Genomic DNA, 269,704 nt, shown 5'->3' on the forward strand with positions numbered 1-269,704 from the left:
AGCTCCAGGGCCTCGTCAAGACAAGGGTCTAGGGCACCCTCCCCTACCCGATCAAGCGACCCGGAGCCCGGCCAACAGAAAGAGCCTATACACGTCTCCGAACCCCCTCCCCGACCGGTCCATGCGAGACCTAGCAACAGGGAAGAACCGGTCTACGCCGCCGAGAGACTAAATAGACGATTACAGGATCTAGAAGACCTAGCAGAGGAAGAAGGAGAGGAAGAGGAGGAAGGTCAAGCCCACCAGCAGCATCGTACTCCACAGGACCAGGAGGTCCAGTACAGCCCAGACTTTACCCCCGAGGCCCTGCGTTACAGACCCCCGACTCAACTCAAGGGTGAGTTTGACGCACGACCAGCCCCGAGGAACAGCACCTGGGTACCCGGGCCTTGGTACCCACCAGGTACCAGCCCACAACGACACGGAAGGGGAGACTCGCCTAGGAGGCCTCTCCCCCAACGCTCACCGATGTGCCAGCCATCCATGGCATCGTACCTTGGCACACCGACGTTCCCAGATTTCACACACGAGGACAGAGCACAGTACACAGAGCTACGAATGTGCTTAGAGCCAATGATGTCCGATGTCCCCGATGAAACGTACAAGTATGCTATCCTACTCAAGCACCTGAAGGTGCCCAGAGCGCATAATATAGCGCTGGCATATTCCAACTCAAGTACCCCATACACCGCGGCTCTAGTAGCCCTCGACCAACGTTATGGATGCATATGGGACTACGTAATACAAGAGATAAGGAATATTGACCGTCTACCCCCAGCCACAGACAATCGCTCATTGGATGACCTCTCTATCAAGGTACAATCCCTGGTAGGGATGCTGGGGGCACAAAAGGAAAAGGGTAGGCACGAACTGTACGCAAACTCTAATGTTGAAAGAATATTAGAGAAGCTTCCGCCCGCCCGACAAGAGCGCTTCAGGCGGCAAAGAGACCACCGTGATCCCAACGGTCCCCAGCCATCCCTCCTAGACCTGGCCGACTTCCTGGCGAGAGAAGTCAGCAGCCTACAGTCCTACGTTCGTGCGGAGTGTACCAAGCTCCAGAGAGGGACCTAGGAGATCAAACGATAACCGCAGGCTGGTGACCGTCATGCACCAAGCCAAATCAGTACCGCGTAACAAGAACCACAGCACCCCCTCGACGAAAGAGAAGTGGAAGATTGTATGCCAGTACTGTGAGAAAGAACACTGGCTGTCACACTGTGACACGTTCAAGAAGATGACCGCCGACGAGGTGAGTCAATGGATAAAGTCCAACCGCCGCTGTTACCGCTGTGCGCGCAGTCACATGGCAGCCGAGTGCCGCTTAAAGAAGAGGTGTAGTCGGTGTGACGGAGCCCACTTGGACGTTTTACATGACAGTAACAGAAGAAAACCCGCACCCTCAAGCAGCACCAAAGCAAGCGTTATGTACATTGACCCCGCCAGCAGCGGGGGCGCCCGGGTGCTCTTGAAGGTGGTCCGCGTAACATTGAGCTACGAGGACAAGGTCATGGACACCTACGCCGTCCTTGACGACGGGTCAGAAAAGACCCTCCTCCTCGCATCCGCTGCGGCCCAACTAGGGCTGCGGGGGAGCGAAGAAACGATGACGATTCGGACTATAAGAAGAGACCTGAAGACGATCAAGGGTGAGAACGTCTCCTTCACTATCGCAGCAAGCGGGCAGCCAGAGAGACGGTATAGGATCACTAACGCTTTCACCAGCCAAGACATAGGCCTGTCGCGGTACACCTACCCCATCGCCAAGCTGATGGACAAATACGTGCACCTGCGTCAACTACCTATACCGCTCATAGACGGCACCACCCCGACCCTGCTCATAGGATCCGACCACGCACACCTCATCGTCCCGATGGACCGGGTCCACACTGGGCCCAGAGGCTGTCCAGCAGCAGTCGAGACCCGCCTAGGATGGACACTACAAGGCCCCCTCTCCAGGTCTCCCAACCGAACAGCAGCCACTCGCTGCCTCCACTCCAGAGTGACAGAAGAAGACACCGCCCTCTTACAGCACGTCGAGAGGCTATGGACACTAGAGACAATGCCCTTTAAGAACGAAAAGAAACACATTCGTTCCAAGGAAGACATTTACGCCATAGCCCTCCTCGAGCAGGGGACAAAGAGAGTCAAAGTCAACGGAGTGATGAGATACGCAACTCCACTCCTGAGGCGAGAGGGTATGCCTACCTTCCACGCCCCAAAAGAAGCGACGGAGCGGTATCTACTGAACACAGAGCGGCGCCTAGCCAGAGACCCCGCTCAAGCTACTGTGTACCGCGCTGAGATTGACAAGCTAATCACAGCGGGACACATAAAGAGAATTGACATTAAAGAGGCCGATCAGACGACCAAATCATGGTACGTGCCCCACCACAAGGTCCACCACAACAGCAAGGATCGTATTGTGTTTAACTGCAGCTACCAGATCGGATCACAAAATCTGAATAAAGAGCTCTTGCCCGGCCCAACACTCGGCCCCTCTCTACTAGGCGTGTTGCTACATTTCCGCCAGAACAGGGTGGCCATCAGCGGCGACATCAAAGGGATGTTCCTGCAGGTGCGACTAGTGGAAGAGGACAAGCCCCTGCTGCGGTTCTTATGGAGAGAGAGGATCGGGGATGAGCAACCATCCATCTATCAATGGGAGGTCCTCCCTTTCGGAGCCACATGCAGCCCATGCTGTGCTACGTTCGCACTGCAAAAACACGTCGCAGAGGACCCAGCAGCTGATGAGGAGGTCCGACAAAGTGTAGAAAAGAGTTTCTACGTGGACAGCTGTCTGCAGGGCGTCTCGACGCCGGAAGAGGCCGAGGCCCTCCTGCTCAAGCTCCGCGCCTCCCTGATCAAAGGCGGCTTTGATCTCCGGCAGTGGGCCAGCAGCGACCCTCAAGTATTGCGCAGCCTCTCCCCAGAGGACAAGGCAGCAAGCAGCGAGACCTGGATGGCGACCATCCCAGGTGGAGCCCAAGAAATGACATTGGGACTGGTCTGGCGTTTCAAAACAGACTCGCTCCATTGTAGACACACACCCCTGACCAAGGAGCAGGGAAGGTCGATTTCACTACCGACCACAAGACGGAGTGTATACAGAACACTCGCCAGACAATATGACCCGTTGGGATGTATTCTACCTTACACCACCAGGGCAAAGATGATTGTACGAGCGCTATGGGACAAGGACCAGGGCTGGGACGACCCCATACCCGACCACCTTGCCTCCACATGGAGAGAGTGGGAGACAGAACTCAGCTCGCTCCCAGGTGTCAACATACGCCGCAGCTACTTCCCACCCACAGTGCGGCTGGAGACGCGTCAGATGGACCTGCACGTCTTCAGCGACGCCTCCGAAGTAGCCTACGGTTCGGTGGCCTACTTGCGGGCCCGAGAGGAGGGAGGAGAAATACATACTGCCTTCATCCTGGCTCGTTCAAGAATAGCCCCCCGCAAGCAACAATCGATCCCGCGTCTAGAGCTCTGCGCAGCCCTAGTAGGAGCGCAACTCGCCACGTTAATCCAACGTGAACTCACCATCCCGGTGAAAAGAACAATCCTGTGGTCAGACTCCATGACCGTACTCACATGGATCCAGTCCGATTCGTGTAGATACAAGGTCTTCGTGGGAGTCAGAATCACAGAGATCCAAGATTTAACAGAAGCAGCATGCTGGAGGTATGTGGACACAAAACAGAACCCAGCAGACGTCATCACACGGGGAATGTCCCTGGATGACCTCACACGTCACAATCTCTATAGTGACGGTCCCGAGTTCCTCAAGTTCCCGGAAGAAGAGTGGCCTACACCCACCCCACGGGAGGCTAGTAAAGAGGAGGCAGAGATGAAGAAATCTATGTTCTGTGGGTTGACACACACACCAGTCCCCACAGATCCCAACATAGACGACTGCCCCACCCTTGAGAGTGCGCAGTTAAAGACATTCCTGTGGCACCACCCTGAGGTTCCCTCCACTACTGACATTAATGCAGCTAACTACGAAGAAGCAGAACTCCTTCTGCTACAGCGAGCCCAAAGAGACTCGTTCCCCGACGAGCTAGACTGTCTGCAGGGATCAAAGCCAGTCCCGTCAGACAGCAGACTGCTCCACTTGGCCCCTGAGAGCGACGCCCATAATCTCATCAGAGTGGGTGGTCGTCTGAGGAGGGCCCCAGACTTAACGGATGACGTCAAGTTCCCGATAGTCTTAAACAGCCGACACAAGGTCACAGAGCTCATCATAAAGAAATACGACGAGGACGTGCACCACGCCGGGGCAGAGAGAGTCTTCGCGGAGATCAGACGTCGCTATTGGATACTGCAAGGAAGAGAAGCAGTACGACGCTTCCAGCGGACCTGTCTAGACTGTCGCAAGTGGCGAGCACAGCCCAGTATACCCCGGATGGCTGACCTACCCCCCTGTCGCCTCCGACTCGGCGACAAGCCCTTTCACTCCACCGGTATGGACTGTTTCGGCCCGCTGTATGTGAAGAAAGGAAGAGGGACGGAGAAGCGGTGGGGTATTGTATTCAAATGCATGACCACCCGAGCGATACACATAGAACTCCTTCCAACCATGAGTACGGACTCATTCCTTATGGCCTTCCGGAGATTCACAGCGCGGAAAGGAAAACCGTCTATATTATTGTCTGATCACGGGACAAACTTCAAAGGCGGAGAAAGAGAGCTGAGAGAGAGCTTCCAAGCTATGGGCCCAGAACTTAAGACCCACCTCGCTCCCTCTCAGATTGATTTCCAGTTTAACCCCCCGAATGCACCTCACTTCGGGGGAACTTGGGAACGAGAAGTACGTTCAATAAAGACAGCCCTGTACGCCGTGCTTGGGGCCCAGACCATGGCGGAAGAAGTCCTCACGACAGTCCTCACGGAGATCGAGGGCGTATTGAACTCAAAGCCCCTCGGTTACGTCTCAAGTGATGTAGCAGATGTCGACCCAGTCACCCCCAACACTCTCTTGATGGGGCGGCTGGACCCTGCGCTCCCACAGACAGTGTACAGACCTGAAGAAGCGAACGGCCGAAGAATGTGGAGGTACAGTCAAGTATTGGCTGACAAGTTTTGGAACAGTTTCCTCCTCCACTATCTACCGTCTCTACAGACCCGCCAGAAATGGGTGAAAGAAAGAGACAATTTGACGGAGGGCACAGTCGTCATGATTATCGACCAGTCACTACCCCGAGCTATGTGGCCGGCCGGCCGCGTAAGCAAAGTGATCACTGGTGCCGACGGAAAGGTCAGAGCGGCAGAAGTGCTCGTCCAGGGGCGGACATACACCCGACCCGTGGCGAGGCTGATAGAGTTGCCAAGGCTCCCCGACTCTCTTAATGACGACCATGACCCCCTGACTTTGTGAATTGCCCTACTCCTCACAACGGACATTAAGTAGTGGACAGTGCGGTTAATCTGTCTCTGCTTATCTAATTAGGTGCGGACTAATTAGGAGGCGGCTGTTACAAAGGGTCAGATTAAACCGAATATATATATTTATTACTTGAGATATATTGTATAGTATTTGTATATCGTCTGATATCCCTTGTATATTCTTTGTACATATACACGGAATATCCCTTTACCTAGTACAGGCCAGACCATAATATTCGTTCTCCTATTGGACAGCGACCCCCTAGGCGCCACGGCCATAACCCCAATGTCTAGTTCAAAGTCACCGCTAAGACATGTCTCAACATGCCCAGATTTGCGCAGTAATACGAGACAGAAATAAGGCTGGTACTAGATTATTCACCTTACGTATAAATACGGTGCAGGTGGATACAGCAGTTAGTTACCCCAATAAGTTGAAGCCTTCACCACGATACAACGTGCTGTGAAGTGGGCCCGTTTTGCCCCGAAATAGAGCCTTGAGACCGCGTGCGAATTGATAGCTGAAGTGTCAGAGTTTAACGCTGTATCGTCGAGTTCGACCTATTCTATTATTAAGTAATAGTCTATTATGTATAGTGTATCGTGCGGCTACCGTTCTACAGTGACCAGCATTACCAACGTTTCATCGTACCGAGCTAGTGTGCTTATCCAGGCTGGGCGGCCTAACCTTGTGCCGTCATCCGAGGAGCCCTAGACGAGAACCGTGTGGATATGTACACTGGATAACCAACACCGACGACTACAGAGCCCTTTTCGGCTGGATTATATTGCTTTGGTCCTGTGGCTGCTGGAGCAGAGAATCGTCTACCCCACTACCGTGTGGGATTTACCCTGTGAGGAGCACCGTCGAGCCCGCCTCTAGGACTCTGAGGCTGGCTAGCTTTCATCCATGCGGCAGTGCATACCGGAGAATAGCTGTTGCTTTGTCTACGGATCAAGGGATTATTGCACCGTCTCCTGTACCTGGAGTCTCCTTATTCCTCGTTGATCCAGACTTTTGCTACCGACAAATCCTCTCCCCTGCTGGCTTACAACCGGAGGGAACCCCCCTAGTATCTCCAGCTGACCTACGAGTGTACCTTATATAATTCTTATGCTACAGGTGGTATTAGTTATCCCCTTCGTAATATGCTCATGGACTTACGCTCTTGACCTATTCATGCACATTCTTCGCCTTACAAGCGCAACTCTAATTCTTAATAAATGTAAGATAATCTTGGTGCTCTTCTAATAAATATTACAAACAGTACTTTCCTTGTTAAGCCATGTTATTGTGTGGGTGTTCATCTCATATACATGTGTACTGTATGGCCAGTAGTAATGTACATAACTCAGTAGTGGTTTAATGATACCATACTTATTCAATACAGTCAGGGAATTGTACCCCTCAGTTACAGTACGGCTGTCATCACGCAACCCGGATCATCAACAGATTAATCTTAATTTTATTCATAGGACTTACTTAACTCCTAGACGTTTGCACCTAATGGGGCTCAAACAAGACCCTCGATGCTCCTTATGTTTAAACAGTGATATGGGTACATTTATGCATATGTATTGGGAATGCCCTCCTGTTAAGATATTCTGGGAAGAAGTAACCACGCAATTATCAGATTTTTGATTTCTGACCATACCTGTACTGCCTTCTGTATTGTTGTTGAATGATGTTTCTCAGTTAGCAGCCTCTATACAGGTAAAGAGACAAATTTTGTCCGGTCTTACGGCTGCTAAAAAGCTGATAGCATCACGCTGGATTCAACCGGAAGGTATGGGTTCTTACCTATCTCGATGTGATTTATCTAGAGATATCTACCGCACGAATTTTAGGTGTTAATGAAGCCAGCATAGCAACCTGGTTAGATGTGGTGGAGAGGATAAAGGATAGCATATGAATTTGTAATTCCTGGTGTTAAACGGAATAATGGATGGATTGTCCAAAAGGGGGTCCTGAGGGGGGGGGGGGGGGGAGAGCAAGCAAGAGCATAATGTATTGCATTGAATTTATTATGTGTATATCTTTTAATCTACATTTATTTTGATTTAAGTCCTGGACTGTCATTATTGTTATTATTATGTCGGTCAGTCCTGTGATTTATTGTGGATTTCTACTGTTAATGTATTGTGTGTCTAGTTTTATGTTAAAAAAAGGGTAAATAAAAAACATTTGTTAAAAAAAAAAATAATAATACACCTGGGTAAAACAGAGTCCATTCTCTTCGGATCAAATAACAAACTCAGCAAGACCGACGGCTTCTCAGTTACTGACAATATTGTCACAAGGAAAGATGAAATTACATAACTAGGTTCCATCCTAGAGGCAAATCTTTCCTGTGACAAAATGGCATCCAAGGTAATAAAAAAAGTCAACCAACGAATTAGATTTTTGTACCGGATCTCCTCTCTGGTAAACAAGAATACCCTGAAGACTCTGGCAGGAGCACTCATTCAAGGGTACTACGACTATGCTTGCACCTCATGGTACCAAAGCACCTCAAAGTCGCTAAAAACAAGATTACAAACATCACAAAACAAACAGACCTTACTCCTAGAACCCACCTCACCCCTGCCCACTTTGACTACCTAGGATGGGTTCCCAAACGTTTTCAGCTCGAGACCCAAAAGAGAAATTTGGTGTTTCCCCGGGACCCAAACTTGCAAAAATACATCATGAATTGCCATAACATACATTTATAGGGTGGCCGGGTAGTGCAGCGGACTAAGCGTCTGTCTACCACCACAGAGACAGTGGGATCGAATCCAGCTGTGGTGCTTCCGGGTTGGCCGACCGTCCATACTAACACAATTGGCAGTGTTAGCGGGTGGGAAACCCGGCGAGGGTGGGTCCTGGTCGTTGTAAACAGCGACTCCTACAGTTCGGTCGGGGCGCCTGCACAGCAAGGGAAGGATCTGGGAGAGGTAGTGTGACCTTCCACACGTTACACTCTCCCAGTGAGAGTCCGCGCTGCCAGGTGAAAAGAAGCGGTGGGCTGGGTACACATGTGTCGGAGGAAGCATGTAATAGTCTCCGCCCTCCCGGACCAACGGCAGGGGGTAGAGTGTGCAACGACCAGGAAGGGGATTGGGAATTGGCATGACAACTAACATTGGGATGGGAGAAAAAACGGAAAAAGAAGGGGGGAAAAGATAATAAAAAAACATACATTTATAAACTACTGATAAAGAACACAACAAACCATGAATTTCAAATGTATATGAAATGTATTTATTTAATTATAAAAGTACATCACATCAATCAGAGTGTAATGTTAAGTTGCTCACCACCTCATAACATATGTACATACAATTTTGTAACACTTTTAAAAAGAAACATGTTCTACTCTCCTTTCTATTTCTCACCCCTTTTTCAACTCTCCATTTCTTACCCCCTCCCTCCGTCCCTCAACCTTAAACCCCAACATTGAGCAACATTCTGATTAATTTGTACTGACTTATTTAAAAATTCTACTGACCTGACATGCTAGAAGGGGTATAATATTTCATCTATGGCACAATGAAATCTAATAAGAGGTATGTGGCTGGTTGAAGTTTTAAACCAGCAGATCTATTCTGGGCTTGGTTTTTGAAAGTGCTATTATGAGGTCATGCTGAGCATTTAGTCTGTTTCTGTATTTGTTTTTCAGGTATGCTAGAGTAGAAAAACCAGATTCACATAAGTATGTGGTGCCAAACTGAATCAACACATCTACAGCTTTAAAAAAAAAAAATAAATAATTTAATTTAAAATTAAAAATTAAAACCTTTTTTTTACCTTTTTTATTATTATTATTGGCGACCCAATAAAAACGGGTCCGCGACCCATGTTGGGTCGCGACCCAGAGTTTGGAAAATACTGGCTTAGCGTAAACGACAGTACAGAGTACAGCAACTTGCAATGGGCCTGGTCTACAAGATACACTATACGACTAAGGTACCCATGTACATGTCAAAATACTTCCCAAAGGTCAGTGAATACCACGACCACAACACCAGAGCGAGCTCAACAAATCATGTTAAACCCAGATTCGGCTCAAACAAGGGACTAAACATGTTTCACAATTATGCCACATCAATGTGGAACGCCCAAAGCTGTAAAGGAATGTGAATCCCTACCCACATTCAAAACCGCTCTTAAAGAGCCCCTACGGGAGGCTGCAATTGGCCACCGTAAATGTCCAAACCCCCCCACCCCCTCCTAATAGACAGTCTCCTCCCCACCATATGTATATATTGTCTCCCCACCGTATGTATATTTCTCTCCCACCCACCCACCCCCTCCTAATGTACAGTCTCCTCTCCTCCCCACCGTATGTATATATTCTCTCCCCACCATATGTATATTTCTCTCCCACCCACCCACCCCCTCCTAATGTAGTCTCCTCCCCATCATATGTATAATACTCTCTGTCAGGATCTATGGGTAACAGTACTGTATATGTCACAAATGTAACAGTACTATATACCTGTATGTCATGTATGTCCCTATGCCATAAATGTCATGATGTCATATATGTTGTGTATGTCATAAATGTCACTATGAATTGAAAATGGTGGACCCTGATGTAAACAAGACAAACGTCTTTCTCTGGTCTGCATCCCCTTAAAAATTGTGTGTATTGAGCCGTACTCTATTGTACCCATTCTGCAATCTGTTAAATAAAGTTTTCATTCATTCATTGTATAGTAGTACTCAGTGTATATAATATAATACATACCGGTAGCAGTACTCAGTACTATACATATACACTGAGTACTACTAAGTAATATAGTACTACTAAATTATCTAACTTTTTTCCAACTCATTTTTGGTTCTTATCCATAAAAGAGACAACAACATGTGGGGGAACAATAATGTAATATGATTATATTCTATATATTAAGCAAAATAATACTAATAGTAATAAGTATAGGTAGCATGGTTCGTTTACTTCCTTTGTAGTCCTTCCCCACTGACCTCAATATGTGTGTTACTGTTTTCTACTCAACAGGTTCATATGGGGGTAGATTTCTATCAAAAATAAACAAACGCAAAAGTAGAATCCACAATCGTAAAAATGATCCACACAAACAAAAAATTTCGGAAAATTTCACCGCACCGTTTGGCTACGAATCGACTTTAAACGGAAACATTTCTGCCCCATTGGAAATGCATTGCAACTTAGAGTGCGGCTGCTGGAATAATTCTTTTTCCACTACCTTGGGTAAATCGCGAGAGTGATCTCAAAAAACATCAAAACGATGACACGGCTGTCAGCCCGCTCACAAAAGAAAAAGAAATGGAATTGGACATTTCTATCTCAACTGACGACCATTTCTTTGAAGGTTCTCCTCCCCATTGACCGCCATGCAATCCCACTCTAGGAATCAGATGATTTTTTAGCTTTTTTACCCTTCTGTTCCGATCGCCAAAGGAGTGCCACAATATTGCACGAATGCCACAATATCGCACACAAACCTTCGCCTACTCGTTGTAGTGCTCCTGTGCGAGTCACAACGCTTCATCTCTTATAGTTTTCTTTTAATCAACGTGACAATGCAGTCATGCAAAGAAAATGCAGAAAATGCAAGTCATTGTGATTGCATCACCTGTGTGGCTCATGGCTCAAGGGAACAGCTGACCTGCCAATGACCTCATCGACTTAACCCTTAACCCTCTGTGTTGCAGTACTGAATTGCTTGACAGCGCCCTCTGTCTTGCGGGTTGTGTCATTGTACTCAGTAGGGATATCCTCTTTCATTGGTCGATGATAACCACCTTTCATTGGTCGATGTTGACCACTCCCCCGATCCTTAGACCACGCCCTGTAGGCCACACCCCCTTACTGTATCTCTTGTGTAATAGTGAGTAATAGTGTAATAGTGGAATAGTGTGTAATAGTGTAATAGTGTAATAGTGTGTAATAGTGTAATAGTGTGTAATAGTGTAATAGTGTGTAATAGAGTAATAGTGTGTAATAGTGTAATAGTGTGTAATAGTGTAATAGTGTAATAGTGTGCATTTCTTTGAAGGTTCTCCTCCCCATTGACCGCCATGCAATCCCACTCTAGGAATCAGATGATTTTTTAGCTTTTTTACCCTTCTGTTCCGATCGCCAAAGGAGTGCCACAATATTGCACGAATGCCACAATATCGCACACAACCCTTCGCCTACTCGTTGTAGTGCTCCTGTGCGAGTCACAACGCTTCATCTCTTATAGTTTTCTTTTAATCAACGTGACAATGCAGTCATGCAAAGAAAATGCAGAAAATGCAAGTCATTGTGATTGCATCACCTGTGTGGCTCATGGCTCAAGGGAACAGCTGACCTGCCAATGACCTCATCGACTTAACCCTTAACCCTCTGTGTTGCAGTACTGAATTGCTTGACAGCGCCCTCTGTCTTGCGGGTTGTGTCATTGTACTCAGTAGGGATATCCTCTTTCATTGGTCGATGATAACCACCTTTCATTGGTCGATGTTGACCACTCCCCCGATCCTTAGACCACGCCCTGTAGGCCACACCCCCTTACTGTATCTCTTGTGTAATAGTGAGTAATAGTGTAATAGTGTATTAGTGTGTAATAGTGTAATAGTGTAATAGTGTGTAATAGTGTAATAGTGTGTAATAGTGTAATAGTGTGTAATAGTGTAATAGTGTGTGTGTAATAGTGTAATAGTGTGTAATAGTGTAATAGTGTGTAATAGTGTAATAGTGTGTAATAGTGTGTAATAGTGTAATAGTGTGTAATAGTGTAATAGTGTAATAGTGTGTAATAGTGTAATAGTGTAATATTGTGTAATAGTGAGTAATAGTGTAATAGTGTATTAGTGTGTAATAGTGTAATAGCGTAATAGTGTAATAGTGGGTAATAGTGTAATAGTGTGTAATAGTGTAATAGTGTAATAGTGTGTAATAGTGTGTAATAGTGTAATAGTGTGTAATAGTGTAATAGTGTGTGTGTAATAGTGTAATAGTGTGTAATAGTGTAATAGTGTGTAATAGTGTAATAGTGTGTAATAGTGTGTAATAGTGTAATAGTGTGTAATAGTGTAATAGTGTAATAGTGTGTAATAGTGTAATAGTGTAATATTGTGTAATAGTGAGTAATAGTGTAATAGTGTATTAGTGTGTAATAGTGTAATAGCGTAATAGTGTAATAGTGGGTAATAGTGTAATAGTGTGTAATAGTGTAATAGTGTGTAATAGTGTAATAGTGTGTGTGTAATAGTGTAATAGTGTGTAATAGTGTAATAGTGTGTAATAGTGTAATAGTGTAATAGTGTAATAGTGTGTAATAGTGTAATAGTGTGTAATAGTGTAATAGTGTGTAATAGTGTAATAGTGTAATAGTGTGTAATAGTGTGTAATAGTGTAATAGTGTGTAATAGTGTAATAGTGTGTAATAGTGTAATAGTGTGTAATAGTGTGTAATAGTGTAATAGTGTGTAATAGTGTAATAGTGTGTAATAGTGTAATAGTGTAATAGTGTGTAATAGTGTGTAATAGTGTGTAATAGTGTGTAATAGTGTAATCGTGTAATAGTGTGTAATAGTGTAATAGTGTGTAATAGTGTAATAGTGTGTAATAGTGTAATAGTGTGTAATAGTGTGTAATAGTGTAATAGTGTGTAATAGTGTAATAGTGTAATAGTGTAATAGTGTGTAATAGTGTGTAATAGTGTGTAATAGTGTAATAGTGTGTAATAGTGTAATAGTGTAATAGTGTGTAATAGTGTAATAGTGTGTAATAGTGTGTAATAGTGTAATAGTGTGTAATAGTGTAATAGTGTGTAATAGTGTAATAGTGTAATAGTGTGTAATAGTGTAATAGTGTAATAGTGTGTAATAGTGTAATAGTGTGTAATAGTGTAATAGTGTGTAATAGTGTAATAGTGTGTAATAGTGTAATAGTGGAATAGTGTGTAATAGTGTAATAGTGTGTAATAGTGTGTAATAGTGTAATAGTGTGTAATAGTGTAATAGTGTGTAATAGAGTAATAGTGTGTAATAGTGTAATAGTGTGTAATAGTGTAATAGTGTAATAGTGTGTAATAGTGTAATAGTGTAATAGTGTAATAGTGTGTAATAGTGTAATAGTGTGTAATAGAGTAATAGTGTAATAGTGTAATAGTGTGTAATAGTGTAATAGTGTGTAATAGTGTAATAGTGTAATAGTGTGTAATAGTGTAATAGTGTGTAATAGTGTAATAGTGTAATAGTGTGTAATAGTGTAATAGTGTGTAATAGTGTAATAGTGTAATATAGTGTAATGGAGTGTAATAGTGTAATAGTGTGTAATAGTGTAATAGTGTGTAATAGTGTAATAGTGTGTAATAGTGTAATAGTGTAATAATGTAATAGAGTGTAATAGTGTAATAGTGTGTAATAGTGTAATAGTGTGTAATAGTGTAATAGTGTGTAATAGTGTGTAATAGTGTGTAATAGTGTAATAGTGTGTAATAGTGTAATAGTGTGTAATAGTGTGTAATAGTGTGTAATAGTGTAATAGTGTAATAGTGTGTAATAGTGTGTAATAGTGTAATAGTGTGTAATAGTGTAATAGTGTGTAATAGTGTGTAATAGTGTGTAATAGTGTAATATTGTAATAGTGTGTAATAGTGTAATAGTGTGTAATAGTGTAATAGTGTGTAATAGTGTAATAGTGTGTAATAGTGTAATAGTGTGTAATAGTGTGTAATAGTGTAATAGTGTAATAGTGTGTAATAGTGTGTAATAGTGTAATAGTGTGTAATAGTGTAATAGTGTGTAATAGTGTGTAATAGTGTGTAATAGTGTAATAGTGTAATAGTGTGTAATAGTGTAATAGTGTGTAATAGTGTAATAGTGTGTAAGTGTGTAATAGTGTAATAGTGTGTAATAGTGTAATAGTGTAATAGTGTGTAATAGTGTAATAGTGTGTAATAGTGTGTAATAGTGTAATAGTGTAATAGTGTGTAATAGTGTAATAGTGTGTAATAGTGTAATAGTGTGTAATAGTGTAATAGTGTAATAGTGTGTAATAGTGTGTAATAGTGTAATAGTGTAATAGAGTGTAATGGAGTGTAATAGTGTAATAGTGTGTAATAGTGTAATAGTGTAATAGTGTGTAATAGTGTAATAGTGTAATAGTGTAATAGAGTGTAATAGTGTAATAGTGTGTAATAGTGCAATAGTGTAATAGTGTAATAGTGTGTAATAGTGTGTAATAGTGTAATAGTGTAATAGTGTGTAATAGTGTAATAGTGTGTAATAGTGTAATAGTGTGTAATAGTGTGTAATAGTGTAATAGTGTAATAGTGTGTAATAGTGTAATAGTGTGTAATAGTGTAATAGTGTGTAATAATGTGTAATAGTGTAATAGTGTGTAATAGTGTAATATTGTAATAGTGTGTAATAGTAGTGTGTAATAGTGTAATAGTGTGTATTAGTGTAATAGTGTGTAATAGTGTAATAGTGTAATAGTGTAATAGTGTGTAATAGTGTAATAGTGTGTAATAGTGTAATAGTGTAATAGTGTGTAATAGTGTAATAGTGTGTAATAGTGTAATAGTGTGTAATAGTGTGTAATAGTGTGTAATAGTGTGTAATAGTGTAATAGTGTGTAATAGTGTAATAGTGTGTAATAGTGTGTAATAGTGTGTAATAGTGTAATAGTGTGTAATAGTGTAATAGTGTGTAATAGTGTAATAGTGTGTAATAGTGTAATAGTGTAATAGTGTGTAATAGTGTAATAGTGTGTAATAGTGTAATAGTGTGTAATAGTGTAATAGTGTAATAGTGTGTAATAGTGTAATAGTGTGTAATAGTGTAATAGTGTGTAATAGTGTAATAGTGTAATAGTGTGTAATAGTGTAATAGTGTGTAATAGTGTAATAGTGTGTAATAGTGTGTAATAGTGTAATAGTGTAATAGAGTGTAATGGAGTGTAATAGTGTAATAGTGTGTAATAGTGTAATAGTGTGTAATAGTGTAATAGTGTGTAATAGTGTAATAGTGTAATAGAGTGTAATAGTGTAATAGTGTGTAATAGTGCAATAGTGTAATAGTGTAATAGTGTGTAATAGTGTAATCCCGCTTGGGGACCAGGTTTCCATGATGCCAGTTACCCAGGTGGGGTATCTCACAGGCCTTTCTGTGTGGAGTTTGCATGTTCTCCCCGTGCTCGCAAGGGTTTCCCCCCCCGATAAGATAAACCCAATGGAAAAACATGCACAACAACAAGATCGCTAACGCTGTGGCGTCCTTGACGAAGACGGACAGGAGCACTTGGATTGGTCCCCTGGCGCGGCTCACGTGGCGCCTGTCTGCTCCCGGCTGCCCTTGGGGGGGAAGGACGACGGGATGGGTTAATCGCAGATACGCATTGTATGCATGGTTCGCATGTGTGCCAAATGGTGACCTCGGAGCAGGTCCTAAATTATTATTATAATTATTATAGTGTGTAATAGTGTAATAGTGTGTAATAGTGTAATAGTGTAATAGTGTAATAGTGTGTAATAGTGTAATAGTGTAATAGATTGTAATAGTGTAATAGTGTGTAATAGTGTAATAGTGTGTAATAGTGTAATAGTGTGTAATATTGTAATAGTAAAAAAAATGCTGTGTTATAGTGTAATAGTGTAATAGTGTGTAATAGTGTGTAAAAGTGTAATAGTGTGTAATAGTGTAATAGCGTGTAATAGTGTAATAGTGTGGAATAGTGGAATAGTCTGTAATAGTGTAATAGTGTGTAATAGTGTAATAGTGTGTAATAGTGTAATAGTGTGTAATAGTGTAATAGTGTGTAATAGTGTAATAGTGTAATAGTGTGTAATAGAGTAATAGTGTGTAATAGTGTAATAGTGTGTAATAGTGTAATAGTGTGTAATAGTGTAATAGTGTAATAGTGTGTAATAGTGTAATAGTGTGTAAAAGTGTAATAGTGTAATAGTGTGTAATAGTGTAATAGTGTGTAATAGTGTAATAGTGTGTAATAGTGGAATAGTGGAATAGTGTGTAATAGTGTAATAGTGTGTAATAGTGTAATAGTGTGTAATAGTGTAATAGTGTGTAATAGTGTAATAGTGTGTAATAGAGTAATAGTGTGTAATAGTGTAATAGTGTAATAGTGTGTAATAGTGTAATAGTGTGTAATAGTGTAATAGTGTGTAATAGTGTAATAGTGTGTAATAGTGTAATTGTGTGTAATAGTGTAATAGTGTAATAGTGTAATAGTGTGTAATAGTGTAATAGTGTGTAATAGTGTAATAGTGTAATAGAGTGTAATGGAGTGTAATAGTGTAATAGTGTGTAATAGTGTAATAGTGTAATAGTGTAATAGTGTAATAGTGTGTAATAGTGTAATAGTGTGTAATAGTGTAATAGTGTAATAGAGTGTAATAGTGTAATAGTGTGTAATAGTGTAATAGTGTAATAGTGTGTAATAGTGTAATAGTGTGTAATAGTGTAATAGTGTGTAATAGTGTAATAGTGTAATAGTGTGTAATAGTGTAATAGTGTGTAATAGTGTAATAGTGTGTAATAGTGTAATAGTGTAATAGAGTGTAATGGAGTGTAATAGTGTAATAGTGTGTAATAGTGTAATAGTGTAATAGTTTAATAGTGTGTAATAGTGTAATAGTGTAATAGTGTGTAATAGTGTAATAGTGTAATAGTGTAATAGTGTAACAGTGTGTAATAGTGTAATAGTGTGTAATAGTGTAATAGTGTGTAATAGTGTAATAGTGTGTAATAGTGTAATAGTGTGTAATAGTGTGTAATAGTGTAATAGTGTAATAGAGTGTAATGGAGTGTAATAGTGTAATATTGTGTAATAGTGTAATAGTGTAATAGTGTAATAGTGTGTAATAGTGTAATAGTGTAATAGTGTGTAATAGTGTAATAGTGTAATATAGTGTAATAGTGTAACAGTGTGTAATAGTGTAATAGTGTAATAGTGTGTAATAGTGTAATAGTGTGTAATAGTGTAATCGTGTAATAGTGTGTAATAGTGTAATAGTGTGTAATAGTGTAATAGTGTGTAATAGTGTAATAGTGTGTAATAGTGCAATAGTGTAATAGTGTAATAGTGTGTAATAGTGTGTAATAGTGTAATAGTGTAATAGTGTAATAGAGTGTAATAGTGTAATAGTGTGTAATAGTGTTCAGTTCAGTTCAGTTCAGAGTTTTTATTTGCTACATGGAATAATACAATCATAGTTTCTTCATAAAAAAATCATAAATAGCCATTCCATGGACAAAAGGAGCAGGAAAAAGAATAAATCTTATAATTACCTGCCCCTTATTCCTAAACTAACATGTATTTTCTTAATGGTCTGCGTATAACCTTATTTACACAAATAATATTTTATACCATTATAAAAGAAACACAATCCACAGTTAAACAAGAAAAATTTAAATAATAATGATAAAGAATAAAAAAGAAAAGAAAGAGAAGAGAAAAAAAAATATCTCACTATTCAGATCACATTTTGATTTTCATACTGACTAAATATTTTTTTTTTATAAATTTTTTTGAATTGATAAACACTGTTACATCCCTTAAGCTCGCTATGGAGAGAATTCCATAACTTTACACCAATAACTGAAGGACACATCTGTTTAAGTGTGGTACGTGCAAACTGATGTTTAAAATTGTATTTTCTCCTACTAAACTCACTTTCTAAATGAAAAAGATTTTGTAGTTTTTCTGGCAGTGTATTATTTCTTGCCCTAAACATAATTAACATTGTTTGAAACTTAACCATGTCTTCAAGTTTAATTATTCTAGATTTAATAAATAATATATTTGTGTGTTCTCGATAACTCACTTTATGTGTGATTCGTACAGCCCTCTTCTGTAGTATATATAATGGTTTTATATTTGTCCCATAAGTATTCCCCCATACTTCAACACAATAACTGATATAAGGTGAGATGAGTGAGCAGTAGAGTGTTCTCATTGCCTCATACTCTAACACATCCTTTACTTTATTCATAACAAAAATACTCTTGGACATCTTTTTTTTAACGTGTGCTATGTGCGATTTCCATGTTAATTTATCATTAATTTATGTTAATAATCACACCAAGAAAACGAAATTCATTAACTCTCTCTATATCAGCTCCATCTATGGTCAGTACTATATTTTCATCTAGTTTTCGATTGCCAAAAATCATAAATTTAGTTTTTTTCAGATTCAGTGATAGCTTATTTACATCAAACCATTTCTTTAGCTTTGTCATTTCATACACAATATATTCAGCTAGTTCCTTTAAATTATTTCCAGAACAAAAAAAAATTGTATCATCAGCAAACAAGACAAACTGTAATAGTTTTGAAACATCACAAATATCATTAATATATAAAAGAAAGAGTTTGGGCCCCAAAACCGAACCTTGCGGTACCCCACATTCAATCTTCATGAGCTCAGATTTGACATCTGCCAACTGCACATATTGTTGCCTATTGTGGAGATAACTACTCAACCATTCAAGAACCATTCCTCTCACACCATATGAACGTAATTTGGAAATTAGAATATTATGATCTAAGGTATCAAATGCCTTTTTTAAATCAATAAACACCCCTATTGTTAATTTCCTTTTATCTGTTGCTGTTGTTATTTCTTCAATAATATTCATTAAGGCAGTCGCTGTTGATCTGTTTTGCCTAAAGCCATACTGGCTTTCGCTCAGCAGTTTATTCTTTTCCACAAAACCATCTAACTTATGCGAAAACAGTTTTTCAAGCACTTTCGAGAACTGTGAGAGCAATGACACTGGTCTATAGTTAGTGAAGCTGTGCTTATCTCCTACTTTGTAAAGTGGGATCACTTTTGCTACCTTCATCCTGTCTGGAAAAATACCTGTCTGAAAAGAAAGATTACAAATATAACAGAGAGGTTTGATTATACAATCAATTGTCTTCTTCACTATAATCATATCTATCCCATCACTGTCAATGGATGTCTTATTCTTTGACTTTAATACAATGGACATGATTTCTGCTTCACTGACATTTCCTAAAAACATAGACTGCAGTACTTTACTATCTCCTCTCCATCCTTCCTGTAATGGTTCATCGTGTTTTTGAATGGCATCTGCCAAATTTGGCCCCACATTCACAAAAAAAGAGTTGAATTCATTAACCACCTCATTCATGTTTTTTATAGTCTTACTATTACTAATGAAATGGCTAGGCATTTTTATGGACGCTGATTTATTTCCCATTACCTTATTTAGAATGTCCCATGTGCCCTTTATATTATTTTTATTTTCGCCTAACAATCTATTGTAATAATCTTTCTTGGCCCGTCTCATAATGAATACTAACTTATTCTTATACACTTTGTATTTAGTTTCAGCAGCCTTTTTTCTACATTTGATAAAATCTCTATACAGTTTGTTTTTCTTTTTACATGCATTCTCTAACCCCTTTGTTATCCATGGTTTTCTATTGTCATTACTTCTTTGTTTATGTTGAACCATTGGGCAGTGCCTATCGTAAAGTGTCCGATAGATATCCAAAAAAGTATTGTAAGCAGCATTGACGTCTTCTACATAGACCCCCTTCCATTCCTCATTCAAAAGATCATTCCTGAACATGTTTACAGCATCATCCCTTCTTAACCTTTTATATCTGTACCCATCCTCCTCCTTTGTTCTCTTCAATTGACAATCAAAAGTAACAAAACAGGTAAGTGGTCACTTATATCATTTATGACTAATCCACTTATGATGTTATCCTTAAAGCTATTAATAAAAATATTATCTATTAATGTAGCAGAGGTTTCTGTTATTCTACTTGGCTTGCTGATCAGTGGATATAACCCTCTTCCATACAATAATTCAAGAAAATCTGCTGAAGCCTTGTGCTTAGAAACCTTTAGTAGGTCAATATTATAATCTCCACAAATAATAAATGTCTTATTTCCGTTTACCCTACTCAACAAATCATCCAATGTATCTGTAAATGTTTCTATCTTTGACCCAGGTCTCCTGTATATACAAGTAACAATTATATTGCTTATTTTTTCCATTTCGATTTCCACCGTTAAACATTCCATTATGTCATCAATAGCCATTGTCATATATCCAACTAGTTTACATTTAAAATCTCCATCCACAAAAAGTGCCACACCTCCTGCTTTCTTACTTGTTCTGTTTATATGATATAGTTCATACCCGTCAATGTGGAAATCAACACCCCTTTCATCCTCCAACCATGTCTCCGATAAGGCTATCAGCTTAAACTTGCCTTTAAGAGTATTCAAATAATCATTAATCTTATCAAAGTTTTTGTAGAGGCTTCTACAGTTGAAATGTATTAACGAAAATGTGTTATCTAATACTATACATTCACTAAATTGTTCCTCAGTATAATAATTACAATTGGCTTCAATGGAATTAAACACATGTCTTTCTGGGTCGATATCACATTCAAAGTGTTGTATTTTATCGTCACATAAATATTTGTCTGTTGATTCTGTCATATTTCATGGAATATATATATATATTCAACTGCTTTGCATTTCAAGTCATCGTCGACAAACACAGCTGCATTGTTGTTAAATTGTTCCTCTGTGTAGTATTCCCAGATTGGATTGATTGCATTACATAGTAATAGTAAAAAGAAATGCTGTGTTATAGTGTAATAGTGTAATAGTGTGTAATAGTGTAATAGTGTGTAAAAGTGTAATAGTGTAATAGTGTGGAATAGTGGAATAGTGGAATAGTGGAATAGTGGAATAGTGTGTAATAGTGGAATAGTGTGTAATAGTGTAATAGTGTGTAATAGTGTAATAGTGTGTAAAAGTGTAATAGTGTAATAGTGTGGAATAGTGGAATAGTGGAATAGTGGAATAGTGGAATAGTGTGTAATAGTGTAATAGTGTGTAATAGTGTAATAGTGTGTAATAGTGGAATAGTGTGTAATAGTGTAATAGTAAAAAGAAATGCTGTGTTATAGTGTAATAGTGTAATAGTGTGTAATAGTGTAATAGTGTGTAAAAGTGTAATAGTGTGTAATAGTGGAATAGTGGAATAGTGGAATAGTGTGTAATAGTGGAATAGTGTGTAATAGTGTAATAGTGTGTAATAGTGTGTAATAGTGTAATAGTGTAATAGTGTAATAGTGTGTAATAGAGTAATAGTGTGTAATAGTGTAATAGTGTGTAATAGTGTAATAGTGTGTAATAGAGTAATAGTGTAATAGTGTAATAGTGTGTAATAGTGTAATAGTGTAATAGTATGTAATAGTGTAATAGTGTGTAATAGTGTAATAGTGTGTAAAAGTGTAATAGTGTAATAGTGTGGAATAGTGGAATAGTGGAATAGTGGAATAGTGGAATAGTGTGTAATAGTGGAATAGTGTGTAATAGTGTAATAGTGTGTAATAGTGGAATAGTGTGTAATAGTGTAATAGTAAAAAGAAATGCTGTGTTATAGTGTAATAGTGTAATAGTGTGTAATAGTGTAATAGTGTGTAAAAGTGTAATAGTGTGTAATAGTGGAATAGTGGAATAGTGGAATAGTGGAATAGTGTGTAATAGTGTAATAGTGTGTAATAGTGTAATAGTGTGTAATAGTGTGTAATAGTGTAATAGTGTAATAGTGTAATAGTGTGTAATAGAGTAATAGTGTGTAATAGTGTAATAGTGTGTAATAGTGTAATAGTGTGTAATAGAGTAATAGTGTAATAGTGTAATAGTGTGTAATAGTGTAATAGTGTAATAGTATGTAATAGTGTAATAGTGTGTAATAGTGTGTAATAGTGTAATAGTGTAATAGTATAATAGTGTGTAATAGTGTAACAGTGTGTAATAGTGTAATAGTGTAATAGAGTGTAATAGTGTAATAGTGTGTAATAGTGTAATAGTGTGTAATAGTGTAATAGTGTGTAATAGTGTAATAGTGTAATAGTGTGTAATAGTGTAATAGTGTAATAGTGTGTAATAGTGTAATAGTGTGTAATAGTGCAATAGTGTAATAGTGTAATTGTGTAATAGTGTGTAATAGTGTAATAGTGTAATAGTGTGTAATAGTGTGTAATAGTGTGTAATAGTGTAATAGTGTGGTGTGTAATAGTGTAATAGTGTAATAGTGTGTAATAGTGTAATAGGGTAATAGTGTAATAGTGTGTAATAGTGTAATAGTGTAATAGTGTGTAATAGTGTAATAGTGTAATAGTGTGCTATGCGACTTGCGGGTTGTGTCATTGCACTCAGTAGGGATATCCTCTTTCATTGGTCTATGTTGACCACTCCCCCGATCCTTAGGCCGCGCCCCCTTTTTGTATCCTTTGAACCGTTTGTCATAGAGACTCGCGAGAGACCCTCTCCCGTTGGCCGGCGGTGCACAGGCGTCACCCACACTTTCACAATTTCCCCCGCGCGGAATTGTCTAGTTATCTATACTATTTGTTATTATTATTTTTATTATTTATTCTTTATTCCACCGATTTTGCAAACACAACTCCTGCCAGAGCGTTCGTGCCCCATACACGTGAAAGGTATCAAAACGACCGGCTTGCCTATGGCAACATCACTATTCGAACTCGGAAAGTTTCACCGCACCGTTTGGCTACGAATCGACTTTAAAGGTCAACCTTCACGTTGTATTTTTGTTCAATAAACAATGTGGACTAGGCCAACAGTGACTTTCATGAAGAATGGAAAAAAAAGTATTGAAATTGACCCAGTTTTAGCGTTTTTATCAAACATTTTGTCTGCCCAACACAATCACCACGCACGTGCATATTTTAATCAATGGTTCATAACGTGCATGTGTAATCGAAATGATCGTCACAACAGGTGCAGGGCACCAGGGGGCTCACCAGGGGGCGCTGAGAGTCACACACAGCTAGTGGCAGGCACTGATTATGCTTGCTACTACTAGCCGAATGAAAATGTATCTGTTTCACCTAACACTATTGCTCCGTGATTATAGCCACCCATCTCTATAATCACGGAGCAATAGTGTTAGGTGAATTACCATATTTGTAATAATGTAAATCATTGTGTCGTTGTACACATATTGTGTTTATAACGTTAGTAGCTAACATAGCTTAGCTTGGTAGCTATTGTGCTAACAAAATATCCCGACATCCGGCTCGCTGGCCGGCATGAACGGCCGACCCAAAATGGTTCTCTCCTCTCTGTACACCCCGTCCCCACGGGTACCCTGCCGGGGGGCCCATGGACGCGACAACGGCGACAATGGTGGCAGCCTGTAGGGTGTTCGAGCCCGTAAAGGCTAGTGGTACACGATAGCTATGAGCTAACAGCGGCCGCCGCTGTTGTCGCGTCCACAAGCTCCTCCGCAGGACACCCGCGAGGACGGGGGCACACAAAGAGGAGAGAACCATAGGCTAACGTCAGTGTAGTGGTCCCGACTGTAGGCAGCAGGGACCATAGGCAGGGACGGCGGAGCTATATAGGCTAACTGTGATGCACCGAGTGGGCCACCATTGAACTAGTACTATGACCCGGACGGGCAAGGCATTTCCTGAAGTGACGTCACGGCCGTGCTAGCTTTTAGATTCGGCTCATTAATATGCACCTGTAGTGACGTCGGCGTTTGATAAGCTTTTTTGATTCGCGCGTGCATGTTATTCGTGCGTGGACCTTTTTAACTCTTTCAGAGTGGCATTTCCGGTGTCAAATGGAAAAAAATAAATAATGAAATTATATACCAATGATGTAAACTACCCATAATTGATCAGTAGGGTTTAACCTGGAGGTTGGGCTTTAAACGGGAAGATTTCGGTCCCATTGGAAATGCATTGCAAGTTAGAGTGCGGCTGCTGGAATAATTATTTTTCCACTACCTTGGGTAAATCGCGAGAGTGATCTCAATTTTGGACGTAGAAAAAAAAAAAAACATCAAAACGATGACACGGCTGTCAGCTCGCTCACAAAAGAACAGTAATAGTGTGTAATAGTGTAATAGTGTGTAATAGTGTAATAGTGTAATAGTGTGTAATAGTGTAATAGTGTAATAGTGTAATAGGGTAATAGTGTGTAATAGTGTAATAGTGTGTAATGGTGTAATAGTGTAATAGTGTATTAGTGTGTAATAGTGTAATAGTGTGTAATAGTGTAATAGTGTAATAAAGTGTAATATGTTCAGTTGCTATCGCTATTAGCTCTATCTTTAATTTTTCAAAATGTACAGTTGCTATTGCATGCATTCATCTGTGTTTCACCACACACATGAGTGCATGCTTACCAACTGTCCGTCTGCAACACTACTATCACCAACATCTAAGAAGGGAGATCCCCCCTTGAACGGCCCGTCTAAGGTTTCTCTCCTCCACACTGCCTGTGGAGCTTTTTTCCCTATTGTTAGGTTTTAGTGAGTTTTTCCTTACCTTCGCGTGGGGTATGTCTGGGAGTGCTTGCATTCTTTCATTTATTTGCATTCATCTAAAAAATGTTTGGACCCTATGGTGTTCTTGTTCTGTTCTTGACTTATTGTTATGTTGTCTTCTTGACCTGTTTAAAGAAGACCTGTACGGCCTATGGGGACATTAACGTGTGTTGTCGGGCCCTATAAATAAATTTGATTTGATTTGATTTGATTTAATAGAGTGTAATAGTGTAATAGTGTAATAGTGTGTAATAGTGTAATAGTGTGTAATAGTGTAATAGTGTGTAATAGTGTAATAGTGTGTAATAGTGTAATAGTGTAATAGTGTGTAATAGTGTAATAGTGTGTAATAGTGTAATAGTGTAATAGTGTGTAATAGTTGTAGACTCCTTTACCTATAAGCCTACTGCGAGGGGCAAGTGGGCTGGCTTGAGTTAGACGCGTGCTTGAAGAATTCAATGTCCAGAGTGCTCGTATCATTTTCGATATGCCAATCCTTTTATTGACCATTATCAACCAAATAATATAATACAAAAAACTCTTTTCCTAATTAATACACTGAACGCCGACCTATACGGCACATCAACACGAACACGACAAGACATGGTCAAAAACTGTATGGCTATTCCCCTTGCGCACCTGGGGCTCGTCACCCACTGATCAATATATATGGGTAACCACCCCCTGTGGTGGTTGCCATGGTGACTGATAATGCCAAACCTCTGCACCGTGAGTTAAAATAAAACTAAATAAACAGAAGGGCATTTTGGCTCCAACAATAGTGTAATAGTGTAATAGTGTAATAGTGTAATAGTGTGTAATAGAGTAATAGTGTGTAATAGTGTGTAATAGTGTAATAGTGTGTAATAGTGTAATAGTGTGTAATAGTGTAATAGTGTGTAATAGTGTAATAGTGTAATAGAGTGTAATAGTGTAATAGTGTGTAATAGTGTAATAGTGTGTAATAGTGTAATAGTGTAATAGTGTGTAATAATGTAATAGTGTGTAATAGTGTGTAATAGTGTGTAATAGTGTAATAGTGTGTAATAGTGTAATAGTGTGTAATAGTGTAATAGTGTAATAGTGTAATAGAGTGTAATAGTGTAATAGTGTAATAGTGTGTAATAGTGTGTAATAGTGTAATAGTGTAATAGTGTGTAATAGTGTAATAGTGTAATAGTGTGTAATAGTGTAATAGTGTGTAATAGTGTAATAGTGTGCTATGCGACTTGCGGGTTGTGTCATTGCACTCAGTAGGGATATCCTCTTTCATTGGTCTATGTTGACCAGTCCCCCGATCCTTAGGCCGTGCCCCCTTTTTGTATCCTTTGAACCGTTTGTCATAGAGACTCGCGAGAGACCCTCTCCTGTTGGCCGGCGGTGCACAGACGTCACCCACACTTTCACAATTTCCCCCGCGCGGAATTGTCTAGTTATTATTAATATCTTTCATATTTGATACAGAAATTATTACAAAAATCTTGTCCGGCCACCACATTTCAATAAACAACTGCATTCTGAATTAATTTTGCCTTGTAGTTTTCTAATCCCATTGTTTATGTTATATTTGTATTGATTAAACATAAGTCAGTTACTGTACATGACACTGTACATGTAAAATATCCTAAGGTAATTAGCTTTAACTTATTGATTATGGAGCATTGTGCATCATAACAGCATGGGGGAGGGGAGGTATAAGGTAGTAAAAAAGCAGTGTAAACAATATAACAAATCAATATAATTTAACTCTGGACATGTGCATATGGGCAACAAGGTGCGAGATGAGGGTATGTATGCCCATTGCCCTCTCAGTAATATTTGCCCTACAATAAAATAGGGATGCACCGATCTGATTTTTTCAGTCCCGATACCGATACTTGGGTTTGGGTATCGGCCAATACCGATCCGATACCCATTGTCCAAATATTTTTTCCAAAAAAGTTTAAAAGAAATAGATTTAATCCACGTTTTTCTTTTTTTTATAGAGATTTTTTAAGAATTGTAAAGGATCACAAGTGTGTTTTTGATTTTTTTGTAAACAAAGACAGAAAATAAACTTCATTCATTCAATTAATAAACTGTATGCCTCACTGTCACTGTGTGGAAGAGACTGTGATCATTCTTTTGTGCAAGGCAACATCAGGCTTGACTTAAAACATTACTTTCCTAACTTAGTGAAACTAAATGTAACAAATTAACACAGATATAAATGTACTGAATGGTTACTTATTTCTTATTTTATTTATTATTTATTAAATTGTCTTTTTTTAAATAAATCCGATATAAGCCTATATATTTTTTTTACCGATACCCGATCCAGCTATTTTACTGATATCGGCGGCCGATACCAATATCGGATCGGTGCATCCCTACAATAAAGTTACACTATATAATATAATATAATAATCAAAATCTAATCTAAAAATGCTAAATGCTAAATATATGCAATATATGATCTAATAATCCAATAATCAAAATATAATATAATATATAATCTATAAATGCTAAAAGCTATATGATCTGATAAATACAGTATTCACATAAGGTGCTATAGGTTCCTAGTTGGAAGTCTGGCAGCAGTCCTTGCCCACTGTTGTGGAGTCTGATGGCCGCTGGTATGAAGGACTGGCCGAGGCAGTTAGTTGAGTGTGGGGGGGTGGGGGGGGTGCTTCTCATCTTGACTAGCTCGTCATAGAGGGGGTGGGAGGGATTCTCCAGGATAGCAGCCAGCTTCCTTCTCATGCCCCTCTCTGCCTTTAGATTGGCAAGAGTATAGGGTTTTAGGATGAGGTGGTGGTGGTGGAGTCATATAAGTTCCTTGGGGTACACCTGAACAATAAACGGGACTGGTCGGACAACACAGAGGCCCTCTACAGGAAGGGACAGAGCAGGCTGTTCTTCCTGAGGAGACTCAGGTCCTTTAATGTTTGCAATAGACTCCTGCAGTCATTCTACCAGTCTGTAGTGGCCAGCGTCCTCTTCTATGCTGTGGCATGCTGAGGCGGCTACATCAAATCGAGGGACACCAACAAACTGAACAAGCTGGTGAGGAAGGCTAGCTGTGGTGGGAGTCGAGCTGGTCAGACAGAGGTGGCAGAGAGGGGGATGAGAAGGAAGCTGGCTGCAGGGCATCAGGGAGTGAGGAAAACGTATGCCCGTGCACTGAGACACTGTTTTTGGCCCCGTTTAAAACGTGATGTTTCCGCTTACATCATGACGTGTCACACTTGTCAGTTAACAGGGAAGCTGAGTCAGACAATCAAACCGGCCCACTCTCTCCTAGAGTATGTCATGTGAACCTCCTAAAACCCTACTACTCTTGCCAATCTAAAGGGGAATATATAGCAAAGTTTAATTGTCCCCTCACAGGTTTTTCCTTTCTCCGTAGGAATAGTTAAAACAGCACACCATGGAGAGGTTGCAAGAACGCCTTTCACACGTGCTCCAGCACCCACCACCACGACTATCTTGAGTTTGTGTGCAGTCAGGAAATGGTTTTTATTGATGCCATATGCCTTCTCTGTATTTACTAATGACCTATCTTGGGCTACCAAATGTGCTACAACAGTTCTTTATGCAGATGATTCAACATTATATTACGCTGCACCATCATGCAATGTACTTAATGAAGTTTTGAGCAGAGAACTTAAAGTTGTGCATAACTGGGTAGTATGTAATAGACTTGTCCTTAATATCTCCAAGACTAAATGTATTGTGCTGGGAACAAGGCACAGGTTATCTACAAATCCAAAGCGTCATTTAAATTTGTGTAATTCGGCAGTTCAACAAGTTGAAAGTACTAAACTCCTTGGAGTGATGCTGGATTGCACTCTGTCTTGGTCTCAGCTTATTAATTATATTGTTTTAAAAATGGGAAGAGCAATTGGTATTTCCAGGAAATGTGCTTCTTTTGTTGCCCGTCCCCTTTTATGTCAGATAGTGCAAAGTTTAGTTTTATGTCATCTTGACTATTGCTCTGCGATGTGGTCATCTGCTGCCAGTGGTGACCTCAGGAAGCTCCAGGTGGTCCAGAACAGGGCAGCACGGTTGGTACTGGGCTGCTCACTAAGGTCTAATGTGAGCCTTATGCATGCCCGCCTCTCTTGGCTTAACGTTGAAAATAGATTGTCTTTTAATATACTTGTGCTGTTCAAGTTGGTCATGAGCAGTAAAACTCCTGTTTTTATACATAATCAGATTGTTTTTAGTAATACTGTGCACGAACATTACACTAGAGCAGGGGTCTGCAATAGGCGGCCCGTGGGCCGAAATTGGCCTGCCAGCAATAATATCTGGCCCCTCAGATTATTAAAAAAAAATTGTAATTTTTTTTTAATCAGACAAACTAGGCTAGGCTATATGTTAGCTATAATGTCCAAATAGAGAAACTACCACCACCTAAATAATGCTTATTATACTTTGTTTTATCCATGTTGAGAGTGAATAACAGGTATAGGCAGCAAGGTGCAATGTAGCGCTTGCTCAACATGAAAAAAGTCGGTGGACAGCGCCTGGTGCTGAAATAACAAACCAGCCACACCACATGTGTGGTGTGAAATTAAAACACCAGTTCAGTAAGTCATTCAAACTTTATCTTTACTTATATATGACTGTGACGGCAGTGGCACCACACATGTGAATAGTAACAATGCAATTAAACTGAAGTCAAATCAGAGCAAAAAAAGCTGAATCTGCTTCAAGAAGATGTGCTACATTAGGTATATAAGGAATTACAACGAGACACTTATTGACTAAATAAAAAATACAATTAGGCTTTTAACCCTCTAAAGCCGGGCGCAACACTAGACATGTTTTGTAAAACATTAAATATCTTTGGATTTGTTTGTGATAAAGACTTGCTTTATTGTATCGGAATCGATTGTCATCTCAAAATTTAGTGCATCTCTCAGAGAATGCGCGGATGTAAAGCATAGAATCTTGAAATATCTAGATTGGTTGTTTTCCCTGGACTGCATCTAATCCACTGTATCTATCCATTTATCATATATCTATGTCTGTCACTATAGCCAATGGAAATGCTAGAAATGGTCACGTGGACTGGGAGAACCAATAGAAAATTCCTATTGTTTCTCAATAGTCCAGTGCGCTCCACAGAAAGGGCTGTCAGATAGACGCATTGGTTGCGCGTAATGTAAGATAGACCAATAAGAGATGGGCGCTTGTCTCTGGTTTTATAATAAAATGGCAAAAAGACAAAGGTATCATGTTCAGTGCAAATGTGTATGTCGTTTACTGTTTATTATGCCACCTATGCAGCTCGTTTATTTTGTCCATTCTCTGCCTCTGCCACAAATGTATGTCTTAGTTATAAGGTGGTCTGTCACAGAGTTAAAATGTTTTCACTATCAATATATATTAAATTAGCCATTGTTTTTGTTTCCGGCCCCCCATACGATGGCTTGGAAAAAATGTGGCCCTCTGCCAAACTTAATTGAAGACCCCTGCACTAGAGGTTCCAGTAGTGGGCAGCTTGAATTGCCAGGTCCTAGAACCAGCGCTTTGGGGAGATCTTTTATTTTTAGAGCATTAACTCTTTGGAATGGCCTGCCTAGGAACCTCTGCTGCATTTACAGTAGATTCACTTTTTAAAATAATCTTAAATTGTTTTTAAATGGTTTTTAACACTGTAAAGTAATTTTTTGTTTTTGTTTTACACTAATGTAATTTTAGCTATCTTAATTGTTACAGTAGTTTCATTATGCATTGTGTGTACTGACTTTTAATAATTTTGTTTTTGCAATAGTGATTGTTTTTGTTTTTTGTGTGTGGACCCCAGGAAGACTAGCTGGTTGCTATCGCACCAGCTAATGGGGATCCCTAATAAAATAAAATAAAATAAAATCATATCACAGCACATTCAAATGTCTGAGGGGTTTATGGAATGTGTGACAGAACATGATTCAGAGACACAGACAAAACCAACTGCCACCTCCAGAGATACACCTGGAAAGAGGACCTGGACCTGGACGCCCAAGGGTAGTAGTCGACATGGATCGCTTGGTTAATCTCCTTGAGATAGGGCTGCCTGTGGCTTGCATCGCCAATTTGTTGGGGGTGTCATATTCCACCCTCTACAGAAGGATGCAAGAGCAAGACAACAACATATCAGTCAGGGCATTGTACACCACCTGTACAGATGAAGAGCTGGATGCAATGGTCACAGAAATTAAGATTAGGATGCCCCATGTAGGCTATCGACTTGTGAAAGGGAGTCTGCAGGCACAGGGACACCATCTGCAATAGGACAGAGTCAGAGCATCCATGCACCGTGTGGACAGTCTTGGGGTTTTGTCCAGAATGACTCAGTTGGGATGCGTCATCAGGCGTACATACTCTGTGCCATGTCCAAAGCACCTTGTGCACATAGACACAAATCACAAGCTGATCAGGTAACGTTTAACGTTTTCTCTCTCTCTCTCTCTCTCTCTCTCTCTCTCTCTCTCTCTCTCTCTCTCTCTCTCTCTCTCTCTCTCTCTCTCTCGTATGTATCATGCTGTGTGGGTGACTGTCACTGAAAGCGCTTATGGGCGGAGCCCATCCAATAACAGGCTGAAATCCTGAGGCTGAAAAATTATGCTTTTGAGTACTCCATTAGAAATATAAAACAATGATTTTTTTTAAATAAACCTTACAGATGTCTTCCATAGACTCACAGGAATTGTGTAAAGTTGCCCAAATAGTGCAAGGAATAGCAATGCATGTCCCCTTTAACTGCTGCATCATGAGATACTTGGTACTCAGCACCACACTCAGACCAAAATGTTTCCAGGGGCACTTCACTGAAACTAGCTCTCCCCAGGGCCCTCATTTATCAACGTGGCGTACGCACAGATATGTGCGTAACCCGTGCGTACGATCATTTCTAAGCAAAGTGTGGGATTTATCAATTTGAACTTGTGCTTGACTTTGTGCGTATATTTAAGCACAGGTCGGACCATGCGTAGCTGGCGCCGGTGGTAGAATATTTTTACAACGCGGAAATAAGCACTGACTGTGCTCGGCGTAACTCAACTCGTTATTATTTTGCGCATATATTGCAGAAATACGGGAACGTTTTGATTATATTTAAAAGGCTTTGCCATTGTTAAACGTAATAAGTGGAACCCCGAAGCTGTAAGCAGAATACAAGTCATATGAACACCCACGATATAGTGTTCTTCCCTCTTCCTATAAGAAAGAATAAAAAACGCATTGCAACGAGAACAGACTGAGGTTATTTGTTGAGTGTATGTGTATACAAAACCCTTGCAATAAATGTGTCTTAAATGAATGAAAAGCATACATGCTCTGGACACAGAGCATATATCGTGTGTGTGATATCATGACTTGTATTCTGCTTACAGAATTTCACTTATTTAGTTTTACAATGTCAAAGCCTAAATCAAAACGTTCCCGTATTTCTGCAATCTATGCGCAAAATAATAACGAGTTGAGTTCTAACAAAGAACGTATTACATGCTGGTATGCTGATAGAGTAAACTATGATATGAATATGAATATGATATGATATAAAGGTATACTGGTCCGTCCGCGAGGATATCGAGGACTCGAGTAGGATAGCCATTAAATGCAATTTGAGAATATAGGCTAAAGCGACGGCCTATATCCTATACATATTATTTAATGTTTTCATAAGCGTAAAGATACAACAGCTAGATTAATGATCAAGTTAGTTTACTGTATGCAGGCTTCGCAGGGCTGTGTGTTATTATTTATGCGCAAGTTACTGTTGCATAATGTAGGCTGGCTGCTATTATATGTAATTCATATAGGCTACCTAATACCAACAACAAAATAGATTGTATCATATGCCTCTACACACATTATATTATACACATCATATTATATCTTGGTTCGGCAGCGCCTCTGTGAACAATCGCTCAGAGTTTGCTCCATCAATAAACAAATCCAGTAATGTGAACGGGATTCCACTCGGTCAATGTACAGATAATCTACGATGCGCATTTTGGCTGATAATGTGCCGGTGGCCGGAGTCTCATTCAGGCCTAATTGTATTTAATTCAATTGTAATGTTATTACTGGGGTATCTAAAACATCACTTAAATGCATATCAGGGTTATCCACTGAAGCCATAATGACTCTGACCAGAACCACGGGCTCATGACGAGCGCACATAATAGGCATTGTAGAGCGCAGAGTTGGCGTGCTGAAATTGATTTAATTTTTTCAGTCATTACAGTGCTTAATGTCGGGTCAGCTTGTCATTTATTTCTGTCAATGTGCTGGTTCTGTAGCAGGTCTGGGTCAGTCAACATCCTTGGCTCCCCGCGCACCGAAGATAGTCTGCAGTCTGCACGCTCCCTCCTCAGCGGAGTTGTCTGTGAACTTGGCAACTTCATTGGATTTATTTATTCTCTAAAAATATCTTTAATTATACGATTAAATATTGTTTAAAATAAAACGCTAAATACTATTATTCTGTGTCATGTTTCCAAATAAGATTGTTCACAACGGGAAATGCTGTATACGTTCAATTAGTTGGTTGGACCTCTGTGATCAATCTCGCTCTCAGTGAAGTCTCTCAGAGTTCGCTCGGGTTAGTCCACTTTTCCACATTTCATGGGGGTGTACCATTACCGTAAATGGTTAATCGGGGCAGTTCTGGTATGCAAATACTTAAAACAGTGCACAAGCTCCAGCTTAGGAGCAAGGTGATATTTATCAAGACAACTGTGCGTAGGACCTGTGTACGCACGTGTGATAAATCCCGTTTTTTTGTGCGTGCACACATTCTAAATTCTGTGCTTACGAACGGAAGTAGAATACTTTCTAAGAAAATTTGATAAATGAGGGCCCAGGTGGTATCAGATGAGATTTAAATGAGTTCTTCCAAGAGTTTGGATGGAGATGTGTCAGGAAGCTTTGTCTCAATGTTGTCTGTAAAGGGGTTCTTTATCCAGAGTAACTTGGTGATCCTTTTCTGTGTTTTATTAAATAATGATTTTCAGGGCGCCAGGGTGGTGCACCATGTAAATGCGCTGCAGTGCAATGCGGCCGTCCCGACCTTTGCTGAATTTCTTCCCCCATATCTCTCTCCCATCCTTCCTCTCTGCCGGACTTGTCCAATAAACAAATGAAAAAGCTACCAAAGACATATTAAAGAAAAAAAAATCAGTTTTTGAGAAATGGTCAAACTTATCCAAATATGGTATTTTTATGGAAAACAGTGCAGCTGCAACAGATAACACTTTAGTGATCATTTTTTTATTTTTATTTTTTAATCTCAAGGCACCCCTGGCAGCTCTGAGGCACCCTAGTGTGACGCGGCACCCCTGTTGAGAACCGCTGCTTATAGGAGAGAGTGGGGCCGGTTTGATTGTCTGACTCGGCTTCCCTAGCTGTTAACTGACAAGTGTGACACGTTATGATCTAGTCTGACCAGCTCGACTCCCACCACGGAGCTAGCCTTCCTCACCAGCTTGTACAGTTTGTTGGTGTCCCTCGATTTGATGTAGCCCCCCCCAGCATGCCACAGCATAGAAGAGGACGCTGGCCACTACAGACTGGTAGAATGACTGCAGGAGTCTATTGCAAACATTAAAGGACCTGAGTCTCCTCAGGAAGAACAGCCTGCTCTGTCCCTTCCTGTAGAGGGCCTCTGTGTTGTCCGACCAGTCCCGTTTATTGTTCAGGTGTACCCCAAGGAACTTATATGACTCCACCACCTCCACCTCATCCTAAAACCCTATACTCTTGCCAATCTAAAGGCAGAGAGGGGGATGAGAAGGAAGCTGGCTGCTATCCTGGAGAATCCCTCCCACCCCCTCTATGACAAGCTAGTCAAGATGAGAAGCACCCCCCCCCCCCCCCCCCCCCCACACTCAACTAACCGCCTCGGCCAGTCCTTCATACCAGAGGTATTTTGGAAAAGATATTTGGATCGGATCGGTATTGGCCGATACCCAAACCCAAGTATCGGTATCGGGACTGAAAAGTCGGATCGGTGCATCCCTACTTTATTGTAGGGCAAATATTACTGAGAGGGCATACATACCCTCATCTCGCACCTTGTTGCCCATCTGCACATGTCCAGAGTTAAATTATATTGATTTGTTATATTGTTTACACTGCTTTTTTACTACCTTATACCTCCCCTCCCCATGCTGCTATGATGCACAATCAGGGGCGTCATTTTGGTATGGCAAGGTATGGCACTCGCCATACCTTGGCAAATAATTTTTTTTTTATTATTATTATTTTTCTTTTACAATATTTTTATGTTGATTTAGAATTCGAATGTCAACATTATGAACAAAGATTTGAACTATTCGGTACAGCCCTAGCATGTTTTGATATTGTCAATTATCTCAGTTTTACTAGGTGACTTTTACTATGCCACACAAAAAAAGGAAAATGGACATACAGACGTTTTTTAATCAAAGGGCAGCAGAGACAAGTGATACAGGGACACAGGTAAAGTCTTACAATGGCTTGGCGGTTAGGTGGCCGAGCGGAGATTGCGTTCGTCACCAACCCCGGAGCTGTGAGCTGGATTCGCCTGTTCGAATCCAGCTCACAGCTCCGGGGTTGTCACCAGCTTGGCTGGCCGTCCACACTAATACAATTGGCTGTATTAGAGGGTGGGAGAAGCTGGCGGGGTGGGTCCGGGTCGTTGTAAACAGCGACTCCTACAGTTCGGTCGAGGCGCCTGCTAAGCGCGGATAGGACCTGAGGGGGATAGTGTGATCCTCCCACACGCTACGCCCTCTCAGTGAGAATCCGCGCTGCCAGGTGAAAAGAAGCGGTGATTGGCTGGACGTGTGTCGGAGGAAGCACGTGGTAGCCTCCACTCTCCCAGATGATCTGACTGTGGGGGGTAAGTGCGCAGCGACCAGGAAGGGATTGGGAATTGGCATACGACTAACATTGGGATGGGAGAAAAATCGGAGGAAAATGGAGGGGGAAAAAAGATTAAAAAAAAAAAAAAAAAAAATGGCTTAGTGATTATAACAGTATATACATGTAAATGTAAATGATAACATTGCAGTTCAGCATTCAGTAACCCATACTTTTTGTGAATGTGTTTTTGATACTACATTCTGTTGAACACACACCTCAAACCCGTACCTAAGGAAAATTGGCTCAATTGCAAGAAAAATAATAGACAGTTATGATATTATTTTGCATAATTTGTATGCAAAATATTGTGGCTCCCTGCTTTAGTCTGTTGACACATTTCTATACAAAAAATGCTTGTGTAGTCCTGTGTCATACCTAAATGTCATATAAGTGAATTGTATAGAAACAACTCACCAAAAGTGACTATTGCGCAACTGATTTGACAAAAAAATCCACCAAGGGGGGGAAACCCCCCCTTCACCCCCCCCCACCCTCCCTAATTGCCATACCTTGGCTTTTACTGAAACGACGCCACTGTGCACAATGCTCCATAATCAATAAGTTAAAACTAATTACCTTAGGATATTTGACATGTACAGTGTCATGTACAGTAACTGACTTATGTTTAATCAATACAAATATATAACAAAATAAACGATGGGATTAGAAAACTACAAGGCTAAATTAATTCAGAATGCAGTTGTTTGTTGAAATGTGGTGGCCAGACAAGATTTTTGTAATAATGTCTGTATCAAATATGAAAGATATGAATAATATATTACTTTGAGCATACCCACAAACAGATATTCATTATAAACCCATTCAAGTTCATTTTCAGACGGAATTGTTTTATTACTATCACTATAATCATCATAACTTTTGAACAATAAATTATATTTCTAATCTGTCAGCTGTTCTATATTGCCAAAAGTGTCTCAGTGTCTCAGTGCACGGACATACGTTTTCCTCACTACCTGATGCCCTGCAGCCAGCTTCCTTCTCATCCCCCTCTCTGCTACCACCTCTCTGACCAGCTCGACTCCCACCACGGAGCTAGCCTTCCTCACCAGCTTGTTCAGTTTGTTGGTGTCCCTCGATTTGATGTAGCCCCCCCAGCATGCCACAGCATAGAAGAGGACGCTGGCCACTACAGACTGGTAGAAGGACTGCAGTAGTCTATTGCAAACATTAAAGGACCTGAGTCTCCTCAGGAAGAACAGCCTGCTCTGTCCCTTCCTGTAGAGGGCCTCTGTGTTGTCCGACCAGTCCCGTTTATTGTTCAGGTGTACCCCAAGGAACTTATAGACTCCACCACCTCCACCTCATCCTAAAACCCTACTACTCTTGCCAATCTAAAGGCAGAGAGGGGGATGAGAAGGAAGCTGGCTGCTATCCTGGAGAATCCCTCCCACCCCCTCTATGACGAGCTAGTCAAGATGAGAAGCTGACTTATGTTTAATCAATACAAATATAACAAATAAACAATGGGATTAGAAAACTACAAGGCTAAATTAATTCAGAATGCAGTTGTTTGTTGAAATGTAGTGGCCGGACAAGATTTTTGTAATAATTTCTGTATCAAATATGAAAGATATGAATAATATATTACTTTGAGCATACCCACAAACAGATATTCATCATAAACCCATTCAAGTTAATTTTCAGACGGAATTGTATTACTATCACTATAATTATCATAACTTTTGAACAATAAATTATATTTCGAATCTGTCAGCTGTTCTATATTGCCCACACAATTGTCTATATCCCATACCCTCTAAGTTTCCTGCTAGCTTGTCAGTAAAGTGGTTGAAAATGCAGTTGTTTGTTGAAATGTGGTGGCCGGACAAGATTTTTGTAATAATTTCTGTATCAAATATGAAAGATGTTAATAATAATAATCATGATAATCATACAGATATTTTATATCATTTGAAAGCCCTAGTTGTTATCTTCAAAATGGTACTATTTACTTTGAGCATTCATTTTCATAATGGAATGTTGCCTAGGGCTAAAGATAATGTGCGATTTTGGCCACTGGTAGCGCTCATGAGCCGTATACACCTCGGGCCGTGTTCGGTAGCGGCAAAGAAGAAGAAGCGTCACACACGAATCCACATGGGGAAAACAGTGAAATATTTGGTCTCAAAATTCTGTACGTAACTCCAAGCTGATCAAGCGTGTCCTTAGAATTCCGTACGTAAATCTAAGCAGATCAAGCTGTTTTTAGAATTCCGTATGTAAATCTAAGCAGATCAAGCTTGGCCTGGTCTACAAGATACACTACATGACCAAGGTACCCATGTACATGTCAAAATACTTCCCAAAGGTCAGTGAATACCACGATCACAACACCAGAGGGAGCTCCACAAATCATGTTAAACCCAGATTCGGCTCAAACAAGGGACTAAACACGTTTCGCAATTATGCCACATCAATGTGGAACGCCCTACCCAAAGCTGTAAAGGAATGTGAATCACTACCCACTTTCAAAACCACTCTCAAAGAACACCTACGGAAGACTGCAATTCGAAATTGGCCCCTGTAAATGTCCTAACACAACCCCCTCCAATGTACAGTAAATGACCAAGTATGGTTTTGTCAATATTCCAATGTACAGTATTGCTTGTACAGTTCAGTTGTACAGTGTGTGTTCCCCACCCACCCCTCCTACCCAACCCCCCCCCCCCCCCCCACCCCACCAACCACCTCCAATGTACAGCCCCCCCCCCCACCTACCCAACCTCCTCCAATGTACAGTGTCTACGTCAAATGTATATATACTCTCTTTTGTGGACTCTTTTTGTGTCACAAACAGTATTTGCAAGTCTGGTATGTCATAAATGTATAGATGTAGCAGTACTGTCTATCTGTATGTCGTGTATGTCATATGTTATGATGAATTGAAAATGGGGGACCCTGATGTAAACTAGACGAAAGTCTTTCTCTGGTCTGCATCCCCTTAACAATTGTGTGTATTGAGCTGTACTGTACTGTACCCATTCTGCAATCTGTTAATAAAGTTTTCAATCAATCAATCAATCAATCAATCAATCAAGTGTATTTTTATGATTTATGAAACACAAATTGAGAGGTGTGTGAGGATCGTTTTTACGATTGTAGATTCTAATTTTGCGTTTGTTTATTTTTTATAGAAATCTACCCCCATAGCCCATAGGTTCATACATAATTACAGTAATTATACATCATAGGGTATTTTTCGTAGCTGTTACGCACTTCCTGCCCCAGCGGAAATGACGTCAATGTCCGCGCTCTCTGTCTACTGTAGCTTCTCTTCGTTGTTTATGGCTAATGAGCTAATGTTAATCGCTTATTCTCTGAACATATCTAGAATGCAGAGATCGTGTAAAGAACGGACTAACTGGAGCTGCTGAATAAATATTTGAATGGACTAAGGAAGAGTTTAAACTATAGTATTTCGAAGTATTTTAATGGACTTTGATCTTTGATCGCCACCATAAACTGCTGAACGTTATGATGCCTGGAAGTGAGATGAAGAAACACAAAACAGGTTTGTTGAATCAGAAGGTTATTTACTTGGTCATTATTCTTACAGATTATGGTATTTCACAATTTCCTAAACCTAAAAAAAATTACCTACCAGCTTAGACCAGCATTTCTGCTTGGAAATAAATGTATCCGACCACTCACTGTTTAATTCTACAGGACACCATTTTCTAATGACATTTCATTTTATTGTACAGATGAAGCACTGAATGAGGCATCACAATAAACAGAAAGTGGATCCTACTAATCTTACCTCAACGTGTTGATTTGGTACCATTGGCTAATGTTACAGCCATTGCTATTAGACCTATTTGGGTTCTAGAGCCAATTTCTTATAAGACTGCATGCCGTGCACAAAAGGCTGTGTAACATTATTGCCGGTGAGTAATGTGACAATGTTATGTAGACTGCCTAACTGATTAATGCTAGCTATCGTTAAATGTATATACACTCTTTTTTTCTGGACACTTTTTGTATCACAAACAGTACTGTATTTGCAAATCTGGTATGTCATAAATGTATAGATGTAGCAGTACTGTCTATCTGTATGTCGTGTGTGTCATATGATGAATTGAAAATGGGGGACCCTGATGTAAACAAGACGAAAGTCTTTCTCTGGTCTGCATCCCCTTAACAATTGTATGTATTGAGCTGTACTGTACTGTACCCATTCTACAATCTGTTAATAAACTTTTCAATCAATCAATCAATCCCTGACCATACATTTACATTTAGTCATTTAGCTTTTGTCCAAATCGATGTACAAATTGTGTACAACAAGTCAGCAGGAGGGATGCTCTCTGGCAGCTAATGATAAGTGGTATTGATCAAACAGTGTCGAACTTGAGTGCATAGCAGTATAGACATATTAGCATAGTAGGTAGTAATAGTCAACAGCGAAGAATTGGGGGGGTTTCAGCTGTCCTGACTGTGGTGGTAACTAAGTTCATTCTACTATCATGGAGCGAGGACAGAATAGCCTGCTTCGCTTTGATGACCCCCAGGAGCTCAAATAGGAGTGTAGGGGTCTTGATGGTGTGTAGTTAGAGACCATTGACCTGAGGTAGGTGGGACGTTGCACGGTATGTCAGGTCAAGAACCTTGAAGCGGATTTGTGTGGCAATAGGAAGCCAGTGCAGCTCTCTGAGAAGGTTTGTGATGTGTGATGTGGGCTGACTTTGGTAGGTTGTAGGGGTGTAACGGTACACACACAAAAAACGGTTCGGTATGTACCTCGGTTTTGAAGTCACGGTTCGGTATGGGTTTTCGGTACAGTGGGGGAAGTTTAAGTTAAGTGTATTTATTTGGCTTTCCATGTTCCACTCAGGGGTGATGCAGACAGTAACTGTTTGTAGGGCTGTCAATGAATATTCTATATTCAAATTAATAATAGACTTTGGGGGGGGGAGTCTGAATGCGCTGCATGACGGATAGGAGACACGCAACGTCATTGAACTGAATACAACATCAACCGCGACCACCATCCCTCAGGGTAAAACGTTATTGAATAGAGAAAGAAGCGTCATGCAGTTCCCTAATGGTAATACTATTTGCTGTTTCATGCCAAGGAAAATCAATTCATGTTTATCACACCTTGTTTGGAGGCGCATTGCTGTGTATGAATGTCTGTTCTATATGCCGCAAACTATCATTAATTAGATCTCCGAGAGACTTCTCAATCTAGCACCAATCCTCCTCACACACTGAGAGAGAGGGTGTGTGTGTGTATGTGTATGTTACAGGTAATCTCTGTGTTGTGCGTGGGCTGAATGAACATCCGGCCCTTTGCGCAAGTTATATTTTTGGAAGGGGTGAACATGGAGTTTTGAATAAAATTCTGCATGCAAAAAAAAGTTCTGCATGCACGTTCCGTTGGTGGTTAACGTACCGTTGCATTCGTTCGGTACACAGCGCGTACTGAACCAGTAGTACTGAAATGGTTCATTACGGATACGTGTACCGTTACACCCCTACTAGTAGGTTGGGAATCAGGCAGGCTGCTTCGTAGTTTGTTCTGTATGAGTTGAAGTTAAAACCAGCTAGCAGTGCATGCAATAGTCGAGATGAGACATGAGATGAGAATGTAGGAGAAGTTGGGTGGCTTCTTTCAGGAAGGGGTGGATCCTTCTCACATTGTTCAGGAGGAATCTGCAGGTTCTGCTAGTTTAGACGATGTGAGCAGAAAAGTTAAGCCAGTCGTCAAGGACTACACCTAGTTTTTTGTTGGTCAGGGATGGAGCCACAGCAACATTCTCCACGATGACTGAAAGGTCAGTAGGGAGGAATAAATTCATGGGGATATCTTTAGATTCAATGATTGAAGATTCTGAGATGTGATCTTAGATGTGATCTGTTTAGGTCTCCTGATGCGTGAGGTTATGAATTTACCTGTGCATATTCTTCTAAATCTGTTTCATAACTTTTATTCTCTGTCGCTTTTTTTTTTAACCTTTATTTAGCCAGATAAAACATTAAGAACAGGTTTCTTATTTACAATGTCGATCTGGTCCAAGAGGCCCCAACAGGAGTACAAATATACATATAATATTATATATATATACATATACATTACATATACACCAATAACAAAATAAAAACACAGTTAAGAAGCATACACGTAAGCAAATAAACAAACAAATTTGGTATGATTCAGTTTATTTCTTAATCCCAGAGGGGAAACATGGTTTGCCACCAGAGCGAATACAAACATGAAGGAAACAATTACATGATACAATACAGGATACACAACACAGTAGGAGAGCCTCTCAACACAGTGCTAACGGTGCTCGTTAATTTCTTTTACCGCAGCAGGAACAAAGGACCTTCTCAATCGCTCAGTAGAGCATTGAGGCATCAACAACCTATCACTGAATGAGCTTCGCAGAGCATCAAAAATACTGAACAGTGGGTGGCCTTCAAAGGATAAAATGGTGTTCAGTTTAGTTCTAGTTCGCTTTGCTATGATGATCTCCAGCCTGGAATCAGGAGGGAGGCCAATCACTGAGCCAGCCTTTTTAATGATTTTATTTATACGTTTTTTTGTCAGAAACCCTGATGCTGCCTCCCCCAGCAGAGAACCGCATTAAAAAGGACACTAGCCAGGATACCTTGATAGAAGACATGAAGAAGTGACCTGCTGATGTCGAAGGATCTAAGCTTCCTCAAATGAAAAAGCAGAGACTGGGCTTTTTTGAACACAGAATCTGTGTTCTGCTTCCAGTCCAGCTTACTGTCCAGGTGAACGCCAAGATATATATAGGACTGGACTATTTCAACCTCCTGCCCCCTAATGATGACAGGAGAGACATTCACCTTCTTCCTACTGAAGTTGATGACCAACTCCTTGGTTTTTTCGATGTTTAGTTCCAAAAAATTGGCATCGCACCAATGGACCAATTAGTCTTATCTCCTTTTTATAGGCCCGGTCATCACCTTTGTTGATGAGACTGATGAGGGCAGTATCATCAGAAATCTTTTGCACATGGCCTCGCTTTGTCTGCAGTCTGCAGTATAGAGCACAAAGACAAATGTACAAAAGAAATAAACGGGAGGATTAGGGGGCGGTGGTGAAAGTATGTGTGTGTGCGGGCATGTGCATGCAAACAGATGCGTGTGTCTACGTGCGAGTATGAATGAGTGCTTGTATGTTGTGTGTGAGGGTGTATGCAAGTGTGAAACTGGGGTATCAGCAAGAGCAGGAGGGATCTACTAAGAGCGTGTTGAGTATTTTCTTGAAGGCAGTCAGTGAAGTAAGAGCTGTAAGTTTAAGGGTGTCTTGAAAAGCGTTCCAGTCATAAGCTGCTGCAAAGTGAAAGGAGTTTCAGCCGAAGGTGGTCTTGGATCTTGGGATGTTTAATTTGATGAGTTCGCTTGATCTTGTGCCGTAAGTGCTATGAGAAAGGTGGAGCAGGGAGGAAAGATAAGGTAGGGTATTGCCCAGGATTGTCTTGTAAATGGAGTGGAACCAATGTTGGAGTCGGCGGGTGTGGAGGGAGGGCCAGTCAACCACTTTGTAAAGGTCACAGTGATGTGTATTAAAGGGTGCATTGGTCGCAAAGCGGATGGCAGAATGGTGAAGAGTGTCCAGTTTGTGTAGAGCCGTCTTTGAAGCCATTTTATAAATTACATCACCATAGTCCAGGATGGGCAAGACAGTCATCTTTACAAGGGTGAGTTTTGCTGAGCGTGTGAAGGAAGCTTTATTACGGAAGAGAAATGCCAGCCAAAGCCCTAGATATTTGTAGGACTTGACAAACTCCAGTTCGGTGTCATCAGCACAAAGGATCTTGGGGGGACTGGGGGTTTTCTTTTTGCAATCCAATAAGATGCATTTGGTCTTTTAAGTAAGACACTAGATTCCAGCTCCCTGTCAATATGACACGGGTGTGTTGATTATTTCTGGCACGTGATAGTGCTCCTGCTCTTCAAAGTAGAAGTCCCAAGCTCTTGTCTTCAACTTGGCTTTAAGCAGTATATTTTGACGAGGCGAGTGAGAATAAAGGAGATCAAATAGATAGGATTTGCCTACAGGAGGGTCTACTCACTAACATTACACTACACTGTGTTGTCACTACACTGTGCATTTATTTTGGCTGCCAAGGATAGAATGTGACGTATTACAGTGTTGGGCAGTGTTACGTTACACTAATAACATTGCATCTCCCAGTAATGTACTCACAGAGTAGTGTAACAAATTACTTCCTCCATTTCAGTAATAATATTAGTTACCCAATCAAAAACAACTTGTTATTTCGTTACTATGATTTTGTCAAAACCAAATATGACAAGAACATCACTGATGATCTGTAATGAAAAATGCCTTTTTCGCCTTGTTAACTCATTTGCCTAGTCATATTGTGCAGCTAAATGCACGTAGAAACAGCACAACTTGCAAGAGGAGTTGTCACAGGGCTGTCGAGCGCAGGGATGAATAGGTACTGTAGATGTCATAGCTTCTAAAATTGAAGGTCCACACTGGTCTGTGTGCATTATGAAAGGACAATTGCGCCTCATTGGAATTCAGGTAACTTTCTACCTAGGCGGGTCTTAATCTACCTGCTCTCAACGTGGCACCGATTGATCTAATGTGAATCGGTACTCGGTTGTACCGACATAATTCAGTTGGTACTAGGGGTGGGACGATACATTAGGGCTGTACGATTAATTGATTTTTTATCGAAATCACGATTTGAAAGGATGCAATAAAAAATCGCCAGGCCTGCAATTAAAAAAAAATATATATATATATATCTTTTTTTTATTTAACCAGGAAGTCCCATTGAGATACAAGATCTCCTTTGCAAGGGAGACCTGGCCAAGATGACAGCAATACCATTTGCAATACATCACACAACAATAAAATGTGCGATACGTCACACAAGAACATAATAAATCACATGTAAACACAAATCAGAATAGTCTACAATATGATAGTAAAAGTGTATAATACCAGGTAATACAGTATTTTTGCAGTTGGGACCCGACTACAGAAAGCAGCAACATTCTTCTTGTAGGAAGTTATGTAATACAGATTTAGGCCATGGTTAGACTAGTGTATTTGTGGCGTTTTTTTATACGTTTTTGAATACGTTTCATGTCCCTATTACACAGAAATGCGTTTTTTGGCGTTTTTTTGTGGATACGGCTGAAACGCTAAATTGTGTTTGCGTTTTGGAGATACGCTAAAAAACGCGCAGACAACAGCGTGTAGTCTGCACGGAGCCGTTGTTGCGAAAACGCCCATGCGCAGTAGATACCATCTGCGTGCCCTTCCGGTGACAACAGTGTGTGTGTGTGTGTGTTTGTGTTTGGGACATAGCTCCGTGTCCCAAATAGCTTCAGCTACCATGTGTTGTCAAGTTATTGTTATAAGGACCCCAGTCCAAGCTACAACAGTCTGCATTCCCTTAACAATTGTTTGTATTGAGCCGTATTGTATTGTACCCATATGCAATATGTTAAATAAAGTTTACATCCATTCATTCTGCTAGCATTACCGATTGCATGAGCAGCTGGCTAACGTGAGCTATCAGGATTCAGACCCTGTTAGCTCAGAGCTCCTCTTTCAACTTAACAAGCATTAAACAAAATGGCCCAGTCATCTATTCACCTTTGTTTAATACACACAGCGTTGTCTCTAATGTTATCTAACTACTGATAGCTCGCGATATCATCAGTTTGGTGCTGGCTAAGTAGCGTGAGCTAACGTTAGCTTCTAGCCACAATGCTATATTGTTATAATGGCATACTCCATTGACGTTAGCATGCAGCTAACAATGCTACCGATCTTTTTTTAGACTAAACTATCCGCTCTTGGTGGTCACTTGTGTTGATGTTAGTTTTGTTTCATCAACAAATGCCCACGTCAGCAGAACACACAGTGAATGTATCCGTTTTGTTTATTGCACTTTTATTAGGCTTTGCTGAAAAAGAATTGCTGCATTGGGTAACTAGGCAAAAGATGGTGGCCGCCTTGTTGACATTTGCTTTGCAGGCACATTCAAGTTCTGATTGGTTGAAATTGCCTTCATGTTTGCCACCTACTGCCACCTACTGCTTTGGCAGTGTACTACATCAGTGTGCTCGGGTGACAAAAACGAAAAAAAACGAAAGTGTGACTCGAGGCGCACGACGTCGCGGCGAAACGCATATGACGACGATACGAAAATGAAACGAAAGGTGTAACCGCACCCTTAAATTCACCAAGAGAGATAAGTGGATAATGGTCCTGTAGCCCATTCCATGCCCAAGGTGCGAAGCTTGAGAAAGCTGTTCCTAGCTAACCCTGCTCAAGACAGAGAAAACATCTGAGCTGAGTAAGGAAAGGGTGGGGGGGGGGGGCATCTCTCTCTCTCTACTCGTTCAATTAATGTAGAAAAGTAGAAAAACGTTGCAACGAACTGGATAGTTGATGATAATAAACATTTAACTTCATTAGCTGAAGTATTCTAAAATCATTTAAGCCATTCTCCTTGTGTGTGTGTGTGTGTGTGTGTGTGTGTGTGTGTGTGTGTGTGTGTGTGTGTGTGTGTGTGTGTCTCTCATATCTGGTCTGACATCAGAGGAGTTTGATAGTATTTACTGAGGATTGCCAGATAATGTTGATATTTAAACACAAAAAATTATAATACAAAATAAATATACATGATCATGCAACATAAAAAAAATTGTTGTAGGAACAGTTTGGGAGAGGTAAGGGGTTTGTTTTAGATTGTGTGTTGTGAAGTTTAGACTTCAGAGAGGGAGAGTAAAGTACAGAAGAAAAGGTACCGTTGGGTGAATGAATGAATGAATGAAAACTTTATTTAACAGATTGCAGAATGGGTACAATACAGTACGGCTCAATACATACAATTGTTAAGGGGATGCAGACCTGAGAAAGACGTTTGTCTTGTTTCCATCAGGGTCCCCCATTTTCAATTCATATAGACATTTATGACATACACAACATACATGACATTTATGGCATAGGGACATATAGGTATTTAGTACTGATACATTTGTGACATAAACGGTATTCAAATATACAGTACTGTTACCCCTAGATCCTGACAGAGTATATACATATGATGGGGAGGGGACTGTACATTTGGAGGGGGTGGGTGGGTGGGAGAGAAATATACATACGGCGGGGAGGGAATATATACATGCGGTGGGGAGGAGACTGTCTATTAGGATTTAGGCAAAATCTGCATATGGCTCGCCGACAACAAACTATCATTACACATGGGCAAAACAGAGTCCATTCTCTTCGGTTCAAATAACAAACTCAGCAAGACTGACGGCTTCTCGGTTACAGTGGGTGACAATATTGTCACAAGGAAAGATGAAATTACCTACCTGGGTTCCATCCTAGAGGCTAATCTTTCCTGTGACAAAATGGCATCCAATGTAATAAAAAAAGTCAACCAACGAACGCGATTCTTGTACCGGATCTCCTCTCTGGTAAACAAGAATACCCTGAAGACTCTAGCAGGAGCACTCATTCAAGGGTACTACGACTATGCTTGCACCTCATGGTACCAAAGCACCTCAAAGGCACTAAAAAACAAATTACAAACATCTCAAAACAAGCTAGTCAGACTACTACTTGACCTGACTCCTAGAACCCACCTCACCCCTGCCCACTTTGACAACCTAGGATGGCTTAGAGTAGACGACAGAGTACAGCAACTTGCAATGGGCCTGGTCTACAAGATACACTACGCGACCAAGGTACCCATGTACATGTCAAAATACTTCCCAAAGGTCAGTGAATACCACGATCACAACACCAGAGGGAGCTCCACAAATCATGTAAAACCCAGATTCGGCTCAAACAAGGGACTAAACACGTTTCGCAATTATGCCACATCAATGTGGAACGCCCTGCCTAAAGCTGTAAAGGAATGTGAATCACTACCCACCTTCAAAAACACTCTCAAAAAACACCTACGTGAGACTGCAATTCGAAACTGGCCCCTACAAATGTCCTAACCTAGTTGTACAGTAAATGACCAAGTAAGGCTTTGTCAACATTCCAATGTACAGTGTAAAATGTGTATGTGTCCCCTACTTAAACTTAGAACATATGGGTTTGTAATACAAGTGTTTGGTTTCAAAATGGGTTATAGATAACTATTATAAATATATATATATGGAGATCGTATCGAGTATCAAAGAGCTAAAGTAATCTGTTAATGTCTTACATACATAGCATCTGTGGTAAAGACTGTAGGAAACAGCTGCAGCCTCTGGAGGCATTTAGGGTAAGACCAAATAAGGACATCAGCAGAGTGTAAATGGAGCAGGCCTCAGCATGCAAGCAGGATTTAATTGGTCAAGCAAGAGTAAAGTGTATGACATCATGACCAGTATTTAAACTATGGTATTGGAGGTTTGAGGGAGGCAGGCATACACACCTGACCTCCTCCGCCCTCCGTGACAAGATGTGATTTCTTATGTAAGTATTATTGCTTTATTAGCATTGGGCTATCTCAGATTATGAGACACTCAAATATAACTGTGTTGTGCTATTTCTAAGTACATGTGAGGCCAGTATTTACCGGGACAGGGAAACATGTATTGTGAAGGCAGACAAGGCCACTGTAGAAGCCTCTCCATTCTGTGAACATTAATAACCATACCGGTATCGATTTTACATTTACATTTACATTTAGTCATTTAGCTGACGCTTTTATCCAAAGCGATAAGCGATTCCCAGGTAAAAAGAAACATTTTCAGACTCGGTGTCCCGAACAGACCCACCGCGTAGGCCAGATGCAAGCCGCATTTTACAATAAACCTCTGTGGGGCTGGTTAAAAAAGAATTATAATCGCAAATGTAATCGCAATCGCAATATCTGTCAGAAAAATCGCAATTAGATTATTTCCCAAAATCGTGCAGCCCTACGATACATCGATCCAGATCGATATATCGATCTATTATCAATGATCAAATAGGATCGATGCAAATGTAAGAAGATCGATTAATATTGCGATACTCTTATTTTGAAAATCCCCTGGTGAGCATATCCGCCGGGCCGCAACAACAACATTAGCTCAGCGCAGCTCAGCGTGTGTTAACGTTAGACAGCATTGCTTCAGAGTCCGCCTATTTTGCGACCCGAAATAAGTGCGTGTTGTTTTTTTCCCCACAACGGGTCAAATGCATCAAACATGCTTTCCATCCTCGCCATTCCTTTATGCCCATGTCGCGTTAAATACAGAAATTAACGTTGCGTTAGTGTAGGCTAATTAAGCCAAGCTGATCAGAGCCATAGAGAGAACAGCAGAGGTCCATTAGGGACTGGGAAGGACTGCATTCTCGAGACAGCGCCACTACCAGGATCTGGCCGGTACTGCACCTTCGGACTCCCAATATGCCTTTTCCAGCCAAAATACAGCTCTGTGACAGTGAATAGGATATTAATAAAAAATTAATAAAAAAAAAACGAACCAAAAACGGTGAACAGGAGGTCTATTTGTATTAAAAACAATAGATTGTTTTTCATTTAAATGTCTGGAAGAGCTAAAAAATGTAAATGTCAAATGATATTTCCATTGGCTTTTATTTTGTTGATTTAAATGTTACTGATTGTGTTAAATGGGCATAATATAATATCGTCTCATATCGATCGCAGGCACCTGAATCGTATCGTATCGTGGCAGACTTTGTGATATCGGAAAATATCGTATCGTTGTCCAAATAATCGATATCGTATCGTATCGTGATGAAACTGGTCATTCCCACCCCTAGTTGGTACCCTTAAAAGTGCAGAGTTCAGTACCCAACCCTGATCCCTATATATTGGTTCAACGTGTTACTTTCCTGGTAAGAGTGTAGTTTGAAATAGTGACCTGTCCCTTTGTTACTTTCAAAAGCAATGGTTACATAAAATGTAAATTATTTTATTCCATTTTTCTAGACTTCACATTACAACTGTTTATCTGTGAAGAGGCGGTTCCCCATCAGCAGCAGGAGAGGAGCCCCAGTCTGGGCCAGGAGGACCCACATACCCTACAGATTAAAGAGGAACATGAGGAACTACTGGCCAGTCAGGAGGGAGAGCAGCTTCAAGGTCTGGAGGAGGCTGATATCATAAAGTTGACACCCACCACTGTCCCTGTGAAGAGTGAACATGATGAAGAGAAACCTCAGTCCTCATGGTTTAACCAAACCCAGGACCCAGAGCACCTACATATTAAAGAGGAACAAGAGGAACAATTTCAATATCTAGAAACTGATGGCTCCAATACGACCTTACATCCTGTGAAATATGAAAGTTATGGTGAGAATACTCTGTCCTCACAGCTCAGCGAAACCCAGGACCCAGAGCTACAGATTAAAGATGAACCACATCAAGTGCTGGAAGAAGTTAATCACTCCAAGATCACAGTACACCCAGTGAAATGTGAAGATGATCAAGAGAACTTTCTACCATTCCAGCCTCTTCAAACCCAGGGGAAGACAAACAGAGAAGCTCACTCTTTACCCAGCACCTCAACTGAACAGATGAAAACAGAACCTGATGGAGAGGACTGTGGAGTATCAGAACCAGCCAGTAATGTAGATCCAGCTGGTGAATTAGAACCAACTACAGATGGTCAGCTCTTCTCTTCACACTGTTATGGAACGGTAAACAGTGATGATGACAGCACTGGAACTGAGACTGAAAACGGTGATGATGACCGTGATGATGCCAGTTCTGAAACTGAAAACAGTGATTATGACAGTTCTGAAACTGAGACTGAAGACAGCAATGACTGGAAGGAGGGTGGAGGACCAGGCTTTATGACTCTGAAACCAAAGAAGACAGAGAAAATACAAAGTTTGTCTAACAGCAGGCCTGGGTTAAGCAATAAGAGAGATCTGAAGAAACACATAAAAAATCATACTGGAGAGAAACCATTTAGTTGTTCAGTTTGTGGAAAAGGGTTAAGTAGGAAGAGAGATCTGAAGAATCACATGAAAACTCATACTGGAGAGAAACCATTTAGTTGTTCAGTTTGTGGAAAAGGGTTCAGTTGGAAGAGAAATATGAAGACACACATGAGATCTCATACAGGAAATAAACCATTTAGTTGTTCAGTTTGTAGCAAAGAGTTCAGTCGGAAGGGAAATCTGAAGACTCACGTGAGATTCCATACAGGAGAGAAACCATTTAGTTGTTCAGTTTGTGGAAAAGGGTTCAGTCAGAAATCAAGTCTGAAGAATCACATGAGAACTCATGATGGAGAGAAACCATTTAGTTGTTTAGTTTGTGGGAAAGGATTCGGTCAGTCAGGAAGTCTGAAGACACACATGATAACTCATACAGGAGAGAAACCATTTAGTTGTTTAGTTTGTGGGAAAGGGCTCAGTCGGAAATCAATTCTGAAAAATCACATGACAACTCATGATGGAGAGAAACAATTTAGTTGTTCTGTTTGTGGAAAAGGGTTCAGTCAGAAATCAAGTCTGAATAATCACACGAGAACTCATGATGGAGAGAAACCATTTAGTTGTTCAGTCTGTGGAAAAGGGTTCAGTCAGAAATCAAGTCTGAAGAATCACATGAGAACTCATACAGGAGAGAAACCATTTAGTTGTTCAGTTTGTGGGAAAGGATTCCGTCAGACAGGAAGTCTGAAGACACACATGATAACTCATACAGGAGAGAAACCATTTAGTTGTTTAGTTTGTGGGAAAGGGTTCTGTCGGAAATCACTTCTGAAGAAACACACGAGAACTCATACAGGAGAGGAACCATTTAGTTGTTCAGTTTAAGCTGACAATAGACATGAAAAGAAGAAAGAACAGGTTCCAAAACACAGTTTGCTGTATCCACAATAGGAATATCAAATCAAATGTATTTGTAAGGCCCGACAACACACGTTAATGTCCCCATGGGCCGGACACATCTTCTTTAAACAAGTCAAGAAGAAACATAACAATAAGTCAAGAACAAAACAAGAACACCATAAGGTCCAACAAATTTAAAATAAATGCAAAATAAATGAATGAATGAATGCAAACACTCCCAGACATACCCTACGCGAAGGTAAGGAAAAACTCACTAAAACCTAACAATAGGAAAAAATCATGTATGTATATCATGTATGTATACTAAGCAGTATGCTTAATATATACCCCATGTACCTTTACTAAGCAGTATGCACAATAGGAACCCTATGTGATTTTGTTTTATGTCACTCCATGTTTCTGAAGGACACAGAATGATTATGAGGTAGCTACCACCACCAGAGCCGGAGCCTCTGGAGCATCAAAACAGAGGATTTGGAGTTCAAGTTTCTTTATTAGTTGTCATACATAAGTACAGAATACTTTTATACAAAATGATTATTTCTTTTACGCCCCAGAGACTGTGCTAGACAAAAAAGATAAGTATAAAATAAAATAAGTATAGCAAGTAAAAAATATAAGTCACGTACGTAGACACAAGTGTTCAGTATGTACATATGTACAATGTTCAATGCAGAGTAGAAGTAACTGAGTTACCATACACTATACTATGCAATATACTAATATACAATATATTATATAGTGCAAAGCAGAAATGGGATGAGGTACAATTTAGGTACAATTTACAGTAAGGTGTACTGAGGTATGGGTTGTAGTGCAAATTCTTTGCCAATAAATATAAAGTGTGTTTAGGTGTTCTAAAGTGTGTAGAGTGGGTGCTGCAGTGAGTTGTTTGTTTAAAGTGAGTGTGTGCATGTGGATGTGTGTGCTGTGAGTGCATTTGATGGTTGTTGCATAGTGTTATTGTTCGTTGAGCAACCTGATGGCCTGGGGATAGAAGCTTCTTCTGAGTCTTTCTGTGCTTGCCATGAGACTCCGGTATCGCTTGCCTGACCGCAGCAGTTCAAAAAGGCAGTTGTTTGGGTGGCTGGAGTCTTTGATAATTATCTTAGCCTTACCCATGCACTGCTTGTTGTAAATGTTCTGGAGAGTGGGAAGCCCCCCTCCAATTGTGCGCTCGGCTGAACGGGCCACTCTCTGTAGTCTGCTATGGTCTTGTGCGGTGCTATTCCCAAACCAGGAGGTGATATTGCCAGTCAGGATGCTCTCTATTGTACATGAGTAGAAGTTCTTAAGGATCTTCTGACTGACTTGGAACTTCCTTAGGCGCCTGAGGAAGTAGAGGCGTTGCCGTGCCTTCTTCACAACACTGTCAATGTGTGTGGTCCATGTCAAGTCCTCGGATATGTGGACTCCGAGGTACTTAAAACTGTTCACTCTCTCAACCGGTGCCCCGTCGATGCTGAGGGGGCTGTAGTCCCTGACCCCCGACCTCCTAAAGTCCACAATCATCTCCTTTGTTTTGCTGACATTCAGGGAGAGGCTGTTCTCTTGACACCATCCCGCCAGGACCTTGACCTCTTCCAGGTAGGCCCTCTCGTAGTTTGCAGAGATCAGGCCCACCGCTACTGTGTCGTCAGCAAATTTGATGATTGTGTTGTTGTTCCGCTGTGCCACACAGTCATGTGTGTACAGGGAGTAGAGGAGGGGACTCGGAACACTACCCTGGGGGGCCCCTATGTTGAGGGTGATGGATGAGGAGGTGCAGTTGCTCACCACCTGGGGTCTGCCCGTCAGGAAGTCCAAGACCCACTGGCAGAGGTCATAGTTCAAGCCCAGGTCCCTGAGCTTGGCTATGAGTTTGGAGGGGACTATGGTATTGAATGCTGAGCTGTAGTCGATGAACAGCATTCTCACATAGTTCCCCTGCCTCTTGTCCAGGTGTGATGCTGCTGTGTGCAGCACATGGGCTATGGCGTCCTCCGTGGACCTGTTGGGGCGGTATGCAAATTGCAGGGGGTCCAGGTTGATGGGGAGGGAGGAGCAGATGTAGCCCTTTACTAGCTTCTCAAAGCACTTCATGGCTATAGAGGTGAGAGCTACAGGGCGGTAGTCGTTGAGGCAAGCAGGCTTGGATTTTTGGGGTACAGGGATGATAGTGGACTTCTTCAGACAGGTGGGGATGACAGCCTGTTCCAAGGACAGGTTAAATATGTCAGTGAATACCGGGGCCAGTTGATCGGCACAGACTTTTAGGACGCGGCCGGGGATACCGTCCAGTCCTGCTGCCTTCCTGATATTCACTTTCTTAAAGGTCCTCCTCACCTCATGTTCTGTTACCCTGAACACCGAGAGTCTCCCTCAGCAGCCCCCCCCCCCCCTCCATTGCAGTGGCTTGTAGGCTGGTGTTGTTATTCACAGCCTCAAACCTCGCATAGAAGGTGTTAAGATCATTTGCTAAGGAGATGTCACTGTTCAGCTTGAGGGAGGTGCCTTTGTAATCTGTCATCGTTCTGAGGCCCTGCCACATAGCTCTAGAGTCAGCCTGTTCATATTGCAGTTTAATTTTATCCCTGTAGCGCCTCTTTGCTTCTATTACTACTCTCCTGATGTTGTATCTCGCCACCTTGTTGTCATTCATGTTGCCTGCCACAAGCCCGGCGTTGTAGGCTGCAGTTCGTGCTTTCAGAGCCTCACGGACGGATTTGTCTACCCAGGGTTTTTGGTTTGGGTAAACTCTAATTGTGGTAATTGTGTGTTTCTTCCACCAAAGTACATATAAAGTCCAGCACTGTCTCCGTGTAGTAATTTATGTTATCTGTGTTATCGCGGCTTTCATGTATTAAGCCAGTGGTTCTCAACCAGGGGATACATTAATTTGATGTATTCTGCTTTTAAAGCTGCAGAAGGAGAAAGAGAGTTGATTTGGTATAGATTGAGCATATTATGAAACAGTTCAGAGTTCTGGAGTAGGTAGAGTGATTGCTATGGGGGAGGTATCCAGGTGGTGGTGTCGGGTGTGTGTGGGCTGTCGCCATGGTTACAGCTGAAGGGAAGAAGATGTTCCTGAGCCTGCCGGTCCTGGAACTGAGCTTCCTACAGTGCAGGGAGAAGGGCAAATGCTCTGTGAACGGGGTGAGAGCTGTCCTTACTGTGTGCCTTACTCTTGACACGAATTGCAGGGAGTGGTGTACCAGTGAATGCGTTGGGTTGTTTTCACTACCCTCTGCAGTTATTTCCAGGCCGAGGCAGAGCAGTTGCCGTACCAGAATGTGATGCAGCTTAGTGAGTATGTTTTCTATGGTGCATTAGTAGAAGTCCCAGCTGTGAAGTGAACACAGAGGAACTTGAAACTGCTGACTCCACAACAGACCCATTCATGTTGATGCGGTCCAGCCTTTCTCCCCCTCTCCTGTAGTCCACTACCAGCTCCTTGGTCTTGTCAACGCCGAGGGAGAGGTTGTTCACCCAGCACCATTTTGACAATGGTGTCAATCTCTTCTTTATAGGCCATTTCGGCATTGCTGGTGATTAGGTCTACCACTATTGTTTCATCTTCAAACAGAATTGCCATGTTGGAGCTGTGTATGGCTACACAATCATGGCCGTGTACAGGGAGTAGAGGAGGGGGGTCAGGACACAGTCCTGGGGGGGCTCCTGTCTTAAGGGTCAGAAGGGCTGAGCTGTTGGGTCCCAATCCTAACCACCTGGGCCCAGTAGTTAAAAACTTTTGAGGAGCTGAATTCTAAGTTAGGTTTCAGTTTGCTGAAGGTGATGACAGATGATGGACTTTTGTTTGTTGAATATCTTTTTTCTTTAATCTAAATGACATTTGTGATTGACAATCTTGGTTGTGATACTTTTATGAGCATAAACATTTATGTCATCAACATTTGGTTGAAAACAACATGACCAAAACATTTCAAATCAAATGTATTTGCCATGAAGGCTAAACATTGTGTATTATTTCAGTTAACAAACTTTGCCATCTTATTTATATTGCATTTTTTTTATATATAAATTGTGTAGTACATTTTGCTCTGGTAATCCACTGGAAATCCACCCCTTTGGTGGAATCAAGATAATCCAGTTTTTTGGGGATCAAACTGATCCCAATCCTGTGTTGTTGGTTTGAACTACCCGTTTTGAAGATTTGATCCAGATTAAAGCTTGGATTTGATTTCCTGATCTGATTGGATATCAAAGTGATCCTAATCCTGTTTTTTGGTTTTGAACTACCCAAAATCCAAATCTGATCCGATCAGGATTAACATTTATGAACTACTGGGCCCTGGTGACGGTCTGAGAGGAAGTCTAGAATACAGCTGCACAGGTTGAGTTCACAGGTTCCTCAGTTTGGTGTCGAGTCTGGCAGGGACTATAGTGTTGAATTCTGATCTGTAGTCATCGAATAGCATTCTCATTTCTCACATATGAGTTATTTCCTTGAGGGCGCTGTAGAGTGTTGTGGATATTGCACCATCTGTGGATTTGTTTGGATTTAGCCTGATAGTGATTAATCTTTTCTGAAGCAGGCACTGTGATGCAAAATCAGCTGAAAACACATTATTGTTGTTGTTGTTGTTGTTGTTATTATTATTAGGCTATTATAGCCTTCTAACGAAAACACAATTATAAGGCTATAATTTTAAAGACCGACCTGCCTTAAATTAACCCTGTAGGCTACGGATTTAGAAAATTAAATAGGATACACACCTAGGCTACATGACGCACCCCGTGGGATTGACTTTGCCAAAAAGGCTGATATATACCCTACATTCTCTTTAAAAAATATACATTTTACAGGACAAAACCCAGAATTAGGAGTTTTCTGTATGTAAGCTGCACTTCTTGCTTTTGTAAAATTGCATTATGTATTATTGCCCTGTTTCCCTTGTTTAGTTCCTTGTTCAAGCCATAAGCTTGTTCAATTGTCACAATGTAAATAAAAACGTGCACTGAAAAGTTACAGTATGTAGATGGTTGATTATTTGTATGACAAAGTCAGAGTCAACCCTTGCAAAATCAGTTTTATTGAATGAATTGAAAACAGCATTGATATTATGTAAAAGCAAACTGGCAATAGAAAAGATGTTCAAAATAATCTAGTTCCCTTAAAACGCTAATGCTATTAAATAAAAAAAATATACAGTGGAGGTTGAAATAAGAATATGACTTGATTAAAGTTCAGTCAGAATTTTTGTTGCTTTAATCCCTGCCGTCTGGTCCGGCTGCTTTGTGTACGTTTATGTGCTTGAATTCCTTGAGCACAACAGCCTCGGCAAGGCCCAGAGCGCCGCTTGTTTTAGGTCCTTTTTACAATTTATATTTGTTAGAATGTATCTTCTCTACTGATTCTACGGAGCCACTTTCAAGATTCCTTTCTGTCTTAACACCAATTTAAGAGTGGCCTAAAAAATCTTTACTTGACAGAACTAGTTATTTGCACTTCAAAATAACAATATTATTTCTGTTCTGTTTTGGAATCTTAATTTGTTAAGAATATAGGACAGGCATGTATAAGCATGCTTTAGCCTGTACCTTTTTCAGTCACTGCCAAATCAAAGATTGTTGAATGATTGTGCATATTGTATTGTGTGATGACTGAATAAAAACTACTACCAATACTACTACTAGATTATTTTTGTACATTTTAATTTCTATAATTCATCAAGGGTGCCTTAAGCAAAACAATTATAATTTGACTCCACAACCAAACTGTAAGTAAGGTGACACCACTCACTTGTGACCTGCTGGCTTATCCTGTTACCAGGCAGGTTAGGCTTTGAATTTCTCAATGTCTGATGAGACAATGTCTGTGTGGAACATCCCTACGCCGTCCCTGACGCGTGTAGTCTCATATCAATCGAAATAACGTATTGTTTTCATCTCTCTATATTAACGTGATTCCATCAACACAACATAAATGTTCAAAACACGACAAGACAGTTTGCATCACTTCCCACGGTTCTCGGCACTCATTCTACCGGTAGTGCGGTATTGGGTCTTTGGGTGAATACTTCATTGGCGGGGAAGAAGAACACTGATAGCGGTGTGTGGACGTCCTGCGAGCCCCAGGCCACCGTCCCGCGAGACTTGTTTAATCATCTTCCATCTATTAATTTGTTTAGATTTTTCAGGTCTGGTCAATTTGAGCATTGTGTTATTCACAGTCAAAGATAAAAAAAAATGTATTGATATTCTCATTTGGTTCATTACAATTTACTCAAAATAAAATTTTCATTCAATCAATCACCGCACAGATTGATTGATTGAATGAAAATGTTATTAACAGATTGCCGAATGGGTACAATACAGTACGGCTCAATACACACAATTGTTAAGGGGATGCAGACCAGAGAAAGACTTTCATCTTGTTTACATCAGGGTCCCCCATTTTCAATTCATAATGAATTGTAAGTAAGGGTGCAACTTGCACCGTGCAATCCATTCTTTGTGGATCTAGCCCACAGTATTTCTGACACTGGGAATACATTCCCTGAGATTCATAGATGTCCCTAGAATCAGATACCAATAACATGCAAGTGGACCATATTATTAATTGTGTATTCTACATTCTTATGGAATGAATGAGATACAAAAAAAAAATTATAAAAAATTAAAAAAAAGTTTTTTTATTTGTTTGTAATTAATTTTGAGTTAATTTTCATAACGCGATAATTTGCTGTGTAATTAATTAATCTAATTAACGCGATAAACTGACAGCCCTAATTATTATTATTAAGTGTGCACCCGTGGTAAACGAAAGATGGATAATGGTGAGGTTTTTGACGTACATAGAAAGAACGGAAGGGAGCGGGCAGTGGGGAATGTTTGGTGTGTGTGCCCACAGGTAATCCGCTACCACATTGGCCTTGCCGGATCGGTGTCGGATGCTGAACCTAAAAGGCTGGAGTGAGAGGTACCATCAGGCTGTTGTGGTCCTTCATGGAGTTGGTCGGTGGTCCGTTTCCAGATCAAATTCCCATCCAAGCAAGTAGTATTGCAGGCTCTCCAGCGCCCACTTAATGGCCAGTATTCCTTGCTTCATGGACTGTATGGAGCACCTGCCACCTTCCAAAGAGTCACCATCAAGCGCAGCATACCTTGATGACGAGGTGATCTTCAGTACGACTTGGGAGGAGCATGTCCAACATGTGTCGCATATATTGGTTTAAATTTGTATGCCACTCACTGGGACCAGAGCCGTATAATTAGTTGCGACACGCTTTGATCTCGCCGACAGGCGATCACGTGGTTCACGTAGCTACCTTAGTTCCACTTTGTTTTTGCACTGAGCACTGTCGACTTGATTTCAGCGGGACAGAACGGCAGAACTACTACTGTTACAGCAATTTTTGGTACTTATTAACACAATGTGCATTGATCACTGTTGCGTTAAAGCATTTACATGTCTGCTACTTTAATATTTACATTATATTACTTTATATATATATAGGCAATGACGGCAATTTCGAACGTTACTATGCTAGCTACTGATGACTATTCTTTTACATTAGCCATATCTCCAGTTGTTACACACTCAAGCATAATTGTATTAATCAGCCCACATTACAGTTATATGTTGACAACACTTTATATTCAATATATATAATAGCATTTCAGGGGAGTGGCAGAGAGACAGCATTAGTCAGTGTTTCTGTTGTCTGTCGACTGTCCCATAACCTAGGATATGTTACGAAAAATATTAATGCATAGGCTAACGTTACATACTGTACCATTTACAGTATGTATGCATTCATATTTTTCTTGTGCTTCTATGGTCATAAATACACACATCTTAATGCTATCTATAAGACATTCATACATGCACAAAGTGAATATGTAAATGCAGTGAATATCATACCTCAAGCTGTTTACTCTGCATTTCTTAGCATTTACATTTCATACTGTAACCATTGATACTACTCAATTAAGCCAAGAAAGAAGTTTGGTCAACAGTACAAAATATACAAAGCAACCAATTGCATTCCACAATTTTTTTTATTATTATAGGCCTATAATATGTCCATGTAGAGGTCCAGTCTTCCACTCCTGTTGTTTGTAGTGCTAGGGCCTTTCTGTCACGACTGCTGCTCACCTCAGACTGGACACATGCACGTCATTATAGTGGTAATTTATCCTAGAAAACAAAACAGGGAGATAGAGTTATGGAGTTGCTCATGCACTCTACAACAACACACATCTTGTATCTATTCTCATCTCTAACATTTCCATTCCACAGCATGCAAGCATCCTGCTTCAAGAGGTGTATGATTGTGTATGTGACAATAAAACTCGATTTGATTTCAATATTTTAGAGGGTTTAGAGTTCACCCACCAGTTTCTGCTGTGGGAAACTTGATATTTTAGTATACATATTTTGCTTGCTTAATCAAAACATCTAACTTTTATAGATCGACATCTTACCATGGTTGGCTTGCAGCATTTGGACACAGACAGGAGAAGAAAAAGGTTGACTAGTTCATATAGTTTAACTAGTATACAGCTCAGACAACAACTTAAAGGTCAGGCCAGCTTGACTTAGATATGACATGTCCAAGTAAATCACATCATGTTCTTTTTCTCATTGTCTTCATATCAATCTTGTGACCGATACAACAAAACCCATAATCTCACCTTTGTTTACCTTTCTTGTTATTAATTTGTCATTTTAATTTGTCAAATTTTAAACTGTGCATAATCTTTCTATGGCCATAGAAAGAAACAGATAATAAACTATTCTATTTTTGATACAATTTGACTCATCTGAATTTCTACAGTTTCACTGTTTGACTAATTTAAAATATTCCACAACAGGTTCAATGTGTCCGGGTTCTTTGCAACAAGTGCTGGCCTGAAATTCATGGTGGAGCAGGAACAACGACCCCCATCTTACCAGACAACAGCATGGCTCCTGGAACGAATTAATGAATGAAATTTTTATTTAACAGATTTCAGAATGGGTACAATACAGTACGGCTCAATACACACAATTGTTATGGGGATGCAGACCAGAGAAAGACGTTTGTCTTGTTTACATCAGGGTCCCCCATTTTCAATTCATATTGACTTTTATGGCATAGGGACATTCAGGTATTTAGTACTGATACTACATTTGGGACATAAACGGTATTCAAATATACAGTACTGTTACTCATAGATCCTGCCAGAGTATATACATATGATGGGGAGGGGACTGTACATTAGGAGGGGGGTGGGTGGGAGAGAAATATACATACGGTGGGGAGGAGACTGTACATTTCTACTAATAATATACAACCTACATATCTACTAATAATATACAAACTACATTACTACTAATAATAATCAACCTCACAACTCCAAATGACTGGGACACGTCTCTCATTAGAGTCAAGACTACGAGAGGAGAGCCAGACAGGTCTGTATCCACTGTGTTATTGTCTATATATTATATTATGTAACCTTACTGTACCTTATATGAAGACCAGTCTATCTAGTGTCATGTATTCTTGTCTATATATTATAACCTTACTGTACCTTATATGAAGACCAGTCTATCTAGTGTCATGTGTTATTGTCATATTATAACCTTACTGTACCTTATATGAAGACCAGTCTATCTCGTGTTGCTCACTTTAACAATAAATCTAATAAACAATGATAAACTAATGAACACCAATAACTGCAAATAATTTGGTAAATATAACGTTAGGCCAGCCAACGTCAGTATGGTAACGTTATCTAACTGTATTTAGAATCTAACAAGCTATTAACTTACGATCAACATTAACTAAAGCTTGCTACATAAAATACCAATATTGACTAAATCCATGAGTGGTCTGCTAATGCGTTAAAATGTACAAAGTAAGTAAAGTAAACTTACCAGCGAGTGCCGCCTCGGCAACAATGAAAATGCATGGCGTTGAGCTGAGACTTGAACTACGTACCGCCTATGAGGCGCTTTACTTCCGCATTCCACGATAACAACGCATTCCTATGGGAGTGTCTGAACTCTCAATTAGACGGCTCTGACCGGGACATGCTGATGTAAGTACTAAAGAGTGGGGAAAGTGATTAGATATACGATTTTTTTTAGATGCACAACATGACTGGGCAAATGAGCTAACAAGGTGAAAAGGCATCTTTAAAGACACTCTTTTTAAAGGAACATGCCAACATTATGGGAAATGCGCTACCCAGAATCAGACAAGAAGATAAATACCAATTTCCTCTCTGTGTGTTCAGTAGAAAGCAATCCGGCTGCAAACTAGCCTAGCTGAGCACAAATTAATAGAAGTGAATACGGACCGCTAGCCTAGCTTAAAACTCCAGGAGAGTTTTTCAGCATGAATAATGCTACTGTATTGGTCACACTAACTACCCCCATTTCAGCCTTAGTACCCTAATTGTTCCATGCCTTAGTACCCTAATTGTTCCATGCCATGCACATGTTTATAGGATACTCTAGTCCAGTGGTTCTCAAACTACGGGTCGCGACCCAAAGTGGGGTCCCACATTGGCAAGTAAAAACTTTTTTTTGGCAACATACATACAACGTTACACATTTTGGCTAAATATGCCTCGTTTTATAAATGTGTATTGATAACATAGTGCTGTAATAAAATGTTCTAATAAATATGCATGATCAAGTTCAACGTGTGCTTTTGTTTTGATATTCCTTAATTTCATGTTGAAATTACACAATACATTAAGTGTGGGGTCCCCAAAACAAATCCTAAATAAAATGGGGTCGTGGTATAAAAAAGTTTGAGAACCCCTGCTCTAGTCCCATCATATTGACTTTTCAATTGCAAATCTATCATGAGATGGACATAGCGGCGTGGCCAACTTGCTATAGAAATTAATATTATTTATGTCAGGGCCATTGGCTCTGGTATTTTGATCTTCACTGTATAGTTTCATTTGCAAATTGATTTGGGGGTAGGCAGTAACAAGGCTGTCAGGAATGCATATCTCCTACTCCTAGTGTCTTGCTGCTTGGGTCTCAACATGGGTTTAATTTCACTATAACATTGACTAAATGTTAGCTCAATGAGAGAATGTACAAGAGTATTATTCTGATCATATGTTTCACTTAAATACAGTAGATAATATCTAACTCAACTCAAATCTAATCAGATGGGGGTCTCAAATCTTATGAAATGGGTCCACAGCCTAATATGTATGTCAGTGGATTTGGTTGAAGAATAATGTCAGCTGGGGGCCAAAGTAAACCAAAGGGTAAGAGTATTCCTTTTCTTCTCTGTTACCGTTTCATGTGTGATATTGGTATCGGCAATTGTTTTATTTTTGACATAGGATAACATAGGGCGGTTCAACATGTGGATATCATGGGAAAGGGGGAGCTAGCGCGGAGGTGGTGGTTCTGGGACACTGCAACTAACTGTTGAGCCTTTCCGAGGTGTCATGGGCCTAACTTGATGAAACACCATGTGAAGGGAGGTGCCCACTTGATAACCCTGGTGACATGCTGGACCTCGCTGCCTATCTATCTACAGGTTGGGTTGTGGTGTGCCATTGGGGGCCATGTGGTACTGTAGGTTATGTAGCATCGGCATTGTCAATACCTGGAGCTCACATTTTAACCATTTTCTCCTGCACCCACACCCCTTAGCCTAAACCGAGTTTGTATCCTACCACCCCCGCCTACACACACACACACAGGTCCTTCAATGTTTGCAATAGACTGCTGCAGTCATTCTACCAGTCTGTAGTGGCCAGCATCCTCTTATATGCTGTGGCATGCTCAACTTGAGGGACACCAACAAACTGAACAAGCTGGGCCCTATTCCCCGTACCTGGTTCAACTAAGTCGATCAAAAGTCCCATTATCCAGATTCAATTAACCCGATGTTTGAATCCGGGCTTTCCTTGTTCCTCGAACGCTGATTCACTCTCGTTCATTCAAACCAGACTTGATACTCAGGATAATTGCGCACGGCCGCCTCACATGAAAAGACAGCAGGTGTCAATCGCAGAAATCCTGATTTTCTAACGGCATAGATTGATTGATTTAAAACTTTATTAACAAGATTGCAGAATGGGTACAATACAGTACGGCTCAATAGCCTCGCAGACAAGTTAAATGTATAATCTATAGGCACATTTTAAGTCCCTCATTACCCCAATCAATCAGATTATATTTATTTAAATGTGCCTGTTAGGCAATAGGCTTAATGGAATGAATAATCGAATGAGATCTTGCTAGCGAAAATAATTATTTCAACATACTGTATATACAACGTATACAAAAACAAGCCCAAAGATAAAGAGTATATCTAATTGATACGAATTAATAGATAATTATGAGGATATCTGTACTGTATGCGCTTAGGTATCATGTAATATAATAAATACATCATTCCTAAAGTTTTCAGGCCGCGACCCACGAAATAACGGTGTCAGAGATCCGCGACCCCCACTATTATATAGAGGTGGTTGAAACATGCAAACGTTCACACGCACACATATGCATTGGAGGCTTTTAACACGCACAATAACTACACAAAATAACACAATAATCAAACAACCATAAAATTAATACATATAGCGTGTTTCATTTAGAAGGCTATAATGTTCAACTCACCTAATAAGATGGATGGGCATAGTCTGGGTTTAATTTTGGAGACAGCGACTCGGAGATCATCCTCCACATTAATTCAGACGTGATCTGTACTTATTTTTTATATAAGTCAGTAAAGATAATGTTTTTTTCAAATAGGTAGGTATAGCTGTGCGTATTCCCCCTCAATTGATATCTAGTCAGCATCGGAGGTGGGCAGCGATCTGGGACGCATTCTCCATCAGAAACAAGCGCGCCTCATCCCGCAGCTCAAACAGGTGTTGTGCAGTATAGGAAATCCATAGGCTGAATATGATTTATTATCAGCATTTTAGGTCTATTATTTTACATTTCAAACGCATTTCTTTTACCAGTTTAATGTATTTAAATAGTTTTAATTTTAATTATAGGCCTATTTCACACATTCTATGAAATCAATACATTCTGGAAATCATCTCGCGAAAACATTATTCAGAATGGTAATGGTATGGCCCCCGTAAATGTCCAAACACCCCCTCCCACCCACCCACCCCCTCCCAATGTACAGTTTCCTCCCCCTCGTATATATATTTTCTGTTAGGATCTCTGTTTAACAGTACTGTATATTTGCATATCTTGTATGTCACAAATGTAACAGTACTGTATATCTGTATGTCATGTATGTCATAAATGTCATTATGAATTGAAAATGGGGAACCCTGATGTAAACAAGACGAAAGTCTTTCTCTGGGTCTGTATCCCCTTAACAATTGTGTGTATTGAGCCGTACTGTATTGTACCTCATTCTGCAATCTGTTAATAAAGTTTCCAATCAATCAATCAATCTCTGAGGAAGGGAGCTGCCATTTTGTTCCGAGGGAGTGGCCAGCTTATATCCAGCTAACTCAACTAAACCCTGCTCCGGAGCAGGTTAAAAGTTTTCGATCTGTTGCCATAGCGACTTAGAAAATCCGACGTCGGGGAACGGAAATGTCTGGGTTAAGTCAAGCTATGCTGAAAATTATCCGGCTAACTCAGTTAGCCAGGTACGGGGAATAGGGCCCTGGTGAGGAAGGCTAGCTCTGTGGTGGGAGTCGAGCTGGTCAGACTATGAGGTGATGCAGGGACGTGCACAGGACTTTAGAAGGGCAGGTGCCCAAAAAGGAGAAATGGGCATGCACGCGAGCCCAATTTTTGGGGTTAATACAAGTCTATGGTACATTCAGTTTCACCACTACAGTAGTCACCAAAACTACATAGTGTCCCTTTAATAACACAATATGTAGCCTGCCTGCAATTAAGCCCATGTAAAATTGAAAATACATGTAGGCCTAATAATAAACAAAGTAGCCATAGATAGCTTAGCTGTGTATTCTGTAGCTGTGAGTGATATACAAGTATGTTTGTTTTCTTGGTTATCTTTTGTGTCACCTGTTTCCAAAATGAGCTGATTCAGATTTATCATAATAATGAGGTTTAGGAATTGGAAGACATGCAATTCAGCTGCAATTTTCGATAGGACCTCTTCTTTTACATTACTTGTAGGCCCAAGTCCTTCTACATCCTCCTCCTCTCTCTCAGGTTCCTCTACAGCCTCATCCACTCTCTCAGGTGTTGGTTTTAGCCATGCATTCATAGATAAATTTTTTGGGCATATTTCTGTAGTGTAACTGAGGGGTACAATTCCCTGACTGTATTAATAAGTATGGTATCATTAAACCACTACCGTCTTATGTACATTACTACTGGCCATACAGTACACAGGTATATGATGAGAACACCTCCACAATGACACGGTTTCCACACAAAACTGGTTTAAGAATATTTATTAGCAGCAATGATAGTATAACAATACTTTACTTTGGATGCGCTTATAAGGCAAAGGAATGTGCGTAGGCAAATCAATAACGTATGTCCATTCTCATATTACGCAGGAGATAATAATACAACCTGAATCTTAGGAATTATATCTATGGTGCACTGGTTAGGCAGCGGGATATACTAGTAGGGTTCCCACCGGTTGTAAGCCAGCAGGGGGAGGAAATGTTCGAATGCAAAGTCTGGATCAGCGGGGACTCAATAAGCTCCTGCTATGGGAGGCGGTATATTACTCCCTGATCGGCAGACGAAAGCAGCAGCTGTAATCCCAGTATGCATGCAGCACAGGTGAAAGCCGGCCAGAGACGGGCTCGAATGATGTTCCTCACGGGTAAATCCCACACAGTAGTGGGGTGTAGACGATTCTTCTCCGCTCCAACAGCCTGGTCCAAAGCAATATAATAATAATCCAGCCGGAAAGGGGCTCTGCATTCACCGGTGTAGATTCTCCGGTGCGCGGTACTTCACATTAACTAGGTAGAACTTGACGTTATTCCACTAAGCTCTGACACTTTTACTATCCTATCCGCACGCGGTTATAAGTGCTCTATTTAGATGCACGGTTGCTCGCTTCACTTGGTCGTTGACTCGTGATGAAGGCTTTACTAGTAAGGAGCGAACGATACGTTGAACGAACGTATTAGGATAATACAAGACTCTATTTCGGGGCAAAACGGGCCCTACTTCACCACACGTTGTATCGTGGGTGAGGCTTCACTTGGGTAACTCGAACTACTTCTGTATTCACCTGCGCCATATTTATATGTTAGGCGAACAAACTAGTACCAGCTTTATTCCTGTCTCATATTCTTGCGCCAAGCCGGGCATGTTCAGACAAGCCTTGACGGTGACTTTGAACTCGACTCTGGGGGTATGGCAGTGGCGCTGGTGGAACGCTATCCAATAAGAGAACGAAATATTATGGTCTGTACTAGGTTAAAGGGATATTCCGTGTATATGTACAAGGAATACACAAGGGATATCAGACGATATACAAATAGTATACATGGGATCTCAAGCAATAAATATATATATTCGGTTTAATCTGACCCTTTGTAACATGTAGGCATAATTAACACAAATCCAGTTTAATTACAGATGGTAATATTTTAAACTCCGAATGTACAGCTGCTGAAATAACTATTTTACCAATTAATAATTTATTGCATTATTATAATAATAATTACAATAATACATTATTATTATTATTATTGCTAGAGAGAGAGAGAGAGAGAGAGAGAGAGAGAGAGAGAGAGAGAGAGAGAGAGAGAGAGAGAGAGAGACTAATTGCAACTGCCGTTTGAGTATTCCATGAACTTGAATGCTGTGGATCTGAGCAGTAACAGCAGCACTAACTCTGCAGAGTGACCTGTGAGCTCTGCTGCCATCTTCCTGTCCATTGTATTCATGCAGCGTTTAAGATCATCTCGTAAGAGCGTCTTGTTACAATATGATGCTGTGCAGTCAGGATTTGAAACTAGAGGTTTTGAGCCTGTGTTTACTTAACAAGCTTCACTCGCTGTGCACAGGTTCAAAATAGAATATGTTTGTCATCCCACTGTCATACAATCACATTATTTGCAATATACTGCAAAAGAAAATCTCTGACTCATAGGGGTAAAACAATTCTGATTTATTTTGCACATAATCTCACACATATCCCCAAATTCCATTTAGTTTGCCAGTTAACAGTTATTGAGTTCATGAGTTTGAATGTCCTCCAGGGATGTCATCAGTGTCTTCCGATGACATCACACTAGGACATTCAGACTAATTACCTCTCAATAACTAACTAAATTAATGTGTGCAAAACAGTTCAGAGTTTTGGGATATGTGTGAGGTTATATGCAAAATAAAAAGGTTTTCTTTCACCCGATGAAGTTCCCCTTTAATAACACATTTTTATTTTGCTTTGAGTCTTACAATCTTATATAAAAAGAAAGAAAAACCAATTGAAAAAAATCTTAGGATGAGGTCATTCTACTTGTTTCTCTATAACTCAACTTGTTCCAAGAAATGTCTTAAAATAAGTGACAATATCTGAAATGAAGCCCATCGCTCCTCGTATTTCAAGTCTAAGGTGACTTGTTTTCACATCGGTTGGCACTTGATATGACTGAATACAGGATGAAATTACAGTTATATTTGCACGTGTAGTTTACAATATTGATAATACTTCGATGGTGTGGAACCTTTTGGACGTTGAATAAATCAACAGCAGAAAGCCATCTCGTATAAGAGGGTCACTTTTTATTGTCACAAAAACACAACAGTACAAAAGCAGCAACCTTTGTTAGGTACCATACTTTTTCTCACACGAAGCAGCAACTTTTCTTTCAATACACAAAAGTCACGTGGCATTTTGCACTGTAAGTTGGTCTTCAGTATACTGGTACTGTACTGGGTATCATTCTTCTTCACAAGTCACAAACAACACTTATCCCACACAGCAAGCAGCACTCTCAGACTCAACATATGGTCATTAGTTGTTCATTTTCTTTTTTCTTTTACAATAACTCAAATATCTTTTGCAATAGTTTCTAAAATCTTAGTTTTCCCCCCCTACGCCACCATTTGAACATAATACAAAATCTACCATCCTGTACAGGGTCGTGTTCACTATACACTCACAAGTATACACAGAAGTATTGCAGAGAAAAATTAGACCTTTGTTGACCCGACGTGCAAATTTCCAGGAATGTATACAGTATGCATGCCTTTTATGTGATTTCTTTCCCTCTCTCCCTTTAAAAAGAAAAAAGAATTATCACATCAAAATCCACTTTATTCGATGTTGAGTCTCTTTATATACATGGGTCTGAACATCCACAACAAACGACTTGGAACGATCACACATTCATCGAGAGGCCATCTAGATTTGATTCTAATCTGTATAGTGTACATAGTGGGTGCACTATTGATTATAATAAGAACACAGCTACAAAATGGGCAGTTCCTATTAAGTGAGTGGATATGTACTTTTCTTTTTAAGAGGAAGGAGAATATGTGCTTTGTAAGTAGTACAGGTATTTCACAACCATCTTTGTAATGTCCCATGATTCCATTGTGTATTTCTTTTTTTAATTACCATCTCTTCTTCTGTGCGTCCTTGGTGTTTTTTCAATGATAAAAGCAGAAAGAAATATGAAAATTGCTCAAAGCAAAACAAAAACAAAAACATGTACAGAATAATATGAGTATGAATCCTCTTGTTCAAGTATAAAAATACAAAAAAGTTTGATTAATATAAAACATAGATGACACTTTATTATTATCATAATATCCCTTTTAAATTAGTTTTTACATGTTAATAAAGTAATCTCTTCAAACAATAACTCAATGGTCATATAGTATACTTACAATATATCTCTCAAGTGATTTAGGTTATACAGTAACTGCTATAGTTCTATCGTTTGTGTGTGTGTGTGTGTGTGTGTGTGTGTGTGTGTGTGTGTGTGTGTGTGTGTGTGTAGGTGTGTGTATGTGTTAGCTTTTACGGCTAACTCAAAGACAACTAATACATTCCATAAATGTATTAACTATATATGGTAACATCCTTATGCGATTTATTTTGTGCCAGCGGTCGAAAGTCATGCTCACAGTATGAAATTCTGCAGCAAGATCCCCAGTAATACCTCCAGTAATATGTCAACCAATCAACACAGTAACCAGCCTGCAAGATGACCTGTGCTGTCTTTTGCATTTAGCAGTTTAACCTTTGAGTCAACCCCCCCACCACCACCACCACACTATATTGCTATGGTGTGCCTACTGGGGTAAACAAAGACGGAATTGCACCAAAAATGGCCAAGCAAACATAAGATGTTAAAGGTGCAATAGATAAAAATTGTATGTAGAGTAATCATTTTAATAATACATCCACCAAGCTTTTAGAAAGGTGTGAAATAAAAGTATTGCTTTCCCCCTCAGAAATTATTTAACATTTTTTAAATGTTGGTGGGTCCAAAATTTACATGTATCCCCTCCCTACTTCCCATTTCCCCATGTGGAATGCACCTGACTGGATAAATTACATGTTGGTGCTCTAGTGTGACATCTAGTGGCTGAATGTTATCTATAGCACCTTTAAAGCTGTGATAATGAGCCCCGAAGCCAAGTGGCCGTTACAGTGCAAGATCATGTTAGATATGCGGGGAGATTGTGATATGTTGGTGTTACACATGGGTTTTCATGGCGTTGTTTGTTTTTTTGTTCTAGGCTAATAAGCCACTTTTTTTGGGGGGTTGTTTTTGTTTTTATAAAACCGTTTCTTGATATACTCTGTTTCCTTTGTACTGCAGGTCCCAGGAAAGACCTTCAGAATGCAGAAGGTGATTCCTTTCATCAGCTTCTTGACCTGTTCTAATACAGTAACAAGGGAGCCCGGAGCTCTTCTCCTGTGCACTTTGATCCTGTTTAATAGCTTGTCGGTCCATCTTAACATCCCATTTGGTTTCCAAGTCCTTTCGCATTAATACAGGTGAACAAATCATTGTTTTGCAAGTCCCAAGTATGTCTCAAGTTTTTACACTAAAGTCCCGAGCCAAGACAGGCAAGTCTCAAGTAAGTCACAAGTCTGAAACTTTGGGTTTTGAGTCCTAAACAAGTCCTAATGCGTTCTTTAAAAAACGTAATGCCATTTCAAAACTTTTAAGCCAACAGTGGTAATATTTACTAGTATACATTTAGATGATTCTTCTGTGCTGATGTAACGGATATGCACCGCGATAGTGTGACTACGGTGCATGGAAGTAAAACTCACTCCCCAGAGGCATTCAAGCTCAGCGCTTAGAGAGGAATTCCTCTCTTGGCGCAGCGGTTTGTGTTGCTTCCCCCCGTGCGGACGCCCGGGGCTCGACTCCCACTCAAGGCGCGGTCGAAGTTTCGTGGCAGGTACTAGGTTGTACCTGTTACACTGACACGCAACTTCCTTCTCTGTTTGTGCGACTTGATTTGTGGCTTACGGATTGGAACCAATGTGGAACTGTGATCAGGGTATTTAAGTTGATTCACTTTACACTTTTTATGGCAGAATTTCTTTTGGGCTTGGGGAGAGTATGGAGTATTTCAAGTCATCCCAGTGAACGTCTTCTTTCAAGTACTAAGGGTTCCGGGGGTTTTCTGATAGCTCACCAAGCTAAGGCATAAATACCATGTAATCACAACATCCTGGTTTCCAATCCTTTTGTTTGGACCTTTGTTGCACGTAATACCCTCTCTCTAATCTCTATATTCATCAGCATCTCCTGTTCTACCAAACAAAACAGAAACGCCTTTAAAAAAACAACCAACTAACAACTAAAGGGTCCAACCCGTGGACGTAATACACCCAGAGACATGTGGGTCCAAAGTCCAAACCCAGACTGACACCAGCGCCTGCTCCTGGGTGCTCGCTCCTCACTCGCGTAAATTACTCCAGCCAAGACCTGGGAAAACACAGACGGCGATGGAAGAGCATGCAAGGCGAGGGGGAGGTCCTCTGTATTGTATATTGTATATATGTATATTGACTTTACTTACTTTTTACTTACTTCTTAATAACTTTTTTTTACTTACTTTCTTTTTACTGTATGTAGCACACTCTCAGGGACTCATACAGAAACAAGCATTTCATTATAAAGTATTCTGTATTTTGTTGTGACAAATAATAAACAAACTTGAAAACTTGAGGAGGGAGGGGAACAGCCAGCTCCTGTGAACCCCCGGGTCCAAGCCGATGTGTGTGTCTGGAGGAAAGTGCTAATTGGCTCCCAGTGAGGGGCGGGAGAAAGAGCAGTCAGCAATGCTTAGGATTGGCTGGAGGGATAGGAGTTTAGGTTAACAGCAGAGGAAGAAGTAGTGCTGGCTAGAAAAAAAGAATGCAGGTAAAAAAAGGGGGGGCAAAGGGAGGGAAAGAAAAATGAATCAAACTTGAAAGAGAGAAGAAAAAAAAAGACAAACATCATTTTGCAAAAAAACCTGTCTGATCTGTTATCTGATCTGTTATCTGGTCTGTTATCTGGTCTGTTATCTGATCTGTTATCTAATCTGTTATCTGGTCTGTTATCTAATCTGTTATCTGATCTGTTATCTGATCTGTTATCTGATCTGTTACACCCCTTCTGTCCTTCTACACGTCCAGTGCTTTCTCCTGATTGGCCACCAGGGGGAGTATGTGTTTGGCGTGACAATCCTCGTGCTTGAGAGAGAGAGAGAGGGGGGGGGGGGGTGGGGGGGGCAGAGAGAAAGAGATACAGGAGGAGAGAAAGAGAGAGATGGAGAGGCAGACAGAAACAGAGAGAGGGAGGGAGAGACAGAAAGTGAGAGAGAGGGAGAGAGATACAAGAGGAGAGAGAGACAGGGAGGGAGAGGCAGAGACAGAGACAGAGAGAGGGAGAGAGAGACAGAAAGTGAGAGAGAGGGGGCGGCTGATTGGCGCAATGGGCAAGGCGCTCGCCTCTAACGCAGGAGACGCTGGGTTCGAGCCCAGCTCTCGGCGTTGCTACCGGCTGGCCGGTCGTTCATACTAACACAATTGGCAAGTGAGAGAGAGATACAGGGAGACATAGACAGGCAGAGGGAGAGAGAGAGCAGAAGACAGGGAGAGAGAGACAGAGACGGAGAGAGAGACAGAGACAGGCAGAGGGAGAGATAGATACAGGGAGAGAGAGACAAGCGATAGACAGAGACAGGCAGAGGGAGAGATAGAGAAACACAGAAAGAGAGAGAGAGAGGGGGAGGGTGGGAGAGAGACAGGCAGAGGGAGAGAGAGAGAGCAGGAGACAGGAGAGGAGAATGTGGCTGTCGCTAAGCTGCAGCAGAGGCAGAGCGACAGGGGAAATTATGCTATGATCAGTAGCACGCCACTGTCAGGGCTTTGGGACAAGCAATCTGTCCTGATTCAGCTATCTGCATGGTGGATGTGGGAGGAGAGAGAGAGAGAGAGATGCAGAGGATAGATCAGAGTAGAGGAGAAGAGAGTGGGAGGAGGGAGATAGGATAAGAGAAGGTAATGAGGGAAAGGGAGAGGAGAGAACAAGACCGAAAAGGAGAACAGAGGAGAGTCAAGGACAGTAGACAAGACGAGAGGAGAGGAGAACAGAGGCAAGGAGAGAAGAATTGGTTGGCTGTTACATCACACATAGGGCTGTAGGCAGACTTCAAAGCTGCAAATGACCGGATCCATCAAACCGTGCCCGCCCGGCACAGAACAACACTCACTTCCAACATGTCTGAATGGGTTCCAACGTTGTGGCGACTGAGACGCTTTGCTTGCTGACAGCATCTCAGGGAGTTGCTAAAAGTACATTTTCACCTGTACATACCCAACCGGATAGTCTCTAAACTACACAGACGCTGCAAGGGATCCCAGAGGCTCGTTAGGAGGACTCAAACACAAGCCCAAGGCCCTCGTCTGACGGCGACGGACACTAATGGAAGGCCCTGGTGCCCTTTAACGAACAAGAGATCCCCCCTCCGATTACACATCTATGGGGCCACACACACACACACACATGGCTGTCACAATGGATTACCCATCAAAGTGCTTGATGAAGCAAAGAAGGTTACAAGGACAACTAATGTTAGCAGAGATTAATGGCACGGACCCCCTGCTGAGGTGTGTGGGACAGAAGGGGAGTGTCAAATAGGAAGAGAAAGATTCTCTCTCATCACTCGACTCCTCCGTGTCTCAGGGCGTGGGGGTGTGTGTATGTGTGTGGGGGTGACACCGGTACATCTGTGCCGCTCGAGTTGTAATCAGGAACACCAGGGCTGGAGGAGACGGGTGTGCTGCATTGAATACTCACAACTAAATCTTCCCAACCACATTTTTTGCAGTGAAAAGCTGCCTCACTCACTTCCATCTTCCTGTAATTTGAGGGTTTTCCTGTTTTTCCTGTCTTTCTTATTCCAAACTGAGATGTCCATCTTAAAAAACACAAAACGATTGACACCTACCCTGTGGGATATGATTGACACCTACCTCCTGGGATATGATTGACACCTACCTCCTGGGATATGATTGACACCTACCTCCTGGGATATTATTGACACCTACCTCCTGGGATATGATTGACACCTACCCTGTGGGATATGATTGACACTTACCCTGTGGGATATGATTGACACCTACCTACCCTGTGGGATATGATTAAAGGAAAGGAAAGGAAAGACGATCATAGATTATATTAATCAAATGACACCAGGGCCCTCATTCATCAACGTGGCGTAGAAAATGTTCTATTTCCACACGTAAGCACAGAATGTAGAATCAGTGCACGCACAGAAAAAACGGGATTCACCACACGTGCGTACGCAGGTTCTACGCACACCTGTCATGATGAATATGACTTTGATCCTACGTTTGAGCTCGTGCACTGTTTTAAGTATTTGCATACCAGAACCGCCCCGATTAACCATATACGGTAATGGAATACCCCCATGAAATGTGGAAAAATGGACTAAGCCGAGGGAAGCGTGTTATGAGACAGGCTGACAGACGTGTACACTTACGGTGATGTCGGATATGATATCTATTAACCATTGCTGCCTGGGCAGCGCAAACACTAATAAAGACCGTGCTGGAATATGACTGCCTTTTCCCGTGTTGTTTGATTAATACCCAGGGATTAAAGTTCTCCTCAATTTTATTCCAAATCGCGATGGATCTTCCGTCAATTTTCTACCTGCTGCATATGATTTCTAGAGGCATACTACAATCTATTTTGATGTCAGTATTGGGTAGCCTATATAAACAATAATACGAGAGCATATACAAGAACAATGAATCTCACTGCATGTATGATGTAGCCTGCCTTTCAATACATGAACTTGAATTCCATCATGTTTGTGTGCGGGACTCACAAGGCTGTTGTCACAATGGGTGGTACCGGTACAGTAATAACAGTCTACACAATATCACGATGGACCATGCCATAGCCTATGTTCTATTATGACATGATCTGTGAGACAAATGTTCTAGAATGTTTGATTAAGATATCATACTCTGACAGCATGCCTATGATCAACAAAAACGCGAACTTGAATCCCATCATCATATTTACATAGTCTGTCCACTATCTGGTGTCATTGCAATGCGTTTTTTATTCTTTCTTATACAGTAAAAAGGGGGAAGAACACTATATCGTGGGTGTTCATATGACTTGTATTCTGCTTACAGCTTCGAAATTCCACTTGTTTCGTTTAACGTAAAGCCTTTTAGATATAATCAAAACGTTCCCGTGTTTCTGCGGTCTGTGCGCAAAATAATAACGAGTTGAGCTACGCGGAGCGCAGTCAGTCAGTACACCCCGTATATTCCGATAACGCTATATAAACCATGCTGCATTCATTCTGAGAGAAAGATCTATTATTCCAAATGCTATTTATAGGGTTTTGACCATAATTACACTACTGTTGCTATTTTACAATGAACTACAGATACAGCACTCAAAACTCAAACCTCTCATGCCTCTCTACCACTCTCTACCACTCCTCTATTGTTCTTGACCGGGCCAGATTTCACACCTCCACTTCCTCCCACAGGCTGGGCAGATTTTCATCTTAAATTTTTATTCGTCCCAAATGTCCCAGCCCCATCAGATTTCTTAGCTTTTTTCACTGTTTACTTATCATGCATTGCAACACTAATATATGGTCAGTACCCCAAGTCAGACTGCCCATATAAAAATTATTTTGGGGGTCTGAGGGCAGTAGCCCCCGACCCCCTCCCTGGGGAAGCACTTAAGTTAACTACCCTCCCTTTGTTCCCCCAGCCAACACCCCCGGAAAATTAACACCTGAGTAGACTTAAGTGGCACACAAGCAGCAACAAGCAGCAGACAAGCAGCAGAATTGGTTTGATTTTTGAGCGCTGCGTCTGTATAATGAATTACGGTTCATACAGAACATGCCAGTGTTGAAACTAATGCACAGAAGCTCATTTCCTTGTTGTAATAATATATTCTACCACTGGGCGTCAGCTAAGTGTGCTCCGAGCTGTGCGTACACATAAGCACAAAGTCAAGTTCAAGTTGAAATTGATGAATCCCACTCTTTGCTTAGAAATGGTCGTACGCACAGGTTAAGCACATATCTGTGCGTAAGACACGTTGATGAATGAGGGCCCAGGTCTGTACAAAATAAGGCTTTTGGGCTGGTGAAATTATTAGCTCTGAAAAATAATTAGAAAAAAATTAAAGCAAGTCAAATAATAAAATAAAATATATATATATATATATATATATATATATATATATATATATATATATATATATATATATATATAGTACTGCACTTTTGGACTGTATAGTATACAGGTGAACTACAGTATATCTTGCTTCAGATGGATACCATACATTTTTTCCCTACCCACCGTATACTATACAGTACAACTCATTTCAAAATCTCAACCTTCAAAAACAATAAAAGGCATTTAAAGGCTGTGCTTTCCAGATAAAAAATGTATATAGCATATTGGGTCATATCGTTTTTTGGCAGCGCTGTTTTGTACTCTGATAGCCTGGGGTAAAATTGGACCGTTTCCGTCAACAAACACTTTGGTAATCCTAAATGCATTCATAAGGCCTGCGGCAAACACAACACTCTCTCTAGGCACACGGCTCCCACTGATCTTCACACAGGCCAAGTGTGGAATTTCTTTTCGCCTTGCTGTACCGTATTCTTCACCCCATTGCCGAATTTTAAAATAAAAGGTTTGAAAAGGAAAACACTATCACAGCGAGGGAGATCGACCCCCCCCCTTCCCCCCAATGAGTTTGCATGAAAAAAGTGCACCTAACATGATTCATTGGATCAATAACCCTAATTATACCAGAAACGGAAGGGGGGGGGCGCTTGGAGACACACGCATTCTTACACAGACCAGTACACAGCCCAAGCAGCCATGAATACTAATTAGTGTGGTGTGTGTTTTCCATGGGGGAAGGCGGAGGAGGGGACAGGCGGGGGGGGGGGGGGGGGGGGGGGGGGGCGGTGGGTGCGGCAGGCATCATCATGCTGGCCAGATGGCACCATTGTGTCAGATGGATGTCGGCCATGTTGGCCCATGTGCTAACTGCTGGTACTGCTAATGGTGAAGTATTGTCGGGGGCACTGTCCTTTTTTAGCCGGAGGTCACATCTCTCGTATGACAGGACACGCGTTAAGATGACTCGAAGAAGTCGGCACAGTGCTTCTATGCTTCTAACAAGTGAGGTGTTGCTGTGTTCTGTGGGGGGAGGTGGGGGTGTCATTTGTAAATTGATCCAAGATAGGGAAAAGATCACTGCACACACAGTTTATGCCTTTATTCCTGGTGCAATACTTTGACGCAGACTCAATGGAGTCTTGGATCTATATTACAGGCCATTTCCACCCAAAGGAAACTCTTTTGATCTTAAACACTCCACACTGGGACAAATGTAGCACTGGGGTCATTAACCGAGCTAACGGGAATGTGGGATTATCATGGTTGAGGGGAGCAAGGTGGTTGGGGATGAGAGAGAAGCTCAGGTGACTGGCTGACTGAGGAGGGACTGGCTAGCTGGTGTGTGTTATCGCTTATCTCACATTTTCAAAAAGCTCTTTTTTTTCTCAGTGGGGGTCAAGGCTGCTCTGCTTAGCGAGTCGAGGGTTCGGGGGCTTGGACTATGTCTGCTGGAGCGTAGATAAGAGTGGTGCTTCACGAGAAGAAGAGCCCCTCAAGAGTTCACCGAGCGAGTAGCCTGCCTGAGAGGCACGCAAGTGTGTTACAAATGTTTCCTTTAGTGTCTCTTTCATAATTACGTTCACATTCCACCCCAAAAGGTCTCCATTGCGACGATACATTTCTTTCTCACAGATGCTTCTCCTTTCTCCCCTTTCACTTCTCTGTGTGTCTTCCCACGCGCCACGGAGCGACACAAAGTAAGGTGGTGTTCTGCTGTGCACCCGAGCCAACCCTCTCCACAGGCACCCCCCCGACAACTCTCTACACCCTGTGACCTTTGAACTTGGCATTCATCCTCATCTCTCACGCTCCCTCTGACGTGCTGTAGCAGTCGATGCGCCTGAATTCCGCTCTAAGCCAACATTTGCCTAACAGGGGAGGGGGTAGCCCTCTGGATATAGTACATAAGTTGGAAACTTGGAAAGGCTCAAGAGAGTTGTTCGATATCACCAGCAGCCACCTTGAGCTGGTGGAAATACTATCCATGACCTCTTTCCTGGGTTTCGATCTGTCGAGCTTGTTTTTTAAAAGACAGGGGGGAGCTGCACAACGAGACGCTTCAGTGATTTGATCAAGTGAGTGAGAGCGGAAGGGAACGAATGAAATCAGGGAGAGAATAGAAGTGTGGATCGTGATCTAATATAGTGAACAGCAGGAGTATGAACAGAAACGGTTTGGCTATCGGGCCGCTCGGAGCGAAACAAAAAAAATTTGGGTTTGACTCAAATGTTCTGATCTATATACAGTATAGTAACGTTTGAAACTAGTTAGAACATAAAAAAGGAAGAGGTTTGTATTCATAGGCTCAAAATCACTTGCTTTGAACAACAATAACATCAATGTCATGTCCATAACTCCTTGTTGCTTATGAACCAGTTTCCAGGCTTTTGGAATAATGATTACATTCCGTAAACGTCTGAACCAACACCAAGTTCCTCTTCATTCCCTGTTCCAGTTCCCCGAACACTTTGTGATGCGCTAATTGCTCTGTGGCATTACTGAAGACTACATACGCTAGAGGCAGAGAATGATCTGTATAGGCCTCACTATTAGCTAATCGTACAGCTAGCTTAAATTGTCCACAAGCACCACCAAGATCTTCCTCAGAAGATAACAAAAGGAAACACCAACATCATTGCACGACAAAAACTTGTTTCTCTAAGCAAGCTAGGTTTAGATCTGGTCAAAACATTACACGAGAACTGTGTCAAGAGTTCCGTTGATATTCTCCCCCTCCCTCTTTTTCGTGTAATCTCATATCGTCCACTTAAATACAGTTTTTCCCCCCTGTCTGCTCCCAGAAGTCTCAGAAAAACTCCTATGGAGTTACCACCAGAGTGGAGAGTCAAGAGTTACCATCAAAATGGAGAGTTACCGCCAGAGTGGAGAGTTACCATCATGGTGGGGAGTTACTGCCAGAGTGGAGAGTTACCACCAGGGTGAGGAGTTACCGCCAGAGTGGAGAGTCCGAGGCCGAGGGAGGGAGGTGAGGGTAGATGTTTGGGGTGGTAGGGTCTGATGTCAGCAGCGGAGGAGGCAGCTGTCCTAGAAGTGGAATACTTGCTGCTGGCCCTGGATCTTTGGGAAATCCTCTTTGTGCTTACGGTTCTTGGGTCGCTCCAGGCTGCCCTGTTGGAGGTGCTTGAGCCTGGCCGCCACGGTGGGCTGGGGTCCTCTGACAGTGCCGGGTGAGTTACTGGCGCTCTGCAGGGTGGAAGGAGGAAATGGAGATGTTGTTTAGCTGACTGGTTTGAAAAAACTGTCGCTAAATCTGACCAACTCTATTTTAAGTTTAAGTTAAAGGGGAACTATCTTATAAATGGCCTTTTCCAGTGGTTAGCAATGGGTCTCATTCCCGAACGGATTTACGACAAAAAATTTCCTCTTAGGCAGATTTCTGCCCATTTAAGACATGTTAGCGCTAGTAGCGCGATTCCCCAAATTTTCCTGAGATCGGATTTGACCGTGGCTGAGAGCAGAATTTAAGAGTGCTGAGGAGCACACTTATGATTGATTGACTAATTGAAAATTGTATTAACTTGACAGACTGTGTTCTCATAGTGATTCCTTCATGTCAACGCTACAGGCCTCCTTGGAATTAATTACTTAATCATAATTAAAATAAATATGACAATATTTGTACGATAAGAAATTACGCATTTGATGTCGGAAAAATAAATAATATGGATTCATCTGATCACAGGGCAGCTGGATAAACCTATCTGAACCAGAGCGCAAGAGTTCATGTTTCAGAGCGGTGAAATTCCTCATTGCGGTATCTCAGCTGAGACAAGTTTGAGTCATTAAGACATGTTCCCAGCGCGTTGAGGACTCAGAGTGAACTTGTCATTGATTCTGTCTCAGTCGGTTCCAAGATAAGTCTTCCAAGAGAACTCTTTGGAAAATATTGGGGAATGAGACCCATTGTTTTCTAGCAATGTGGGGTTGTACCAACACTGACTAGATATGAAATTCTCATTCAGTCTCACTCCTCCACTTCAGTTGATACAAGATCCTCCCCCAGTGAACTAAGCCATTCAGAATTGCCTCGCTTGTCTATGTAGAGATGCTGATTTGCATATCTAAGCTCCTTCTGTGGTTGTAGCCACCGCCCACAATCAACAATTCGCTCAACAACGGAGCAGTGGGAATAATGCGGAAGTGGTTTCCCTGTCACTGACACTTCCTCTAAAGAGAGAGAGAAGGAGAGAGAGAGAGGGAGAGACAGACAGATAGAGAGAGGGAGAGAGAGGCTCTCATACGGAGAGGCTCTCTGAGGCTCTCTGTCTCTCCCCCTGCATTTACACACAATCGCGAGTCGAGCCGCTCACACACGCGCACGCTCGCTCATGGAGCGATCTCTCTCCCTCTCTCTATTTGTCTCTGCCTCTCTCTATCTCTCCCCCTGCATTTACACACAATTGCAAGTCGAGCCGCTCACACACATGCACACGCGCGCTCACGGAGCGATCTCTCCTTTCTCTCTCTCCCTTCTCTCTCTCCCTCTCGTTCTCTCTCGTATGTATCACGCTGTGTGGGTGACTGTCACTCAAAGCGCATTGCTAGTATGGGCGGAGCCCAGCCAAAAACAGCTTGAAACTTGAATGCAGAAAATGCTGCTCGAATGTACTTGATTAGAAATACAAAACAATGATTAAAAAAAAAAAAACTTACAGATGTGTTCCATACTCACAGGAATTGTGTAAAATTGCCCAAATAGTGAAAGAAATAGTAAGATAGTTCCCCTTTAAGTTGTTAAATTAAGTTAAGTATGTACCTTTATTAATCCCCTTGGGGAAATGTGTTCTCTGCTTTTGACCCATTCTAACTATTTTAGGAGCAGTGGACAGTCACACACAATGCAACGCCCGGGGACCAACTCCAGTAATAGCTAGTACCGTCAAGGGCGAAGGCAGGTAACATAGCCTTTAACTGTATTTATCCCCTTAATCTTACTACATCTTTAAGTGCTGTAAAGTTTCATTACACACTGCTCTATATCCCGTTTTTAGTGTTTAAAATGTCTCAGCATGGTGTCGGAGCACTGAAGTAGTGGCAAATGATAGTTGGATTGGTGGATTGCTATATCAATCATTATTTTGCAAATGGTCATTTGTTGCATGCGTCTGCTGAAGATTGATTAACTTGTGTGCTGCTCACGCAATAAAAAATAGACTAACACAGAGCATTATACTGTAACTGATAACTTGGCACACAACAGCATTTAATAGAGGGACGTAAAATACTTTGGTAAGTTTTACTTTTAATCATCATACACTATACTCCTCACAACAGAACAATGGGAATAGGGTTGAACATGGGCGAAATTCCCCTTTAAATTGGCAAAAATTTGTTTGTATGCTGATCACTGTTAGCAAGAGTCCAACGTGAATCATATCAAAGTGTATCATCTATTTTTGTTGTGTTAAAAAAAAAGAGAATAAAAATAAAGGGGAGACGAATTTCTATCTGCAGTTGTGTCCCTAAATAAATGTACCTTTACCCCCATCACTTATTTTGACAGCCCCCAGGTAAGCTCAGTTGTGCTTTGATATTTCCAGCAAAAATAAGTCCTTTTTACTCAGCTTAAAATGTCCCCAAAGCTGTCTCCTGCAGTCTGCCAAGAAAACCTGAAGAAGGAATGATCTCACACAGGCAAGCCACACAGTCACAACGGAATCAGAATTGTCAATATGTCTGGTCAACTATCTAGGGTTTGGTAGAAAATTTGTCGAATGATAGGATTTGGGATTTTGATGACTAATCGATTTGTTGATTTCATCAGGAAATTTAAATAAAATTGTGTTTCCCACTCTGTAATTATGACATTAGTACAATTATGCATAAAGACCTCTTTAAGTCTAGTGCTAATTAAAGACCAAAGCATATTTGTGAATTTGACCTATGATGCCAGACATATTCCAAGGAAATAACTCATTCGGCATGAAACAAAAAAGCAAAACACAAAATCAAAATATATTCCTAGTTGGCTAAAACCCTAACAACCAGTTAGTTCACTAATTAAAACAGGGCATCCCCAAAGATTAGAGCACTGGTTAGTTAGCAACTGGTTAATTAGTTACAATGATTATCTACAAAGCTTCTAACATGTCAGTTTTCCCACGTTAGACAGGAGACGGAAAGGGAAGCAGTGCTGTTAGCAAGGGGTTAGAGAAGGCAGTTGAATTTGAGTGACATCTAAGGTCTTTAGGCAATCGATTCAAACAGGATAAAACCAATGGTTTTCTGTCACATTTGCCGGTTCTTGTCGTGTTTTTGAGGCCAGAAGTACTGCAGCGTCTGGAGGAATTGGTCGATGTTCCCCGGATCATCTAAAAAGGTCTAAGAAAGTAGCTTTGGGGATGAACAGGATGTTTGAGGCACAGGAAGCCAATAAATCCAAAACAATCCATTTCTGGACCTTCGGAGGTTCATTTATTTCATTCTACATCCCATATTTGAGGCATTTTACTACAAACTAGTAATTCCTTTTGAGTTTCAATAATGCAAGAAAGCGAGGAAAGGAAGGGTTAAAGTACGAGCAAGTGGAGACAGAAGTAAATCCACGCAGTCACGGCGGAGAGAGGGAGGGGTCAGAGGTTAACGTTTACCTTTCTTCCTAGGGACCCATAGACGCAGGGAGGGGTTGGCCTCGGTAGGGTGTTGGAAGGGGTAGGGGACACTTTGACAGGGGTTCTCTGAAATATCTGGGGACGTGGGTGGGTTGTGTTTGTAAGGGAGACCGTTGCAAAGACAAGTTATAACGTTGATATGGCACAACTACGGATGCACCGATACCGATTACTGGTGTCAAGATATCAGAGGTGGATCCCTAGGCTGCAAAAAGGATGTTAGTATCTGAGAATTTACCCCAAATACTAACATCCGATACCAAAAGGTCAGTGACCTTTACATGCCAACGTTATAGGATTATCGTCTTCTCCAGAGTCAGACAAGAAGATACAATAGATACCATTTTCCTCTCTTTGCATTCAGTAGAAAGCTATCCAATTGCAAGATAGCCTAGCTTAGCACAAATTAATAGAAGTGGATATGGACCACTAGCCTAGCTTAAAATTCTGGGAGAGGTGTTTCTGGCCAACAGCTAGGCTACCTGGTCCTTATCAGCTTCCATTAATTTGTGCTATGCTAGGGTAGGTTGCAGCCAGATGAATGAATGAATGATCATTACATATATATAGCGCTTTTCTAGACACTCAAATCGCTCCCCACAATGTAGGGTGGAAATTGCCTCCTTCACCACCACCGTGTAGCACCCAACCTTGGGCTATGCAGGCTCAATGGCTGCTCAAAGGCTCAATGGCCTCGAACTGGTGATCTTCCGATCATGAGTCCAGAGCTCTACTCATGTAGCCATGCTGCCAGACAGCTTTCTACTGAACGCACAGAGAGGAAATTGGTATCCATCTTCTTGTCTGACTCTGGAGAAGACGGCACATTTCCCATAATGTTGGCGTGTTCCTAAGTCCCTACTGTAATGGATGACATCAATACTCGTTAGTATCGTAATGTACATTTAGTTTCTGTAACTGCTTTTAAAACTTTCAAAACTAAAGACAAAAGAAAAGTGGTAATGGTGCATCTCTTCACACAATACATTCATCAAAATATAAAAAACGATTGTAATGAACAATATCCATCCTGTATAGCTATAAAGTAAAAACTAACCTAACCTAGAGTATAGTGTCTTATATACCATGACTGGGGTCAATACTTTCAATTCAGTCAATATGAAGTGTATTTTTCTCTAAATCTGAGCATGAGAAAGTTGCCCTATTTAACCAGTATCAAAAATAAATTAAGAATGAATGCTCTTTCTATTTCAAATTGATTGAATTGAAACCGATCCCCAACCCTGCAACGGTGCAGTTCAATGTCCAGTGCAGGACACACACACAGTATACTCAAACATGATACCTCTAGCTCTGCAATGATCCTCTCTTCGTCATCCTCATCTTTGATCGCTGACGCTGCGATGATGGGCGGGGTGGAGGCGGGGCGTGGGGTGTCGGATGGCGCCCGTCTCAGCTTCACCAGAGTTTTAGGCACGTCACCGTCCTCCTCAGGCTTGTTGACGAGAATAAAGACGTTAGGACATACCGGAACAGTCATCTTCGTAATACACTACCACCAATCAGAAGCATCTTGGATTATCCACCTCTAAAAACAACCTTACATTCCCTTTAACCAAGATTTCCGATTATATGAATGAGGACTGTGTACTGTAGACGCAACCACGTACCATGACGTGGAAGAAGCACGTCATTTAGTCTACAGGGTCCTCATTGCCGGTCCAACAGGGCAACCAAACATTATGATGAAAAACATTCATGAAAAAACGTTACCTTGATCCTGACCCAGAACAGTGCAGGCCATACCACAATGTTCCTTATATGTGAGGAATGTCTCGCGTCCCACTTGGGTCTGGAACCCACCAGTTGAGAAACATGCTTAACTTATTCTGCATCAGTCATGAGAAAAGTCGGCTTAACTCGCCAACCGTTCAGCGCCAATCACGAGAAAACTCAGGTTTTAATCGTTATTTCTTTTATTAGCTATATCCATTCATTTTTCATCCATCCAGCCTGATGTTATAATTGGGAATGGGTCTGAGCTCGCAAAAGGGCAAATACCGCCGCCTACGCCTTCCAGCCGGTATTGCACCGCATTAGAAATGGTGTAGTTTCTTTTCTGGGCCGATCTGAGCCGTGCGGGTGGGGTTTAAATACTCCGGCAGGACGAGCGTTTACAACTATGCATCTGCAATGCTGCCCCCCCCCCCCCTTCATATGCAATGCCGGACAATGTGGGACGGACCTCCACGAGCAGTACCGTCATTTTTCGCACTATAAGCCGCACCTGAATATAAGCCACAGCAGCTAAATTGAATGATGTGTACATATATAAGCCGCACTGGACTAATAAGCCGCAGGTGTTTTAATGTTTAATTACCATATGTAAGGGTTCGTGCACCGAGGGGATTGTCGGGAAAGAGATTTATTTGAGGACGCTCCCATTTAGGACGCTCCCATTTATTAACATTTTTGTTTAAACAGTAACGGTAGCTAGGTACTAACGCCAGCTCACAGAATGATAGCCACGCTAGTTAGCCAGCCAGGTACCAACACCAGCTCACAGAACGATAGCCACGCTAGTTAGCCAGCCAGGTACCAACGCCAGCTCACAGAACGATAGCCACGCTAGTTAGCCAGCGCCAGCTAGGTACTAACGCCAGCTCACAGAACGATAGCCACGCTAGTTAGCCAGCCAGGTACCAACGCCAGCTCACAGAACGATACACACGCTAGTTAGCAGCAGCTAGGTACCAACGCTAGCTCACAGAACGATAGACACGCTAGTTAGCACCAGCTAGGTACCAACGCCAGCTCACAGAACGATTAGTCACGTTAGCTACGTTAGTTAGCACTAGCTGTTTCAATAGATTACTTTATTGTTATGTTCTCAGTAATACATTCCAACTGCTTGCCTCTAGCTCGCGCTCAGACACACACCAATCCGCGCCATATGATGACGTACCATCCGGTCGTCTCCAGACCTAGATGGCAGTTCCTACATATTACCAGCAGGTGGGGTAATAACATCACCATAACATCTCCCTTCTTATAAATGGTTAAGTTAACAAACACAATAACCTGAACGACCTTAATCGAATCAAAGAACTTAATCATTACACCTTAACATCTAGTAATGTAACAGCTGGTAATATAACAGATAGAGTAACAGTAGTGTAACGACTCTCTCCTTCCCTTCCTTCTCCTTAACATTAACATAATGACGACTTTTATTTTGTTTATTTTTTTTTAAACATAACAGTAAGTCCCAAAAGTCCATAGGCCTTCAGCCTTGGGTCGGGCAGCGGGCCTCTCTGCGCTTGACGGTGCTGTGGTGAGTTTGTGGGCTGTGAGGCTCACCTGTCTGCCCCCCCCCACAGTCTATCAGTCTCTCCTCCCCAGCCTCAGTGATGCCTTCTGCACAGTCAGGTATGGGCAGATTCTGCTCAAGTGTCTCATCCTGAGGAGTTGAAACTCCCTCCCGCCTCTGTGCTGCCCGTTCTGCCATCCGAAGGTCTACTCTGTTACGCCTGTAGAGAGTCCCCTCAACATCAACGAGGAAAGATCGTGGTGCGACCCTCTTCAGACAAGAGCCGAGCCGCCACCGCCCTGTACGATCGCCAGGCAACGGACGCATTCTGACTTGGTCCCCAATGTTCAAGTTAGGGAGGTCCCTGGCTGCCCTGTCATAGTGTAATTTAGCCACACCTTTTTTCAGCCTGAGTCTCTCAGTGACACCAACTGTCACACAGGGCTGCAGCAGACCAGGCGCTACCGGAAGCGAAGACTTCAGCCTGCGTGACATGAGGCGTTGCGCCGGGCTGCTGCCCATCCCCTCAGTGGGCGTGTTGCGCCACTGCAGTATAGCCATCCATACATCCGTGCCATCTAGCTTGGCCCTCTTGCATAAGGCTTTCGCTATCTTGACTGCCGATTACGCTTTCCCGTTCGCCTGTGGGTGGTGGGGGGAGGAAGTGATATGGGTGAACCCCCATTTGTTTGCGAACATCCTGAACCTAGCAGAGTCGAAGCACCCCCCATTGTCTGAAATCACACAGTCTGGTTGGCCATGACGAGCAAACTGGACTGGAGTGGCTCAACCTCCCAGAAATCAGAATAATGATAGACCATTATCAAAAAGTCTTTCCCTGCATAGGAAAAGAGGTCCATGCTCACTGTCTGCCATGGGCGCTCTGGAATATTGTGAGACATCATTGACTCCTTTTGCTGTGCTCGTGCATATTCATTGCAGGCTGGGCAGTTGGACACGTGGTCCTTGATTTCCCCTCTCATATTTGGCCAGAATAGCGTGTCCCTAGCCTGCCTGTAGCACGTCTCCCCACCAATGTGGCTTGCATGAATTCTGCCCAGCATTTCCAACCTCAGTGCCCTAGGTATGATAACACATTGCCCCCTGTAAAGCACTCCATTCTGCATGTTGATTTCATCACGGAAGGACCAATAGTCCCTTACACTCAGAGGTGCGTCCTCCTTCATATCTGGCCACCCCCGCAGCACAATCGACTTCAAGTCCTGTAGGTTCTCATCAACCTCTGTGTACTGCAGGATCTGGCGGAACCTGTGGTCAGTAACGTTGAAGTGTTGTGCCTGGTCAACGTGCATAAACGCGGCCTGCTCTCCCTCTATGCTGCACACTGTGTGCTGTGTGTGTGTCATATCTGACCCCCTGTCCTGTGTTGTTGCTCTGCTTAGAGTGTCACTGATATACATCTCTGGCCCCGGCTTGTAAGTGACTTCCAGGTTGTAATTTTGGAGCTGCATCAACATACTTTGAAGCCGCTTTGGGGCACAGCGCAGCGGCTTCTTGAAGATTGAGATCAACGGCTTATGATCTGTTTCCGCTGTGATTGTCTCCCTACCGTACAGGTAGTGGTGGAATCGTTGGCATGCAAAAACAATGCTCAAACATTCTTTCTCAATTTGAGCGTAGTTCTGCTCGGTTGGTGTAAGTGCACATGAGGCAAACGCCACTGGTTGTCCCGCCTGCGTTATGCAGCACCCCAGGCCGTTCTTGCTGGCGTCACTTTGCACTGTGACTGGTTTGGTGATGTCATAGTATTTTAATACAGGTGTGGTGGACACCAAGCGCTTTATTTCCTGTACAGCTTGATCGTGCTTAGGAAGCCAGTGCCACACACTGTCCTTGTCTAGGAGACGGCGAAGTGGCTCACACACCTCAGACAGCCGTGGCAGGAACTTAGCCAGGTAAGTCACGAAACCGATGAAACGCTGAACAGCCTTGGCGTCGGTGGGTGTTGGCATGTCCAGGACTGCTCTGGTCTTTTCTGGGTCTATTCTCAGTCCCTGTGAGGACAGTATGTGTCCATGAAACTGAACCGCCTTCAGTTTGAACTGTAGCTTTGGTATGCTGAGCCTGAGTTTTACCTTTCTGCACCGTTCCATCAGTGCGAGCAGCTTGCTGTCGTGGTCACGCTCTGCCTCGATATCAGAGTCCCCACATCCGACGACGAGGATATCGTCGGCGATTGGCTCGATGCCGCTGAGGTCTCCGAGCAGCTCGTGTTGCTTACGCTGGTAAACTTCTGGAGCCACAGACACCCCGAAAGGGAGTTTCAGCCACCTCATTCGACCCCAAGGTGTCCAGAACGTAGTTTTCCAGCTGCTCTCATCATCCAGCTTGCATTGGAGAAATGCCTCCCTGGCATCCACCAGGGTGAATATGCGCGCCTTGGGCAATTTGTAGAGCACACCCTCCAATGTCGGCATGAGGTAGTGTGATCTCTTCAGTGCCTGATTGAGGAACTTTGGGTCAATGCATGGTCGAATCTTTTCTTTTCTGTTGACCACGACCATGTTGCTTATCCAGGGTGTCGGCTCAGTGACACAAGCAATATGTCCGTCGCTCTCATATTTCTCCAGCTGTGTTTTCACCCGTGCCCTTAATGCCACTGGCACATTTCTCGGTGCACATTGAACTGGGGTCACACTCGGGTCCAATTCAAAGTGCACTTCTCCCGGCACTGACTCCACCGGGTCGTTGAAAACATCAGCATATGAACGTAGTAGTTGCTCTTTGGTTAAGGGTCCCTTAAGGCACTGATCAACTTTGTTGAGCTCTGCAGGAATAGTGACAGTCATGAGCCCTAAACGCACACATGTAGAACCAGAAAGCAGTGGATTTTGTTCAGTCTCCACCACTTCAAACACAAGGCTGTGCTTAACTCCTTTGATGACACAGTCTGTGTGATATCGCCCCAGCGATCGCATCAGCTGCCCTGAGTACAGCTTTAGTTCTGTAGTGCTTGGCCGCAAAGGGGTATTTGGCGATAGTCTCTCCTTTACTGTCCTGCCCATGACATTGCATGTAGCCCCCGAATCCAACTGACATGCTTGTTTTATGCCATTCAGTCGCAGCATTGCAAACCATTTGAGGCCCTGGGACTGTACTGTGCTAATGCATTCAGCAGTATAGATCAGTTCTCCGTTGTCTGAGCCCTCTGCTCCTCGTGGTGTATCCTCTACGATATGCACTTTTTTTACTCTACTCATTTTGCCCCCTGCCTGGCATACTTTTGCAAAATGATTTGCAACACCACAGGACCTGCATGCTTTGCCATATGCTGGGCACTGATCTCTGCCTCTCTTGTGATTAATACCACAGTATTTACAGTCAATGAGCAAATTTGTCACCTCATGTCTCGTTGTGGAGCTCTCCTGAGCTCTGTATCGCCGCTGCTTGTCCGTTGCATTTATTGTGTCCATTTGTATTCCGTCTATCGTCCTCAGACGTTTCTCAGTCACCTCAGCCTGGCGACATATTTCCACAGCTACTGGCAATGTCAAGTCCTGTTCCCGGAGCAACCTGCGTCTGGTTCCTTCACTTAAAATGCCCAATACGAGCCGGTCCCGTAGCATCTCATCCCGTAGCCCACGGTACTCGCACGTAGCTGCTCTCTCTCGCAGCCGGGTGATGAAACCGTCAATCAGCTCGTCTGTCTCCTGCTTGCAGCAGCCGAAAATGTACCTCTCGTATATAACGTTTTTCGCGGGCTTAAAATAGTCCTCCAAAGCGTCCAGAATGGCAGCTGGGTCCTTTTTCTGGTCAACAGTCAGTATAAGATTGTGCATGTAAATATGCCGACACTCACTGCCCATTATTCTTCTCAGCGTGGCGGCTTGTATCTCCACGGATTTCTCCGTCAGACCTGTTGCTAGAGAAAAGTCCTCAAACTCTGCTCGGAACATTTCCCAGTTTTTGCAAGAATCTCCTGACATCTGCATGCCCTCCGGAGCGGGGATATTTCCGAAAGCAGCCATAATTGCTTTACTTTCTAGCGTGTTAGGCTAGACCACTTCTGATCACCATGTTTCAATAGATTACTTTATTGTTATGCTCTCAGTAATACATTCCAACTGCTTGCCTCTAGCTCGCGCTCAGACACACACCAGTCCGCGCCATATGATGACGTACCATCCGGTCGTCTCCAGACCTAGATGGCAGTTCCTACATATTACCAGCAGGTGGGGTAATAACATCACCATAACACTAGCTAGGTACCAACGCCAGCTCACAGAACGATAGCCATGCTAGTTAGCACCAGCTAGGTACTAACGCCAGCTCACAGAACGATAGCCACGCTAGTTAGCACCAGCTAGGTACCAACGCCAGCTCACAGAACGATAGCCACGCTAGTTAGCACCAGCTAGGTACCAACGCCAGCTCACAGAACGATAGCCACGCTAGTTAGCACCAGCTAGGTACTAATGCCAGCTCACAGAACGATAGCCACGCTAGTTAGCACCAGCTAGGTACCAACGCCAGCTCACAGAACGATAGCCACGCTAGTTAGCCAGCCAGGTACCAACACCAGCTCACAGAACGATAGCCACGCTAGTTAGCACCAGCTAGGTACCAACGCCAGCTCACAGAACGATAGCCACGCTAGTCAGCCAGCCAGGTACCAACACCAGCTCACAGAACGATAGCCACGCTAGTTAGCCAGCTAGGTACCAACGCCAGCTCACAGAACGATATCTATCTAGGTCGTCCTCGGACGGGCCCTCCATCGGTGCTTCCAGTCATCCCGATCCTTTCTGTTCCCACATCTCTCCTGAGTACGTCCACGTAGGTTAACGTGGGACGTCCTCGTGATCGATGCCCGTGTGTTGGTTCCCACAGCACAAGTTTGCTGGTTGGCATCTCATGGTGTCTCTGGCAGTGACCTGCCAGCCTCATTCTCCTGACTGCCACTTTATCGCTCACCTTTAGCACCCCCCCATACAAGTTTGCATTAGTGACATGCTCATCCCTGTTGATGTTAGCCAGCACCAGCTAGGTACTAATGCCAGCTCACAGAACGATAGCCATGCTAGTTAGCCAGCCAGGCACCAACGCCAGCTCACAGAACGATAGCCACGCTAGTTAGCCAGCCAGGCACCAACGCCAGCTCACATAACGATAGAACGCCAGTTAGCCAGCACCTGCAAAATCGAATGCCAAACTGATGATATCAGGAGCCATCAGTAGCTAGATAACATTATACAACGCCTCATGCATTAATAAACTAAAGTGAATAGTTTGTTGACTGGGTCATTTTGTTTAATGCTTCAGTTATGTTGAAAGAGGAGCTCTGAGCTGCTCATACACTAGACTCTTGCCGTAATGGTTTGTTGACGTGGGTCTGTGAGGGGGAGGAGGAGGGGCAAGGCGTGCACTGCTGCAGCAGATTTAGGAGTCTGATCTGACGGTCACAGAGCTGAGGGAGCGCGCCCAGTTAGCTGTAAAAATCCATAGATTAGCCGCACCGTTATATAAGCCGCAGGGTCGAAAAATAGGGGAAAAAGCCACGGCTTATAGTCCGAAAATTACGGTATTTGGAATGGCGATCAGATAATTGGATTATTTTTTTTGCATTACATCAGAGACCAGGTAAGGACTCTATATATCCAATCTTGCGTTGATCTGATATTTCTTTCTACCGCGATCGAAGCTGTGTGTATGGACTGTGTGTGGCTTTTTACCATTGGCTGTGGGGGGGGGGGGGGGGGGGCCCGCTACGAGGGCCATTTCATGTATGCACGAGGAAGGATAATAACGATAATCTAGCGTTGATTTCAGGAAGATTCGATAATCACGCGAAAAATTACAACGTGATAAGTGTATTCCACTAAAACGCTATTATCGCGTCTTTTCCTGGGATTACTAAGAATCACCAAAACTATACTCATATTCAAAATGGTATAAAACGGAAATGTACGGATGAAAAAACAATCTGTTTTGTGCATGTTGACTGGGAGCAACTCACTGACAATCGGCGGGTGTATTAGACCCATAGCTACAATATAAGATATATTTTAACCACTCGCAAATTTCGCAGTCTCCCCATTGATTAAAGCAATGGCGTTCTTCTAGCGCCCCCTGGCGCCCCGACCCCTGGCGCTGATTGAGTTAATGAAGCATATTATAGCTCTCACCTTCAGACTCTTGGTGGTGACAATGACCTCTCCGGTACGGTTGGTGGTGAGACCATGTGCCGATGGGAAGCTGCGACGAGGCGGGGGTGGAGGTGGGGACTTGGATGGCTTCTCTGTGCGGTACCTGGCAACCGTGAGCTCAGCTGTAAACACAACAACAACAAAGCTGCAGAGGTCAGAGGTCAGTCACTGCTCTGTTAGCAGTGAGTTAGTTAGTTAGTTAGTTAGTTAGTTAGTTAGTTAGTTAGTTAGTTAGTTAGTTAGTTAGTTAGTTAGTTAGTTAGTTAGTTAGTTAGTTAGTTAGTTAGTTAGTTAGTTAGTTAGTTTGTTCATTCGTTAGTTAGTAAGTAGTTAGTTAGTTACCTCCGGTACCTGTCAACCATGAGCTCAGCTGGAAACACACAGCAAAAACAAAGCTGCAGAGGTCAGAGGTCAGTCACTGCTCTCTTTAGTCATTTAGTTAGTTAGTTAGTTAGTTAGTTAGTTAGTTAGTTAGTTAGTTAGTTAGTTAGTTAGTTAGTTAGTTAGTTAGTTAGTTAGTTAGTTAGCTAGTGAGCTACATGCATTTAGCTGGTTAGTTAATTAGTTCTTTTATCCTCACACAACCCAGATCACCAACAGATTCACCTACATTTTATTCACAGGACTTATTTAACCCCTAGGGCTTAGACGATTGAATTCAATGGGTCTCAGACCTGACTCTTTATGTACCTTGTGTCCAAACGGCGCCACAGGTATATTTATGCATATGTACTGGGAATGCCCCCCTGTTGTGAGTTTCTGGGAAAATGTTACATATCAGCTCTCGGACATTTTCTCTTTAACCATACCTGTATCTCCTTCTGTATTGTTATTGAATGATCTCTCTCAATTACCGACCTCTATACAGGTGAAAAGACTCATTTTGGCCGGCCTCACAGCCGCAAAAAAATTGATTGCCTCATGTTGGTTTCACCCAGACAAACTCTGCCCGAAGGTATGGTTTCTCACCTACCTTGATGTGATCTATTTGGAGATATCCACGGCACGTGTTGTAGGGGTTAAGGAATCTAATATCGCAATTTGGTTGGCTGCAGTGGCAAAGTTAAAAGAACGCATATAAGTTTGGGAATTTGTTTTGTTTTGATTTGTTTTGATTTTAGTTTTTTTCTTTTTCTTTTACTGAATACTGTAAGGGGCGGCGGGGGGGAGGGGCTAGCAGGGTCTTAAGCACCCTCTGAAAAAGGCTTAGCCCCCTCTAATCCCCCCCTCCCAGTTATGTTTTTTATTTTATTTATATATAAAATACATTACGAATTCCGTTATATTGGACATTTGTATTAATTATATCAAGCGAAGAACTGAGAAATTTGGCAGAGAGAGACGGCAACATTATCGTGGGTTTGCGTGATGAGTATCTCCACCTCTTTTATTGTGAAGCTGTATCTATCTACCGGACGTCATCAAAAGCATGTCTGTCACTATAGCCAATTGAAATGCTAGAAATGGTCACGTGGACTGGGAGAACCAATGGAATAGTCCCACCGGGCCGCATGTATATTATTTCACTTCCGCGTTCGAGCTGCGTGCAAGTTCAAAAAACAAAACAAACATCTTTGGATAGAACGGGGAAATATAACGCTTCTTTTAATAAACAGGAGCCATACATAAAATACGGGTTTATCGCAACAGGTCGGTGATTCTTGCGTGCCGAGCCGACGTCCTCTCTGCATAATATGTGGCGACAACAACAACAACAACAACAACGAGGCAAGTTGGCAGATAAAGTAGCTGCTGCATTCAACGCCAATCTGGAATTGGAGGGCGGCGAGTGGATATGTGACATGTTTCAAACATTAGCAGGGATTTTGGAGGACTTAACAACAAACAAGGTATGGTGAGTCGTGTTTGCATGCATTCTGATCTGTTCGTCACCCGCCGCGGTGATCTGACTGCAACAGCTTATCTGCTGTTCATGAATGAATGAATGAATGAAAAACAGATTGCAGAATGGGTACAATACAGTACGGCGCAATACACACAATTGTTAAGGGGATGCAGACCAGAGAAAAACGTTATTTTTTTCAATATCAGTATATTAAATTAGCCATTGTTTTTGTTTGTTGCATTAAAATTCATTAGCCCCTGCTATAAACAATCCAGCCCCTCCAAAGCTCCCGCGAGGCCAATTCTCTGGCGCCGCTACTGACTGTAATGTGAGTGTGACTCATGTTGAGGTCCTTGGGTGAGCGGGGGGGGACGGGGGACGAGCGAGTGTCCATGTAGGATGATCACTGTACAGTCTGTATCAGTTCTTGTCTTGTCATGTGGTGTTAAGTTATTGTCTTGGGAAGTCTTTTTATGTATTATTATTGTATTGTTTGTGATATATGTTCTGTTTCATGTTGAAAAAAAAAAAAAAATTGATAAAAAAAAAAATATATAATAGAATAGAACAACTATTTCATTGCCCACACGTTGAAATTTGCCCTTGGCTTCACTGTAGTTAAGTCAAAACCTTAACAACAAATGCATGATCAAACAGCACAAGACACAGAACAGAACAGCACTGTGAAAATCTGTGATTTTATATGTCTGCACTTTATGTGCTCATTTGTCTCTTTTTTCTGTTGTGAAGCACTGCAATTCTTGTATGAAAGGTTAAAGTGCTATACAAATAAAGTGTATTTTTATTATTATTATTATTATTATTATTATTATTATTATTATTATTATTATTATTATTATTATTATTATTATTATTATTATTATTATTATTATTATTATTATTATACATTTTGTTTTTTATTGCCCTTTGTACACCGCTTTGAGGAGGGCTTTATTTGAGAAAATTCAAATTGTAAATCCGGATTTGTTTTGGCAGTCTGAGAGTTGTATGTTGAGTTGTTTTTTTGTGGAGGACATCTTCAGTTTTGCAGAATTTTTGAAGAAAGCATGGCACTTGAGACAAAACACACTATATCCTATATAATTGTATTTGAATTCCTCTTGTTTCTTTGTTTATATACATTGCGTATATATATATATTACGTTTTATTGTATTTTCTTTTTCTTGTGGCCATCTTGGTCTATATGTCATTTGTCAAGTAATTGGTCAAGTATATTATTATATACTTATTGTTATGTGTCTTGTAAGCCCATATGGGCTGGGCATACACCTGTATGTAAGACATGAAAATAAAAAACATCAAATCAAATCAAATTAATAGTGGAGAGATTTAGTGGGTTAATAATTCACTTACAGACAATTCCATTGAACTGAAAGTGTGGCTGCTGCCAATGCACCTCTGACTGTGTGCCGCTACAGTGTTGGAATCGTGTCTGTATGACAAACAGTGTGTGTGTGTGTGTGCGCGTGTGCGTTTGCGTGTGTGTGTGTGTGTGCGTGTGCGTGTGCGCGTGTGTGTGTGTGTGTGTGTGTGTGTGTGTGTGTGCGTGCGTGCGTGCGTGCAACCACACAAATAATGTGAGATAATACAAAGTAAAGGGGACATATTGTTAAATTTTTTATTTAGGTGCTGGGGGGGGGGGGGGGGGGGGGGGGGGGATTACATAATGTAGCCTACTCCGATTGGCCAGACTTTAAAGTCTTCAGATTAACAAGCAAAAAACAAGCTGTTCAAGAATTGCTTCACAATGGGATGAATTGGCTTTGATTAATCAGTTAGCTGTGCTTTCTGGAGCAAGGACCCTGGCTGGACCCTGGCTGAGACAGCCACCTTTCACAACCTGGCCAGACCTGGCTGGACCCTGGCTGAGACAGCCACCTTTCACAACCTGGCCAGACCTGGCTGGACCCTGGCTGAGACAGCCACCTTTCACAACCTGGCCAGACCTGGCTGGACCCTGGCTGAGACAGCCACCTTTCACAACCTGGCCAGACCTGGCTGGACCCTGGCTGAGACAGCCACCTTTCACAACCTGGCCAGACCTGGCTGAACCCTGGCTGAGACAGCCACCTTTCACAACCTGGCCAGACCTGGCTGGACCCTGGCTGAGACAGCCACCTTTCACAACCTGGCTGGACCCTGGCTGGACCCTGGCTGAGACAGCCACCTTTCACAATCTGGCCAGACCTGGCTGAACCCTGGCTGAGACAGCCACCTTTCACAATCTGGCCAGACCTGGCTGGACCCTGGCTGAGACAGCCACCTTTCACAATCTGGCCAGACCTGGCTGGACCCTGGCTGAGACAGCCACCTTTCACAATCTGGCCAGACCTGGCTGGACCCTGGCTGAGACAGCCACCTTTCACAATCTGGCCAGACCTGGCTGGACCCTGGCAGCCACCTTTCACAACCTGGCCAGACCTGGCTGGACCCTGGCTGAGACAGCCACCTTTCACAACTTGGCCAGTCCTGGCTGGACCCTGGCTGGACCCTGGCTGAGACAGCCACCTTTCACAACCTGGCCAGACCTGGGATTGTTGTATCATCTTGGTTTACAGTAGCTTGTGTACAAGAAGCTCAAACACCCAACCATACCAAACCTGGCCATGGGTAGTCCCAGCCAGGCTGAACATAGCTAATGGAGACAAGGCATTAGTCTTGTGTGTCGGGTAGCCAGGCAGGGAAGGAAACAATTCATTTAAAATGTGGTTTGTGCTAGACCCACCTGTCGTGTATGTTGTCTAATTACACAACTACATAATACAAGAATCACAGAGATGGAGATAGCGTTGAACCCATGGCTTTAATGACGTACCCCCAACCTGGCAATACATTCATATGACCTGTGCGTAACGTAAGCATGCATAACAAGAGGGGCGTATGTAGACTAACGTTAAGTAGTCCCTGTACTAACTCCATACATTACACATCCTCCCCCTTTAGCTTAACGGTAGGCCTATATAAACACAAGTAATAACAATAAATGTTTCCACAATAAATGTATGGCCTACATCAACCCTTAACCAAATGTCTATTAACTATGACATTATGTTTTCAAACATGTCTGAACACACAAACAACAACATGGCCTTTAGGCTACAGATCAAGTCTCTGAGGCTGTTTACGCTGCCTCTCTGGGTAGCGTCTCACTGGCTCGCTTGAGAGCGGGGAACCAGGCTGTGGAGACATCGCAGGTGGTGAGGTGAGGTATCAGCACTAGAGCTCTCAGTTTCGGACGGCGCTGTGGTGGGATTGTCTATTTCCTGCTCAGGTGAGTCCAGGCCAGGTGACACACTGTTCTGTACCTGAGTGTCCAGGATTTGGTCTCCATACATCATCTCCCATGTCCACAGTATACATGAGTGGTCCATCAAGTGAAGTGATTGTTCCGGTGTTCCACTTGTCCTTCCGATAATCACGAGCGAGAACTGTCTGTCCTACTTTGAAGCTCCTTGTTGGTTTGTCGTTGAGATGTTTGAACTGTTTGTCCTCCACGTCACGTCGCACATCTGGTTTGAGAAGGTCCATGTGAGATCTCAGGTTTCTTTTGAGAAACAGCATCGCTGGCGTCTGGTTGGTAGTGGCGTGTGTGGCATTGCAATATGCAAAGAGGAATTTGTCGATTTTGTGCTGGATCGGTAGATCTTCATTATCCATCGCTTTGATTGCTTTCTTGAATGTCTGCACAAATCTCTCTGCCAAGCCATTCGTGGCTGGATGGTATGGTGCAGATGTGAAGTGCTTGATTCCATTTCTCTTTACAAACGTCTGGAATTCATCCGAAACTAACTGGCGTCCATTGTCCGTGCATATCTGTTGTGCTAAACCATTCCTGGCGAACACAGTCCTCAGCACAGAGATGGTCTTCTCAGATGTAGTTGACTTCATTTTGATCACTTCCGGCCATTTTGAATGCGCATCTAGCGCAGCGATCAAGCACATTGAGTCTTTGAATGGTCCTGCAAAATCAAGGTGTACTCGCTGCCACGGTGATGATGGCCATTCCCATGGATGTAGAGCAGCCTGTGGTGGTGCATTCTGCATCTTCTGACATCCGGGGCAGCTCTTTGCCATGTCCTCGATTTGCTTATCGATTCCTGGCCACCACATATAACTGCGGCCCAGGCTCTTCATCCCAGCCCTTCACAGTGATGTCATAGATCTATGACAGTGTGGGGTCGTTGCGTGTCTCTCTTTGGATGAGAGCGTTGGTCACTGGCAGCTGGTTGACGATTGTGGTGTTAAACACCTCTGCTGGGTCTACAGCTGCGGCTGTCTCTGCGGTTTGCAGGGGTAGACGTGACAATCTGTCAGCATTCCCATGCTGTTTCGTCCCCTTGAACTCGATGTCATACTGATGTGCCCCCAGGAAGAGTGACCACCGCTGTAGCCGCTGCGCCGTCATTATCGGAACGCCTTTCCGGGGATTGAAGATAGATATACGTTGGACGTCCCGCGATGATGTCGGGGAGTTTGCGACCCTCTCTGCGCCGCCCCCTATCTCCCTGTCTCCGGCTGTCCCTGAGCAATGACTGGAGTGTTGAATGTCCCGTGACTAAGACGGGGAGGACGTGACCCTCTTTGCGCCGCCCCTGTGCCTCAAATAGATCCGCTATCAGCTCTATCTTTCAAAATGTTCAGTTGCTATCGCTATTTGCTTTATCTTTAATCTTTCAAAATGTTCAGTTGCTATTGCATGCACTCATCTGTGTTTCACTACACACATGAGTGCATGCTTACCAACTGTCCGTCTGCAACACTACTATCACCAACATCTAAGAAGGGAGATCCCCCCTTGAATGGCCCTTCTAAGGTTTCTCTCCTCCACACTGCCTGTGGAGCTTTTTTCCCTATTGTTAGGTTTTAGTGAGTTTTTCCTTACCTTCGCGTGGGGTATGTCTGGGAGTGCTTGCATTCTTTAATTTTTTATTAAAATTTTTTGCATTCATCTAAAAATGTTTGGACCTTATGGTGTTCTTGTTCTGTTCTTGACTTATTGTTATGTTTTCTTCTTGACTTGTTTAAAGAAGACCTGTACGGCCCATGGGGACATTAACGTGTGTTGTCGGGCCTTATAAATAAATTTGATTTGATTTGATTTGATTTGATATAAGAGGCTGATGGTCTGTCAGAAGCGTGAACCTTTGACCATACAGGTAGTGGTTAAACTTCTTGACCCCCCCATACGAGACTGAGGGCCTCTCGGTCAATTTGAGCGTAGTTGCACTCAGCTTTAGTCAATGATCTTGAGGCGAAGGCTATTGGCTTCTGTGAGCCATCTGGAAATGTATGTGACAACACCGCTCCAATGCCGTAAGGCGAGGCATCACATGCTAACTTAATGGGTAAAGACGGATTGAAGTGAGCGAGCACCTGTTCTGACGTGATGACTCCTGAAAAGCCTTCTTGCAGCTGTCAGTCCACTTCCAGTGTGTTCCTGCCTGAAGCAGCGTGTTCAGAGGGTGCAGCACAGTTGATAGATTGGGTAAAAACTTGTGGTAGTAGTTTACAAGTCCAAGGTAAGAACGGAGCTGAGACACATTCTCTGGTGGTGGTGCTTTAAGCACAGCTTCAATCTTGTCCTGAGATTTGTGTAGGCCGTTCTTGTTGATCACGTGTCCGCAGTAGGATATTTCCTTTTTGAAAAACTCACATTTTGGTTGGTTAGCTCGAAGACCATATTCCCGCAGCCTTGTGAGCACCTGTTCCAGGTTTGATAGATGCCAGTGACAAGAATGTCGTCAAGGTAACACTGTGTACCTGGGACTCCTTGTAGTACTTGGTCCATTGTCCTCTGCCAGATAGCTGGGGCTGAAGCTATACCAAACACAAGGCGGTTGTATTGATACAGGCCTTTGTGTGTTGATAGTCAGATACGGCTTTGATGAGTCTTCAACCTCCATCTGAAGTTAAGCTTGAGCCAGGTAAATTTTAGTGAAACGTTCCCCCCCTGACAGGGAGGTGAAGATGTCCTCTATACGAGGCAGAGGATACTGTACAGTGTGGAGCACTGAATTATAGTCACTTTGAAGTCCCCACAAATGTGCACTTTACTTTGACTTCCTGGCTTTGTGTTGTTTTTCTTCATTACTGGGACTATGGGCGTCGCCCATTCACTCCACTCCACCTTGGACAGCACTCCTGTCTGTTCCAAGCTTTTCAACTCCGCTTCTACTGCGGGGCGGATTGCATAAGGCACGGGCCAGGCTTTGTGAAATTTTGGGCTTGCATTCTCCTCGACCTCAATCTTTGCCTTCATACCTTTCTGTGTTCCCAGTTCCTTTCCGAACACTTCATGTGCCTCTGCGAGTATCTTTGACAGTCTCCCAGATGTGGCGCTCTTCTCATCTCCTGCTGACACACACAATGATTTAACATCATGCCAGTCCAGTTGAATTTTCCTGAGCCACTCACGGCCAAACAGCGGAGGACCCCCATTCGGTATAACATACATGTCCAGCTCCTGCGTTTTGTCTTTGTATTTCACTGTGACCCGCATTTTCCCTTTTGGAGCCACACTTTCTCTGGTGTAAGTCTTCAGCAACACCTTTGTAGTCTTAAGAGCTATCTGTGGATACAGTCTTTTGTAGTCGTTCTCAGAAATCACTGATAAGGCGGAGCCTGTGTCTAACTCCATTTTGAGTCTCGCTCCTGCCACTTCTGGAGTGATCCATATTATTTTACGTGCATTTGTCTCTTGCATGCGATGCAGCTCTAGACATGCTAAGTCACTGCTCTCTGAATCACTTCCTTGTTCATCTGAACAATTTTCAGTCACTTTATGCAGCTTTTTGTATTTTCCTTTGGGTGCTGCTTTCCTGCTACTTTGTGTTTTGTCAGAGTACTGCTTTTTTTCTCAATGTGACCTTGCTTTTGACATTTTCTACACTCTTTGTCTTTGAACCAACATTCATCTGGATCGTGTGATGTCTTGCCACAACGATAACATTGCTTTCCTGGTTTCAGTGACATTTTATTGGTTTCACACTCTATCCCTTTTTGTTGTATTTCTGATGCTCCCCTTGCTGCAGTTTCCATAGATATTGCTATGTTGAGCGCCTTTTTATAATCAAGGTCTTTCTCTGACAGTAATTTCTTCTGTGTGGCTTCATTATGCATACCACAAACTAGTCTGTCCCTCAACGCATCATTTAGGCCTAGTCTGAAATCACAGTGTTCTGACAATCTGCGTAGCTCTGCAACATATTCAGATATGCTTTCCCTTTTTTCCTGATTTCGCTTGTGAAACTTGAATCTCTCAGCTATTACCAATGGTTTGGGGCTCAAGTGGTCTTGAAGAGTATCCTGAATTTCTTTGAATATCATCTCTGTGGGCTTCACAGGTGCTAGCAAATTGTGCAGCAGTCCGTAAGTCTTTGCGCCCATCACACTCAACAGAACGACAGCTTTTTGTTCATCGCCGATAAGATTCGCCCGGCAATAAAGCTCTACTCTTTCAATGTAACTTGTCCAGTCTTCAACACTGCTATCAACGAAAAAAGATTTTTTTTAAAAATTCAGTCCAAGATTATTTCCGTCAAACTAGCTTTGTGCACTTTTCCACTCGACTCACGTGAACCTTATTCCTCTCACGTGTGGTCCGTAGCCAGCTAGCATGCAGCCCACACTTTTACAATGCAAGTGAATTCGTGTCTTCCTCTCGAAAATCTCCTCTCCTTCGTGACCGGTGGTTTCATGAAGGTGAAAAAACGTAGGTACTTTTAATCTCGTCGCCAATTTGTCGTGTATGTTGTCTAATTACACAACTACATAATACAAGAATCACAGAGATGGAGATAGCGTTGAACCCATGGCTTTAATGACGTACCCCCAACCTGGCAGTACATTCATATGACCTGTGCGTAACGTAAGCATGCATGACAAGAGGGGCGTATGTAGACTAACGTTAAGTAGTCCCTGTACTAACTCCATACATTACATACTGTGTTCAATGCACTGTGTCCCCATGGTGTCCTAGCTAAGCACCTCGTTGAGAGTCATCCAGCCTAACTATTACTATTTTGTATTGATACTTTGATTGAGTTAATAAATCATATTAATCAGGTCTCTTTTGACTGAGTAAGTTATTAGCTTCGGCTACTTTCATCACACATGCCTCAATGGTGGAAATAAATAAAAGCTCTACAAACACTGCAAATGATAGTGAATAAATACATAAATAAATAAGAACTAACTCAATCACGTGGATATAACTATAGGGGATTGAATGGACTACATTCTGCTCTCAGCACACCCCATTCCTTTCATGTAGGCTATATATTTAATAATTTATATTATAAATCTATAGTTTATTAGCAATGACGCACTAACGTGTTAGTGCAATACATTGTATTGTACTTGTGTTGTATAATGACAATACATTTGAATCGAATCTAATTTTGATCAGTCGCAAATCGCTTCCGCGCTACCTGTTGAATACGGGGGTCAGCACAACCCAGATGCAATGCTTAGCCTCTCCCTTCCGGTATAAGGAGCTGTTGAATCAGTTTGCACATGGTCCTTCATGCCATTATAAGTAGCTGGTGGGGCGTTTCTGTATGCAAATTCAGGTGTATGAGAATGCACTTTCAGTTTAAGAATGAGTGACGTTCTTCATTCAGTTGCGATAATTTTGGCAACTTACGAGGACCTCTCCACGCATTCAGGAATCCGGAGGAGGACTATTGATAGGTTATTTACAAGGAAACTTACGAGAATGTTAGTGAATGAGGTCCATTGACTTCCACAATGCTGACAAATGCTAAACATTTCTGATTACAATATATATATAAAAAAAATGAATGAACCACATCCGCAGTCAGTTAAACAGCCACACAAATCACAGTAACAGTTACACTTAGAAGCTGAACTCACCTGAGCCACGACGTGAACCAGCACCATCCAGACTGTTCAGTTTCTGGGCGGCCATCTGCACTTTACCCGGCTGCTGCTCTACGTTGGTGGCGGTAACATCGCCGGCAGCCGCGATGGAGGTACCCGGAGTGCCGGTGGTCACGGCTGGGGAGGAGGTGCCCGTGGTGGTGGCGACGGGGGTGGTGATCTGGGGCTTGGGCGGCACGGCCGGCTTGTTGATGTGTCTGGCGGCAAAGTCGAGGTCCGGGATGGCCTTCATTAGCTCCGCCTGGGTCTCCTCCAGAAGTCGGTTTATGTCCTGGGCGCTGAACTGGGTCAGACTGGCCCGCTTCTCCTCCCAGTCCCTCTCTGCCGCCTGCAGTGGAGGATGAAGTACACGGTTCCTTTACTTGAGTAAAAGTAGAAATAAAATAGTGCCCTAGGATTCTACAGACATCCTCGGAATTAAATAATTATAATAATAATAAATACAACAATATATGTATCATTAAAAATTACGTTTTACATTTATAGTCATGCCTCAATGAGGCATCGTGATGTCCGAAAATAAATAACAGTGAATAAATAAATAAAAAAATAAATAAGAACTAAACTCAATCGTGCAGATATAGCTATAGTGTAATAGAATGGAGTAATGGACACATCTACATTTTCTAGTTTATTAGCAGCGACGCACTAACGTATGTTACGTACTGTACGTTGTATTGTATGCTGTATAATGACATACATTTGAATCTAATCTAGTCAAATTTTGATCAGTCGCAAAATGCTTTCGTGCTACCTGTTGAATATTTTCACAGGGGTCAGCACAACCGAGGTGCAATGCTTAGCCTCTCCCTTCCATTAGAAGGAGCTGTTGAATCAGTTTGCACACGGTCCTTGCATGCCCTATAAGGAGCTGGCGGGGGGTTTCTGTATGCAAATTCAGGTGTACGAGAACGTGCTTTCAGTTTAAGAATGAGTGACGTTCTTCATTCAGCTGCGATCAATTTGCCCATTTACGAGCACCTCTCCACGTGTTGAGGTATCCGGAGGAGGACTATTGTATGTTTCCTCTTACAAACTTCGTAAAAGGTTATTTACGAGGAAACAAACTTACATTAGTGAATGAGGTCCATTGTCTGTTTCATAATTTTTTTATGGTTGTGAGGTTTATGTAACTTAACTTGTACATGTACTGTTGTATGTCCTTGTGGTTATGAAGTTGCTGTACATTTGTATAAAAAAAAAAAAACATTAAAATAAAAACATTAAAATAAAGTTAAAATAAATATATCATCATCGGGCGCCAGGGTGGCGCACCATGTAACTGCGCTGCAGTGTAACGCAGCCATCCCGGGTTCGACTCCCAGACCTGAAGACCTTTGCTGCATGTCCTCCCCCCATATCTTCTCCCATCCTTCCTCTCTGCCGGGCCTATCCGAATAAAGCAATAAAATGCCAAAAAATACACCTTTACATTTTTTTTATATATATATATCATCATCAATGGTTAGATCAGAATTTGACCCGTTTACTGCAATTCAAGATCTGTATTATAAAGATTGGAACGGAAGAGGGGGTGCATCACGGTTTTACAATGCACCCAAATTGGCAGGTCTGAAGCTGAGCTTGTAGAATGATGTGCGTGAGGATATATCTGAAGAAACATGGGAAAACGTTGTGACCAAATGGTGTAAATTCTCTCGGGAGGCACAGTTTTAAATAGAAGTTATTGGACCCCCAGTAAGCTAGCCAGACTAAAGCTAAGAAGCAGTGACACCAGTTGGAGGTGTGAAAAATAAACAGGTACTCTATTACATAGGTTATATGAATGTGAGAAAGTATGGAAAATGTGGGACGAAATTGTGGTATTTTTGAGTGAAGTACTAAATGAACAATTAAAGAACTCTCCAGTGGCATGCTTACTGTGTCTATTACCAAAAGAGATTAGGTTGTCTAAATATCAAGGAATGTGGTATAGAATGGCCATGATATAAGGATGTAGAATTGCTTTACGACATTGGAAATCACCCACCGATATTACTTTTAAGGAATGGATGGAATTAATATTTCGGACTGCATCATATACGTATAGAGTTGCAGAGAAAAAGGATATTTTTGCTGAGGTGTGGGATAACTTTTTACATCTTACTGAAAGGCCCGATGACTAATTAAAGCTCTGTTTCTATAATATAGATGATTACTGTCAGAATTAGGATCTGATCTGATGATAAGTGGGTTTTATTTGTATTTGTATTATTATGATTATTTTCTTTTTAATGTCTGTTTTTGTTATGTTTGTGGTTTATTCATTTGCTCTGTCATATCACAAATGCTATTACTCATATCGGTACGTGTGGTAGTGGCAATGGGGAGATGTGGCATGGATTTTTGTTTGTTTTTTTACGTCTATATGGTGGGGTGGAGGGGGGGGGGAAGCAAATCTGTAAATTGCCTGATGGCGTATGCCGTAAAATAACTGAAATAAGAGATAAGATAAGATTTGTGCAAAAACATAAAAAAATAAATAAAAATAAAAATAAAAACAGCTCATACCAGTCTGACCTCGGCTGACACAGACTTATCAGCCGGGCGGCGACTCGGCAGCTCATCCAGAGCTCGTGTCCTGAAGGCCGCGGACAGCAGGACGTCCTGCTCGGGACCCAATGAGGTGTCGTCCACGTCGCTGCCCGGCACCGGCATCCAGTCAGCGAGGCTGGCGCTCCCGCTCATGTCGCTGAGGCCAAGAGGCGGACTGTTCAAGATGTCCAGGTCAGAGCCCCACCTTGCGTCCTCTGCCCTCTTTGCCGGTTGGCTGGAGAGGTCCTCTGGGCCCTGCCACACCCCCTCTGTGACTTGTCTGTACATACAGGTGGGATAGGATACACTAACAACACACAGGACAGGCATGAGGGTTCTACACCACAAAACTGTGTAACACAGAAGTTGTCATGAGTTACATGCTATACATTTTTACCATGTGTATTTTATCTGACTTTTTCAGACTGGAATAACTCCCAATTTGTATCAAATCAGATCAGGCTTCTTAAAATGGGTGGCATATTCCTTTAATATTCAGGATACTCATGCATGTAAATGTCATATCTGTTCACAACTATACAAATGCATTCCGGAGTGGGCAGAGTGGCAGACCTCCGCTAAGGCCTAATAATTTCTCCACTTTGCCATTACTTTCACAGGCAACATTTTACTGAGTAGATGACAGAAACAAGAGTTGCCAATATTGCCATATGGTGGCGCTAGAGTAAAGGTCACAGGGCCACCAGCATCAACAGGTTTCTCCCTCTAGGGGTCATAAATATTCACATCCAATTTGTATACCTGTATAATTAATGGTTCAGCACATACGTTCATTAGAAAATGGAAGGTTATGCCTGAAGGGGGTGCAAGAGATTTCATCCTCTTGGGATCATGAATGTGCACAGCAAATTCTATCATTTTGAGAGATCTTGTTCTGTTTGGCCCGATGGTGGTGCTATATGATTGTAGAAATACTGATGCATTTATGCACCATATCCAGTGCTATTTCTCATCATGTTCTCCTGCAGTTCATGCTCACCAATATTCTGAATATCCTGTTTATGCACACAGGGAAATTCCTGATTGAGATATTAAGATGCATAATAAGCTGCTTATCCCAAATAAAACCTTAACATGGATAGCAGTTATTACTGGGAGTATTGTGTGCATGTAAATTAAGTCACTGGAGGTACATTATCTCCCTTTTGTTATGCCTACTGATCCTGGATTAGTTACATAAAAAAAGAAGAAGAATACAAGAAAAAGGTCGATCCTGCTAGCGCTGAAGGAAATAGCTGTAAACACTGATGCTTATTTACATTTAAATGTACATTTAGTCATGTAGCTGATGCTTTTATCCAAAGCGACTTACAAATCGTGTACAATAAGCAGGGGGGGTTCACCTCTTGCGGCTATAAGGGTAAGTGGTATTGTTCATCTAGCCGTGCCGAACTTGAGTGCATAGTAGTAAGATTGGTTGAAGCATGCTTCTACAAATCTATAGTTTCCTCTGAGCACTGGCAATTTACAATACAACTAAAGGATATGCTGTAAGGACAAGTACCTCAACACGCTGCTTTGTACAGCACTTGAGTGGCTTTACATGACTTGTAATATCTAAGAAGTGGTTGTTAAGCTTTTCACCACCATGTGAAACTCAGAAGCCTTGAGCAAAATGTTTTAGTCCCCGAAAACTGTACACAGGTATACAGTAAAGAGGTCCCAAGATTTTCCTGGTGTGCCATTTTCAAAGGCCTCCTTGGTCCCTTTGCTGATTGTCTACAAAGTCAACCCATTTGGAAATTGTGAGCCTGTGTCTACATCTGTCAATCTTAATTTGAGGGCATGGTGAGAATGGAAACAAAATGTATATGATTTGAATGATGTAGGAAAGTACTTGTACATAGAAATATTGTTCGTTTAAATTGAAATTGATCAATTGTTAATGCTTTTACTAGTCACCATGATGTAATTGTAGATACAATTTCAAATACAGAAAGTATGGTTATTTTCAACCCTATTTTTTCTTTTTATCACACCAATCGATTCAGACATAAATCTCATCACCACGAATGAACATGTTGTGTCTCTCTCTGTGCTCGAGTTAGCCAGCTGTAGCTCTCCAGAGAAACACGATTCAGTCCTTCATGTGTCATTGATGATATTGTAATCGTAAATCGATTGGTACGATGACAAATGATGGGAAGAAATAAGAGTCTGGGTTGAAAATAATCAGCCTAACTGTCCTTCAGTAGGGTGGCTGTACCTGCGCAGCATGCTGAGTGTGTCCGTCATAGTGTTGCATCGCTTCAGCAGGGCGTCCAGACGGTGGGGCTCCTCCCTCAGGAACTTCACCGCCTCCACCTCCACCCTCAGCACCACCCGCATCTTGCTCTGCAGGCTGGGGAACTGGTCTGGGAGGCAAGGAGGAAGAAGAGAAGTAGGAGGGGTTTCAGAGAGCAGGGTGGAGATTTCTATAAAGCTCCAATGTGTAACTTTCACACATTGGCGGGCCCCTTTGTGGCTGCGAAAGGTAATGGCTCACTGTTTTACACAGACAAACAAGGAGAGAAATGGTAAAACAAAAAAAGGCAGTTCTTTAACACTTTGGATGCCACGGGTCCCATGGTTTAAAAGCAAGCGTATGCCACCACCCACTTCAATGATAGAGCACTTGCATTTGTGAACGCATTTACTATATCTTAAATTATGTGTCTAATCTGGCCGTCGCTTATCAATGACTTGTTTGCAGTCAACATTGTCGAAACGGATTGTTTTTTAATCAGTTAATTTCCGTTTTATACCATTTTGAAAAACGCTAGTTTCTTGAAACTTCCAGAAGATTTCAGAAGATTCTGTGATAAACGCCCTTTACTGTAATACACAAAATACGTTGTAATTTGTCTGCCTATTTATGAATAGTTTTCAAATAAACGCTAGATTATCGATAGTATATGTATTGTGTACTTATGCACGTTATAGAAGCGGGCTGAAAAATCAAATCTCTTATTTCCTGATCGCACACACACACACACACACACACACACACACACACACACACACACACACACACACACACACACACACACATAGGGCCCACGTTGATATCTCTGATAGATTCCTTACCTCAGATCAGATGTTCTCCAAAAAGATTTTTCCAATTCCTGATCGCCATTCCAAATATCGATTGCGTTTATTGATCCAACACTGGGTGGTCGAAACACCGATTCCAAGCTGTTCTGAGGCTCAACAATGAATCCGATCGTCTCGGGTGACTTGTCTGAGAAGTAAAATGAGGAAGCAGGATTTTTTCCCCCCATGCTTTTCATTCAGTCTAATCCAATGGGGTGCAGTACCACAGGGAGAGACGATAGGGGGCAGTATTTTCTCAATGGAGCTCAGAGAGAGTTCCAGTGGTAACGGAAGGCTAGATTGATGAAATATGAATGGAAATCGCTAATAAAAAAGAAAACGATTAAAAACGAGATCTCTCGTCTCTCTGGCACTCAACGGTCGGCATGAACTAACGAGAAATCTCGTCGCTGGCACTCAAAGTGTTAAGTGAGGCATTGTTTTGAATGTGTGTTGTACATCTGGCACAGAGGAAGTGATGTGTTTTACATTGCCCGTTTGTTTGGAATAAATAGAAGATAATATTGGACCTCATTCACTAACGCACAGACATTTCTTCTTAACTCCACTTACGAAGTTCTCAGGCCGATTCTGGCATTCACAAACGGTTTGTTATCTGGGATTTGTTCTTAGCTAAGAACAGGATTTAAGAACATGGAAACGTGGACATTTCTACCTATTTCTGAATTGCGCGACATTTGGGGATTTTCTGAAGAATCGTGAGCTCCGGCACAACCCGACCTAGACCGCGCCGCATCACATTTAAGAACACAATTTCACACGTTCAGGAATCCGACAGGGATCTTTATGAACTTTGTTCTTACAAAGTTCTTAACCCCTTAACACTTTCAGTGCCAAAAACGAGATATTACGTTTTAGCTCGCCAAGCGTTGAGTGCCAAAAACGAGATATCTTTGGATCGTTTGATCTTTTTACTTTGATCCCCGTTCTACAGACTTTCCAGGAGCGATCTGCATCATTTTGGCACGTCCCCACACACTAGAACTGCAATGCTGATCGACTATCACCAGGTGACAGTATCGTCCGTGTCTGAACTGCAATGGCCTGGGGTTGATCCTCAGCCTCACTTTCATTTCTCCTTGGTTAGTGGCCCCTCCGCCTGCTGGAACAGAAATGCACATTGCTCGCCTCGAAAATTCCATTGTATAAGCGTATTTGACCATCGAAACATGTATAGACATATACACTGGTAATCGCGATGGCGATGCGATCACTTGGAATTATTCTTCTTGGAATACCTTCTGGCTAAGGTAAGGTACATTCTATGTCTATTTTACCGAATCTGAAACGTGTTTTTCTAATGATCACAGTTCTGTGTTTCACCGGACGAAAAACATGGTGGAGAGAGAGGGAGGGAGAATGTCTGTGTGTGTATGTTTGTCTGTGAGAATCTGCCAGCTTGTTCATCTTTATCTGTCCCTGTTTGGGTGTGTGTGTGTGTGTGTATGTAAATGTTTTCTTGTAGGCACACAGGTTTGTGTATGTGTGTGCGTGCATGCGCGTGTGCACGAACGTGTTCATGTGCATGTGTGAGAGCATGTGATGTGCTTGTGAGGCTGAGATACAGACAGAGAGGAAAATGTAAATCAATGAGATCAGGGATGATGTTCTTAAGCATTACATCACGCGCAGGAGTGGTTTGTGAACAATAAACCATGCCTAGAGGTGGTCGTTAGACCCCCCTAGGCATGGTTTATTTTTCACAAATCACGACTGCAAGTGGTGTAATGCTTTTATACAACTGCCACATTCACCCAACCTTATTGCTATACAATAAACACACATTAATCGAAGATTTATTGAAAAAACCATCCACCAGAATTTTTTTCCCCCACAACAACAAAAAAGACAAGTTGCCTCCATGTGGAAGCAGCTCGGAAGTGCATCCAACGGTTCTCATCCAACAAACGAACACATCCAACTGTGTGTTATTGGAATGATTGATTGATTGAACATTTTATTACCAGATGCAGAATGGGTACAATACAGTACGGCTCAATACACACAATTGTTAAGGGGATGCAGACCTACTTTCTATAGAACTTCATTATTAGATGCTTCTATAGAAAGTAGGTAAAACAAATTTTAAAGTTTTCTTTGCCCTATAGGGGAAAAAAGTTTTCTTCGCCTTATTTTTTTATTTATTTTTTTAAACCTACTTTAGAGGGCCTAAACTTAACCAGTTGGAAACCAGGCGTACAGTAATAAAATTAGCAATCAATCAATCAATTCAATAGGCCATGCTCACTTAAAACAGCGCAGCTGCTTCTATGTCTCTCAGTCTGACTCTCCTCCGCCGTTGTGTGTGTGTGTGTGTGTGGGGGGGGGGGGGGGGGGGTGGGTGGGTGGGTGGGTGTGAGAGAGTGAGCAAGGAAGAAGAAATTTAAAATAAAATTGCAAATAATCAATCAATCAATCCGCGATTTTTCTTTTGTTCCACAATGACTCATGACCCATAGATTACACAATCCAACATTGTGTAAGAGACTAAGACATTCGCCGTGACAGAATCTGTTTATATTTAGTCGTTATGACGCTTAAGATTATTGTCCCCTCTCCTCTCCTCCCCTCTCCGCTCTCCGCTCCCTCTACAAAGTCGAACGGCGGAGTGATAGTGATTCGGTTATGGGCGGGTCCTGGGACCAAGAGCGTGGAATTGTGACAGATACATACGTGTAAATTGACTGTTTCAGCCAATCAGAATCGAGAAATGTGCATGCCGTTGTATAATGCTTTGTAAAACATGCTGCTCTTATCTCTGTTGTGTTAGTGTGTGTGTGTGTGTGTGTGTGTGTGTGTGTGTGTGTGTGTGTGTGTGTGTGTGTGTGTGTGTGTGTGTGTGTGTGTCACGCCCCCCACTGGGTCCCTGGTGTAGTCTCTGCCCCTGTGCACAGTACACCCTCTACTGTGCACAACAACCCCAACGCTTGTCCTACGACACCAGCATGTCATGTGGGGAGATGGAGGGTAGAGTTTCTGGCTGAGGTCGTACCTCTCCTGAGAAGACACGGCTAGATCCACAAAGAATGGATTGCACGGAGCAAGTTGCACCCTTACTTACAATTCATTATGAATTGAAAATGGGGGAGCCTGATGTAAACAAGACGAAAGTCTTTCTCTGGTCTGCATCCCCTTAACACTTTGTATGCCACTCACAGCTTTTCTCAGGTTTTTGCCCCGACCGTTGAATGCCACGTCACGAGTATTCTCAGGTTTATTTTATTTATTTTTTTATTAGCGATCTGAAATCATATTGCATCACGCGAGCCTACCGTTGGAGATCCAGGGACCGCCGTGGCTCAGATGTGAAAAAAGCGCCCCCTATCGTCTCCCAGATGGTAAATCACCCTTTTGGAATGGACTCAATGAAAGTGAATGGGAGAACGGATTTCTGACTCCACATTTTACTTCTCACTGATGCAGCCGGGGTCTACCAGAGTTCATTCTGGAGCCTCTGAGCCACGGCGAATATGGGTTATACTGTACACACGATGGATCAATACAATTATCGATTTTTTTGAATGGCGATCGGAAATTGGAATAAACCATTTGGATACCATCTGACCTCAGGTAAGGAATCTATGTTATCAGTGTTAGGATAATCAGACTCGTTTTCACGGATATATAAGCGTTTATGTGATATGTGATATGGCTTTTTTTTACTGTAAAAGCCATGAGGAAATAAGAGCAGCGATTATCAGCGCAAGGCACGAGCGTGCGTGCGCACACATATACTATCGATCATCTAGCGTTTATTTGAAAAAGATTCATAAATAGGCAGACAAATGACAACGTTCTGGAATATTCCAGTAAAAGGCGATTATCATAGGCATGGGTTGTTTTTTCCCCGACAACGGGTGATTTTCAAAATGCTATCAAACGGAAATGAAGCGATAAAAAAAACAATCTGCCTTGACAATGTTGACTGGAAAATGATTCTTTGATAAGCGACAGGCAGATTAGACACATAGCCATAATTTAAAACATAGATTAGGCGATATTAACGTTAACATTGGCCGTGGATGGTGGCATGCAAGGGGGTAAAAAGGAAACACGGCTGGCGCTCAGAGTGTTAACAATTGTGTGTATTGAGCCGTACTGTTTTGTACCCATTCTGCAATCTGTTAATAAAAATGTCATTCAATCAATAAATCTGCACGTGATTGATTGAATGAACATTTTATTAACAGATTGCAGAATGGGTACAATACAGTACGGCTCAATACACACAATTGTTAAAGTGGAGATGAAGCATAGCGATAAATACATATTCATAGCATCACATTAGTATTTAGATAAGCCACAGAAAAAATCACGTTATAAAAATAAGCAGTTTCTAAGAAAAAACGATTTGTTATGTGCTTTTTTGAAGCATTTATTATTATGGGCGCGGCCATTTTGTTGCTGACGTCATGGGGGTGGTGTGGCTGTCTGCAACACTGCAGCTCCCTGCATTCTACTGACCACCTCAGGAGAATTGCACGCAGTAGCACACTGACCTCCAGAGGCTGTAGTTCGCAATGGATCTGGACGAGGCATTTGAGCCTATTAGAGTGACACCAGTGAGACGTGCTCCTCCTGTCGAGCCGGACGACGATGGAGAAAATAACTACATGCCTGTCATCATATGATGTCATAATCAAAATATTCTAGAACATTTGTGATGTCACAGTATGATGTCATAATCGAACATTCTAGAACATTTGTGTTCTATATATATTCAACAATTCTCTCAGCATTTCCTGGAATTTTTTTAGACTACAACATGAATCCAGACTGGTTTGACCCTCAAAATGGTCGACCGAAGTCAAACACATGTGGGTAAAGCCCTATTTTTGATAGTGTTTTTTGTCTATTTCAGATATATAGTCATCACAACTTCTGTACTGTATATAGAGTCATCACAGCTTCTGTACTGTATATAGTCATCACAACTTCTGTACTGTATATATAGTCATCACAGCTTCTGTACTGTATATAGTCATCACAGCTTCTGTACTGTATATAGTCATCACAACTTCTGTACTGTATGTAATAAATACATGAGTTATACCAGTAGCAGGAGAAACTGCTATGTAGCAGGGAAACTGCTATTTGTCCAAATGCCCTGGAATAACCAACTGCACAACCGGGGTACAAGGAATAACAACTTTATTTCATAAAGGTACCTATGCTAAACAATTATACAGAGGACACAGGATCTATTAATTAAAACCTATCATTACCCCAGCCCATTCACATCACATGTATATAGAGTCATCACATTTATGACTAACGTTCTGATACAGAGCAAGGTATCAGGTGAGACTAGACTTTCGTATTGTTTACATCAGGGTCCCCCATTTTCAATTCATAATGACATTTATGACTAGCGTTATGATACAGAAAGCTAACGTTATCGTACCTACTGCATATCACTACAGGTGGCTAGTCTAAATATAGACAGTCTGCAAAGATTATATGCGAAACACTGATCCAACACCCCTGATTATACCCCTTGCTCTGTTGCGGTAGAAGCGCGTCTTTGAGCTCTGTCTCTCCGGCGCAGGGCTGACGCTGGCCGAACTGCCTGGGCTGGTCTGTCCGTCTCTCCTGCACTATAGCCACTGAAGTCGAAGACCGAGGGAACAGCATCAGGCTTCAGCTGATTAGTGGTCTTCTGGACAAACCTCCCATCCTCTTCAAAGCCCCCCTCAACAACATAATCCGAGGCAATGAAATGTTGCCCGCAGATCTTCGTCCACTGTCCAACAGGTGGATCGCGCCGCTTCAGTGCAGCCAGCCAACGCGCCAATAAAAGTGTTTTTTTCACTGGTAATTTGTGGAAATGAACCACCTTTCCTCTCTCTTTCATGCGGTAAAATTCGTTCGAACAGCCGGGAGCAATACAAAAAGCACCACCGCGGTCCCGATGTTTGGTAGGCAACATTTTATTTACAGACTGACCCGACAATCCATAGGCATCTAACCAACAGTGTATACTAGGAGCCAGACCCAACCAGCCCCATGACGTCAGCAACAAAATGGCGGCGCCCATGTTCAAAACAGGGATATTATATTTGATTTTTCAGACAAATAAGCTAGATTTCACATTTGATTATAGGACCCTGTCTTACACAAGGTACACAACAAACAAACTAGGATCACATTGTTCACTGCTTCATCTCCCCTTTAAGGGGATGCAGACCAGAGAAAGACTTTCGTCTTGTTTACATCAGGGTCCCCCATTTTCAATTCATAATGAATTGTAAGTAAGAGTGCAACTTGCTCCGTGCAATCCACTATTTGTGGATCTAGCCCACAGTGAATGCTTACATACAGGTCAGTAGGTCTGTTGGGTTTTCAAAACGTCATGACCTCTAAACGCCTGCTTTTATAGTCTGCCACCAGACTCTTGATGTTAATGAAATCAAAAACCTGATTAATGAGACTAGGTTGTGTGGGGATTTCTGTGGTCATCAATAAGACGAACCAGTAAGCTCTAACTCTTATTTTACTGGGCTGTGTTTCCCAGTTTCTATGTATCTTAAAGGGGCACTTATTACAACTCTATGAAATGATAAGGTAGCAGTCCTTATAAGATTGAGTTATTCTTTTCATCGACATCATTTCAGGGTGCTGTAATTAACACAACACAAGGATTCAATGTCCCCGATGACATCACTGGTGGCCATATTAAAACTCACTTACACTCAATAACTGTCAAACTAAATTAATGTGTGCAAAAAGAGTTTTTGGATGTGTGTGAGATTATGTGCAAAATAAATCAGCATTGTTTTTGGCAAAGTGACCATTTAACGTTCTACAAAAGTTTATATGATAAACCTTTCAAGAGGAGCTTGTGTTTCCCAGGCTATACCTTAGCAGTTGCCTAAGGGACAGCTCAGCTGCAAACGTATGTGGTAATTGGAGCTGTCCTTCACTGTGGTGCTGAAAAGCGATGCCACCCAATCAATTGTCTCACTTGTTTAGGCTTATAAATTAAGTTTTAATATAACAAATTAATCTGATCTATTGAATAGGAAGCTATGCCTACTGAATATCATCTACTAATCTCTTTAAGAATCAAGATGAGACATTGTGATAGTTAAATAAATACATAATAGGCTACAAAATATAAAATAAAGAGCATCAATTGGGACACCCAGGAAAAAGGATATACATATGGGTGAATTGTTTTGTTCTTATTGAAACAAAGGTCAATGTTAATCTGTTTTGTCACAAAAGATATACAGCAACTGTAGCAGGATATCTACTGGACTTTTCTATGTGCAAGAATTATCATAGATGAAAAGCAAAAGCGTGACGGTGGACATTGATCTTGATTACTTCTATGCTGGGTGTGCAACAGCATTTGAACCTGGATCAGTACAAGAAATATGGTATTAAATGAAATATTGCCAAAGCATTTGATAGCCGAGTCTGGCCAGCAAACATAATGTGGTGGCAAATTCTCCAGCAGCAGACATGATGTGTTGAATTTTCAGTTTCAGTTTCCCAGTTCCCTTTCCTCAACCACTCACCCTTGCTCAGAGGAACAGAGGGCCTTATCATATACTATAGGGGGCTCCCTTAACACTTTCATGGCCAACCACGGGCCAACCGCTGAGCGCCAAAACCCGAGTATAGTCGGGTTTTCGATTGTTTTCATCTTTTTTTCTTTTATTCGATTTTTTTATTCTATACAGTCTCACGGACCTTGGTGTTACCATTGGAACTCATTCTGAGACCCCGAGAGTGCAATACCGGCCAAATCCTGCTAGATGGCAGTATCGCATACCCTTTGAAACCTTATTTCACACTGTGGGCCGGATCCACAAAGAATGGATAGCACGGTGCTAATTGCACCCTTACTTACAATTCATTATGAATTGAAAATGGGGGACCCTGACGTAAACAAGAAGAAAGTCTTCCTCTGGTCTGCATCCCCTTAACAATTGTGTGTATTGAGCCGTACTGTATTATACCCATTCAGCAATCTGTTAATAACATTTTCAATCAATCAATCACCTGCATGGTTTTTGATTGATTGATTGATTGAAAATGTTATTGTTAGGGTTTGAACCGACCTCAATCGCACGGCACAGACAGGAAGTTCAGAGTTAGCCAAATACTAGGGCGTATTTATTTACAGAGTCACAAAAGGGGTAAAGTAACAATTATGAAACAACAAGGGAGACTGCCATCGGCAGAGTTCTCTGCGGCTCTGCAGATCCTCCTGGTGATAGCGGTGGGGGATCGGTATTTGACGTTGTAGCGGCTCTGCAGATACTCCCAGCTTTAACTCGAGGTGGAAAACAGAGAGAGAGAGAGATATCAATAACAGTCCAACGAAACACAGAGGCAGTGTGGTTCCCTCCTCCCTTAGCTGTGTCCAGAACCAATGAACAGTAACAATCTTCAGTGTTCTCCACAACACACAAGTTAGCTGAGTTTAGTGCAAACAGAAATGATATCTTCAGTGTCTCTTCAAAACACACACTTCAACTGAGTCCAGTGCAAGCAAAAATTATAATCTTCGGTGTTCGTCACACACACAGACAGAATAATCCAGAGGGGTTTGGTTCCAACTCACCCAAGCGCAAACGCGTAAAGCGGGTAAACGAGGCGCATCTCCAAACGGGGAACAAGGTTCTCATCAGCGGAACTCCACAGAAAGTCCTGGAGGGAAAAAAGACGAGGCACAGCAACGGGGAAAAAGCAGGCAAAAGCAGTTGTATTCCAAAACGACCCGACATCGATTGAAGGGAAGTCCCAGTATAAAAAGCCTCTGGGGCGCTAATCAAAAACTATGACAGGTGCGCGCTGGAATTGATACTTGCTCCAAAAGCGTGTGGCGGGGAATGCACCAATAAACACAGCACCTTAAAGGAGCGGAGCGTGTGGCGGGGAATGCATCAATCAACACAGTACCTTAAAGGAGCGGAGCGTGTGGCGGGGAATGAACCAATCCTCAGAGTTATTAACATATTGCAGAATGGGTACAATACAGTACGGCTCAATACACACAATTGTTAAGGGGATGCAGACCAGAGAAAGACTTTCGTCTTGTTTACATCAGGGTCTTGTAAGTAAGGGTGCAATTAGCACCGTGGTGTAATCCGCCCTGTGTGTTACATTGTATTATGGTCCGGGCGGAGAATTTAGACCAAGCCAAGTGAATCGCTTCATCCGAGCACTTTGAAACGCGTTCAGCACACTTCATGCATATTTTGTGCCAGTTCATGTCAGGGACCCGATGGACATCAATACTGGAAATCGCGATCAGACAATTGGAATATTCTTTTTGGGATACCTCCTAGTAAAGGTAAGGACTATATGACATCAATCCTACTTTGATCCAACAATGATTTCACATTGATCGCAATGATCATATCAGAGAGTCAGAGTCAGAGATTTTATTTGCCATGTATGGACGAATCCACATTGGAATACAGGTACAGAGCAAACACTGTGTGTCTACAACTAATCCAATACAGGAGCAGAGTAGAAACAGTACAGATTTTTTTTTTAACACAGACAGTATAAAAGGACAAAATGCTAAAGTTGATATCAACATCCCCTAAAAGTGCATATCATAGTAAAGTGCATAATGCATAGAGGCACAATTTACAGTAAAAGTGCATATAATCAAAGTGCATGATGCACAGACACACAAAAACAGCACTTCCACAACCTGACTAATAAGACACCAAAACAAAAATAGGATAATATACAAATCTAGTATTTGGAGTTATTCAGGCTGCGCACAGCACTGGGGAAGAAACTCTTTGTAAACCGAGAGGTGGAGCATGTGATAGAGCGGTAGCGTCTGCCCGACGGGAGGGGGACAAAGAGGCCTGCGGCTGGGTGACCAGAGGGGATATGTCACGTACTCCAAAACGTATGCCGTTGCTGACGATCAGAGCATCAAAAAATTACGCCCCCACCTTTGATGCATTCATGATGAAACATAATACCTATTATATACCTTTGATTTGGAAATAGTAACGTGTCCAGGCGAGCAACGTGAACGCCTTTAGCAAAATTCACATAGCGCTCCATAATGCAGCTTCCAGGAATTAGCCAGGATCACTCTGAAACTATACAATATTCACCACTGGATCAAACGCGAATGTATACATGAACAAATTTACTCTTTTTTACATGTTGGATGAGAGATAGTGACTGTCAAATGAGCCATAGTATTGTCTCCATAGCTATAATATAGAATATAGATATAGCTCTGCAAACATCGTGACGCACAGGGAAAAACCCTATCTTTTAAAGCGTGGCCCATTGACTACAAGGATGGATGAAATGGCTGGCGCTGAAAAGGAAATGAGGAAAATAAGGGTACTGGGGTGTAAGAAAGAAGCAAACAGAACACAGCCTAGTTTGTCTGCTTGCAAACAGTGGTAGGTGCCAGCAGAGGCAATATGTATGGTGGCTTTTATAATTTGCATAGGCTAATTGGGACAAGCAGTGCACATTACTCAAGATTGTAGGATAGCCTAAATATGACATTATACTATTAATAATATTATCACATTATTATTACTTTATTATAGTCATTATGATGGTATTATATGGTGAAAAGACAAACATTCTCTTCATGTGCTCTGCACAGAAAAGTTGTTTTGATGATTAATTTTCATAATATTAAACTAATGATATAATTTGAGCAAGTAGGCTAGTAGTGTAACTATTCAATTGAAAAGCAAAATGTGTCTAATAAGGCTAAAACCAACAGCATGAGAGGAGTGCATTGCTAAGGGACGAGTGTCTTCGTTTCAGAAGGTATACCTTAGTTAAGAAGGCTCTGGGAAAGTTAAAGTTTTGTCACATATAAGGTACATGTACATTATAATGAAATGCTTGATTCTGTATGACCCTCCTGAAATTGTGTTTCATACAGTCAAAAGTAAAATAATAAGGACCAAACACTAAAAAACTAAAATGTACAAAATGCAGAACAAAATGCAAAATGCAAACAGCAACTAAAGGAAGACCTTAAGGTAGAGCTCATGACGCACATAGCGCAAAGGAGGATCTGGGAAACCCAGTCCTGACTGGTTTTAACTGGAACTGACGTTCACTGTTGTCCTTTACGGACAGAGCGTATTCATGAATGGCCTTTAGTCCCATTAAAGCCATTCAAAAATGACGGCATCATTTCAATAATGAACGGTGGTCAGAACATAAAGCTGTTTTTGTGAAATCCTATAAAATCTCAATTATTCTAGAGATAACCATTCTAGAGATAACTAGGTTCTATTTTCTAACTAGCCTTCTATTTATGTATTTATGTTTTGCCCTATCATGACGTTTGTTTTGTCGATTCTCAACTCTCTTAGACTTGGATCTCCAGTGGGAGTCACTCCTTGCACCACTAACAGAGAACACAGTGCTTCTGTTTCCATGTATCTACAGCAGGAAGACTGGGAAGCCGTACCTCCACTAGTCCACTAGTACAGTATATTATAGTACAGTGGGTATTACAAGGTCCTCTGGGGCTAATGAGATGCTCATACATGTTCATAACAGCTAGGGGTCTACAGATCAAAGTAGCAAGAAAGCAAAATGGCTCAAACTGAAATTAATGAATTTAAATCAAAGATGCAGAAAGTTAATTCGTATTCATTTGACACACGGCATTAACTGGGCACAAGCTATCCTGGCTTTACTGAATAATTAACTGGACTGTCTCCAAGGCTGGGACTGGCTGTCCACTCTTTGAAACCTTAACTGTAATTAAAATGTTCAATCATAATGCGTTATAAATGTGTTTATTTTTTATTTATTTTTTTATTATCTTTTTCCCCCTCCTCTTTTTCCGATTTTTCTCCCATCCCACTGTTAGTCGTTATGCCAATTCCCAACTCCCTTCCTGGTTGTTGCGCACCCCCCCTACTGTTGGTCCGAGAGGCCGGAGACTATCACATGCTATACTCCGACACATGCGCAGCCAGCCGGCAGCCAGCCTGGCAGCTCAGATTCTCACTGGGAGAGTGTAACGTGTGGAAGGTCACACTACCTCCCTCCAGATCCTTCCTTCACTGAGCAGGCGCCCCGACCGAACTGTAGGAGTATTTCTCTGTTTACAACGCCCAGGACCCACCCATCAGCTTTCCCACCCTCTAATACTGCCAATTGTATTAGTACGGACGACCAGCCAAACTGAAAACAATGTGGAGAGCTGGATTCGAACACGCGAACCCAGTGTCTCCAGCATTGGTGGTGAGTGCCTTGCCCACTGCACCACCTAGCCGCCCATAAATGTGGTTGTTAACACTTTGACTGCCGGAAAACGCTTAAAAGCGCCATTCCCGGCCATGCTCAAGTTGCCGAGGACGCTTTACAGCGTCTTTAATATCAATATTTAAAAAATCAGAAATAAGGAATATCAAAATAAAAGCACACGTTGTTTAGAAAATGAAATTACAGCACTATGTTATCAATTAAATGAATGAATATTATCAACAAAAGCAATGGAATTGTTTCTGTATACACATTTATAAAACAAGGCATATTTAGCCAAAATATGTTGCCAGAACATGAAAAGAAAATGCGCTCACGTGCGCTTTGGCAGAGATCCGCTTCTACTCTGAAAATCCGCCCTCACAGAGATATGTTGATGCAGCAAAGGGGACACGCTTTATCAGAGCAGCATTACACAACACTGGGTACTCGTTCCGGACTGATCCAGAACTTTGCGAGGGCCTGTCCACTGTCCAGTGACCTTGACTTTGAGTAGCTCGTCACACGAAAGATCATTGAGCGCCTCCTGGCTGCATTCTGTTCCTACAAAAAGCCATCAAGCTGAGTAAATACCCCCAAATCTCCACTGATTATCCTGGAGTGCCACTAACAGAGTTTCCAGCACATTATCAGCACATTTCTCTGCCAATGTGCTGTTTTTGTCTGCAAGGAAAATCCGTGCTTCTTCTCCGAGTTAACAAAGGCGAATACTCTGCCTCGAGATCAGAGGCAGAGCCCAATTCATTGCGGCCAACCAGCAACACTTCTGACAACAAACCTATCCATTGCGAGTCCAGGTTACACACAAAAGACCAGAACCCCCTCCCGCAATTATAAATGCGCAGGGTGTAGTGAGATGTGTATTGGAATACGTGTCGGCCTCCATTGATGAAGGGGCGAGAGTCGCGAGACATGGCAAATACACACAGCTGCCGGGTGGAAAACTCTATCTGATTTTTTTTTCTTGCCAAGGCGTGACCCCACTGTCACCTACCCGCGACCACACTTTGGGTCGCGACCCGTAGTTTGAGAACCGCTGCTCGAAAAATTTACTAACTATACGATACTATAAATTTCCCTGGGTGCCCTCAGTGTCACCTTTACTAGCTTTCCCAATTCATTGTCTATGGAGCACCTTCAGACTATATACCTGATGACATCACAAATGAGAGTTTTAGCACTCTAGTTTTTGGGTTTGAGAGACTTGTTCATGTTCACTGAGATTTCTGGACTGTCTTAGACCATAGGAATAACCATAGGAGTAACATATACTGTATGTTCCTCTGCAACAGGCGTAATAAGTCATAAGGGCCTATCTCAATAGCAGACCAAATTACATCCGTAAAACAGTTATATTTCATATGGCTTATCGCGTCCCGCTCAAGCCTATTGAGATACCCCTTATCTCCTTGTACCTACTGTACACCACCACAAACACAACTTATACATCCACACCTGACCGGGTCCCGCCTCTATGGAGGCGTAGCCTATAAGACCATGGTCATGGTCACCAAACACCCTTCCTCTATTTTCGTTCCATCATATTATGTAACTAGTAGTATGAAAAAGATTGGAGGAATTGCGTAATGTTGAAAGCTTACCGGAGGGTTGCGTGCCCCTGGCATCTTCGAGGCATGTTTCAGCGACACGACGGGCCTATGTTGATGTTCCTCATCTGTCGGCAGCCAGATCAAGGTGCAGCGTACAATGTTGGCTATCGAGCCGGGTTGTACAACGGTGAGCCCTGTGTCATTAGGCACGGGTATTAGTGTTAGTAATGCTGGGTTGTTGTTACACAACCATGTTGTGTGTTGGCGCCAGGGGGGGATGGTTTGGTGAACGTTCACTGCGGTGAACGTTCACTGCGGTGAACGGGTTCCAAACGGTCCTGCAAGCGTGCTGTTAAACAACTAATTCTAGCTACATGCTAATACTAATGCTACATGCTGAACTCTACTGCTACGCTGTTCTAATGTCTCCGCCGTGAGATGTTGTCACTTCTCCCTCCTCTTGCCCGGTTCATCAATGAAGGTCAGTCGGTAGCTGATGTGGGGGTTTTGCTGAGTCCTATTTACCTTTTTACGGGTAAATGGGTTGACAACAGGGTAGGCCGTGGCTAGGTAGCCTAGCCAGGTACGTTACCTTTGTGTTCCGGCGGGGTCTGTTGAACGGTGTCCCCATCTGGGAGCCGATGCGTGAGCTCGGCGGTGTAGCAGTAGAGCTATACTACTGCAGGATGGGACTTAACGGCGGGTTAGGGCTCAGCTGGCTAGTTCCTATCCACATTGGCGTCGGGTAGTGGGGCTATGGGTCCAGCCGACATTGTAAACATGTTGCGTGTTGTGCGCAGGTGGTTGTTGATCTGGGTTCCACATCGCCTCACGCTAGGCTGTAGTAGTGTAGGGGCTACTGTTTTGTTCTGTCACTCTGCTATGAGAAGGTCTGTCTATGCTACAGCTTTCTCTCCTCTCAACCATGCATGCTGACGGTCAATCGGTGTCTATTGGGGGAGTATGCGGGGGGGGCTTTGTTTACCTTTTTTGGTAAATGGGCTAAGCTAGGGCTGGTGTGCTGTTGTGAATATTTTGAATGAAGGCGGGACTAGTTCGCTCTGGTCCGCCTCCCCTTAACGTTGTGTATATGGGTTTGCTCATTCTACAGTATTTTGTGGTTTAGTTCTTTTATTCATTTAACCCTTTCATGGTGCACACCACAGTGGAGGTTTCTGTTTGCAACCACCAATGGTGCTCCATGTTAACATCAGTCCTTTGCTTTTGACATATTGAAACAGTGCCCCGCCCGGCCGACGCCATGGGTGGGTCGGCCAGGTGAGTGGCTGGTGGGCTGCTAAAGCCTGTACCGCCACGGTATGGAATTGGCAGCGATTAGAACTGTGTTTGAATTGCTGTTTTTTCTATTAAAAAAATGGTGTCTGGTGGCGGGGCCTTGAGGGCCAGCCGACGTCGACACATCGTGCGAGGTTGTTGACGTTATTAGCTTTGACCCAGCCGCAAGCTATAACCGCTCAGGGTTCCCCTCTCCGCAGGGGATTTTGGTCTTCTGCTGGAGCGCGGGCGGTATTGTCCTAGGCCCCACACCGCCTCACACCACGCAGCCAGAAGAAGAGAGAGCACGGCCTCGTCAGCGGCGATGACGAGGCCCTCGACAGGCGGCCATGTTTTCCCCCGCCGGAGGTATCCTGGGCGTTGAATCGACAGGTGTCCACAAGGCCGACAGCCTTGGCGGCCGAGGGATCGGCCATGTTGGATGGGTTCGGCTTGAACAACAAGCCGTCACCGTCCTGCCGCGAGCAGCCCGCTCTCCGATCACTCCCTTCCCCAACACCAGCGGAAAAAGTGGGCTCTGATTGTTTCCTTTGGCTGCGGGATGCGTGCCTTCGTTGAAGCGCGGGCGGCCCCACTTTTCGCTTCTCATGGGGACAGGGGCTGACACCCAGTTGATGGCTGAGCCTGGGTCTGTCCGTGAGACACCATAAGCTGTGTTGGTTGAGCCTGGTGTTACGTCTGTCAACTATAAGTGTTGTCAGCAGGGGGGCTCGAAACCTTTTGAGGCACACAGTGCGGGCTTCCCCGGCCTCGCCTTCGCCAGGCCAGGTATCATGTTGGTGCCTCCCACTCCTGAAAGATTGGCAGTGGTCTCGCAGGCACGCGTGATTTGGGTGGTAGTAATATCACTGCAGGGCTACGGTGTGTAGGAACCCATGGGGTCCTTACACCTTGCATGTCCGGCTGCAGAACAACTCCTCAGCATGTTCTGGAGGGGTGTTCAGTGGGGGGGCTTTTTTCACCTAGAAAGCCCCCCGTATCAAACCGGCCCTTACTGTCGGGGTCCCCCCTTGGGTGCGATTGCCTCATGGGTGGTGTCAGGGTCAGATGTCCCGACACGGAACGCTCTGCTCGCACGGTTCCAGGGTTGGCTACACACAGCGGGTGGGACCGGGCCAACTATCTACAGTTCCTGGCGGACCTGCGCCACATGGCGGCGGGTGCGTTGGGAGTGTCATCACATATGACTACGGCAGTACCATATGTCGAGGTGGATGGAGAGAACGCTGAGGCGGGGACTTGTGTTTACACAACCCCACCCGTTTTCGGGTTTGGTACAGACCCTATTGTCAGGGTCTCCAGCAGTGACAGCTCTGGTCAACGAGATCCAATCTCTGTGGACGAAGCAAGCCATCGTCGTGGCGTTCTCCTCCCGGTGTTCTCTGGTGCCTGAGAAATCGGGAGGGGGGGGTGTCAGACCCAGGCTGGACCTGTCCCATGGCAAGGTTCAGCATTTTTTGGATCGTCTCCTACCTGTTGAACACTGTCAGGTGGGGGTCTGGTTCTCCTCCATAGACCTGTAGGATGCGTATGCGCATCTCCGATCTTCCATCCTAGGGCTTACCTACGCTTCCTTTGCAGGGTTAGCGTATGAGTACCAGAGGCTGCCGTTCGGTTTTCTCTGGCTCCCCGCATCTTCACCAAGTGCGTGGAGGCCGCACGGGGGGCCTCTGCATCGCCAGGGGTTACGGAGTGTATTCTGCCCTGACGACGTTCGGGTCCTTCGCGGTCAAGGTGGATCGTCAGGTCTCGTACCAGGCAGGTCCCTACCAGCCTGGGGTTGCTGTAGACTGGAAGTAGAGTACTCCTCTTCCCAGTCAACGGTTGGAGGGCTATGGGCATCCCTCTCAGAGCGTGTTGTCAACACGCTCGGGAGGTTCCGTCCTAGAACGGTTACGGCGCTGTCTCACGTCACGTTTTTCACCGACGCCTCCCTCGCTGGTGACGCATCGGGCCAACGCAGTAGGGGGCAGCTGGCAAACCATGCTGCCCGGTCTGCGCTACGTTCAATGTGTTGGTGTTGAAAGCGGTCCTTCTGGTCCTCAAACGGTGTTGATCAGGACGGACGATACAATGTCAGTGTTGTGTATCGACAGACAGGGAGGAGTACGCTCCCCCCGTCTGCACCAGGCGGCGGGCGGCTGGCTATGGGCATCCTCCATCTGCGCGGCCTGAGGGCTCCCCACATCCCCGGCAGGGAGAATGTGGGTACAGGTGTACTGTCGCGGGGCGGTCCTCATCCTGACGGGTGGGGATTACGTCCGGACATAGCCAGGCAGGTCTGGGACCGATGCCGTGCCGCCTGGGATTCTTCCCCATACATCTGTTAGGTCAGTTGTTGGGACGGGTACGTTGAGGGGCGCAGGTTCTTGATCCTGATGGTGTTACCATCCGGAATGCGCATGCTCCCTCCACTGTCGCGCTTATGCGGGCAGATGACGTATGTTCCAAGTGTGGTGTAAGGCGGGGGGCCAGGACCCAGTCTCCTGCCCCCTGGATGCTGTCCTTAGTTACCTCCAGTCTCTCCTTGATAGACTGTCGGCTTCGACGGTGAGGGTATATGCAGCAGCTATATCCTCCTATCATGAGGGATTTGAGGGGATGTCTTGTTCAGCCACCCTCTTGTGAAGCGTTTCCTGCTTGGCGCTCGACGCGTTAAGCCGGTGCAACGCTCCTTGGCTCAGACTTGGGATCTTCAATTGGTACTCGGTCGGTTGTCCTTGGCCCCGTTTGAGCCGCTCGAGCAGGCGCCGTTGGAACAGCTGTCGTTTAAGACCGCGTTCTTGCTGGCCGTCACCTCCGCTGACGCGTGGGTGTGCTTTGTGCTCTCTCGGTACGTCCAGAGTGCCTGTCTTTCGTCCGATTGCGGTGCCACTCTGCGGCCTAATCCTGCCTTCGTGCCTGTAAATATCCGGAGTTCTTCCGCTCCAGGGATATTGTGGTTCAGGCGTTTCATCCGCCTCCTCGCGGTAGTGAGTTAGATGCGGGCCTTCACCTGTCATGTCCGGTCCGTGCTTTGGGAATTACCTCAGCCGTACTCAGGACCTCGGGTCACCGTTCAGCTTTTTGTCTGTCACGGTGGTTCTCATGCCGGTAAGGCACTATCGAACAACGCCTGTCCCATTGGTTGTGCGAGGGCATTGCCCTCTGCTACACGTTGGCTGGGCAGGATCCCCCTGGGGGCGTCAGGGCGCACTCCACTCGTGGGGTGGCTGCCTCTGCCGCTCTCCTGGGTGGGGCTTCGGTGGAGGATCATGGTCCTCCCCGGGCCCCTTTGTAAGGTTTTACCTCATGGACATGACCGGGGGTTCTGTCTCCCAGGCGGTTCTGGGGTCTGTGGCCTTTCATGCTTCCCGTCCTTTGGTAGGGTAGCAGGAGTGTGTGGGTATGGGCCACAGTGTGTTAGGTCACACGTGGTTCCGCCTGTGCTGTGTGTTCAAGGGGTTCTAGTTCCCTCTTGTTCGCACTCAGGTGGAGTTGACTGCGCCCCCCCTTCGTTAGGAAGGATGAGGTGACAGGGCTCCCCGCACCCCTTGATGTGGGCTTACGGGTCCTCAGGGGGTACATCTGTCGGGTCTCGCATCCGCTCTAACCCATATCTCAATAGGCTTGAGCGGGACGCGATAAGCCATACGAAATATAACGATAGGTTATGTATATAACCTAGTTATATGAGTATTGGCTGAGCGTCCCGCTCTAAGCGGCCCTGAGTTCCCTTTTGAGGGATCTTTTACTGGAACGGGATTTTGGCGAGGAAGGGTGTTTGGTGACCATGACCATGGTCTTATAGGCTACGCCTCCATAGAGGCGGGACCCGGTCAGGTGTGGGTGTATAAGTTGTGTTCGTGGTGGTGTACAGTAGGTACAAGGAGATAAGGGGTATCTCAATAGGCTTGAGCTGGACGCTCAGCCAATACTCATATAACTTCATTCACTTCATGAAAAGACACAAGATGTTATTTAAAGGAGCACTTGACCCACAATCATCATTTGTATATCTCACCCTGTGATGCCTTGAATTCATGAATATCTCACATGTCTCCATGGTGAGTGTAGAATCCACAAAATGGTAGAAATACTTGAATGAATTGACGTTAATGGAGATTTGGTTTAACAACAGCCAAACTATATCAAAACACAAACTCTCTCACAATCTGTGCAGCATAATCCAAGTCTCATTTATCCAGTCGTATGCTCAGTACAGTCACAACGTTGTGAATAAAGTGGAAAATCATTAGCCTCAGTGGCTTCAAGGCGCATTGCCCAGTTGCCTAGCAACGGTGTCCTTATGACTTCAACCTGTTGAGACCACAAACTCATGGGTTCCATTTGAAGGCAGCATTTAACCAGACATATTTACGTTAGCAAGGTTAGGTCGAGAAACGAGAATAGGTCAAAAAACCAATTCTCTATTAACTTCAATTCATCAAGTATTGCTATGGTTTTCTTTGGATTCTACGTTCACCATGGAAACATCCCAGAAGATTTCTTTTTTTAATCTTTTGAATCCAAGGCATCACAGGGTGAGTAATTGATATGATAATCTTTGGGTGAAGTGCTCCTTTAGTGTTATAAGAGCTTCTAATGTATACAACTATATCACATTAGAATCCATTATTCCTGAATGATATACAGTATGTGAAACGTTACAGCGTTGTTCTATTATAGATAGGAGATGAATATCTAATGAACACACTGTGACACAGAAGACACTGTTAAAGACCCAGTTTTGTGAATCTTCCTAATCTATTTCCCTCCCAACAATCATAAACATTGTTCATTCCAATTTCATAGTCAGCTGAGTGTTGCTGAAGATGCTACGGTTCAGCTCTGTCTAAACGAATCAGTGCCTTCGACTGAAATACACATGGATAAATGGCGTCCGTGTGTTTTAGGAGGCTGCAGAATATCAGCTGGAGTAAAATAGAACTCTATTTTGAATGTACAATGAAAGATTATTTTCCATTTCAATTGCTTATCTTTGATTGGGCATTTATGACTTGAAGGGAAATTGTATCCGCAGGTTATTACCGCTCAGCTGTTTCTAGCAACATGTTGCTGGTATTAAAAAAAACCTACACGGAGAGGTGTTTTGTACGGAAGCCCTAAGGCCCTAAGGCCGTACATTCATACATTTTATTTGCTCCGTTTTCCCGTGATAACGAGTTAATTTAATTAGTTTTCTCGTGATAACGTGATAATTTTCTCGAGATCTCGAGAAAACGAAACAATAGTCTATATATTAAATCACTGCAGGAAACATCATTCAGTGTCGCAATGTCAGAGGAGCAGGTAGCCCCGTTCGTGACTATGATGCACTCGGTGCATCACAGTCACGAAAGGGGCTAAGCAGGAGGATATTGATCACCGCGTCACATATCTCTTCAATCAAGGCCTGACACAGGCTGAAATAGATTTATGCCTTGCTGTTACAGATAATATATACAGATTAATGTGCCTCAAAGTGCAATCAAAGTGAGCTCTCAAAGAGCTACGGGAGGCTGCAACACGAAACTGGCCCCTGTATGTCCAAACCCCTCCCACCCCCTCCTAATGTACAATTTCCTCCCCATCATATGTATATTTTCTGTTAGGATCTCTGTTTAACAGTACTGTATATTTGCATATCTTGTATGTCGCAAATGTAACAGTACTGTGTATACCTGTATGTCATGTACCCCCCTGAAATAAATTAATCCGATTTAATTAGTTTTCTCGTGATAACGTGATAATTATCTTGTTACCACGGGAAAACCAAGTCCGTTTTCTCGCGATAACGAGAAAACAGAGTAAATAAAATGTATGAATGTACGGCCTCTTGAACTTTTGAAATTACTTCATATTGTTTTTTTTTTTTTTTTATCTTTTTCCCCCTCCTTCTTTTTCCGATTTTTCTCCCCTCCCACCATTCCTGGTTGTTGCGCACTTTCCCCTACTGTTGGTCCGAGAGACCGGAGACTGTCACATGCTTTCCTCCGACGCATGTGCAGCCAGCCGGCAGGCCAGCCTGGCCGCGCAGATTCTCACTGGGAGAGTGTAACGTGTGGGAGGCCGCACTACCTCTCTCCAGATCCTACCCTCGCTGAGCAGGCTCCCCGACCGAACTGTAGGGGTCGCTCTCCACAACGCCCAGGACCCACCCGCCAGCTTTCCCACCCTCTAATACTGCCAATTGTATTAGTGTGAACGGCCAGCCAAGCTGGTGACAACGCCGGGAGCTGGATTCGAACACGCAAATCCAGCATCTCCGGCGTTGGTGACGAACGCAATCTCCGCTACGCCACCTGACCGCCCGACTTCATATTGTTAAAGAAAGGGAACTTCACTCCTGTGGCTGATCTGGATCCAGTGCACTCAAAACATTTCCGCAGGTGTCAGTACCTTCAGTGGCCTGACTCAGGAAGTGTCACATGTTAAACGTGTCCCCTGGTCGCGCTAACAAAATTGTTAAGTCTCTCGTCGAAGAAAATGACGGAGTGAAAGGCGCGATGGGAAGCGGTGAGTTTATGAACGTGAAACAAGGAGAGGATTGCGTTTTCTAAGGAGCTTGTAATGGGATCTTTTGGCTCCATTCCTTTCCAAGAGCCGTTCAAAAGAATCGCTCAAAAGAACCGCTCTGAAGAACCGCTCAAAAGAACCACTCAAAAGCCGCTCATCAATATTTTTTTTAGGGAGCAAATCTTAAAACAAAATCTTTGGTTTATCCACGGAATAATCACTAGGATAGTGATAGGATAAGATTAGGATCAGATTCAAACTTAGATACTTAACGAACCCCCGAAAACAAAGCCTCAAATCATTCAAATGTATATATGATATCCAACATGAGTGTGATATTAAGCGTCCGCCAAAGTTTGAATAAAAAAATATAGGCCTATATTAAGGTGATAAGTAGGGTTGGGTACCGTTCACATTTGAACCGATACCGGTAGCTGTGAACTGATACCGGTATTTTTTCCGGTACGTTAGTCTCTAAAAATGTAATCTACCTACCTCAGTTGTAAAAAACTCGGTACTACCAACGTGATTCGGTCGATACCCTTAAAAGTACCGGATTCGGTACCCATCCCTAGTGATAAGACGTCCCTAATCTGTCCTCGACCATGTGTGGCCACCAGAAATGTCCCTGATTTGTTATCCGGCTGCACACTTAAAACTCCGGGAGAGGGGTTTTTGACTAGCTTGTAGCTTTCTACTGAATGCACAGAGAGGAAATTGGTATCCATCTTCTTTGTTATGATAACATAACAGGTATTGTTCTGAATACAGTGGCCCATTTCTGCAGTGGCCCATTTCTCTGTGCACTGCTTCCTCACAGCGAGTTGACAGTCTGAGTGAATTATCTACACATCTACCAGTCACTTTGCTCAGATTTAGCGTTCCTACTCAGTGGGGTCAAAGGTTATCTGTCATGTTATAGTGGAGCTGCACAGGGAAATGAGGTTCGCAGCTCACTGCTGGGTAAAGACGTCTAAGCACTGAGCGAAGACAAAACAACTCACTCTTGAGCTCAGTGAGGGTCTCTCCCAGCATCCGCAGCTCTTTGCTCTTCAGCTCCACCTCCTGCTCGGTCACCAGGCCGTGGTTGACCGATGAGTCCCTCTGGAGCTCCTCCACCGAGGTCTCCAGGTCACTGGGGGGAGAAGAGGGAACGTGTGTGGATGTCATTAGAGATTATCAGAAGGGTACCACCAATCACAGATCAAATCAAATCAAATGTATTTGTAGAGCCCGAAATCACAAGGTAATGTCCCCATGGGCTGGACAAGTCTTCTTTAAACAAGACAAGAAGAAACATCACAATAAATCAAGAACAAAATCCACCATAAAATCCAAATATGAAACACTCCCAGACATTCCCCAGCGAAGGTAAGGAAAAACTCAATAAAAACCTAGCAATATAAAAAAAAAAAGCACCACAGGTGATGTGGAGGATAGAAACCTTAGAACCTTACAGATGTTTGGTTGAGTTAGTTAGACCCATGACACCTCTTCTGATGTCCCTGAACCACAACCCCTTCTATACCTGTCCTCTACGGTGCAGATCAGACCAGTGCTTCATTTATCCAGTATACCAGTATATTTCTCAAGATACTAGATGGACAGTAGCCTATTGATTGATTGTACAATAAATGATTATTGATCAATCGTTCAGTGATTTTGTTGGATGACATTTGAATATGTCATCCAACAAAAGAAGAAGGTGTACTTGGTTATGTATCTCAGGACTAATGATGAAGTGGAGAAGGGGAGATGTAGTGGATGTCCTTTACGGGCATCCATAGCTGTTGCTGTAAGGCGTGGCGCAGTTGTGTTAGATGAATAAAGACGTTACTTGAAATGGCCACGCTGTCTGAGTCCTTATATGAAACACCACCTAAGCTTTACCACATGGTGTCAGAAGTGTTCAACCCATGTCAGAAGGGTTAACCCGTTACCTAGGAGACGAAGAGAAGAGACTGGTCAAGCGGCGAGAGAGATATTACAGGCTATTACAAGAGATAGCACAACAGCTAACGTTAGCTAACTATGTCGGACGGCGAAGGGGCACCAGCACCGGCAGCAGGTCGCGCGCAGACGGACAGTTTCCATGTCAGCGCACCGGAGAAGTTTGACTGCACAGACGGCAAGAACTGGCCGAGATGGATCCGGAGGTTTGACAGATATCGTGTCGCATCGGGACTGGATAGGAAGGGAGAGGCTTTCCAAGTCAATACGCTGATATACTTCATGGGAGATGAAGCGGAGGACATTCTAAATGCTACTCAGCTGAGTGCACAGGAAAGGCTCGTATATGCAACTGTGGTTACGTGTTTGGAAGAACATTTCGTATGGCGACATAACGTCATATTCGAGCGTGCGCAGTTTAATGTACGTAAACAAGAGCCAGGGGAAGCCGCGGATAGCTTCATAACGGCAGTGCATAAACTCGCAGAACACTGTAACTTTGGGGTGTTGAGGGAGGAGTTAATCCGGGATCGCATTATTGTCGGGATAAAAGACCTGGCCCTTTCAGAGAAACTGCAGCTAGACGCTGACATGACATTGAACAAGGCTATCAGTCAAGTGAAACAGCAGGAAACCGTGAAGCAGCAACAGACTGTGATGCGGGGCGGGGCTACACACACAGAGGAAAGGAGAGAGGTGGATGCGATCTCTCGTCCATTCAAAAAGAAAGAGGCATATGGTCACAAACAAACAGGGTATACCAGAACAAGACAGACAGAGACAGTCAAAAACACAGAGAAATGTCAGAAATGTGGTCGATTTTCCCCCCATAGCTGGAGAGAATGTCCAGCTAGCAATGCAGAATGTAGAAAGTGCCACAAGACAGGGCATTTCGCTGCAGTGTGCCGTTTCGCACAGCCAGTGTATGAGATGCTAGAGGAGGGAGAGTTACAACAGGACACCCTTTTTCTAGGAGAAGTGAAGGATCATGTCTCTGGCTGGCACACAGACATAGAACTCAATGGAGAAGTGATCTCTTTTAAAATAGACACAGGAGCAGCGGTCACTGCTATCCCCACCAGACTATATAAATATAGCAGAGACGGCCCCTTGATGGCAACAGATAAGAAGCTATATGGGCCCAATAACATGGTGCTGCAGGTAGCAGGGCAAGTCATATGCCAGCTCAAGAGCAAAAGTGGAACGGTTGCCCAGCCGGTATTTGTAGTAGATTCTTTAGTCAGACCCTTATTAGGTCTGCCAGCAGTTGAAGCCTTGCGACTGGTAGAGCGGGTTGATGAACTGGAGGACCCAGGGGACTTTTTCAGGCGTAAATTCCCCACAGTGTTCGCAGGCCTGGGGAGGCTAGAGGGGGATTACTGCATTCGCTTGAAGGAGGATGCAGTACCATACGCACTCACTACTCCACGCAGAGTGCCTATACCACTAGCAGACAAAGTCAAGGAGGAGTTGGAGAGAATGGAAAAAATTGGAGTAATTTCAAGGATAGAAAGGCCAACGCCGTGGTGTGCGGGTATGGTACCCGTGATAAAGCCCAACAAGACAGACATCAGGATCTGCGTGGATCTGACTAGACTCAATGAGGCGGTATGTAGAGAACGACACATACTACCATCGGTAGAGCAGTCATTGGCTCAATTGAATGGGGCAAAGATCTTCACTAAGCTAGACGCACGCTCAGGGTTCTGGCAGATTCCCCTATCAGAAGAATGCAGAGAGCTCACCACATTTGTTACTCCATGTGGCCGCTTCTGTTTCAATGTCCTGCCGTTCGGGATCAGCTCTGGTCCAGAACATTTTCAGAGGCGCATGTCGCAGCTCTTGGACGGGCTGACGGGCATAATATGCCACGCAGATGATGTGCTGGTATGTGGCGTAGATAGGACCCAGCATGATGAGAGGCTCACTGCGGTCCTGTCCAGGCTTCAGGAAGCCGGCCTGACCCTAAATGAAAAGTGCATGTTCGCACAGACAGAGTTGGTGTTCGTGGGCCACAAAGTCAGTGCAGGGGGCATAGCGCCAGACCCAGAGAAAGTGAGGGCAATAGTAGACATGCCCGCTCCACAAAATGTTGCAGACGTGAGACGGTTCCTGGGCATGGCCACATACATGGGAAAGTTTGTACCTCTTTTCACAGACACTACCAAACCACTACGGGATTTACTGGTGAAAGAGAATGCCTGGGTGTGGGGAGAGGTGCAGCAGACAGCCTTTGAAAAGGTGAAGTCTGATCTGGCCTCAGATAGGGTGCTAGCACAGTACAGGCCAAATGCTAAGACAAGAGTGTCTGCAGATGCATCATCTTTTGGAGTGGGAGCAGTCCTCACCCAAATGCAGGACAACAAGGAGTGGCGCCCGATAGCCTATATCTCACGCAGTCTCTCTGACACAGAGCAGAGATATGCCCAGGTGGAGAAGGAGGCGCTGGCAGTAACATGGGCATGCGAAAGGCTCAGCTCGTATATAATAGGCCTTCAATTTACCATAGAGACCGACCACAAGCCACTGTTGGCTCTGTTAGGTACGAAGGCACTAGATGACTTACCCCCAAGAATCCAGCGCTTTAGGCTTAGGCTACTGAGATATACATACCACATAGTATATGTCCCAGGGAAAGCGTTGATAACGGCAGATGCATTATCAAGGGCCCCAATCGTGCGCACACTGACAGAGGAGGAAAGAGAGCTGGAAGGAGAAGCACAGGTGTTTGTTGAGGCAGTACAGCAGGGCCTACCAGCGTCTAAGGCAAAGCTGCAACAGATTGCTGAGGAACAGCAAAAGGACTCTGTCTGCAGACAGCTTATACAGCAGTGCAAAAAGGGGTGGCCAAGACAGGAGGAACTGCCACAGCAGCTAAAGCCCTACTGGATCTACCAGAGTGAGCTATACTGTGCAGGAGGCCTTTTAATGAAAGGACGGAGGATAGTAGTACCAGAGACTTTGCAAACAGAAATGCTGGCACGTTTACATGAGGGACACATGGGGATATCTAAGTGCAGAGCGAGAGCAGAGCAGTCAGTGTGGTGGATGGGCTTAAGTAGTCAGATCGCTAAGGTAGTAACACAGTGTGAAACATGTGTGAAGAGTCAGACACGGCATCCAGAGCCAATGATACCATCGGCATTGCCTCAGCGGCCGTGGCAAAAGGTAGGGGTGGATATGTTTGACCTAAAGGGCACCACCTACCTGTTAGCAGTAGACTACTATTCAAGGTACATTGAAATAGAGAAAACCCCCATTACCACAACTAAAGGAGTGATCGAGGCGTTAAAGGCCATGTACTCCAGACACGGGGTCCCAGAGGTCCTGCGGAGTGATAATGGTCCACAGTTTGCGTCAGCGGAGTTTGCCGCCTTTGCCACAGATTATGACTTTGCTCATGTGACAAGTAGCCCGTACTTTGCCCAGAGCAATGGAGAGGCAGAGAGAGCTGTCAAGACGGCTAAGTCACTGTTGAGTAAGAATGAAGACCCACACAGGGCACTGTTAGCGTACAGAGTCACACCATTGCAGCATGGACCATCACCTGCTGAGCTCCTGATGGGCAGGAAGCTCCGCTCCCCACTGCCACAGGCGCCGGCCCACCTGAAACCACAATGGCCCAAAACGAAGGCCTTTCAGGAAAAGGACTACCAACTGAAACTGAGACAGACGCAGAACTTTAATGAGAGACACCGGGCCACACAGAGGCCGGAACTGAGACCGGGTCAATCGGTGTGGATCTCCACCTCAAAACGGCCAGCTACGGTGCTCAGGAAGGCTGACACGCCACGCTCCTATGTGGTCCGGGCAGGAGAAGAGGTGGTGAGGAGGAACAGGGCTCATCTGCAAGCTCTCCCTGAGCCACAAGAGACACCGACTCCACAGGAGGAGCAAACAACAGAGGAGGAAATAGTGCCAAGCGCCCTGACTAGAGAGAGAGAGAGTACAGAGACTAAAGTGAGAGACGTTCCGAGACGGCAGATAAAGCCGCCAGAATGGCTCAAGGACTACGCTCAGTAAAAAAAAAAAAAAAAAAAAAAAATGAGTGCTTCACCTTACAGCTAGAAGGCACTTACCTGTATTATCTGTGCAGGGATGTTATGTAATGTTACATCATTATGGTTCTCTTTAGAGTATTTCAACATATACTTGAGGATGTTAGGTTTTTTTCCTGGGAGAAGGAGAGATGTAATGGATGTCTGTAGTAGATGTCTGAATATACTGGAGGATGTTTATACTTGAGGAGGTTAGGTTTATTCCTGGGAGAAGGGGAGATGTAGTGGATGTCCCTTACGGGCATCCATAGCTGTTGCTGTAAGGCGTGGCGCAGGCGCAGTTGTGTTAGATGAATAAAGACGTTACTTGAAATGGCCACGCTGTCTGAGTCCTTATATGAAACACCACCTAAGCTTTACCACAGATACAGTATATCGAAAGACTGAAGACTGAAACATTTATTTTGTGTTAAGGGTTTATTATAATATTGGGTCCTTGTATACTATTGCTACTGTCATTTTGTATTTTATTTTCTTGTATGCATGTACATAACCTTGTTTTTGTTACAGCCTCCCACACCCCCCCCCCCCCCCCCTTCCCACAAAAGGCCTTTGCTTTTTGGACAGGCTGCTTTTGTATAAGAATTTGTTCTTAATTGCTAGCCTGGATAAATAAAGGTTAAATAAATAAAAAATAAATAAGAAGGGGTAGGACCTGATAATCATCTTGCTTCTTCCTATTCCTTTTCAGACAAAAGACTGTATTTCAATGTTTTCTTTCACAGCAAATCTTTGTATACTAATTGAATTGTTATTTTTTTATTATTTTATATTGTTCAAAATAAACTATTCATTCATACCTGCTCTCTACAGTGCAGATCAGACCAGTGCTTGCCTGCACTTGGCGTATCCAGTACTTACTGTACACAGTGTCGACACTGCACTTAACATCACAGCATGTGGTCCTCAGTTGGTAAAACTTGGCACTTGGCACTACACACAAAATGTGTAGAAAAATGTGTCCCTAACTGTGTGTGTGTGTGTGTGTGTGTGTGTGTGTGTGTGTGTGTGTGTGTGTGTGTGTGTGTGTGTGTGTGTGTGTTTGTGTGTGTGTGTGTGTGTGTGTGTGTGTGTGTGCGTGCGTGCGTGCGTTAATAGGGGAGGGGATGGTTGAGGGTTTAATTCCCACTGGGGCCCTAATATATACTAAAATATATATGCACTCAAGGCCTGTTTGAACACGCAAAAGGTGCTTTGGATGAAAGCATAATCCACCATATGTATGGCGCATGTCAATTTTTACCAGATGATGGTACATGCTGCTGAATTCAGATTAACTTCCTGTCATTTCATATTGCTTGGTATGGAGTGAAAACTATGACAAGCAGTGGGCTTTTCTTAACCCTAGATAAAAAAAGAAACAAGGCCATGGAAATTAGTTTCCCCCCGCATATCCCTCATAGATACACACACTGGTACACCGTACCAGAGAAGTCATTTTATATCCAGGTCATGTCTTTGAGCTAGAGTCCAAGTCAAGTCTTTGAGCTAGAGTCCAAGTCAAGTCTTTGAGCTAGAGTCCAAGTCAAGTCTCATGTCTTTGAGCTAGAGTCCAAGTCAAGTCTTTGAGCTAGAGTCCAAGTCAAGACTCATGTCTTTGAGCTAGAGTCCAAGTCAAGTCTTTGAGCTAGAGTCCAAGTCAAGTCTCAAGTCTCTTTTTGGAATTATAGGTTCTTAATCCGCTGTGCAACATGCACTTCATTTTACATGTTGATTATCTCTACATTAAAAGGGCACTTCACCAAAAAAGCCTGATTTAATCTCACACAAAAAAAAAAAAAAACCTGTGTTACCAAGTAAACAAATCATCGTCAGCTCTCAGAATGGTAGTCAGAAGCCTGCACCGTTAGCGTTAGCATCTAGCCTAGCCATGGCAGACTATTTGATTCCTTAAGGGGTCGAAATTGCCTGGGTTTTGGTCATATGCTCCCAAAATGCTCCCGTTGTTTGGCTACTTCTATGTGCAGTGAAAACTACTCGAATGCTTTATAACCTAGTCATTGATTTAGTTCAGGGTAATCTAAGATTAGCCGCAGAGCTAACGCTAGTTAACGTGAGCTAACGCTAGTTAATCAAGCTCAGTAGCTCACAGAGAGAGATAAACAGCTGACAGCGGATAGTACAGGACGGTACAAATACAATAAAAAGGCGGGTGGGGGCTGTTGTGTAAACCTTGTACTCTTTAGTTCACATATAATAAGAGACGGATTATTTGCTTGCTCCACCAGTGCACCACAACAACACACACCAACTCTCGTCACAACGCTTTATGCTATTTTCACAGCACTGTCGCAACATTACCGTAAAACGTGAACACCGTTGTGACCCACTCGCTCCACTAGTGAGGACTGGTCTCGCCCTCTGCTGGCGCGTGTGTGCACTACACTCAAAACTCCGTTTCACTGTAATAGGAACTGAAGCGCATCTGTGATTTTGACGGTGACGGACGGTATTGATTTTCAATACCGTCGGGATTTCTAAATACCCTGGTATACCGTAATACCGTCATACCGCCCAAGCCTAGATGCTACTGCTGTGCTGTTGAGCGGATACGACTCTCCACAGGATTTTCAAAATAGGTTAGGTCCGTCATTATGCTACAGTAGTTTGGCAAGGTCCATCTTTATGCTACAGTTGTTTGGCTAGGTCCGTCTTTATGCTACAGTAGTTTGGCTACGTCCGTCATTATGCTATAGTAGTTTGGCTAGGTCCGTCACTACGCTACAGTACTTTGGCTAGGTCTATCTTTATGCTAGAGTAGTTTGGCTAGGTCCGTCTTTATGCTACAGTAGTTTGGCTAGGTCCGTCTTTATGCTACATTAGTTTGGCTAGGTCCGTCTTTATGCTACAGTAGTTTGGCTAGGTCTGTCTTTATGCTACAGTAGTTTGGCTAGGTCCATCATTATGCTACAGTAGTTTGGCTAGTAGTTTGAATAGGCTTCTTAGATGAGACAGTGTTGTTGACGCTACACTTTGCTCACTTCATATCACAGCCGGGCAAATAAACATAGACTGAAATGAACTTTCAATCTACCAGGCGACGGTACATCATTTTATTTTACTTACTCAGAAGCATTTTATATCAACTAAATGCGGGCCACTGATTTGTCAAACACTTACCACAAAGTTGTTTTACATTCTAGTAAAAGGACAAAGGTTCATTTGACAAAGGACACATTCCAGTAAACAGACAGACAGTCTGCTTACTGCAGTATGCTACATGTGTGCCTAGCATACTGTGCCATCTTTACTATGCTAGCAGAACCATCTGGCACTACGCTGTCCCTTGTCTGATGGTCACTTGTCTCCTCATGTAAAAAAGAATGTCTGTCATTCTGTAAACATTTCGTTTTTTTTAAAAGGACAAAGATTCTGCCTCAACTCACTGCAGCTGCTGGATGAGCAACTCCTCCTGGTTGAGGTACTTGAGTCTCTCTTCCTCCACCAGGAGGCGCTGTCTCTGGAGCGGGTCCTCCTGGGTGCGCATCGCGTCTAGCATCATGAGACTCAGCTCCGACTCGGTCTGTCTGAGCAGGGCCAGCACCGAGTCCTGGTTCTCCAGCTGAGTGGACGACAAAGGACCCGCGAGGAGCGACATGGTTAGCAATTATCACCAAGTACTTCTACTCAAGTTCTGTAATCCGTCCACTCCCCTAAGTATTTTCTCTTTATTTAGATGGGAGGAGGGTAGAGTGGGAGACACAGGAGAGACGGTTCTGGCAGGATCTGACCCCAGGACAACAGGGGGTCTACTCTAAACCACTACACCAGGGGTCGGCAATTAGGTTTGGCCACGGGCCAGATTTTCCCCAAGCCATTGCTTGGCGGGCCAGGATCAAAAACAATGGCTAATTTAATATAGTGAAAAAAGACAAACGTTTTTCTCTGGTCTGCATCCCCTTAACAATTGTGTGTATTGCGCCGTACTGTATTTTGTTACTCGCTCCATCTCGAACGCGGAAGTGAAAGTGCATTAGGGAAATATACACGCGGCCCGGTGGGACTATTCCATTGGTTCTCCCAGTCCACGTGACCATTTCTAGCATTTCAATTGGCTATAGTGACAGACATGCTTTTGATGACTACCGGTAGATAGATACAGCTTCACAATAAAAGACACCCTGGCGTCCCGAGTGAATATTTCCCGCGCGTGAAATAAATATCATATTCTCAAAATAATCTGACGGGCCAGAAATTATTGCTGGCGGGCCAATGTCGGCCCGCGGGCCGCCCTATTGCCGATCCCTGCACTACACCATCTCTGGGCAGTTGCACTTTGCACTGTTAAAGTGCAGGCCTGTCACCCGTAAAAGGAAATAACCAGAGCCACCAACCACGTTAACATAACCTTTAGATAGAGGTGAACACAGAAAGTAAAACGCATAGATCATCATAGAGAATGTGTACTTTTACTTTGGATACATAAATTTTATTGGATACTGATTACTTAATTCTGTTTCACATTCAAAACTCGCACTCATGCACATCTGCACACACATACATGCATAGTATTTATTTATATGGAAGGCCAATGGGGTCAGAAACATCTCACCTCTCCACAGACACACACATTGTAGAGTGCCCACCCTAGTGGGCTGCGTAGAGGCTTCAGCACCATGGACAGCAACCTCTACCTCACAGAGTTCAACTTGGTGAGGTCACTGGTCATCAGTATTATCCATCACAACTGCTTCAGGTGTGGAACTGAGTCACACCTGATTCTCATCGTTGATTAAAGGGGAACACCACACAAATTTAAGAATTCACATACAGTACGTTATTCCCACGGTCTGAGACAGTCCAATAGTGAACATGATCGACTCTCTCCTATGTCAAAGACCTAGAGGGCTAAAACTCATCAGGTATAAAGTCTAGTACTGCTCCATAGACAATGAAAGATGATGAAGGCGACAAAACCCAGGGGAATGCTGTGTGGATAGAACTGAGAACACTACTATAGGATGAAGCTCATTTGGGTATTACAATTCAAACAAACATTCTGTGAATATAAAATTGTTGTGTAACCTGTCATGTCATCTAGAGACTTCTTTCTCTCCGACACGTGCAGTGACATCTACTCCTCCACTCTGTGCTGCGACTCTGCTGTGTGCGCAGACGGAGCGGACAGTTTGTTTATAGTGTTGTCTGACTAAGTATTGATAACACGTATAGTATTTGTCAAATTATTGTTTTTTTTATTTGATGTGTAAGGGTCCACCTGTCCCAGGACCTTTCTCCCCTGTCTGTACTCCTCAAGAGCCCCCACCTTTTCACATTCTCTCCCATGGTCTCCCTCCACTCATGAACAGTGTTCATTTTGTTGACTAAATTGTTTTTGCACCGTGTACCTTTCCAGCTTTGCTGTAATTTGTTTTCGTTTATTTTCTAGTTTCTCAGTTTAGTGTCGTTACTGTTTGTTTTGGCTTTCTTTATTTTTTAAGTGTCTCTCCTGCGAGTATTTACTGCACCGTCTTGAGACGTGTCGTTTTGTTTTGTACATTTTTGGAGACTTGCTCTCACCTTGCTTTTCATTTTCCAAGTGTCTCGAATTAAAGGAGCAGTGCTCATATTCGACAATCTACATCTACCTCTCCCTCGTCTCTGTTTGCGTTTGGGTCCTCTGCCAACACAATCCCTAACATGATGAATGTTTTATTTCTATTTAAAAAAATATATAATTAAGAAAAAAGAAGCATGGTGGGGACGATGGGCTGTACTCGGTGGACATCTGAACACAGAGTAACACCTTAACACACAGAGTAACACCGTATGAGTATTATCTGGTTCCCGGCATTGGGAGAAAGTAGCTCATGTTCAGATATTAATTGAACTTTCCTAGACCACATAAATAACAACTGAACATTTAATTCTTAATTTGGGTGAAGTTCCCCTTTAAACCTGGAAGTCTCTCCTCAGCATTGGAGATTCTCCATGTGGGAAGCTGAGAAAGAGAGGGTCAGTGAACCAATATGGTTCAATGCCACAGCTCATTGGACACATTTGTCATTTAATTATCACCTGCTAGTTAATTACAATCACCTGTTAGTTAATTACAATCACCTGTTTGCCGACCAAGATGTCTGAGATCGAATACTATGAACACACACACACACACACACACACACACACACACACACACACACACACACACACACACACACAGACCTGTATGTTGCGCAGCTGAGAGAGCTGCTTGCGCAGCGCGCTGGTGTTCTGTTGCAGGCCTTGGAGGTGGAGCTGCATCTGCAGACGGGACACAGTGATTGGCTGGCTGGCTCCCGAGGGCGGGGGCGGCATCAAGGCCAAAGGCGCAGACGGCGTCAGAACTGCCAATCAGAAAGCGTGCTTTAAAACAGTGACTTGTCTGTCAACGTTGTTTTAGACTGTTTTACAACACACTGGAATTTAAAGAGTTTGTCCCAAACCACTGGATCCAGAGTTAATTCAAAGTTAAATGAATGCTTAACGTTCCTTGTATGGCATAATAACCACGTCAGTCAATGACAAAATAGAGTACACTGTGAGAGGGAAGTCTTGTTTGAGGGAAGCCTTAAAGGAACATGGCAACATTATGGGAAATCTGCTTACCAGACAAGTCAGACAAGAAGATAGATAGCAATTTCCTCTCTGTGCATTCAGTAGAAAGCTATCCGGCTGCAAGCAGCTTAGCTTAGCACAAATTAATTAAATTAATGGAAGCGGCTAATATAAGTGTTGGCCAATAACACCTTTCCCGGAGTTTAGGCTAGCCACTACGTATCTGCTTCCATTCACTTGTGCTAAGCTAGGCTAGCTTGCAGATGGAGAGCTTTCTACTGAATGCAGTAGAGAGGAAATTGGTATCTATATTCTTGTCTGACTCTGAAGAAGTGTATTTCCGATATAGTTGCTGTGTTCCTTTAAAAACAAATGAGGGGAAAATGTAAGGTTTCCATGGGGGAAGCCTTATAAAACAATAACACTGAGTGACTTTAGCTTCCACAAAATAATAGTCTTTATTTCCTGTTGTATTGTACTTGTACGATTCTACCTTTACAGTTATGAAGATCTGACATCAGCAGTCCAGGACAAGTTCTGTTTCCAGGCCAGGGGCAGGGACTACAGCCTTACAGAGGTATTATGATGGTACACAGCATGGGGAGGCTTCCAGGACGACACAATCAGTCGTGGCTGTATTCCTACACTCTTACAAAGTATGTGTTATATCCATGCGTAACCTGATTATGAACAGCACCTGTTACTCCTGTTACTTTTCAATCAGCATTTGGATTTGGATTTAAAGGGATAGTACAGAATATATCTTTATATTAAGTCGTATGAAATACTTGCCAGTTATATAACCATTAGCTTACTTACAGATGCATAAGCATTAGTGTAACTGCGTATGCACTGGGGCTAGTTTCAAGACATTATTGGGCTGAGAGACTAATCAAACATCGCTTTTCTGGTCAAGCATGACCGACAGAAACAGGTTGAAATGGGATGTAGAGCAGGGGAAGACATTCTGAGAAATGACGGCGGGTCCGGGAATCGAACTCGTGTCCCCCAGATCCGTGACGAGCACGGTTTTCCCCGACGCAGAAATAGCGCCGAGATATGCGGTGAGCTACGGGAGCTCCCCTGTTGTGAATGGTTAAAACCTTTGTCTGCATGTTGTGGTGCGGATTGAAACCTTTTTTTGTTTTCCAGAACTCGGACGGGACTCTGTAAAAGTAAGCTCATGGTTATGCATCGATTTGACATCATACTGTACCACTTCATGTCAATAAAATCTGAAATATCCCTGATGCCTTACTACATGCAGATCTGAGTCAACCATTTGACCTTCAGGTTATAGAAAAGTCTGTCTAACCACCAGGTCACCAGGTTATAGGACAGCCTCTCATAACATTAACTTAATGTGTTGATCTCTAACACACTGTATTGAAAAGTAACACAAGATGCATTGTTCCTAGCCAGCTACACAGATACACACAAGACGCAGAGCCCATATTATGTTCAGAAGAACACAACACATCCTACTGAAGACAGATACAAATACAATGTCCCCATAGAGTGTCTCTGAAACAGGAATAACTTCAGAGAGATATATATACGTTGAGAGACGGCCACGGACAGAGAGCCCTGTGACAGTAATTGGGGGTGTTTTCAGTCTCATGCATAACGAGACGGAGGGATACGTAAATACTGCGAGGCTTCCAGTCGATCATTAATAGGAAAGTTGCTTTTTCCTCTGATGCGTGTCAAGTCCACTGCTTCGATGCGGGATGCAATCCTGTCTCCAAATTACTTCAGCAAGAGTAGTACTTCTGCAATCCATTAAGCCACTATCCTCCATTTGATTGAATGGCGTCAGTATCACACTGAAAGCCCACTTTATTTTTAATATTGTACTTATTTTTTTACACTAGCTAACTTTTTTATGTTTAATTTTGAATGCCCTTTCCGTTTGATCTGTTTTATATAAAGCACTGTGAATTGCCTCTGTGTATGAAACGTGCTATATAAATAAACATGCTCTGCCTTGCATCTCTTCTGGTTAACAACTATGGCAAAATGGCAATGACCTACAGTAAATCTTTCATAATTGTCACTGTTACTTCGATACACTGCAGAGTGCTAAACCGGGCAAATACCATTCTCTACGATGGCCCTCCTTTAAGGAAAGGTTAAAGGACACAAGGTCAGGGGAAGCGAAATAAAATGGGAGGAACAGCTGTATGTAGTCAAGCCTACTGTACAATACAACTGATATGTTGGAAACTCAGAATGGAAGAACAGCTTGGGCCCAAGTGAATCACCTGTCAGTTATTGGTATTAGCAAACCCTGCAACAGGAAGTAAACTTGGGCCCTTTAGAATGTTTTATGTTGTCAAGTTTGAAAGGGCGTACACTAGGGTATTTTTCCCACAGGTAATTCAATTTCCCCCTTGAAAGGACATGCAGCGGTCATAGTGGGTAGCGTTTTGCTAAAACTCTACCTTTGTCCTTAGCTAATGTCTCTCTGTGCCGCCTCATTAGTTTAGCTGAATGGGGTGTCCTGGCTTCAGCTGCGAGCACAAAGACTGTCCACAAAATAGACTTGGAGTCAAGGAAACCGTGACTGGTAGAAAATATGCAGCTTCATCATTCCGACAGAGGAACAAGTGTGTGGACAGATCATACAGAGAGCGTTTATGAGAGGGAAGCGCTGCAGTCATGGCAATGAAATGGAGACATGGATTTATCACTCAATGGCCTGTAAGCAGGAGTACAAATTAGCAGTGCTGCACAAAAACGAAATGCAATGCAGTGCGGTAACATAACAGAACCAAAATATTCATTATAAATGGCCTTTTTCAGTGTTTAGCATTGTTCCCTAGCTATGTGGACTTATATTAATAGGATCTATGTCTCTAATTCTCATATTGGCGCATTCTTCCAATTCTCCTCTCACAATATTCACCCTCACTGAACTGAGTCATCTGAAAATGTGCATATCTGTGATGTCAGAGATTTCTCAGCTGCATAATAATGTGGCAGTTGATGTGGCAGTTGGCACCAGGTCACACAGTGGTTGGAGCACAGCCTCAAAACGGCTTAAGATCTTGAGGTAGAAAAATGCTGTTTTTGAGTACTTGATTAGAAATACAAAACAATGAATTTAAAAAAAATAAATCTTACAGAGGTGTTCCATAGACTCACAGGAATTGTGTAAAAGTTCCCAAATAGTGAAAGAAATAGTAAAATTGTTCCCCTTTAAAGGTTATATATTATGGAAAATTGGTTTTGTCTAGTCTTGTCAGTCTGGAAGGTTATTTAGACTCCAGGGGAGAAATGCCAGATACTCCTTGGTGTTTGAAGGTTTGAAGTCTTCAGGTTAACTAGCCGAAACGAGCCGCTCAGAATGACTTCCCCCTCAATGATGTCACAGTCGGAAAACACAAGCAACGAATTATCTTTGATTAATCAATTAGCTGTGCTTTTCAGAGCCCACAGTCACTGACGTCACCGCACCTTCTTTCACTTGACTCCCTACAGCACTGAAAGCCAACACTTCACAGTGAGAGTGAACATTAGATGAGCTCTGTCTTTTCTCAGCAGTTATTATGAACATAATTTCAATTATACAGCCTTCAATACTGTGTGCCTCTCTGCTAACCCTGATGTACTTACTAGTCTGTTGTGTGATGTGGGCTACTACAGAGTGATGCCGGCTAACCCTGATGTACTTAGTAGTACCGGTACTCTGTTGTGTGATGTAGGCTACTACAGAGTGATGCCGGCTCTGGCACTCAAATTCCTGTATATTTATTGCATTTGGCAAATAAAGTCTTTCTTGCGTTGCTTCTAAAAAGCAGCTATAGCCAAAACATACAGTATACCTCTCCACGGTTAATCATTTTATTTTAGAATGCTGCTATTTTTACTGCTTCGCTATTCATTGATCATTTAGGCTCCTCCCCTCTTCATACTTTGTGCCTTGGCCTTCGACCTCAACTAGCATCTGTTGATAATAAGACTCAATGCCATTGAAATGGCTTTTCAGTGGTTCAACTCAAACGATAGGATAGAAAGACAGGGGGAATCTAAGGGATGCTAAGTAGGGGGGGGGGCTCAGACAGGAGGAGAGATGGTGGAGGGGGGGGCATAATACCAGAGACATCAGAAACACATAATAGCTACCTTTGGTTTTTTTTGGCCGTCCAGCTAAAAGGAGAAGCATGTGCAGCGGTTATGCAGCGGCAAATAAGCGACATGTGTGAAAATCAAAGTGAGGTGCATTAATCACAGAAGAGCAGAGGTGGAAGGTAACTGATTACAACTACTATAATCATCAACACTGAGTTTTTTAGTTTTGTTTAGTTTTTTGAGTAACACAACCTTTTGAGTACATCCCTGAAACGCACCCCCATGACAACATTGGAGGGACGTGCAATCCCGTCCACGCATCCTACCCACATCCCTCCAATGTTGTCATGGGGCTTTTTAACCATTTACTCACTTTTATTTCTAGATAGGAATAGTGAGTACAAATGCATGAGTAAATTTGGACATTACTTTATAATACAGCCATAGAGCTTTTAGAAAGCTGCAGAATAAAAGTATTGCTTTTCCCCCCAAAAAATATTGATTCATGAATTTATTATTTAAAAGATTTTGGCGGGTCCAAAATGAAAGTTGTCGTTTACATGTTACAGTACGTGCATGTATCTCCTCCCTACTTCCCATTTCCCCACGTGGAATGCACCTGATTGGATACATTAAATGCTGGTGTTCTAGTGCGACATCTAGTGGCTGAATGTTATCTATACTATAGCACATAAATGAGCACTTTTGGATAAGATTAAAAAAAAGGATCATCCTTGTTTTAATGTGTTTTTGTGTGGGACAATTTGGAGACGTCCACACAATGATGAAAGTAAAACTGAACTGATACAACAGCTGAGTAGTACATTCCCAGGATAGCTCTTTCTGCATGCACTTAAAATAATTACACACAAAAAAAAAACAGAATGAAAGGAAAAGCGATGCTGTGCAATGGACTGTACTCTCGAAATGAGGAGAAATACGTTTGTGGAATAGAAAACTGATAGCAGTGGAGGCCAGTGACAGGAAATAGGAAATACTTTTATTTGTTTTTTATTATTATCATAATTTTTTATTTATTTTTTTACCAGCACTTACTGTCAGTTCCTGAGCAGTCGCTGGCCGACTCCATCTTCTCTCTGGACAACACAGGGTTAAAGCACTTAGACCCAACTCTCTCTCTGCTGAGCAAGTAGAGTATTGATGCAAAGACTGTTAGTGGATTTGCCTTCCTGAGCGTTTGTAAGTGTGTGTGTGTGTGTGTGTGTGTGTGTGTGTGTGTGTGTGTGTGTGTGTGTGTGTGTGTGTGTGTATTTTCAAGTATGTGTTGGTGCGTGTATGAATCTCTATTTGTGTATGTGTGTGTATTTTTTACGAACGTGACTGTAAGCAAGATGTTGTACATGCATAATGCAAGCATGAATGTGTGTGTGTGTGTGTGTGTGTGTGTGTGTGTGTGTGTGTGTATAGTGTGTGTGTATATGTGTGTGTGTGTGTGCATGTGCATATGTGTGCGTGTGTGTGTGCGTGTCTTACAGGCTGTCTGCGTCTGGCCCCCTGCTCAGTACACTCTGCAGTAAGCCGGTCAGACTGGCTATCTGTTTCTCCATGGCCTCCATCCTCTCCCTGGACACACACACACACAGACACACACCAAATATAAGCACACAATGTCTTCTTTACATACACACTACATGTAATCAGACTTAAAAGGGCACTTAGCCGATTTTCAACCTTAATCCTATCGCTCTGTGATAATCGGACACCAACTAGCTCAGCCGTATCGACACGCGCGAGAGATTCCTCCGGGTGGCGTCACGGAGAGGAGAACAGACCTCTAGCAAACTGCAGACACTATTTCCTCAACCATTTCTTCAACTTTACACAAATTGGTTCTACTACTGTTGCTAGAGGTCTTCTCTCCTCTATATCTCTGCGTGCCGATGCAGCTGAGTTCTCAAGACACGGAACACGTTGGTGAGTTACATGTCCTCCTTCACAACAGGCACTAGGTGTGTTCACCCCTAACCACTCCTCTACCCCCCCCCCCCCCCCCCCCCCCCCCCTGCCCACTGGATTAGCTGGCATCTGTCACACAGACTTCGCTGCATTATGGATTCTCTTATAGAATAGAATAGACACAGGGCGGCTAAGTGGTGCAGTGGGCAAGGCGCTTGCCACTAACGCAGGATATGCTGGATTCGAGCCCAGCTCTCGGTGTTGCTACCAGCTTGGCTGGTCGTTCATACTAACACAATTGGCAGTGTTAGGGGTGGGAAAGCTGGTGGGTGGGGATTGGACGTTGTGGACAGCGACTCCTACAGGTCGGTTGGTGCGCCTGTACAGCAGAATCAGGAAGCATCAGGGGCAGCGTGAGCCTCCCACGCGTTACTCCTCGCCACTGAGAGATCGCGCTGTACAGGTGAAAAGATGCGACAGCTGCCTCCTCGTATACCGGAGGGGACACGTGATGCAAGGCTTGGTCCTCACTGCAGCCGACCAGTGGGAGGCATAGTCTAGCAACATTCGAGACAGGGGAGGGGAGAATTGAAGGGAGAATTGGCGAGGCGAAATTGGGATGGGAGAAAAATAGAAAAATAAGGAGAAAACGTGGATACAAAAAAAAGAATAGAATAGACACAGCGTGTTCTGAAATAGGTCTCCAATCTTCTCATGTTGCATATTATTTTAATTAGACATTAAACATGTAGCCTATTATTATTATATAATGTGATCCGCCTTTGTTCTATTCATGCAACAAATGAGTTAGACTAAGCAATATTCCCGCAGGTTGGTCGTTTGAAAGTTTTCTCACGTTGCATATTATTTAACATTACATAACAAGACATTAACCATCTAAAGCGCCCACATGACACTAGACATATTTTGCAAAACATTAAATATCTTTGGAACCATTTGGGATAAAGACTCACTTTTGTATCTGAATCGGTATATTTTAAGTGTATCTCTCCGCCGCCCACATGCTGAGTGGCAGTGCGCGGAAGTAAGGACGTTTCATATCATCTATGGAAAATTCCTATCGTTTCTCAATAGTCCAGTGTGCTCCGCAGATCGTGCCGTGAGACAGACAGGTGCTGGTTGTGCGTAACGGTTGGTGGTGCGCCCTATCCCGCTATGGGATGTCCTTTACACACAGAAGCCGGGACGTTATAACAGCCATATCTTCAACTAATAGTTGATTCCTTGACTAGCCCGGTACATAGTTGCATGTCAACACATCTCAATCAACAGGTAACCATCTGTTTTTCCCCCCAAAAGTATCTGCAATTTGATTACTGTGTTATTTACAGTAGATTATAGTTACCATATATATATATATTTTTAAAGCTGTGTCATGTAATTTGTTCCCAGCCCTACTTACAGACATAGTGGTGCTGGACGTCCTACCTGGTCTCAGATTCGTTCCCGATCAGAGGTGATCCGAAGGCCCCTGGGTCCCCTCCCTCCCTCCCGGGACCTGCCAACAGACACAGCTGCTCCGAGGCCAAGCCTAAAGCAGAGCCTTGGCCCCTGGCCTTGGGACTGTCCCCGTACATCGACGACGTTACTGAGTCCCTCCGCAAACTCTGCCGGCCGGGGGACCCACGGCCCGGCAGCGTGCCCGGGTACGAGTCCCTCATGTCGGGTATCTTCTGCGGGGACGAGGACTGTGGCACCCGGAACCCCATGGCCAACATGGAAGCAGCATAGGCATCATTATAGAGCGGCCCTGCGGACCTGTAGAGGGCGCCGCTCTCCATCAGCTCTCCCTGTAGCGCAGCCGCCGAATAGGACGTGAGGGAGCGCACCGATCCGGCACCCACTCCTCCTACTCCTCCTCCTCCCCCTCCTCCTCCACGGCGGTACAGGGAGCCGTACGGGTCGGCTCTGGCCGGGAGAGGGGAGTGAGGGCCCCCCGCCAGGCTCAGCCGGCCCGGGTCGGGGCCCAGCGAGTAGGGGTCCGCGTAGATCCCCCCTCCGCCGCGGTCGTCGCCCCGCAGAAGCACCACGCTCCTGGAGCCGCCCACCTCCTCGTCAGGCTTCACGTCCCGGCGCTCCAGGATGGCGCTGGGGGAGGCGCAGAAGGCCGGTTGGGGCAGGTGGTGGTGAGGCTGGTGGAGCTGCTGCTGCTGGGGGTGATGGGGGGAGGAGTGATGGGAGTGGGGGTGGGGCAGGGAGTGGGTGTGGTGCGGCTGGTGCGCGGGCCCCGCGTAGGAGGAGGGGCGGCCGCCGCCGCCGTAGAGGAGGCGCACGCGGGACGGCGAACCCTGTGGGGGCGACGCCGAGGAGACGGAGTGCTGGGAGGACGCGGGCGCATTGCTGAGGCGACGGTTGGGCGGGGAGTCCTGAGGCGCGTACACCATCTCCCTCTGTGACGAGAGAACAGAGGTCAGGAATACAGTCAAGGAACGCCCACTTTCTAATGAATGTCCAATGAACAGGCTCGGTCACACACACATAAATACACAATATTTAAACATCTCTCCTGGTGCTTCCTGGTTGCTGTCATTTCAGTGTGTTTGTGTGTGTGTGCGTGCGTGCGTGCGTGCGTGCGTGCGTGCGTGTGTGTGTGTGTGTGTGTGGTGCTTCATCTCTCCACCACCAGCCTTAAGGCCATGTTCTCCTTAGAAGGAGAGGCTCTAGAGTCTTCACCACCTGTTAAATACAGGGTTTATCCCCTATACATTAATTAGTTACTTTAATAAGAATCGTTTTTGGTGTTTACCCCATCGTAGAATAATAATAAAAAGACTATTCCTCAGTAACTAAATAAATACATATATTGTATTTAATTAGTCTCTCCTGATTGAATTGCATACTTTCGGAAATATAGCTGGTAGGGAGTGTAACGGTACACAAACCCCACGTTTCGGTACGTACCTCGGTTTTGAAGTCACGGTTCGGTACGGGTTTTCGGTACGGTGGGGGAAAGTTTGGCTTTCCATGTTCCACTCAGGGGTGATGTTGTGTGCAGTAACTAATTGTACTTGTAGGGCTGTCAACGAATATTCTATATTGAAATTAATAATCGACTTGTAAAGAAAAGAAAAGAAAACAATAATTATATTAAATTGTGAAAAAAACAGCCCCCGGTGGGCGGTTAACATACCGTTGTATTCGTTTGGTACACACTACAGCCGTTCGGTACAGTACGGTACACACTGAAACGGTTCGGTTCGGTACGGATACGTTTACCTTTACACCCCTAATAGCTGGGTGATGCAACAATAGCATCAGTAATGATCCTGATGAGGTTTGCCACCATAACAATGAAATAAAAATGGGGCAGCTACATGGCGTAGTGGGCAAGGCGCTCGCCACGAATGACGGAAGGTCACGAGCTGCGCAGGTGAAAAGATGCGACTGCTGTTACCTCAAGTACCGGAGGGGACTTGTGCTATGTATGACTTAGTCCACATTGCAGCCGGCTTGTGGGAGGCAAGAAACAGCGTTCGTGACAGGGGAGGGTTGAATTGGATGATACGAAATTGGGATGGGAGAAAATATAGAAAATGGGAGAAAAAGTGGATCAAAAAAAAAACAATGAAATAAAAATGTGAGCTTATTTTTGCTATAACTGACGGGTCCGTTTCCCTCTGTACCTAAAACCTTATCGAGTTGGATATTTCCCTCATGTCAGAAATTTTCTGACAAGTTCTATGCTGCTAGAGTGCACCACACACGGCAATACGTTTACCAGGACCGCAGTCTTAAATATCTTTAATCCAGAGTAGGGCTGCTTGGTTATGTAGAAAATCATAATCACAATGATTTGATTGATATTCAAATCACGATTATTAAACAGGACTATTCTTGTTTTTATAACATCATATGACGACTGAATTTGTTCTACCTTTCTTCTCTACCAAAGGCTGTCTTTCTGTCATCTTCTACTAAGTCTAAGTCTAAAAAACAAAGACTTTTTTTTCAAAATAAGAAACGTGCCGTGGCTCCCTCCTCCCTCTCAACATGAACTGAAACTACTGCTTGGGTTTGGGCGGACGGGAGGAGCGCGCCGCTGTGTAAGGGTGTGCTGCATTTTCATGATGAAGCCAAAATCGTAATCGTAAACCCAGCTCTACCCAAACCTTAACTATAACCATAACCCTACATTTATCCTAATGCTAACCATAACCCTAAACTTAACCACGATTTAACGGCAAAGTCACAGAGAAGCTAGACATTGATGTGCAGGTTTTCCTAGCATATGCTACGAATCAGTTTGCAAGAATACGCTAGTAACACAAACGTGTGAAAGTGCCATAATGTCATATACCTTTATATGGCAGCATAAGTATATTGTGAGTGTATTAGCAATCAAAATATGGCATAATATTTCTGAAAGACAGGTGGTCAGGAGATGGATACTTCATATGTGGTTATGTGTAAACAGGACAAATTACTGCTTGGGCTTGGGACGACGACGACACATTTCACCCTCTTTTCAGCAGTCAGAGGGTGCAAGGATTGTCATTTGAGAGACGAGTGTTATACATTCTACCTATTCAGTTCCAGTACTACAGTATTATTTGAGACAGAATCAGGCTGCTGCAGTACCAATGCAGGATAACTACAGGAGAGATGATGAGACGAGAGGGGGGTCGCTGTGTGAGTGTGTCTCCAAATGTCAGCCTAACCTGTGGTTGATGTTGAAACATGAAAAGATCCTCTTTAGGGGTCTATCCGAACAGAACAAGGACAGGACAGATGAGAACAGAAAAGGACAAAATAGGCCTGCAGAACAGTGCAGGGGATTCAAAATTATCAAAAGGAGTACGGCCAGCCCCGGGCCAGAAACCAGGGCTGGAGCAACGGTACAGTGAGGGGGACACACACAAAAGAAGACGAGACACGTCTCTCTCTCTCTCTCTCTCTCTCTCTCTCTCTCTCTCTCTCTCTCTCGCTCTCTCTCTCTCCCGGAGACGATGCAAATTGAAAAACCAATATTTCCACATAATAACTCTTAGGGCTCCTGACAATAGCCCCCCGCGGAACACCCTGGCAGCGGACTAATGACTCCAGTGCCATCATCTTCCATCTTGTCTCTTAGCAACTGACTGCCTCGTCTCTAATGTGCAGTCCTATAATATGCTGATGATGGCTGCATATATCTTTCTATCCTTTCCACCCCCCCCCCCCCCCCACCCCCCCCCATCTGGCCCCCAAAGTCACTAAAGTCATCTGCTGGTTTTGTTCTGCCCGGGCCCCTTTCCTGAAGTCACTCCGCCAATCATCAATCTCATCCTATAAGCTCTGTAGATCTGTTCGGTCCTCCCTCCTCAGTCCTCCTCCAATCACCTGTCTGGATGGAGTTCAGTGGTCCTGGTCACGCTTTTACGACCCGTAATCAGGATATAATCTTGGCTGTGCTCAGGTTCGATGGGGACAGGCACATGCACACACACACACAGAGACACACACAGACACAAACACACACACACACTTATACCGGGTACACTCACTCATGCGCACACACTCGCACATACATACACTCAAACAGTTATGTGCACAACTGCACACACACACGCCCACACACACACACACACGCACACACACACACACGCACGCACGCACGCACGCACGCACGCACACACACACACACACACACTCACAGCCATGTGCACACACATCATTCACCTTGGTTAATAGGCAGCCATTGTATCTCACACACATAAAAAGTCAAGGTAAGCCCTGTGGCTCGATAATGTAAAACGCTAGGGAGGACTCTGAGCCACGTGCAACCAATCCACCACAGGGGAGATTGGATAGTTGACCTCTAAAATGTAAACACAGACGCACATACTGTACATACAAACACAAGAGACAAATACAAACACACACACACACAAGTGCATGCAAAGAATGGCCCACAGTGTTTGATTGACAAGAATGAAAGTGGCACGTGTCAAATCTCCCGTCTGTCCTATTCACTCCTTCCTCTTCCTCTCTTTTCGGGGCATTCCTCTGCTTTTTCTCTTTTGGAAATCTCTGTCAATAAAGCTTGAAGTCAATAAAACTCTATCGGGGGCGCTCCAGTAGCACACCATGTACCGCGCTGCGTCGCGGATCGGCCGACCCGAGTTCGATTCCCGGACCCGCTGTTATTTGCCGAATGTCTTCCCCTGCTCTCTCTCCCGTTTCACCCTCACTGTATCTGTCGTTCATGTCTGACCAGGAAAAGCGATAAACGCTAAAAAAAAGAATAAAAAAATTAAAAATTAAAATCTATCCACTGAACTACACAGGATCATTATGTAATACGTTTATGTGAAATCTCTAGGCGAGAGCGTCAGAAAAACAACAGTGAACAGTGTGGAAATGCACATTACTTCAGTATCATGCTGTCTGCATACCAGTCAAGCAGACCTCCTCACACACTGCAGTAGAGTCAAAGCCAGTGTCACCTTGACCTCCTCCCACATTCTGTTATTGCGGTCCAACTCGTCTGTCTACCAGGCCTGTCTTCCCATGCTTTGTATCTAATGATGTGCCAAAAGACATCAGGTTAGGCAGTTAGTCAGGCACCCACCCACACCCTTATGTCCTACTCATCACCAATAACACCATTATGTACAGTATGTATGCTAAAATGAAGCCAAGTCAACTGCAGAGAAATGTCTGGCTACTCAATACGAACACCACTATTACTAGGATTACTCATACTGCTACTATTTTTGTTACTACAACTACTATTAGTATTGTTACTACTACTACTACTACTACTACTACTACTACTACTACTACTACTACTACTACTACTACTACTACTACTACTACTGTTTGTAGTAGCACTACTGCAACTATTACTACTACTACTACCACTACTATTGCTACTATTGCTACTACTGCTGCTACTACTACTGCTATCCCTACGGCTACTGCTACTACTACTGCCACTGCTACTACTACTGCCACTGCTACTACTACTGCCACTGCTACTACTACTGCTTCTGCTGCTACTACTACTGCTTCTGCTGCTACTACTACTGCTACTACTACTGATATTACTATTACTACTACTACTACTACTACTACTGCTACTGCTATTACTGTAACCGAGTGGATTTGAACCTGGGACCACCACAGTCGGCCGCACTAACCAGCTGAGCTAAAAGGTCAGACCCCTTAGCAGGTGCTGGTTGACTGCGACCCCCAAGAAGTGCTTCATTTACAATTATTTATTTTACTTTCTTTCTACTACTACTACTACTGGCATTACTACTACTACTACTACTACTACTACTACTACTACTACTACTGCGGCTTCTATTACTACTACTACTACTACTACTACTACTACTACTACTACTATACTACTGATATTACTACTACTACTACTATTACTACTACTACTACTACTACTACTACTACTACTACTACTACTACTACTACTACTACTACTACTACTACTGCTACTATTGCTACTGCTGCTGCTATTACTACTGACATTACTATTACTACTACTGTACTACTACAACTACCCATAACCCCTACTTCAGCTGTGGCTGAACAGGGCCTTGATCCAGTGTCTCAGCAGTGTTTACACTGTGTTATGCTTCCTGTCAGAATATAACGCCCAGTCAGCATGGCTGGTGAGCAGCAAAGGATTTGGTGCTGGCTCAGGAGAACAGTAAGATTACATTACTCATTCATGCGGTCCTGTCGAATGGAGTGAGCGACTGAGCCTAATTTATTATCGGCGTGTAATGGTGTTTGTAAACAACATAATATCAATGTTACCGTCTTGGGAGTTGTGTGTGTGTGTGTGTGTGTGTGTGTGTGTGTGTGTGTGTGTGTGTGTGTGTGTGTGTCATGTGTGTATGTGTGTGTGTGCGTGTGTGTGTCATTATGATTCTATGTTTCGGTATGTACCGTATCTGTAAACATTCTCCACTGCCATACTTCATACTGTTTCTCTGTAATCACATAACAGAGATGTGTGAGCAACCAAGGGGACGGAAAGCTAAGGTGAACATTAGACAATCAAGTGAATAACATCCATTCATTGTGCTGCAAAGTGCAGCGATCCGTGTGTGGTCCGGGACAAAATAAGTGGTCTTGGAAGTGGTAATTGCTCGTCATTGCGGAAAAGTAATTATTATTAAGGAAGTTGAGCTTCCTATTAAATGGATAGTTCAGATTTTTGTACCCCTACCTAGACCTATTTCTTACTTACTTAATACTTACTTACAGTCTTTTCTCCTCCTCAGTCCCAACCTTTGTTAATTTGTTCTTACTTTCAACCCTCTGAAACATACTGATGAGCCATTGGATCATCCAACATTAACATCACTGTCTTTTGAAGGTGGTACCAGGGCTCAGTTTTTAAGCTAGCGCGAAGCCAGTGATATGATATAGCGGCATGGTGGTGTAGTGGTTAACACTGTCACCTCACAGCGAGAAGGTCTAGGGTTCGATTCCCGCTTGGGGACCAGGTTTCCGCGTTGCCAGGTACCCAGGACCCCACCTATTCTGTGTGGAGTTTGCATGTTCTCCCCGTGCTCGCAAGGGTTCCCCCCCCAATAAGAGAAACCCAATGGAAAAACATGCACAACAGATCGCTAACGCTGTCGCATCCCTGACGAAGACTGGGCAGGAGCACTTGGATTGGTCCCCGGGGTGCGGTCCTTCGCCGACGCCCCTATCTGCTCCCGGCTGCCCTTGGGGGGAAGGGCGATGGGATGGATCAAGTGCATCGGCAACCCAACAATTGCATGTGTGTGTGTTGCTGTGTGTGTGCCGCCCATCGCATGTGTGTCACTGCATGCCAAATAAAGACTTCTCCAAAGTCCTGCATTATTATTAGTATTATTATGATATGAATCTCTTGCAGCTTGCAAGGAATCCATTGATACCAAACATGTAACACGTTGACACCTCCAATCTCGAACATAAGACGACTACTCTTTTTTACGGTGTAATTTGGGACAATATGGCAAATGCAAAAGATGGAGAAGGTGACCGCGACACGCGGCAGTATCCGAATAGCAGTTTTCGGGGGGATACATTTTCTGGTTCAGAACCGATACCACTACAATAATAATGACACTTGTTTGGATGGCATGAGTTCAGACAGATATTGTACCAACTAGATGAAATTAGTTTCTGATTCATTGTCAAGGGAGCAGGCTGGGCAGTGGTGTGATTCCACAGGTTAGAGCACTGGGAGTGTTTTTCACACTGGTCTGTCCTCTGCCCTCAGGGGATAACCAGGCCATCACCCTGCTGCTCTACGACAGAAATTGAGACAGAATCCGTTACTGATGCCTCATCACATTGGCGATGTGCCGTGTTGTATTTCAGTGGTCACATACGTTGGATTTTTCCTACTTTTGTGTTGGAATGCATGCATAAGCTAAACACTAAATGTTTTTTGCTAGCTTTCTGTTGTGTTGTCATGATTAAATCATTTAATTAGTGAATCAAAGTTGCAAATATATAAAGATATATACACTATAGACCAGTGGTTCTCAACGTGGGGTCCGGGGACCTCCAGGGGTCGTTGAGGGGGTTCCAGGGGGTCCCCAGCTAAATGATGTTTTTTTTCAGTATTATTTCAATGACTATGTATATGAGTGACTATTCTGAGCATAGGTTTCACTCTCTCTGTTATCTCCACCTATATAGTTATGGAACTCTGGACTAAATCATATCTAACAACCAATATCTTCATAGTTGGCGCCTTGGGTCTCATGAAAGGCGCTATATAAATCTAAGAAATTATTATTATTATTATTATTATTATTATTATTATTATTATTATTATTATTATGGGGGTCCCTGACCTATTACGTATCTAATTGGGGGTCCTTGACATGAACATTTTTGAGAACCACTGCTATAGACTCTACAATCAAAGTTTTATGCTGGATTAACGAGTATAGTTTTATTCAGATTTATATTATGAGTGTGGGTGTTTATGTTGGTTCAGGGATAAGACCCAGAAATCTTTGATAACACCCCAATTCGAAATTACAGTGTTTGTCTAGAACAGCGGTTCCCAAACTTTTTTGGCCGCGCACCCCCTGTCACCTGCCGACCTAGCTCGCGCACCCCCCAATGCAAACATAAAAAATTATAAATAAATAAGTCCAGAGACTCCGTGCTGCTGCTGACTTTAAATCAAATAGGTGTCTGTGGGCAGTCAGCCGACATTAATAAACAACAGTGTGTTATAATCACATTTTTATGAGCTAACGAATTCCGTTATATTGGACATTTGTATTAATTATATCAAGCGAATAACTGAGAAATTTGGCAGAGAGACGGCAACATTATCGTGAAATATAAACGTTGCGTGATGACTATTATATCTCCGCCTCCCAACGAAGCACATACCAATAGTATGCAACTGCAGAGCCGCAGAGCCAGCGGCGCTCTCATCCCGGTCTGGGGTAGCTCAGCAGAATTGCCAATGGCTGAATTGGAGTATTGCACTGTGCGCGCACAAGTGTCTGCTCTGCGGCTGCATGCTTCTCGCAAATCTAGCTCTCGCTGCCAAACCAAATGAATCTCGACATCGCTTCACCAATAGTCGTTATCAGAACACTACACACATATCATAATTACATAAAAACTTACTGCTTATCTCTTACAGAATGACCTCCTAGACCCTAATCAGTCAGGCTTCAGGACTGGTCACTCCACAGAGACAGCCCTCATTGCGGTCACAGAGGCACTTCACTTAGCAAAAGCGAAAGGCCTCTCCTCTGTCCTGATTCTCCTAGATCTATCTGCAGCCTTCGACACAGTCAACCACCAGATCCTCCTCGCGGCCCTCGCAGGAATGGGAGTGGCTGGCTCTGCGCTGACATGGTTGTCATCATACCTCAATGACCGCTCCTACCAAGTGTCATGGAGAGGGACCCTGTCGGCCACCCGCCCCCTGCGGACGGGTGTCCCCCAGGGCTCGGTTTTAGGACCCCTTCTCTTCTCCCTCTACACTAAATCACTGGGTAACATTATCACGTCTCATGGCTTCTCCTACCACTGTTATGCCGACGATACTCAACTCTTCCTCTCCTTCCCTCCCTCAGATATCCACGTCTCTGAGCGGATCTCGGCCTGTCTGTCCGACATCTCCGCCTGGATGACGACCAACCACCTCAAACTGAACCTAAGCAAAACAGAATTGCTCCACCTGCCGGCCAAATCCTCCCCCCTGACCGACCTTTCCATCACAGTCGAGAATGCAGCTGTGACCGCGTCCCCGACCGCCAAGAACCTTGGTGTTGTCCTCGACGACCAGTTGAACTTCTCTGCTCACATCGCAGCGACAACCAGAACCTGCCGATTCCTCCTGAGCAACGTCAGAAGGATACGCCCCTTCCTGACAAAAGAAGCCACCCAACTCCTCGTCCAATCAACAGTCATCTCCCGCCTCGACTACTGCAACGCACTGCTCGCTGGCCTCCCGGCCACTGGCACTAAGCCTCTTCAACTCATTCAGAACGCAGCGGCCCGCCTGATCTCAAACCTACCGAAGTCGGCCCATGTCACCCCACTTCTTAGGGACCTGCACTGGCTCCCCATTGCTGCACGAATCCGCTTCAAGGCCCTCGACCTAGCATACCGTGCGGCAAAGGGAACTGCTCCCGCCTACCTCCGGTCAATGGTCTCTAACTACACACCCTCAAGACCCCTACGCTCTGCATCTTCTGGCCGCCTCAGACCTACTCCTATCCAAGCTCCGGGAGGGTCATCAAAGAGAAGTCGCCTATTCTCAGTCCTTGCCCCACAATGGTGGAATGAACTACCCACCCCAGTTAGGACAGCCGAAACACGTCCAATCTTTCGCCGTCGACTAAAGACGCACTTCTTCAACCATTATCTGAATAAAAAAAAAAATAAAAAAAAAAATCTAACCCTAACTAACCATACTGTCATGCACTTGTCCTAATAAACTAACCTACACTGTAGCACTCAACACTTTGATGAACATTGTTACTCAGCTGATAGAGTTGTGCTCTTCCTGATGGCTTGTCGTACAGAACTTGTAAGTCGCTTTGGATAAAAGCGTCAGCTAAATGTAAATGTAAATGTAATAGAACACACATCGTTGTCATTATTACCCTGTTTTCTTGGTGGAGAGCCACCGGGCTGTTGTGTCTGTGCTCCAGCTGTCATCACCACGCTCTGTCTCCACTCTAAAACGCTGCTCTCCGCTTCTCTCCAATTCCTCCTGTCCTCTTTCATACTTTTATTGACTTTAGATTCACCTGACAGTTTCCCTGTTTTTAGCCAGCTCTGCATGTTGTAAGTGCCACAATCCCGCGCTGGTCCCGCGCTTTTGGCAGGAAGTTATTAATGCACTGGCTCGCGCACTGGCTCGCGCTCGCTACTGTCATCGGCCCGCTGTTAAGCCCGCATATAGGAGACCTGAGGAGACAGACTCCATGCAGAGCGGAGCGCATCAGCACAGACGAAGCGCACCTCGCCCGAGACATTGTTTATTATTATTATTATTATTATTATTATTATTATTATTATTATTATTATTATTATTATTATTATTATTATTATTAAAACGTACGTTTTTTATTAAAAAGTTTCTTGAATTTCATGATTTACACAGTGAAAATCCCCATTTGAAATAATGTATATTAGTTATATATTTATTAGTAAAATAACGCCATTAGCCTTTTCATGTCACGCACCACCGCGCACCACAGTTTGGGAACCACTGGTCTAGAATAAAAGCACATTTGGTCAATAACCACTCTTGACGCATTTTCAAAAATGCAAAATGCTAAGAATCAATGTGAATAAGAACAATAGAGATTCATTCTTCAGTTGAGCAGTCTTCCCCTTTTAACACTTGGTGGAGCAGTGAATATTCCTGTTCCTGAACACACAGGACACATAGGGTGACCAGATGCAAAAAGTCCAAAAGTGGGACAACAGTAAGATTTTGGTGGGACAAAGTGGGACAACAGTAAGATTTTGGTGGGACAAAGTGGGACAAAGTGGGACAGATAGATAATGTAAATTTTTTTATTAAAATAACTGAGTCTGGCAAAATGACAGGAGCTAGTTTCATACCACAGTCGGCTGACCTGTATGAATGGGAGTGTTGTACTGTGTGATAGACACTTGTTATCTCAGCTGCAGTGACCTTGTCCGTCTGGCTATCATTGTTTGGTTTAAAAAGAAACGTATCCATAGATCTGGATGTTTCTTTTTGGTGAACCACTTTCAAGTGAGACTCACGTCCACTGTGGCGCTTCAAGTCGTATTCTTCTCCATGCGCAATTGAAAACGAACTATGACACAAAACACAGAAAGCCTGCTGCGGATTGCCTGCCATCTGCCTCACATGTGTCGTTTGCCAGTCTTGGTTGTAACTGCAGGTCCGTTTCTTTTTACTGCTTTCCATCTTGAACTAGTTCGCTTGTAATGTTGTTGTGTTTTTTTTGACCAATCAGATTTGCGAAATGAGGTAGCGTCACAAGTTCAACTCTCACGAGCAGAGCAGTGCGCTAAATTACTATAACCAATCAGATCTGCGATATGAGGTAGCGTCACGACTCAGTCACGTCACAAGCAGGCAAGCAGCGCGCTAAAGTACTATAACGGGTTGCTACGTTTACTGTCTGTAGGGAGGGGCTTTTAGATGCATGTTTTTTTTTGGCTTCGAAAAGAGGGACATCCTCTCAATATGAGGGACGCGGGACATTTGGTCAAATGGTGGGACAGTACAACCAAAAGGGGGACACCTGGTCACCCTACACATGCGCACATACACATGCGCACACACTTCCATTGATTACATTGATTCGTTCCCTAAAGATGATCTTGTTAAAGAGCCACACTGACCACTACTGTACACATGCCCACCCTTAACTCAAATGGGTCCTCACAAGTATATTACTATAAGTACACACACACACACCCGAAGGTCTCCGTTCGCCAGGTGTGGGTTATGGTGGCTGGGGTAGCTGCCGTAGATTGGTTCCTTGCAGTAGATCTTGATGACACAGCGGTCTTGGACATCTCGAGGGTCCTCCAGCTCATAGAAGACGTTACGTGTCTCGTCTTTGATGAGCAGCGCCGTGCTGGGACACCTGGGGAGTGACAGGATTAACCAGAGTTTAACCTCTGTGCCAATTCCAAGAACACCTTCTTATTTACAGCAATAACCTGCGGGGGGGGGGGGGGGGGGTAAGGGTTACACCGGTTTCAACTACAGTTGTCTATTTTTGGCCGATGAACAACAGGTCCACAGAGGTCAAGTGCCTTGCTCAGGAGCACCTGGATCGTAAGTTAAAGGAACACGCCAACATTATGGGGAATGCGCTTACCGACTTCTCCAGAGTCAGACAAGAAGATAGATACCAATTTCCTCTCTGTGCGTTCAGTAGAAAGCTATCCGGCTACAAGCTAGCTTAGCTTAGCACAAATTAATGGAAGCAGATATGGACCAGCTAGCCTAGCTGTTGGCCAAAAACACCTATTAATGTGGCTAGTGGTCCATATCCTCTTTATGCTTAGCCAGGCTAGCTTGCAGCCGGATAGCTTTCTACTGAACGCACAATAGAGGAAATTGGTATCTATCTTCTTGTCTGACCCTGGAGAAGGTAGTAAACTTAACACATGTCCCATAATATTGGCACGTTCCTTTAAAGTGGAGGGGAGAAAGAGCTTCTTGTTTGGTTCACCCATCTGTGTTTCCCCCTCTGACCCGAGGGATTCGAGCTTGCTTCTCTAACCATTAGGCTACTGCTTCCCCCTCAGTCATATGAGGAAAATGAAGATTAAGAACCAGATATCATCATCAGCATTTCACCACTTATTGCCCTCCACCAACCAGTGATCTATATTCATTTGCAGGTATATTGGAAGATCTTTAGCCGCATGAGTTTCCCATAATGAGAGTATCTACAGGAGGCCGGTAGCCAGGAGTTTAATAGCACGTTGAATGGAGCTGGGAGTGTTGACATAAGGCAAAGTGGTAGAGGTGTGGTCTGTGGACTGATTGTGTGTTGTGACATGAAAACAACTCATAAGAGTGGACTTTACTGTATGCAGCACATGTTCCTTATACAACATGAAGGGTATGTTGAGTTTCATTAATGTAGTCTGCGTTTTATTAATGTAACCATAGTTTTATTAATGTAGCCTGAGTTGTATTAATGTAACCTGAGTTTCATCAATGTAGCCTGTATTTCCTTAATGTAACTGAAGAGATCCTTCCAAGCTTCCAAGTCAATGGAAAAATCAGATGGTTCCCAGTTAAAGGAATACGCAAACATTATGGGGAATTTGTTTCTGTGTGTTGTTTCACTAGCCTAGATTAGCACAATGAGTGGAAGCGACTTAAAAGTGGATAGCCTACTGTTGGCCAACATAACACCTCTCCCAGAGTTTTAAGATAAGCTAGCAATTTCGTATTTGATTCCTGTCATTGTGCTGAGCATGCAGGGATATACACGGATCTCTTTCTACTGAAGTGATTGGTATTTCTTTCTAGATACTAATAGGATATTATCTATCCTCTTGTCTGACTCTAAGGAAGACGTTAAGCGAATTATCCATAATGTTGCTGTGTTCTTTTAACCTTCACAAGATAATGAGGTTTTTATCCAATAGCATTATGTTTTCAGCTGAAGTGTCTGTTAGTTGACGGTCAATAAGTGTCTTAGTTGGTCACCATTTAGTGTCTCTGGTGGTCAGTGAATGTCTTTCAGCTGAAGGTCAAGTGAGTGTCTGTCAAATGACAGTCAGTGAGTGTCTTTCAGCTAACAGTCAAGTGAGCGACCATGGAGGTGTGTGAGCGACCATGGAGGTGTGTCAGCGCCGGTCTACCTGAGCATGGCCATGGTGAGTCTCTGGGGGAACATGTGGACGATGAGGGTCTACCTGAGCATGGCCATGGTGAGTCTCTGGGGGAACATGTGGACGATGAGGGTCTACCTGAGCATGGCCATGGTGAGTCTCTGGGGGAACATGTGGACGATGAGGGTCTACCTGAGCATGGCCATGGTGAGTCTCTGGGGGAACATGTGGACGATGAGGGTCTACCTGAGCATGGCCATGGTGAGTCTCTGGGGGAACATGTGGACGATGAGGGCCCTCAGAGTCTCCAGGCTGGTCAGCTCGTGGGTCAGATGCACCCTGCGCGTCTCCTCCCCCAGCTGGAGGAACAAGATGCCTGGAGACGTTCCGACAGGGAGAAGACGGAGAAGAAGGAGGAGAGAGGAGGTGTGTGTGTGTGTGTGTGTGTGTGTGTGTGTGTGTGTGTGTGTGTGTGTGTGTGTGGGGGGGGGGGGGGGGGGGGGGGGGGTAGGAGAAGGGACAAAGGAGGAGAAATGGAAAATGGAGAGGAAGAGAGTGAGGTGGAACTGTTAAATCATCCTTCAAATACACATTTGAATTTAGTTCAAATTATTCAGAGAAGAAAAAAAATAAGAAATAAGGATTTTTCTCAAAAACAAACATGCCACAATTATTAGCATCCTGGGAAATTCTTATGATCAAAATTCAAAATTGAATAGATGTATATTCTGATTATATACATTTATTCTGTCCATAAGAATTCTCGGAGTGCTAATATGATATGCATGTGATGTGTGAGAAGTAATGACAACAATTCTAGATTAGCCTTACTGTCAAAATTAAATAATAAACATTGCCAGAATCAAATGGATTAGATCTATTCTTGTCCATTTACCATTTAAAATATAAGAAATATACACAATATGCTGCTCAGTAAAAGTAATAAGGTCCTCTGTACCAGCTGATACTTAAGCACACACACACACACACACACACACACACACACACACACACACACACACACACACACACACACACACACACACACACACACACACATAGGCGTAGCCTATAAAACCATGGCTATGGTCACCAAACACTCTTCCTCTTTTTTCGTTCCATCGTATCGGCTGCGTGCACCGTATGTAACTAGTAGGATGAAAAGATCAGAGAAGATTCATAATGTTGAAAGCTTACCGGAGGATTGCTTTTCCCTGGCTTCTTCGGAGCTTGTTTCAGCGACACATGGGGCCTGTGCTGATGTGTCCTCGGCTGACGACGGCAGACCGAGGGGCAGCGTGCAAGGTTTGACTAACAAGTCGGCTTGTACAAAGGTGAGGTCTGTGTCAGTAGGCATCAATGTCGGTGTTGGTAATGCTGTGGAGTATGTTTCGGCGCCAGGGCCGGGGCGGCTTGGCGATCGTTCCACTGCAGTGGACGGTTTCCTGGCAATTCTGGAGCACGCTGTTAACACTAATGCTGCTACTGCTACTTCTGCTAATGCTGATGTTGACGCTGAAATGGATCGTTGTTCTAATAATCCCCGCCGCGGGATACCGCTTGTCCCTCCTCTTACCAGCTTCATTGATGAAGGTCAGTCGGTGGTGGATGTGGGGGGTTTCGCTGAGTCCTATTTACCTTTTTTGCAGGTAAAGGGGCTAACAACAGGGTGCAGGCCGGGGGTACCGTGGCTAAGCAGCCAGGTAGCTTTTTTCCTGTGCCCAGGCGGGGATGAACGACGTTCCGCCCGGCCGATGCTTGATAGCGAATCGGATCGGAGGGTGGCAGTATGGTCGGATGAGTTGTATACTGCTACAGGATGGTATTTAGCGGCGGCCAGTGTTATGGCTCAGCTGGCTAGTTTCCTATCCACAATGGTGTCGGGTAGTAGGACTTTGGGTCCAGCCGGCATTGTAAACATGGTTCATGTTTGTGGTGTTATGGAGATCTTGACTCAGTCGCAAACTATAACTGCAGGGAGGATTAAGATGCTATCAACTTTGGTTGTTAGGCATGTTTGGTTGGAGCAATCTCCTCTTGGGGAAGAGGATAGGTTTTCTCTCCTCACGACTCCTTTTTCCACAGATAGTCTTTTTGGGCGTTCTGTGGAGGCGCAGGCGGTTGTTGATCTGGGTCCTACACCGCCTCACGCTGTGCAGCCAGAGGTGGGAGCACGGTCTCGTCAACGACTGTGGCGAGATCCTCGACAGGCGGCCATGTTTCCCCCGCCAGTGGTGCCCTGGTTGGAGAGTCAACAGGGTGCCACGAGGCCGACAGCCTTGGCGGCCGAGGGATCGGCCATTTTGGGTGAATTCGAGTTTGGTAAAACAAGCCGTCGTCATTTTTCCGCGAGCAGCCCGCTCCCCGTTCAATCCTCTCTCTGTTACTCACGGAAGCGGGGCTCTGATCGTTCTCCTTTGGCTGCGGGCCGCGAACCTTCATTGAAGCGTATGCGGCCCCATTCTTCACTTCTCATGGGGACAGGGGCTGACACCCAGTTGATGGCTGAGCCTGGGTCTGTCCGTGAGAATGTTCCGTCGCGTGGTTCCTACACCACAGGTTGTGGGTGGGAGGAACCTGGTGTTACAGCTGCCACTAGCTACAGTGGTCAGCTGGGGGACTCGTTGCCTCTTCTGTTGAATGCTCAGCAGGGGTTACCCCGGCTTCGCCTTCGCCAGGCGGGGTATCGCGCTGTTGCCTCCCACTCCCGTCACAGCGGCAGTGGTCTGCAAAGGAGAGGCGAGCGTGATTTGGGTAGTAGCAATATCACTGCAGGGCTTCGGCGTGTAGGAGCCCATGGGGTCCTCATGCCTTGCGTGTCTAGCTGCGGAACAACTCCTCAGCATGCGCTAGAGGGGTGTTCAGGGGGGGGTGTGTGTCAACAAGTTTGATGACAGCTTCTCCCGTATCAAACCGGCCCTTTCTGTTGGGGTCCCCCCTTGGGTGCGTCGCACAGCGGGAGGGACCGGGCCAACTATCTACTGTTCCTTGCGGCCCAGCGTCAGTTGACGGCGGGTGCGCTGTGGGATTATGTTCACATATGGCGACAGGAATGCCGTCTGAATCGGTGGATGGAGAGAACATTGGAGGGGGGGGCTTGTTTTGCAGTTCGCACAACCCCATCCTCCGTTCTCAGGTTTGGTGCCGACCCTATTGTCAGGGTCAGACGCAGTGACAGCCCTGGCCGACGAGATCCAATCTCTGTTGGCGAAGCAGGCCGTCGTTGTGGTCCCGAGAGAGGACGCAATGTCAGGCGTCTACTCCCGTTATTTTCTGGTACCCAAGAAAACAGGGGGGGTCAGACCTATACTGGATCTGTCCGCGTTCAATCGGTTGATTGTAGCGAGACCATTCAGAATGTTGACCGTCAAACTCCTTCTGCTTGCTGTCAGGAGGGGAGACTGGTTCACCTCCATAGACCTGAAGGATGCGTATTTTCACATCCCCATTTTCCCTCCTCACAGGAAATTCCTACGTTTCCTGTTTCAGGGCGTAGCGTACGAGTACCAGAGGATGCCGTTCGGTTATTCTCTGGCTCCCCGCACATTCACCAAGTGCGTGGCGACTGCACTGGAGCCCTTACGTCGTCGGGGGTTACGAGTTCTATTCTATCTCGACGACATTCTACTCCTCAGTCGTTCGGAGGAGGTTGCCAGGTCTCATACTCGGCTGGTGGTGGAATTCCTCACCAGCCTGGGTTTTGCTGTGAATTGGAAGAAGAGTACCCCTCTTCCCAGTCAACAGGTGGAGTACTTGGGCTTGACATTGAGGTCGAGGCCCATGATTGCAACCCTCTCGGAGCGGCGTCGGGGGGTTCTCCGTCACGTGCTCGGGGGTTTCCGTCTGGGAGGGACGGTTACGGCGCAAGTGATGCGTCTGCTGGGCATTATGTCGTCTGCTCACACGGTGGTTCCTCTTGGCCTCCTCTTCATGAGGAGGATACAGAGGTGGTTTCTCTCGTTGAGAATAGATCCGGTGAGGGACAAATGGAAACGGTTGACGGTTCCTTTGTCGATATGGGGAGATCTCGCCCACTGGAGGAGGCTGGGTATCCTCACCATTGGGGTCCCCATAGGCAGCAGGGGCTCACACGTCACGGTCTTCACCGACGCCTCTCTCACGGGTTGGGGAGGGACGTGTCGGACCCATGCAGTAGTGGGCAGCTGGACAGGTCATGCTGATCCGGCTACCCTGCATATAAATGTGTTGGAGTTGTAGGCGGTCCTCCTGGTCCTCAAACGGTTCGACCACCTGGTGGTTGGCGAACACGTTCTGGTCAGGACGGACAGTATGACGGCGGCGGCGTATATCAACAGGCCGGGTGGGACTCGTTCCATCCACCTGCTCCGGGCGGCGGTCGAACTGTTGCTATGGGCATCCCGCAGGCTGCGCATTCTGAGGGCGCTCCACATTCCTGGTACAGAGAATATGGGGGCGGATATGATGTCTCGGGGCGGTCCTCATCACGACGAGTGGGAACTCCGCCCCGACATAGTCAGACAGATCTGGGATCGGTTCGGGGAGGCCTCGGTAGATCTGTTTGCGTGCCGACGCTCTCACAAGTGCCCCTTGTGGTTCTCGCTCAGTCGAGCAGATCATCCCCCCTTGGGGGTGGATGCCTTCTCGACCTTTCCATGGCCGCCCGGTCTTCTGTACGCCTTTCCTCCTGTACAGCTGTTGAGTCAGCTGTTGGAGCGGATACGGAGGGAGCGCAGGACGGTGATCCTGGTCGCGCCGGACCGGGGCACGGCAGTGTGGTTCCCGGTCTTGATCCAGCTTCTGGTCGCTCCTCCTTGGGTCATTCCGTGTTCGGCGACGGCCCTCTCACAGCACGACGGGTCACTGTTCCGTTTTCCGGTGTTGAACCAACGCCTGTTGGTGTGGCTGGTGGGAGGGTGAGTCTGGAGAGGATGGACCCCTCTGTGGTTGATACCATCCGGTGTGCGCATGCTCCCTCCACTGTCGCGGTTTACGCGGGCAGATGGCGTGCGTTCCAAGAGTGGTGTAAGGGGGGGGGGGGGGGGCTGGGACCTAGTCTCCTGCCCCCTGGATGCTGTCCTGAGTTATCTCCAGTCTCTTCTTGATAGACTGTCGGCCTCGACGGTGAGGGTATATGCGGCGGCTATATCCTCCTATCATGAGGGAATTGAAGGGACTGATCAGCCACCCTCTTGTGAAGCGGTTCCTGCTTGGCGCTCGACGCGTTAAGCCGGTGCAACGCTCCTTGGCTCCGACTTGGGATCTTCAATTGGTCCTCGGTCGGTTGTCCTTGGCCCCGTTTGAGCCGCTCGAGCAGGCGCCGTTGGGACAGCTGTCTTTCAAGACCGCGTTCCTACTGGCTGTCACTTCCGCTAAACGCGTGGGTGAGCTCTGTGCTCTCTCGGTACGTCCAGAGTGCCTGTCTTTTCGGGCCGATTGCGGTGCCACTCTGCGACCTAAGCCTGCTTTCGTGCCTAAAAATATCCGGAGTTCCTTCCGCTCCCGGGATATTGTGGTTCAGGCATTTCGTCCTCCTCCTCACGCCAGTGAGTTGGATGCAGGCCTTCACCTGTCATGTCCAGTCCGTGCTTTGGGAATTTACCTCAGCCATACTCAGGACCTCAGGGTTACCGATCAGCTTTTTGTCTGTTACGGTGGGTCTCGTGCTGGTAAGGCACTGTTGAAACAGCGCCTGTCCCATTGGTTGTGCGAGGGCATTGCCCTCTGCTACACATTGGCTGGGCAGGATCCCCCTGGGGGCGTCAGGGCGCACTCCACTCGTGGGGTGGCTGCCTCTGCCGCTCTCCTGGGTGGGGCCTCGGTGGAGGACATCTGTGCTGCAGCTTCATGGTCCTCCCCGGGCCCCTTTGTAAGGTTTTACCTCATGGACATGACCGGGGGTTCTGTCTCCCAGGCGGCTCTGGGGTCTGTGGCCTTTCCTGCTTCCCGTCCTTTGGTAGGGTAGCAGGAGTGTGTGGGTATGGGCCACGGTGTGTTGGGTCACACGTGGTTCCGCCTGTGCGGTGTGTTCAAGGGGTTCTAGTTCCCTCTTGTTCGCATTCAGGTGGAGTTGACTGCGCCCCCCCTTCATTAGGAAGGATGGGGTGACAGGGCTCCCCGCACCCCTTGATGTGGGCTTACGGGTCCTCAGGGGGTACATCTGTCGGGTCTCGCGTCCGCTCTAACCCATATCTCATTAGGCTAGAGCGGGACGCGAGAGCCATATACGATATATAACGATAGGTTATGTATATAACCTAGTTATATTAGTATTGGCTGAGCGTCCCGCTCTACGCGGACCTGAGTTCCCTTTGAGGGATCTTTTACTGGAACGAGATTTGGCGAGGAAGAGTGTTTGGTGACCATAGCCATGGTTTTATAGGCTACGCCTCCATAGGGGCGGGGCCCGATCAGGTATGGGTGCATTAAGTTGTTCGTGTTGATGTACAGTAGGTACTAGGAGATAAGGGGTATCTCATTAGGCTAGAGCGGGACGCTCAGCCAATACTAATATAACTCGTTAATTGCCATGCGGCATGGCAGGTGTGTGGGCTTGATTGACACCTGATTGGTGTCAGGTGTCCATTGCCTTTAAGTAGGCTTGGTTGACTGTGTTCGGATGCTTGTCCATTTCATGTTTTCCCTCAATAGTAGAGGAGTGTCCCAAGCTCATGCTTCTAGTGTTTTCTCTGTCTCTAGTGCTGTTTGTTTTTTACTGCTAGGCAGTGGTGGTTACTTTGTTTTTTCCCCCCAGTTATTTTATACCGGTGTTTTGTGTTTCCTAGAGCTTTTATTTTTATTTATTTAATTTTTGTGTTTTCCCCCACCCTCTCATCGCTCAGAGATTCCAGTGGTTACCCCTCTGGGGTAACTTTAAGATTCCTCTTTTTGGGTGTGTCCTACACCACCCCAGATCCTGACAGTTTTGAAATGTTTATTAACTCACAACAATTTTTTCGATTAACTTAATTTATTTTTACAATAAATCATGTTACCCTTTTTGACCCATTGAACACTGATCTCTCCACACACAAGAACACACACATACACACACAACACACATCACTTTAAACATCACTTTAAACACACGTCACTTTAAACACATAAGAAAAGGACACTTTAAAGGAAGAAAAAAAATTATCACCTTAAGGAAAACTGTTGTGGTTCTTGTATAGTTAGTAATAGCAAGTATAGCATAGGGACAGAGTAAGTAAGGGATAATGTATAGCTACGAGGTCATTGTCGCAAAATAATTGACCGACACAGAGTTTAGAATACAGAGGCGCCTCGCCGAGGTGTTTTAAACGTAGTGAAGGTCAATTATTTTGCGACAATGACCGAGTATAGGCTATACATTATCCCGCTTATTACATGGCTAACTTACTAACAATATACCTAATTCATTTTACACCATCGACAAGACGAGATCAAATGCAGATGCAGTTGTTCTGTGGCTCTGTCAGCCCAAATAAAGTGATTATTATTATCGCTGGCAGCCGGCAGGTGTGTCTGATTGCACTGATGCAGTGTGTGTCAGTGGGCTTGATTGCTCCAGCAATTAATTGATTATTGCGCGTTGCCCATGGCAGCGGTCAGTTATCGAAAAAGAATTCACCGCTGTCAGGGGCTATTGACCAATCACAATCAAGCATTTCGGCGAATGTTAAAACGCCATGTAATAAAACTGTATATTGTATAGTAGTGTACATAGGACCCAGTGCCTTTAATTCATAGCTAACATTGTATTGCATTTATCTCAGGACTTTTAACATAGAATACTATTTATCATGTCTATTTTATGTCTATTTTATTATCTTCTAATTTAATTTACTATTGTATTCTTGCACAATCGAAGCGGGCATGGCCACCCGCATTTCACTGTATGCCCTGGTATGTATGTGATAAATAAACCTCTTGAATCTTGAATATTGACCCCAACAGCCTCCCATAGTTCCTCTGATTTCCCCCCGGGTGACTGGTGACCTGTTTGTGTACATTCCTGAATCACGTGCACCACAGTGACAATAGTACCATGAACATCCATCGAATGTCTTAACCAAGTTGTATGCAGTGATGAAAGGTCTTTCCAATGAAACACCATTTACTTAACTTTACACAAGTCGAGCTATGCAAGCTGTGCTTGCTAATGTTAGATAGCAGTGTTGATACGTAAAGGCCTCTGCATGCTACAGAAACTTCAAAGCAACTGCAACACAACATCGACAAAGCAACGGTGTTTTAGACACTCTGCCTTTATGCTTCTGCAACATCGACGCGCAAAGTTAGTTTAACTAAAGTTAGTTTAGGTTCGTGTTAACGTTAGATAATGTACAAAATAAACGTATTTCCGGTGATTTTAGACGTCGCTCTTTTATTTTGAAATCCCCCGACCGGAAGTGTTATAGTGTCTGTTGCTAGCAGCTTAACTTTCTGTGCTTTTCGAGCTAACGTTACCGTAACATCATTAGTTTCCAATGGAGAGGACATCGGCTCACATGCAGCTCAAACTACCTATTGGAATAAATTCATTGATTGATGTTTAACTTGTCCCTGTGTGTGTCCATTCATTTCGACTAGCAAACGTTGTATTTAACGTTAAAGTTACCTCAGGATACCATTGTATTTAGTTGGTTAGCTATGTAGCTAATATGGATAGCATTTTGTATAGCACCAATGCTAGCTGGCTACAGCTTTATTTACTAAATTATGGAGGCTTTTTAATCGTCAAGGTAAGAGAGGATTTGTCATGATCAACTGAAGGCGTATGCTATGGAACAATATGTGCTTGGGTTTTCAGAAAAAGGCCAGCTATGTGACGCTAATTATTTAGCATCAACGCTGGCTGGCTACAAATATGGCGAGACCAATATTATTCTATGACAGCCCCGCCCCCATTCGCTAACCAACCAATCACTGCTACGCAATATCAACGCAACGGTTGTTTAGGTTAGATTTGGGGGACATGTACACAACGTCCAAGCAACACAGTCTACAAGACCCTAAACAACAACTGTGCTGAAATCGCGCTGATGTTGTGTTGAAGTTGCTTTGAAGTTGCTGTAGCATGTAGAGGCCTTAAAGGATAACTCCACTATTTTGGGAAATTTGCTTATTTAACATCTTCCCTGGAGTTAGACAAGAAGATGCATACCTTTTTTGTCTCTGTGCGTGCATTTTAGCTTTGGGAATAGATGCTCCGTTAGCATAGCTTAGCTTCATCACTGGAAGTGAGGCAGGACAGTAGCCTTACAGTGCCTTACAGTGTATTGCAAGGTCTGACATTGACCAAACTTGATATGCATGACCTTGGTGGGCTCTAGGTCAACTCCTGAAAAGGGGGTCAATGTCAGACCTTGCAATCAAAAGTTAGGGGCGCACTGAAATTATGGCAAGGGTTATTAGCCCCCTAACTTTTGATTGCAAAGTCTGACATTGACCCCCTTTTCAGGAGTTGACCTAGAGCCCACCAAGGTCATGCATATCAAGTTTGGTCAATGTCAGACCTTGCAATACACTGTAAGGCACTGTAAGGCTACTGTCCTGCCTCACTTCCAGTGATGAAGCTAAGCTATGCTAACGGAGCATCTATTCCCAAAGCTAAAATGCACGCACAGAGACAAAAAAGGTATGCATCTTCTTGTCTAACTCCAGGGAAGATGTTAAATAAGCTAATTTCCCAAAATAGTGGAGTTATCCTTTAAGGCCTCTACATGCTACAGCAACTTCAAAGCAACTTCAACACAACATCAGCGCGATTTCAGCACAGTTGTTGTTTAGGGTCTTGTAGACTGTGTTGCTTGGACGTTGTGTACATGTCCCCCAAATCTAACCTAAACAACCGTTGCGTTGATATTGCGTAGCAGTGATTGGTTGGTTAGCGAATGGGGGCTGTCATAGAATAATATTGGTCTCGCAGAGAATACCATCCGCCATTGTTGTAGCCAGCCAGCGTTGATGCTAAATAATTAGCGTCACATAGCTGGCCTTTTTCTGAAAACCCAAGCACATATTGTTCCATAGCATACGCCTTCAGTTGATCATGACAAATCCTCTCTTACCTTGACGATTAAAAAGCCTCCATAATTTAGTAAATAAAGCTGTAGCCAGCTAGCATTGGTGCTATACAAAATGCTATCCATATTAGCTACATAGCTAACCAACTAAATACAATGGTATCCTGAGGTAACTTTAACGTTAAATACAACGCTTGCTAGTCGAAATGAATGGACACACACAGGGACAAGTTAAACATCAATCAATTAATTTATTCCAATAGGTAGTTTGAGCTGCATGTGAGCCGATGTCCTCTCCATTGGAAACTAATGATGTTACGGTAACGTTAGCTCGAAAAGCACAGAAAGTTAAGCTGCTAGCAACAGACACTATAACACTTCCGGTCGGGGGATTTCAAAATAAAAGAGCGACGTCTAAAATCACCGGAAATACGTTTATTTTGTACATTATCTAACGTTAACACGAACCTAAACTAACTTTAGTTAAACTAACTTTGCGCGTCGATGTTGCAGAAGCATAAAGGCAGAGTGTCTAAAACACCGTTGCTTTGTCGATGTTGTGTTGCAGTTGCTTTGAAGTTTCTGTAGCATGCAGAGGCCTTTACGTATCAACACTGCTATCTAACATTAGCAAGCACAGCTTGCATAGCTCGACTTGTGTAAATTGCAAGGTCTGACATTGACCAAACTTGATATGCATGACCTTGGTGGGCTCTAGGTCAACTCCTGAAAAGGGGGTCAATGTCAGACCTTGCAATCAAAAGTTAGGGGCGCACTGAAATTATGGCAAGGGTTATTAGCCCCCTAACTTTTGATTGCAAAGTCTGACATTGACCCCCTTTTCAGGAGTTGACCTAGAGCCCACCAATGTCATGCATATCAAGTTTGGTCAATGTCAGACCTTGCAAACACACTGTAACACTGTAAGGCACTGTAAGGCTACTGTCCTGCCTCACTTCCAGTGATGAAGCTAAGCTATGCTAACAGAGCATCTATTCCCAAAGCTAAAATGCACGCACAGAGACAAAAAAGGTATGCATCTTCTTGTCTAACTCCAGGGAAGATGTTAAATAAGCTAATTTCCCAAAATAGTGGAGTTATCCTTTAAGAAGGATCCACAAAGATGTTATTTCAACATGTATTCACAAAATGGATTGCAGAACGTTATTGAAGACTCCTGTGACCACAGCATTTGCTAGGTTATGTGCGCAAATATAATGCATATACACACATATACTGTAACCCTTTGTAACGGCTCAGATTTGGACATTTAATGCGAGAAGTTGCAGACTTTCACTTGCATGCATTCAGCACACACACATTTATTAAATTAAATTGCAAATCACAGCCTTTTTTGCAGTTATATAATTGCACAGGCTTACATCGTGATTGCAATTGTGATTAGATTAATCGTGCAGCACTAAATGCCATCAAACATCGACCTCTAGAGCCCTGCTTGGTATTGCACTTTGTTTATATATATATTTTTTGGTTTGACGTGTGGTTTGGAGTTGAGTGGGACTAGGGGAGGGGTTGCTACTGCTGGCCACATCTCAGGCTCTGCCAAGATCGGTCTATATTTATAGTAACTCATTATACTGTGAATTTCTCCAGACCCCTCTTCTACCTTTAAAGATACGCACACTGTAGTTACTGGATCACTGGTTCAAATGATTATGCATTAAACAACGCTTAAAGGTATTTGGTGCCATTCTGCTGGATGACATTGCCAGATGACATCACCAAGCAGAGAGCATACCTCTAGTGAAATGCAGATGCTATTTCATTTATTATTTTCAACTGTAATAGAGCCAGTAACTCGAGGACAGTTGAAGAAATAGTTGTGTCTGCAGTTCGCTAGAGGTCTGCTCTCTATCGCGTGACGCCATCCGGTGACGTTATCCAGCAAGGGTTTTGCTTCCGACTTGGCCGGCCATCGTACTAACACAATTGGCAGTGTTAGAGGGTGGGAAAGCCGGTGGGTGGGTCCTGGTCGTTGTAAACAGCGACTCCTACAGTTCGGTCGGGGCGCCTGCTCAGCGAGGAAAGGATCTAAGGGGGGTAGTGTGATCCTTCCACACGTTACACTCTCTCAGTGAGAGTCCGCGGTGCCAGGTGAAAAGAAGCGGTTGATTGGCTACACATGTGTCGGAGGAAGCATGTGATAGCCTCCACTCTCCCAGACCGACTGTAGGGGGTAGGTGCGCAGCGACCAGGAAGGGGATTGGGAATTGGCATAATGACTAACATTGGGATGGGAGAATTTTTTTTAATTAAAATAAATAAAAAAATTACTTATAGGCTTTTATGTCTGACTATCACGTGTCCTCTTCATAACAAAACGATAGGAATCCACTATCAGCAAAAAAGCCTCTTTAAATCATTACATTTTGTGCGCTGTTAGCTAACAGAGAATAGGCTATGAGGTGTGAATGATTATTGACATAATATTTCTATAGCAAAATATTATTTCTTTAACACTCATCCGTGTCAATGCTACTACAAACACTGCTCCAGAGACACTATATTTACATTTACATTCAGCATTTAGCATTTAAGCTGACACTTTTATCCAAAGCGACTTAGACAGCAGGAAAGGGCACAACTCTGGCCGCTAAGGGTAAGGGTATTTTTCGTCAAACAGTGTCGAACTTGAGTGTTACACTCTGAGTGCATAGTAGTATAGACATGTTAGTATAGTACAGTAGGTAGTAATATAGGCACAGTAGATTACTTAGTAGCAAAGTACATAATAGTCAAATACATTTTTATATTGAAGGTAATCATTCTCTTTTAATGTCTTTTTTTCTTTTTTAATAACACCTGGTTCTACTACAACCCAAGTACTTCTCAATGGCAGGTATGGAAGTGAAGTTAGAAGACATGTATGGTTCTGAAGGCGTGCCGCAGTCTGACCTGGCGCCCGCAGCTTGGCCTGGCTGGACGAGCGGGCCAGGGGAAGACTCTGGCGGAGCCGGTTCATCCGGTTGAAACCGAGGGGGACGTCCGCCTCCGACATGCTCTCCAGATTCTCAGCCGAAGCGAAGGACACCCTGTTGGCCTGGTCGGCGAGAGCCGGCTGTGCGGGGTTCGGTCGTGTCACGCGCGGCGTGCGGGCCTGCCAAGGTGGAGGAAGAAGTAGAGGAAAGAAAGGGAAGGAGATAACGGGTGAAATGTATGCAAAGGGAAAGAGAATGAGAGAGAGAGAGAGAGAGAGAGAGAGAGAGAGAGAGAGAGAGAGAGAGAGAGGGAGAGGGAGAGGGAGAGGGAGAGGGAGAGGGAGAGGGAGAGGGAGAGAGAGAGGGAGAGAGGATGATCATTGCAACTATGACAACAGCACAGTGATAAGACTGGACTCAAAATACAACTAGACAATGGCCTCAGGGAAATCAATGCAGATGAATTGATGGTTGAGACAGAATCATAATAATAATAAACGGTACTTTGCCTGAGAAAAGACAGCCTCGGTACCCCATTCAAACATCACAGTCGCAAGCGAACAACAATAATTAACAGAGACAAAATAAGACTGTTCTCAGACAAAACATTGCAACCCACACACACACAATCTAAAACCACCACCATGAACCTCAAACCAAACCAGCAAACTACCAGCAAAACGCAGACAGACTAACACAGGGATTGACATCTGAGCTGTAAGTGAATAAAATGCATAAAGTTTTGCTTAGCGTTAGTTCATGTGGAAGTCACACACGCTGATCATTCTGATCATCTGGCGGCTACACGTCTGTCAACAGCACAGTCCGTTTACTTTGCTCTGCCTCCCTCTACTCAATGCATGGCTGCACTCTGCTGCTGCTTGCTGCACTGCTGCACATGTTGCACGGCTGCACAGTGGTGTTCGTTAAGACTCCCTCCACCAGCCTATTTTATCATCTAGATATGTTCTGGCTCCATGTCTCAAGTGTCAGTATGACATCATCTGAGGATTGGTCTCTAAGGCTCTGCTCAGGATGTCCCCATGGGGGAATTTTTATTCACGCTCTCAGTCAAATACGTTGCAGGCTCGCATGGATTTGCACTGAGAGACCATCTTGAGAACAGAGCCTGTGCCGCCAAATACAAGAGTAAACCATTTTGTCTTATAAATGGTTTGATTATTATGACAAGAGTGTTCCTGACTGAAACACGGCCACACAAGAGCTGTTGCCGACCACACAGTGAAAGGCATTGTGTCGTGAAGTGCATCTGCTGGAGAAGAACCATAGAATACACAACTCTTATTACTCCATCTCTTACAAAAGGAAAAAAAGGTATCATGGTATTTTCCAAAAAGGTATTATGGTAGGCGGCTGGGTGGCGCAGTGGACATTGCGCTCGTCACCAACGCAAGAGACACCGGGTTCGAATCCGGCTGTCGGCTGTTAGATCCTGATCAATCTGGCCAGTATCACGTCTTCTTGTGTTATCCTCTCTCCATCCAATTCCTCTGCGTTGTGTAATTTTAATGGTCCTGACGTCTCATATACTGGCTGAATATAATCCTTATCTCTCCCCGTTAGTACGATCCGCAAACCATAATAATTCTCCACCTCCGTAAGAATTCGACACTTCGACACAGCGTAATACCTTATGAGGAAAAGCGTTGTTTATTGATATAAACAGAAACCTCAGCTCAGATGTTAACAGATTGTATTGTCCTTGAAGAGTCTATTCTAATGATCTTTCGGTGTGTTCAGTCTATTGTCCTTTTGCTATTCAGTCCACTGGTGGTCAGGCCTGGTCGTCAGCCAAGACCATCCTCGTGGTAGCCGAAGCTAATGATGATGTGGCATCCTTCCTTCCCCCCCCCCCCTCTCTATGAGAGGAGAGAGTCTCTTGGTCTCTTCCCTCCTGTGGGATTTGTTTCTTTGGTCTCAGTCAGATTTTAGTCTGGCCCTACCCGGAACCACCGTCAGCTTTATAGGATCTTCGTCATAGCTATGATAGCCCACCCCTTTCTGGTTGTCATGTGCCGCGCTGTCATGACAACTGCTCAGATAACCTTTCACACATTTCAAAACGTTTCTCTCTGTCAAAACCTCCATCGCGCTCTGCCTGTGTCCACGTTATCTTTGTTTTGTCTTAGATCGGAATTCAAAACAAACACCCTCCTAACGCGGCCTGTGCCTGTGAAACCACTGGTTCACCACCGTCAATATCATCCCGTGATGATAATGATTATATTACCCTCTTAAAGCGTCTCAGTTTATAAACCAAATATACATTGAAAAAACCACCATTTTCTCTCAATCGGCGTTGCCTCCGGCTTGGGCCGGCCGTCATACTAACTCAATTGGCAGAGTTAGCGAGTGGGAAGTTGAAGGGTGGTAGTCTGGTCGTTGTAAACAGCGACTCCTACAGGTCGGTTGGGGCGCCTGCACAGCAAAGTCAGGAAAATGGCGGGGGCAGTGTGAGCCTCCTACACGTTACTCCTCACCAAGTCCGCGCTGGCAGGTGAAAAGATGTGACAGGCTGCCTCCACATGTATCGGAGGGGACATGTGATGCAAGGCTTCTATCCTCCCTACAACCGGCCAGTGGGGGGCATATGCGAGCAACGATCAGGACAGGGGAGGGAGAATTGGCACGAGAGGTAAATTGGGGTGGGGAGAAAAATCACAGAAAAAGGAGGAGAAAAAGTAAAAAAAAAAAAAAAAAAAAAAAAAAGGTAATGTGGTATAACTTTTTTGGTCAATAATGTACGATGATGACAAAAAATTATGGAAATACCATTATATTACCATCGGTATCATCATGGTTTTAATAGGAATGTGCCATGTTATTATTTACGTATAAAAGTGGTGCTATGGTGAAAGAAACTTTAACCATGGTAATGTCATGGTATATTATTGATACAATACAATGGCCTGTACCATAATTGTAAATCTGAAATTGCCATCATACATTTTATATAGATATAAGATAGGTGTATATATTTTATACTTTTTTCATTTTGTGAAATTCTGAATCCTCTACAGCTCTAGCAGTACCATTTTAATTATTTACACAATGGCCGGCATCATAGTAAGATTACCATTATACTACCATGATATTTCTCTGTAATGGATGCAGCAACTCGGAAACGCAATGTCAGTAACAAGAGGGAGCGGCGTTCTGTCCGTGTCCATAAATGCTAATGACCACTAGAAGCAACGACTGGGATCTCTTGACAGATTCCTTCCGTGACACGGACGACCGCCGATGTTTCACCTGTCCAATTTGGGGCCACTGGGGAGCCAAACATCTGCAAGGAACCTCTCATTACGGCACTAACAGGGGGGGCCGCTAGACCGGGTTGCTTTTTAATGAATCCTTACTGACAGACATTTTCCAGCCCAAAGACTGCGGTAATGAGCTCCCAGAGTGCTGCAGGGACCCGCGGCTCACATCGCCGTACGCATCTGTTGTCTTTCTCCCTCGTGTCTTCACAGACACTGTGGGCTCTTGTGATTTCTCGCCATGGCGTAAAAAAAAAGAGACAACCCCCGACTGCACACAGAGCAGTGCACTCGACTGTGTGCAAGCATGCAGACGCAGAGACAAGGGGCTCCTGGACATACATGCTCATGCAACACAATGATGCTGGCAAATTATGCTCTCGTGGAAACGTCAAACTACAAACGTCGGATGTGCAAACGCTGGTGTGCACAGACACGCACATGTACAGTACCGTATAAACACAGGCACGTCACACACACACACACAAATTGTTCAGCGGAGTAAAGTTGGTTGGTACTTCAGTGGCGAATCCTTATGGAAGCCAACGGAAGCCATGCCTCCCTAATATTAAAATATGAATTAATATCAAATATGAAATCTAAAAAAAAAAATAAAAAAAAATATAATTTTTTTTTAATATAGTTTACATTCTTTTTCATCTGTGCATCTGTGTTATCATTTTTTATTTTTTTTTGTCTCCCTCTTCTCCTTCTCACTCCCTCTAACACACTGTCAGACTCACTGTGCTCACTGCAGCTAGTATAGGAGAGAGGCAGGGGGTAGGTCTCTTTCTCCAGGGCCCTCATTCATCAACGTGGACGTAGAATATGTTCTATTTCCACACGTAAGCACGGAATGTAGAACTAGTGTACGCACAGGGAAGTCGGGATTCATCACACGGTGCGTACGCAGGCTCTACGCTCCTCCGTAGAACTTTGTTCTACCGTCAATGCTCGTGCATGATTATCCATATATGGTCATGAAAGTGAGGAAACACCCCCCATGGGATGTGAAATAATGGACTGACCCGAGCGGAACTCTGAGGAAATCCACGGAGAATTCACTGCTGTCGAACCAACACTATCGCGTATTATGGGATAAATAAAAGGCGGATTTGATGTCAGATATCAACGGCTCCCTAAGACCATTGCTGCAATTCTGCCTGGACAGCTCAAAATACTAATAAAGACCGTTCGTTGACCACTGTTTGGCGTTGGTTGTGTGTCATTATAACCGTGCTGTAATATGAATGCCTTTATTAGTTGTGTTCGATTGGCTATATGATTTTTAGAGGCATCTATTTTGTTGTCGGCTAATAAAGACCGCGCTGGAATATGACTGCCTTTTCCCGTGTTGTTTGATTAATACCCAGGGGCAGGGATTAAAGTTCTCCTCAATTTTATTCCAAATCGCGATGGATCTTCCGTCAATTTTCTACCTGCTGCATATGATTTCTAGAGGCATACTACAATCTATTTTGATGTCAGTATTGGGTAGCCTATATAAACAATATAATACGAGAGCATATACAAGAACAATGAATCTCACTGCATGTATGATGCAGCCTGCCTTTCAATACATGAACTTGAATTCCATCATGTTTGTGTGCGGGACTCACAAGGCTGTTGTCACAATGGGTGGTACCGGTGTACAGTAATAATAACAGTCCACACAATATCACGATCCATGCCATAGCCTATGTTCTATTAGGACATGATCTGTGACGACAAATGTTCTAGAATGTTTGATTAAGATATCATACTCTGACAGCATGCCTATGAGCAACAAAAACGCGAACTTGAATCCCATCATATAGTCTGTCCACTATCTGCATGGTGTCATTGCAATGCGTTTTCTATTATTTCTTATACAGTAAAAAGGGGGAAGAACACTATATTCATATGACTTATTCTGCTTACAGCTTTGAAATTCCACTTGTTTCGTTTAACGTAAAGCCTTTTAAATATAATCAAAACGTTCCCGTGTTTCGGCGGTCTGTGCGCAAAATAATAACGAGTTGAGCTTTATGATTTATGATGAATTGAAAATGGGGGACCCTGATGTAAACAAGACGAAAGTTGGTCTGCATCCCCAATTAACAATTGTATGTACTGAGCTGTACTGTACTGTACCCATTCTGCAATCTGTTAATAAACTTTTCAATCAATCAATCAATCAAGCTACGCGGAGCGCAGTCAGTCAGTAGCCTACACCCCGTATATTTCGATAACGCTATATAAACCATGCTGCATTCATTCTGAGAGAAAGATCTATTATTCCAAATGCTATTTATAGGGTTTTGACCATAATTACACTACTGTTGCTATTTTACAATGAACTATAATGAACTACGGTTCGTACAGAACATGCCAGTGTTATTATGCACAGAAGCTCATTTCCTTGTTGTAATAATATATTCTACCACTGGGCGCTAGGTACGCTAGGTCTGAACTGTGCGTAGATGTAAGCACGGAGTCAAGTTCAAATCGAAATTGATGAATCCCACTCTTTGCTTAGAAATGATCGTACGCACAGGGTAAGCACAGATCTGTGCGTAGAACACGTTGATGAATGAGGGCCCAGGCTTCCAGCATTATAGAGTCCAAATCCGATCCTAGCCAATCAGATTCGAGCTGACTGCCACACCCTAAAAGTTTAAAACGGGGCTGTGAGGAAGACACTCAGCATATTTTCCCCTCTGCACTCTGAACATTGTATTAACCCGTAACTGTTCCCACGGGCCGAATATTGCCCCGATCCTCGCGAGATTAAATCCACGGGGACCTCTCGGCGTGCCGAAGCTTTTCCTAAATCACTTCCATCATCGAAAACGAGGGGAAAAGGTCGGCTTGCGACCCTGAAAATGTTGCGTGATTTTAAAAACGCTGTATTAAGTGAGCCTATTATGGGATCCACGCGAGCTTTCTATCGTGGAAACATCTGGGCGTCCCGCAACTTTTACTCATTCACATGTAGCCCCGAAAATGCTTAGAAAAGGAAAACAGAAAGCGTGGAATAAACTCGCCGAAACGGAAAAGTGTCCCACGGGCACGCCGTGATTCCGATCCGCGTGAAAATATTCACGGCCATAGAGGAGACCGTGGGACACCTTTTTGCAACCGAATATGTGTCTCGAATTTGCTCCCACGCGGCGCGCAAAATCGTGCAAGGAAAAATCTGACCAAAAATGAACCAATGCTCCAGCAGTATTAATGACCCTGATGTAAACAAGACAAACGTCTTTCTCTGGTCTGCATCCCCTTATACAATTGTGTGTATTGAGCCGTACTGTATTGTACCCATTCTGCAATCTGTTAAATAAATAAAAAGAAAGTTTGACTGGCCGCCGAGCCATACTGTAGTATACATGGTGACTGCTTGACTTAAAAAAAAAAAAAAAAAAAAATTAATAAAAATATTTAATAAATTTTCTTTTTTATAAAATTTTTTTGGCTTCCCCTGTTATTTTACCCACGCGACGCCACTGTGGTACTTGGCTCCCTGAGCATGAACCGAGTTTACCGCCCTCAAAACACAGTGGTGTATCACAGCCATACTTGAGTCACCCAAGTCACCCAAGAAATCACTTGAGACTTAAAGTAGCTCACATTAAAGGTGCTATAGATACACATTTTATGTAGAGTAATCATAAATAAATAAAAAATCATCAACAGAGCTTTTAGAAAAGTGCTAAATAAAAGTATTGCTTTTCCCCCCAAAACTTTTTTTATTAATTATTTATAAATGTTGGCGGATCCAAAATGAATGTTGTTGCAGTCATGTGTCCCCTCCCTACTTCCCATTTCCCCACATGGAATGCACCTGATTGGATAAATGACGTGCTGGTGCTCTAGTGCAACATCTAGTGGCTGAATGTTATCTATAGCATTTACCTTGAAATTACTAGTATGTATCTGTAGGCCGTATGGTGAAGGCTGAGAAGTGGCTAGAAAACGATTCTCGTTCCCACCTCTGCGAATTACACAATTTTCACTCTGGGTGAAAGATAGATTGGTGTAGATTTAGGAACAAAAAGTTTTCCATTGACAAAATAGCCCATTTTCGCAATCATAATTTTAAAGTCGGGACTAGATCTTTCCTCGCGAACGGATATTTGGTCACCACAGAGTTTTATTTGACGCAATTGGTGCGAGTTCGGTCACGTATCTTGCGCTCTACCAATAGCAGCTATCTTTGTTGCGATGATCCTCGCAACAAAGAGAGCTGCTATTGGTCGATCCGGTGTCAACAAAATCCACAGATTAACGTTACATCAGAACAGGACGAAAATGGACATAAAACACCTTCTAAAGTTCACAAAAAGGTTTCTAAACAATGTTATATGCATCTCACGTCCGTTCAGAAAGAACGTGTACAAGATTTTACACAGACACGGTGGGATAGATATAGAAACTGCGTCGAACGGTGGCTTAACCTACCAGTCCAGAATCATACCATTGTGGAGACATACAAACATCAATTTGTGTCATAAATGTCATGATATATATTTGTATATCTGTATGTCGTGTATGTCATAAATGTCATGATGAATTGAAAACTGGGGACCCTGATTAGATTAGATTGTACTTTATTGTCATTATATTGGCATACAACGAGATTTGGGACTCAAACCTAAGGTGCAGTAATACAATCACAAGTAATAAAAGATAAACATAAAATCCTATACAGAAACATTAAATGCTATACAGTCCAAAGAGGCAGTTGTTTGGGTGGCTAGAGTCTTTGACTATTCTCTTAGCCTTGGCCCTGCAAGGCCTGGTGTAAATGTCCTGGAGAGTGGGAAGCCCACCTCCAATTGTGCCTTCAGCTGATCGAGCCACTCTCTGCAGTCTGCTGCGGTCGTGTAAAGTGCTATTCTCAAACCAGGAGGTGATGTTACCAGTCAGGATGCTCTCAATTGTACATGAGTAGAAGTTCTTTAAGATCTTCGGACTCAAACAGGCGGTCGGATGGCGTAGCGGAGATTGCGCTCGTCACCAATGCAAGAGGCTGCAGTCTCGACTCCCGGAGTCAGCATTGCCTGCGGCTTGGGCCGGTCGTCATACTAACTCGTTTGGCTGAGTTAGCGGGAGGGAAGTCGAGGGTGGTAATCTGGCGTTGTGGACAGCGACGCCTACAGGTCAGGTCTGGGCGCCTGCTCAGCAAAAGGCAGGAAATGGTGAAGGCAACGTGACCTCCCACGCGTTACGCTTCACCAATGAGAGTCCTCGCTGCCAGGTGAAAAAAAGAGCCACTGGCTGTCTCCACATGTGTCGGAGGAAACAGGTGGTAGACTTCAGGGTTCCCTTGTACCGACCAGTAGGAGGAACATGCGCACAACAACCAGGTAGGGGAGGGGGTAATTGGCATAACGACTCAATTGGGATGGGGAGAAAAATAGAAAATCAGGCGGAGAAAAAGAGGATAAAAAAAGAAAAAAGGATCTTCTGACTCACTTTGAACTTCCTTGTGTCCGGATGGCAGAATTCAGCACTGTATCTACAAAACCCCCTGTAAATCATCTGCCCTTTATTAATTTGCTTAGATTTTTTGTACACATATCTCAAGAAGGTGCTGAATGAGCTCAGTGGGCTCAATGAGCAACATTTTTCATGTCTGATACATTTTAGCATGGTGTTATTCACTGTCAAAGATGAAAACATTTATTTTTTATAATAAATTATATTCTCCTTTGGTTCATTACAATTGACTCAAGCCTAGTAACAGACACAATATTATACATTCCCTGAGAACCATAGATGTCCTTAGATATGGGCGGCTACGTGGCGTAGTGGGCAAGGCGCTCGCCACGAATGCGGAGACGCTGGGCTCGCCTGTTCGAGCCCAGCGCTCCACATTGCTTTCAGTTTAGCTGGTCGTTCATACTAATACACATTGGCCGTATTAGGGGGTGGGAAACTGATGGGTGGGGATCGGGCGTTGTGGACAGCGACTCCTACAGGTCGGTTGGTGCGCCTGCACAGTAGAATCAGGAAGTGTCGGGGGCAGCGTGAGCCTCTCACGTGTTACTCCTCGCCACTGAGAGATCGAGCTGCGCAGGTGAAAAGATGCGACTGCTGTTACCTCAAGTACCGGAGGGGACTTGTGCTATGTATGACTTAGTCCACATTGCAGCCGGCTTGTGGGAGGCAAGAAACAGCGTTCGTGACAGGGGAGGGTTGAATTGGATGATACGAAATTGGGATGGGAGAAAATATAGAAAATGGGAGAAAAAGTGGATCAAAAAAAAGATGTCCTTAGATACCAAGAACATGCAAATGGTCCTTGTAGAAGTGGAGCAATCTTCCATTTACTTAGGTATGTATTTTTAGGCAAATTTTCAGAAAATATGGCTAGGGCTTAACACATTGATGGCCATTGGGGCCCGTCTAATATAATGGTAGAGGGCCAGCAAATGTAAACAAATGTGGGGCTTTTTGTAGAGCTAAATCTATACTTTATAGTATTGCTATCTGTCCATTCTCATTGTCAATTGAGTCCATAAACCGTCCCTTCAAAATGGCTTAAAGAAAAAAAAAATCATCAATAGGTTCTCATTTTATAGCGCCGTGAATATAAGCTTTATACCGGATTTGGTCTAGTATATTTTCTGGAAGGCTAGTTATAGGGCTAATAGCTGCTAACGTTATATCCAATGGCATTTCCGTTTTACAGATGCTACAGAAATAACTCAAACTGCATATGATCGACACGATCCCAAAGCATGTATGCATGAAAGGGGGGGCGGGGGACGTCGTTTATTATTATTAGGGATGGGTACCGAATTCGGTACTTTTGAGGTACCAAACCGAAACACGTCGGTACTACCGAGTATCGAATCAAGTTTTTTTTTACTTTTTTTTCTTTTTACTTTTTTCTTTTCATGTGAACGTTCACACGCGCAATATATGCTTACCTAGGATTTGACTTGATTCAACAACTGAAAACTGTCGAAATTGTAGTTATTTGAAGTTTGGATTTTTTTTTCACGACTGAGGTAGGTAAATTAAATTTCTTGAGACTAAAGTACCGAAAAAAGGTACCGTTGGGTACCAGTATCGAACACTTGATTTGCTTAACTTTGTCCTAAAAATCACTCCACAGTCCCTTATTGTATAATATCCACAGTCCCTGATGCTGTCTCAAACCCTTGCTGAGGCCTACTACAGTAACTCTCTCAAGCACTGATTGGCTGGCCGGACAAACTAGATTATCCACAGCCAATAAATGGGAGCTCGGTTTTGATTGACAAGACAGCTGTGCACAGCTGTGGCAAGCCACCCCCCCCCCCCCCCCCCCCCCCCCATCTCCACAGTCACACCACAGCCTCCTATGTTTCCATCGCATTACCATACAGTCCTGGCATAATGTTCCACTGAGATTGTTAATTATGACAGGATTAAGATGAGAGTTTAATAGTCACACTTTGCACGATTTCCCCCAAATAAAAACCTCTCAGCGCCTCTCACCATGCTTTATTTGACTGTCTAAAATTAGTTTGGAACATTACAGATGACATTAAATCATGATTAACACTTTGATCGCCGGGGTTAAATACATAATTTACCATCCCTCGCCAGCCCTATTTAACATGGAGAAGTTCCCCTTCTTTGCAGGGCTATAACTTTTTAAATTGTATTGCTAAATTGACATTACCATGGCCCATTCAAAGTCCTATATCTATTGTTCAGGGTGTAGCAACGTTATACTTTTTCATTCACATATTCATACTAAAATACGGTCTAAAGTATAAGTATGTTTTTATCGTTTTCTGCAGCTTTCTCCAGAACGTGATTTATAGCCCTAAATGCATTATATTGATGATTGTATACAGTTTGATAGCAATCGGCGCGAGATAAAAAATGTCAACTGCACGTACTTCTAGAAGTTACTACGTATGATCTGATGTTGACCGGATGGGCGGGGGGTCGTTTATAATTCCGTGGGCAACGTTATATCATTCATCTAGTGTGGGTGATATGATCATTAGAGCAGTTAGTATAGAAGACATTCAAAAATAACGCTGAAACTCACCGTAGCTTCCTCTCGCCGTTGGGAGATGAGCGTGGAACAGAATTTTTTCTATTATGGGATGTAGAAATATCCGATCCATTTCCAGGTTGTATAATAGTATATACGTCCAAATCATGTTGTTTATCGAGTTGGCAACGGATCGCTATCCATTGTGTCGAGCTCGAGTCCCGGGACCTATAGCGAGTGATCGGACCAAATTGAAATGAGCACCAGCTTCCACTTCCTGTTTCTTCCCTGGGCGATCCGCCGATCGGCCACCAGATGGCGCTCTTGAACCGTTAGAGTTGACAGGGGCTCACCAGTACATATAATGTCTCCGGGGGAGAAATATGATTTCGATCACAGATTTTTGAAATATTGATATCAAAGACGCTGTCCAGCGTCATCGGCAGAATAAGCATGGCGGGGAATGACGTGTTCCAGCGTCTTCTGCGATTAAAGTGTTAAGTAAAGCCTTAGAAGTCACGAAAAACTGTGAGACCTCGTCTCAAAGGCTCAGGAGATACGTCTGTCAATGCAAAATACATATGTGAGTGAAGGAAAGAAATCCAATGAATCACTGCTGTAATAACACAGCCTGCAGTGTGCCATACTGTAATAACACAGCCTGCAGTGTGCCATACTGTAATAACACAACCAGCTGTGTGCCACACTGTAATAACACAGGCAACAGTGTGCCATACTGTTATAACACAGCCTGCAGTGTGCCATACTGTAAAAACACAGGCAGCAGGGTGCCATACTGTAATAACACAGCCTGCAGTGTGCCATACTGTAATAACACAGCCTGCAGTGTGCCATACTGTAATAACACAGCCTGCTGTGGGGTCCTACTAATCACCACAAAGTACCAGAAAATACCCCCCAAAGTACCCCAAAATACCCCAAAATACCTCAAAGTATACCCCAAAATACCCCAAAGTACCCCAAAATACCCCGAAGTACCCCAAAAGTGAAGGTTATTGCATGACTACTAGTGAGGCAGTGCTTCACTAGTATACAGACAAAAAATATATATAATAATAATATTATTACATATTCTTATTTTTATTTTTTTTGTAATATTTTTTTTTATTAGAAATGTTTTCCTCTGAAGAAAACAATGCCAGTGAATAAATTTTTTCTTCAAAAATGTCCAAGTGACAGCTCTCTGACCCTGATCCCATAACACATTGATGCTGGTCAGGCTGTCAGATGTCAATCATTCACTGCAAATTTGGTGCACTGGGCAGGGCTTAAGAATCTAATAATCCAATCAAAATAGGGTATAAAAAAATAAAACGGTTAGTGAGGCCATGCGCACTTGATTGATTGGCATTCACGCCGTGTTACATTGTGTTGACAACCTTGAGATCCAATCAGAGAATGGTGCCAGCTAATGATACGGAACTGCAGCTGGACCCTATTGACTGTGTGTGCAACTGCAACTTGATTTGAAAGAGACTGGCATAACGTTAGATAAAAGAAGATTAATTTGCCTAATATAATAATTCATATTTTAAGATCTTTATTCAATTGTTCATGAACTTATTGTGTATCGTTTGATGATATATATATATTTTTTTTATCTCAGTTGAAGTAGTGTAATTGACGTGATCGTGCCGTCTTGGACTCTGTAAGCTAACTTGTTGTAGCTAACATTAGCTAATAGCTAAGTCATCGAAACGTTCACCCAGAGGAAGAAGAAAAAAAGGAAGATGGGATAGGTGAGCCCACAGCTTTGATGAGTGCACTGCTTTGGCAATCGCTTGGGTGACTGTCTGAGTGACCACCTGTCGGAGTCGGAGTCCCGAAAATGGAACGTGTGTCACGCATCAACAGAACAATGTTTAGTGGATTTCGACAGCATCCTCACGCAAATGAAGGATCGATTAGATCCCAAAAGACTGCTGTTTGTTGCATTGCCTGATTTGCAACTGTTTGCAAGCAGAGGAGGTCATTGGACATTTCATCAGAAAATATCGAAGGATGGATTTAATTTACAAGTGATCAGATGGGAGGGACACTATTTCCTCGTAAAGAAGTACATCAAATGGTGAGTGGATTTAAAATATATATATATATTGGGCCGCTGCGTCCAGTGTGTCAGTGACGTGTGTGTGGCCGAAATGCGTGCGTTTACTTTCGAATTACCCACGTAATTGTCCTTGTGTTACATAAAACCCATCTGTGGCCTCGTGCAGAGGAAGGTGGTAAATACATGTTAGAGGAGACTGAGGAAGGGGTTCTATCAGTGTCTGTCTGGTCACTAGGCTTGGGCGGTATGACGGTATTACGGTATACCGGGGTATTTCGAAATACCGATGGTATTGTAAATCAATACCGTCTAAACAGAGTTTTGTTGTAGTGCACACACGCGCCAGCAGAGGGCGAGACTAGTCCTCACTAGTGGGGCGAGCCATGCAGAGCTGGTTGTCTCTACACACAGGAGGAGGAGGAGGAGGAGGAGGAGGAGAAGGAGGAGGAGGAGGAGGAGGAGGAGGAGGAGGAGTAGGAGGAGGAGGAGGAGGAGGAGGAGGAGGAGGAGGAGGAGGAGGAGGAGGGGAACCCCGCTTCAGTGAGTGAAATTAAATGAGACACGCTTACCGTTGCTGGTGCTGCGGGCTAACTGGCTATTCTGAGAGCTAACTGTAGTGTTGTGTATGATCACAACGGTGTTCACGCTTTACGGTAATGTTGTGACAGTGCTGTGAAAATACCGTAAAGCGTTGTGACGATAGTGTGTGTTGTTGTTGTGTGTAGGATGCTGCGGGCTAACTGCTACCATTCTGAGAGCTTAACGTTAGCACTAGATGCTGCGGGCTAACTGCTACCATTCTGAGAGCTTAACGTTAGCACTAGATGCTGCGGGCGAACTGCTACCATTCTGAGAGCTTAACGTTAGCACTAGATGCTGTGGGCTAACTGCTACCATTCTGAGAGCTTAACGTTAGCACTAGATGCTGTGGGCTAACTGCTACCATTCTGAGAGCTTAACGTTAGCACTAGATGCTGTGGGCTAACTGCTACCATTCTGAGAGCTTAACGTTAGCACTAGATGCTGCGGGCTAACTGCTACCATTCTGAGAGCTTAACGTTAGCACTAGATGCTGCGGGAGGACTGCTACCATTCTTAGAGCTTAACGTTAGCACTAGATGCTGCGGGCGAACTTTACTTGGTAACACGGGTTGCCACCAGCTGTTCCTGAAGTCTGGGGCCATGCGGATGTTTCTCAGGAAGTTTGTCAGAAGGTTATGGGAAGCTCCTTCAGATAAAATCGGTTCCTGAAGTAATCAGGTGTTGTGGCTGATGTTTGACTGAGAGGCTGAGGTTCAGCAGCTTGTTTTCACCGTGCTGCTCTTATTCACGTTTCCCTCGATATTCCAATGTACAGTTTTGCTTGTACAGTTGTACAAGCATGTACCATTGACTCAGAATGGTCTGTTTTATTGAAACTGTCACAGCAGTATAGTTTGTTTATACTTCAGAAGTATAATATTTAAACATGGTCCCCAAAATGAATGGAAGTGAATGAGGAGCCTGACACCTGGGAGGAATGGGGGAGTTGCAGCCTTGGGGATGTTTTAAAAATATATATATTTTTTTTAATGTGTGATCAAAACCAAGGGCCCCCCCATCCCGAGCCTGTGAACCTCCGACACAATCAAGGGGACCCAGAACACATACATAACCAGTTAAAGTAAGTTGTCACAAAGTATAAGGAAAATAAAACATTTACTATAAAACGAGCTTCCTGAGCCCCCTACATCTCCAGGCCCGGCAGCCGCGAACCCCAACCCCGGAGGACCCGGAGTCCGGCGCCCCCGCGGGCCAAAGCATCACGCCTCTTTAATGCCTCGACCCGCAGAGACCCCGAACCACGGCCTCCCCCAGTCCGAGCCCACGGCCACCAGACCCACAGCTCTCTCTTCTCCCCCCCCCCCCCCCCTCACCCCAGGACCTCAACGTGAGTTAAATACATTATATATAATAGATTATCTAGCAATTGAACGTTATATGCACTCTTTAAGTTTTGCAACCGCTGCCAACCAGATAGCAATATTTGCTTCGTTAACCCCTAAAACTCGTGCAGTGGATATCTCCAGTTATTACATGGCGTTTTCACATTCGCCGAAATGCTTGCTTGTGATTGGTCAATAGCCCCCCGACTGCGGTCATTATTTTTCAATAATGACCGCAGATTTTTCAATAATGACCGCAGAGCGCAGCTGTTCGCAATCAAGCCCACTGACACACTGTTTCAGTGCAATTAGACACTGCCGTGCCGGCGATGACAGGGGGCGGAGCGACGAGCGGAGCCAGAACACAGAGGCTGCCCGCGATAATAATAATCACTTTATTTGGGCTGACAGAGCCACAGAACAACTGCGATTTGTCAAATGAATTAGGTATATTGTTAGTAAGTTAGCCATGTAATAAGCGGGATAATGTATAGCCTACTCGGTCATTGTCGCAAAATAATTGACCTTCACTACGTTTAAAACACCTCGGCGCGGCGCCTCGGTATTTTAAACTCCGTGTCGGTCAATTATTTTGCGACAATGACCTCGTAGCCATACATTATCCCTTACATATATCACATCAAGATAGGTGAGAATCCATACCTTCAAACATATCTTATCTGGTTGTATCCAGTGTGAAGCAATCAACTTTTTGGTAAAAATATAATTTTATATATAATATATAATAATTTGTGCTTCATCAAGAAATTTGGTCAGCAGCCGCCAGTACCCTCAAATACCCCAAAGTACCCGAAAGTACCCAAAAGTACACCAAAGTACCCCAAAATACCCCAAAGTATAGCCCAAAATACCCCAAAATACGCCAAAATACCCCAAAGTACCCATAAATACCCCAAAGTATACCCCAAAATACCCCCAAAGTACCCTAAAATACCCCAAAGTACCCTAAAATACCCCAAAGTACCCCTAAATACCCCCAAAGTACCTCAAAGTATACCCTAAAATACCACAAAGTATCACGAAATACCCCCAAAGAACCTCAAAGTTCCCCAAAGTATACCAATACCTCAATGTTCAACAAAATACTGGCTCAGAGGTAGAGCAGGTCAACTAATGATCATATGGTCAATGGTTTGGTCAGTGGTTTGAATCCCAGCTTCTTCTGTTCACATGCCGAAGTGTCCTTGGGCAAGACACTGAACCCCAAATTGCTCCCAATGAGCAGGCTAGCACCTTGCATGGCATCTGGCTGCCATTGCTCTGTGAGTGCATGTGTGAATTCATGAAGGACAGGCAATTATAAAGCTCTTTGTGCAGGTAGGAAAGCGCTATATATGTGCAGTCCATTTCCCATTCCCAAAGTACCACATATTTTCAAAACAAATGTTTATTTGAATATATTATAATCTCCAAATGTAATAACATCTGTATTGAACACTGAACAAACAGTATAAACATTTTGTTTTATCAAATCTTTTTAATTTTAAATTTTCAACAATCATTTCTGTTTGGAAGCCTGGGAAAGTCTCCAGAGAATAATAATAATAATAATAATAATAATAATAATAATAATAATAATAATAATAATAATAATAATAATAATAATAATAATAATAATAATAATAATAATAATAATAATAATAATAATAATAATAATAATAATTAATAATAATAATAATAATAATAATAATAATAATAATAATAATAGATTGAATTTTAAGAGAGAAGCGCCTTTCTCAGACTCAAGGACACTGTACAAGGAAAGGATGGAAAAAAATAAAAGTAAGTAATAAAATTGAAAATATATATATAATAAAATACATAAAAGATCTGTGTATAGTAACAACAAGAAAAAACAAATAATAGTGAATCATAGTTGTTGTCATCATCTTGTCTGAAATTGTTTAAGTTAACCATGTTGTCTTGGAGGTCAGGGTCACACTTCCTTTTGTCATTGCCTTTAATTGTTGTCTTAGTTGTGTCATGGTTGTCTTCAGTGTTTACATGTTTTCTGGCTGGAAGCCTTGGAAAGTCTTCTTCACTGAATAGTGAAAGTATGTTCATGCATGCTCAAAAGAGATTTGACTTCGTTTTTTTAAATTTTTTTAATATGTTTTAATTTTTTTAAGATGACACAGAATGTAATGTAATGACACAGTTAGAATGTCCTGTTATGTTGTCATGTCATCTCTTTTCTTCCGTCATTACTGGAATTTGTTCAAAAATTTTATACTGTTCTGTTGTTATTGTTGAAAATAAAAAATATTTTATCAACATTTCTTTTATACTGTTTGTTCAGTGTTCAATACAGATGTTATTACATTTGGAGATTATAATATATTAAAATAAACATTTGTTTTGAAAATATGTGGTACTTTGGGAATGGGAAATGGACTGCACATATATAGCGCTTTCCTACCTGCACAAAGAGCTTTATAATTGCCTCTCCTTCACTAATTCACACATGCACTCACAGAGCAATGGCAGCCAGACTCATTGGGAGCAATTTGGGGTTCAGTGTCTTGCCCAAGGACACTTCGGCATGTGAACAGAAGGAGCTGGGATTCAAACCAATGACCAAACCATTGACCATATGATCATTAGTTGACCTGCTCTACCTCTGAGCTAGTATTTTGTGGTACATTGAGGTATACTTTGCGGAACTTTGAGGTTCCTTGGGGTATTTCGTGATACTTTTGGTATTTTAGGGTATACTTTGGGGTATTTTGGGGTATACTTTGGGGTACTTTGGGGTATTTTGGGGTACTTCGGATACTTTGGGGTACTTTTGGGTATTTTGGGGTACTTTGGGGTATTTTTGGGTATACTTTGAGATATTTTGGGGTATACTTTGGGGTATTTTGTGGTACTTTGGGGGTATTTTGGGGTACTTTAGGGTATTTTCAGGTACTTTGTGGTGATTAGTAGGACCCCTGCTGTGTGCCATACCATAATAACACAGCGTGCCATACTGTAATAATGGATTGAAGTTTGAACCACAAGTCGTATCAGTTGATATTCAGTGTGGGGATTTCAGTGCAACCTTTATTGAACCTGCACGTTGACTGACAGCACATTCCTACAGCAAAGGCCTGGGGGAGCACTCACCCACACACACACAGGCACGTACTGCTGCCCACTGAGCAGCTCCCCTGGAGCGATATTATGGAGGGTAAGTGCCTTGCACAAGGGCACGTCCACAGTAGCTGAGGAGGAGGAGGTCACTTCTCGTTCATTTTCCTCCACTCATGTTTTTTTTCTCCAGTCGATGTAATGATTGGAAATCCACTTGATATCCTCTTACTACAAGTATGAGGTGCTGTGTGGAGGGTTTTTACTAGTGCAATCCATGGTGTTATATATCATATAATAAACAGATGAAAACCCTTGTGATCCACACAATGTCGCCGATGTCAACAAAATGGTCACAAATAATCTATCTTTACTGTACCTCCCTGCCCTGAAACATTACAGACCAGATTGTTGGAAAAGGGGGAGAATTTTCATCGCTGAATAAACATTCACCTTGATTAATCTGTAACCCGCTGTGCCAACCTTGCCGTCTTGGCAGATCGCAGCCAAAGTGTCAATAAGTGATTCTGGCCACGTGCCCCGGCATCGCGCCAGTTGGCAGGGGAGGCGTGTGTGTCTGTGTGTGTGGGGGGGGGGGCATCATAAGCCATCATCACTGCTGCAGTGGGCATCATAAGCCTTTTAGTGGTGGGGAACACTGTCGCTATTCTCCCTGCCAGATTGGGGAATAGCGATTTGCACCCAACACCATTATCACCAGCCAAACAGGACAAGAGCAACAAAAGCAGCCATCCCAATGGTTTAGGGTTGAGCTCGCTCACTGGGACTGGTGTGTCAGGGGTTGTCTAGGGATATCATTCTGTATAGAGAAAGGGCGTGTGTGTGTGTGTGTGTGTGTGTGTGTGTGTGTGTGTGTGTGTGTGTGTGTGTGTGTGTGTGTGTGTGTGTGTGTGTGTGTGTGTGTGTGTGTGTGTGTGTGTGCGTCACGTGGAACACAGATGAGCTCCATTCAAAGCGAGGCTCTCTGAGGTGATGCAATTCCTTTGGGGTGTGGATGTACTGTACATGCAGATGACTTTATCCTTTGCCTTAACCCGGCCACGCTTTGCCTGTGCAGCCCTGTCCTGCTCACGAACCAAGTCAGGAACGGCAATGTTAACAGTCTGTCAGCCTGAGAGAAGTCGGTACGTTCAGGCGCTACAGTTGGGAACACCCGCAAGGCATTAACTATTAACTAGGGATGTTCGATATTGGCTTTTTTACCGATATCCGATATACCGATATTGTCCAACTCTTAATTTCCAATACCGATATCAACCGATACCGATATATGCGGGGTTTCCCCCCCCAAAAACACAACATTATGCATACTTTTCACGATAAATAAAATAAGAATTTGTTCTTACTTGCTTGCCTGGGTAAATAAAGGTTAAATAAATGTAAAAAAAATTAAAACTTAAACTATAGGCCTACAGATAATTTCCGATATTACATTTGAATGCCAATATTGGCCGATAATATCGGTAGCCGATAATATCGGACATCCCTACTATTAACTATTAAGTAAGCTGTCCTGGGACACAGGAATAACATGTGAATTCTTCTTTGAGGGGGGGTTCAATCCGCCTTAAAGGACCATTAAAAAACATACTAATAGTACACAGGCCCTAAGTGAAGTCTTTAAACTTTAAAAACTTTAAAGGGGAGTGACTTTATATTTGGATTGAGTTATATTTGGATGTAAGGACTGGGAGGCCACATGATGCCATAATAGAAGACACTAATGTCTGGCCCTAGTAGACAGGACTGGATGTTCACTAATGACTGGCCCTAGTAGACAGGACTGAATGTTCACTAATGTCTGGCCCTAGTAGACAGGACTGGATGTTCACTAATGACTGACCCTAGTAGACAGGACTGAATGTTCACTAATGACTGGCCCTAGTACAGGACTGAATGTTCACTAATGACTGGCCCTAGTAGACAGGACTGAATGTTCACTAATGGCTGGCCCTAACAGAAGGGACTGAATGTTCACTAATGACTGGCCCTAGTAGAGAGGACTGAATGTTCACTAATGACTGGCCCTAGCAGACAGGACTGAATGTTCACTAATGACTGGCCCTAGTAGACAGGACTGAATGTTCACTAATGACTGGCCCTAGCAGACAGGACTGAATGTTCACTAATGACTGGCCCTAGCAGACAGGACTGAATGTTCACTAATGACTGGCCCTAGCAGACAGGACTGAATGTTCACTGACTGAACTCTCCTAGGGACTATAACATAACATAACAGAACATACTAAACAATCATCATATTTGAACTATTAATTCAAAGCTGGTGGTATACCTCTACCTCTAATTCCTTTATGGGGAATTTTCACCATCCCAGAATCTATATGCTCCCTTATTACACCCCCCCCCCCCCCCTGTCCTCAGGAAATGAAAACATCTGATGAATAATTGTACATGTGAATACCAGAGACAACGTCAATACGGTTTTCTCTCTCTCTCTATTATAAATTAATGTATAATATTGTCACATGACTCTATAATATACCACTCAATTGAGGTCAAAACCTAGTATATGGCTGCACCGTGTGGTCAATGTTCCCAAATGTGGCCAAATTTGTTATAGGGATAGTCAGGGATTGTGTCTATAATGTGAATTCCTGGATATTACATGTTCATCTGCAATTTTCTGTTGTGGTCCCAGGAATATGTGTTGATAAGTCTAGTGAAGTAGCATTATATCACATGACATAGTTAACCTGTTCCCCCCCACGGGGTCGGTACCGACCCTTAAATGACATTATGATCATATATCCATATTTATCAGAGTAATGCAAAAAATTTGCAATTTTAAAATCAAACGTTTTCAAGTATTAACATCACTAACATGTCACAAAAGCATCTAGAATGTATATTATCATCAATACGTTAGTTTAGCAATAGGTTAAAAGTGTCATTATATCGTTTTACCTTTTCGATTTGCTGAAGTCTATAGGGAGGACAGCGACCATTTTGAAAATTTGAACCATGGGAATTGTCGTTTTTTTGCGGCCATTTTGTGGAGGGGATGCATAGCTGCCGATCAGCGTTGGAATTTTTCCGAACTACATTTCCCTTCAAGTTCTATGGGGGTTCAAATTCAGAGTTGAATTATGAATATGTCAATAACTGGTATTATTCGCGATAATAAGCCACAAAAGGTAAAGTTTTTGACAAATATTGAAATGCAGTTAGTTCCTCCTCTCTATTGTTAGCATGTAGAAACAATTAGATCTGAAATTAGTTTCAAAACGGTTGCACTGTGGGAGAAATAAAAAAGTACAGTCAATTACAGTAGATATTATTATCTGTTATTATGCACGCCTGGTGATACTAAATCCAAATTGAACTCGGGCATTTGAAAGATACTATATGTATATATATATATAAATGTGCGAATTGGCTATAATAAAGTAATGTATAAGCATCTATTCTATATTCTATAATAATATTTCAAATTGCATTGGTCCGGATGGGAGAATTCAGTACTGTATCTACAGAACCTTCAGTTTTATCATCTTCCCTTTATTAATTTCCTTCGATTTTTTGTACACATGATCTCAAGAGGGTACTGAACGAGGTCAGTGGCAGTTTTCTAAGTTGGGTCATTATTATCATGGTGTTATTCACTGTCAAAGATGCAAAGAAAAATCATAATTCATATTCTCCTTTGTTTCATCACAATTTAAGCAAGCCTAGTAATAGACACAATATTTCTGACACTGTGAATACATTCCCTGAGGTCCATAGATGTACCTAGATACCAAGAATATGCATATAGCCCTTGTAGAAGTGGAGCAATATTCCATTTACCTAGGTATACATTTTATGCGGATTTTCACCTGGGGTGGAACATGTTGCTATGTATATTATCTATCAACTCCCCCTCCTCTTTCATCTGTTTTGATCTGCGGATGTCTCTTGTTTTAAGACTCACGCTGTATTGAGTGTTTTGTCAGAGCGATTGTTATTTGGGGTGTTTTAACTGTGCGCCCGGCTCTGTTATGAACTCATGAACAATGCTCCTCTGGTGCCCTCTTCCAGCCACGGACTCATAGACTATCCTCTGGCACCACCTTGTGGGCAACTGCCGTTACTACACATAGTATCTCTGATCTATCTGTATAATTTTTACCTTGTTTACCTCCTTAGTGTCATTGCCTGTAATTCTACTGTCTGTATTGTTTCCCCTGCCTATAGTCTAGTGTTTCCTTCCCTGTCTGTATTTTTGTATTATTTGATTTAGTCTGTTATCTACTGTATTATGCATTCCAGCCTTGTCTTGTTCTAGTTCTGTCAGTGTTCTTCCCAGCTGTTACCCGTTGTAATTAGTACCCTATATATACCCTGTCGCCCCTGCTACCAGTGCGCCGTCATTGCCCTTGTTGCGTAATACCAGAGTCCTGTTTTTTGCTTGTGTCCTGTTCAACCTCGTTCTTGTTCTGATTCCTCGTTCATGGAATGGAGACCTGTGTTTTCAGTCTAAGTAAGTTGTTTGTTAGTTTTCCTGTTTTGTGCTTTTTGGTTTCTAGTTTCTCAGTTCGTTTTTCTGGTCAGGGTTTATTTTATTTTGATATTGAGTTGAGGGTTTATGCTCTTCCTCTGTGCTAGCACGGCTGTGCCTTTTATGTTCGTGCCTTATTGTACTTTGTTCTGCTGCCAAGTAAAGCTCTTTAATTGTGACCGTCGCCTCCTGCCTCGTCTCACTACTCGCTCTCGTCCTGCTGTATTGGGTTCTACTTCCACCATCACACCATGCCAAACCGTAACACGCTCTCCCTCATGTCTCTTGTCAGAGGGAGTGTTATTTGGGGTGTTTTAACTGTGCTCTCTCCCTCATGTCTCTTGTCAGAGGGAGTGTTATTTGGGGTGTTTTAACTGTGCTCTCTCCCTCATGTCTCTTGTCAGAGGGAGTGTTATTTGGGGTGTTTTAACTGTGCTCTCTCCCTCATGTCTCTTGTCAGAGGGAGTGTTATTTGGGGTGTTTTAACTGTGCTCTCTCCCTCATGTCTCTTGTCAGAGGGAGTGTTATTTGGGGTGTTTTAACTGTGCTCTCTCCCTCATGTCTCTTGTCAGAGGGAGTGTTATTTGGGGTGTTTTTTTTTTTTAACTTAAATTTTTAGCGTTTATCACTTTTCTGGTCAAGCATGACCGACAGAAACAGGTTGAAATGGGATGTAGAGCAGGGGAAGACATTCTGAGAAATGACGGCGGGTCCGGGAATCGAACTCGTGTCCCCCAGATCCGTGACGAGCACGGTTTTCCCCGACGCAGAAATAGCGCAGAGATATGCGGTGAGCTACGGGAGCTCCCCTATTTGGGGTGTTTTAACTGTGCTCTCTCCCTCATGTCTCTTGTCAGAGGGAGTGTTATTTGGGGTGTTTTAACTGTGCTCTCTCCCTCATGTCTCTTGTCAGAGGGAGTGTTATTTGGGGTGTTTTAACTGTGCTCTCTCCCTCATGTCTCTTGTCAGAGGGAGTGTTATTTGGGGTGTTTTAACTGTGCTCTCTCCCTCATGTCTCTTGTCAGAGGGAGTGTTATTTGGGGTGTTTTAACTGTGCTCTCTCCCTCATGTCTCTTGTCAGAGGGAGTGTTATTCGGGGTGTTTTAACTGTGCTCTCTCCCTCATGTCTCTTGTCAGAGGGAGTGTTATTTGGGGTGTTTTAACTGTGCTCTCTCCCTCATGTCTCTTGTCAGAGGGAGTGTTATTCGGGGTGTTTTAACTGTGCTCTCTCCCTCATGTCTCTTGTCAGAGGGAGTGTTATTCGGGGTGTTTTAACTGTGCTCTCTCCCTCATGCCTCTCGACGAATGGAGAGCTTTGGCCAACAGGGAAACTTGCACTTCTGTGTTTATCCGTGATGTCGTTAGCTGGCCGACCAAACTTCAGTGATGTTGTTGCCGTTCTCTCAAGGAAACAGGCTTGCTTGTATTGTCAGAGCGTATTAGAGTGTAGACAGAACGTATTGTCAGAGCGTATTAGAGTGTAGACAGAACATATTGTCAGAGCTTCAGCACTAGATAATAGTGGACAGACATGGCGCGATCAAGGCAGTTGGAGTCAATCTCGAGCTTCAAAGTGCTCCAGAGCCTTTAACTAACTAGCTACATCACATTCTCCAAACCGTTCATAAACCCTCTGGTATTATGAGCAACTAACTAGAATCATGATGCCTCGTCTCACTACTCGCTCTCGTCCTGCTGTATTGGGTTCTACTTCCACCATCACACCATGCCAAACCGTAACACGCTCTCCCTCATGTCTCTTGTCAGAGGGAGTGTTATTTGGGGTGTTTTAACTGTGCTCTCTCCCTCATGTCTCTTGTCAGAGGGAGTGTTATTTGGGGTGTTTTAACTGTGCTCTCTCCCTCATGTCTCTTGTCAGAGGGAGTGTTATTTGGGGTGTTTTAACTGTGCTCTCTCCCTCATGTCTCTTGTCAGAGGGAGTGTTATTTGGGGTGTTTTAACTGTGCTCTCTCCCTCATGTCTCTTGTCAGAGGGAGTGTTATTTGGGGTGTTTTTTTTTTTTTAACTTAAATTTTTAGCGTTTATCACTTTTCTGGTCAAGCATGACCGACAGAAACAGGTTGAAATGGGATGTAGAGCAGGGGAAGACATTCTGAGAAATGACGGCGGGTCCGGGAATCGAACTCGTGTCCCCCAGATCCGTGACGAGCACGGTTTTCCCCGACGCAGAAATAGCGCAGAGATATGCGGTGAGCTACGGGAGCTCCCCTATTTGGGGTGTTTTAACTGTGCTCTCTCCCTCATGTCTCTTGTCAGAGGGAGTGTTATTTGGGGTGTTTTAACTGTGCTCTCTCCCTCATGTCTCTTGTCAGAGGGAGTGTTATTTGGGGTGTTTTAACTGTGCTCTCTCCCTCATGTCTCTTGTCAGAGGGAGTGTTATTTGGGGTGTTTTAACTGTGCTCTCTCCCTCATGTCTCTTGTCAGAGGGAGTGTTATTTGGGGTGTTTTAACTGTGCTCTCTCCCTCATGTCTCTTGTCAGAGGGAGTGTTATTCGGGGTGTTTTAACTGTGCTCTCTCCCTCATGTCTCTTGTCAGAGGGAGTGTTATTTGGGGTGTTTTAACTGTGCTCTCTCCCTCATGTCTCTTGTCAGAGGGAGTGTTATTCGGGGTGTTTTAACTGTGCTCTCTCCCTCATGTCTCTTGTCAGAGGGAGTGTTATTCGGGGTGTTTTAACTGTGCTCTCTCCCTCATGCCTCTCGACGAATGGAGAGCTTTGGCCAACAGGGAAACTTGCACTTCTGTGTTTATCCGTGATGTCGTTAGCTGGCCGACCAAACTTCAGTGATGTTGTTGCCGTTCTCTCAAGGAAACAGGCTTGCTTGTATTGTCAGAGCGTATTAGAGTGTAGACAGAACGTATTGTCAGAGCGTATTAGAGTGTAGACAGAACATATTGTCAGAGCTTCAGCACTAGATAATAGTGGACAGACATGGCGCGATCAAGGCAGTTGGAGTCAATCTCGAGCTTCAAAGTGCTCCAGAGCCTTTAACTAACTAGCTACATCACATTCTCCAAACCGTTCATAAACCCTCTGGTATTATGAGCAACTAACTAGAATCATGATGCAAATTTTTATTTAGCTTAACTACCAGTAAGCTACTGCAAAATGTAGTTAAACTGCTAGTTTAATTACATAGTGAAACGACTCCCCGACACTAGTGATCACTTTCAACACGCCATACAGAGGCACACAGACGAGAGCACGAGAGGTGCCAAGCGGCGGTATTAATATTTGTATTAGTTAAGCCGCGAGTGGCAGTAGGGAGGGAATAATGCGGTCCTCTGCTCCATTGTTACTACCGGCAACTGTCAGTCGCTATGGCCACAGCAGCAGCAGCATGATGCTAGGCTAGCATGGATCCTTGCGGGGGTATCCCTACAGAGCTCATCTTCCACAAGCTGGCAATCCCCTCCGTTTTGTTTGAGGATATGAGAGAACATGCGAGGAGAAGTCTTGAAACATGTGTGTGTGTGTGTGTGTGTGTGTGTGTGTGTGTGTGTGTGTGTGTGTGTGTGTGTGTGTGTGTGTGTGTGTGTGCGTGTGCATGTGCATGTGCATGTGCGTATGTCAGTATACTTGGTCTGTATTTGCAGTTTTGCATTGCAAACATCAGTGTGTGCATGAGTGTTTGCATCCACACCCTTAAGATATGTGTATGCTGCAATTGGTTGGCAGTGTGTGTGTGTGTGTGTGTGTGTGTGTGTGTGTGTGTGTGTGTGTGTGTGTGTGTTTATTCAAAAGCTAGCAAACCCATGAAACATCAAAGGGGACCAATGAGGGACCATTACACACACACACACACACACACACACACACACACACACACACACACACACACACACACAAGCACAGCGGTGCACTGCTGCAGGGGTTTCTATTGCATCAGAAAAGGGAGGCGAATAGACTCCCCGACTCCCAGAGAGGAAGAGGAGCGATGACCAATCCTGTGGAAGCTGGAGGCCAACAGCAAAGAGAGAGAGAGAGAGAGAGAGAGAGAGAGAGAGATAGAGAGAGAGAGAGAGGGAGGGAAAATTGTGGTTACTACAGAGTATCGATTCATGTTAGATCAATCGGTGCCACATTTTGGTACCTAAGACCCGCCCTGTTAGAAAATAATCCGAATTCCAATGACACACAATTGTCATTTCATTATAGACACAGACCAGCACGGACCTTCAATGACATGCAATTGTAATTTCATAAGACACAGACCAGCGCAAGCAACAGGTCCAATGTATCTAACTATGCTGGCATTCTCGCCATTCCTGTTATGTCCACATCGCAGTAAAACCTTAAAGGTCCCCTATCTTGTAAATGGCCTTTTCCAGTGGTTTGCATTGTTTTCTAGCAATGTGGGATTGTACCAACACTGACTAGATGTGAAATTTCTACCGAGTCCCATTCCTCCAGGTCAGCTGAGACAAGAACCTCCCCCACTGAACCAAGCCATTCAGAATTGACTTGTTCTCCTACGTAGGAAGGCGCTGAGCTGCCACCGCCCGCCCACAATCAACTGTGATAGTTGAAATTATGATCAAAACGGAGCGGGTGGAAATTATGCGGAAGCGGTATCCCTGTCAGTCAGCACTTCCTCAAAAGAGAGAGAGAGAGGGAGAGACAGATAGAGAGAGGGAGAGAGAGGCTCATACGGTGTGAGTCTCGGAGTCAAGAGAGCACTCGCTGTATTACTGTCAACCTGTTGCAAAATATCATAGCGCACGCTCCCACGTGCGCACCCGTATTCCGATCCGTGCAATAATATTCACAGAGGTATATCTTGTCATGCGAAACAAGTTGCCAATGCATTGTCCCGTGGGATTATGCCCCCCCGCGGCGAAATTAATTAGTCCCGCAGAACCATGCGTCAGCACACACACACAGACACACATGAAAACACACAGAGACACGTCCTAACCCCCCCCCAAATAGACAGTCTCCTCCCCACCGTATGTATATATTTTCTCCCCATCGTATGTATATTTTTTCTGCCACCCACCCACCCCCTCCTAATGTACAGTCTCCTCCCCATCATATGTATATAATCTCTGTTAGGATCTATGGGTAACAGTACTGTATATTTGCATATCGTATATGTCACAAATGTAACAATACTATATACCTGTATGTCATGTATGTCCCTATGCCATACATGTCATGATGTCATGTATGTTGTGTATATCATAAATGTCACTATGAATTGAAAATGGGGGACCCTGATGTAAACAAGACGAAAGTCTTTCTCTGGTCTGCATCCCCTTAACAATTGTATGTATTGAGCTGTACTGTACTGTACCCATTCTGCAATCTGTTAATAAAGTTGTCAATCAATCAATCAATCAATGCAGCAGGTAGGAAATTTACGGAAAATCCGTCGCGATTTGGAATAAAATTGAGGAGAACTTTAATCCCTGGGTATTAATCGAACAAAACGGAAAAAGGCAGTCATATTCCAGCACGGTCTTTATTAGTTAATATGGTCTTTAAGTTAATAGATATCATATCCGACATCACCGTACGTGTACATGTCTGTCAGCCTGTCGCGTATTTCTCCCATAACACGCTTCGCTCGGCTTAGTCCACTTTTCCACATTTCATGGGGGTGTTCCATTACCGTATATGGTTAATTACGGGCGGTGCTATATGCAAATACTTAAAATCGTGCACGAGCGTGGAGCGTAGAACTTAATGGTATTTATCAACACGGCATGTGCGTACAACCCGTGTACGCACGTGTGATGAATCCCGATTTTTCTGTGCATACACACATTCTAATTCTGTGCTTAAGAACAAAAATAGAACACTTTCTAAGAATTGTTGATAAATGAGGGCCCAATGTCAGAGGAGTTTGATAGTATTTACTGAGGATGGCCAGATAATGTTGATATTTAAACTTAAAAAAGAATAATACATAATAAATGTATACATGATCATGTAACATTAAAAAATAAATAGTTGTAGGAACAGTTTGGGAGAGGGAGGTAGGGAGGGGTTTTAGTGTGTGTGGTATTATAACAATGTTGAAATTGAGAAATTTAGACTTTAGTTTAGTTTTACAACATACATTTTCTTTTGTTATAATGAAAGTACAGAAAAAGGTACCACCGGGTACCGGTATCGATTCCCAGGTACAGGTATTGGTTCAAATGTGAATGGTACCCAACCCTAACTATAATACAGTAGGGATTAACCATTGATGCCATTACATTTTTGACTTCGATTTGACTTGCAAAGACATCGACTTCAAACACCATCCATCACTGTGTGTGTGTGTGTGTGTGTGTGTGTGTGTGTGTGTGTGTGTGTGTGTGTGTGTGTGTGTGTGTGTGTTTTAACCAGTCTCACACCATCATTCCTATGTCTCTAACAGGGACAGGGCATTATTCATAGTTAGTATAACTAATCCAGGATCAGCTGCCATTTTGAATTTCAAAGCACAGCATCAGCTACATTCACTGTATCAGCAAACGGGTGTGACATTTTAGAATAGCAAGTGGTTGTTAAGATGCTGGAGGCCTGTGGTAAGTGCTTAGGTTAGCATTACGCTCAGCAGCACGCTGTCTTGTGGGCTACGGTAAAAAGGGAGGGTCAAAAAGAGTTGTGGTCTGAAGTCGGATGTATAGACGTGTGAGGTGAAGCTAATGACGCTCCCCATAGCCTCTCAGCTGTTATCTGTACCGGCAAGAGACCATTTACATTTACATTTTGCCAGACCAGTAAAGAGACATGAAAGGGAACTCCGCCGACAAGGAATTGTAGGTCTATGAAAGTTGAAAAAAAGATTAAACGTTTCACCCTGACATTTTCCCAAGCGCCTCTCTTTTTGTTTTTATAAATGTTGCATAGGCATAATAATTTGTCAAGATCAAGGAAAATGCAATCCTGTGGCATCCCTGAACTGTACTGCCAACAGTGGTTGAAATAAATGTTAAAGATAGTCATTTCCCTCTATCTTTATTAAACATAAAGAAATGTTAAAGAGTGTATTTATGTATTTATTTACGACTCACATCGATATCAACAAGGTTAGAAGGCGCCTACAGGGAGGGCACAGACAACGGAGCCATAGAAACCCTGTCTCCTTGAGGTTGTCTTGTGGATGAAGAGGCACCAAAAACTTGCTGATGGAGCAGGAGCTAGAGAAGGAGCACATTTCCAAGGAACACGCCGGCATTAAGCGTACCGTCTTCTCCAGAGTCCATAAGAAGATTCCTGTGTATTCATTGTATTTATTTGTCGAGTTTCTGATTCTCAATCAATCAATCAATCAATCAATCAATCAATCAATCAATCAATCAATCAATCAATCAATCAATCAATCAATCAATCAATCAATCAATCAACCAACCAATGGCAGTGCAGTTCAAACCATTATTCTTACCAAAGACAGAAGCCTTCCTGAATTCTGACCTCACAATACAAGGCCCATTCAACCTTGATGGAGACCTTAAGGCCGGGGCATAGGGTTGCCGTGATCGCCAGAATGCCAGCTACACCAGCTAAACAAAGCACAGATATTTTGAGCAAACATACTCACAGAAGTCAGAGGTGAGGGCACGGAAAATAAACAAACTCAGAGCCCAGCATGCCCAGTCCATCAGAGTCCTCCCGTATTCATTCACAGCCCAGCAGCGTCTATACTTCCCACAAGCAAGTTGTCCTTTTGCACGATCTGATTGGCCACTGACGTTTCTGGTCATGTGACATGTGCGCCCAATCGTGTGACGGCAAGTTCTTTGGACGGTTAAGCTTAGGCGCTCTTTCGAAGTTGGTTAAGGTTAGAGTTTGTCTTAGAGCATGGCGATAGAACGCCAGCCCTGATTCCAAACTCTTAACCAACTGCGAAAAAGTCCAGTGATAAACTAGGCGTTAGGTCGTTTGCAGGCTGTTTGACGCGGAAATGGGCTAAGACACTGCTCGTCATGCGATTGGGCGCACATGTCACATGACCAGAAACGTGCGTGGCCAATCAGAGCGCAAAACGGGAACGCTTGTGGGAACGGAAGTATATTAGTATATTAGTGTTCACTAATAGTAGCATGGATTCTGGGTCAACATAAAAAAGCCATTTACTAATGGGGGGATTGTTAAGGAGTGCATGAACACTAGGGTTGGGTACCGTATTTTAAAATGTGTGAAAACAGCTGTATATTTTTTCCCAAATGTTGCTGCCCTTGAACGTGGCCCTGGTTTCTTTCAAGCTGGCTCTCTCAGTCTCAGTGCACACACCCCTCCAGAGCTGCCCACTCTCACACATTGAGTGCGAGACTCACGCAAATGACCCTCTTCACCTTCTCACGCCTCCTGTTTGTCACTCTGTCAAATCCAAAAGAAAATAATTTTTGGGCTCTTATCATGCTATAAATTCCTGGACATGTCATCATGTGAAAGTATAGGAATAATACTATTTTCTCTGTTTCTCTTTACTAGTCACTAAATATATGTTACAGTAGCTAGCCACAGGCCTCACATGTACACACGTGTATTGCCATGTGTGATCCGCGAGGCTCGTTAACACTTTGAGAGTGCCACTCACGGCTTATCTCGGGTTTACACCCCGAACGTTGAATGCCACTCACGAGATTTCTCTGATTTTTTTCTTTTTTAGCGATCTGAAATCATATTGCATCACGCGAGCCTACCCTAGCCTACCCAAGGGCCGCCGGCGATCAGATGTGAAAAAAGCGCCCCCTATCGTCTCCCAGATGGTAAATGGTAAATGGAATGGACTCAATGAAAATGGATGGGGAAAAGAATTTATTCCAGTCCACATTTTCCAGTCCACTGATGCAGCCGGGGTTACCAGAGTTCATTCTGGAGCCTCTGAGCCGTGGGGAATCATGTGTTCTACTGTACACACGTTGGATCTATACACTTATCGATCTTTTAGAATGGTGATCAGGAATTGGAATATACCATTTGGATACCATCTGATGTCAGGTAAGGAATCTATGTTATCAGTGTTAATCAGACTCGTTTTCATGAAGATATAAGCTGTTTTGTGAAATGTGCTCCAGCTGTTTCACTGTAAAATCCATGAGGAAATGAAAACGGCTATTATCAGCGCGCGCCTCGAATGTGCGTGCTATTGATCATCTAGCGTTTATTTGAAAACGATTCATAAATAGGCAGACAAATATCAACGTTCTGGAATATTCCAGTAAAAGGCGATTATCACAGAATGGACTGTTTTTCACCTGAAAACAGGCGCTTTTCAAAATGCTCTCAAACGGAAATGAAGCGATAAAAAACCAATCTGCCTTGACAGCACTGACTGGAAAATGATTCTTTGATAAGCGACAGGCAGATTAGACACATAATTAGCCATAATTTAAAACATAGATTAGGCGATATTAACGTTAACATTGGCGCCGATGGTGGCATTCAAGCACTAAGTCGTGCGCCCCCTGGTGGCACTGAAAGTGTTAAGTGGAGGAGCTGTTGGCTGGTAAAGTCAAGACCATCACACCACCATGGTAAGTCAAAGTGACTTTGTGGCTAGTGGTCCGTGTCCATATCCACTTCCATTAATTTGTGCTAAGCTAGGCTAGCTTGCAGTAGCTTTGTACTGAACACACAGAGAGGAAATAGTTATCTATCTTCTTGTCTGACTCTGGAGAAGATGGTAAGCGCATTTTGCATAAAGTTGGCGTGTCCCTTAAAAATAAATGCTGTGCGGTTAAAAGACAAGTGAAATTAAATGCAACACACATTCCTTGTCAAATGTCCTGTGTCACCAGTAACATCAGCATTGTCATGAGTTTATTAACTGGCGGGGAAATGTCCTCACTGTAGCTTCCTTAAACAGGCAACAACAACACTGAAAGAGGAGAGGACAGAGGGCAAGCAGACACTCTCACACACACACACACACACACACACACACACACACACACACACACACACACACACACACACACACACACACACATACACACACACACACACACACACACACACACACATACACATACACACACACACACACACACACACACACACACACACCAACACTCTCACACACATACACACGCACACATACTCACACACGATGGAAGATTATCCTATTAGAGACAAATCCACACAGAAGACACAGACTTACACCAAAGCACAAAAACAATATTGCCACTGACCTTGAAACTCCAGTAGTTTGGCTGTTGCTGAAGAGGAGGGGGGTAGAAAATAGAGAGAGAGAGAGAGAGAGAGAGAGAGAGAGAGAGAGAGAGAGAGAGAGAGAGAGAGAGAGAGAAGGGTGTTAGACATTTTCCTGGACAAGTGTCTGCCCTGACAAACCAGGGAGAGAGATGGATGGAGGGAAGGAGGGGGGTGCATCAATCACTCTCCCAGCCCAACACATGTCAGCGTTAAAGCAAAGTGTGACTGTTAAAGTTTGACAGGTTTGAAAGGTACAGTCGTTTATGAAAAAGAAGGTAAACACACAAGTCTTAAGAAGATCTACTTCACTCAAATGGACTGATTCTGATATTATTATATATATATATATATATATATATATATATATATATATATAAAAATAAATAATATGGTCAAGTTTCACAATCAGGGGGATGGATCTGAAAATGATGTGCTAATTATTGTGATGATAGCCAGATTAACTTCCGTTGTCCTTCACTGACATCATAATAGGCTTTTAATTGCTTGTAATTGCTTCCCGGCAATTAATCAAATGTTTACAGTGACTTCACAATGCACTAATGATGATGCACACGCAGGCTGCTCCCCCCAATTCCAACCTCGACACGCTCTATTCACACAATCAACTGGCACATGTTCAGGAGTGGGATTAAAGCAATAATACTGGCACAGGATTAAGTAATTTGGCATGTTTCACTCTGCCTTTGATTGGGATACTCTGGCTGTGAGCTCGGTTGTTCGGGCCAACGATAACCAATAGGTGACTGATAACACCGTGTTCATTGGCTAATACTCCATTCTGCCCTCTCTGGTTCAAGTGATGTCTTGTAGACAATCCTCCAACAATGCGGAAGTTTAATGACAAGAACGCAACCATTGGGGCCAGGATTCTATTGACCGAGCAACCCACTGATTTGTCCTTTAAACCCAGGTCACTCCCAGGAATTGTTTACATGAACTGGTGACTGAACCGTCGTAATATAGAAACCGTGGACATGATTGGTGAACAACCCACTCAAGACTGGTGACTATATTAAGAAGGGTTTGTCGAGCACGTTGCGTGAATGCCAATCAGACACAGGTGCCGAGTTCTCGCCGAAGAGCCGCAGTGTCTGCCGAATCATTTCCTCGTCCCTTTGTGCCTTATTGATCACCTAATGCCATTGATCAGCTAACTCAGGCATACAAACACGTGGCCTCTGCAGTGCTCTTCTGGCTCGGGTCTTTCTAAGTCCTGACACAAAATAGAGAAAGAGATGGGAGGAAAGAAATAACTTTCCCCGATCCTCCCCCTTATCTTCCCTAGGGAATGAGCTCATCTGGCAAAGTTAGGAATCTCACAATGAATTGACTGAATTGAATAAATCAATTACAAAAAGATTATTGATACAAAATTACTGCATTGACATTTTTGTGGGGGGCAGTTGAATGTTCCAAAGTATCTCGTCTGATAGAAAGAAAGAGAAGCAGATTCATTTCATTTTGAAGCACGATGGTTGCAAGATTGTTAAAGGAAAATCCTTGTTAGAGTGCTGCTTTTGCTTGACTTCAGTGTGCATTCAGGGGGGAAATAAAACACTAGTAAACTTAAACTCAAATGTTCAATAATCTGTTTGTTTTTTGGATGAAAATGTATTGTTTATAAAAAAAATCATTGGATGAATCCATTACACTTTCACTGCCACACTACGTAAGGGATAATGTATAGCTACGAGGTCATTGTCGTAAAATAATTGACCGACACAGAGTTTAAAATACCGAGCCGCCTCGGCGAGGTGTTTTAAACGTCAGTGAAGGTCAATTATTTTGCGACAATGATCGAGTATAGCTATACATTATCCCGCTTATTACATGGCTAACTTACTAACAATATACCTAATTCACTGGTTCTGGCTGCGTTCTGGCTCCGCCCCCTGTCATCGCCGGCAGCAGAACACCGGCAGTGTCTAATTGCACTGAAACAGTGTGTGTCAGTGGGCTTGATTGCGAACAGCTGCGCACAGCGGTCATTATTGTCCCACAGCGGTCATTATTGTCTGATAATGACCGCTGTCGGGGGGCTATTGACCAATCACAAGCAAGCATTTCGGCGAATGTGAAAACGCCATGTAATAAAGAAGGTTAACCTTCCACTACCACACTACAGACGGTGGTAGTGAAAGGTTAACTTTGGTAGTGTGGTAGTGAAAGGGTTAAATAACTGCTAGTAGCAGCTCTAATTTGGAATTAGTGCTGTGTTAATAATTAATCACATTCAGGGAAATTGCCTTTTCACATACAGCATCTCTCTGAGAAACATGTATATGTACAAGTTTCATAAGGGGGGGGGGTCGGAGAACCATTTGTTCAGCAGCCTACTGTAGGTAGGGGATCAGTGTGGATAATATTATTGAAATGTTTCTCCGTGTCGTCTCATTCTCTCTATGCAGATTGCAGACCTCTGTCATAAGCTCTGGACTGAGTCATTGTCATTGCTGGCTGATGATATTCATGTCATATTCGTTCATGATATGACAGCTGATGCATGCAATGTAGCTGAGCCTCTTACAGCTGTAGGAATGTAGTTCGTCACCGGAATAGCCGTCATCAATCTCTGCCAGACTACTAACCATTACTGCCCGACGAAACATGTCACTAAACTGTAATGTCACTGACGTCTTGTAAAAACCATGATGATCTTTTGAACGAGGTGTGAGGCGTAGTGAACCCATGGCTCTGCTCAACGCCGGCTGTCTTTCAAAGCCCACACATCACATAATGCAGGTTTTGTCCCCTATCATGAAACTCTATATATATAATTATATATTTTTATTTTAATGCCAAAAGTGTTCAATAAACACTCATTGAGAATACAAGGATCTATGAACGCCCTGGCCCCCTGACCCCCCTCACGTCTCCCCGTGAAATCTTCCCCCAAGCCGGTTAACTTCTTTTTCCACCTAAAGAAAAAATGGTTTCACCTAAATGCAACACTTCTTAGTTTACGCAATCTTACACAATAATCTATCAACTTATACGAGTTTCACGTTAGCAGTTAGCATTTCCTGGTTGACAATGTAGACATGGTAGGTTCCCAGGATTAGTTGCATCACGATTGCATGATTTTGAGGAAGTACAGAGAAGCCCCCCCCCCCCCCCCCCTCTCGTGGAAGAATGTTAAAAAAAAGTGCTAAGGTTCTGTTCATGCCTCCAAGAGGAGTTAACTGTAGAAAAAACACATTTCTGAGTCGAGTCGATATTTAGCCAGGGTCTTTAGAAAACAAGGTTGATTGCTCTCTCGTGGAAAACCATTTGCAATAAAAAAATTCCGCTATGAATCATTCTGAATACATATACTGGAGATGAAGGAGACACAAGCCTGAGGCCTGCTTTGACGCAGATTCAGAGCTCAGCAGCAGTGATGTAGTCTAGTCTGAAGTAGTGGGAATACTGTGGCTTTATATAACCTACCCCCCCCCCCCCCCCTCGAATAAAATGGGCAAATTATGATGTCCAGTCATCATCACTGTGGTGCCAATGATCACCAATATCAATTCTGTAGGCCATTTACAGGTAAATATTTTTTTGGCATATTTGCCTGGGTTTACCTTCCACTACATCCTTCTCTAGGCCCAGTCTGCATAGTAGCCTGGTTTACCTTCCACTACATCCTTCTCTAGGCCCAGTCTTCATAGTAGCCTGGTTTACCTTCCACTACATCCTTCTCTAGGCCCAGTCTTCATAGTAGCCTGGTTTACCCTCCACTACATCCTGCTCTAGGCCCAGTCTTCATAGTAGCCTGGTTTACCTTCCACTACATCCTTCTCTAGGCCCAGTCTTCATAGTAGCCTGGTTTACCTTCCACTACATCCTTCTCTAGGCCCAGTCTGCATAGTAGCCTGGTTTACCTTCCACTACATCCTTCTCTAGGCCCAGTCTTCATAGTAGCCTGGTTTACCTTCCACTACATCCTCCTCTAGGCCCAGTCTTCATAGTAGCCTGGTTTACCTTCCACTACATCCTGCTCTAGGCCCAGTCTTCATAGTAGCCTGGTTTACCTTCCACTACATCCTTCTCTAGGCCCAGTCTTCATAGTAGCCTGGTTTACCCTCCACTACATCCTTCTCTAGGCCCAGTCTTCATAGTAGCCTGGTTTACCTTCCACTACATCCTGCTCTAGGCCCAGTCTTCATAGTAGCCTGGTTTACCTTCCACTACATCCTGCTCTAGGCCTAGAATGAACATTCTTTGCAACAGGACTCGTGGACTATTAACTTACAGTATATTGGTTTGTACTACAAGGCTGTAGTACTATAGGATACTTGTACTATAACACCTGCCTAGGAAATGTGTTCCAATCCAATAAATCTGTCACCATTATCTTATAGATCAGATCTTGATGATTTAGGCTACTACATTTTGAAGCGTATACTTTTTCACTGACTTGAGTGATTGTTTACCCAGCAATATTTTCACACCCAAACTCGCATTTGATGTGAACCAGCCAGGGATGTGTGATGGAACGCACATTACGTGCACACAGCCTACTTGTTAACTATCAAACTGAAATGCTCTAAAATACAAGAACTGACAACAAGGGAACACAACAAGGGAGAAAGGCTTAAAATTAGAGTTGAAAGCAGGCTGAGTTATGTTCTCTACTGTTAACATGGTGGCTCCTCCTCTTGGCTTCACTGAGTTATGTTCTGTTAATATGGTGGCTCCTCCTCTTGGCTTCACTGAGTTATGTTCTCTACTGTTAACATGGTGGCTCCTCCTCTTGGCTTCACTGAGTTATGTTCTGTTAACATGGTGGGTCCTTCTCTTGCCTTCACTGAGTTATGTTCTGTTAACATGGTGGCTCCTCCTCTTGGCTGCACTGAGTTATGTTCTCTACTGTTAACATGGTGGCTCCTCCTCTTGGCTTCACTGAGTTATGTTCTGTTAACATGGTGGCTCCTCCTCTTGGCTTCACTGAGTTATGTTCTCTACTGTTAACATGGTGGCTCCTCCTCTTGGCTTCACTGAGTTATGTTCTCTACTGTTAACATGGTGGCTCCTCCTCTTGGCTTCACTGAGTTATGTTCTGTTAACATGGTGGGTCCTTCTCTTGGCAATTTGCTCTTGGCAAATTGACCAGGTTTCAAGGATCCTCTGACAACTCCTTGCTCGCCTCAGGACATTCTTGAATGTCTGTCTTTCAGAGGTTCAGAGGTTCAGAGGTTCAGAAGTTCAGAGGTTCAGAGGTTCATATCGGTAGGTTATGTAGATAACCTAGTTATATTAGTATTGGCTGAGCGTTCCGCTCTGAGCCGTATGAGATATACTATCTCCTATGATACCTAATGTATCTCCCTATGAACAAGAAATACATGCACCCCACCTGTATGGGGCTCCGCCCCCATGGTGGCACCGCCCATATAGCAGTGACGCTAGTCACCACACACCCTTCCTCGCCAAAAACCCGTCCCAGGAAAAGATTCCTCAAGAGGGAACTCAGGGCCGCGCAGAGCGGAACGCTCAGCCAATACTAATATAACTAGGTTATCTACATAACCTACCGTTATATGCCGTATTTGCTATCGCATTCCGCTCTGAGCCGTATGAGATATGGGGAAGAGCGGACGCGAAGCCCGACAAATGTACCCCCTGAGGACCCGTAAGCCCACATCAAGGGGTGCGGGGAGCCCTGTCACCCCATCCTCCCTAATGAAGGGGGGGCGCAGTCAACTCCACCTGAATGCGAACAAGAGGGAAACTAGAACCCCTTGAACACACCGTACAGGCGGAACCACGTGTGACTCAACACACTGTGGCCCATACCCATACACTCCTGCTACCCGACCAAAGGACGGGAAGCAGGAAAGGCCACAGACCCCAGAACCGCCTGGGAGACAGAACCCCCGGTCATGTCTATGAGGAAAAACCTTACAAAGGAGCCCGGGGAGGACCATGAAGCTGCAGCACAGATGGCCTCCACCAAGGCCCCACCCAGGAGAGCGGCAGAGGCAGCCACCCCACGAGTGGAGTGCGCCCTGACGCCCCCAGGGGGATCCTGCCCAGCCAACGTGTAGCAGAGGGTAACACCCTCGCACAACCAATGGGACAGGCGCTGCTCCGACAGTGCCTTACCAGCACGAGCCCCACCGTAACAGACAAAAAGCTGGTCGGTAACCCTGAAATCCTGAGTACGGCTGAGGTAAATCCCCAAGCACGGACTGGACATGACAGGTGAAGGCCCGCATCTAACTCACTAGTGTGAGGAGGAGGACGAAACGCCTGAACCACAATATCCCGGGAGCGGAAGGAACTCCGGATATTCTTAGGCACGAAAGCAGGATTAGGTCGCAGAGTGACACCGCAATCGGTCCGAAAAGACAGGCACTCTGGACGTACCGAGAGAGCACAGAGCTCACCTACAGTACGCGTTTAGCGGAAGTGACAGCCAGAAGGAACGCGGTCTTGAAGGACAGCTGTCCCAACGGCGCCTGCTCGAGCGGCTCAAACAGGGCCAAGGACAACCGACCGAGGACCAATTGAAGATCCCAAGTCGGAGCCAAGGAGCGTTGCACCGGCTTAACGCGTCGAGCGCCAAGCAGGAAACGCTTCACAAGAGGGTGGCTGAACAAGACATCCCCTCAAACCCCTCATGATAGGAGGATATGCTGCATATACCCTCACCGTCGAAGCCGACAGTCTATCAAGGAGAGACTGGAGGTAACTAAGGACAGCATCCAGGGGGCAGGAGACTGAGTCCCGGCCCCCCGCCTTACACCACACTTGGAACATACGTCATCTGCCCGCGTAAGCGGAGCGCCAAGCAGGAAACGCTTCACAAGAGGGTGGCTGAACAAGACATCCCCTCAAACCCCTCATGATAGGAGGATATAGCTGCTGCATATACCCTCACCGTCGAAGCCGACAGTCTATCAAGGAGAGACTGGAGGTAACTAAGGACAGCATCCAGGGGGCAGGAGACTGAGTCCCGGCCCCCCGCCTTACACCACACTTGGAACATACGTCACCTGCCCGCGTAAGCGCGACAGTGGAGGGAGCATGCGCATTCCAGATGGTAACACCATCAGGATCAAGAACCTGCGCCCCTCAACGTACCCGTCCCAACAACTGACCTAACAGATGTATGGGGAAGAATCCCTGGCGGCACGGCATCGGTCCCAGACCTGCCTGGCCATGTCCAGACGCAATCCTCACCCGTCAGGATGAGGGCCGCCCCGCGACAGTACACCTGCACCCACATTCTCCCTGCCGGGGATGTGGGGAGCCCTCAGGCCGCGCAGATGGAGGACGCCCATAGCCAGCCGCCCGCCGCCTGGTGCAGACAGGGGGAGCGTACTCCTCCCTGTCTGTCGATACACGACACTGACGTCGTATCGTCCGTCCTGATCAACACCATTTGTGGACCAGAAGGACCGCTTTCAACACCAACACATTGAACGTAGCGCAGACCGGGCAGCATGGTTTGCCAGCTGCCCCCTACTGCGTTGGCCCGACGCATCACCAGCGAGGGAGGCGTCGGTGAAAACGCGACGTGAGACAGCGCCGTAACCGTCCTAGGACGGAACCTCCCGAGCGTGTTGACAACACGCTCTGAGATGGATGCCCATAGCCCTCCAACCGTTGACTGGGAAGAGGAATACTCTACATCCAGTCTACAGCAACCCCAGGCTGGTAGAGACCTGCCTGGTACGAGACCTGACGATCCACCTTGACCGCGAAGGACCAGAACGTCATCAGGGCAGAACACTCCGTAACCCCGGACGACGCAGAGGCCCCAGTGCGGCCTCCACGCACTTGGTGAAGATGCGGGGAGCCAGAGAAAACCGAACGGCAGCCTCTGGTACTCATACGCTAACCCTGCAAAGGAAGCGTAGGTAAGCCCTAGGATGGAAGATCGGGGATGCGCATACGCATCCTACAGGTCTATGGAGGAGAACCAGACCCCCACCTGACAGTGTTCAACAGGTAGGAGACGATCCAAAAAATGCTGAACCTTCCCATGGGACAGGTCCAGCCTGGGTCTTACACCCCTCCCTCCCGACTTCTCGGGCAGAGAACACCGGGAGAACGCCACGACGATGGCTTGCTTCGTCCACAGAGATTGGATCTCGTTGACCAGAGCTGTCACAGCTGGAGACCCCGACAATAGGGTCTGTACCAAACCTGAAAACGGGTGGGGTTGTGTAAACACAAGTCCCCGCCTCAGCGTTCTCTCCATCCACCTCGACATATGATACTGCCGTAGTCATATGTGACGACACTCCCAACGCACCCGCCGTCACGTGGCGCAGGTCCGCTAGGAACCGTAGATAGTTGGCCCGGTCCCCCCGCTGTGCGTAGCCAAACCTGGAACCGTGCGAGGATCGCGTTCCGTGTCGGAACACCTGACCCTGACACCACCCACGAGGCAATCGCACCCAAGGGGGAACCCCGACAGAAAGGGCCGGTCTGATACGGGGGGCTTCCGATGAAAAAAGCCCCCCCACTGAACACCCCTCCAGAACATGCTGAAGGAGTTGTTCTGCAGCCGGACATGCAAGGTGTAAGGCCCCCATGGGTTCCTACACACCGTAGCCCTGCAGTGATATTACTACCACCCCAAATCATGTGAGCTGCGACCACTTGCCAATATTCCAGGAGTGGGAGGCACCAACATGATACCAGGCCTGGCGAAGGCGAGGCCGGGGAAGCCCGCACTGTGTGCCTCAAAAGGTTTCGAGCCCCCCTGCTGACAACACTTAAGTTGACAGACGTAACACCAGGCTCAACCAACACAGATCAAGGTGTGGGAGCCGCTTGACAGCACAACATTCTCACGGACAGACCCAGGCTCAGCCATAAACTGGGTGTCAGCCCCTGTCCCCATGAGAAGCGAAAAGGGGGGCCGCCCGCGCATCAACGAAGGCACGCGGCCCGCAGCCAAAGGAAACAATCAGAGCCCACTTCTTCCGCTGGTGTTGGGGAAGGGAGCGATCGGAGAGCGGGCTGCTCGCGGCAGGACGGTGACGGCTTGTTTGTTCAAGCCGAACCCATCCTACATGGCCGATCCCTCGGCCGCCAAGGCTGTCGGCCTTGTGGACACCTGTCGAATCGACGCCCAGGATACCTCTGGCGGGGGAAAAACATGGCCGCCTGTCGAGGGCCCCGTCATCGCCGCTGACGAGGCCGTGCTCTCTCTTCTTCTGGCTGCGCGGTGTGAGGCGGTGTAGGGCCTAGGACAATACCGCCCGCGCTCCAGCAGAAGACCAAAATCCCCTGCGGAGAGGGGAACCCTGAGCGGTTATAGCTTGCGGCTGGGTCAAAGCTAATAACGTCAACAACCTTGCGCGATGTGTCGACGTCGGCTGGCCCTCAAGGCCCCTCCACCAGACACCATTTTTCTAATAGAAAAAAACAGCAATTCGAACACAGTTCTAATCGTTGCCAATTCCATACCGTGGCGGTACAAGCCTTAACAGCCCACCAGCCACTCGCCAGGCCGACCCACCCATGGTGTCGGCCGGGCGGGGCATTGTTTCAATATATCAAAAACAAAGGACTGATGTTAACACGGAGCCACAGTGGTGATTGCAAACAGCACCCTCCACTGTGGTGTGCACCATGAAAGGGTTAAATGAATAAAAGAGCTAAACCACAAAATACTGTAGAATGAGCAAACCCATATACACAAAGTTAAGGGGAGACGGACCAGTCCCGCCTTCATTCAAAATATTCACAACAGGACACCAGCCCTAGTTTAGCCCATTTACCAAAAAAGGTAAACAAAGCCCCCCCCCGCACTACTCCCCCAGTATACCGATTGACCGTCAGTATGAATGGTTGAGAAGAGAGAAAACTGTAGCAAGACAGACCTTCTCATAGCAGAGTGACAAAACGAAACAATAGCCCCCTACACAGGGCCGCCCCAGGAGGTGGGGGGCCTCGCGTCTAAAAACGCACAGGGCCTCACATTTCTCCCAGGCGGCCCTGCCCTTATACTACTGCAGCCTAGCGCCAGGCGATGTGGGACCCAAGACAACAATCGCCTGTGCACAGACACGCAACATGTTTACCATGTCGGCTGGACCCATAGCCCCACTACCCGACGCCAACCCAGATGGGAACACCGTTCAACAAACCCCGCCGAAACACAAGGTAAAATACCTGGCTAGGAACCTAGCCACGGCCTACCCTGTTGTCAACCCATTTACCCGAAAAAGGTAAATAGGACTCCGCAAAAAAACCCACAACAGCTACCGACTGACCTTCATTGATGAACCGGGCAAGAGGAGGGAGAGTGACAACATCTCACGGCGGAGACATTAAAACAGCATAGCAATTAGCAGTAGTAATAGCATGCGGCATTAGCGATAGCATGTAGCATAGCATTAGATGTTTTAGCAGCACGCCCAAGACAGCTTGGAAACCGTTCCCTGCAGAGAACGTTCACCAAACCATCCTGCCCCCGGCGCCAACACACAACATGGTTGTGTTAACAAAACAAACCAGCATTACTAACACTAATACCCATGCCTGAAGACACAGGGCCTACCTGAGTACAAGCTGGCCCGACAGCCAGTCTTGTACAGCTGAACCTCGATGTGCTGTTATCAAACGAGGAACATCAACACAGGCCCGTCGTGTCGCCGAAAACATGCGTCGAAGATGCCAGGGGCCAGCAACCTCCGGTAAGCTTCCAACATTATGACTCTGATCTTTTCATCCTACTAGTTATCGTACGGTGCACGCATCCAAGTACGCTGGGACGAAAATAGAGGAAGGGTGTGTGGTGACTAGCGTCACTGCTATATGGGCGGTGCCACCATGGGGGCGGAGCCCCATACAGGTGGGGTGCATGTATTTCTTGTTCGTAGGGAGATACATTAGGTATCATAGGAGATAGTATATCTCATACGGCTCAGAGCGGAACGCGATAGCAAATACGGCATATAACTGCTACTTGCTGCATTCACATGAGACCAACAAGTAATGCAATGTGCTACACAAGATGTTCTGATTACTATAACGAGCTGAGTAGTGGTAACATACGCATCATCTTTTTTAGTGGACATACTGTGTATCACGTAGACTACACCACTGCCAGCCAGCATATAGCACTTGGTCTGAGGCCAGCCAGCAAATAGCACCTGGTCTGAGGCCAGCCAGCAAATAGCACCTGGTCTGAGGCCAGCCAGCAAATAGCACCTGGTCTGAGGCCAGCCAGCAAATAGCACCTGGTCTGAGGTCAGCCAGAAAATAGCACCTGGTCTGAGGCCAGCCAGCAAATAGCACCTGCTTTGAGGCCAGCCAGCAAATAGCACCTGGTCTGAGGCCAGCCAGCAAATAGCACCTGGTCTGAGGCCAGCCAGCAAATAGCACCTGGTCTGAGGCCAGCCAGCAAATAGCACCTGGTCTGAGGCCAGCCAGCAAATAGCACCTGGTCTGAGGTCAGCCAGCAAATAGCACCTGGTCTGAGGTCAGCCAGCAAATAGCCCCTGGTCTGAGGTCAGCCAGCAAATAGCACCTGGTCTGAGGTCAGACAGCAAATAGCACCTGATCTGAGGTCAGCCAGCCGCAGCCAGCCACCACTGTACTACACTTATTTTAATTTTTTTTTTACTTGGCCTAAGATCTGCACTTGACATTAGCATCACTTCTGCAGTGTCTCGCATAGTAACATCCATTTTGACTGTTTGGTTGCTCATATCTCACTTCAAACGACTCTATTGACCAACAGTATCCACCTTGAATTTCTATACCAGTGAGGTCCTTGCTCACTTGTCTCTATCCTGCAGAAGGCTAATATTACTATACTGCTATAAGTCTTACTCTATCTGTCACTATAACTACACCTTTTATAGAAATCATCCATGCATCCATTGTAGGCCACACTGTCCCATATTCCCTTCCTTCATCCATAAAGAATAATCATATCATATGTCAATATCAATAGCATGTGTCTCATGGCTAACCAGCCAAAGCTAAAGGGGAATGACAATGAATTTAAGGATCCATGTTATTGTCATGGTCTTGTTATGGCAGTTCAATCAATATTCATGAAAGAAGAATTCCACTGCAAAGTAATATTAACCTAATTTACCAGATTGAGGCATAACTAATCAATTCATTCTCATTATGTGGCTAAAGCCATCTCTGCTCATGAATATTGACAATGGAAGGTGCTAATTTGGTGGAGCTAAATGTCATAATAATGCATAGCTTTACCCTCACTCAATTTCCAATAACTACAAACTACAAACACTGAATTTCCTGATACGTCTCTCGATCCCACTCTCTCTCGATCCCACTCTCTCTCTCTCTCTCTCTCTCTCTCTCTCTCTCTCTCTCTCTCTCTCTCTCTCTCTCTCTCTCTCTCTCTCTCTCTCTCTCTCTCTCTCTCTCTCTCTCTCTCTCTCTCGCCAGGTAACAAAGTAACCAGAAGTAAAGCAGGAGGGTGGAGCGTGTGCAGCATGGGCTACATTTCTGGCCTGACAATATTTCACCCCTGTAGTAACCCAATTTTTCCACAAATACAAGAGTGGGATTCCCTGACTTAGGCTACTTCAAAAGCCAGAAACCAGAAATCTAAAGACCAGAACTTGTGCTGTCATCAAGATGTCAAATATTTTCTTTTCTAAATGTATTTTTACTCAGAAAATCCCACTGGGTGTTTTCATCACATTTTTCTTCACCATCTTTTCCAACCCATTCTCTCTCTATCAGCTCCAGATTTCATCTCTGGATGATGTCACACAAGATCAAGTATTGGTTCCCTGCTTTTCCTCGAGGGGGCGGGTGTTATGTGCACAAACACTGGCCTCAAACACTGGACTCTCTCAAACCATAGAACATAGCATAGATTAATGAATTCTTAATTTGAGGCAGTATTCTCGTTTTAACACAGGAACACCGGACTAAACGTCAGCGTTAAAAAACCCTCAAGGACTTTTAATCCGTAATAGGCTGCAGCCTCCTATCCTTCACAGAGTCACGTTCTGCATAATCCTCCCCAGCCTGTATAGTACTTAACATCGCCGGACACCTTATCTCACTGCGCCCGTATACGTACCACTGCGCCACCCGCCAGAAACCCACTAGCTGATGTTTCCGAACTCGAGTAGAAAAAAGAATCAAGCCAAAACAAATGGGGGGCCTCCACGCTCCCGTGACTCAGTGATTACTCCCCAGAATGTTTCTCAATCACTCAAGCTGAAATCCCATGGCGCACATAATGCGCGGGAGATAGGCAGAGCTTAGAGAGAGAGAGAGAGAGAGAGAGAGACTCAGAGAGAGAGAGGGGGGGGGGGGAGAAGAGTAAAGCGACGTGCATGCCTGACCTGCATGCCAAGTAGCCATCTTTGTACCCACCCTCAATTATCCCACTCTCTCTCTCCCCTCCTCTCCATGCATAGGCAAACTAACACACACGCACATGTATGCATGGTAATCCCCCCCCCCCCCCCTTCAGTCAGACACTGCGGCACAACAGCCATACCTGTCCAACACCTGCCTGCTGGTGAAGGAACAGCCCACACACATGCATCCATGCACACACACACACACACACACCCACACACAAACATTATGCAGAAAGGGAGATTAGGTGTGTACATATCACGTCTACCTGTGCTCATCTCTATGCACAACATTCCAACCTACATTGTACACATACACACACAGACACACTCACACACACACACCATTTACAGTACTCCCATCACATAGAGCTATGTCATCATTGCTCTCCACTCTCTTCCCTCTCTCTCTCTCTCTCTCTCTCTCTCTCTCTCTCTCTCTCTCTCTCTCTCTCTCTCTCTCTCTCTCTCTCATCCCTCTCCCCCATGCAGCAGCAGTTAGCATCTATCGACAGAGTCATTCTGAGACATTACGATCAGAACGTCTCTGACTCCGGCTGTATAAATGGGATGCAAAAAGGACGGCGGGGTCGTACCGTTCCCTACTTAACGAGGCTGCCGGTTGCCTGGCGCGTCCTCCCGCTCCGCACGCCTCCCTCCTCCGCCTCATCCCCCCTCTCCATATCGCTCGCTGCTGCAGCTCGGTGTGTCTCTTTCTCCCCTACACGCGCGCACACCCCGAGGAATCGCTACAGAAATCCCCCCTGCGCGGTACTGGTACCCGTAGTAGCGCCTAGCAGCCAGTTCGCGTTTTGCTCTCCCACCACACCACCCCTCCCCACTCTATCCCCCCCCCCCCTCTCTCTCACTCTCTCTCTCTCTTTGCTCTACCCACGTTGCTGTCAAGAAAATTGCAGCAGCTTCGGTCGCACTCGCTCCTCTGCACATTCCCTCTCTGTCTCTCTCTCTCTCTCCTACTGTTGTTGTCACTCTCTCTCTTACAGTGTGAGGCGTGAGCCTCTATCCTCACAGCGCTCAGGCGTTTGCCAACCAGATGATATCATCCAGTCGCCTTATATGGGGAAAGGGGTAGGTTGCCATGACGACAACAGACTCCACCTGTTTCCATCTCCGTGTTTTCCTCTCTCTCGTACCCCCCCCCCTCTCTCTTTCTCTCTCTCTCTCTCTCTCTCTCTCTCTCTCTAGTCCACTTTTTCGCAGGAAGATAGATGGTGGAGCTGAGGGTATAAGTACACACAGAGCAAAGAGGGAGACAGAGAGAGGGAGGGAGGGAGGGAAAAAGGGAAGCTTGAGGGATGGAGGAGAGAGCGTGTTCCCAGGAAGGTGATTGGGTGGAGGGATGGGGAGGTGGAGAGAACGAGGTGAGGCATGCACAAACACAGTGCAGAGCTAGAGCTGGCGTATACTGTTTGCAGGGCATGCTGTGGCAGGTATTAGGTCAGAGCCTTCCGTGATTGAAAGTGATGGGTGGTCGGGGGGAGGGGTGGGGGGGTGATGTCTTGAGGTGAAAAAAAGAAGAGGGACTTCATAGGTCAGAGAGTTTAACGCCTCACGTTGGGAACGAGCGAATATGGATGTCTCTTGAACTTCCCACCTCGTACACCACTGTCACCGTCTTAATCTCCTAATGACCTTTCAGATAACCCTATCTGTGGTTAACCGATGGGTCACTGCTACTTAACCCTTTCACTGCAGCACTACCAAAAACGGTTAACCCTTTCACTGCGACAATACACAGACGGTTAACCCTTTCACTGCCACACGACCGTTGGTTGTGTGATAGTAAAGGGTTAACCTTCTGTCGTGTGGCAGTGAAAGGGTTAACTGGCAGGTTGATCATCAGAATGTCTCTTCACTCTGTGTTTATAAAGGCCCAACTGATACCTTGCCTATAGAAATGTGTGGGGAAATAGGAGCTTGTCTCCTACCTCTGTCCTTGGTATAAAGGAGCCCCCTCTCTGAGATTCGTTCACTTCTCCCTGGTGTCCTAGCTAGTAGCCTGGATGAGAGCCATCCAGCCATATCTCTGACTATTGATACTTTCATCTGAGTTAATAAATTGTATTAACCGGACTCATCGACTGAGTAAGTTATTGCATGTTTCCCACAAATGCATTTCATTCTTCTTTCTACATTGTGTCTCCACCAGGGGCGTTTTTAGGGTTAGAAAACATTGGGGGCTTCAGCCCGGGGGGGTGGAGGGGGGCTTTTTTTGTAGTGTAGGCTAGCTATTTTTAGACCCAAGTAGTTACTCGCTACTGCCCGGAGAATCTGGACTGCTAAATAAAGATTAAAGATCTAGCGTTGTTGATGCTATTCAATATTAGCTAAATAGCTAACAAACTAAATACAATGTATAGCATAGCTGCCTACAACACACAATAACGTTAATACAATTACATGCATCATTGTTTACAATGAACGGGTGGGGCTAGTCAAAGGACTGGACATGGGGACAAGTTAAACATGAATTAATTTATTATAACAGGTCGTTTCGAGTCGTGCCTAAGTACGCACATAGGGCTATTCTATACGGCTTTGACGCTTCCTCCTCATCGTTGATTGCCTGTAGTAGCTGCATCTAACGTTAGTAGCTAACGTTAAAACTAACCTAAAGTTAGTTGTTCACCAGTTGTTTTATCATTAGCTCAAAAACACAGAACCGGACGAGACAAGTTGTCGGCTCAATACGTTCTGCTAGGCAGCTACGATAATAACAACAATACTTCCGCTCCGGTCGGTGGGCTTCAAAATAAAAGTCTAAAACACCGGAAAAGCTCCGGTCGGTGGGCTTCAAAATAAAAGTCTAAAACACCGGAAAAGACGTTTATTTTGTACAGCGTTTTCCTCCACGAGTACTCGAGTACATCATGTGATCAATCGATCTGGATTATTTTTGCCCATCCCTAGTTTATCCTGTGCTGAAGTCTCCATTCCAATAGAGAATATATTTTGGTGTTTATTTGGAACACTGCCTTTTTATTTATTACGTTTCCACAGTTTTTTCCTCATACTAACATTTTGTACATGGTACCGCAAGCTACATTAATAATACATGTACATGTTAAAAGGATGACACAAAAAGCCAGACAGAGGGCTTGTTTCCAGTTTCAGTTTGTTTTATAATAAACAATCAAACTGAGCATTTTTTTATTTAGGATATTTAAAATGTCTTCCAATGTTAAATAAAGGTTTATTGCACTTTGAAACGGTTTCCTTGCATTATTATGCTATTATTATATTAGTAAAAAAAAATAAAAAGGTTAATTGAAAACTTTTGGGAAATACACTGTACCGAAAAAATACCGAACCGTGACTTCAAAACCGAGGTACGTACCGAACCGTGGATTTTGTGTACCGTTACACCCCTAATATATACACATATACATATACATACATACATACATACATACATACATACATACATACATACATACATACATACATACATACATACATACATACATACATACATACATACACAAATATACACCAATAACAAAATAAAAGCACAGTTAAGAATCATACACATAAGCAAATAAACAAACAAACATTATGCACAGCCTATGTACAAAAGAAATAAACAGTTAATCTCTAGTCTTTACAGTTTTCTTCGATTGCATAAACACTCAAATCAAATTACAATCATTACACAATTATCAAAACCTTACACTCAAGGAGCAAAACATAGGCCCAGACTTGCACCCCTATAAGCACAAAGTCAGCCTCACACACAATACACACAGTGATTTGCAAAACACTAAACACACTTGCATTACATTACACATAGAATGTCAGCAATCAGATGCACAAACACACCATTGCTTAATTGTAGATACACCAATCAGGTTTAAGCACTATGAAAAATGCAGCAGGTGAGTTCACCTGCCTTCAACCAAAATGGAAGGAGAGTGAAGTACTGTACACAGAGAACGTGAAAATATACAATACATTCACCAAACACTACACAAGACAACCATGATGCAGACCGATGAAAATATAAATTGTCTCTCCATATACCCAAATCAGTCAACATGTCAACATGGAGAATCACAACAAAAAAATCTCTTGCCAGATCCAGCTAGGCAAAGAGATAATGTCTAGTATTTTGTGTACTCTATTTAATTTTTTTCTATTTTTGTTTTTGTTTTACTGTAATTTTAACCTGTACTGGATACAGTATTTTATGTTTGTCTGATATTTGCTGAGCTTACTGTGCTATGCACACTGTAGTAGCATGAAAACTGGGACATGTTTTGTTGTGATTCTCCATGTTGAAATGTTGATTGATTTGGTTATATGGAGAGAACATTTATATTTTCATCAGTCTGCATCATTGATTTGGGTATATGGAGAGAATTTCTTTTTCATCAGTCTGCATCATTGATTTGGGTATATGGAGATAAATAAATTATATTTTCATCAGTCTACAGCATTGGTCTTGTGTAGTGTTTGGTGAATTTATTGTATATTTGCACATTCTCTGTGTACTTCACTTACAGTACTCTAATCATTGAGAAGTAGAATTGCTAAATGTGTTTTAGGTTAAGCACAGCAGTGTGTAACTGGTTCAAACAGAATTAAGTCATATGAAACGTGTGTTTCATATGGTAACAAAATGTAGTTTTTATAAATTAGTGTATAGTTTGTGTTTAATTTAGCAAAGGATCTGAGGTGTTCTGATAATTGTGTGTGTGGTTGTGCTAATTGTGTGTAGTGTTTTGAAACACCGGGCCCTGTTTTCAAAATCGTGCTTAAGCAATCGAAAATTATATACATAATGTTTCAGTCTTCTTAGATTAGATTTTGGGGTCTTTTCCTGCCTTTGGTCCGCTTTGCATTCACATCTCAAATGAACCGCAGCAGGGTTCACTTGCAAGAGTGAATGAGCTTTCACACCACCCCAAACCAACCGGACTATCCGAGGAAATTAACCAGGGTTCGATTAAAGCTTATTATAGTTTATCACAGTATCATGAGCATGTCTTTGTCAGTGGACACTGGACATGGGTATGGATGGCTCCAGGTGCTGCTGCGTTAAAGTGCACATCTTCAATACCTATCTGTACTATTTAAAAGCACAGTGCAGGACACACTCAAAGGTTATCGCACCTCCCACACATGTCCAATGGACCAGAGATGTAATGGGGTTCCTGCACTTGGAAAAGATGAGATGCACCTTAGGAGGCTCTACGGATAGATTCTATAAGACATGGCAACCCTTTTTGACGTATATGGAGAATGAAAGGTTGGGTACACTCCCATAGTGGAATCTATGAGACTATGTTGGGACCTCGGAGCAAGTTGAAGATGTGAATGTGTTTTTGTTTTTGTTTCGTTATGTTTGCATTTTCTGTTAGTTTAGTGTTTGCCTAATGTGAGTCTGAGTTGAATCTGGGAGGGGGGGGGGGTGGGCTGGTGGGAGGGAACTGGTGGGGGGATGGGCTGGTGAGAGGGAACTGGTGGGAGGGAGAGGGAGTGGGGGGTGGGGGGGGGGGGGGGGGGGGAAGAACCAAAATGGATGATTCTATATTTTGACACTGACCATATCATGTATGTATCCCATGCTGGTTGAAAATGAAAATAAAATTATAAAAAAATAAAAAAAAAGTTATCGCACCTCAGAGATGGCAGTGGACATGTATGACAGGACAAAGGCCATATGTAATGGCCTTGGGATTGAGGAACATACTACCAGCCAAAGGAGGACGCAGAAAAGGATGGACGAGTATGTAGTTGAGTCATCTTGTGGCACAAGCTCAGACCTCATGGAGATCAGCTGAGACAGCGACTATTCTATCCAGTCCTCGACAGAATGCTGCAAGAGCTTGAGAGCAGGTTCTCATGAGTCGGAGAACAACGTATGATAGGCATACAGGCATGTTATCCAGCCTCAGACCAGTTTCTCTCAGTGGAATTGCTGCAACCCCTCGCCACACATTACAATATCCAACTACTGCCAGAGGAGATCACAGTTGCAAAGTGTTTCCTGGCCAGGACAGGCAGAGATGCAGTCCCTACTATCCAAAGTGTATTTTCCCTCCTGGATGATAATAATAATAATAATGCATTTGATTTATAATGCGCCTTTCAAGACACTAAAAAAAAAGTCCACAAATCGGTGAATGAAAAAATTATATAGGATCAAATGCAAACTACTACTAAAAATCTATGTTTAAAAGTACTAAAAACCAAAGAAAAATACCAAACACTAACAAACATTCAGCACAGACAATGGGGATGCTGCCATCAAAAAAAAAGAAAAAAAAAAATTTAAACAATTTTATTTTTTTTAGGTCCGGGGCTAGGAGAAAAACATCCGGGGCTAAAGCCCCGGAAGCCCAGGGCTAACGACGCCACTGGTCTCCACAGCCTACCCAGGTTATGTCGAGTCATATTGAGTGTATTTGCATGTACTCCATCTCCTGTTGGAGCTCATCTGTTACCAGCAACAATGTGCCAAGCTGACTAAAAACCTTCTGGAATCTAGGGTTCTTCTGCAGCTTATTCAACGGATTCACCTGTCTCTTTCCTTTTAAAGCCCTGGCACAGTCATCCCCAGAAAAGTCATAGTACCCCAGCAGAGTGCTGCAGTTCTCTGAGCCCAGAGACTCAGCCAGTTCGGACACATGTATTAGCTTGCAGTGCCAGTGTCGTGGTCGGGGAGCCAGTGCCGTGGTCCAGGTATCTGGAGAGGTTGGTCATGCTGACATGGTAGATGAGGATCATCAGTATATAGAGGTCGGTCATGCTAACATGGTAGATGAGGATTTGTTTATTTGTTTATTTAAACGGATCCCCATTAGCTGATGCCTTAGCGGCAGCTAGTCTTTCTGGGGTCCAACAACATACATATAGTTTCAAGTTTCAAGTTTCTTTAATAGTTGTCATACAGAAGTACAGAATACTTTTATACAAAATGCTTCTTACTGTTACGCTCCAGAGACTGCTAGACAAGATAAGTATGAAATAAAATAGTATAGCATGTAAATTAGAAGTAAAAAATTAGGTCAGTGTTCAGTATAGACATATGTACAATGTTCGATGCAGAATAGAAGTAACTGAGTTACCATATAATATACAATATACTATGTAGTGTACTAATATACAATACTATATAGTGCAAAGCAGAAATGGGATGAGGTGCAATTTAGGTACAATTTACAGTAAGGTGTACGAGTTGTAGTGCAAATCCTTTATCAATAAATATAAAGTGTTTTTAGGTGATCTAAAGTGTGGAGAGTGGGTGCTGCAGTGTGTTGTTTGTTTAAAGTGAGTGTGTGCGTGTGGATGTGTGTGCTGTGTGCATTTGATGGTTGTTGTATAGTGTTTATTGTTCGTTGAGCAGCCTGATGGCCTGGGGATAGAAGCTTCTTCTGAGTCTTTCTGTGCTCGCCTTGAGACTCCGGTATCGCTTGCCTGACCGCAGCAGTTCAAAGAGGCAGTTGTTCGGGTGGCTGGAGTCCTTGATGATTCTCTTAGCCTTACCCCTGCACCGCTTGTTGTAAATGTTCTGGAGGGTGGGGAGCCCCCCTCCAATTGTGCGTTCGGCTGAACGTGTCACTCTTTGTAGTCTGCTTCGGTCTTGTGCAGTGCTATTCCCAAACCAGGAGGTGATGTTGCCAGTCAGGATGCTCTCTATTGTACATGAGTAGAAGTTCTTAAGGATCTTCTGACTGACTTGGAACTTCCTTAGGCGCCTGAGGAAGTAGAGGCGTTGTCGTGCCTTCTTCACAACACTGTCAATGTGTGTGGTCCATGTCAAGTCCTCGGATATGTGGGCTCCGAGGTACTTAAAACTGTTCACTCTCTCAACCGGTGCCCCGTCGATGCTGAGGGGGCTGTAGTCCTTGACCCCCGACCTCCTGAAGTCCACAATCATCTCCTTTGTTTTGCTGACGTTCAGGGAGAGGCTGTTCTCCTGGCACCATCCCGCCAGGACCTTGACCTCTTCCAGGTAGGCCCTCTTGTCGTTTGCAGAGATCAGGCCCACCACTACTGTGTCGTCAGCAAATTTGATGATTGTGTTGTTACTCGGCTGAGCCACACAGTCGTGTGTGTACAGGGAGTAGAGGAGGGGACTCAGAACACAGCCCTGGGGGGCCCCTATGTTGAGGGTGATGGATGAGGAGGTGCAGTTGCCTGCTCTCACCACCTGGGATAACATAACATAATATACACAAGATAACATACAGTACACCGATAGAACATAAGAAAGCATATATCACAAAGAAAATGAATCATAGAATAGAGAAAAACATGTATCATAGAATAAAAAGAAATGTAAAACAGGAGATGAAAAACAAGAGATAAAAAACAAGAGATGAAATCCAGTTAGAACCAAATAAAAGTATTTATCAGGGTGTGCATTGTGGCAACCCCAAGCCACCCCTGGGCTTGGTCACATATCCTCGGAGCGCACCTGGGCGTGGACAAAACTATGGAGCGCATAAAGGCGTGTTTCCATTGGCCGGGCATGAAGAGAGCGGTAGAGGACTACTGCAGGAGCTGCCCAGAGTGTCAACACGCAGCACCAAAGGTACACTATAAAAATCCTCTGATCCCACTGCCCATCATTGAGACCCCATTCTCAAGAATTGCCCTCGATGTGGTGGGCCCACTAGTCAAATCGTCCCGAGGCCACCAGTATATACTGGTAATCATAGATTATGCAACACGTTACCCCGAAGCCATCCCGTTACGCACGGTGACGGCCAAAATTGTGGCACGAGAGCTCTTTCATTTGTTTAGTCGGGTGGGAATTGCCGACTCCATTCTCACTGATCAGGGCTCGTGCTTTATGTCGCGGGTCATGAAAGAAATGTGCAAACTAATGAAAGTGGAACAGCTGCGAACCTCCATATACCATCCACAGACGGATGGGCTGTGCGAATGCTTTAACAAAACACTGAAAAGCATGCTAAGAAAGGTGATGGAGAACGATGGGAAGAATTGGGATCAGTTGTTGCCCTTTCTGATGTTCTCTGTGCGTGAGGTCCCACAGGCTTCCACTGGCTTCTCGCCGTTTGAGCTGCTCTACGCCCGCAAGCCGCGGGGTCTCCTGGACATCGCAAAGGAGATTTGGGAGGAACAGCCGTCGCCCCACCGGTCTCTCATAGAGCATGTGCAGGTGATGAGAGACAGGATGAAGGCGCTCTGGCCAGTGGTGAGAGAACATATGCAACAGGCCCAAGACGCACAGAAGCGCATTTATGACCGGGGCGCACAGCCACGGGAGTTTAATGTGGGGGACCGGGTCCTCGTACTGGTTCCGACAGCAGAGTGCAAATTCCTAGCCAAATGGCAGGGACCCTACGACATAATCGAAAAAGTGGGTCCCGTCAACTACAAGGTCCACCAGCCCGACCGTAGGAAGCATCGACAGTTATACCATGTTAACCTGTTAAAGAAATGGCATGCCCGGGATCAGGGCTGCCTCAGGGGGTGTGCGAGCAGTGCGGTCGCACAGGGCCTCGCGGGAAGGGGGGCCTCGCACAAAAAAAAAATAAAAATAAAAAAAATATATATTTTTTTTATTATTATTATTATTATTTTTTTTTATTTTAATTTTTTTTGCGATGCCCCCCTTCCCGCGAGGCCCTTTTTCATCACAGACCTAAAATCTAGTTTTGCTTATATGCTTATATATTTCACATTAGACACGTTTGTAGAATGTGTCTGACTTGTTCCTGGCTCTGAGGCTCTGCAGGGCAGCTCTGAGGCTCTGCAGGCAGCAGAATTGGTTTCAATGAGGGGAGGGGTTACAGGTAAGGTAGCGTCTGTTGAGTTCATTGTGTGTGTATGTGTGCGTGCCGGGGGGGGGGGGGGGGGGGGGGGGGGCGTGAACCGACTCATTGCCAGACGTGAGCGATTCGACTCACGCTCACGGCAATGAATCGGCTCTTATGAACGAGTCGCTCATGACCGACCCATCACTAGCGTCTGACTATTTCGCTCGTGCAGCATTGGAGGTTATGCCAGCCAAGATGAAGAGGACATCGTTCGGCAGATGGACTGAAGATGAAAGTTGTTGCATGTTAGACAGTTCAGTCAGGCTAGCCATCCCGGCTAATGACAGGGACAGCTAGTTAGCTTTAGCTACGTTATAATATTGAGTCCTAACGTGTGGTTCAGTCGGGATATAGCCATGATGATGTCGGCTAGTAGCTAGCTTAGCTAAAGGCTAACTAGCGTTAGCTAACCTAGAGACAGCGCGTGCAGCATTGTTATGCCAAGATGAAGAGGATGGTCGTTCGGCAGATGAACTTCGTCAACTCCACGCGGTTGTCTCCATCCTCTTGGACGTTTGGTGAGGGAGGAGCTGCTCTACGAAGACGGCTTTCTCCACCCCAGACGGGCTGTTTCACTATAAAGTTCTCCCGTTTGGCCTGCATGGGGCGCCATCTACCTTTCAGAGGCTGATGGACAGAGTACTACGGCCCCATCGGGATTATGCAGCCGCATATCTCGATGACATTATCATTCATTCGTCAGATTGGGACTCCCACCTCCAAAAGGTGAGAGCGGTGTTGGGTGCCCTCCGGGAGGCGGGTCTCACCGCCAACCCAAATAAATGCAGGCTGGGACTAGAAGAGGCAGAGTACCTGGGGTTCACAATAGGCCGGGGCAATGTAAAACCGCAGAAGAGGAAAATTGATGCGATAAGGGAGTGGCCTCGCCCTTTAACCAAGAAGCAGGTCAGGACATTTAATGGGCTAGCAAGCTATTATAGGAGGTTTATCCCTAACTTCGCTGCTCGCGCTGCTCCCCTCACAGATCTGACCCAGGCGCGGCGGCCGTTCATGGTGAAGTGGACACCGGAGGCGGAGGCGGCGTTCGAGGACCTCAAGACGGCCCTCTGTTCGGGACCGGTGCTGGTCTCCCCGAACTTCAACAAGGAGATGACAGTACAGACAGATGCATCAGAGGTGGGACTGGGAGCGGTCCTCTCCCAGCAACTGGAGGGTGAGGAACATCCAATCTTGTATGTGAGCAGGAAGCTACTGCCACACGAGCGCAATTATTCTGCGGTGGAGCGCAAAGGTCTGGCAATTAAGTGGGCACTGGAGACGCTCCGTTATTATCTGCTGGGGAGGCGCTTCACACTGGTGACGGATCACGCCCCCCTCGTCTGGATGGCCAAGACAAAGGGGACCAATGCCAGGGTGACTCGATGGTTTCTGGAGTTACAATCGTTTAACTTTTCTGTCATCCACAGGTCCGGGGTGGCGCATGGCAACGCAGACGCCCTCTCCAGGAAGGATGCCTGTTGGGCGTCGGACGCTCTTCCCCGACGGTCGGAGCTGGAGGGGGGGTACTGTGGCAACCCCAAGCCACCCCTGGGCTTGGTGATTGATGGGCGTTACGTGGCGACCCAATGGCTGGGCGCTGCCCATGTTTGGGCGTCCGCTTCCGGACGCACCTGTCACTAGAGAACCATCAGGAGTGATTATCGAATCACGGCGCGGTGCGCCTGTTGGGGAGGGGGGACTTAACGGAGCCGAGGAGCCTCCTCTCAGTCCCCCATAGCAGCGCAAGGCGAGAGGCCACAGAGCGGAGACGCCGCCCGGCCGACAGATTAACGCCAGCAAGCGATCATTATTTAAATAGAAAATAAAGAGTATGATTTTGGGAACTGCAACCTGTCTGTGTGTTGTTTATTCTGCCACCCCTACACCTGGAATTGCCACAGCATGTATTCAAGCTGTGCTGTATCATGAATTGAAAATGGGGGACCCCGATGCAAACAAGACGCAAGTCCCCCTCCGGTCCGCATCCCCCCCAAGTAGATGGTAGATGAGGATCATCAGTATATAGAGGTTTGTCATGCTGGTAGAGGAGGTTCATCAAGGTATCTGGAGATGTTGGTCATGCTGACATGGTAGATGAGGATCATCATCAGTATATAGAGGTTGGTCATGCTGGTAGATGAGGATCATCAGTAGAGCGGCACGGTGGTGTAGTGGTTAACACTATCGCCTCACAGCAAGAAGGTCCAGGGTTCGATTCCTGCTTGGGGACCAGGTTTCCATGATGCCAGGTACCCAGGTGGGGTATCTCCCAGGCCTTTCTGTGTGGAGTTTGCATGTTCTCCCCGTGCTCGCAAGGGTTTCCCCCCCGATAAGATAAAACCCAATGGAAAAACATGCACAACAACAGATCGCTAACGCTGTGGTGTCCTTGACAAAGACGGACAGGAGCACTTGGATTGGTCCCCGGGGCGCGGCTCACGTTGACGCCCTATCTGCTCCCGGCTGCCCATGGGGGGAAGGACGACGGGATGGGTCAAGTGCAGAGACTCAATCGCATCGGCGACTGAGGAAAGACAATGCATGTGTGTGTGTGTGTATCCCGGTGTGTGTGTGCCGCTCCAATTGCATGTCCAGTTCGTTGCATGCCGAATAAAGACCCCCCTAAAGAGGTCCTGCATTAGAGAGGTTGGTCATGCTGACATGGTAGATGAGGATCATCAGTATATGGAGAGGTTGTTCATGTTGACATGGTAGATGAGGATCATCAGTATAGAGGTTGGTCATTCTGGTAGAAGAGGAGGATCATCAGTATATAGAGAGGTTGGTCATGCTGACATGGTAGAGGAGGATCATCAGTATGTGGAGAGGTTGGTCATGCTGACATGGTAGTTTTCAAGTTTCAAGTTTCTTTAATAGTTGTCATACAGAAGTACAGAATACTTTTATACAAAATGCTTCTTACTGTTACGCTCCAGAGACTGTGCTAGACAAGATAAGTATGAAATAAAATAGTATAGCATGTAAAATAGAAGTAAAAATAGAAGTCACAGTGTTCAGTATAGACATATGTACAATGTTCGATGCAGAATAGAAGTAACTGAGTTACCATACAATATACAATATACTATGCAATGTACTAATATACAATACTATATAGTGCAGAGCAGAAATGGGATGAGGTACAATTTAGGTATAATTTACAGTAAGGTGTACGAGTTGTAGTGCAAATCCTTTACCAATAAATATAAAGTGTGTTTAGGTGATCTAAAGTGTGGAGAGTGGGTGCTGCAGTGTGTTGTTTGTTTAAAGTGAGTGTGTGTGTATGTGGGCGTCAGTCAGGCCTCCCTCTCTCGTTTGCAGTTGGTGCAAAACTCCGCTGCCCGTCTGCTGACGGGAACGCGAAAGCGGGAGCACATTTCCCCTGTGCTGGCTGCCCTCCACTGGCTTCCTGTGCATTTTAGGATTGATTTTAAGGTTTTACTGTTTGTTTTTAAATGTTTGAACGGCTTGGCACCGGGTTACCTCTCAGACCTGCTGGAACCCTATGTTCCTCTAAGGTCCCTCAGGTCCTCTGACCAGCTCCTCTTGGCCGTTCCAAACTCCAGGCTGAAGCTTAGGGGGGACCGTGCTTTTGCAGTGGCAGCCCCAAAGCTCTGGAATGAGCTGCCACTGCATGTTAGACAGGCCCCCACTCTGCATGTGTTTAAATCACGCCTCAAAACACACATATTTGCTCTGGCTTTTGTTTTTTAAACCGTTTTTGAGAGATTGGCCTTTTTTATGTGACACATCGTACTGTTTTATTATGTGCTTTTATTACATTTTTATGTTTTATGTTTTATCCTATGTTTGTGGACTTGTACAGCACTTTGGTCAACTTTGTTGTTTTAAATGTGCTATATAAATAAAGTGGATTGGATTGGATTGGATTGTGCGTGTGGATGTGTGTGCTGTGTGCATTTGATGGTTGTTGCATAGTGTTTATTGTTCGTTGAGCAGCCTGATGGCCTGGGGATAGAAGCTTCTTCTGAGTCTTTCTGTACTCGCCATGAGACTCCGGTATCGCTTGCCTGACCGCAGCAGTTCAAAGAGGCAGTTGTTTGGGTGGCTGGAGTCCTTGATGATTATCTTAGCCTTACCCCTGCACCGCTTGTTGTAAATGTTCTGGAGGGTGGGAAGCCCCCCTCCAATTGTGCGTTCGGCTGAACGTGTCACTTTCTGTAGTCTGCTTCGGTCTTGTGCAGTGCTATTCCCAAACCAGGAGGTGATGTTGCCAGTCAGGATGCTCTCTATTGTACATGAGTAGAATTTCTTAAGGATCTTCTGACTTGGAACTTCCTTAGGCGCCTGAGGAAGTAGAGGCGTTGTCGTGCCTTCTTCACAACACTGTCAATGTGTGTGGTCCATGTCAAGTCCTCGGATATGTAGGCTCCGAGGTACTTAAAACTGTTCACTCTCTCAACCGGTGCCCCGTCGATGCTGAGGGGGCTGTAGTTCCTGACCCCCGACCTCCTAAAGTCCACAATCATCTCCTTTGTTTTGCTGACGTTCAGGGAGAGGCTGTTCTCCTGGCACCATCCCGCCAGGACCTTGACCTCTTCCAGGTAGGCCCTCTCGTCGTTTGCAGAGATCAGGCCCACCACTACTGTGTCGTCAGAAAATGTGATGATTGTGTTGTTACTCCGCTGAGCCACACAGTCATGTGTGTACAGGGAGTAGAGGAGGGGACTCAGAACACAGCCCTGGGGGGCCCCTATGTTGAGGGTGATGGATGAGGAGGTGCCTGCTCTCACCACCTGGGGTCTGCCCGTCAGGAAGTCCAAGACACTGCCATGGTAGAGGAGGATCATCAGTATATGGAGAGCTTGGTCATGCTGACATGGTAGAGGAGGATCATCAGTATGTGGAGAGGTTGGTCATGCTGACATGACATGGTAGATGAGGATCATCAGTATATAGTGGTTGGTCATGCTGACATGGTAGAGGAGGGTCACCGGTATGTGAGATGTTGGTCATGCTGGTAGAGGAGGATCATCAGTATATGGAGAGGTTGGTCATGCTGACATGGTAGAGGAGGATCATCAGTATATAGAGAGGTTGGTCATGCTGGTAGAGGAGGATCATCAGTATATATATAACAAAAAAGAGATGGAGATCGAAGAGATAGACTTTGACAATTGTTTTAGTGATGATGATGATTAGTAGTTTAGGGCAGGGGTTCCCAAACTTTTCAGGCCGCGACCCCCAAATAACGGTGTCAGAGAGCCGCGACCCCCACTATTATAGGAGGATTATTAAATACTTTTTTTTTAATAAATGAAAATGTATGGTTGAAACATGCACACGTTCAAACGCACACACACTAATAAGCATTGGAGGCTTTTAACCAGGGCCGGACTGGGGAAATCATTCAGGCCAGGAAATATAGTGCAAAATATAGCCCCAGTCAGGCCACTTTTTAAGCAGGGGGGCTCTGGGGGTCCCCCACCAGGAAATGTCTTGTTACAAAGACTTCATTTCCTGAATCTGGTGCAGGAATTCTTTTATTTGTACCCTTTAAATGCCAGTGTTTGTGATGGCATCACAAATTATTGTTAAAAAACAGGCTAGCATATGTATGATTAGCAACAACACTGATTTTTTATGGATTTTCTGTTTTTTTGTAATGTCAGATTGAAAACAATACAATCTTTTATTCAACTTCCCTGATCATAACACCACATATTCCTTTTATAATTCTAACCCTTTAAATGCCAGTGTGTGTGATGGCATATATTTGCAATATATCAAATGCAAAGTAGATTTTTCTGGGGGGGATTATTACAGGCTAGCATGTGTCAATGATTAGCAACAACAGTTTTTTGTAAGGGTCCCGCCTCCACCAATCACATGCGGCTCCCTTTGTGTGTGTGTGTGAGAGCAAGAGAGAGAGAGAGATAGTTCTCCAACTTGTGTGAGTTGCAGTGATATCCTGGTTGTTCCCCACCTAGGTTATCTAACTATTGCGCTGCTGCAACTAGAAACACTGGCCTGGCCTGCTTCTAAGTTCAATGGCCTGACTGCATACATTTTATTATTATATATTTTTTAGATTTTTTTTTAGATTTTTTTATCATCTGGCGATCCCCCCGCGGCGGCTCGCGACCCCCACTTTGGGAACCCCTGGTTTAGGGCACAAAATACAAATAGAAAAAAATACTTGAATGTTGTGTCAACAAAGAAGATATCCAGAACAGAGGACGTATTTACCGTATTACATACATGTAGACCTACGTAAGAAATGGCATTGAAAGCAGCACTCTTGTAAGCATGCCAGAGATATATGTGACCACTTCAGAAATTGTATTACTATCTTTAACCCTCAAAACATGAGTCCACATCTTTTTTTGTTCAGTCATCTACAATATGATGTGTCTTTATTGGTAACAATGCTTTATTCTTTGTAAAGGTGCCAATTTGCATACTAGCTCGCCACAAACAGGTGATCATTCTGGCAATAGTTTTATTATGATTTTGCATGATAGTATCCGCTTTCCTACTCAACTAATTGGTAAAAATGTGATTATTTTGTATTGACGACACAGATTTGCATAGGCTACTTACATAGAAACATGTGATCACTCTAGGGATAGTGTTATTGTGATCTTTGACCCTCAAAACATTGGTCTAGACACCTCATTTGTTCAGTTATCTGCAATATTGGCTGATATATGATCTTGTGGAATTTAAAACGGCACAATTAATGTATAAAGCAAAAAGTCATGCACTTCCAAGAAACATTCAAGAATTGTTCTTTGATAGGGAGGGGGGTTATAATCTGAGGGGAGAACACAATTTAAAGGTGCTAAACGTACGCACTACCATGAGAAAACACTGCATCTCAATATGTGGAGTGAAACTGTGGAACAGTCTTAATGTGGTGTTAAAGCAATGTCCAAACATGAGACAATTCAAACTGATGTATAAGGAAATTATGTTCACAAGGTACAGGGATGAAGAAGGGACTTGATATTCACAGGTGTTTACATTTTTATTTTGTTTCTATTTTATTTTATTTTATACATATATAGTTTTTGTTTTTTTGTTTTGCATATATATATATATATATATATATATATTTTTTTTTTCTCTCTTTTCTTTTCTTTTTTATGTTTAAAATAGTACACTCATTTGAGTAGTGGAAAAGGGGTAGGATTAAATAAGTGTATACTTCTTCCTACTCCTTTTCGAACATGCAGATTGAGTTGTTTTTTCTTTTTTGTTATTGTTTGTTGTATTCATTGCATGTTCGAAATAAAGACTTCAAATCAAATCAAAATCAAAAATATATATGAAACTGATATTTTTGTGATTGTTTGATAATCGCGTCATTAATTTGCATATAAATGATACATGGGACACTCTGACAGATTTTTAACATAGCCTATCATTTTCTACACATTTTATCCTATCTAGAAACACTGGTTAACAATATATTTCCAGGGGGTGCATGATAGTATCCGCTTTCCTACTCAACTAATTAGTAAAAATGTGATTATTTTGTATTGACGACACAGATTTGCATAGGCTACTTACATAGAAACATGTGATCACTCTAGGGATAGTGTTATTGTGATCTTTGACCCTCAAAACATGGGTCTAGACACCTCATTTGTTCAGTTATCTGCAATATTGGCTGAGATATATGAAACTGATATTTTTGCGATTGTTTGATAATCGCGCCATTAATTTGCATATAAATGATACATGGGACACTCTGACAGATTTTTAACATAGCCTATCATTTTCTACACATTTGATCCTATCTAGAAACACTGGTTAACAATATATTTCCAGGGGGTGCATGATAGTATCCGCTTTCCTACTCAACTAATTAGTAAAAATGTGATTATTTTGTATTGACGGCACAGATTTGCATAGGCAAAATTACATAGAAACATGTGATCACTCTAGGGATAGTGTTATTGTGATATTTGACCCTCAAAACATGGGTCTAGACACCTCATTTGTTCAGTTATCTGCAATATTGGCTGAGAATCATGAAACAGTTTTTTTTTGCGCGATTCTTTGATAATTGCGTCCTTAATTTGCATATAAATGATACATGGGCCACTCTGACAACTTGTTAACATAGCCTATCATTTTTCTCACCTTTTTTCCATTCTAGAAAGTCTGGTTAAAAGTATATTTCCGTGGGGTGCATGATACCCCCCTCTATCTACTAGACTAATAAGTAGGGGTGGGACGATACATCGATCCAGATCGATACATCGATGTAATTATCAACGATCGAATCGGATCGATGCGATGTAATAAGATCGATTCATATCGATACTCTTATTTTGAAAATCCTGTGGCGAGTCTCATAACTGATTGTGTTAAATGGGCATATGATATCATCTCATATCGATCGCAGGCACCTGAATCTAATCGTATCGTATTGTATCGTGAGAGACTTTGTGATATCGGCAAATATCGTATCGTTGTCCAAAGAATCGATATCGTATCGTATCATGATGAAACTGGTGATTCCCACCCCTACTAATAAGTGCATATCTCAATTTGAGAAACCTGACTATCATAGTTGGGGTATGTTGATGTGACTATAGGATACAAATTGTTACATTACGAATGGCTAATATGTGTTAAATAGTTGATTGTAGTTTGATAAAAATGAAATGTTAGTGAGCAAGGAGAAGGATCTGTAACTAGTTCCTTGTTGACCATTATGGTCTATGGCCTACAAGTAGGCAAGGCATTGTAGCCATTTCTTGCCAAAATGCCCCACTGGTATAGAAACAGCATTAACTGTTATGTAATTACCTATTTGCATATTAACACACAACTGTATGATGCAAGACATACAATGCTATTATTTGTTAGTTACATTTACAGTACTTGCTTTCCAAAAGTGTGTCCCACCAGCCATGTCACATGTTGACCTGTGACCCTCTGTGTCAAAACATTTAGCCACCATCTGGTCTAATGGTGCGTTCAGTCGGTCCTCTGGTCTAATGGTGCGTTCAGTCGGTCCTCTGGTCTAATGGTGCGTTCAGTCGGTCCTCGTCAACTGGTAAAGTTGTAATTATATCATGTAATCAAATAGTATATACGAGGTGATACCGTTCGGGTGTGCTAGTTAGGTCGTAAAGGACCAATCAGATCCAAGGCAGCAGATTTAGACTGATTTAACCTTTCTTTCTTGACACAGGCACTTTGAGCAATTTTTAGGAATCCCAGTATTTCAACATCATATTTCTGATGATTTCTCATGAGACTCCATGTGCATAATAAATTGTGTTTGCACCGCAAAAGGTGAAAGGTCACTACATCACAACTCGTCTGGTAAAAAAGAAAATGTACCACTAGGTCGGCTGTTCGAGTTGATCTGCCAAACACACAATGAAGCCTGTTGTTCAGTTTAATGACGAGCAGCTGTCCTGTTACCTGCCGCCCGCCACCAGCGGGGCTGTGGGACACCGACACGCTGCAGGGGCTGTTGGGATACTTGGTCTTCTGGAGGTCCATGAAGGCGTCCCTCTGGTGCTCGATATCGACTTTGTGGATGTTGGTCAGGGCCTCCAGGCTCTTGGCGGCCATGGTGTTGTTGTGGCGGCGGTCCAGCGAGGACGACCCCAGCCCCCCGTTGGCATTGTCCAGGAAACGCCGGGCGCCAGGCCCGCCCCTGCCGCCCGCCGCCAGAGTGTGGTAATCCCGCGGGAACTCGGCATCGCCAGCGGAGATCATGGGACTCTTCCTCTTCTCCCTACCTGCAGGAGGGATGGAGGTAGAGATATAGAGAGGAGAGAGGGAGGAGAGGGAGGAGGGAGGTGAGAGGAGGAGGGAGGTGAGAGGAGTAGGGAGGTAGAGATATAGAGAGGAGAGAGGGAGAGGGAGGAGGGAGGTGAGAGGAGGAGGGAGGTAGAGATATAGAGAGGAGAGAGGGAGGAGGGAGGTGAGAGGAGGTGTGGGAGGGTAGAGAAGAAGGAAAGGTGAGGAAACTGGACATACATTTGTCGACATAAAGTTTCATAAACGATTGCTCACATATCGTTGCTGTCAGGTGAGGGTAAATCTATTGGACATTTTGAAAACCAGTCTAATTTTCATGTACTTGGGTGGTTTGAATGGGTTTTATGGTGCTTAGGGGTCATGGAACTTGCTTGCAACTTTCAATTCAAGTTAAAACAAGAACATTTGGAGACTAAAGGTTTTCACTGGACAGCATGCAGCTATATGACTGTTCTCTTGCAGAAAAGCCCCATTTGAGATGAGGGAACAAGCCCCTAATTTAGTGGTTGAGTCTACACCCTCCTCATTTCAAATGATCGAACATCTTAAACGTGCAACGGCCCGGCCCCTGGACCTCTTTAGGACGATTTGCCCACCGGCGTGACACGCCACTTTGTGTGCGTCTGGCGGCTCAGGTCTGCATTTTTTTTATACAATATATAGAATTAAAGCCCTATTTGTATACCAAATCCGTTCAGCGGTTCTCGAGTTACATGCCGAGTCAGATTACCACCCCGGACTCCCGGGTTTCTTTTTTTTTTAAACTTTATTTTTTAGCGTTTATCGCTTTTCTGGTCAAGCATGACCGACAGTTGCAGGGTGAAACGGGAGAGAGAGCAGGGGGAGACATTCGGCAAATGACGGCGAGTCCGGGAATCGAACTCGGAGTCAACCAGATCCGTGACGCAGCACGGAGTCCCGCGACGCAGCGCGGTAACATGGTGTGCTACTGGAGCACCCGACTCCCGGGTTTCTAGCTCCGACAATCATTTGCCGATCTCGAAAATTATTGGACATGGTTGTAGCCAATGAGTGTGGCTTTCCAATGATCCCCATGTGGGGATGTGAGAATCAGGGATCTAGGTGACAGGTCACGAGCGAAACCAGGAGGAGAAAAGAAAACGCTGAATGAATTGAAGTCAATGAGGAAATGGAATCCTGGAGAGCTTTTTTTCTTTTTTTACACAGTTTACCAAATCACTAATCACTAATCACTAATTTCTGAAAGGATTTTTATGAAATTTGGACATGTACTACATAAGACTTCAGGCTATGGGCCCAGGGTGTTTTCCAATTTTTGGAGATATACTATTTTTGGATATTGCAGCTACTACAGAAAAACATGAGTAACAAGTTTCTCTACAACTCAAGTTCAGACCTATGTTACTCTATTTCAATAGCACTAAAAGTTATCTTACTTCATTGTATTGAAACTTCAGAATGTTATCGTTCAAAAGAGACCAGGCTTATGCATGTGCTATAAGTATATAAATTATAGTATTTTGGTTTGCAATGAAAGTATGCAGTCCTCAAAAACGAAAACAAAAATGGCCACTTTTCTGGGTGCCTGTTAAGATGTTAAAGAAATATTATCAGGTAACATACAGTACATGGGTTGGTAACAGTAAGTGTAAAAGCCATAATACTCATGAGGACATTGCTTACTGCGATAATGGGAATTTTGGTGATGCTGACAGTATCTGTCATCATCACCGTCATACCCATAATTGCAGTAAGAAGGACCCTCTGGGTATTATTGCTATAAAAAGTGATTTTATTTTCCCCTGTGTGAAATACATTAGGATTTGAAAGGAATTTACATATCACAGATCTTGAAGTCATCAAACCTTGTATACAGAACTGATCTTTGTAAACAAATGAATATTGTTTACATGTTGTGTGCAATGTGTATCCCCTCTCTACTTCCCATTTCCCCATGTGGAATGTACCCGATTGGATAAATTACATGCTGGTGATGTAGTGCGACATCTAGTGGCTGAATGTTATCTATAGCACCTTTAAGTAGATCAGGAGGATTTCAATCTTTAGCTAAACATATCTTTAATCTGAAAAAAAAAATGTGCAAAATGCAGTTTAGTTTAAACGGATACAGTGCAGCATCTTTATGGATTAAAGATATTTCCGCTGAAGATTGAAGTCCTGATCAACTGTAATTGCAGTCCGCATACTGATCTCCTTCTGACCTGCTTAACTCCACTGGCTCCATGCATCTCCTTCAGCAACCTATCTGATGTGCCCAAAATCACCATAGAATTACATCATCTTTATCCATATTTTATTAGGGGTAATTTAGTCTTATTCCACATCTACAGTACTGTATGTAGTTGAGTAAGTAACAGTGAAGACACCACTGTCCAGTTGGACAGGATGACGGCTCAAGCAGAGGGCAGTGGACCTTAGATGACGTGTGACCTGAGGTTGGGGCCGAGAAGTGGTTTATGGAGGCCAGGGCAGAGAACGCTGGGTAGGGTAAGGGTAGAGCAGGGTAAACACCAATAAAGAGAGTTGCATTCAGGAGAATAACATCTGTGGTGGGCTTGTGGTCATCAGGCCTGAGCTCTGATGAGTTACAAAGAAATCAGATTATAGAGACTGGTTAAGACCACGCTCACTCCTTCAATGACATCCTCCTTTGTAGTGTGTATCGTCTCACCTCGTCTATCTCTGTGATTGCAGTGAATCTCACATGCATTTAAGATGAAAATGTTCTTAAACTTTCATTCTGGAGGCTAGACAAACCTAGCCAAATAACCTTATATTCCAAGTAGAAGCTAAATAGTTCTTCAAACCATAATTTTGTATCCTATGGGACATGTATCATTATATGGTATCTATATCACTCAGGTTCATCTACAAAGTCTTATGGATAAAATAAATAGGTTTTTCATCTATGTTGCTATAGAACAGAGGATGGAGGGTGTCCATGGCCACACTATGGGATTAACAGCTGTCCTGGGTGTCATCACTTATCAAGGGGGGTCTCTGGTCACATGACCCTCGAGTGATGTCAGCTGTAGGGACTTGCAGACGGAGGGGAAAGACTGGCAGTTCCCTCTAACAACCTGTCTGTAAAACCTGTAAAAGCTGGGTCAAAATGTTGATTGGATCGGAGGATTGATTGATTGATTGATTGAAAAGTGTATTAACAGATTGCAGAATGGGTACAGTACAGTACAGCTCAATACATACAATTGTTAAGGGGATGCAGACCAGAGAAAGACTTTCATCTTGTTTACATCAGGGTCCCCCATTTTCAATTCATCATAACATATATGACACACACGACATACAGATAGACAGTACTGCTACATCTATACATTTATGACATACCAGATTTGCAAATACAGTACTGTTTGTGATACAAAAAGTGTCCAGAAAAAGAGTGTATATACATTTGACGTAGAAACTGTACATTGGAGCAGGTTGGGTAGGTGGGGTGGGGTTGGGTGGGTGGGTGGGTGGGGGGCTATACATTGGAGGTGGGGGGGTAGGGGAGACAAGGACAAGATGACCAGATTGAATGTGGGCCAAGACATACGCGTGAAACAAACCTCTTTCGATTACTTATTCTATGTTTGTTAACTGATGAGAGTAGCTTAGGTTGCTTAAGTGTTGATTTGTTTGTCAATTGACTCAATTTACATACCAATACCTTGTTAACAATCAGTGATGTGTTGTCAGTCTATGTCGTAATAGCATAGCCTTATTGCCAATATCCTATGAAGTAATTCAAATAATGTCATGATCCTTGTGAAGTAGTTTGAGTAATCAATTATATACTCTTCACTATTGAATGACGTGATCAACCTGCTCCATCTGCTTCCATATTGTAGTGTTGAAATCAGTACAAAACATAACATAACATGTGCACTACTGGACAGACCTTCATAACATTCTGGCTATTCCACCTACAGGGTGATAATGGTCAGCTTGAGGCACGTCAGGTGTGACACGTGTGAGAGATTATCTGAGACCTTTGAATGTTGCCAGCACTGGGTGACATGTGTACAATGACTTTGTCCTTGAGCAACTCTGGACAGTAATAACTCTCTCTCTCCTCTCTCTCTTTCTCTCTCCCTCTCTCTCGCTCTCTGACACGCTACAGGCTTATTATTTTATTACTCGCAAGTCACCACACACCACCGGTTCACATGCGGGTCAACGTACACACATGTTCATAAACACACAAACACAGGCACCCACAAACAGGAATACACACACACACACACACAGATCCTCCTCGCGGCCCTCGCAGGAATGGGAGTGGCTGGCTCTGCGCTGACATGGCTGTCATCATACCTCAATGACCGCTCCTACCAAGTGTCATGGAGAGGGACCCTGTCGGCCACCCGCCCCCTGCGGACGGGTGTCCCCCAGGGCTCGGTTTTAGGACACCTTCTCTTCTCCCTCTACACTAAATCACTGGGTAACATTATCATGTCTCATAGCTTCTCCTACCATTGCTATGCCGACGATACTCAACTCTTCCTCTCCTTCCCTCCCTCAGATATCCACGTCTCTGAGCGGATCTCGGCCTGTCTGTCCGACATCTCCGCCTGGATGACGACCAACCACCTCAAACTGAACCTAAGCAAAACAGAATTGCTCCACCTGCCGGCCAAATCCTCCCCCCTGACCGACCTTTCCATCACAGTCGAGAATGCAGCTGTGACCGCGTCCCCGACCGCCAAGAACCTTGGTGTTGTCCTCGACAACCAGTTGAACTTCTCTGCTCACATCGCAGCGACAACCAGAACCTGCCGATTCCTCCTGAGCAACATCAGAAGGATCCGCCCCTTCCTGACAAAAGAAGCCACCCAACTCCTCGTCCAATCAACAGTCATCTCCCGCCTCGACTACTGCAACGCACTGCTCGCTGGCCTCCCGGCCACTGCCACTAAGCCTCTTCAACTCATTCAGAACGCAGCGGCCCGCCTGATCTCAAACCTACCGAAGTCGGCCCATGTCACCCCACTTCTTAGGGACCTGCACTGGCTCCCCATTGCTGCACGAATCCGCTTCAAGGCCCTCGACCTAGCATACCGTGCGGCAAAGGGAACCGCTCCCGCCTACCTCCGGTCAATGGTCTCTAACTACACACCCTCAAGACCTCTACGCTCTGCATCTTCTGGCCGCCTCAGACCTACTCCTATCCAAGCTCCGGGAGGGTCATCAAAGAGAAGTCGCCTATTCTCAGTCCTTGCCCCACAATGGTGGAATGAACTACCCACCCCAGTTAGGACAGCCGAAACATGTCCAATCTTTCGCCGTCGACTAAAGACGCACTTCTCCAACCATTATCTGAATTAAAAAATAAAAATAAAAAAAAATCTTTTTAAATTTAAAAAAATATCTAACCCTAACTAACCATACTGTCATGCACTTGTCCTAATAAACTAACCTACACTGTAGCACTCAACACTTTGATGAACATTGTTGCTCAGCTGATAGAGTTGTGCCCTTCCTGATGGCTTGTCGTACAGAACTTGTAAGTCGCTTTGGATAAAAGCGTCAGCTAAATGACTAAATGTAAATGTATACCACTATATATGTACATCTCTACATGTGTATACAGTATATACCACTATATATGTACTCCCTACATGTGTATACAGTATATACCACTATATATGTACTCCCTACATGTGTATGTATACCACTATGTACACCTCTACATGTGTATATATACCCCTATATCTGTACACCTCCACAAGTCATTAACTATGGCTTCAGTGGATAACCCCGATCACCTGCATTTAAGTGATATTTTAATTACAGATACCCCAGTAATAACATTACAATTTAATTAAATACAATGCGTGCATTCCTCTCGGCCACCAGCAACGACATTTATCAGCCAAATGCACTTTGCATGTACATTGACTGAGTCGAATCCCTTTCTATTCACATAACTGTTTTTTTTGTATTGATGGAGCTTTGACAGCTACATGGGTGGTACAGTTTATTGCTCGATCTATCTCCAATATCACGATGGGCCGTGCCGGTGGCCAAAGACCCGAGGGTGGAGAGGACTTGAATGTGCACGGTATAAATCAAGGAGAATGTGTCTTGGGTAGCAGACTCTACATAATATTATGTTCTCTCGGCAAATAGACTGCCCTATCTCTGAAAACAGCTCCCTGCGGAGCGCACCCCGTGAGAAGTATTCCGATGACGCTAGATAAACCATGTTGTATTCATTCGGAAAGACCTATTCCAAATGCTATTTATAGGGTTTGACAATAATTACACTCATGTCTCTATTTTACAATTAACTATAATGAATTATGAGTCATACCGAACACGTCAGTGTTGAAACTTGAATGCATGAAACTCTGTTGCCGTTTCCCTATTATATCGCTTGGTGCCATCTATGCATGGTCGGAGCTGTGCGTAGATGTACGCACAATCTCAAGCACACATCCATGTTGATAAATCCCACACTTTGCTTAGAAATGAACGTACGCACGGTTTACGCACATATCTGTGCGTACGCAGCATTGATAAATGAGGGCCCAGATGAGGTCAGAGGAGTTTGATAGTATTTACTGAGGATGGCCGGATAATGTTGATATTTAAACTTAAAAAATAAGAATACATTTACATTTAGTCATTTAGCTGACGCCTTTATCCAAAGCGACTTGGTATGATTAATCTGAGCTATTGTTAACACTTTCAGTGCCACGGACGACATATCTCGTTTTATTGTTTTATTAGCGATCTGAATTCATATTTCATCAACCGAGTCTCCCGTTGGTACACCAGCCCCTACAGGAGCTCAGATTGGAAAAAAGCGCCCCCTATCGTCTATCCCTGTGTAACTGCAGGTCAGTCGCTTAGACTGACCTGGGATCTGTAGATCTCTGGGGGGGGAGCCAACTCGCTCCTTGTGCTGGCGAGCAGTCTGCTCAAGAGCGATCTGCTCGCGGGACGGAAATCAGCCTGGAATATATATTTACAGCAGCCAATTTGGAATTTGGCGATCAGGAATTGGAATAATCTTTTTGGAGAACATCTGATCTGAGGTAAGGAATCTATTTTACCAGTCTTGGGATAATCAGAGTTGTATTCGCTGAGATCTCAGCGTTTGTGATGTGGCTGTTTGGCTGTGATCGCTGATGAGGAAATAAGAGAATCGATTTTTCAGCTCGCGTCTATAGCGTGCATACGTACACATATACTATCGATAATCTAGCGTTTATTTGAAAACTATTCATAAATAGGCAGAATTTTTTTTGTGTATTCTAGAATATTCCAGTAAATGTCTTTTATCATGGAATCTTTATATTTTCCTTGAAAACGAGGGCTTTTCAAAATGCTATAAAACGAAAATGAACCGATAAAAAAACAATCCGCTTCGACAATGTTGACTGCAAACGAGTCATTGATAAGCGACGGGCAGATTAGACACATAGCCATCATTTAAAACATAGATTAGGCGTTTTTAACGCTAACATTGAAGTGGATGGTGGCATTCAACGGGGTAAATCAACGTTAATCAAAGGCACTGATAGTGTTAATACAGGTCAGATTTGTTTTATATGTTATAACATGAGCCAGCTGATGCTGATGCAGCTGATGCTCTCAGACTGAAGGTGTCAAGTCAGGGGGAGGGGTTTCTTTGAAGGCTGTAGCTCAGGAATGAGTACTGTGTTATCAGCACGATTCATAAGACATAGATGGAAAAGTACCAAACTGATTTGTACAAGTGATGGCTTATTTTGAAGGTATCAACCTGTACTGTCACATCATGTAAAACATACTTTTTTTTTATTTGAAGAGAAAATCATAATAATAATATTAGATTGTGAAAAAAACAGCCCCCGTGGCCGTGGTCTGAATGCGCTGCATGGCGGATAGGAGACATGCAACGCCATTGAGTTGAACAACGTGCAAGTAGTAATGAACAACAACAATAACCGCGATAATCAGTTGTGAAGAGTGATTTGCACTCTGAGCATCTCAAGCCCCAGTTGGAAATACTTTGAATTTTGATTAACTTGTGGAACCTCGAAACAGTTTTATGCAAGCTATGTAAACTACAGCTGGCCTACCTTCTTTTTTATGCTAATGCTATTTTGGGATTTGTAGCAAGAATGTAAGTAACCTATGAATGGTTGCTATGGGGCGACAGTGGCTCAGGAGGTAGAGCAGTCGTCTGGCAATCCGGAGGTTCCCGGTTCGATTCCCACTCCTCCTGGGCAGCGTGTCGGTGTGTCCACAGGACAATGTGAACAGTGGTCTCCTACCTGGTCTCCTACCTCCCTCTAGTGGTCACCATCAGATGGTTCAGATGGTGCAGGCTATCATCACACCTGTGTTGACTAATATTATTAATATGATTAACACTTTGATCGCCAGGCTTAAATTCAGAATAAACCATCCCACGCCAGCTCTATTTGTCTATGGGGATGTTTACCTTCTTTGCAGGGCTATAACTTTTTAAATTGTATTGCTAAATTGACATTACTATGGCCCATTCAACATCCTATATCTATTGTTCAGGGTGTAGCAACGTTATACTTTTTCATTCACATATTCATACTAAAATACGGTCTAAAGTATAAGTATGTTTTTATCGTTTTCTGCAGCTTTCTCCAGAACGTGATTTATAGCCCCAAATGCATTATATTGATGATGAAATACAGTTTGATAGGAATCTGCGCGAGATAAAAAATTTCAAATGGACGTGCTTCTAGAAGTTACTACTGATCATCTGATGTTGACCGGATGGGGGGGGGGGTCGTTTATAATTCCGTGGCCAATGTTAGATGATTCATCTAGTGTGGGTGATATGATCATTAGAGCAGTTAGTATCGAACACGTTAAAAAATAACGCTGAATCTTACCGTAGCTTCCTCATAGCGTTGGGCGAGGAGCGTGGAACAGAAATATTCCTATTATGGGATGTAGAAATATGCGATCCATTTCCAGGTTGTATAATAGTATATACGTCCAAATCATGTTGTTTATCGAGTTATTGGTAACGGATTGCTATCCGTTGTGTCTAGCTCGAGTCCTGGGACTATTACAGAGTGATCGGACCGAATTGAAATGAGCACCAGCTTCCATTTCCTGTTTCCGCCGATCGGCCACCAGATGGCGCTCTTGAACCGTTGGAGAGTTGAGAGGGGCTCAACAGTAGATCTCAAGTCTCCGGGGGAAAAATATGATTTCGATCACAGATTTTTGAAATATTGATATCAAAGACGTGGTACGGCGTCTTTGGCAGAATGAGCATGGCGGGGAAAGACGTCCTATGGCGTTTTTGGCGATTAAAGTGTTAATGTGGTTTCATTGTGTGTGTTGTTGTTGACTTTCCCTTCCCTTGTGTGTTGTTGTTGACTTTCCCTTCCCTTGTGTCCTCCTGTCTGGTTGTGTTATTGTAATAATGCTTTTGTGTCTAGTTTGGTTGTTTCTCTGTTTTGGACTGGCTTGCCAGCTGTTGTCAATTAGAATTAGTCTGGTATTTAAGTGTGGGTCTGTCCTCACTTCCTTTGTGGCGTCATACCTCTGTTTCCCCTGTTCCTGTCGACGCCGTCCTTACCCTGTAGTGTTGTTCTTGTCTAAGTAAGTGTTCGATAGTATTCTGTTTTGTTGTCTTTCCTTTTCGCGTTCACAGTTCGTTGTTCCTCAGTGCCAGCTCGGCTGCGCCTGTTTTGTTCTTTTGTAACGTGCCTTTGTTTACCGGCTTGCTCTGCAATACAATTCATTATTTACTACTCCCTCGTCTCTGCCTCCTCTCTCATCATCATTGTCCTGCAATATTGGGTTCTACTCTCCTTCCCTCACTACCCCCAATCCTAACAGGCACCTTGCATGGTTGCCTCCGCCGTCGGTGTGTGAATGTGTGAGTGAATGGGTAAAATGTGAGTAACAAATTGTAAAGCGCTTTGGAAAAAAGCGCTATATAAAAAGAGCAACCATTTACCTACTTTTCTGTTTTAGCACTTAATATAAATCATCCCTCATGTTTATCACACCTTGTTCGGACAGCGTTGCTGTCTATGAATGTCCGTTCTATATGCTGTAAACTATCATTAATTTGATCTCTGAGAGACAGCCCCTTCTCAATCTAGCACCGATTCCACCTCACACACTGAGGCGCAGTTTAGACGGAAACGCTCGCGGGTGAATCCGGCAAAATATTTTTTCGGATGTGCCTTTTGTTCATACGGCAACAGCGGTTTTGCGGGGAGAATCCGCAAAAAAGTTAAACCACCTTCCTGGGTGGAAATCCTAGAAACTATACACCTTCGCGCTATCATCTGAACCGCATAAAACTATGATGAAAGGGTTCTCAAGGCTCTCGTCGCGTACTGCTTATGTCACAGGCATGCGCCAGTAGCCTAGAAGCGTAAATAAAGCGAACAAGCATGTCTGATTCTATCCACGGAGATCACCTGAAGGCTACATTGGCAGTACTTTTAAATACACAAGAATCAGTCCAGCGGCTATCACAACTATTAGTGACTGGAGCCACTGTCTGTGTGTGACTCTGCTTTGGTCCAATCACATTCCCCCACCCACAGTCTGCGAATCAGAGGCAGAGTAGGGCGGGTCTTCACTGCATGCTTGGTTGTCTCAACGACCTGAGGCAGTGTAGCATATGGGTTAGCGGGGCTCCGTCGTCTTGAGTCGACTACACTTTTACAGCCTCGTCTGCACGAAGAATTCCCTCCAAAAACACTAGTCTAAACGCAAAATTAAAAGTGAGACCGCACGACGACTTCTGCGGTTTCTGTTCAGACTCTCTCCGTCTAAACATGGCCTGAGAGAGGCTCCTGCTCTTCTGGTGTGAACAGCCAGGCTCCTGCTCTTCTGGTGTGAACAGCCAGGTTCCTGCTCTTCTGGTGTGAACAGCCAGGCTCCTGCTCTTCTGGTGTGAACAGCCAGGTTCCTGCTCTTCTGGTGTGAACAGCCAGGATCCTGCACTTCTGGTGTGAACAGCCAGGCTCCTGCTCTTCTGGTGTGAACAGCCAGGCTCCTGCTCTTCTGGTGTGAACAGCCAGGTTCCTGCTCTTCTGGTGTGAACAGCCAGGTTCCTGCTCTTCTGGTGTGAACAGCCAGGATCCTGCACTTCTGGTGTGAACAGCCAGGCTCCTGCTCTTCTGGTGTGAACAGCCAGGCTCCTGCTCTTCTGGTGTAAACAGCCACTTCAGTCGGTCATGTGTTAGAAACAACTCTCCATGGAACTCTTTTGATTGGAAATACACAGCATTATGAATACATCATGCTTTATTGGGACATTCCCAGTCAATATCAAATCTGCTTCAGTAAATACAGTGGCGGAGCCACGCCATAAATCATAAAACTTCAATAGATCTTTAAACCCGACTTTTATATTGACTTTTATGGAGCTTGTATCAGCGAGTGCGAGTGATGTATTATAATGCATCCAGCCAAGGAATCATCTCAGATCCACACTTCTATTTGTAAAAGTCAAACACCATTTTTGGGGTAGTCTGATGGCTGATGTGTGGTCTGCCTGACAGGATTCTAGACTATATTGGTATGTGTTGTTAAACCCTTTACTCTGTCTGTCACTAGGCTTGGGTACCGTTCACATTTGAACCGGTACCGGTACCTGGAAATCGCTACCGGCACCCAACGGTAGCTTTTTTCGGTACTTTCATTATAACAAAAAATATAGTTTATAAAAATAAACTAACGTCTAAACTTCTCAACCACACAAACTAAAACCCCTCCCTACCTCCCTCTCCCAAACTGTTCCTACAATAATTTTTTAGTATAGATTTATTATGTATTATTATTAAGACTGTCAAAGTTAACGCGATATTAACGCGTTAACACCCGATTCTATTAATGCCACTAATCTTTTTAACTCAAGATTAACTAAAAAAAAATATATATATTTTTATTTTATTTTTTTTATACTAGACTTCACTCAGGTGTATTATTGATGCTCTCATTGATACTATGTTTGTTTCTGAAGTGTGTGTGTGTGTGTGTGAGATATAGAGAGAGAGGGGGGTGAGAGAGATGAGGAAGGGGCAAGAGAGAAAGAGAGCTGGGAGAGTGTGTGTGTGAGGGAGAGAGGGGGGTGTGTGATTAATCAGCCCTTGTGTGTGTGAATGTAACAAGTTCCTAACGTTTTCTTTCCCCTATTATTTCATGCACACTTTATTCATTGTTTTAAATTATTATTTTCTTTTAAGTTATTTTGTGCATCACTCTGTTTTGAATTTGATGCAAATTTGCAATGCATGAGGGACATCCTTTTGTGTTAAATGGCTGCATAAAGCAAGCATTTGTTGACTCGCATGTTGATAAGAGTATTAAAACTTGGAACTTGAAAAAGATCTGTTTAAGGTAAAAAAAAAATGCGATTAATTTGCGATTAATCGCGAGTTAACTATGGACACTCATGCGATTAATCGAGTTAAATATTTTAATCGTTTGACAGCACTAATTATTATTTCTTAAGTTTAAATATCAACATTATCTGGCCATCCTCAGTAAATACTATCAAACTCCTCTGACCTCATCTGGTCTTTCCAAAGACCAGATATGGGATGTGAGTGCACACACACACAAATGGATAATGGCGTATAGCAGACTTAATGATTTTAGAATATTTCAGATAATGAAATTAAATGTTTATGTCATCAACTATCCAGTTAGTATTTACAGTGTAACGTTTGGCTACTTTAAATCATTGAACGTAGAGAGAGAGCGAGTGAGAGGGAGAGAGGCTCAGCCCCCCCCCCCCCTTCTATTGAGCCTATTGGTTGCCGTAGTTGAGTGATGTCATACTAGGCAGTAGGGATGCTCGATATTGGCTTTTTTACCGATATATACCGATATTGTCCAACTCTTCATTTCCGATATCAACCGATACCGATATATGCAGTAGGGGTGTAAAGGTACACGTTTCCGTACCGAACCGTTTCAGTGTGTACCGTACCGTACCGAACGGCTGTGTACCGAACGGCTGTGTACTGAACGAATACAAAGGTATGTAAACCACTAACGACCGCCCACCGTTTTTGTTTTTTTCACAATCTAATATAATTATTATTCTTTTTTTTCCCCTTTACAAGTCGATTATTAATTTCAATATAGAATATTCGTTTGACAGCCCTACAAGTACAATTAGTTACTGCACACTACATCACCCCTGAGTGGAACATGGAAAGCCAAACTTTCCCCCACTGTACCGAAAACCCATACCGAACCGTGACTTCAAAACCGAGGTACATGTACGTACCGAACTGTGGTTTTTGTGTACCGTTACACCCCTAATATGCAGGGTTTCCCCCCCCAAAAAACGGAATAATTTCAGGTAATTAACATTACATATCTCTTGTTGTGGAATTAACACAACATTATGCATACTTTTGACAATCAAAAAAATCAGAATGTGTTCTTACGTGCTTGCCTGGGTAAATAAAGGTTACATTTTTTTTTTAATAAAATAAAATGTTTTGTTGGAAAACCGATACCGATAATTTCCCATATCACATTTTAATGCCAATATCGGCCGATAATATCGGTAGGCCGATAATATTGGACATCCCTACTAGGAAGTCAACACACACAGTTGTAACATGGAGCTTGATGCATGAAGCGATATATATATAAACAAACAGCCAATAAATGTGAAGTTATCTTTGAACCTCGGTTGTCAAGCCTCGTCAATATAACCCAGTAAGTCAGTCGGTACCCTTAACACATTGGTCGCCAAAATCGCTTTCCAGCGTTATTGCCCGCCATGCGTTGACCGCCAACATCGCTGTACAGCGTTTTTGAGATCAATATTTCATTTTTTCGCCATGGCATTCATAATTCATCCACCCACCCGCGGTTCTGCAGCGGGACCCTAAATGGGACTGCCGCCTGGTGGATGGTCGGGCGAGTTACACTCTCGCCAAAACCGGATGTTGTCATCGGTGCGTCGAGGAAATTCCTCCGGCAGTCACATCTCGCTACGGAACTCCTGACAAACACTATAGTACATTTGGATCGCTGCCATAACGCAATAATCGATATGATTTCGGCGTTTATTGCGCCATACAAACCGGAAATGGATGTAGGTGATCGGCGTCAAATAATTGGGATCTTTCACCGCCAGTCTCATCGGCCCACGGTAAGATAACAGTAACATTATTTTCAACCCGATTGTGCATTTCCTTGTTTGCAAACAGTCTGATCAATATATCCACCCATACTAAATAAAGCCGTTACTGATGATCAAGGAATTATAAACGACCCCCCCCCCCCTTTCCTCCACGCATGATGAAGCATAATGTATAGCCTACCGATCATATACATTTGAATTTTTTAATATAGCGTGTGAAAGAAACGCCAATCAATAATCTATCATATGCGTCAGGGCCTATAACTAGCGTTTTTGGAATTACAGCAGAAAAGATTAAAAACATACTTATATTCTAGAAGGTATTAACACAACAATGTATGATGAAAAAGTATAACGTTCCCACATCCTGAACGATACTTTCCATAACAGCCATATAAATAGTAAGAATAAGGCGCAGTTTAGACGGAAACGCTCGCGGGTGAATCCGGCAAAATATTTTTTCGGATGTGCCTTTTGTTCATACGGCAATGCCGTTTTTGCGGGGAGAATCTGCAAAAAAGTGAAACCACCTTCCTGGGTGGAAATCCTAGAAAAGATACACCTTTATGCGCTATAATCAGAACAGTCAAACCGCATAAAACTATGACGAAAGGGTTCTCAAGGCTCTCGTTGCGTACTGCTTACGTCGCCAGTAGCCTAGAAGCGTAAACAAAGCGAACAAGCATGTCTGATTCTATCCACGGAGATCACCTGAAGGCTACATTGGCAGTACTTTTAAATACACAAGAATCAGTCCAGCGGCGGGCGGCTAGGTGGCGCAGTGGGCAAGGCGCTCGCCACCAACGCAGGAGATGCTGGGTTCGAGCCCAGCTCTCGGCGTTGCTACCAGCTTGGCTGGTCGTTCATACTAATACAATTGGCAGTATTAGGGGGTGGGAAGCTGGTGGGTGGGGATCGGACGTTGTGGACAGCGACTCCTACTGGTCGGTTGGTGCGCCTGCGCAGTAGAATCGGGAAGCGACGAGGGCGGCGTGTCCCTCCAACGCAGACCCTCGCCGCTGAGAGATTGCGCTGTGCAGGTGAAAAGATGCGACGGCTGCCTCCTCGAGTAGCGGAGGGGACACGTGATGCAAGGCTTCGTCCACATTGCAGCCGGCTTGTGGGAGGCATGGCCTAACAACGTTCGAGACAGAGGAGGGTAGAATTGGACAATACGAAATTGGGGACGGGAGAAAAATAGAAAAATGGGGAGAAAAAGTAGATAAAAAAAAAAGAATCAGTCCAGCGGCTATCACAACTATTAGTGACTGGAGCCACTGTCTCCAGTCTCTACAAGTCCTCTACATCTTCAATCTCAAGAGAGTAAAGGCAGATTGATCCCCATTTATTCCAGCTGTCAATCGCAAAGCCTGCTTGAAATGTCCCAACTGGACACAGCGGATCAGCTGCGCTCTGCTTCCTTGAAGAAAAAATAAGATCAATCGCTGCAAATGACCAGCTTACTAGTTGGTCCATATTGTAGTTTGAGTATGGAGTCAAGTCCGTTGAAGAAGGTAGAATAGACACTGTTATGACCCTGGCTCAAAGGGACGCAACATAAGTGCAAACAGACACCAATGGTCTGTGTTTAAACCAAAAGACTATTCTAACTATGATAACTAGTGTTACAAAGGGTCAGATTAAACCGAATATATATATTTATTGCCTGAGATCCCATGTATAATATTTGTATATCGTTTGATATCCCTTGTATATTCTTTGTACATATACACGGAATATCCCTTTACCTGGTACAGGACAGACCATAATATTCGTTCTCCTATTGGAAGCGATCCCCTAGGCGCCACGGCCATACCCCCAACGTCTAGTTCAAAGTCACCGCTAAGACATGCCTGAACATGCCCGGTTTTGCGCAGTAATACGAGACAGAAATAAGGCTGGTACTAGATTATTCACCGTACGTATAAATACGGCGCAGGTGGATACAGCAGCACTTAGCCTAAAGTCAAGTTACCCTCAAACGAGTTAACCCAACAAGTTGAAGCCTTCATCACGAGTCAACGACCAAGTGAAGTGAGCAACCTTGCGTCTAAATAGAGCACTTATAACCGCGTGCGAATAGGATAGTAAAAGTGTCAGAGCTTAGTGAAATAACGTCAAGTTCGACCTAGTTAAATGTGAAGTACCGTGCACAGGAGAATCTACACCGGTGAATGCAGAGCCTTTTCCGGCTGGATTATTGCTTTGGTACTGTGGCTGCTGGAGCAGAGAACCGTCTACCCCGCTGCTGTGTGGGATTTACCCGTGAGGAGCATCACTCGAGCCCGTCTCTAGGAGAGGCTGGCTGGCTTTCACCTATGCTGTCGCGCATACTTGGATTATAGCTGCTGCTTTCGTCTGCCGATCAAGGGAGTAATGTACCGCCTCCCGTAGCTGGAGCTTATTGATTCCCCGTTGATCCAGACTTTGCATTCGAACATTCCTCCCCCCTGCTGGCTTACAACCGGAGGGAACCCCCTTAGTATCTCCAGCTGACCTACTAGTGTACCATATATAATTCTTATGCTACGGGTGGTATTAATTATCCCCTGCATAATATGCTCATGGACTTACGCTCTTGACCTATTCATGCACATTCTTCGCCTTACAAGCGCAACTCTCAATCTTAATAAATAATGTAAGATAATCTTGGTGCTCTTCTAATAAATATTATTATAAACAGTACTTTCTTGTTAAGCCGTGTTATTGTGGGGGTGTTCATCACATATACCTGTGTACTGTATGGCCAGTAGTAATGTACATAACGCAGTAGTGGTTTAATGATACCATACTTATTCAATACAGTCAGGGAATTGTACCCCTCAGTTACAATTGGTCCTTCGAGCCGGAGGGTAATTAGCGTAATATTAATATAATATTAATATTGACATGGCCAGCGGTGAACACTCCACAAACGGCTCTCCTAAGCTAGAACGCCCGACGCGCAGACGGCAGCCACCTTCTTACCTAGAGGACTACGCCGCCAGTCTACTACCTAGCTTTATACAGACGTTAAAGGCGGATAAAATAAGTAAAGCGAATAGCCAAAGTATGTCAAACCCTACCGACCAGGCGACCCTGCCAGTAGAGACCCTAGTGGGTTCTAACGTAACTGACCAAGCTCACGGGGGGGACCAGGAGGGACATGACATGACTTTACCCCCCGACAACGCCAACGGGACAGTCCCCGGAGAGCTCCAGGATAAAGAAAGCGCTCCAGGGACGGAACCCGACCCACTACCAGAAGAGACGCACACCCAGGAGATGGACCTCCTCGGAGCGCGACAGGAGAACGGATCTCCAACGAGCACTGCCAGAAGCCGATCACCTCCGCCTGTGTCTTCCCCCAGCGAAGCGGACAAGATGCTGGCGCAGGCATTCATCGCCACCCTGGCAGCCTCCACCGAACGCGATCGACTTCAAGCGCAACAGACGAGCGAGCGCGAACAAGCTGCAGACCAACGAGAGCGCCTTCACGCGCAACTCCAAGCGCAAGCCCTCAGTGAACGCGAACATTCTGCAACCGAGCGAGAGCGCTTCCAGGCGCAACAAAGGAGTGAAGACGACCGCATAAGACTGGAGACCAGACGCCTTCAGACGGAAGAGAACATTGAAAGAAGCCGCGCCGATGCACAGTGCGCCGCCGCCAATGCACAGCGCAACGCCGCCCATGCCAGCGCCAATGCACAGCGCGACGCCGCCAATGCCCAGCGCGAAGCAGTGCGCAACGCCGCCCATGCCCAGCGCGAGGCAGAGCGCGACCGGCTGCAGGCGCAGATGATGGAAAAATTTATTGCCATGGCGACACCCCCTCTCTCCGCACGGAGCTCCCGGAGATCATCACGACAAGGGTCTAGGACACATTCCCCTACCCGACCAAGCGACCCGGGACCCCGCCAACAGGAGGATCCTGTCCACGTCTCCGAACCCCCTCCCCGGCCGGTCCATACGAGACCCAGCAACCGGGAAGAACCGGACCACGCCGAGAGACTGAACAGAAGACTCCAGGACCTAGCAGAGGAAGAGGAAGAGGAAGAGGAGGAATGTCAAGCCGACCAGCAGCAACGTACTCTGGACCAGGAGGCCCAGTACAGCCCCGACCAGCAGCAACGTACTCTGGACCAGGAGGCCCAGTACAGCCCAGACGTCAGCCCCGAGTCACTGCGCTACAAACCCCCGACTCAACTCACGGGTGAGTTTGACGCACCGTCAGCACCGAGGAACAGCACCTGGGTACCCGGCCCCTGACATGTGGTCTCCTAGTTTTTAACATACTGTAGAATTTCCTCCCTCTGATGTATGTTTTAAACCAGCTTAGTACATGGTCTGAGAAACCGACAAGGTTTTCAAGACGATCAATTACAATATCTTGATCAATTGTATCAAATGCTGCACTGAGATCTAACAGGATAAGGATGGAGATCTTACTCTCATCAGAGTTTAGCCTGAGGTCACTGATTATTTTGGTGAGGGCAGTTTCAGTGCTATGGTATTTTCTGAATCCAGATTGAAATTCTTCTAAGATGTTGTTTTCTTCAAGAAAGGAATTAATTTGAACTGAAACTATCTTTTCGAGTACTTTACTAATGAATGGTCGGTTCGATATTGGACGATAATTTGCCATTACATTACTATCCAAGTTTTTTTAGTAGTGGCTTTACAACTGCTGTTTTAAAGGCATCTGGGAAAGTGCCGGTTCTAAGGGAGGTGTTTATGATATCTAGCACAGGGCTTGAGATACTATTAAACACCCGTTTGAAGAAGGCTGTTGGTATAGGGTCGATGTCTGAGGTGGATGAGTTGCATTCTGAGACAGTTTTGGAGAGTACGTCTAATGTGATGGATGTGAATCTTCTCATGGTTACATTGCACGGTTTGCTGTAATCAATTTTATTTCCATCATGAGTAATGCTGGCCCTGATCAAGGTTATTTTGTTATTAAAGAATAGTGCAAGTTCTTCACACTTAACCGTTGATGACTGAGGAGGTGTAGGGGCAGTGTTTAGTAGTAGATTAATAGTGGAAAAAAGGATTCTAGAGGTTCCAGCGTTTTCTGTAATGATTTTAGAGAAGTAGTCTTTCCTTGCTAAGCGGATGGTTTTATTGTAGGCAGTTAAAGCATCTTTGTATATTTCACAGCAGGTGGTGGTTTAAATTTTTCTCCATTTTCGCTCTGCCGCACGGCATTTCCTTTTTTGTTGTTGACCTAATTATAGTTCAACCAGGGCGAGGCTCTGGTTTTCTTCTTTTTCGTTTTTAGTGGGGCGACAGAGTTTAATACAGATGACAGTGCATCGTTGAGATTTTCTACCATTTTATTTAAAGAGCTGTCATGATTATGTGGTTCATGTAGTCTGATAAGATAATGAACTTTGATTTAGCCTTGTCATTTTGGAGCCTTTTTTGAACTGTGATTTCTTTTTTAGTTTTAGAAAGGGTTATATACAGTGATGGTCGGAGAGAGATAATTCAGTTATTGAGAAATTTTTTATGCTTAGCCCAGTTGTTGTTATGACTAGGTCTAGTGTATTTACAAGCCTGTGAGTTGCATTTGTTATATGCTGTGTTAGATCAAACCTATCCAGCAGATTTCTGAGTTCTATGGTTCGGGAGTCTGTTTCCTTATTAAAGTGGATGTGCAGGTCTCCATTTAGGATCACCTTATCGTATCCGGTAACACATAATGAAATCAGTTCAGAGAGTTCCTGTATAAATATTGGTGAGTGTCTAGGCGGGCGATATATTGTGACGATAATGGTTGATTCTGTTTTGAGTTCAATGGCAAGGTATTCCATCGACATGAACTCACCTAGTTCTGTGATTCTAAACAAGAGCTTTGAGGAGAAAATTACAGCAACACCTCCTCCTCTTCTGTTTTTTCTACTCCACTAAGCAGATGCAGTCTAAGTTATTTTCTTTAATCAGATAATTTACTAAAAATGTTTTGTTATTCAGCGATCTGACATTTAGGAGGGCTAATTTTATTTGTTGGGCTTCTTGAGAGGGGATCTGCTTTGGTTTGATCTTGATAGCCTTGAGGTTAATAGCAGGTGTGCGCATTGATTGTGTATCGTTTTTACCATGCCATTGGCTGGTTATGATTACCGGTATGTTTTGAGAGATGGCATGGTGGTTGTACTATACTGTACTGTACTCTAGTGCAGGATGGGTTGATTTGATTAGCTCTTTCGTGGACATTTGATCAGACGAGATGGCCTTGTGTGATATGGGGGGGGGGGAAGGGAGGACGCCTTGTGCTGCTGCTGCACCTTGTGGCGAGATTGTGTCCTTCGTGATTATCTCTCGTGCTGGTATGAGTTTGATGTCCTTGGAGGCCACTAAGGCATGACGTATGTTTGCCGCAAGAAGCCTCGATCCTAAGCGATTTGGGAAGAAGCCATTTCTTTGAAAGCGTTCTGGATTATTCCAGAAAACATTGAAATTGTCAGGCAGACCCTAACCATGAATTAAAATGTAGGAGTCGACTAAAGGCTTCTTGTCCTCTGCGAAAGCATGCAATTGGTCCACTTATGGACACATCAGTGTCCATGTACACAGACTGATGTTTGTCTAGTGTGTTCATTAAACATGTGAAATCCTCTTTCAATGTCTCTGTGCCTGTTTTCTTTCACAGGATGTTTGTTTTTGGATTAGGCCTAGTCTGCCGGTTCTTAACCACAGTCCTGTGGCCTTGGTGAAATAGCCTCGCTAGCTGTACCACTAGCTTTCTCAATAGCCGTCATGTTAACGCTAGTCTCGTGCTTTCGGCGTCGGCTACCGCGACGTTCCTGTAGCGCTCCTCTGCGCATGGTAGTCTCTTCGCTGTTAGCCGTTAGCTCAATCTGGGTCGTGTTTGCTAGCCACGACACTCGTGGCTCTGTTTTCCTCGTCGTCTCGTCGTTAGCGTGTGCTCCGATGTGCCGGCTGTTAGCTTCGCTAGCATTAGCGTGAGCTCCGGCATGCCAGCCGTTTGCTTCGCTAGTGTTAGCGTGAGCTCCGGTATCCCTGCTATTAGCGTCGTTAGCGTGAGCTCCGGTAAGCTTGCTGTTCGCTTTGCTAGCGTCGTTAGCCACGCTTCTAAGTCTCTTTGCTTTGGGTGTTGATATGTGTGTTTCCGAGAGTAGGTTGAAACTATTTCCTGGCGGTACCGGGGGTGAGGTAATAGTCGTGTTCCTGGTTCGTTTATTTCTCTTTTTATCCTTGACGGTGGTCCACTGCTTTGGTTTAGCTCCTAGGTTGTGCCAAGGACCGTCTTTTGGGTGGTGCTGTTCTGTAGCTACTAGCCTAGGCCAGGTCTCAATCATGGTATCGTTGGTTATATTTGTAGTAGCTTCATGAATAGAGTCAAGGAGTCGCTCATCCTGTTGAATTTGGTACAGGGTAGAAACCCGAGCCTCCAGCTCTAAAATCCTCATACCCATCCTCAGGCAGCTAGTACATTCTGTAGGAGAGCAGAGTCCCGGCAGCGTGTATCCTTTCGGCAACAAACGTTTCCTTCCGCGTTGCTCTGATTGGCCAGCGATCTACGCTCGTTTCGCCCCTACGCCGGTAGTGTGTGCATGCGCATTTTGTTTTTGCGCCCACACGCTCACACACGCAAGTTTTAATAATAATAATAATAATGCAGGTTTTGCCGCCACGCCGGTAGATAATAATAATAATAATAATACTTAGAATAATAATACTTAGACAAACGCACGCAATTGGCACAAGTGTAAATTATGCATTCGTCACTCAGTTTTAACATCGACGCACTTAGCTCAACTCGTTCGCCAGCTTGCTGTGGAGCCTATGGTCACAAGTTCGAATCACTCTTAGTTAAATTTTTTATTTTTTTTTTACGTTTAATTAATTTATCATCTCTCTATATTAACGTAACTAGCTATTAGGAGTTTTCCATTGTTCAAGAGTGGATATATGTTGCAGAACATGCCTGTTAATTACCTTTTAAATATCTGTTATGTGGTTAGGGTATGTATGTTTTTTAAATAAATGCCCAGTCTTGTGCTTTGTCACCACCTGTCAATCTGTTCTGTTATTGGTCCATGATGGCAATAAGTTGATGATTTTTACAGCCTAATCTAAAACAGATTTTTTTACACATTGGTTCAAACGCGATCACGGAAGGTGACAACCCTAACATGTCATGTTGTGTCACAACAGAATGAGTAGGTGAGTGTTAGGCCTACAGAAAGTGTAATCTATTGATTGACTTGCGCAACCTAGTCAATTCGGTAGAAGAGTCTGGTGGGCGAGATTATGCATGACCAGCCTGTGATCTAAATATTACCTATGTGTTGATTAGTGCACTGCAACCCTGCCCGAGCCTGACGGGGCCCTACCCGACCCGATGGGTTCGGGCTGGGTAGGGCTTTGTTTTTAAATAAATAATTCGGGCTCGGCCGAGCCGGGCAGCGCCGTCTTTTATTTTATAATTTTTTTTATTGCGCGCTCTCTATACTCATATAACTAGGGTTATAGGATAACCTTAAGTTTAGTTTTCCTTAAGTTTCGTTTTCTCTTTTGCGCCAGCTGTCATCAGAGATCAGAGAGTCAGAGCGTGTCTCTGAGTCGCGATGGATAAGTTAACAGATATGGAATTAGGGAAAGGGAGAGCTTTTGAAAGTTCCCAATGCGTCTGGGAAAGCTGGATTTTTGGAAACATTGGATTACCGCAGGGAGAATTTTAGGACAGTAGAACAGTGCTGAACAGGACATCAACGGTGGATGGTGGTGCTGTGGTGGACAAGAGCAGACCGAAGTGGTTCAATAACTTCAATTCTTGGTTGAAGTTGGAATATAGCCAGTTGGCGAACGTTTTAATTTGTTCTTGGATGTAGCAGCTGGTTGGCGAAGTTTTGTTACGTTATTCAACGCCAGACGTTTTTGTTGCTGACGTCAACAGCGGGGTGAGTCCTGAATTATTTATTATAATTGGCTGCTGCGGTCGAGTTTTTTCTGTATACTTTTGTGTCATGATGATGACATTAATGTTTTAGTCTGTGTCTGCCAGTACCTCTGTATACTCGCGACATCGGATTCGGTAGCATAGCAGTGATTTTGGACTGATTGTGAGAGGCACCGTGTCAGTCTAACGCGAGCGCTGGAAAATAGAGGGCAGGCATTTGCGAAACAGGCTATAGAATGCTTGTTAGTTTTCAGCGTGATATGTGTTATTTAGTTAGACCTACTGGACATTTTTGTTTTTGTTTATTTATTAAGTTAACACTTTAATCGCCGGAGACGCCGAAACTCGTCATTCCCCGCCATGCTCATTCTGCCGAAGACGCCGTAACACGTCTTTGATATCAATATTTAAAAAAAATTTGATCGAAATCATATTTCTCCCCCGGGGACCTGAGATATACTGCTGAGCTCCACTCAACTCTCTAACGGTTCAAGAGCGCCATCTGGTGGCCGATCGGCAGATCGCCCAACAGGAAGTGATCTGTGGATGAAGTGGTGCTCACCCATATTTCGTCCGGGCACTCGCTATCGTTAGAGGGACTCCATCTTGACACAGTGAACACCGATCGGTGCAAATAACTCGATAAACAACATGATTTGGACGTATATACTATTGGAAATGGAAATGGATCGGGTATTTATACATCCCATAATAGAAATATCTCTGCTCCACGCTCATCGCCCAACGGCCCGAGGAAGCTACGGTAAGATTCAGCGTTTTTTTTTAACGTGTTCCATATAAACTGCTCTGATGATCATATCACCCACACTAGATGAATGATATAACGTTGCCCACGGAATTATAAACGACCCCCCGCCCATCCGGTCAACATCAGATGATAAGTAGTAACTCCTAGAAGCACATCCAGTTGACATTTTTTATCTCGCACAGATTCCTACCAAACTGTATTTGATCATCAATATAATGCATTTAGGGCTATAAATCAAGTTCTGGAGAAAGCTGCAGAAAACGATAAAAACATACTTATACTTTAGACCGTATTTTAGTATGAATATGTGAATGAAAAAGTATAACGTTGCTACACCCTGAACAATAGATATAGGACATTGAATGGGCCATAATAATGTCAATTTAGCAATACAATTTAAAAAGTTATAGCCCTGCAAAGAAGGGGCACTTCTCCATAGACAAATAGAGCTGGCGAGGGATGGTAAATTATGAATTTAACCATGGCGATCATCAAGTGTTAATATATAAACAGTGTTTAGAATATTTAAAACAAATTTATTTTTTTATATTTGGCTATATAATTAATGCTTCTTTCGTTTTCACTATCTGTTATTTAGGTAGACCTATTGAACATTTTCGTTTTTGTTTATTTATTAAGTTCATATAAAACCGTGTTTCGAATATTTAAAACAAATACAAATAAAAAAAAAAATGTTTAAAGTCTAATATATATATTTTTTTTGGGTTTTCACGTGGGCCAGGGCTTAAAATGTTATTTACAGGTTTATTTTCGGGCAGGGCCTGAAGTTCAAGGGCTCGGGCTGGGCACGGGCTTCATTTCAAGGCCGTTGCAGACCACTAGTGTTGATGGAATCACGTTTAATATAGACTAGAGATGAAAACAATACAATACGTTATTTCAATTGATATGAATAGCTAGTTACGTTAATATAGAGAGATGATAAATTAATTAAACGTAATTTTTTTTTTTATTTAACTAAGTGTGATTCAAACTTGTGACCATAGGCTCCACAGCAAGCTGGCGAACGAGTTGAGCTAAGTGGGTTTGATTGATTGATTGATTGAAAACTTTATTAACAGATTGCAGAATGGGTACAATACAGTACTGCTCAATACACACAATTGTTAAGGGGATGCAGACCAGAGAAAGACTTTCGTCTTGTTTACATCAGGGTCCCCCATTTTCAATTCATCAGGGTCAATGTTAAAACTGAGTGACAAATGCATAATTTACACTTGTGCCAATTGCGTGCGTTTGTCTAAGTATTATTATTCTAAGTATTATTATTATTATTATCTACCGGCGTGGCGGCAAAACCTGCATTATTATTATTAAAACCTGCGTGTGTGAGCGTGTGGGGGCAAAAACAAAATGCGCATGCGCGCGCTACCGGCGTAGGGGCGAAACGAGCGTAGATCGCTGGCTAATCAGAGCAACGCGGAAGGAAACGTTTGTTGCTGAAAGGATACACGCGTCCCGGCATCTTCCCTTAATTCCTGTCTTTTCAGGTTAGGTTAAACTGAAGCTAAGCTAGGTACTTAGCTGGTGATTGTGGGCCTTGTTGTCTTTCAGCCGGGGTCTTTATGAAATATCCTCGCCTTTCATAAATATCCTCGCCTTCAGCAGTGCCCGACATACTCCTTTGTGTTTAGCTGATAAGACGGAGACTTCTTCATCTCGCTAGTCCTCCCACGGAGAGATCCTGCTACTCGTCCTTTCGACGAAGTACTGCGGTCATAAATCAATAAAATTTAATAAAACAGTTCTGGAGAAGTACCATAGGAACTGGACGTTAACATACAGAGTATTTAGAGTTGAAAGGGCTATAATAAATCATTAAGGTAGCGATAGGCAGAAAAACACGGAGCGACAGTAAAAAAAATTATTTGTACCTGTAACGTATATGTGTGTGTATATTCCTGACTCTTATCTGGCTAAATCCAGTTTGAACTAGTGAAGGGGGGTGCTGTTTGAATTGGCCACAGCTGTAGATCTTCAGATGGGAGAAGAGAGGCATTCCGATGTGTAGCTATGGTAGGGATGTTTTAGAAGAGAGAGAGAGAGAGAGAGAGAGAGAGAGAGAGAGAGAGAGAGAGAGAGAGAGAGAGAGAGAGAGAGAGAGAGAGAGAGAGAGCATCCATGCTGGAGTGTGTTGTCACTGTAATTTATGTGGAGCCTTGAGCGATCCCCTCTGCAATAGGAATCGTATGTAGGACAAGTGGTTCTATATTTTGTCATGAAAGGAACTCGTGGTAATTTGCAAGCAGGATGCTCACACTGTTGCAACAACACCTGCTGGAACTCATATGGCTCTACCTTTTCACTGGCTACTGTACACAGACGTGTTTGGAGTCATATTATAGGCTCAAGGAGGACAAGAAACTCTGCATACCTTTGTGTCACAATGAAAAGTGCTTTATAAATAAAATGAATTATTATTGTAAATAACCCCATGAAAGGTTTATTATTTTTATGGGTAATTACCCGCTTCATATTTGTGATGTTACTGGTTTCAGGGTGTGCCTAAAGTGATCAATGTGTTGGGCCGTTTATAGAGA

The 269,704-nt window shown here is 43.8% G+C and overlaps 1 protein-coding gene across 1 annotated transcript; it reads right to left on the minus strand.

Annotated features, from left to right (window-relative positions):
• Positions 1-79,093: 79,093 nt before the first annotated feature.
• Positions 79,094-243,317, minus strand: LOC311235397 (SRC kinase signaling inhibitor 1-like; the record flags this gene model as incomplete). The annotated part of the gene is made up of 18 exons (XM_084322852.1): positions 243,000-243,317; positions 210,427-210,453; positions 177,381-177,582; positions 164,719-164,848; positions 162,590-162,761; positions 150,106-151,067; positions 148,234-148,323; positions 147,796-147,836; positions 146,794-146,817; positions 142,294-142,454; positions 139,515-139,690; positions 131,125-131,255; positions 107,650-107,797; positions 105,399-105,729; positions 102,861-103,215; positions 92,098-92,240; positions 83,987-84,136; positions 79,094-79,252 (listed from the first exon to the last, which is right to left on the minus strand). Exons 1-18 carry the CDS (start codon positions 243,297-243,299, stop codon positions 79,094-79,096), a joined length of 3,702 nt encoding a protein of 1,233 aa, XP_084178978.1. The 5' UTR covers positions 243,300-243,317.
• Positions 243,318-269,704: the final 26,387 nt, after the last annotated feature.

Source organism: Notolepis coatsorum, assembly GCF_963971535.1.
Source record: "Notolepis coatsorum genome assembly, chromosome: 10".
Taxonomy (NCBI): domain Eukaryota; kingdom Metazoa; phylum Chordata; class Actinopteri; order Aulopiformes; family Paralepididae; genus Notolepis; species Notolepis coatsorum.